At 38.8% G+C, this 288,358-nt stretch overlaps 1 protein-coding gene, 2 long non-coding RNA genes and 2 pseudogenes across 6 annotated transcripts; 1 reads left to right on the forward strand and 4 right to left on the reverse strand.

The window, feature by feature from the left end:
- Positions 1-28,211: 28,211 nt before the first annotated feature.
- Positions 28,212-28,330, reverse strand: LOC118607451 (annotated as a pseudogene).
- A 23,000-nt stretch (positions 28,331-51,330) lies between these two features.
- On the reverse strand, positions 51,331-71,051 carry LOC107498706. The gene is made up of 3 exons (XR_004952595.1): positions 70,266-71,051; positions 56,481-63,571; positions 51,331-51,703 (listed from the first exon to the last, which is right to left on the reverse strand). It is a non-coding gene; the product is annotated as an uncharacterized LOC107498706 (long non-coding RNA).
- On the forward strand, positions 68,413-137,669 carry LOC118606745. The gene is made up of 4 exons (XR_004952594.1): positions 68,413-69,204; positions 87,553-87,634; positions 90,943-91,103; positions 137,465-137,669. It is a non-coding gene; the product is annotated as an uncharacterized LOC118606745 (long non-coding RNA).
- PIK3R1 (phosphoinositide-3-kinase regulatory subunit 1) lies at positions 131,034-214,628 on the reverse strand. Of its 4 annotated transcripts, XM_016122124.2 has the most exons (17): positions 214,406-214,628; positions 203,773-204,487; positions 163,439-163,561; positions 159,146-159,238; positions 158,633-158,707; positions 153,086-153,217; positions 152,086-152,287; positions 151,822-151,901; positions 140,055-140,157; positions 139,212-139,310; positions 138,931-139,111; positions 138,576-138,701; positions 137,669-137,811; positions 137,282-137,458; positions 137,118-137,186; positions 136,245-136,415; positions 131,034-135,231 (listed from the first exon to the last, which is right to left on the reverse strand). In XM_016122124.2, the coding sequence occupies exons 2-17, from the start codon at positions 204,104-204,106 to the stop codon at positions 135,042-135,044; spliced, it is 2,298 nt and encodes a 765-aa protein (XP_015977610.1). In that variant the 5' UTR covers positions 204,107-204,487; positions 214,406-214,628; the 3' UTR covers positions 131,034-135,041. The 4 variants fall into 4 exon arrangements, with proteins under 4 accessions (XP_015977610.1, XP_015977611.1, XP_015977612.1 ...); XM_016122125.2 differs by lacking the exon at positions 163,439-163,561 and having other exon boundaries at positions 131,326-135,231; positions 214,406-214,627; XM_016122126.2 differs by lacking the exons at positions 151,822-151,901; positions 152,086-152,287; positions 153,086-153,217; ... (3 more) ...; positions 203,773-204,487; positions 214,406-214,628 and adding an exon at positions 141,582-143,661 and having other exon boundaries at positions 131,326-135,231.
- A 63,440-nt stretch (positions 214,629-278,068) lies between these two features.
- On the reverse strand, positions 278,069-278,187 carry LOC118607255 (annotated as a pseudogene).
- Between the last annotated feature and the right edge of the window lie 10,171 nt (positions 278,188-288,358).

Below are 288,358 nucleotides of genomic sequence, written 5' to 3' on the forward strand. Positions count from 1 at the left end.
CCGGATTTTAGATAAGATGAATATTTATTGGCAAGGAAAGATGGAGATCATTAACTAAAGAAAGCAGGTTAAAAACAGCATGTGATTTCATTTTGGTAAAAATACGTATACATATATTTATATATGCATAGAAAAAACTTTCAGGACGTGCACAGGTGTGTTAACAGTGGTGATCTATGGGTGGTGGAACATGGTGCCATCATTTTCTTATTTTTCTTTAAATTTATAACTTTCTACAAGGCACAAATGCTGCTTTTGTAATGATAAAAAACGAAACCATAAGTTAATCTGAAAACATTTTAAGTAGGTTTAAACAGACTCAGATTTTTACCAAAAGCTACATGTCATTTTTCTATGTCTTCTACCTTAGAAATGAATAGTGTGTCCCAACTTCTGAGTAGATCTCAGCAGGAAAGAATACAATTTTTCACAGTCCTTGAACTGAAAGTGAATCAACCAGCTATTGAGAATGCATACACTTTCTGCTGGCAACGTCACTAAATAACCTCCCCATCAGTGGCAGGAAAGGTCATAAGAAAGTAACCTTACGAGGTATTCACATAATTACCAAGCAACGTCGAAGCAGTCATTCCCTGCTCTAATGGAAAAATCCACAGTTCATCAACTCTTAAAGGTAGTAAGAACATAGAAAGTTTAGAAAATGCTGAGTTCCAATGCTGTCTGACAAGGGGAGGTCAGAGTGTTTTGAAGACAACTGTAAAAAAGTCTGTAAAGGTCGCTACTGGATACTATTGAACTGAATATCAGGAGACTTGTATTCAAGGCCCAGCCTTAATCCAAAGGAATTGGAAAAGTTTACAGCCATGGTAGTCCTTATATTTCCTATCTGTAAACTAAGGTTTAGAAAAAATCTAAAATTAATTGCTTCACAACCAAGGCTCACTGTATATCGCAATATTATGTTGGACGCTAAACCACAATATTAATTATATCAAAAGAATTTTTGCCAACATCCTCTTGATGAATTCTCACACTGTAGAGCAAGATGCCTGTAGAGGGCACTAGTCCGTTAATAACATCTACTTTTTGAGTCAGTTTGACTCAAGAGCAGGAAGGGACCTTATGGGTTGTATATCCAATCCCAGGCCCAGAGAAATCAGGTGACTTGTTCAGAATCACACAACTAGCATTGGGTAGAGCTGAGGTAAAGAATTCTGGTTGACATTTAAAGAAAAATCTAAAAATCAAATTACATTTAGTTTTCTATTTACTGAATCATTTTCCATGGAAACAATATCACTACCACCATAAAAAAAAAAAAAAAAAAAAAAAGGACACTGTAGGAAAACCTACTCCTTAAAGCGCTTTTCTTGAAGATATTTCATTCTAATGTCACTCAGCACTCAGTGTTATCCAGTGAAATTCCCTTAGCTCATTACAACTTTGTTGATGAATTTTCTGTCTAAATACTTCTTTGCCATGTGTATATGGCCCTCAAAATGTAATGTGGGCAGGATGGTGTGTCGGGTTTCTTCCCCTTCCCAATCCCATCAATAGCAGTTAAACATCAACCAATGGACTGGATCTTCTTCACTCATTTGTTAAAAAATCAGGCAAACATCTGGACTGGCACTGTGGTTCCCCGAGGTTGGTGTTTAATTATTTCAGTCATCCTATGGTCAGATTAGAGCTATCAATTTGCAAGATTGTCTATTCCTTGCCAATATTCCAGAAAACAATTCATCTAGTCAAGTACTGTGCATGGACCCTGGCTCTGTAAAACCACAACTAGGATGCATTTGATATATTATCTTTTTTTTTTTTTTCTGTTTGTTGTTGTTTTGAGAAATAGCTATCTGGTGGCATCATACTGTAAAAGAAGAATCATCAATTTTGGAGCCCAATAGATGTAGGATTAAAGCCTGCCTCTACTCCTGTATCAGCTAGATCTCTTCATGAAGTTACTTTGACTGTATCAGATTTCTCATGACAATATTTACCTTATAGAGTGAGGATTATATGAGAAAATTATATGAAGCACCTAAATCAGTACCTAACATAGTACAAGTAAGTCTCCCACTTATGGAATATGACCTGTTTTCAGAATTAGGAAAATTCAAAGAGTGGAATTCTACAGTGTAATGGATTCAAGGTCATGGCTATTAAAGCAAGGTATTGTGTTTAAAATGTTTCAGGGAAAAGAGATTGGATGAACATTCCAGTGGATGAGTTTCAGAAAAGTAACATTTATCTCAAGCTAGTGTCATGGTACTCTGATTGTTCACCAACTTTCACAGCAGTGATATTAACTAAACTACAGCCTTAGTCACTGCCCACATTTTAGTGGCAATCGAAGACCATGTTCCATTGATTATGAGTGGAGGAGCCTAAAACAGTTAGACACCCCATCCCACAATATTTCTAGGTTGCAGAGAGAGCATTTCAGTTTCTTTTAAATCCAGTCTTTTCTTAGAGCTTGTGGAAAAGACAATGAGGGAGGTCCCAAAAGCATGTTGTTTCGAGCATAGGTGCACTGTTGCTATGACATATGTTTCACAGTTTTGCATAGTTGGTTCACAACCATTGAGTACATATTACTTTCAGAGCACTAGACATGTATTATTCATTTGAACATCACTACAGCCTGATGGAGAGATACTATTATAAGAATCAGTGTGTTGATGGAAAAACTGATATTCGACAAGAGTGTGTTGCTGGCCCTTGTTGTAAAGCAAGGATGAAAACCTGACAGGCCATGCTCTTCACTTCTGCCTCTTCAGTCTTTTATATATTGGCTTTTCTGAATGTGGTAATAGTGGGTAGAAAGGCAGCTAGCAACCTGAGGGGGCAGAATACAAGGAACTTAAGAAATCCACTGAGAACTGATGACTTACATCCACACAGCCTACATTAACTATTTGGGGTCATTATCATCTGGAAGAGTAACTTAACTCTTCCAGAAAGCTATTGCCCAGAAAGATAATAGTTACAATAATGTTATCATTCATTCCAGGAACATCCCCAAACTCATCAACAGAAAACATCAAAGGGCACTTTTATATCGATATGAACATTTTCAAATCCTTCACTTCAAAATCTTCACCTTGCTGTGTCCACCAATCCTAAAAGTTATAATCCTCACCTGACCCTCACCAGAACTTCCCCATCCTGGCCCTGAAAGACACACACCGAGGGGGGAAAAAAAAAAAAAAAAAAACAGCCTTCAAAATCTCAATAGTATTCTCAACTTTGCCCTCCCCACTCTGAGCCTCTACTAAGACTGTTGAGATAATGTTCTCTTGTACCTGTAAAGTGTTGGTTCTCATCTGGGGCTGATGTGGCCTCCAGGGGACATTGGTTGATGTCCGGAGACATTTTTGATTGTCATGACGGGGGTGCTGCTGGTATGTAGAGGGTCTGGGTCAAGATTGCTGCTAAACATTCTGCAACATACAGGAAAATCTCCTTCCCCCAACAGGGCATTATCCAGTACCAATAGGTTATTTTGATAATACTTTGGGAAGCCAGCATTTGAACCACTAATTAGCAATGTGTAAATTAGTTCTATAAAGAAATTTCACAAACTCTGAACCATTCCAGCTACATTCTTTTTCTCTGTTGCTATTGAAGTCTGGTGTCCCTGAAGGTTAGTGAGCCCCAAATCTAGAGTACCCATTAATGCTTAAGAAATTTCATTCTAGGAGTCTATACTGCAGACATATACCTGCCTTTCTTTTTGTTTTATTTTTTTTTCTATCTTCTAAGAAAAGATTACGTGGTGATTCCTTTATCTTTACTTTCTATACTTTGTATTCTCTGTGAGCTGTATGAATTGATGGACTTGAGACCACTATTTTTTCGATGTTCCTAATTATCTTAATAACTACAGAGTTCCTGAGGTTGTGAAGATGGCTTTAATGAACAGGAAGCATGTTCTTCTTGCAGCCAACTAGCACTAATTCAAAGTAATAGGAATATGGAATACTGCCTTTTGAAATTAGCATTTTGAATGTCACCTTCTCTTCTCTTCCTTGGAAGTGTTTGGGGTTATAAGACCAATTTGTGTCCTGAAAATATAAACAGTCAACTTTTCCTGCTTGTGGTGGGTAAGAGGCAAAAGCAAAAACTATATGTAAACAGTTAAAAAAATTGATATTACTTAAGTCTTGAAATATTTTGCAATGATTTTCTGAAGGCAAGTAATGACTTTTGAATCTTGGAGACCTAAGTTAAATACCAGCCTTCACTGTGGCACGGAAGCCAGGGCTTGCATTGTTGGAACGAGGCCCAGGATGACCTCAGCCTGTGCAGAGATGACATCGATAACCCACACTGCCTTTCTATTAAGCAGCAATGTCTCTGTCACCAGGAGCTTCATTGAACCTGCTCGAAGCCCTTAAGCCCATCACAGAAATATCGCCTGTCTCAAAACTTGCCTCGTGAAGGACCCAGGAGGCTTTTCCTTTTAAAAGATCTTGTGATAGATGTCTTGGGTCTTGTGGGGACACACTCAGACCCCTGAGCTGGAACAATGATAATTTCAAAGACAAAACATTTTAGCTAATGCAAACAAAGAAAGAAATTTTATCTAAATCGCTCTTATCTGACTGCAGCAGTGCCTCCAGAAAATACAACTGCCCTTAATCCCCCTTCTGGAGAGTTTCCTGCAAATTCAGCTGCCAGTGAGGCAGATTGCCCCTGTCTTTTGGTACCAAAAAGCCTTATAGAACCTTCCATACCTTCCCATTGAAGCCCTAACCACCACCACAATTTTGGTACAGGAACCTTTTTATCTTTGTCTATGTAGTGAGTTCCTCATCACTTCTAGACTTTCATCTGCAGGCATAAATAATCCTTGTCTTTTAACCTATTAATCTATTGTCGGTTGATTTGCAAGCTAATTAATATTCCCCCTTAACAAGTCCCTGAAGCCCTTTTTCGTAGCGTACCCCAGCCTTTAAAAAATAACTTTTCAGTCCACTAGACAGTCACCTGAAACTGAACTGCAGCCTCTATGTATTACACATCCGGGCAAAGAAAATATCTTAAAGGTTTCTTTTACAAATATTGATAAAAGGCTTAGCCTTTACATTGAACAAATAACAACTTGTTCCACCTGCCAGAAATACAATTTGAATAAAAAGTGGGGCAAAGACGAAAACTAACTCTTACCTAAACTAGTGAGTTTTGTATTACTGTGAAAGCTATAAGGTCTCTCTTTGTGTCTGGGTGTATGCTTGTGTATGTCTGTGTATGCATGTTATGTATATGTGGTATTTTCTTACCTTTAGATGGTATCGCCAAATTAATTTATTAAATTACTTAAAAGAGCTCTATGTTAATTAGCATAGAGAAAAATAAATGCTCATGTAAATTAAATATTTCTAAAACTCAGAAATATAGGGACTATTCCAAATGTTTTTCAAACTCACATGACTTGGATGAATCTTTGGTAAATAAAACTAGTTTAATATTGTTGGCTTAATAAAAACAACTGTGTCTTCTTAGTTAACATCATTGTGATGCAAGCATATATTTTTTGTTCATTTTATTAATCAAATAAGCTAATACTGTATCACTCAATGCCTTAGTTTATAAAACTTATAGATTTCATTTTAATCAAATTGAACCATTGCTCTTACAAACTTTATTTCAATAATTGTGTTTTATAATATATCTGCTTAGAAGTAGTTTCTAAAATATTTTTGGTAGCTTGAAACCTTAGAGTTAAATGATAGATATCCATCGAATATCTAGATCATTTCTAAATAAAATAAAATACTGAAACATTAATTACTGAACATAGCTTTAAATTTATCTACTTTCGGCTTCTTATAGAGATGGAGAGACTAAAGATATTTGGATCTATTAATAAACATGCTTTTTGTCACATTGAGAAATTATACTATGAGGAAACATGTTTCTAGAAATTGTGAGGTGATATATTAATAAATTTGCTCATCTATAGAATGCTGGTATATGACAGTTCACAATTGTCTACTTCCTAGTTTTCTCTAGAAAATAAACGTTACTAAGTGTTAAAAATTATAATATATGTAAATGAAACTTCTAGAAATAATAAAAGTGAAGGAAAAAACTCTGAGTTCAAAGTACGCAAAGCATGTAGGATTGTTTTTGTTATGGAAAAGAAAGAGTAATTCTGTCCTAAAGTAGTTGTTTATAGATCATGCCAGAATGAAAAGGAGAAAAGTGAGGGACAGAAACATGATGGATATAGAAAGTTGTAAAGGGTGGGGGGACTATGCCAAGAGAATCTTATGTGGTCAAGCTAGCTAAAACTGAATGGATTTATTATAAGGTTTTAAAATAAACTTCCATATCAATAGTGTACTAATGTAAAATATTTAATACCAAAAGTTCTCTCTTAAAAAGACAAAGTTTCTTGATCCGAAAATTAAAAGTTTTTTTTTAATCTTTTAAGTAATCCACCTAGGAAACAAAGATTCTGTGTCTTATTGGAATAATTTCTAGTGTTTTATTGTGTCTTTGATTAAGAAGACCAAGTCTTTCATTATTATTATTAAGAAACTGACCTGTGATACTATTTAATCAAGTGTTCAGACCTTTTGACATTTTGGACAACTTCTCAAAACCAAATTCTAAATGAAGTCTTCTTGACTTCAGACTAACTTTCAGGCTGTCTAGAGCATCCTTAGAAAATGTCAAAGGATTTTATAATTTGTCCTTATAAAAAGAGAGATATTAAACTAGTTAGGTTTATGTCTATGTTAAGTTGGAAATTACTGTCATGTAAGAGACACTTAACATTTCCTAGGTTATATTTTTATGGCTAAATTATTAATATAAGTACGTCAGAAAATCTATGATAATTCCTATAAATTTGTCAATGCCCTCACTGTCCATGATATGCCCTGATATATAGTGTTATCAGTCTAATTCTGGTTATTATCTTAAAATGTTATATGTTACAGAAACAACCAAATGTGTGAATTGCATTATTTATTTATTTTTTTATAATGAACTCATCAAATTTTAACCATGGCCATTTTAAGTTTTTTGTCATTAACAGATAGTTAGTGTTTTGTTCTGATGCTTTCTTGAAAGCTCTTACAATCAGGCCAGAATACTTTGTCTTCAACAAAAGAGATGTCATAAAGAACTGTAGAAAAGTCTATGACAGGCACTCTGGGGTACAGGCTTATGGCATTGCTGAAAAAAACTTTGAGATCAGACCATTGAATTTAGTAAAAACTTTCCAAAATCTAGTTCATAAAACAGCTAACCCAAGATTAAGCAGAACAAGAATTAATTACATAGGTCGGAATGAGTTGAGGAATGAGTATCATTTTAATAGGTTTTTTGTTTGTTTGAAACATTGGTTATTCAATGTTTCTTTTTCTCGATATAAGGAACTCCTTTATCTTTCCTCTTTATAACTTATAATAATTTAGTAGAGTATGTCTTTGTAAACAAAAATGAAGCATTTATCTTTTTCTCCCCATCTGATCCCTCTAGATTTCAGAAGCTTGTACTGAATATTCTTATTTTCCTTGCTATGTAGTTGTTTTTATAAGTTTAATAAAAAATCTGTTCTCTTTGTAACAGAACATAATCGAGAAAACTGGTTAAATCACCAAGGCTTTGACTGGAATGTCATATTTTAGAATGACGTGTGTAGAATCAGATATGACTAGTCAGTTTTAAGGAATTGAGATTGACTTTATGGAACTAATGTTTACAACGCCCTCTTGAAAAAACTGGGGGGATGCCTGGCTTACAGGTTTCCCAGCCTTATAGGTGGTAAGGAAGGCCACTTTCTGGCATGCCCAGGAACTTTAGAATATTTTGGGGACCTCAGGAAAGAGGAACTCACCCAAATATAGTATAGGTACTGCACATGAAGTCCAGTAAGTTCTTGGCTTAGTTTAAAGGCACTGAGAGGCATTTAAAAGTTCAATCTGAGATTCCTTATAATCTTAAAAAAGCAAACTTAAAAAGGCCTATGTGGTCATTTACCAGTCTTGCTGCATTTATGTAAATGATCAGGTCAAATTTAATGAGACTAGACTTATTTTGTAAACAAGGGTAATCATGTTTTGTTTGTCTTTGGTCAAAGCGGGAGTAATCATAGAGAGAAATTTTATATTTTAGTGGAAAATAATAACCCACCCTTGTGCTCTGTCAGATTTGAGTCCTGTTCATTGTCTTTGAGCTATTTTCACCTCTTCGTAAATTGTACCCTGCTGTCTTACACATTTTGTTGATACTTAACATTTCCAATTTTTCTCCTACTTTCCTGATTTGGCACCACCAAGAATTAAAGCTGATTTTTCTCCTGCAACCCTGTACGCTGAAGCTGGACAACTTGATATAACTTTAAAGAATTTATCATCACAACAGTGTGGGCCAGCCACTCTGAAAGTTCATCAGGACACCTACATCTTCCATGCTCTGCTTTAGGAAATAGCCATGACTGTCATATTACCTCTACCATCCTCCCTAAAGATACTTCGAACCCAGTGTATAGAAATCTTCTTGACTGGCTGCTCCCTGGACTCAAACCAGGTTTATAGTCTGCTCCAACTATTAATCTTTGTTTTCCCTCCTTTCGCATATGTCTTTTCTTACAATTTGTAATCCAGGTCTCTCCTCACAGCTGTCAACCTAGCTTTTATTTATTTATTTATTTTTTTGATGTGTGTGTGTGTGGGGGGGGGACTTTTAGAGAAGTTTCAGATGGGGGAAATATAGGGAGCTACTCAGACCTCCAGAATTGATTTTAAAGTGAAAACATTTGAGCTTAAGAAGGTACAGAAAAAAAAAGAAAAAACGCCTTATCTTAATTCCCCCTCATCTGACTTAAGCAGAGCTTCCAGAATATACAGCTGCCATTGTCACCACCCTCCTCCCCACTATGTGAGTTTGCTGTGACTTCAGCTGCCATGGAGACAGACTTGTCTATTCCCATTAGCATCAAAGAGCCCTACAGAACCTTTCATACTTCCCACCGAAACCCTATCCTCTTCCCCTTTTCTTAAGTGTGATATATAAACCTTTTTATTTCTGGCTGTTGAGTGAGTTACCCATCACCAAGTAGGTGTGTAGGTATAAATACACCTTGGCTTTTCTCCTATTAATTTATCTATTGCCAATTAATTTGCAGGCCCCCAACCACTGGATCAAGTTGGGAAAAGAAGTTTCCTAGCCAACAGTCTCCTTCCTGCTGATTGCAATGAACTCCCTGATGAAAGCAGCATTCACTGCCATGACTACAGAATTTCTATTCCTGTATGTATATGTGCATATGGGCATGTGTGTATTTACAGAGCTGGCAGCTCAGCAGGTCGTGACTGAACGTCCTTAGGAATTTCCTTGGAGAATCAAAGCTTATTAAAGTAGAAACACTTCCCAGAAGATCAGAAATCTATCTTGAAACCAAGCTCATTCCCCTGCTTGTTGCATCATCAGGCCAGGCAGCTTAAAATAAATCATCTATTAAAAGTGAGCCAATTACCAAACTCACCTTCCAGCACTAGTTTTGGGAAACAGGCTGGGTGGACTCCTTCAGTGGTAACTTGACCATGCTCTTTCTGATGACATCATCTTGGAATGTTGATAAACTTCTTTGGCATATGCTTTAGGGAGAAGACAGTTCTCTTAAATTAATGGCAGTTTTTAATAAGAGGCAGTTTTGAGCTTCGTGGCTAGTGGACTTAGGTTCAACTCCCAACTGATCCCTCTGTTAGTTTTGCAAACATAAGCAATCTTTTAGCTTTTTTGAGACTGCCTCAGTTTCCTTATTTGCTGAAGATAATAACCAAGATCATTCCATATGTTTCCCAAGGGGAAACAACACTTAACTTGAAAGATTTTGGGAGAGGATGATTGAGATAAATGTACATGCAAGTGCTTAATTTTTTTCCTGGCTTCTTAATGGTGCTTTCAAAACCACTTGGGACATAGGATCAGTACTCTGTAGGCAGCAATGACACAGCTCTTCTCTACAGTATAACATATACTCTATTCCATTTACTTCATTTTATTTTCCTATTTTCCTGCTCTCTTATTTTTGTAAAAAGATCACAAATGCTTCATATGGACAGAAAGCACTCAGTTTTTCCTGTGGAAACCAAAACAAAATTTAAAAAAATAATTTTTTTTTTTGTCATTTCTAAACAATGACTATGATGACAACAACTTTTCTGTTTAATTTCTTGAAGGTTTTCTAGATTTCCCTCCAGCTTGGGTGTGGTGGGAAGAAGCTGATACAGAGTCTGCATCCCCTTCTCTGTCCTTTTCTTGCATATATAAATCTTATTATAGCTGGCTCTACCCACCATGACCTGAGCCACCCTGAGTCTGGACTGAGGCTATTGAGCAATAAGCAGGCCAAGATCTTTCTGGTCAGGGCTTGGCAAAATGAATGGAGGATGATGCCAACATTGTTGCCAAATGGATGGCTCATATTTTCCATCTTTGTCTTTGTGGATGGTAGTCATGTGCTTCCCATGGTGCCCAATTGTGCAACAGATGCCAGAGGCACTGAGCCAGAGCAAGGGCCTAATATGAGGTTAGGCCTTCATGATCTGATGATCATGGGCCTAAGTTAGCCTAGCAGATATGTGTTCTCCCTGGATAATGAGCTATGGCAGGTTGGACCAAGCCTTGGTTGAGTAGATAAAATCAGAAACAAAGGCTGAGAGTGGCCCTAGGATTGGCAAGATAGGGTGGCTTATAAGGGGAAACTTGGGCTATTGCTGATTGTAGAGGTAGGGTATGGTCATCAAGTTAGGTTCAGAATGAAGGAAGTTGAGGAGTCAGGTAAAGCCATAGCTCAGACATAGTTGAAGATAATAACCAAGATCATGCCAGATGCTTCTTAAGGGGCATGTGGTACTGATGGAAGCTTCTACTTATCAAAATCTGGCTTAGAATTTATCTCGGCAGCTCCATTATAGGACAATTAATCTGTTTCTCTAAGACCCAGCCCATGGTAGGTTAGGACAGTACAAGGAAGATTCTGGTTCAATTGGAACAAAAGCTGAATATTCTTTGGACCAGGGCTACTAAATCTTTCTAGATAAGCAGTGCTATCTCCTGAGTTGAAATCTGAGGCAAAGACTAGGATTTTCTCTGTCTATTCACAGGGCATTGGAGAAACATACTTATCATGAGGCATCTAACCAGAGTTTTGAGATGAGAAAATCAGCACTTTTTGAAAAGTGATTTTCAACTTATATCTGTATTCACGTGAGAGCGATACCTATGGTGACTTTTAGAAAGTATATCACTGGACTATCAAGGACATACATCTATTGCACTGAAAACTTACCCTGTCTGTAGGTGTTTCTATCCATGATACCCCAGAAGAATAAAAATTTTTGTTAACAATAAGTAGATATCACTGTCAGAGGTTAATAACAATTGTAAAAATGCCTTGAGATCCCTTAATTAACTTATTAATACCATATCTGGGGCTCTCATTGACCTGTGATTGGTCCCTCAACCTGGTTTGTGGCTTATAAGACCCATAAAGCAGGGGTTGGGGAAGGAGAGGTAATGAGTGATGAAGGGCCACTCCCATGAGCTCTCTGGTCCTCTGTGGGTTTGGTACATGTCTTTTAGGGCTTCCTACATCTTCCAGAACTCTTTCCAGAACTTCTGCAACTCTCCTGAGTCCTCTAAACATCCCTGGAAAGGAAAATATATCTATTTAGATAGTAGCTGAGGTCAGGAAGCTTCTATGACCTGACGTTTACTCCTTTACATGGAGTAAAATGAGGATTGTGGGATTGAAGAAATCAGGTGTCCTGGAAGAGTGCCATATCTTTTCTGAGAGCCTCCTGTTCTGACACTGAGGCAGCTGTCACGGATCCAGCACTGTGCCCCAGCCTCATCCCAACCAGGTGTCCCTCTGGAGAGAGAGGCAGCCTTCCCAAATGACTACACTCCAGTTCCCTATAACCACACCCTAGTTCCCAAAAAGTCCAGGCCTCCTGGTTTTTCCCTTGATTAACTTTCATGAGACTCTAGATACACTGTATACACTAAATGTATAAATTAAAAATCAACATGAGATCTTTTCTTTATTGGCAGATAAACCTCAGTCCTAGATATAGGAAAAAATTGGCTTTATAATACATCTGAAAACAAACAAAAAGAAAAAAGTATGATTAACATAAACACAAATCTTTGGCATTTTAAAGCTTCATGTATAATAAAAAGCTTTGAAATTTTCAGCAGAAATTTCTATGTACTTGTCGAAGTAAGACACAAGTGCTTAAAGCTTATAATGGTTACTGGAACATTTTCAGAATCCAAGGTGACATGCAATGTAGGGTAGAGGGAATTTTCACCTGTGTCTGGCCCATGTGAAAATGATCTCATCTATCTGGATCATGTCCACCTACAAAACACTTCTTACATTGGATTATCCAGATGATTGCTTTATTCCTCCAACATATTTTCCATGTACAAGGATAAATTAACACTATACAACTTACTGAGCTTGTATAGCATTTTCTAAATCTATAGTTTGACTTGTATTTCCTGTAGTTTTTAAATTTTTTTGTAACATTTTTAAAGAAAATTCTCAGTGTTGATTTGTGCAGCTGAGCTCTCCCGAGAATAGGCTGACCTCCAGCAACTCCTCACTCCACCCCCAGTAGGAGCTTGAATAATGACTGAGTGACAAAGTGTCCCATTCAGTTATTATTCAACTATATTAAATTGCTAAAGTTGGTAATTGGAGCATATCTTATTACAAAGGCAAAAGTTCAACATTTTTCCCCAGGCACAATAGGCGTGCACATTTAAAAACTTCTGGTCTGGTAAGGAATAAGATGTCAGGGCATGGCACATGCAACAGATTAAACAAGGAAAGATATATTAACCAAACCTGGGCCAAATTGCCAGGCACTACCTCAAATAATTTACCATTCTCAAGCTTTATACAAAGGGTGTGAAAGACAAAGTAAAAGAGATTCTTGAAAATATAGCAATATTCCCTAGTTCTATTAGGCTTACATGGTTGAAAAACCATCATTTAAAATATAATGCTAGGGACTGATATTATATGTATTATGTATAATATGCCAACACAGTGCTGATTATTTACATATTTTGAAATATCACCAGATTAGGTAAAATTCCGTTGGTACCATAGCTACAGGCCATTTACTGGAAGTATCATTCGGGACATGACCGAGGGGTGTCTAAAATGGTGCTCCAGTGAAGGAGCAGTTTACTGAGACAATAAGAACTGTGGGAATCTGCTTGGATGTGGGCACCACAAGTTACTGCTTCAAAGAACAATAAATGACTATGGTGGGAATGACAGAGACCGCAGACTATGTTAGTAGGTGCCTCATCAGAAGACTTCTTTGGGGGCACTTATTTAAGAATCTAGATTCCCATATGCCTTCTCTGGAGATTGTGATTCTTAGGTCTGTGATAAGCCTAGGAATCTGTATTTTTAATAGGTGTCCCAATGATTCTTATGGTCAAGCGAATCTGAGAAATGCTATTCAACTTTTGATATTCATTCATGATACTATTATTCATTCATTCATTCATTCATTCTTTTATTCAGTTATTTAGCACTCACTATGGTATTTCTCAAACTGTGATCATGGATCCCCCACATCAAAATCATCTGGGGTTTTATTAAAATCCATATTTTGGCCTCATTCCAAAATGACTATATTAGAATTTCTAGTGGTAGGACCCACAAATCTGCGGTTTTTAACAGAGCATTTCAAGTGATTCTTATAAAGTTTGGGGATATCTGCCATGTGTCAGGCACATAGCATGTCTCTTAAAGTTGTCCATTCCCAGTCAATAGGAAAGAACATTAAGTTAAAGATTTACTAAGGCAGGGATCAGTGGATGATGTATGTAACAGTGATATAAAGGGTGAGGGGAGAGAGGCAGCTCTTCCTGCTTTAACTTAGAAGTTTGCAATGCTTGCAGGAACAAGAAAGGAAGATGCCCTACAGATGGAATTGTCAGGTTTGGAGGAACGCTGAATGAGGTCCAGGTCCCTTTAGCCTCTGGAGCCTGTGGGTGGAGCCAAACACATGTCTGACTGGAGATGGCCATGCAAAGTCTCCACAAGCCCAGGGTCAAATGACGGGGCCCTGGCAGGGACTCTCACTCGGAATTTCCTGCCAGAGCTCCTGCCCTGCAAGACATAAATATACTTTACTTTTCTTCTTTCTTCTCCCATTTCCTTAGTGTTGTTTGTGGAACAGTAATGGAACTTGCCCAGGCATTGTTTCATTTTGACACCGTAATGGAGTCTGTTCTGAATTCACTTTCTCCATTGGAAACCTATGGAGCGTTCATTGTTCCTGTGGACTTTTACTGATGTATAATTGTGCTTAAAATAACTTGTCCAAAGCATAATCTGGAAAGTAATAAGTAAACTTAGTTTAAGATAATTTTGGCTGATGATTCCAATTCTGGTTTCTCTGATTGTTCATGTGGATGGAAGATAAATGCCCTTTTGGTTTTCAAATGATACAAGTAATAGTAAAAATGAAAAAATAATAATTAACTACTCAGGAATTTTGTGGTATCGTAACTGTAGCATAGAATTTGAAATGAAAAGATCTGAATAAAACACATTTTCCTCATCTCTAGAATGGGGATAATGAGACTTGCCCGAGCCACCTCACTGGGTTACTGAAAGTCATGAGACATTCAGCACTGAAACTTGGTAAACGATAACGCTTTATACAAACATTGGTTGTGAGTTTTAAGATTTTTTTTCTTTGACACCTGCCCTGTCTCTAGCTTCAGATGTTGAAACTTTTCTAGATAGTATGGGTCAGATCGAAATAAAGTGCTGCAAATGCATGAGAATTTGAGTAAAAGGTGCTTATCATTGCAAGTACCTCCATTACAGAGACATTTATTTGGACCAAGATATGATATTTGCTAAGGTCTGGGAAGGAGGAAGTATGATCCAAATAGCAAAGGTCCCAGTGACAAATAAAAGGCACTTGGAGACTGTGGTGCATTGTTCTGTTCTTCTGGAAGGCAAAACACTGCCGGGATGAAGACAGAGCCATTCCAAGTGGGTGATGAAATTTACTTTATTGACATTATCAATAAGGATGTATTAATGGGAAACAAACATGAAGTACAGCTCACACTTACCGAACTTGACAGGTAAGCAAAAGGAAGTGAGGTGTCTGATCAGGAGGCCTAAAACTTTGGGCTTTTATGACACTGGATGCATGCCTGTTTAGCTATGTGATTTTTAAGTAATTATCTTCCTTCATGGATCTTCAACTTTCCCATGCTAACATGGGCCTAAAACTCTCCATTACACATTATAAGAGCACAGAAGGTCATGTTTTTCACTAGAAGGAAAAGGTCATGTGTAGTTTATCATTGCTAGGTAATGAACATTACTTCTTTCATATAGATTGAAATTTACAATAAAGTTAACAAATCACAGAGAAGCACAGAAGCTTCTGTTTAATATTGTGACTTGTGTAATGTAGATATCTTACTTTTGGTTTTCTGGGTTATTTTTCTTTTTCAAATAAGGGCATATATATCTGGCCTATTAGATCTTCAAAAGGGAAAAACACATCCCTCTTCAGGGCTGCAGATGAGAAAGGAGCTTTGTCATTCCAAATCACCCCTCTTTGTACTTCCTGGAATCTTGGGAGAAGAATGAAGACTTTTGGTACATTAAATGTAAGTTCATAAAATAATTATTGCCATGCCCTAAATTCATGCAGAATATTGCAAGTTGATGAATCATTGCTGGTTCCTGTAGAATTTTTTTTTAACTGGAACAAAAGTTAATATATTGATTGTTAAAGTTGCCAGGTTGACAAATCCAGAGAACAAAGAACTTTTCTTTAAGGATTAGATAGGAGTCATAGCATGTTTAAAGCAGAAGGAAATTTCAGAACCATCAGCTTAAGATGAGAAAGCTGGTGCAAAGATTAAGTTGTAACGGTAATAATAAACATTGGGTGTGTTTTATGTGCTAGATTTGTGCCAAATTATTTGCACATATGATCCTCAGAAATAGGCGCTATTACCAATGCCCTGTTAGAGATAGGGAAACGGAGATTGGGAGGAATTAAGTCACTTGCTTAAGTTTCACTGCTTATTGATTCTCCAGAGCTGCTTTGGTCTCTTTGTCAGTTCAGGCTGCTATAACAAAATAACGTGGACTGAGGGCTTGAACAACAAGAATTTATTTTTTACAGTTCTGGAGGTGGGGAAGTTCAAGAAGCCAGACAATTTGATGTCTGACGAGGGCTCTCTTCCTGGTTTACAGATAGATGCCTTCTGGCTGTATCCTCACATGGTGGAGAGAAATCTCTTCTTATAAGGGCACTAATCTCATTCACGAAGGTTCTATCTTCATGACCTAATTATCTTGCAGAGGCCTCACCTCCAGATACCATCACAATGAGGGTTTGGCTTCAACATATAAATTTTGGGGAGGACATAAACATTTAGTCCATAGCAATTGATGAGAATAATTGTTGAGCGATCATTCACAAAATCATTTAACATTTATTGGGCACTTATGATGTACTAAAAACTGTACTTGGCACTAGGGACACAAAGGTAAACCAATGAGATATAGTCATGTCTTTATGGTGTTTACAGAGCAGTAGAGGAGATAGACATAAACTGTCACATGAACATAATTTTAAACTAGGAAAAATAGTTTTGAAGAGAAAGTATAGGAGTTGTGACAGCAGGGAACCTTGTCCTGTCTGAGGAGCCAGAGTAGCTTCTCAAAGGATATAACCAGTGAGCTGAGATCTGGAAGGTTACCAAGAGTTAATGAGCATTTGGAGGAATGTAAGAGTGTTTTGGACTTGGGAAATGCAAGTGCAGAAACCCTTAGCTAAAGTGCTAAGAAGTGGGTGGGAATGGGAAGTAGGCAGGGGATAGATTATCCAGGGCCTTAAGGTAATTGGTCTTTATGAGAACTATCCTCAACAAAGGTCGTCAGTGACCTACTAGTTAGCTAGTTTTATAGCCCTTCCCCAGGTTTCTACCAAACATCTGGAGCACCTAAGAGCAATGGCCTTGGGTCAATGGTCTGAGAATGAAAGAGAGAGAGAGAGAGAGAGAGAGAGAGGAGAGATAGGAGAGAGAGAGAGAGAAAGAGAGGGCATGCGTGCGTGCACACGAGTGAGCGTGTACGCGTGTGTGTGTGTCTTCTCAGTGTTCATTCTTGCTAATTTTCCCAAATGCCCTAATCTCATGTACGGTATCAACTCCATTTGGTGAGGCCACTTAAATTCCTGAAACACAATTATTTTTTTTAAATGATATACTTGTTACATATTTCACTTTAGCCCATGTTCATTGAAACATCATTAATAGCTCCAAAACTTCTATGCTATTAAGATCTCACTTGGGTAGGGAAGACATTCCCCCAATGCTACCACCCGCACTGACAGAAATCATCCTTCACCCATTGTCTGGCAGCTAAAATCCCCATTAGAGTTTCTTTCTTTAGACTAAAGCATTATCTAGTATGTTAAAATAAATGAATAATAGGAAAACTTATAACACGTAAGTTATCAATCATTTATACCATAATGGAAACGAGTTTCGGATCTTTTCCATTGGGCAAGTTTTGATGGAGAGAAATGGAGGGGAAATGCTGAAGGTCGTTGGTTGGAGTGGGAGGGGAGGTGAGAGGTGGAAGGAGGGAGGAGCTGTGGGGAGGAGATTCTGTTCTTCGAAGCTGGCGACTTTAAAGAATGTCACTCTTCATTTTCTCCTTTTCCTAAATATTATTTATTTGTTCTTTGGTAATTATCCATTATAATGAGTAAATATCTGGTTAAAAATTTGACTGTGGTTTCTTTTAGGCTATAATTATTTGAAAACTCTTGATTAAAAATAGTAACTTAAAATACAAACACTTAACCTGGAATATATAGTCAACCATCCAAGTAGACTTACATTTTTTCACATTTAAGTTATTTTCTATTAAAACGTAGTACAACATTTTAAAAGAATAATGTGCCCGAAGGCATCATTTGGTTTAATGGGAGACACTGCTTTGAAAAAACATTAGCTAAATTCAACAGCAGCATGATTCAAAATGATTGACACTTGAGAATGGGCATCCAAATTTTTTTCATGAATAGCGGGGGAATTTGGCTTCAACTGAACATTTACTTATCAGTGTTTATGCTACTGGTTTCCAGGCAATGTATAAATTACTGCTTGCTTGCATGTGGTACAGAGAATCAAGGCAAATCCATCTTTTGGGAGGCAACCAGCCTCTGCTTGATTTATTACATATGGTCACATTAAGCTGACTAATGAGAGGGCTCAAATGGAGCCATGACAAAATGGCAGCTTTGTGCAAACTCAGGAAGACTCTGGAATTCTGCTGGTACATTGGGCTTATTGCTTGACTGGAAGGAAATATGCTAGAGTAGTTAGAGAGAAATGGTCTTTCTGTTCCAAACCTGTATCTCCAGTGGCTTTGAAGTGGTTTGTGAAGTTATATTTCAGTCTGTGCAGCCTCATACCAGGTGTTAACCCAGGGGTAACTGCTTTGTTAAGCTTCCTTCAAAGTCTGTCCAAAGACTTTGAACAAGTGGAAAATGTCTGCTATCTCAGGATTACTTGCATTGTTATGGAATCAAAGTGATTCATCCTCCCCACCCCTTAATAGCCACTTCTGGCCAGAAAGAGGTAAAATGGGTCACTATGTCAAAGATAGCCTAGGAACAGAGGAAATCAGGACAAAATTATCCAGATTGAGGGAGGGGGGCAGTTGGAACACAATGATGGTCAGAAAGTGTCACTTGAGCTCCGCTTGGCAGGTGCCTGGGGTATCCAGTGGAAAGTAGACATGAGTCATGGGAAAATGTAGTAGGAGTGATGGAAACATGCAATACTAATGCTTCTTTTTTTCTGCTCCTTAAGGGGAGATGTTAGCTAAAAGGGAAAAAAATGTCCTTCCTTTATATGGAAAGCTGACCAGTTGTCCTGTGTCTTGCTGCATGTGTGGTGTCGAGTGAGGTAGACGAGGAATCGAGAGTAGTCATCAGACAGTAACATTTGGACGGGAAGATTACTTGGTACGGTAAAATCATTTTGCCTTTTACCCCAAATATCAACCTCCTTTATGATTCAATCAGAAATTATGTTTGACGAACATTTGAAGAGGCCAGAGGTGAATGTCAGGGGAAATATCTGAGGCCCCAGCCTCCACCATCGCCCCTTTCCCTCTGCATTTTACAAAGTAGACACTCTCTGGAGGGAAGTCAAACTCCTGTGAATCACCAGTAACTTTTCTGATTTGTTACACTTACTGCTCAGTGTTGACAGTGAGGGAAAAATGTGGACCATTATTTTGGGTGGAGCCCACAGGTCTATGTGGTGCACCATTACAGGAAGCAAGACAGACCTCTGCTCCACGCACTCTCTCAACACCACTTAAGTTACCCCCAAGGAGCACACTTTCCCTCACGACCCTCAGTATTATGGGCTTCCCGCATTGCTCCAACCTCCTCCCCAGGAAGAAGAGGAAGGGTGGGGGGAGGGGGAAGATTGAGTTTGGAGAAGAGGTGAAAGTGCTCTTTAATAGCAGGGAGACTCACAAAAGTTCAGTAAAGCACCTCAGCGAAGAAATGATAGGGGCAGGGTCAACACTGGGAGAGTTTTCGTGCCCCCTTCCCCATAGCCGCTAATGCCCTTTATCAGTGTGTTTCGTTCTCCAAAGCTGCTTCTTCCTTTCTCCCCAACGTCCCCCAGAGAGCTCCCATTGGTACTCGCAAACTGGTAGAATTTACCCTTTTCTTATAGTTTAAGGAGCTTCAATTACTGTTTGGAATGGGACAGCTCAAGTTCAGCCTGCACTTCCTAATGTTGGGGAATTAAAAATCTAGCCAACGAAGAAGTCTCCACATCAATGTGGAAAGAAAGGCAGCTGATTTATTGTTGACTATGTACAACAGAGCACATGTGGTTAGGTAGCTTGTAAGAGACTACAGAGTCAGGATGAAATTTCACATAAATTTATACAGCAAAACAGAAGAAATAGCAATAGAACATCTCCTATCTCTTCAAAAGTTTTATCTTGAGATAGGGTTTCAGGTCAACTCCAGAGGTATATGGTTACATTTTAAGGGGTTTATGAAGACATCTCTGCACTGTAAACCTGGAGAGTAATTTTGTCTAGTCCCCAGAGGGACTCATTTACATTCTAAAAGATTAGAGCAAGGGATTAGGCCTGTTATGTTTTCAAGGAGATCCTTACTACTAATAATAGTAATAGCAAAAAGCCTCTTATGCATGGAATCAACCTCTAACATTCCCACTCTCATAACTAAAGAGCATCCTGTTCCTTTTTATACATCCGTCCTTTGAGGCTGTATGCTTTTCTACATCTATACTACACTTTACCTGAGTGCTTCTGTGTAGAAGTACCTGTGATTAGGAATCAGACCACAGAGTACAGTTTTCCCAGGTGACAACACACTTTGCTAGAAACAGCTGCTGTAGAGATCAAGATGCCCATTCCATGAGGGCCAGGGTCTCAGCAAGCTGGTAAGAGGAAAGCAATTGGATTAAAGGATCCCACATGAAATTATAACTGATGGTGTCCTTTTAAACTACCCACCAGAGCGTCCAGTGTGAAATAGAAAAAGTTTCATTTTTGTCCCTTGAATCACATGTTAAATCAGCTCTAGAAAGCTGGAGATTGAGAGAAGTATTCAAGGCGCCTTTACTACCGCTGGCTTGAATTGGACTCCTAACACCTTCCTGGTGCATCCCAAACTTCAGATTGATGCTTGTGATGCCTATTTAAAATGCATACTCCTGACCTCCTTGTATAATTCAGCAGCTCTGAGGTGGAGTCAAGGAATCCATGTTTTTGTAAAGCATCCTAGGTGATTATGATGCTTGTGGTACCCAGAAACACTGGCCACCATTGTGCTGATACCAACAGCTGTGCACAATCCTTTCTACCCAGCCAGGGGCTCCTGCAAGGTAGACTAATACTTGCCAACAATGACCTAGGCCTTTTAAATTGTGCATTTTGGGAAAAAAATTGTGCATTGTACAAAGTGTATTTGGGCTTCAGGGACCTGGTCCTGGGATGTTAATAAGTGTTAGAGAATACATGTCAGAAAACTGGGTTAAACCAAATTAAGCAAGTATTTTTGCTGCAGGACTTCTCAGATCCTTTACCATGTTGATATATGATTCTCAAGGAGTATGTAACATGTAGAGTGTTCCAAATTTATATGGCTACAGACTTTTTTGCTAAATTTAGAGTACATAGTAAGAAAGTATTCTAGGAGTCTTTAGGAATTCACCAAAGCAGTTTTCCATGCAATGTAAGTGGCTACCAAAGCGCTTGATTTGGCTTTAGAAAACAATGTCAGATCTGTAAATATATGTGGGCTGCACCACGTATACACTAAATGATAAATATCATACATCGAGTGATATACTGTCTCAGGTACTATACTAAGTGTCACACATACTATTTCATTTAGTCGTCACACTAATCCTGTGAGGTAGATATTATTATTCCTATTTAATGATGAAAACACTGGAGTCAGGAGAGCTTAACTAGCTAGCCCAGCATTACACCATTAATAGATGGCATAGCTGAGATTCAAATCCAGAATTCACGCCCATGTCAATCTGTCTTCAAACCCACATCCTTTACACCCCTCTGCCCGCAGAGCAACACAATAATGACTAGAGTTGGACTCTCGCCTTCTGTGGGGTAAGGTTCTCAAGTCAGGTGCAATCAAAGGTAAGTTAGAAAAATATTTACTCACCCATAAAGTATAGTTATATGAGGTTTTGGGCATATAACCCTGCCTAGTATTGTGTTCATATAAATATATGCTATGTATGTGTATGCAAAATATAATTTTACAGCATTTTTATTTTTAAGTACATAAAAGAGACAGAACTTGCATAATTGAATTCTAGTAAGCCAAACACCTATACGATGTGGCCCTATATGTGCACCTATCTAAATGTGTGCCAGATCGACAGTGATGACATCGTATGGAATTACTCAATTTTAGGATCATCGAGGAACTTTTATGACAAACTGATTTGTTTTACACTTGAGGGAACCGAGGCCCCATGAGGCTCTCCTTTGCCGAACTTCACTGCCTGCCTTTGCTTCTAGCTTGCTTCGTGACCCTGAGTGGGGACCTGCCCCTTCTTTCTTCTGCCCATTGCTGCCCTGCTGACCTGAGTGAAATGCAGGGAGCGGCCAGGTAGTGCAAGGAGACCGAGGTCTCTTGGCCTTGACATTTTACAGGGTGGCAGCTTCTTTCACAGGACAACTGGCTAAAGCTCCAGCTCTGCCTTGAAGCTGTCTCCCTGCAGGAGACAGGTTCTCAGCCAACTGCCTTTTGTCTGTGCAGTTCCCAGACAATTTGGATTGTCCAAATTACTGTACCCATGAAAGGACCCAAATGGGCACATAACAGGAAAGAAATCTGTAACTGTACAGCCTAACCCTATCTCCCCACACCCCCACAAAACATACTTTCCCCACTCTTTTGAAAAAGGAAGAAGCCAGAATATGTGATGTGACCAACTGTTTGGAGTCTTAATTATGAGTATTAAATCTAAAGAATGGGGCAAGTTGGGGAACAGAGGCTCATGGTTCTTGGTAGGGAGAACAAGGATAGTTCCAAATCTAATCATAAGGATGAGCAGAACTGGCCTTTGACATGGAACCCCACCACCACCACCACCTCAAGGTGCCCTGTCTGATCTCATTAGCTCTCTCCTTTCCCATTATCTATCTGATGCATTCTTACCTGCCTTAATTTTCTCAGCCAGCTGCCAGGGTGTATGAGCGATCCCTTCCAAAATGGCAGATGACAAAGAGAATGCAGTGTTTCTTCTCAGGCACTTTATATGGGTAGTCTTGCGGTTCCCAGTGCTTCCAGAGACAAAGGAAAAGCAGGTAAGTGTAAAGTGTCAGGCAGGTTGGAGAGAAATTTCTGGGTGACATGGCTTTATACTGTTTGTTTGTTTTTCATATAACAACCGAGGTCAATCCTCTTTCTTTTGCAAGGCAGAGGGAGTCCAGGTATGAAATTAGAGGAAGTGCTTCACCCTACAGCCTGAAGAACCTTCCATGCCTGAAACACAAGTCTTTATCTGCCCTCATTTTCCAGATCTTTGTTTTTATTCATGAAAATCTTTAGCTATACAGAACTATTGGGAAACAGGCCCCTAAAACATGGCCCAGGCTACTCAAACTTGTATGTTCTTTTTCTATAATTTTCTTTAGGGCAATTCATGCCATCACCTGTTACTCCAGGCCCCCTCCAAGAACCTTCACCTATGGTTGTCATGAGCAAACTATTTCCAGTTCCTTAAAAATAAAAAATAAAAAATCCTGAAAAGATGCAGTGGGCAGCCAAGACTCCAAGGTCGTTAGCTTTCGTTTGATAAGGAAACTTTCAGTGTCAGCTTTCCTCATTTTGTTTCACCCAGGACGATGACCTACATCCCATAGAGTGAAAGGCCCAAAGCGGTGTTGCACAAAGAATAGTCTTAAGCACTACTCATATTCTAATGACCTGGGGAACTTGTTAGCATGCCAATTTCTGGACTGGGAATATGATTTTAAAGTCACTGATGCTTTAGAACTTCTGGACTCGTGGTTGCTTTCTCTCAAGAGTGGCAACTCCATTGGAATGGCAGGTTATCCTGTCTGTCATTTCCTGGGGAGTTCCATAATAAATCACTGGCATAGAAGGAAGGCCTACCACACACAGGGCATTGAGGGACCAGGGTGGTGGCAACTCTGTGTTTATTAAGAGCCCCTTGTCCAGTGCTGCCAGAGGACCTCCCACCTAGACCTGCTACTCAGCCAGAGGCACGTAATCTTCATCCTGCCTATAGGCAGGCCCTGGGGCAGCCTGGCCCTAGAAGGATGGAGCCAACCTCTCCAAGAACTCCCCAACATTCCACCATTCCCTGTTCAGCCTAGAGACTAAGCGCCCCTGAGAACACAGCCTACAGAAAAAGTATTCCAGCTACCCAAGACTTAAGATGACATCAGCAGCAGCAGCATCAGTTAGGACCAAACAAAATCATACTGGGAGGGAATGGCCTATGTTCAAATTCCAGATCTGATACAAATTGTGTGATATTAGATTGTTCTGCTTCTCTGAGTTTCTGTTTCCTCATTTGTAAAACAGGGATCCTAAAAGAATCTGCTTCTTAGGATTGTTGTAAGACTCAAATTCAGCAATGTGCTTCAAATTCTTAACACAGAATTTGGCATATAGTAAATGTTCTGTAAACAAGACCACAGCTAGCATGTAGGATGTCTTGTGATAGTGGGGAGAAAGCTTTCCTCCTCTGGGTAGACATTGGAAAACACACCCCTTCCTCTAGCTGGGTCAGGCTGATACCTGGGCCTTGCAGATGACTGTAGGGGCCCACACAGAGAGGGGTGGCTGCATCTCATTTCTCAGAAGCGCAGTGCTGTGCTCAGTAGACATTCATCTTGATAAACTTCAGGGAGAACAAAGGCGTGCAGACATGCTGAATTTTCCTTTTCCGAGCTTGGTACCAGCTGATCATGCTTCCTGTTTCTCTAAGAGCTTCCCTGACACAGACGACTTGCTTCTTTCAATATTGGTCATAACCCTGTTGCTTTCCTGTGTGAGTCAGCATAAGTGCCCTTGTGTACCCCGGATCCCAAGTCTGTGCTCCAGCCCGATTTCCTGGCCTCCCCAGGTAATCCCCCTCTGCCCAGGGTGAGTGTGTCCGCCCACGCCATTCTGCCTCAGAGACGTGCGCTGGGGACATGAGTCACTGCACTATCCTCCCCAGCTGAAACTATTATTGGAATGCCTCTGCACGCAGCACACGCTTGCTTCCTGTATTTCACAGACCTGTGCTCAGGGATCTGCAAATCACACTCCTCAGCAGGAGGTTCCACTTGGAAGATCACAAGGTGGTTTATGCTAAAGTCAGAAAGTTTCTAAGAAATGTCTTGTTAGCTAGGCATTACGCATCCTTCAACAGCATCAAGCACATGTCTTCAGCATTGTGGTCTCTCAGTGTGCCCACCTTTATGGGTAGCTCAAAAGAAATTCTGAAGTTCTGCATTAAGTTTAGAAGAGGACAGTAAACTGAAAAGTAAGACTGTGCTTTGTAAACAGGATATGGGGCAGGAGAGATCTTTTTGAGCAGACACACCTGGGGTGTTAAATTTGGGAGGGGACCTTAAAAGAGGCAGACAACTGGGAGGAATGTGAGAGAAGAACCAGGGAGGTGAGAAGCTTAGACAAAGATGTAGAGGGGAGGGTGAGTTGGACTCATTTATACAAGCCTAAATATTGAGCTAAATTAAAATTTTGAAGAGCTTTCTCCTCCATGCTAGGATTGATAGCCTTATCAGCAGAGTATTTACCGTTGCCAGGCATACACACCTGCCATGAACCCTACCAGTTACACAATTCCTGTGTTCTTTTTACAAACGAGGGAACTGAGCTTCAGAAAAGTGAAGTCCTGAGTTCACGGTCGTGTGGTCAGTAGGCGGTAATGTGCACACCCAAGCAGTCAGACTATTAAGCATTAACCTCCATTGCCCAGGTAGATATTTGAAGGCAGGGGAGATAAGTTTAGTTCACTAATTCTTCTATGAAATCCTAATGTAGATCTTACCTCTTATATGCTAGATGTTGATTTACCATACTCAGCTGACAGGGATCTCAGACAAGTTCTGGCAATTGTTGCCAGTTGGATAATCTTGTAGACAAAGCTGGGTTCCAAGCTCAGGAATCCTCATTCCATGTTGGTCTGGCACTGGCTGAACACCTGAGAGAGAGAGCAGTTAACTTCCTCTGTTAAATTTTCCGTGTTTGACAAAAGCATGAGAACATGAGCATGACACAATGTTAGAACATTTTTGGATACTAAGAAATAAAACCAAAAAAGGGAAAAAGAAAATCCAGGGGCAACATAGAAGAGGATCCTGGAAGAGGTTGCAGGAGGGTTGTGTTAGAGATGCCTTAGCAGTAGACGTGCAGAAAGAGAACAAGGGAGAGATGCAAACACATGTAGCATCCTAGGACACTTGGGATCTACCCCTGTCCCTTCCTTCTGTCAATGACAAGGGACAGGGAAGGGAGCCTGTGGCTCACTTCACCTGGCAAGTGGTGCTGGTATAGGGCAATTCCATAAAGAAAGGCTGATCAATCTTATTCTATTGCTAGGTGCAAATCTTATTCTGAGTTTCTCTTCTTGCCTGAGAGTGGCCACCTCGTAAAAGTGAAGAGAAAAGCCTACTTTTGTCTGCTGCTTGAATGTAGCTATTTGAATTAACATGGAGGAGGAATCAATTCAGTCGATGATAATATTCAACCAGCTCTATCGGGATGACGACTAAAAAAGAATGGGAAATTTCCCACCAAGATTGTGTGTGTGTGTGTGTGTGTGTGTGTGTGTGTGTGTGTGTGTGTGTGAGAGAGAGAGAGAGAGAGAGAGAGAGAGAGAGAGAGAGAGAGAGAGGGAGGGAGGGAGGAAGGGAGGAAAGAAGGAAGGAAGGAAGGAAGGAAGGAAGGAAGGAAGGAAGGAAGGAAGGAAGGAGAGAGAGAGAGGAGAGAGAGAAAGAAACATGAAGAAAGGTAAGAACCAAAAGGAAATGTTCATTCTCTTTGGTTGAACTCTCTTTGTGGCTCAGAAGCATTGCATTAGAACTACTTGACAAAAAAAAAAAAAAAAAAAAAAAAAAAAGCATTTAAAACACCAGTACCATTAAAAGAACTCAATACCACTGTGCTGTTTTTGCCAAAGTAGGATCACCAGATAACTATGCTAAGAATGAACCATTTGGCCAAAAACAGGGCACCCCTGAAATAGGATCTCCTGTTTGAATAGCTCCTCTTCGTTCTACTTTTCAGGTTATAGGTCTCCAAATTATAGGAAAAGTTTTGCTCACATTCCCTGGGGTATTTCAGACTTTTCAATGCGACTTTCCTGAAAACTTCCCCCACCAATCCCTTTAAAGTACAGAACTAGAAACTGCTTCTGCCATGTCAGTTCAAAGTTCAAGTCAGGTCAGAGGTCTTCAGAGAATGAAATGGTATGCTTTGGGCACAAAAATCCTTTGTAAAGGAGATGATTTAGAAAACTTAAAAACAGAAGAATCTGTAATTTTTTAAAATTTATTTTTATTGAAGTATAATTGACATAACATTAATTTCAGGAGGACAATGTAATGATTTAACATTTGCATATGATAATTGTTTATAATTAAACTTTTTTCAGTACAGTTGACATACAATGTTATATTAACGATTTGACATTTATATTGCTTAAAAAGTAATCATTCCGATAAATCTAGTATTCACCTGATACTATAAATACTTATTACAGTATTATTGACTATATTCCCTATGCTGTACTGTACATCTCTGTAACTATTTTTATAACTGGCAATTTGTACTTCTTAATTCCTTTACCTTTTTTACCCATCCTCCCCATCTGGCAACCATCAATTCGTTCTCTGTATCTATGAGTTTGCTTCTGTTTTGTTTGTTAGCTTTATATTTTCATTTCTTATTTCTTTGGGGGGGATAACTTTACTCTGATATAATTTCAAGCTTACAGAAAAGTTACAAGATTAGTATAAGGGACTCACTTATGCCTTTAACTCAGATCCACCAATTGCTTGCATTTTGCCCCATTCGCTTTATCATTGTCTCTGTACGTATTTATAGAGACAAAATGATATTTGAGTTTATATGTCAGATTTCATTTTCTCTTAAATAATTGCCCTTCCAGAGTTATTACCTTAGGCTTATGTATTATAATAATAAGTTGGTTGATGATAATTTTGGTAGAATTAGGAAATGTGACACTGATTTTTTGAAGAAAGTTGTGCTTATTCCTAAAAATATCAAAGTATGAATTATGACAGATTGAACAGGCCCCATGAAGTTTATCAGCACTATACAAATAAGAATGATTTTCTTTTTCACGTTCCTGGAAACTATTGCTGTTTGGTGCAATAAACTTAACATGTGCCACTTTCCTGCTTTTTTGGTGTAGTACTGCTGACAATATACATATGTGGCCATTCTTATTTTTATAGAGTTAATTATTAGTTTCACTTTTATTTTTCTAATTTTATTATTCATTCATTCATTCATTCATTCATTCATTTTAGGTGAGGAAACCTTGGTTGACCTCACAGATTGCAAGGACCTGTCAGCTTACAGTCTCTTATTTTTTATTTTTTATGCCTACAACACCTGGTCTTCCTAGGTTGTCTCCCATCCAAGTACTAACCAGACCTGACCCTGCTTAGCTTCTGGGATCAGATGGGATCGGGCTTGCTCAGGGTAGTATGGCCATAAACCTATTTTTCTAATTTTAAATAAAGGTATGTCATCCTTAACACAGAATACATTATTCTGAAATACAACTCAAACAACTTGAATGTGAGGATCTATTTGAAAAGTGCCTTGTAAACCGTAGCTTGGTATAGTCATTAGGCATATCGTTTTTAAATGAGCTATTTTTCTTTACTTAAAAATTTCTTTTTAAATTACAGTGATATTCAATAGTGTATTAGTTTCAGGTGTAAAGCATAATAATTAGACATTTATATAACCTTGAAGTTATCACCCCGATAAGTCTAGAACCCACCTGACACCATACATAGTTTTTACAGTATTATTGATAATATTACCTATGCTGTACTTTATATCTTTGTGACTGTTTTGTAACTGACAATTTGTACTTCTTAATACCTTCGCTTTTTTCACCTATCCCCGCAAACCCTTCTCCCACCTGGCAACCATCAAGTTGTTCTCTTTATCTGAGTTTCTTTCTGTTTTGTTTATTTTTTTTTAATATTCCACATATAAGTGAAGTCATATGGTATTTGTCTTTCTTTGTCTGACTTATTTAATTTAGCATCATAACCTCTAGGTCCATCTATTGTGTTGCAAATTGTAAGATTTCATTCTTTTTTGTGGCCAAATATTATTCCATTGCATATATGTACCACCTCTTCTTTATCCAATTATCCATTGATGGGCAATATTAATAATATTAGGTTGGTTCATATCTTGGCTATTGTGAATAATGCTGTAATGAACATAGGGATGCATATAACTTTTTAAATTAATATTTTGGATTTCTTTAGATAAATACCCAGAAGTAGAATTGCTGGGTCATAAGGTAGTTCTATTTTTAATTTTTTGAGGAACCTCCAAACCATTTTTCAAAGTGGCTCTACCAATTTGCAATCCCATCAACAATGCACAAGCCTTCCCTTTGCTTGACATCCTCGCCAACATTTGTTGTTTGTTTCTTTATTGATGACAGCCATTCTGACTGTGAGGTGCTATCTCATTGTGGTTTTAATTTGGATTTCTCTGATAATAAGTAACATCAAGCATCTTTTCACATGTCATTGACCATCTGTGTGTTCCTCTTGGAGAAATGTCTATTCAGGTCATTTGACCATTTATTAAATTGGGTTGTTTCTTTCTGGTGTGTGTTAAGTTGTATGCGTTCTTATAAATTTTGAATATTAACCCCTTGTTGGATGTATCATTGGCAAATATCTTCTCCCATTCAGTAGGTTGTCTTTTTGTTTTGTTGATAGTTGTCTCTGCTATGCAAAACCTTTTTAATTTGATGTAGTCCCATTTGTTTATTTTTTCCTTTGTTTCCCTTGCCTGAGGATACATACCTAAAAAAATATTACTAAAAGCAATGTCACAGAGTTTAATGCCTATGTTTTCTTCTAGGAGTTTTATGGTTTTGGGTCTTACATTTAAATCTTTCATTCATTTTGAGTTTCTTCTTGTATATGGTATAAGAAGGTGGTTCAGTTTCATCTTTTACATATATTTGTCCAGTTTTCTCAACACCATTTATTGAATAGACTGTCGTTACCCCATTGTATATTCTTGCCTCCTTTATCATAGATTAATTCACCATGTAAATGTGGGTTTATTTCTGGGCTCTCTCTTCCAGTCCATTGACCTATGTATATGTTTTTATGCCAGTACCATGCTGTTTTGATTACTATAGGCTTATAGTATAGTTTGATATCAGGTAGCTTGATACCTCCCAGTTTATTCTTCTTTCTCAAGATTGCTGTGCCTATTCTGGGTCTTTTGTGGTTCCATGTAAATTTTGGAATTATTTGTTTACTTCTGTGAATAATGCCATAGGTATTTTGATAGGGATTGCACTGAATCTATAGATTGCTTTGGGTAATATGGACATTTTAACGATGTTGAGTCTTCCTATCCATAAGTATGGTATATACACTTCCATTTATTTGAATCTTCTTCAGTTTTTTTTCTTTAATGTCTTATAATTTTTCAAGTACAGGCCTTTTATCTTCTTGGTTAAATTTATTCTTAAGTATTTGAATTTTTTGATGCAATTTTAAGTGGGATTGTTTTCTTAATTTCTCTTTCAGATAGTTCATTATTATATAAAAATGCGACGGATTTTTGAATATTAATTTTGTATCCTGCTACTTTACTGAATTTATTTATCAGTTCTAATAGTTTTCGGTGGAAGTTTTAGGGTTCTTTACATAGAGTATTATGTTATCTGTGGATCTGCAATTTTTTAATTCAAAGTGGACTGAACATTTCAGTTTATCTTGTTTAAATATTGAACATCAAAAGCCTATTGTTTAGTATTTTTAAAAAATTAGCATTCTTGAGGGGTTTTTTTTTAAAGATCTACTTTATACTCTGAATATTCACAGACCTTTCCAAAGCCTCCATGAAACAGAACTGTGAAAAAAGTCCTTGATATGAACCACAAATGAAACTGGTCAGCAATATCTTTAACTGAATTTTGAAACAAATCAAAATGGGTTTCTTCCCATAAAACCACTAGTAAATTGTTCAGAATCAGAACTGAAATTATATCTTTTCTTAAAATACTGAATAAGAATAAATGAGAACATCAATATATTTTTCAAATTCCTAGTCCAATTAGTTCAACTTTTTTAGTTTCTCTGCATTAACCATTAAACGTGAAAAAATGTCATTAGTTGATAGCAAGAGTTTCAACATTTTGTCATCTACTAAAGGACATACACAGTAAAAGCAAGGAAAATGATGCTACGGTAGAGGGATGTCCCACCCACTGTAATACCCATGAATGCTGCAGCTTTATTATCTAGGACAATAGAAAGGTGACCTTTGGGTTGGACTCTGCCCACACACTTTTGTGCAATTATATGTGACAAAAGGAAGTACAGTTTTGTGATTATGGGTTTCTGGGCAAATCCTGAAAGCAGAAGCAGCTTTTATGTATAGCAGGACAAGAGTCAAATTGTTTTGAGAAGAGTTTTAAGCCCAAGCTGACCTCTCTCCTCCTTCTTCCAGGTTTCCACCGTCCTCATGCAGGAACAAGTACACATAGAAGGTAAGTTGTTTCTGGTCCATATTTTAAACAATGATGAGGATGAGTGATTGATAATAAAACTTGATTTCCAGTCTTCAGTAAGTCTTAAAATATACTTGACAATTAGGGCAGCTCCGTTATCTTGCTGGGTCAGTATTTGCATCTGTAAAATGGGAATAATTATACTTAGCCTGTCTGCACCAAACTGTAAGAGGAACACGAGGAGAGATGGCGTGATGTTATTTTATGTTTATCACCTTGGTTATTTTGAGCCTGATTATCCTATCTCCCACTCTGTTTACTCTTTAAGATTTAACTTAAATTGCCCAATATCTCTGTACTCATAGAAGTTCCCAATAGAACATTGTTCGGACATAGCAATCACCCCTACCAATCTGGCACCCCGTCCTTCAGGGCACATGTGGCCATGTTAAATTTATTTACTATTTCATGAATTTATTTTCCATTCAGATATGTAAAATAAACTTACTCTTTTTCTTCCCCTCATTATTGGCACAAAGCCTTTAAACTCTAAACAAATTGTAATGCATCTATTTAGGAGGTAGATTTGGCTGTGCTATGATATGAATATTAATAGAAAGTCCATATGTTTCAAGTCCTGTAAAATATGAAAAAAGCGCGCTTAGCATTCTGTGTAAAACTGTATGAAATATATGTGTGCAATCATTAAAATAAAAAATGGCGATGCTGGGATGAACTGCAGTACGTCCCTGCAGAGAAAGCTTTTAAACCAAGCATCACCCCTCTCCCAATCGGAGAAAGTGCTAACTAGGTAGAGAGATTAGAAAGAAAAATTGAGGGTGAGGTCAACTATATTCCTTTGGAAAGATGAGCAGAGACATTTTCAGGATTTCAGGGGGCAGGATGAAAAAAAGGAGGAAACCTACTGAGTCAGATCTTTATTGCGTGGTTTCATGAGTTAGCATGTGCACATTCCAACTCAAGGAATGATATTCCAAGGTGAAAAAATAAACATCTGGGGTTTTTTCATTCTTCTGGATTTTCCAGGCCTCTGTTGGTCTCCATCATTCCTGATAATTAAGAGGTCATGGGATCAGAGGAAGTGGGAGCAGCAAGGGACATAGGAGATCCTCCTGCTCAACCTTTTCATTTCACACATGAGGGGCTGAGGCCCAGACTTGGGAGCAGGGCTCGGCTTAAGGAATGTGGACCCTGGAAAATCTAAAAAGAATGTCTTTCCTGCAAACAACTGTTAGGCAGGCTTGAAATCTGCTTAGCAGATTTTTTTCCCTCAAGACTCAATAACGGTAACCATCCTGTGCTGAAGGGCAAAACCCCCAGAAGTTGCTGCTGTAGAACAGGCATCCCTCCCGTTTGTGGCTGGAAGGGAGCCACGAGGCGAGCTGTCAGCACCTTCGAGCCATGGTGCAGCCTGGATTTTGTTTGTATAAAGGCCTAGAGATTGATGGGCCCTATAGCCCTAGGTTTTGCATTTGAGGGAAGAAAATGTCTTGGTAAAAACAATAAGAACAGCAGCCTAAAATGAAAGGAACAAATGGCATTCAATCAGAGCCCAGGTTCCCTTCCAACCCCCACCCACCCCTGCATATATTCCTTGCTTCTCAGCATTTGCCTGACATGCTGCCTTCAATGCTTATTTCGAAATATCATCTGAGAAAGCTCCATAGGACCCTGTCATGTAGGCAAGCACTTCAGTCTCCCTTTTGAAGCTGAGAGGAGTCAGACAGAAACCGTGTTAAATTAGACAGGCCGGGAAAGACACCTCCAGGCCTTCACTCAGGCCCCTGAGGTATGCATCACATCTGGTATCCAGAAGCACAAGAACTGCCCCAAGGGAGGCCCTGGGCGGCCCAGAGGCTCCTGCCCCCATTATCAGCTTCTCCCTTGCTCCTGTCTAAGCTATCAGAGCCTTCTGCAGCCTGGACATCAGAGCTGTGCACACAGCAGCTTCATGTTTGATTAAAAAGGAAGCTCGCTGCCTTCTCCACCTTCTTGCCTATGAGGCCTGTCTGGAGATAATCCTGGCAAGGATGTGCACTGCAGATCACAACAAGTCACTGAAAATCTTTCTACCCTGCTTGCTGACTCAGTCTCCCTTCTGTTTCCACAACTATCCTCCCCCCACACACGTTTTTCCACATACATTTTTTTAAAGATTAGAAAAAAATTAACTTGTACTCATGACTAAAAGAATAGAGAACTTGTAAGTGTGATGTTCAGTCTATTTTTTCTGCTCACCTTCTAGCTGATATTTTGTGACAAATTAAGTTTTATTTTTGTTTTATAAAAAGGACCTACATGTGCGTCTAAGTATTTTTTGATAAGTACTTATAAAACAACTTGTACATTTCTGCATGGATAGTTAAATGTAAGGGGCCAGCCTTTAGTATAACATTTATTAAATGCCTACTATTTGCTAGCCCCTATGTTAGATGGAAAAGACACACACTTGCTTCCTATAAGCTTAGATTACTCTGTCTTCTACCCTATGAGAGAACACAAGTAATTCTAATCAGTGTTCAATTCCCAAGTGACTGTTTTAGAGGGATGAAGGTACCTGAGTACCTGTATATTTCTATTGGGGAATCTAAACATTTAGAAAAGAGGAGCAAATCCACTTTACCCAACTATAAGCCTTAAGCTTTTACAGTGCTCAGGGTCGACTACATGAGATATATATGTTTCTTAGGTATGAACAGTAAAATGTGGAACAAAGCTGAGCTCTATTTGATGTATCCAAGCAACAGAAAGAAGATAAAAGGTGGGAGCAAAGTCTTGGTGTCACTTTGTGGGTAGATAGGAGGGATTTGGGTGGAGAGTTAATGAGAAAATCCAAGAAAGCAATGATGAGACCAACCAAGACAGAAGGATAGATCAGCTCTCTTTCACAGTGGAGTATAAAAAGGTAGTATAAAATAGATCTTGTTTATATTTACGCTTATTAAAAAATATAGTCATTAAACTTTACTATTTATTGATAATATTTAACAAATAGCTTGTCAATAGTACATTTACATACCACAAATGCATATATGTATATGTGTGTGCGCGTATGTATATATATATACACACACATATACATACACACACACATATACACACACACACACACACACACACATGAAATGCTTGCTCGAACATTTATTACTAATAGGCTACATAAGCAAATATGTGAAGAGGCCACTGATGTATAAGAATCCATAAAGATAAAAGTTAAGGTCAAAAACAGCATGTTACAAATTGTAAAGTGAGGGTAGAATAAAAAAAGAAGCATCAAATTTAGTCTGAGAGAGTAGATCCAATCATCGTCCAAAGATGGCCACTGGCTAATTCCTTCTCTCTCTGTGTGCACATGCTGTTCTACTCTTCAAGAGGCAGAGCCCACTTCTCCTCCACTTGAACCAGGGATGGCTTTGTGACTTTCCTTGACCAATAGAAAATAGCAGAAGGAATGTTCTGGGACTTGCATGCCCAGGCCGTGAGAGGGAGGACTGGCGGGTTTCACTTTCTCCTTCTAGAAAGTCAGTCACAATGCAAGGGATCTGACTACCTGATATTGAGTTGTGAGGAGGCTTACTTTAGCACCTGGGCAGAGAGAAGCCATAGGGAGGGACAGTGAGGCACTAGCGTGTAAAGCCCCTTGGGATTTCCTAGCCCTGCCAGCTACCAACTGAATGGAGCTGAGTGAGTGACTCAGCCCACAACAGTGGAACAGGAGAGCCGGCTGTGTCCTCCCTGGATTCCAAACCCACAGAATTATGATAAAAGGGAAAATTGTTTTAAGTCACTAAGTTTTAGAGTATAGTTTGTTCCACAGCAAGAGATAAAACAGTCATGTATTACAGTTCAGGCATTAGCCCTGGAAACAAACATATTGACCAAGAACCCTCTTTTTACATGTTGCCACATTAGAGAGGAAAAACAAAATTCTAATAGTAGAGAGAAAGTAATCAGTGAAATCTTAAGGCTAGGAAAAGCTCAGATGTGGGACAGCACAGTAAATTAACAAAATGTTGTTTTAAAAGAAAAAGTTGCAGATGGGTACAAAACACTTAGGGATTTTGATATTTTACAATCACCAGGAATCTCAGTGCTGGTGATTATTTTGCCTGTTTCTTTTGTCAAAAGTTTTCTCCCTTCAATCCTTTTGGGTGGTTTCTTTCTTTAGCTACATAGGCCAGTTTATCTGTTATACACTTCCTTATTGTTAAGACTGAAAGTCTGGGACTACATTTCCCAGTATCCTTTGGCAGCAGTTTCAAGTCATGCGGACAACCAGGGGTAGTCACATGAGATTTGGAAGGGAAAAGTGAAAGCCACATTATTGCTCCTCTGCCAGAAGTGGACAGATGTGTGAGTTTCAGCAGATGTCAGAGTTTGTATGGGCTCCCAGACATTTCCCTGTGAATCATCCACCTCAGTGCTAGAAGTAGATGAGCTCACCAACTTTTTAGTCCCTGAAACTTCCTGCTCTGAAAAGCTAGCAGCAAATTTGAAAGCTTGTGGCTTTTTCTGACCTTCCTTCCTCTAGCCCTTCCAGGAGATTGTATGCATCCTTGTATTTAATTTCTTTTCTGCCTGAAATACCTAGAATGGTTTCTATTTTTCTTTACTAATTCTAATTATATATGTCTAAGTCTCACTTTATAATGAAAGTCAAGAAAAAGTAGAATTTATCTTTACTTTTTTCTTTCCTTCCATCCATCACAAACAACTATGGATCTCTTTCTAATGTTTTAAATATGACACATTCCTATAACAGCATAGAGGGAGATGTCTATGGAGACATCTGCACATGCATAGAATAGGAAGAGGAAATACAAGGTATAGTTCAGGTTCTAGGGGCTCGGGAAATTAGTGTTTTTCCTTCTAATTAATCAAAGACAATTTTATAGATAGGGTCACAGTCATCAGATTTAGCAAACCACATCAGGACACCTAATTCAGTTTGAATTTTAGATAAACAGTATAGTAGGCAGAATAATGTCCCACAAGAGACATTCTTCAACTAATACTAATTCCTGGAACCTGTGAATGTGTTGCTTTCTGTGGCAGAAAGAACTTTCAGGTGTGGTTACACGTGTGCACCTGGAAATGCATATGCATAGAATGGATCACACGACTGGACCCAATCTAATAAAACGAGTGGAGAACCTTTGCCAGCTGCAATCAGAGGGAGATGTGACTAAGGAAGAAGCTGCATTGTGCCTTGAAAGATGGAGGAAGAAGGCTGCACACCAAAGAACATGGGTGACCTCAGGAGCTGGAAAAGGTAAGAAAATAGATTGTCCCCTGGAGCCTCCAGCAGGAATGTAGCCCTGCCAACACCTTGGTTTTAGCCAGTGAGATTAGCGTCAGACTTCTGACTCTATAATAGTAATAAATAATCCAATCCACTAAGCTTGTGATAATTTGCTACAGCAGCAATAGAAAATCAATATAAACAATGGATAATATTTTAGCATAAGTATGACCCATACAATATATCGGCACATACTTAGACTAAAAACTATTTCTATTTTGAAATTAAAATTTAACCGTGAGTCCCATATTTAGCTGGCAACCCCATTTTTAGAAAAGTAAGATTACAGAACTTTTTTACATCTCTGCTGAGAAACTATGTATAAATTTTGTGCAAAACACTTAAAATAGGCAATTTACCTATCCTATTTCATTTAATCCTCACAATTCTTTGGTGTAGGCATTATTATACCTATTTTATAAATGAGGCAACCCAGTCTGCAAAATTAAACAAATTGTTTAATGCACATTTTAGGCCATGCAGGAACTGGAGGTGGGTCATGTCTGGCTGAGTCCAAGGCCCATTATGCTATGCCATCTTTGTCTAGTTTGCCAGGCTGTCACTCCATTTCTCAGCCCACTTTCATTGCTGGAACCCCACAAAGCTAGTTTCTACTGTTGCTTACACATCTTCCCTGCTCACTCTCTCCTGTAGCCTGGTAATCTGATTTCTGCCTCGACCTCTTATATATATCGAAACTGCTTTCTCAGAGGTCACTGATGGCTTCTAATCTACCATCGTTTCTTAGTCATCCTTCTCTTTATTCTCTCTGCAGTACATAAAAGTGTTCTCTTGCCTTCCTCTTCCTAGCGTGCTTCCTCTCCTTCCACCCCCAAACACACACACACACACTGGGCTTTTATTTTGTAATACTGAATCTCCCTCTGCCACTCTTGTCTTTTCCTTCCTGTGATGGCTAATTTTGTATGTCAACTTGACTCAGGGTGCGTGCCCAGAAAGCTGATAAAACATTTTTAGGTGTGTCTGGGAGGATGTTTCTGTGAGATTAGCATTTGAATCTGTAGACTGAGTCAAGATCACCCTCACCAGTGCAGGTGGGCATCATTCAGTCCACTGAGGGCCTAAGTAGAATAAAATGAATTGCTCTCTGCTTGAGCCAGCACATCCATCTGCTTCTGCTATTGGACATCAGTGCTCCTGGTTCTCAGGCCTTTGGTTCAGGCTAAAATGAAACCACTAGCCTTTCAGAGCCTGCAGCTTATGGCTTATCGTAGGACTTCTTAGCCTTCATAACTGCATGAGCCAACCCTTCATAGTAAATCTCTTTCTATCTAGATCTATATATATCCTATTGGTTCTATTTCTTTAGAACCCTGACTAGTGCACTTCTGTCTCCTTACTCTTCCACTCAGTAAAGCTGTATGGTACAGCCTTGGTTCTGTTCTTGCTCACTCTCATTTTTTTAAATTTCAAAACTGTCTTGGAAATCACAGTGTCATGGCTTCAACTTCCATCTCTGCTGATGAGTCCCAAATAGTATCTTCAGTCCTGCTTTCTCCGCAGCTCTCACATTGTACAACTACCTGCTGGATAATCCATCAATACACTTAATACAAGGTACCCAACCCCCAACATGGCTCACTTGCCCTTCTCTGGTGTATGAAAGGCATGGGTACTGTCCACACACAGGTTCTACAGCTGATCCATTTTTGACCCTTGCCTCTTTCCTTAAGTGAACTAGCGGAATAATCAATAGATCCCAGGTGTATTGTTTTTCACAATATCACCTGCATTTCTTGCTTCCTCTCGGTAGCTGCACTCCAGGTCTTAGATATGGCTTCCTCCTGCCTCAGAGGCCCTCAACCTAGCCGCATACCTGGGAGATATTACAATTGCCTTGGGCTCCACCCTCACTGTTAATCACTCTAAAATGGGGCATAGATATCAAAGTTTTGTAAATCTTCCGCAGGTGTATTAGTTTTCTGTGCCTTTTGTAACAAATTTTCACAAACTTTATGGCTTAAAAGAACACAGATTTATTCTTCTACAGTTCTGGAAGCCTGAAGTCCAAAATGAGTTTCACTGGGTTGAAATCATGACATTGCTCCCTATAGAAGTTCTAGGGGAGAATGTTTCCTTGCCAGTTTCATCTTCTAGGAAATGTCCCATTCCTTCATAAGTGATCACATCATGTGGCCTTTTCTTCTCCAGCTTCAGTTGTCACAGTGCCACCTTCTTCTGTAAGTCAGATTTCCCTCCTACAGAGACACTTGTGGTTACATTTAGGGTCCACCCGGATAATCCAAGACATTCTCCCCATCTCAAGATCTTAAAGCACCTCAGCAAAGTCTCTTCTGCCATATAATGAACATTCCCAGGTTCCCAGGATTAAGCCATGGGTATACTTGAGGGCCATCAGTCAGCCTGTTATTCCAGATGGTTTCTAATTTACAAACAAGTTTAAGAATCATTCTTTTAAGAGAGCAACCTTCTTCCAGGCTCCTTTCTCCAATCCATCTTGCTCACCATCTTCCTAATATACCTATTATCACACGGCCCCTGATGAAATGCCACCAAAGTTCTCCTTTGCCTTTAAAATACCGTCCAAACTGCTGAATGTAGAGCACAGCCTAGTACACGTAGACCCTTACCCAACTCCTTACCCAATCAGGTATGTTCTTCTACTCTCCTGTGTGAACATTGCTTCAAATAAACTCATTTTCTCAGACTTTGTCTAGTATTCTGATTGACTTATTTTGTTTGTGCTATTTCACCTCTATGTAAGGCTTTCCTGATCGTCTTATGCTTCGCTAAGATCTTATCCATGTGTCAAACTGTATTAGTTTCCTTAGGCTGCTATAAAAAGGTACCACAGAAAAAGTGGGTTAAAAAAAAACAACTAGAAGCGTATTGTCTCACGATTCTGGCTATAAGTCCAAACCTAGAGTATCAGCACGGCTGTTTCCTTCTGAGAGCTGTGAGGGAAGGATCCATTCCAGGCCCCTCTTCTCGGCTTGCAGATGACCATCCTCTCCTTGCATATTGTCACATCTTCTTTCTATGCATGTCTTTTTTCAAATGTCCCTTTTATAAGAGTATCAGTCCTGTTGGATTAGGGCCCATAGTTATGACCTTATTTTAACTTAGTTACCTCTATAAAGACCCTATCTCCAGATAAGGCCATGTTCTGAGGTACAGGGGATTAGGAGTTCAAAACAGGAATTTGGAGGGGGACACAACTCAACTTATGACACCAGGCTATCGCAGTCCTATTTGGTCTTTAGCTTCCTTTGCAACTTGGTCCCTCCTTTATCTAAACAACACAGCAGTTTTTGTCCATTCATTTAGAAAAATAACAACAGACTAAACCTTGATCGCAGCTCCTAAATTGCAATCAATACTACGTGTGGAGGGGCACTAATTTGTCTCTTTGTCTTCTGCAAATAGAATATGAGCTCCTTGAAGACAACCATTGTGTCTTATTGATCTCATTACACTCATGATGTGTGATATGTACTTAATATTTAACTTAATTTCAGAAAATTTGAGAGAGTTTAGTTTGGAATGGGGAGTGGGCAGAGATTATTCCAATGATAGGAAATGATCTAATAGTATACAGCATTGAATGAAAGATCCCTTCAATGTATTTGTTGCAGAGTCAAAGAGAATACTTTCTTGTGGTGAGGTGCTTAAAAGCTATGAGCTGACTAAAGGGAAAGAGGAGAGAGGAGAGAAAGAAGAAGAGCAAATTTCTAGATATTCAAACTAATTAATCTAAAAACTGGGTGAGTCAAGGTTAATGGCATTTTGCATCATCAGCATCACCACCCAGTCCTTACTCTTCAATGATAGCACGGTGCTCTGGAGGACTTATCAAGCTGAGGCAGGCAGCCTAAGTTGGGCACTCTGCCAATACTTTGCTGGGTGGCCTTGCCTTTCCGCCTCCTTGTTTTAGGTTACTATTCTGCCTACTAGGCAGAGAAGCTCTGGTCACATTCACAGAAGCACTGCACAAATTAATGAGTGGGGGACTGTCAGGTTGGAAAATGTAAAGGGCTGTCTACATAGGGAGTTATTTATCACCTTAGCTTGTGTCCAGAGGTCTGAAACGGGAAAGTCTCCCATATTAAAAGGAGGCACTAGAGCACAAAAGTGTGTCATCTCTTCAGAGAGGACTGTATCTGAGTTCTATTAAGAAAACGATGAAGCAGAGACTTGAATCAACTGCTATTTAAAACAAAAAAAATGCCCCCCTTTACCTTGAAATAGTGTGGAACTTTAACAGCCTGTATTTTCCCTGGATTATGTAGACAATTTCTTAGTCCCTCCTGCCCCTGCCCCCCGCCCTGTTCTTGTAAGGGGCCATGTGGTTTTCCACATCTATTTGACATCGCTGGGCTCCAGTTCTCGCTTCTTTAGTTTCAGGTTTGTTTCTTGTTATTGTTCCCAGGTCACACCAGCTGTTCCTTCCTGGTGTTGACACAGGGAGAGACTGGAGCCTGTTTAGCTTCAACCCTGACTTCCCCACAGATGGGGACTTCCCCACAGACTTCATTAGTGCCCCTGTCACTTCTTTATGTCCCTGTCCTCCTACTCCCTCTCAAGTGGGGCCTGGGTGCCTAGGAATGGCTACCTCCTCTGCTGTAATTTTTTTTGTGCTTGCCAAGTGCTGTGCAGGACTGAGCATTATCTGGGTCTCCTTTCTTGCTGCAGCTGCCACGCTCGGAGAAGGAAGAAGAATCTTCAGGCATCCAGTGCTTGCTTGAGTGGGCTGCCCTTCCCTCTCAGGACTTTAAGTGCGGGGTCGGGTTCGTCCCCATGCCCTCTAGCACTCCTAGGACAGCTGGAGTTTATTTTTGCAGTAGGGGCATTAAAGGAACAAGAGTGCAGTTGCCCAGGGCTTTCTTCCATGAGGGACTGTACAGGAGGTCAAAGGTTAGGGTGGAGTAGGGCAGGCTGAGTCAGCTTCAGGGAAAGGGAGCCGGGCTGGTGTAAGCCTGGCCCCCATACCTTCTCAAAGCCCACTCCATCAGTCTTTCCTTTCAACCGCTACGCTTATTCCCAGGAGGACATGGGTCTGGATTACCTCATTTTAGCCCACCAAGCTGTAAACAACTCTTGACATTTGACCTTCAAGGATTCATGCAAGCGATGACCTTCTGTCAGCCTATTCTATGTGGATTAGGAACACAGTTCCTCTCCCTGTTCTGTATCTAAATGATTGACCTAGCCTTAATGTGCATGTGTTATAAATTCTTTATAGTTCGGGGGTATGTTTAATGCTCCTTCGTGTGTGTGTGTGTGTGTGTGTGTGTGTGTGTGTGTGTGTATCTTTGTATTTTCATCTACATCAGTGCTGTAAGATTGGAACTTGGCATTCTATAATGAATTCATGTGCAAGTAACAGGAAAATTTAAAATGGAAACTTAAAAGAGCTCAAGAAATATGAATGGATTTCTCTCATGTAAAAGAGAAGAAAGCAGTGCATGGCTGGTGGGGGCAGGGAGGGGGGCTCTGCTCCAGAAAATCCTTAGAAAACAGTTCACTGGGTGGTTTGCTGTATAGTGTCATCTCATGTTTAGGGTCCAAGGTGGTATTTGCTTCCAGGCAGTGGGAAAGGCGAAGTGATGAAAAAAGCAAAGGCCATATGTTGGCCGATTTGTAGAAGGTTCCCAGAACCCGCTCTGACATTTTTGCTGACTTCTCATAGACCAGAACTTAGTTGCAGGACCACTCTTAGCTGCAAGGGAGGCTAGATAACATGGCCTTTATTCAGGTCAGTCCTGTGCCTGCTAGGAACTGTATCACTAGGAAAGAAGGTGAGCATGGGTAATAGAGGACAATTAGCCTCTGCCACAAGAATCTATTCTAAAAATAGATTTTTGGATGGTGGGGAGCTCCTGGTAAAATATGTATTCCTAAAAAGCAAACCAAATGATTGCTCCTAGAGTGCAAATCATTATATGTCCAGATATATACAAATACACAAATTTATATACAGCAATACTTACATAATAGAATTATATTTTAAGTCAAATAGAGTTATACATTAAGATTTTTAAGCTATCTCAGTGAATAGTAATGACTTGTTCTGGAAAATTTTCCCCAAGATTGCAATAATCCTCTGAGTCATTAAGTTGGTCTGTGACCTTAAACAGCACAGCTGGGCACTCACATGGTGAAACCTCTAAACTCTCTGGAGTCCCAGTTGCCAGAATTATTTCAACCTAGTGCCAGGAAACAACACCGCATGGCTACAAAGTCTGCATATTTTGTTACAAAGGAGAGGGTGTGGGGGAGACGACAATAGTTGTTACAGCAAGGTGTGCGGAAGGTATGTATGTTTTGGGAGTACATGTACAGGCCGGACATCTGCCTGTGGGAAATTGACGGAAAACCAGGTGAGATTAAGTGCTTAATTAAAAAACAAATTTCGATGCCCTCATATCCCTCGAATATTCTCTTGGTCTCCATCTAATGGAACTCAAAATAATCTTTTGGGTTTTTATGTTAGCTTTTTAAAGAGGATATTTTGCTTAATTTTGTTCTTTTTTCATTTCTGTGTAAAAGAAGAAATTATTCCCTCCCACTCCCCCCCCCCGCCCCGAAATACTAAAATGCTGTAAGGGAGCAGCCTCTGGCTTGATCAGAAGCACAAAATTTGAGAATAGTCTTTGAATGTTGGTTTGCAGATCTATTCAGTAAAAAGCAAAAAAAATTAAGTTTCTACATTTTTAATTTTTAGTTTGTTATCTAAGGCAAAAAAGAATATTGATTAGGATCACTTTTTAACAAAAAAAAATCTTTTTCCCTTCAATTATAGATGCCTTTGTAAATCTCATCATTCTCCAGTCCCACCCTAGGAGTTCTCTGCATTACATTTCTAAATCTCAAAATTTTATTAATGATGCTTCCATAGGGAATCTGTTAGACAAAACAATAAATGAGGAAGACATTTTGCAAATATGGATATGTTCTCCAAGGTATAGGATTTTTGTGATAATTTTAGCTTTGTATTTTCCCGTATGTTACTGTAAGCAATTCTGGACTTCCAACAATTAGCTTGTAATTGGGTGCCACTACTCAATTTCCATGTCTGAATTTGCATTTGTGTTTCCAAGAATTGAATACTCTCAGCAAATAGGCAGTCCTAGCTCAAAAGGAGCTCGGTCACAGCAGTCAACACCAGGCTCCTGCTGCTCGCAAGCACAATAGTAGGTGCCTGTCTCCGCATCGTGCGCATGGAGCAGTTCGTAAGCAGGCAGCGTGGGGAGTTATAAAAATACATAAACAACTCTTTATTAAATGGAATTCAATGTGTTTTTTTTTCTGGAGTATTGCATTTTGGTAGACAGTTTTAAATGGCCCATCAACCTAACAAACTGATGGCTGAAATTAATTTTTTAACAAAAATAACAATGACTCAATAGTTTATCAAAAGCAAAAGAATCAAGTAAAAAATGATACATTAAACATGGAAACGCATCTTTCTTACTAAATCCAATCTGAATGATTTAGTCTCAGAGGAAAGAAACTCATCAATTTCATTAAACTATTTTTACTAATTTGAATTTATAAATTTTGATAGTTTTATAATTTACTCTTTTAGATTTTAGCATAATATTAAAATTTAGTACATATGTTCAGTACCTGTTTTATTTTGTAATTAAGTCAAATGAGAAAACATTTCTCAATATTGAATATCCTGAGACTTTTTTCTTTAATAAGACAATATAACAAGTTTGTAAAACATGGAACCAGGTAGTGTTTTCCCTTTCTCCACATGTCAGTACCATTTCCTACCTGAACGTTCAGGTCCACTTTTCCCCTCCCCCAGTTGGTCAGGAGCCCATACTTGAACTCAACCATCCCAACCTTTATTTCACTTTGTCACTCTGCAGAGGAAGCTGACAGACCTTTACCTTAATAAGTACTAGAGAAATGTCAGAAGATTAATAAACAAGGCACAATAAATGAAGAACAAGAATTCATATTCAACACCAGAAAACAAAGATGATAAGTGGATATTAGTTAGCAGAGAGCCAGTCCTATAGAGCTATCAGTTAATGACCTGAATTGAAGTATAAAGAGGATTCTTCTGAAAATTTGTGACAATCAAGGTAGCCCATTGTAATTTGGGTCCTTCCCAAGGCTCATAATTGAATTTATTACCCACTTGTGTATATTTTTACAATCAAACAGCTTTTAGTTTTCTTTGACTTTTATGAGTCTATCTCCTCATTCTCTGGCAACAACCATCCCTGCCTCTCTTGTCCCCAAAGCCCATTGTCCTATATGCACGCACACACACACACAGTTCCTGGAGAAGGAAGAGACTGACAAAGTATATAAAATACTCAAGAATAACAACAAGAAACAAAACAAAAACTAGAGACAAGATGAAAGTGAGAAAAACTGAACACATCTTGTTTTCTCTAGGTATTACATAGAAATTTTTTATAATTACTCATTTTAGTTTATGAATTTGTATTTCTTCTAATGAGCACAGATGTGATTATTAAGCAGCATTCTCTTTTCTCTCACCTTATTTCAGCCTTACATAATGTAACCAGCTGACCACTGGAATGCATAACCTGTTTCCCTCACTAGAAAAGATCTTGAGTCTTACAAATTAGGGATTGCAGAGCCAACTTAAAAAGACATTGTTGTATTTTTTTTCCCCCAATCTCTCATTAAATTACACTTTGACATTGGAAGGCTGATTTATGTCTATTAGGGAGGGATGCTTATTGTACAAAAACTAGTAGAATAAATAGAATTTGGGACATGACTTGGTACTGTCTGAGTTTTTTAGTCAGGGAAACAGAATGTTTATTTGTGTACCTTCAAAGACATTCTCAAGACATATCATCCCATAAATTTCCAAGTGAGTAATTTGTATTCTCAAAGGCCCTCTGAGGAGTGATCCACAGAGTAACCTTCAGGGATGTTCGAGCAACAGGGAACAGGCTGGATTCTTGAGAGGGCACATGGCTTCCTCAGTACTTTGTCAAAGTCTATCAGGAGATGGGCAAAACCTCCCCTGATAAGTTGGCTCTTCTGTGTTCTAAGGTTACCTTTGAAGCAATAATATGAAGAATTATTTGTAAAATGTTTTTCAAACTTTACATTTTTTGGTCTATTTAACTGTAGGCCAAGTGGGAAGGGATTTGTACATAAATAGTCTAAAACTCATGGCTAACAAGCTCTAACTAACATTCTCTATGGTGGCAAGCTAATAGATTGGTCTGCTTTACTACAGGAGAAAAGGAAAGACAAACCTCTGTAAGAAATGGCTATAAAATGAAGGCAGTATCCAACTCAAAAAGGCTGAGATCAGGTAAGTAAATCACTTTTTACAATATCAGCACATGGCTGTTATGAATAAAGGTATACTGGTAGCTGTCACTTTCTTAGTTATTTAAGAAAACAACCATTTAGCTTATTGAGACTGGGCTCAGCTGGAGAGTTCTGGTTTTAGCTGGGCTCCCTTATGAATCAAGTTAGTGACGGATCATCCTGGTATCTCTGCTTCTGGGATATGGCTGGACCTCATGAGAGGATTTGTGACACCAAAGGAAGGGCTTCGAAGTCAGAATCTTGGAGACCATCCAAGCTGAGAAACTGAGATTTGAATCTGGTTCTGTGTGGTCTTCTCAATTTCTCAAATTAGGGCTAATGATGCTTTAGTAGACAGAAAATGTTAAGTCATGTAAAAGAGGAGCTTTGGATGTCAATAATTTCATCTTCCCCACTTCTGACTCTTTCACCTTAATTTATCTTGTCTCCTAAGAAATGTAACTCCCTTTAAGAGAGTGATTTTTTCCTTAGAAAGACTTCTTAGTTTCATCCATAGATACTATCAAAATAGCACATAATTCATGAAATTGAATGGGACTGGTGAACATTCTGAGTCTTGACACCATATAAGATATCCAAGAATAGTTTCTCAACCCAAAGCAGGGTCCCTACTCAGTACAGGAGCCTCTGACCTGTTCAGCCGTCCAGTTGTTTCTAAGCTCCAGGGGCATTGGGAGCATTTCGTGACACAGTGATTTCCTTGCAAGTGCGTAAAGGTGCCCTTTGCTAAAATGAGTCTGTAACCTGGTGGAGATGCATTTGCTTTTCTCTGTGAGAAGATAGTTGACTATATGGCTGGAAGGACCTCGGTGCCTTGCCTGAGTCAACATTTATATTTCTCCTTCTCCTATGTGTTTTCATGGCTCTGGGAATGTAAGAGAGAGAAGTTTCTGCTCTTATGGAAACCAAAGGGAAAACAGATAATAAACAGTGAATTAAATGTGCAAGGTGAGTTTAGATAATGACAAATGGTATTTTTAAAAAACAAGGATGTTGTGATGGTGACTGTTGCTAGGAGAGGGGGCACTATTTTGATTTGGTGCCGTGGAAGACCTCACTGGTAAAAAGGACTTATCTGAACTGAGATCCAGATGAAAAGGAGTTAACCAGCTAGGTCTTTCCAAGCAGAAGGATAGCAAGGGCAAAGACCTTGAGGCAAGGACAAACTTGGTGTATTTAAGAAACAGCAAAGACAGTATGACTGGAGGTCCAGGGGAAGAGAGTGATGGGAAGAAATAAGCAAGAGAGACAGGCAAGAGTCAGATCATGGGGGTTCAAGTAGGTTCTAACAGATTTAGTAAGAAGCTGGAATGTTCTTAATGGCAAAGTGTGTGAGTGTGTGTGTGTCTGTGTCTCTGTGTGTGTAATGTAATAAGTACATTTTCAAATTTAATATGTAAATGATATAAATATAGTTTCAAATCTAAAGGTAGCCAGCTTTTTGGGTGTAGCTTCCATCAGTGACTGACTCCTTGCTTCAAAGCCATAGAGTTAGGAATGTTTTGTCTGCTTGAATTAAATTTCCAATGTGTACAACTAACTCATATATGCTGGACACATTTTAAACAAACTATTCCTTGAAACATGAATGAACGCAGAGGACCGCAGGACCTAAGTGAAGATTGTGAGCATGCCATGGAGTGAATCCAGCCTACGTAAGGATTCATCCATACGCACATGCGATCAGAGACTCCAGACATGGTCCCTTTGCTCTCAGCCTCCCTTCCCCTCCATTATTTATTAGGAAATAGATATGTACTTTTTAAAGAATGTTCAGTGGGTGATTTATGGTAGCATGTGCTTATGTCTATGTCACCTGGGACACATTAGCTTGTAGATTCCCCAACTATTCATGATATGTTTGCAAAATTTCTACTCACACTAGTAAGCTGTCCTGTAGCAAAATCCATTTTCTCTGAAAATGGGAATATGAATGTGGGAATTATGAGGAAAAAAACTATAAAGTAATTTATCAGTTTTTATCGAGTACCTACTATGGGCCAGAAAGTGCACTAAATGTTGGGGATAATAATATAATAAACAAGAAATGCATAGGCCGACTTCTTTCACTTAGCGTAGGGCTTTTGAGATTTATCCATGTTGTGTTGGCAAATAATATTCCATTATATCCCTTTTCCACTTTTAAAGGCCTTTGTGATTTCTATGCCCACCTAGATAGTCCAGGATAATCTTCCTATTTTAAAGTCAACTGTTCAGCAAACAGTTCCGCCTGCAGTATTAATTCCCTCTTGCCACTTCACATAACATATTCACAGGTTCTTGGGGTTAGGATGCAGCTCTCTTTGTGGTGGAGGGAGGCATTATTCTGCCTATCAGAGTGCCTAGCTCCAAGGGATGCCATTCACAGCAGAACACAAGTACCTCTGTCTCTAGAGATAACATTGCTACTAATGTCTTTTATATTTTTAAGTCATATTGTATGTATATGTAAAAATGTACATGAATTTTTAAAATAACAATAGCAGAATATATATCATACCACAGTATACTGTGTATACTGTCTCACCTTGTTTTCTGTTTTTAGTTTTCTAGTCTTAAATGTATCTTGGAGTTGTATTTAGTTTCCTAGTACTGCTGTAACAAATTATCACAAACAGGGTGATTTGAAATGACAGAAATTTATTCTTTACAGTTCTAGAGAGCAGAAGTCCAAAATCGAGATGTCGGCAGGCCCGCACCCTCTCCAGAGGCTCTAGGAGCAAGTCTGTTCCCTGTCTCTTCCAGTTTTTGGTAGCTCCAGACATGCCTTGGTTTGTGGCTGTATCACTCCAATTTGTGCCTCCATCTTTACATGTCCGTCTGTCCTTCTCTTATCTCTGTGACTGTGTCGTCTCCTCTTCTGCCTGAATATTTTCATTGAATTTAGGGCCCACCCAGATAAGCTAGGATGACCTCACTTGAGATCCTTAATTACATCTGCAAAGGCCCTTCTTCCAAATCAGGTCACATTCACAAGTTCTGGAAGTCGGGATGTAATCATACCTTTTTGGCACCATTCAACTGACTACAGAGATTTTCCATATTAATATATGTAGTATAGCCTTATTTTTTAAGTAACTGCCTAGTATTTCATGGCAAGATTATGCTTAAACAAGTGTCCTACCTATTGACAATTAGGGCTTTCCTTTTAAATTAACTGTCAAAATATTTTGAAATGGCTTACAAAATTTCATACAAGTATAAACTTTAAGAAAAGGAGGCCTAGTTTAGACTGACATGTGGGGTTCTGCTGAGGATAGAAATAAGCAGAGCAGCCTAAGGGAGGATATCAGGTGTGCCTAATCCTGCTGAACTTTGAGATTCTCTCAGTGAAGGAGGTGCTGAAATATCCCAACAGGCTTCTCGTCAGGCTGTGAGGGGACCTGAGGTCACTCTCTGATCAGGGAATAAGATAGAGCCCTTGCTGTCTCTTTCCCATCACTCTTTACCACTTCCGGGCAGTGTGCTTGCTGCAACAATGAGGTCATGTTTACAGAGTGCTTGAGGATCCTTGGAGATTGGTGTGCAGGCAAGCCAAATATGCCCACCTCGGGAGAAACCTCTTCTCCTCTGGGAGGAGCAAATGTCTTGGAACCTATTTACAGTTTACCCTCGGGCTTGCCAGTATGACAAATGTCCTGCCCAAATACTACACAGTGGGTAACTGTGTGGCAGCATTGGGTTAAATTACCCTCCACACGCAACTTCAAGTGTTGCATTTTATGCCCATATCTTTAGTCCTTTACAAATTTTACAAGTGAGAAGTTTACTTTTGAGTCATAGTTTGGTTCACTTACCCATTTCCCTTCCCCCATAGCATACACCTTTAAAAGAAATGAGTCGGATAAAGTTGGGCTATTGTGTTTCTTAGGTAAGACTTTTAGATAAAAACCTGAGGTGAGACCAGCCTGCTTACAGTGGCTTCCAGCCCAGAGGCAGTTTGCACAGATTATATTACACAAAGACATAATTCAGGTAGGGCTTCAAACAAGGGAATATTGTATCATTGTCGCTTTGTTGGGAATCCTGTTAATGGTTTATGTGCACTGTGTCATCCAACTTATATACGTCCCGTTTGGCAGGAATAATCTGGGGAATTCTACTTGACTGTGCCGTCTGACTGCATCTGAGGGAGACCCTAAAACCTGGGAGGCACAGGGCCTCCCATCTCCTCCTTGCTGCCAACCTTTTCATTCTTCCACTGTCTGCCTCCTCCCCCTGGAACCACTGTTGGCTTCTCCTGTGACTCCGAGCCCTCAGGGCCCTTCCAGGGCTTGGGTCTAGCCAGTATCATGCGGCCCGAGAGGTGGGGCAGTGGGCATCTCAAACCTGACAGGACAGAGCAGCACCCTCTCCTGTCCCGGAAGGATGTAATTGCTTCATTGCCTTTTGCATATGACTTTCTAGCTCCTTGAGAGTAGGATGAATTGTTAGCTGTTCTCTATAGATCACTCAGTAAGACAATCAGACAATAAAATAATACAGCGTCAATTCTCAATGCTGCCCTCAGGATGATACAGGAGGGAGGAGAAATCCTCTTACCTCTTTTTGCTGCACCATGAAACTCTAATAGGGCTAATACTAATATAATTCAAATTAACATTCAAGGAGTGCTCACTGTACACCCAGCCCAGAACAGTGCCCTGCCCTTTTTGGGACTATTTCTTCAATTCTCATAAGAGCCTTAGGAGGTAGGCAGTACGTTTGACACCATACGTGCAGACGAGGGAGCGTAAAGCCCGGGGAGATCAGGGGAATGCAGCCGAGGTCACATCTAACTCAGGGCAGCTTCAGGGCTACTGCCCGTGGGAAGATCACCCCACTGCAAGTGCCCACACTCTTCTCACTGGCTCAACCCACTCCTGTTCGTGACACACCGACAAAGCCTGGAGGTAGGGCATATGAATTTGGGGTGAGGAGCCATTTGTCTGATTAAGTCCATAATGTAGGAGTGGCCTTTGATCTTTTTTCTCTCTACAAAAGGCCATGAATATTGAGAATGGCCTTTTTATAACCCCTACCCAACCCTGGAGTGTATCTGAAAAGATAGTAAATGCTTTGTGTCAATTTGAAAGACCCAGGACCCTCTCTTTGGAGCTAAGCTGACCCTACTCCCTCAAAAGCAAGCACTATCGAAAGCATCGTCCCTGGTCTTGTGCGTGAAGAGAGATGGTCCTAATGAAGGCTGGTCAATTGTTATTTGCCCTGGGCCTCCTGGGGGACTCCCGGTGCTCTTCCTGTAATCATTTATCTCCTTGAACTTTTATCCACTATTTTTGGCATTGACTGCCACCATTAATAACCAAGTTCTTTTCTAATCTGTTCCATGGGTCAGAACTAGGGGAGCCCACATTGTATGAGTGAAGGAGAGTGGGAAGGCCCCCTGTGCCTCACACCGTCACTCCTCAGGAACTCAAAGGTTCCCGGCATCTCCCCAGTAGATTCCATATGCGGCTTAAACATTTTTCCTTCTAGGCCTTTGTATCTGTTAAGACTGTGTTGGGTTGCACTTAATTGAAACCCAACGAGCGTTTTAACCAAGTTGCTTTTTTCTCACGTAACAAGAAGTTCAGAGATGAGTAGTGCAGGATGATTCACCAGCTCGAGGAAATGCCCAGCACTCATGCCCCTTTTAGGATCTCACTCAAGCTCCTTACGTGTCTGCCATTTGTCTTCACATTCATAAGATGGCTGCTGCCGCTCTGCTACCCACGATGTCTGCATTCCATGTGACGAGAGGAGAAAGATAAAAAGTCCATTTTTATTAGGCAAGCAATATCCTTCCTGAAACCTACCCCAGGAGACTCCCTCTTTATCTCATATCCACCAACGACTCAGAGAAAGTATGAGAGGGTCCGTATTTTTAACTGGGCAGATTACTTCCTTGGACAAAGTCGAAAGTTCTTTTAGTAAGGAAGAAGGGGAGATCTCAAGTAGGGATTTAGCGATGTCTGCCACACCATCTTTTGAGCAGGAATATGTTTTAAAAACTTAGCATATTAGGCCATTAATATTATAATAAAAATTGGGGCGAGGTAGGCATGTGTTGTTTTCCTTCAACTAAAGGAACCAAGAGCCATGTAGGGGCACTGGATTCTCAGGGATGAGGGGTAAGGACGGGTTGTTGAAAGGAATAAAAGACTAAAACTTCTCCTCTTCACAGATTTGCCCAGGGTTGGCTTTGCTTCTGGACTGTGATTAAGCTTCCTTTAGTCCAGGGTTTCTGAACCTCGGCACTATTGACAGGTTGGACTGGATAATTCCTGTATGTGTGGGCTGTCCTGTGCATTGTAGGATGTTTATCCTGGCCGCCACCCACTAGGTGCCAGTAACGCTGCCTCCTGTCCCCAGCTGTGATAACCAAACTGTCTCCAGACCCTGCCAAATAGCCCCTGGTTAAGAATCACTGCTCTAGTCTCTTCTGTACCACAGAAAACTGCTGACAGAATTCATCTTTTTCCTGGTTTTGCAATGAGAAGTGTGGAATTGACGTGCTCACCAGCAGTGGACCCTGGCCAAGTAGGGCAGCAGCAGGAGTGCCTCCTGGCAAGGTTTGTCCTGCACATCTGCAGAGCAGCTGGCCTGGGTTTCTACTGGCTTGGCCAGGATGGCACCTGCATGGTGGCCTCCGCAGCCCCTCGCGTTCAAAGCCCAGCACCATGGGCAGAACTCACAGTAGGCACACCAGGCTGACACCGAAGTAGGGCTGTCAGATTTAGCAAATTACGATACAGGACATGCAGTTAGATTTGATTTTCAGATAAACAACAAATAATTTTTCAGTATAAGTATGTCCTATACAACCCTAAATGGGAACAGTGAGTCTATTTTTAGTGTGGATAATTCCTGGGATCAGCTTTTGCTGCCAAGTTTAATGGGGTGTGTGCAGAGAACACTTTCTTTTCCTATGACCAGGTATGCTGGTAGCTAAAAGCTCTGACAGAAGGGCATCAAGACATAGAGTCTGTGCCCTTGCCCTGACCTTGAACTCCAGGTGGTGCCAAGCAAAGTCACTAGACACTCAGATTGCAATGCTTATTTCTGCACACAGATCTTGAATGCATTGAGGCCCTTTCATTGTCACCAGGTAAGCAATCACATGGCTATGCTGCTCTCCTTGTTCTCCTTACCTGGGTGGCATAGAGAGTGTTCCCTGGGCAAGGGGTAGTGTTGTGTTACCAGAGAAAACCCAGGTGAGCACCAGACTCTCCAGGGCCTAGGTGTTGGTAACGGAAAAGGACACTTTCCTTCTTCAGATGGAGGGATTGAAACTCCACTCAGAAAAGTGTTTCCAAGAGTTCCCCGCAGAAGATCAGGTTCCCAGAGATGCGACAGAGAAGTGCCTGTGACAGCCTGCTCACAGCAGAGGGCTGTTTTGGAGACCCGCAGTGCTCATTAGCATGTTAAAATCTGGAGAAATCCTTCATTAAGGAAGCCTGTTTGACTTTGTCTAAACCAAAGTTCCCCAAAATTATCTGATCATCTTTCTCTTGCCTAGTAACTATTACCAGAATATACTCAGGTATTTAGTGCCAAAGCAAATAACCTGTAGAATAGCAGATAATCAACAAATATTTATTATGCATATATATTTTACTGGGTCAGGGGCTTGGAATATAGAAGTGTGTTCGTTTCTTTGCAGTTGTTAAATCAGTTGTAAATATTTAACTCTAATTGTTTGTATAGTGTCTGACTCTCCCCATAAAATTATCATGAGCGCAGGGACTTGTCCCTCTTATTCACTGTCCTATGGCCAACTACTAACAGTTTTTGGCCCTTTTTAGATGCTCAATAAATGTTAGTTGAATAGAGAAAAATATGGTTGTTGTCCTTTGAGAACTTTCAATGGTTCTCATGGGACTAAAGAGCATAATCATAGGAGGTGGTTTTTAAAAATGCGAACATCTGGTCACTACCATTGGAAATGATGTAAAAAGATTGGGAGATAGAACTCTATAGACAAAACCGAAGGTTGAGACAATACTTTTGACTCTTGAAAAACACACACCTACTTTGGATTAGATTCCTTTGTTGAGTTCTCTATTTTGTCTTTTGAGGCTAGCCAGTGTGGGCCTAAGTTTTGCCTTTAAGAGGCTTCAGGAGAAAAGCCACTCGACCTGGAAGTTAGGTGCTCACCAGAGGGCAACACACTTTTCAAGGGACAAGAATAAAACTTATTTAAAACAAACCCAAAACTCTTAGAGTATGTTTGTGTGGTGGTGTGATGGAGTAGGTGCCTCGTCATCTCTAGAAGGCATTTGACTTCCCTTTTTGAACTATAGCCTGTGCTCCAACATTAAAGGTTCTAACCAGCCTCTTCCTCCCCTGAGCTCCCTACTCTTCAATATTCTCTTCTCAGGAGTTCTTGAAATAATTTTTTCAGAGTGCACTTTCAGTCCTTGGCTTTTGTTAAGACAGAACAAATACCTGTTCCAGCCCCAGGGAGGTTTTTGTCTTCCCTGAGTCTCATCTCCCATCACTGTCCCTCAATTTAATTGGGGGCAAACCATCTGCCTGAGGAAGCCTTTCCAGACACACACACACACACTTCCCACTTATATGGTTATTACAAAAACTGACTTTTTGATTTCTCTGCAAAGCTTTGAACATCGACGTAAGTCTAAATATAATTATATCAAGAATTTTGTATATACAGACATTTAAAGTCATTTAGTGTCTCAGGATCTAGTTTGAGGTGTGTGTGTGCGCGCGCGTGCATGCATGCATGCATATATACATACACACACGCGCGCGCGCACACACACGCATTGCCTAACAACATACTTTTCAGGCATTTTAGGTGTCTTTTTGCACTGAATTTTAGTAGGGATGCATAATGTCTTTGGTTGCTGATATGTATATGCTATTATGCAGGTGTATATTCATCAATTTACTGGAACGTGATGAATTATCACCTTAACTTGCCTTCTGAGTCCTTATGTCCTCCATAGCCTCCTTCCTTAGAAATAGCTAACTCTTATTATTTATACCTGTCTCTTTCTTACACTATTACTGAAAGAAAGAAAAAGAAAGAGGAAAATTTAAATAGATTTGAATTAGTTGCTAAAAAGTCAGCATTCACAAAATTCTAAGATGTAGAACTCTAGCAGTAGCTTAAGTGAATAATGTAATATCCTGCTTACGTAATTTGGAGCAGGAATTTGATATAAATTAAAATATTTTTCAGTTCATTATGTTTTGTTCCCTTAAACTGTCCTGATTATATTACATATGAAAATAATTGTAGTTGTTTTGTGTGGATTCTTCTACTTTTTCACGTTAATGCATTCTCAGTCTCAGAACTTAACTGGCACTGTTTCTAGTTCAACTGACATGCTCCCTCGGGTCCCGCAGAATCTGTGCTGACATCCGTCAGAGCACATTGTAGTGTCATCACGATATTGTTTGCCTATCTCCCATGATTGACTGGCAGCTCCCTGAGGACAGGAGGTATTGTTTCGGATTGTTGAAGAGGTCATCTTTCGCTTTCTTGAGTAAGACCTGCACTGTTGGCTAACTGAGGGCACTGCCAGCCCCAGGCATTGACCTCCAAACTCTTCCTCCCTGCAAGACCACAGCGGAAGATCAATCTCAACAGGAATCTATCAGCCACACGAAGGAAATGTTAGCTCTGAATTCAAAGTATTTTAGAATTATAGAATCTGTATAACACAGTAAATGCTAAAGTAGGGGAAGCACTCCTATTGTTTTTCTATTTCAAATTTCATTGATTTCTGCTTTTAATTATTTCCTGCTATCTTTCTGTTTTGGGTTTAATTTGCTCTTCTTTTTCTAGTTTCCTCAAGTGGAAGCTTTAATAATCAATTTGAAAACTTTCTCCTTTTCTAACATAAGCATTTAGTGCTGTTTCTCTCTAAGTACTACTTTACCTGTGTCCCATAAATTTTGATATGTTTTGTTTTTATTTCTATTTTGTTAAAATATTTTTAATTTCCCTTGAGAATTTCTTGGAGCCCTGGGTAATTTAGAAGTACATTGCTTAATTTCTAAGTATGTGTGGATTTTCCAGATACCTTTCTGTTATTTATCTCTGTTTTAATTCTGTTACAGTCAGAGAATATAATTCGTATAATTTTCTGGTCTTTTAAATTTGTTATGGTTTGTTTTATGGCCCAGAGTATTGCCTATCTTGGTGAATGATCTATATGTACTTGAGAAGAAAGTGTATTTTGCTGCTGTTAAGTGGAATATTCTCCAGATGTCATGAGGTCAAGTTGGTTGATAGTGTTTTTCAGGTCTTATTTATTCTTACTGATTTTCTGCCTATTTTGAATTAATAACTGAGAAAAGAATGCTTAAGTCTCCACATATAATGGTCAATTTCTCTTTTCATTTCTGTTCCTGAATCAAATATTTTTGATGCTCTGGTGTTAGGTGCATTCCAATTTAAGACTGTTGTCTTTTTGGATAACTAACACCTTTATCGTTACATAGTGTTGCTCTTTATCCCAGAGGCAAGAAGGTTTTTACTCACCTCAGTTGCAGTGGACTGCCAGTCAGTGTTCGTTGCCTCCGCCTCCCCCAAAACAGTTTAAAGCTTTCGTTCTACAGAGGAGATGCAGGGGAAGATCTGGGCAAAGCTCCAAGCCTTTCTCACAGTGGCTGCCCTTCTCCTCCTTCATCTTTCCCATGATTCTCACCAGTCTTTTCTGTGAGCACTCTCTGAGGTCGGTGGAGAAGTACCTGCACAAATTCCCATTATACCTTTGACTCCCCGGGATGCTATACTGTATTATTCCCCCACTTTTGGTCACTGCCAGTGGATTTACTAGTAATTTATCTAAATCCTTCTTACTAGGATGTGCAGCTGCATTGGCCTTAGGAAAGGAAGTGCTCACATCCCATCTCTATTTGCAGTCATCTGTCTTCCTTAGATTGAGTTAGTTTTAGTTAGTTGTTTGCCCTGTGACCTCAGCTCTCTGATACAATTGTACAAAGTCGTGAATATGCAAGTCTGGCTTTTTTAAGAGTGAAGCTCTTTTCAGCTTTCTATATCCCATGTATAAACAAACAGTGTGGATTATTATTTTATTGAATACTCCCCTCCTTTCCAAAAAGGAGTTGAAATGGCAATCCTGAGAATATCTTTCCGGAGCCCAGCCCAATATAAGATCCATTTCCTTGCTCTTAGTACTGGAGACAAGAGTTCTGAAGGGGGGTGGTGGGGCGGGGAGGAAGAAAGGATAACATGGCTAGAAATATAATTCTCTGCTTAGCCTTTTCCTTTCTCTTTGATGGAAAATGAATAGGGTAGCATCAATATTTCTTTCAGACTCCAAAAACAACAGGTTTGAGCTAGAAAAGCTAGATGTTATCTGGAAGTCAAAGGAAGAAAATGGAGGAAATATTTAGCCAGTTCTAAATAAACTAATATAAAAATTCTGTCAAAACCTCTTTAAGAAATTAAACAATTTAGGAGATTAATTAATAGTTCACATTTTGCCTTCTATCCCCACTCCGACCTCCCTGCCCACTGCATTTGGAGCCTAAATTTGGAGCCTAAATCTACACCTCTTGGAGAGCGCCTAGAGGCAGGTCTCAAGTGGAAGATGAAACACTGTTCGCTGCTGCCATTTGTGTCTATTAGATGGTGGCATCCACCCCTTGGCCATGTTTGCATCACAACACACATCATCAGCTTGCTTTGACCCTGACACCATTTTATAGACTTAATAGTAATAAATCTATGTCCTGAAATAGTTTCACAGATTAGAGCAATCAATCAAAATTCAGGGAGCCCAAGACCATTAATGTCATCAGCAGTGATGCAGCACCCCGGGAATCCATCTAAATCAAGCATTATGATGGAAAATACACTTTAAAAGCCTGAAGATAGTGGGAGTGGACGAAAGTATAAATTGCAATTCTATTTTTATCAGCCTTCAAAGGATGAATTTCTTGGAGAGGCTTTGTCTGTTTTTGGTAGGAAATGAAACTAGGACTTACTGTCCATTGCTGATCCCCACTCCAGACTATAAACTAGGAAGATTTTGCTGGTCCTGGGACTGTGAGCATGAGAATGCTCTCTGTAGCCTAAGCACTGAAGATTTTTCTTTTGAAACTTCCCAGTGAGCTAAGTCGGGGCCCTGTAGTTTGCCTTTCTTTGTAGATGGTTCCAATTGCTCATGCACTTGTAGAGACAAGTCCTAAAGGAACACTCTCCTGAGAAAGACTTGAGATATAGCTACATGGAGCTTCCAGGCTTTCCACAATGATGGTTTGTCATTAAAACTGAGGGGTACTAGGGAATGAAAGAGTTCCTTCTGAGGCCTTCTGTAGTTTGAATCTTTCTATAACCTCTAAGACTTATTTTTTGTAAGTTGGTATGGTATAGTGAAAGAAACTAGGATTTAATAGTCAGGAAAACTAAGTCCTGGCTCTTTAGCTAGTTGTATGACCTTGGACAAGTAATGTTGCCTATATGGTTCCTAGTTCACCATCTGTGAAATTAACAGATTACTCTAAGTCAGGGATTCTAAACGAGCAATCCATGGAAATGATCCAGATGTGGGTTTTGTTTGGTTTTGCCTTGGTGTGAGGTGTGTCTGTGTGTCTGTGTGTGTACACTAAATAATGACTTCAGCATTAGTAAATTTCACAAACTACCATTTAGACTTCTGGAAAAGCAAAGATGCTGGTTACACTGGGCATATCTCCACACAGCAGTAATGATATTGCTGAGCAGTGAATGCCACTTTGGCCAGAGCCTGTCCTCCCCTCCAGGATCCTAGGATCCCCACCTATTCTCCTACTTGCCTCTACCCCTATGGCTCATTCTCATGGAGGCGTAGGGATTGACAATTCCTGGGTTATACGATCTATATAAAGAATGATATTTAACTTTTATCTAGTAAAGCAAAATTTATATTGAAAGACTTTAAAAATAAAGTCTTTAAAAAATATAACGCAGGGTGGAAGCCCCCCAAAATCATGCATTGTCTGGAGCCCACGCTTTCATTCTTCACTCCAAATAACCAGTATGAATATAAGCAACAACAAACTAATAACTAACTGCTGGCTTCTAATTCACAATAAAAAAGCAATATTTTATATGTAGAGCCTCCTTCTACACATACTTTAATGCCTCATCATATGCCTGGGGAAACAGGCAAAGAATTTGAAAACTTTTTAATTCTTTAGTCAATAGTGCTGTGGAGCTCCTCAGGCCACTCCCATCTCTCTTCTTCTGGCAGCATTTACTGTTTTATATTCTTTGGTCCATATCTTCAGGCCTCTCTGGCTGTCTCATGTTTCTTCCCTGAGTACAAACTCCTTGAGAGCAGGGATCAGATATAATGCTTTTGTAACTCTTTTTCCTTCCAGCTCCAGTGCCAAGCAGCCTAGACCCATCCTAAGTGGTCGCTAGGCGCTGCCCTGCTTTTGCAGCATTGACTATGGTGAGAGTGTTTCTCCTAATGGATCAGCTAAGTCCAGGCCTCTTAGCATAAGTCCATCCCAACTCAAGATAAAGGTGTTCTGATTGTGGATAAGTTCTCAGATTCCAGGGTCCATATTTGAACAAAGACAGAACACTGGCGATTAACCGTGGGGCTGAAAGACTTGCTGTGTTATTTCACTGCCTTCTGTGGCTAAGCTGTCTTTACAGATGTGTCCCTATTCCCTTCTTCCCTCTCAAAGCTTTTTTCTTCCTTTGTCCCTTAACCATTGTCTCAAATGGAACTTGTAACCCTTTATGCCTTTTCTGATTAACAGGAACATTGATTCCATGGCACAGATTTGTGACCTGGACAAAGTCAAATAACTTAATGTGCCATGAGGTGCCAGGCCAGTCCACTGGGTTCATTTGTAGTTGTTTCTGGCACTCTTTTCTCTGAACAGTATGGCTGTTGAGTGGGACCAAGCTGGTGGTCGTCCACACAGCAAGCTGCTAAAGGAGCCTTCCATTTTCATTGTTAATAGGAAAATAAAATCACTTGCTGTATCAACAAAAGCTTTTCATAAAAATCAGGTCATTGTATGGTCCATGGCTCTTTTATTATGATTGGAATCATGTGACTAGCTACATACATAATAAAATGCCGCTTTGTAGGTCTGAGGAAATAGGCATGAAAATTGGGTTTTAAAAAGTTTCACTAGATGTTACTTCCTTGAGACAACAGTACTGTGGGAGTTTTAGGAAAAGTGCAGTCTCAGCTAGGCCAAGGAGAAAAATTGAAGCTATGTGGGTCTCTTCTGTGGAAAAAAGAAAACGAATTTTCTCATGGAAACATGCAGCCTGCTTCCTTCAGTGAGAGACCAGGCCATTGTACCTGGCCCATTACTGTCCCTTAAAATTACACTGGTCATCAGCTCTTGACTTGAGCTTGAAATCAAGCACAGTTGATTTCGCATCTGGGCTCTTCACTTACTGGGTGACCTCGGGCAAGTTACTTAGTCTTCGCCAAGTTGCTATAGGAATTAAATGAGATCCTGCTTATAAAGTGCTTCTTACTCAGAGCCAGAGGTCAACAAACAGTAGTTGTGGTGGTGATGATGATTATTGGGCTTGTTCCTTGTTGCCTTAATTATCCGTGGGCCCCACCCCCTTGTGTCTTTCTGTCTTTCTGAACAGCCTTTTTTCTCGGCCTCGGTTTCACATTTGGGGTTTTACTATTGGGCCGTTGCCAAGTTTTCCCCTACAAAGCGGTGAGGGAATGGCGTCGTCTTCCTTTCTCTGGTTGTAAAGTGAGAACCCCTACGCACTTTCGCATTCCTCGAAGCAGAGTTGTAATCTGACAATAGGCGTTCCCTGAACTGTGGGCACCCAGAGCCTTGGGGGCACATGGCAGAGCCCGGCTGGTCTGAGCTCTTTGGACCACCCAGCTTGGGAACTCCAGATCTCCGCACCCTCCCAGGAGTACCCAGCCTCTGCAGGGAAAACCAGGGCACAGTCATTCTTTGTTCCTTCACAGAAATGTTCTTCCAAGGTGCACATAGACTTTCTTTATAATACTTCCAAGTACCTGCCAGCATACCTTGGCCACAGCACTCCAGACTATCCTAGTTACATAGTGGTCTCTTAGCGGCCAATCAGTGCTGCGCACAGCCTCGGGGCAGATGTTTGGTGACCCCACAAGTTCTGTTGTTTTCATAAAGATTTGAAGTGCCAACATTAAATATCAAGACTTTTTCACATATAAGTTTGAACTTGGGGCTTTTCTTGATAAAATTCAGAGGACCTGGCAACATTGGACCAACACAATTTATTGTAGAAGGAAGAATAGTCATCCTGCATGTTTAATGGCAAATTAAGTGCTTCATTTACAAACATCCTAATTTATTCCTTTAGGTTAACTTACTGGCCAACTAAATATCTGAGTTTGTAAATCCCGAACAAGATCTCAGTCTAATTTCATCAAAAATCATAACATCTTAAAACTGGAAGAGGCCCTAGGATTAACCAGTCCAGGAAAGTAGTTCTAGAAAGATTGACAAACATATCTAAAGCTCACAGAAAATTTGTGGCAAAATTAGAGCTGGGCTCCTGGGCTCCTGAGCTCGCCACCCTTTCTCAGGGTATCATACTTTCTCTACACTTAGTAAGAGCCCGGGAACCTCTGGTTCAGGGGCCACTATCCATCCTCTATAAGTTCTGAGGGTGTGACCATGGCCCAGAGGAAACACTCAACCCAGAGTGTCTTTTCTATCTGCCTCATAACCCATACTTCTCACTGTTCATATTATATCCCAACATTCAGCTGCGAAGTAGCTCATTTCACTGGGACACTGTTACCTCAGAGTGACAATGCACCAGTTAGAATTTTCCCTGAGTACTTTACTCCTGTCATGGCCAGCAGAGAGTCAGGAGCACAGAGAATGTGATCTGGGGAATTTTGAGCTAAGGCTGGGGTTGTAGAAGATGACCTTGTAAAGTGGAAAGGACACAGGCTGTGAGCCATGAGCCCAGTGTAATTGAGAGCGCCCTTGTACTCAATTTCTACCCCTGTAAAATGGGAGCATTTGGCATGATGACTTCTGAGGGCCTCACCAGGCCCAGCAGTCCATGATTCCATGAACAGAAAGGTCCAGGGCCATGGTTGTTTCTGATCTCAAAGGCCAGTACAGGAGAGTCTATGGAAACCATATCTATTGGATTCTAAGACCTGGGAGCTGAGGGCAGAAGGTGGCTTGCCAATATGAGATTAAAAAAAGATTCGTAAGGGGAGGAGAAAGTTAAGTTTATAAAGAAGTGACTAAGCAATGCACTCTGATCTAGCAAGGAATGTAAAGAGAATGTTGCCAACTCTGAAAGCAGTGTGATGTGAAGGAAGGAACATTGACAACCGAGTTATAAGACATGAGCTCTAATCCTCTCCTCTGATGATACAAAAGATATGACACGTGAGACACAGAAGAATGATTTTAAGAAGTCTTTCTTACACTTGAAATCTGAGCAAGGTCACCAGTCCTGACTGTAACGTGCTTCCCATAGCAGATGACCTTTTGATGCACATACCCTGTCATAGAAAGTTCACAGTCTTCAGAAGTAACCACAAGAAAATTACAAGGTAATATAGATAAACCTGACAGTTTCAGAGACAAGACCACTGTGAGCAGACTTGCTGTTTTACAATGTGATACAAATGGATTTCAGAAAGTCATAATAACTAACTAACTCTAGTTTGTGGAAAGCGGTGACTAAATCAAAGACATATACAGGATTGAGAATCCACTGTCTCCCATGAGCCAGGCAGAGATATGGGGAACAACAGAGATGTGGTTTGTGCCTTCAAGGACCTTCAAGTTCTGCTGAGGCAAAGGTGCAGGAATACACTTACATCAAGACATGAATACTTTTAAGTACCACTTAATCTGAACCTGGAAATGAAGGAATTCCAGAAGGCTTACCATGTAGCCTCTGGTGGAGTAGCAGACATTTCTAACAAATCACTGGAGTTTGTTCAACTATTTCCTTTTGATTATATTTAGCTGGACCACAGCAACTTTCCTGGGGTTCAGTTACATTTATGACTTAGATATTTATGCACGATTAAATAGCACCGTGTATATAGGTTATTGTGTGTCCACTATAATACGAACTCCGGGAGGGCAGAAATTTTTGTGTCTTTGATCATTGATTACTCCAAGTGCCTAAAACAGTGCCTGGCACAGCAGAGGCATCCCATAAATAGTTACTGTAGGGACGTTTGGAGTGGAGAGGGCTTGAGGGTAGATTTTTACTCTGCTAGGCTGTTAATAGTCTGGTTTAATTTCTTTTCCACCTGAAAAAAAGTAATAATGAAGAATCACCAAAGTCTTTGTCTCCTGATTAAATTATGTAAATGAGATCATACTAGCCCCACAGGTAACCCCTTTCCAACTAAAGATGTTGTTACCATTTCTTTTTATCTCCTCCCCTTCCCTCCCTTCCCCTCCCTTTCCTTTCCCTCTTGTTTCCTGTTTGAGAAGCATTTTAGCTTCACATTAAGCTGTTATACCCTCTACCATGATTTCTTACCTGGGGCAGTTGACTTTGATGTGCAACCTTATCAAATGCTTTTTGAATTTTTAGGTAAATATAATCCTAGGCTTACTTTTTTCTTTTGTCTCCTATAACAGTAATTCCTGTAAAAAAAAAAAAAAAAAAAACCGAAACAAATCCAACGTGTTCTTTCAAGCCAGGCCTGTCCTCACAAATCCACAGCGGCCACATCTTATCAGACTCCATTGCTGCGAATCCTTTTGCAACTCTACGGCGCAAGTGGTTGCTGGTGTTTTCTTAGCCAATCTGATATACCCCTTCTTCTAATTCTAACAGTTTGGTAATGAAGTGTGTTGGGCTTGGCATTCACTCCTTTTTAATTCTTAGCCTTTCCACCGTCTTTGTAATATGCTGTGGAGTTCATTAGCTGGAACCTGGCCCTGGTGTGCTAAGCCAGGGGCAAGTTGTCTCTCTTGAATACAGAGATGAGTTTTGGTGGAATGATCAAGTTTCTCTTTGTTCCAAAGGCAAGATTTTATAACTGCCCTTTGGGCAGCAGTCTGAGTGAGGGTCTGGAAACAGAGTGAATAGAACCTGGTAAATTGACATCATTCGGATTTTATCAAGGTCATTCCTATTTCTCCTCCCAGTTTTCTCAACCTCTACTTGTCTACCTCCAACTTCTGCATCCCATAGGTGTACAATTATTCTCATGCCTGTTGAAGTTAAGTGGTGCTTTAGAGTCAAGTAGATCTGGATTTGAACTCTGACCTTGGGTAGTATTCTTCATCTCTTGTTATGGAATGAACATTGCATGTGTGTGTCCTTCCAACATTCACATGTTGAAGCCTTAATCCCCAATCTGATGGTGTTTGGCGGTAGGGCCCTTGCGAGGTAATTAAGTTTAGATGAGGTCCTGAGGGTGGGACCTTCATAATGGGTTAGTGCTCTTAAAAACAGGAAAGAACAGAGTTCTCTCTCTCCACCATGTGATGATATAGCAAGAAGGTAGGAAGAGGGCTCTGCAGGAACTGAATCCACCTGCACCTTGACCTTGGACATTCCAGTTTCCAGAACTGTGAGAGTTTGTTGTTTAAGCCACTCAGTCCATAGTATTCTGTTATAGTAGTCTGAACAAATTAAAATGACTCTAAGCCTCAGTTTCTTCACCTGCCAAATGGGGTAATAATACTTTCTTGAAAATGTTGTTATGAGGATTAGATGAGATAATGAATATATAGGACCAGGCACTTAAGAGACACTAAGTGAAAGGTAGCTATTGTAGTATCCTTTCTCTCTATTCAAGTCCACATCCTCCATGAACAACAATAATAGTAAGAATAATATATTTGTAAAGCCCTGATTAAATGTTAGGTACTGTTCTAAGTGCTTTGTATATATTAATTCATTTAATCCCAATTAGTATGAGCTATAGTGATCTTTCCCTCCCTTTTCCCCCACTCTCCTTGGGTTTGCCTTCTCTCCATTATTTTCTTTTATAAAAGTCCTTTCTCTAAACTTCTATGCAGATTTCTGCATGGAAAATGAACAACAACAAAAATAAACTACACTTTAGTGGGTCAAGAGCATGTATCCAGTGCCATTTTTTATCCAGAGCTCATGGCCACATCTCAGAGCTCTAGAGTAGTTCTCAGCCATGGTTGCACTTTAGAATCACCTGAGGAGCTTTTAAGTCTCCTTGTCCAGGCCATAAACCGAGACCAATTAAATCAGAAGCTCTGTGAGTGGGACAAGACACCATCTCTCCAAGTTTAATGTACATGAGAATTACCTGAAGATCTTGTGAAGTGTAGGTTCTGCTTTCCTAACAAGCTCCCAGAGAGACTGATGCTGCTGGTCTGGAGAGGACACGTTGAGTGGCAAGACCCTTCTTCTCACTGCCCAGTGGCTTTCTTCTAACTCAGTCACAGGCTATCCTGTGACTACTACTTCATGTTTCTCCTCAGCCTATTGTAAATCCTAACTAGGCTGGAATCTCAGCTCCCACAATAGTAGTGAATATGACCGGTGGCAGAGAAACACTCACATTGGCTCACACACATAGGCAAACCAAATGTCTTTGCTTAGGAAATTCATCTAGAAACCAACGATAAGCCATCACCAATGCCTGGGAACATTTTTAAATGGGGAAACTTCTCCATCTATGCTTGTTTCAAAATCATGGGCCATTCTTGACAGGGTCGTTAAAATTAGCCCATAAGGGAGCAGTGAATTCTGGCTTTGTGACTCTGTCACCCTCCTGCATCAATCTATGCCAAAATTCCCCTTATTCTGACCTCCTGAGTTCAATAGTGACCACCGTGTCTCTGGCTCTGTGCCCAATGCTGGTAGCCATGATATTCATGGAATTCCTACCTGGGCACGTCTGTGTGCAAGACTTTTTGAGCTATTTAAGTCACATGGAGGGAAGCAAAAGTAACCCTTCCCACTAGAAAAATGTGATTCTTGCTGGGACTCAGCTTCCTCATTTATAATAAATGAAGAGGCTAACATTAGCTAATCTCTGAGGTGTTTTCCATCTAATGTGTTCCTGTGTATTTCGAATTGAGATCAGAACATCGGTTACCTTTCACTGGCTTAAGCAACCAGGACTTTGAGGGTAATAATAATTTCCCAAGTGTGCATTGCCTGGTTGTCTTCTCTCTTAAATCAGTCTTATCCTTAAAGATGACAAAAAGGTCCTGTTAGATTTAAAAGTGAATCTCCCTTATCACAGTTGACAATAATACATGGAAACTTAATGGAGAATTCAGGTCAGAGAAAGAGATTGATTCCAGTCCTAATTCTGCTATAGAAATGTCAAAGGAGGAACTAAATCAAGTTTTTAATAAGTGAAGTTGTTTATCTCTTCATTTAAAACTAGGACGTCCCCAATGGGCAGAAGTTGCAGTCAAATAAAACAAAATAAAACAAAACAAAAACACACTACATATTGACCGTACTACCTATTGGGCTCTCAGTTTGGAATAGTTTTAACAGGCGACTAATGACATATTTCTTCTTTTCTCTCCTATTTAACAGAAGAGCAGCAGCTGTGAGGAACATTTGTTGTGGGATGAATCTAGACTGTCTTGAGGAGCTAAGATTTAAGTTCAGTCTTTCAACATTTCCATAGTACCCAGTTTGATTTCTGCTGTGTGCATGTTTAATCTTGTTTAAAACCAAGCTCCTGGAATGAACCTGGAAAAGACGGGAAATGCTGGGAAACTAGACTCATGTTTATTTTGGAAGCAAAGGGCCACTGCATTCCAAATTTCATGGCAGGGAGGCAAAGCTATATAGTGTTGTAACACTGCAGTTGGAGTGTGGAGAACGAAGGGAGATTGAATCCTACCTTGCAATGGTATGAACATTCTGAAATCAGCAGCTATATAGGCTGTATACACAATAGGGACTTAATAAGTAAATGTGGACTTGATTTTGAAGACTCGATTTTGAAGCCTTGATTTTTAAGTGCAGCCACTTTTCAAAACAAACTCCTTAAATTATCTTACAGTACAGACAGCATTTTTCTGACCACCCTAATTTTTAGCAGCCTTTCTGCCATCTCAGAATGCACCCCTCCATCCTTCTGTAGTCAGTAACATGATCAAAATGAACAATATCAATTTTGTCACTCAGGTATTGTGGTTTGCCTTGGTAAAGAGGAAATGGTTATTGTTAAGATTGCCTCAAATATTATTTATTCTTTGTAAAAGCAAATAGAAGTGACAATAACCAAGAAAAGTTCAGGAATGGCAATTTTCAAATATGTTATTTTTTAGGTTTTCTCTTTCAGAGGTCAAATCCAGAGTCAATGATAGGAAATCATATGCGTAGAAAACTTTTAAAAAGTTTTATTCTGCCTTTATGTAGAAGGATAAAAGAATACTAATCCTTTTTCTCAAAATGAAGGTAATAAACCATTTCAGCATGTTGTGTTGGTAAAACATCTTACTTTCCTTTAGCTAAAAAAAAAAAAAAATACATATTTTTAAAGGTTAAACTTCTGGAATCCAGGCTTCTGACTGAAAAGTTTCGAAGACTTATTAAGAGATTCTAATTTATTCTTCTTATCTAGTTTGAATTGCATTATGTCAGAACAGAAAAAAAAAAGCTGCCCATCTAAAATACATATGCATTATCTGGAGAAAGAAATGAAACCATCCTTCGCAATCCTTATGGTCAGTAGATTATTTGTCTCAACTCCATCCATCCTCCTGCTGCTCAAGTCCTTCTCTTTGGGTTGAGTCCCTTGGAGGAAGGAATGAACATGCTCTGTCATTCAGACAATACAACTGAACACTGTTCTCCCTCGACTCTGTAATTAGACCTTCTTCACAAAAGCCCTTCTCTTTTCTGTACAATTACATCCCATTTCCATATTCCTTCCAGGTATGGCTCATTTCCAAAATCTTTCCTCACTTTTGCTGTCTACTTCCCTGGCTCATCCTAGTTGGCTCTGCCCCACCATCTCTGTGGGGTCCAGATAATAAGAGCCTAGTAAGCAAATAAAGGTTTGACCGACTGGGGACTGAGATGAGGAGTCCCTGGTGATTCCTTCAGCACTCTGAATAGGCTGCTGAAGAGGGAAGAATCAAATAATCTTGAGACTACTTCTTACTGAAAAAATAAAGCTAAAGTATAAAAATCATCCCATTCTCTGAAATGCTGATCTTGCATAAACAAGCACGTGCTTGTACCGACAGCATGAAAGGAATTGAAACATTTGACCCATCCAAAACAAACAAAAAAAAACCCACAGAGATCAGCCAGCAGCCCTTCCCTTGCTACCCTCAACATATCACCAAGCCAGTCTTCTTAATTTGCATCTGCCACCACACCCCGTCCATATGAATGCTGTATTTATTTGAATGTGCAATCAACAATGGTTCTCTTTCTCTTTTTTAATTTTCTATGCCAAAGACAACAAATTCAAATGGTGAGATGAAATTGGGATTAGAGGAGTCCAAATAAGGGCTGGCATGGCATTGAGGTCAATGGCCTACATTATAATCTTCAATCAGAGGGAGGCAAGTACCTTACGACAGCTGTGCAGACCATAAATAAAGCTTTTCTGACTTGTAAGCATGTAAAGTCTCTACCATAAATGTTGAATTAACATTTTTTCGCATAACTCATAGAAGACAAGTTCTCCTCTAAGGACTTTGCCCTTTTGTTGCTTATACCTAAGGCATATGGAACCAGACTTTGATTTAAGGTTTTGAAAGTCCTTAGAATTGAGCAATTTCTTGGAATATTGGGGTAACTGCAAAAGGTGGGGAGGAGTGGGGAGCCTGGTGGTTAGGCAAAGGGCCAAGAGCAGTTTCCCAGAAAATGTTGGATCTATTCTCTACCCTGCCGGAAATACCATCTCTTAAATGAACATGTCCATGATATGAGCTGTTCTTCTCAAGTATGGTTTAAACAGTTTAGAGACAGGCCGTTGCTTTAAAGCTGAGATATCCGTGGCTTCTTTTTATAATATACACATTAAAATAGGGTTGAATACGTAGGAAAAGCTAAGTTGGCTCTTTGGCTAGAATATGCTCCCACAGTCATAAAGATGCAGACAGGTAGATCTATCACTTTAATTTAAAAGTGAAAATCCCTTTAGAAAACTGGCAGACAGTCAGCCCTCGCCAAGTGGATTTGAAAGGATTGTGATTTCTCCTGCTGTCAACTGGCTCTGGGAGAATTGTTGCCGGTTCGCTCCTTCACAGTGGGATTTGCAATGGAGCCACCAGTGTACCACCACCCTTGGCTTTGGAAGAAGGTGAGGAAAGTTAAGAGGAGGTTTAAACATCATTTAGCATGTCTATACTGAGTACTCAGTAAGTATTAGGCAGTGTGTGTTACTTGCATTATCATGGATTTTATAGATAGTGTATTAGTTTTCTGTTGCTGCTGTAGCAAATTGCCAAATTAGCAAATTTGTAGCTTAAAATAATACAAACTTATTGTCTTATAGTTCTGCAGAAGTCCGGGCTTCACTGGGCTTAAATCAAGGTGTCTGAAAGGCTGCAGTCCTTTCTGAAGGTTGTAAGAAAGAATCTTTTTGTTGTCTTTCTAGCTTCTAGAGGCCACTCACTTTCCTTGGCTCATGCCCGCTTCAACCATCTTCAAAGCCAGCAAAGTCTGGGTTGAGTTTTCATCATCTCACATCACTCTGACCTTTTCTTCCTTCCTCTTCCTTTGTTATTACATTTGGCTTGTATGGATAATCTAAGATAATCTTACCATTTTAAGGTTAACTGATTAGCAATCTGAATTCCATCTGCAACCTTAATGTCCCTTCACCACATTTGAGGGGTGTTAGCATGTGGGCATCTCTGGGGAGACATTCTGATTCCACTAATAGAAAAACCACGGAATAAAGGAGTTAAGAAACTTGCATAGGGTCCCACAGCTAGTTGATAGTAGAGCCAAAACTAGTGTTGCGCCAAAGCCAGACCTGGAAACAGGAAGAAAGAGACAGGGAAAGAGAGGAGAGAGAGAAAGAAAGTTAGGGGGAAATTTTTCTACCATGGAGAAAATTGACTCTTACAGTAAATGTACTCTTGGTTACAACTCAGTGTAACAGAAATATGTGAGTGACAATTTGCCTTTGTTAACCACCTCTGTGCTTCCATTTAACCTATAAATCATTTTCATAAATCATAGTTCAATAAATTACATTGGCCTCTCTCATAATACTGGTCTTCCTGGTGTCATAAAACATACCAGGGCATTGAGACTCACCCCACAATAGACCACAAACTATAGGAACCCCATATGTTCCTATATGTTCATGTGTGCATGTACCCACATCGCACCACACCACACCAAAACACTTACCACACCAAGATGCAAATCAAGCAAGTAGACTTGTTCCATATAATCCTAGTGGAGAGGATTTAAATTAATAGGTGGAATGTACAAGGAGGCAAGTCAAGATAATATTAAGAAGACTTTTTCTAATGCGAAGAATGAGTTATCCAACAGTGTTTCTGCCTCAGGAGCAAACATGCTGGAGGACCCCCTTGACACCACATTTGAAGCTATTTAGTGCATGTTTTCATTTGGGCCTCCTTCCGCTTGCTTGTCTAGAAGGTATATGGCAGGGAGGGAATTAAAGCAAGAAAGGGCAGAAGCTCTTTTGAAGTTTCTCTGTAAAAGGTATTTCCTACAGCTCCTCCTACTCAGGTGGAATTACTGAACATTAACGAGACATCTGAGACCAACTGGTCCAACTCTCTATACAGTTGCATAAACCGAACTTCAAAAGACTGAATGTTAACATTCACAGTCACACAGCCGATTTCAGCAGAATTGCATCAAACATTGGGCATAGGCTCTAAAGTCCAATCACCAGGCAAAAGTCATGTGAAAATTACACTAACATTCCCTTAGGAGGGCTCCATGCTGGAGACTTACATGTGGTTTCTTGAAAAATCTAGCACAAACAGCTTTTCCTCCAGTACTAGAATAGATGATTCCAGTACATTTCAAGAGCCAGATTAAATGGAAAAATACACGCCTTTAAACGTGGAAACCACACTTGGTACAAATAGAAGCTCTTGAATCAGCACTGGAAGAGACTTACCTCCACCTCATACCCATGTTAGGGCCTCCACATTCCTGAGTAGAAAGCCACTCTATGAATTTTAGTTACTATGAGTTATAGTATATAGAGCCCTCCCCTGGAGGTTGGGGGGAGGAGGAGGGAGTGGGTAGGTGGGGCTTAAAGTCCTAATCTTCTGTTTATAGGCAACCAGCCACCATCCTTAGGCAATTTACAGAAGTTTCCTTATTAACATAACAAAAGACATCTTATTTTGCTCTCCTCCCTTAGGAAATTCCAAGGGTTTTAGGAGCTGTGAGCCAGGAACTATGGACAGAGACCAAATATTTCTATGAGAAATACATTTTTGATCATTTGACCAAATATATATTTCTTATAAATCCCACTGGAAAACAAAGCTCATGGTGTCCTGAGATGCTAAGGGTATCACCTCAGCCGAAACACACTCTCAAATAGAGCAAGGTTCTCAGACACATGGATGGACTGTTCTCCAGCAAAAGCAGAGATCAGTTCATCAGGTGAAAGAAATGGTGCTGGGTGGGTGAATTCATCCTATGTTTGGACCTCACATTATGATTCAATTTCTCTGCAAGATGGCTACCCCACCCACCGATGGTGTCCTGTTCTTCTCTGTCCACATATGAGGATAGTTGTCTCCTCCATAAAGGGCTGGAGGAAGGAGAGGGCCTTACCCTGGTCAGGAGGTAAAGGGGGTCTGGGAGCTCAGGGGTCCATCCAAACCTGACTGATATCAGTTGAAAAATGGGACACCTAAATCTAAAATGATGCAGCTGATGTGGAAAACAGTATGGCAATTTTTCAAAATTAAAAATGGAATTACCATATAGTCCAACGATTTTACTCCTGAGAGCATATCCAAAAGAAATTGAAAGCAAGATTTTGAAGAGATGTTTGCACATTCATGTTCATGGTAACATTATTGACCATAGCCAAGAGGTAGAAGCAACCCAAATGTGCAGCTATGAGGTAAACAAACGTGGTTTATACATATAGGGGAATATCATTCAGCCCTAAAAAGAAAGGAAATTCTGACACACGTTACAACATGGATGAACCTTATGATGAAGACATAGATGAAGACATTATACTGAGTTAAATGAGCCTAACACAAAAGACAAATGCTTTATGATTCCACTTAAACCAGGTACCTAGAGTAGTAAAATTCATAGAAACAGAAAGTAGAATGGTGGCTGCCAGGGGCTCGGGGAGGAGGAGATGGGGAGTTGTTGGTTTAATGGGTACAAAGTTTCAGTTTTGCAAGATGAAAAAGTTTTGGAGATCGGTTACCCAACAGTGTGAATGTACTGAACATTACTGAACCATACAGATAAAAATGGTTTCAGACACTAAACTTTGTTACATACGTCAATGAAAAAACATCCAATCTAAGAAAAAATCTTATGACTTTATTTGAGCTAAATTGACAGTTGCCAGGAAGCAAAATCTCAGTGGATGGAGAAGAAACTCTGGACAATGGCAGTTTTGCAGCGTATTTTATACATTAGAATCAAAGGAGGAGACATAAGGAGGGTTACATGAAATCCATTGCTGGTAGATTAGGGAGGCAGGAGAAAGTAAAGCAGGAAAATCAGATTGGATAAAAAGTAAAACGGAGGGACGTGTACTTTTACAATGGTGGGTACAGGACAGTTAACCTTTACAGCACATAGGGGTGGTATGTGGGCAAAAAGATAATGTGGTTTCACACCCTGGTGTTGGCAGTTTTGCCTTTGAAGGGTCTGGAAAAGAAGATTACTTTGACATTTCAAAGGTATGTTATCTTAGATGCACAAAGACAATAGACAATTTCAAAGTTAAAGATTGACCTTTGTCAAGGCACTACAGACCTAGAACATTACTACCTACCATGACCTGCTTTTAGTTAGGAATTGTTCTGTTCAGCCTACTCTGTTTGGTCTCTCGGTTTGTAAGGCCTGACATGTGGGCCTCCCCCGAGTTTGTTAGGCTTAGTATGTGGCCCCTTTTTTGTCCACACATTTTTTTGCCACAATTAAAAATTAAATTATTTTTAAAAATTTAATTTAAAAAAGATGGAAGACCAACAGTGTTAAACAACAACAACAAAAGCCCAGTCTTAACAACTGACTGAAATCGACTTTCATTTTCCTGGTAGAGAAGACTTTTAGGAATATCAGTATATGGAAAGGATTCCTTGGAGTGCTTGCTCTGAAAGGTGGTGGTTTATTTAGTCAGCTTATTCTGGAAGCCAGCCAGCATATAAAAATTATAATAGTTTAGCTACAAATGCTGTTATGCTTCCCTCAAAAACAACAACAACAAAAAATAAATGAATGAATGAATGAGTGACTAAATAAATAAAAGGTGATTCAAATCCCTCTGGCCTGGTTCCAGGAGCAAGCTTGAGGAATTGCATTAAAGAGCCCACCTTGAGTCGTACTCCACACCCACACACTTCTCTGCTCCAGCTGGGTGCTGCCTGGGAACCCTGGAAACTTGGCATATGAATGGACAATGATGGATAAATGAATCAGTCCTTTCTAGTTTGCTTTCAGTGCAGCTCCAACTTCATCCTCTGTAGGGCACCTGCCCTGTCCCTCTCAGGCTGTGTTGGACTCTGCTACATGCTTCTGGATCTCTCTGTGCATATTTGTATCTCAGCACATCTCGTGCTATATTGTAATAACTTGGTACATCTCTCTCAAAAGTCTGTGGGTTCCTTAAGAGCAAAGGGTTTTTGACCACTAGCATAATGCCTAAATAAGTCGAGACTTAGTAAATAAATATATAACCATGGCATCAATGATTTTTTTTTTTTATTGTCATGCCATGAGGGTGTCCTTTTTGGACAACAACCCACATACACAGAATAATTCAGTTCATATTCCAGGCCCAGTAGTATGTGCGTGCTCAGCACTTCCTTGAGCTCTACCTTCAGCTCCCATGCCTTGCCTCATTTCTCCAATCACTCATCCCCTTCCTTAGATATGTGTGTGGTTTTTGTTTAATTTGTTTTGGTTCTACATGTCTTTAGTAGACACATGTGGTTGTCCCTATGCTTCCATTATCTCTTTAACTTCTTAAGAACCAAGTATCCAATGCATTCTTTGTATCTTCCCAAAGTACCATACAGTGAGATACCAAGTATAAAAAGCTGTTATTGTTTGAGGAGAGTCTGGCATGTCAAATACTTGATTGAACCTCTACCTTCATGTACTGCCAGGACCTCAAAAGGTGAAATCATCGTCTTTTCTCCACTAACCTTCTCATTTTGCAGGATTCCTTGAGGGATGGTGCTTTTCTTAATGGCACCAAACATTCTCCCATTTCTAAGGCTTGAAATCTTACTGTGATCTTTGATCTGGATTTCCTCGTCCTTGCCCCATCTTGCTCCCACCTCCTGCCCCATCAAAAATGTAGGCCCTGGCTCCTATTGATTATATTTCACAATGTTTTACAAACCCCTCCCTTTCACCTTCATTGTCATCACCTTGTAGCAATTGACACACAGACCTTTACATGCCAGTTTGCTTCTATTAGAGTAGCTATCTAGATAGAATGGAGTTCTGAAAATATTTTGATGTCTTATCTGAGATTAGCAGAGAGAATATTTCAATCAATTGAAGATGTCTGTCATGAGTATAATTGAGAGGAGTTGTCTAATTGCTAAGATTCTGTCATCTCTGGCCAATAAGTGCAATAGTTTTCCTTTTGCCCAGACTCCTCATCCACAGCATCCTACACCCTGACCCAAAATCAACCCTTTTAATTTGCACTGTGACATCTTGCCTCCTAAGACAATGAGATGCTATATCAGCATCTGTCAAGCTTCACCTTTCCCAGCCACTCAGATCAGGAGCCTCTAATGCCGTCCACCTCCACACTCATTCGTGCCTAAGAGCTGAGCTGGTCTAGATTAAGAACAGAAGTATATCAGTTGTCTCAGTGCCTCCAGATGTGGGGCCTGCAATTAATCGTGGCTGCCCACAGACCTGGTATCTGCTCTACCTAGCATAAGCCCTGGGTGCCAACTTAGCTTCCAGTCCACGCCACTTTTTTTCTGGTTTCAACTTCTCCTTTCCCCACATGCTCAGACATACTGGCTGATGGGTGGGTCTGAGCTTCTGCCACAGTCTACCTGGCCGTTCTCACATTTAAGCTTTGAACATAACCTGCTTGCTTAGGCTCCTGGGAATTTAAGACTTTCCAGGTTCGTTACTGCCAGTCCAGTCTGAGTTCTGGCTATATATGAGCAGATTGCTCAGAATGATATTGGAGATTATGAGAACCTTCTCCTACAGGGTCACACCCATCAAACTCATCCTCTTCTTACTATTAGCAGTCCTTGGTTCCTGCGTGAGACTGGCACACAACCTGGACATTGCATAGGACCACTCAGCTTAGCCTAAAGAAGCCAAAGACTTCCCTACTCTCCTGGCTCAGATGCCTTCCTTTCCCTTACAGATCCAGCACATCCTGTGCTTGAGCAGAGCAATTCTAAAGATGCCTTTTTTTTTTTTTTTTTTTTTTTTTTTTTTTTTTAGTATTTGCTATGTGCCAGGCCCTTGAGTAAGTGCATTGTGTGGATTCCTTCACTCCACCTTCACAAGGACCCTATGAAGCAGGTATTATTATTATGCCCATTTTACACAAGAGGAAGTTAAGAATTGGAAGTTATTTCACCTAGAGTTACCCACATAAGAAGAAGAACTAGAATTTGAACTTATAACTGTTTGAATCTAGAGCATATGCTTTTAATCCCTTGCTAGAGATTGCAAACTAAGGGCCCATAGTAAAATGTTGGCCATGATTATATTTGGCCACCAGAGTTTTCATTTATTAATGATGGCCAGTGTTTAAAAAATCAGGGGATGTCACATTAAAATTCAGATTTATGATCTCTCTTTACAAAACCGGAAGGTTGGGCAACATAGGTTCCATACCCTACAAGGCAAAAATCAAATAGAGCTGAGAAATGTCTGCCCTTTATGTGGGGTGCGAGCACAGCAGTTTGCCTCTGTCTTCACTTTTCTTATTGCAATACTTCCCAGACATTACTATCCATCAGAACCATCTGGAGATTGCTAGGCACCACCCCAGAGTTCCTGATTTGGTAGGTTGGGGTAGGGCCTGAGAATTTGCTTTAATACAACCCAAGTGTTAGTTGACATTTCTCATCACATTTGTGCTATTGCTATTTTTACATTTAGCCTACCCACCCACTTCTTTTACCTCCATGCTCCCTGTAGGCATTTGAGTTTGCAACCCAGGCACTCTGCTATATACTAACACCAAGGAATTCAGGGCCCTCCCATCTGTTCCTGAATTCACGCTAATCTCTGGCATGAATCTTAAAGCCAGTCTGGACTTCTCGTTGTTCTGACTTCTTTCAACTCTTTGAAAAACATAATGCAATTTCTTTATTCAATTTCATAAAAGTGGTAAAAGGCAATACAAACAACCAAAACAGACATGTTACAGTAGCTTCTTCCCCTGAGCTGGAGGGGACCAGCAGAAAAGAGACATGGGTGTATATGAAAGGTAAGAGCTTCTGCTAATATAATACTCTGATGGCTTAGATTTAAAAGCCATAAAATTCACACAGAAGCAACCATTTTTCTGTTCTTCCAGAAGTACCTGCTTCATAGCCTCAACAAGCACTCTTCTGTGGTTATAGAAAGTCTAATTTCCTGGAGAAATCTATTCAGACAATTATCTAAGAAAATAATACATCAATTCAAAAACTTCATTAGATTTCACTCTGCCTGGAATACCCTATTATAATCTTTAGTACCCAACTAAGATGCCACCAAGTCAAATGCCTTTCCTGATTAGCCCAGGCAGAAACAATCCCTTCTTCTCTCTGAATGAATATTATGGCCATTTCCATGACACTCATTTCATAATATCCTGAAATACAAAATATGTTGTCTCATGTCTCTCTGAAGAGATTATAAACTTTTGTAGAGCACAGGATGAGACCTACACAATTAGCAACCTGCATGATGCCTGGAATAGTGCTTTGCTTTCAAAGGATACTTAGGTGAGACTTTCTGAGTATTCAGGTAAGTGGAGGACTCAAGCACCATGTTGTAGAGAAAGCAGAGCAGAGGTTCATAGAAATTTGTGACCACCTGAAGTTTTCAGTTATTAATCGAGGGCCTAGCACTAACAAAAACACTATTAAAAATTGGAGTGGAGAATGATGAGCTCTGCCATGAAAAAGTTTGCAAGACCAGCACATACAACAAAAGTTCTGCCATTCACAATGTGAATGCTAAACTATGTGATAGTAATTTAAGAGAGAGAAATAGAAGTTCAGAAAAGAGCTTAATCCAAGTGAGCTAGAATAAATGGAGAAGACTGTATAGAGCCGATCAGATATATCAGATGCATCTCATTCAGATATTTAAATATGGGTGCTGTTCCAGTTTCTACTGCCAAGGTCACCTTGTTACTTTCTAGATGCTTTAATATTTTACCCTTCACATCTAGATCTATAATCCATCTAGAATTGATTTTTGTGTGTGGTGTGTGGTAGGAATCAAGGTTCATCTCTTTCTGTATGGATATATCATTGATCAAGCATCACTGAAAAAGTTCTTTACTACAGTGCTGTGGCATCTTTATTGTAAAAACGATTCTTATGTATGTATAAATCTACTTCTGGCTCTATTTTTTCACCTTTTTTCCTATCCTTGCACCAATACCATACTTTTTTCTTTTTTTTAAATAACTGTACCTTTGTAACACTTAGATGTTTGGTAGCTTATGTCCTCTAACTTGCTATTTTTCTATTTCTAATGTTATCTCTTGCTATTCTTGGCCCTTTGTGTTTCCATTTAAAATTTTAGAGTCCACTTGTCAATGTCCACAAAGCCTTCTGTGATTTTCGATTGGGAATTTATTGAACCTAAAGATTAATTTAGGAAAATTGATAATTTTATAGTATTTAGTAGTGCAATCCCAAAACTGGCATATCTTTTTATTTACTTTTCATTTACTTACTTTGTTGTTTATTTTAATAAGTTACATTTCCCAATGAATTCCATTTTACCTAAATTTCTAAATGTGTTGGTGAACAATTGTTTATAAATACTGTCATCTTTGTATCATCTGTGTGATCTGTAGTAATGTCCCCTATTTTATTTCTTTTATTAATGATTTGTGTTTTCTCTCATTTTTCTTGCTGAACAAAATTGATCAATTTTATCAATATTTTTAAGGCACCAACTTTTGGCTTTCTTGAATTTCTCTATTGTATATTTGCTTTCTGTATCATTGATTTTTTACACTATTATCACCTTTATTTTTTCTTTGGGTTTAATTTGTCCCTTTTCTAGCTTCTTGAATACAAATCTTTCTCATTATCTAATAAATGTATTTAAAGATATAAATTTCCCTCTGAGTACTACATAAAATGTGTGCTAGATTGCAAAAATGACCACAAATCTTTCCTATTTCTGGCTGCATTACCTATTTTAATAAAATTTTGCAGTTTTTGTTATCAAGAAAGATCTCCAGCCTTGAGCCTAGGGTTGGCCCTGTGATTTGCTTTAGTCAATGGAAGTTAGCAGATATAAAACAGATTTAGAAAGCTTTTAATCATCGTAGCTTGTCTTCTCTCATTGTGCTTGGAAATGAGAATACCATGTGAATGAGAGTAAACTAGAAGCTAGAAGTTCACATGGAGAAGAACTAAAGCATCTTGGCTGAAAGCCTAACTGTCAGACATGTGAACAAGGCCATCTTCTGCAACCTTTACCTGATCATAGATAGAAGAGAGTCCAACAATATCAGCCAAGCCAGAACAAAAGAACAACCCAGCCAAACCATAGAATCGTGATATAAATAAAATGGTGATGGTTTTTAATCTATTAAGATTTGGGATGGTTTGTTATACAGCAAAAGCTAGTGAAAATATGCTTTAACCGGAGGCAGGGGTTTTGATAAATAGCAAAACTCATAATAACATTTTGCTACTAAATGTTAATGTTCTCATTAACATTTAGTTTAAAACATTTTCTAATTTCCATTGTGATTTCTTATTTAGATCAATGAAATATTTAGAATTTTGTTGCTTAATTTTCAAATATTGAAGAATTTTTTAGTGATATTTTTGTGACTGATTCCTAGCTTAATTCTGCTAAGATCAGAAAAAAATTTTCAGTCCTTTGAAATTTGTTGGGACTTGCATTATATCCTAGCAAGTAGTCAATTTTAGTAAATATTCTGTATTATATATTTAAATTTACTAAAAGAGTAGGTTGATCTTAAGCATAGGATTAGTCTGATATATCCTACTTTATAATTGCTGGCAGTGAAAGTCTTCTATCTGTAACATTAAATATCTTTAAAAGAAAGTATTTGCATATTTCTTCTGATATTAAACATGTTGTAAGCTTAATCTGACCAACCTTATTGGAGCAAAAAGTACAGTAGAGGAGAGCAGTGGGGAAAGTATGTTTTCAAACTAAGGTATTTGCCAGTATATACTTGCAATGTCGGCTCATAGTACTTCAAAATAATTTTGGCTTAATGCAAATAAATGGAACTCAGCTTTACTGAAGATTTTTGATAATAAAACCCTTTCAAAGCCTTTGTTTTTAAAAGTTTTTTCATTATTCCATCCAACTCTATAAAATATGTCAAATCACAGTTACGTTGTGGCTGATGTCAGCCATAGGTACCAACAAAAAGAATGAATTAATTTGGAATGATTTATTACTCATGAAAACCAAATGAAATTTCTTTTTCCAAATTTTAATTTTTCTTATTTTTTTAAAACCTCAAGCCATAGATCCTAGTTATGACTATCAATTCTTTGATAATTTACTTATTTTTATGAAAATGACAATTCTAATACTATAAACTTTTTTTCTTAGTCAATGAGTGGCTAATGGAGCAATAACTTAGACCTTTAATGGCATTTGTAATGCTTCCTGCAAATCTTTTAAAATACATACAAAAAACAGAATTATTTGCTTTAATTTTATAATTTTATATGATTCTATTTTCTTTATATAAGGAAATCATATATACATGAAAGTATATTCATAGAAATCTATTTTTAGCACTATTATAATAGCAAAATATTGACAATGTTAAAACATTGAACAACAGAGCATTGTATTGTAAAAGTGTCATATCTACAGTACCAAATTATATGCCACTATTTAAAAATATTAGAAGAATTTGGAGTAACATAGCTATTTGTAAAGTAGTGGGGGAAAAATCATTTTTAAAGAGCCACCTGTTATTTAAACTGTCAGTCCAGGAGAAGAGTGGGATTTCTTTTAGAGTGAGACTTCTCTATTGATTTATAGAAAAGCACCTTAAATGGCTTATTTTACTTTGAAAGTTGTGGCCTTTTTCCTGAACACAACCTAGATAGAAGACAAAGAAGTGTCCTACCCCACTGCTTAAAAAGCAAAGGAATTTGGGAGTGGGCCTTTGGCAGCTCCTTAGTTTAGATGAATACAGGAAGGATGGAGTGGATTGGGGTGGGAGGTAGTAAACTACCTGGGAGCAGGTGGGGCCCAGAGCAAAAGTTGGCCAGTGTAAATTTGCCTGTGGTAGGGGGACCAAGGAACTTTAGGACACAAATGTCAAATATTAAGTTTTATTTTGTTGTCTATACTGGACTGAGAACCACTTGCAGTTTGTTCAACTGTTAATCTAAGTATCAGCAACAAACTAAAAATAAAATAATATGGTTCTGATATTCACTCTAACTATGTCTTCACTATGGACTTGGTGAGAACCCGAAGCAAACGATGGCTTCAACAGCTGTCTCAGCTTTTGTCTGGCCTGCATGCTTTTCTTTCTTCCTCTTCATTATCTGATTCTAGTCTTTCCCATATTTTTTTCTTTCTGTCTACATGTAATTTCTTTGCTCTAAGGCTTTAACACCAATTACAGAGAACTCTGTCTACCTGTAATTGTTCGAGCTCCACAACGTATATATTTCTTCTTTTCTTTTATACTTCTTTTCTTTTATACTCTTTTATACTGTGTTTATACTCTAGCTGAGAAGTAAATTTTATGCTTTGGCTTTGGCTGGGAGGCTGGAAAGAGCCTCCAAGTTAAATCCTTCCAAGAAAAGACTCATTCAAGAGTTACGTACTCCATACTTCTCGTGTAGCACAATCAAATATTCCCCTGGCTGCAACCCTTTATGTAGGTCTCGTGACCACAGCATGCATTGTAATCCAAAATGATTCTTGAATCAGGTATTAAAATCTAAAGTCTTACCGCTATCTTTTCCTTTCCTGTTCAGCTGGTTATACTTATGCTATAGTCATCCCTAGTCTTGTTGCCTTTGCTCTGAAACCTTTCAGCTGCTGGCTGGGCCTGAGAGAGGATGTTGGGATGTGTCAGTGATCAGGGTCCATAGATAGATACAGAGATGCACGTTACATATTTTTTTGATTACCCCTGACTGTCGTAAGATAATACAGTCACCCACCTCATCACCATCTTGTGTTCAAACAAGAATGTTTTATTTAATATACACTGATTGTATCCTTGCAAAATGAATCATTTTGAATGGAAGATAAAGTTCAACATATCACATTATCTCAGTGTCAAATCCCACCATGTTCTCTCTTTAGGGATTTCACTTCTTGGGTTTTTTGTTATTTTTTTTTTTTTGCCGGATTCTGCTTTATTTCTTTTAATGATTTTATCATCAGCTTCCTAATTACAATTCTGCAAGCTGCCCTACTTTTCAGCTCTCTTTCTTTAAATGTAGTTCAGACACATCCCCTGGTCCCCAGACAACAAACTGGAGTAAATATCCTATAACTGGTAATTCACTTTAGAAAAATCAATTGTTATATAAAGGGCAGTTCCCCCTGAGAACTTCATTTGAATGAGATCTGAATATTCACTTCTCAGGATTTAATAGCATCACCTTGATAACTTTAGTCATTACCTTGGCAGCAGTCTATACCTACCACTTTGACCTGTTATTCCTTTGAGATTTTCAATAGTAGAAGTTGTCACTATCTGGAAAATGGAAGATTTGTAAATTGTTTCTGGGCAGAATCTACTGGTAGCTGGTGTTTCATGTATCAAATTAAGTTTCAGGTATAATTTTTAGACTTAATGTTGGCTTTGTGCAGATTATCTAACATAGTGTGATGATTTCAAATGCTTTTTGGGCTGTAGCTTGACTGTAATGCTAATGAAGAGTTAGAGAGTGTGTTATGTAATTGATAATTTTCTTCTAATGACAAACATCTCTTATATAACAGAAAATGAGCTAGGTCCTGAGGACAGGAAAACTACATAGTTTGCAGAGCCCATTACAAAATGAAAATTCAGGATTCTTTGTTTGAAAATTATTAAGAATTTAGTGATCTGATAGTAGAACATTAAACCAAATGCAGGACCAATTCTAAGCACTGGGCCCCTTGTGACTGCACAGGTCGCAAGCCCAAGAACAGGGACCTTTAAAACTGCAATGTTTCTGACCTCAAGGGACCAGGTAAGCGAGAACCAGACTAGTCCCTAGGAGGGATACAGAATGTTCTAGAATCCATTTATGCAGACTCCTTAAGCAACCATTTGACTGTGATGTTTATGCTTTACTATTGAGGAAATCTAAAGTTTTAAAAAATTACTTTTTAAAAAAATTTCTTTAAAAACAAAATTTTTAAACAAAAGCCAAAGACCTCAAACTGCCAGAGGCACTATTTTTACTCTCAGAAAGTCAAATTAGCATTTTTTAGTTTTCAGGTAATTTTTTCTATTCATGGATTCCGCTTTAAAATCCTACTTGAGAGCCTTGAGGATGTCAATATCTCATTTCTTCCAGGCCTTGGAAAGCAAGGTGGTCTCCAGGAGCTTGGGGAAAGGCAGGGCTGTTTCCTCCTAATCTGTAGACCACGTGTGCCTTCTAATGGAACCCTGACTTGATGACAGGTTGTAGAAAGGGTAGATAAAGTTGAGTGTCGGCCACCCTTTCTGATGGTGCTGCTAACTGTAAAACAAAAGTTGACTAGGAATTCTGTCACCAAAAAATGATTTATTTGGCAAAAAAAAAAAAAAAAAAGAAAAGAAAAAAAAAAGGATTGTAATCTCATATATGTAGACCTGGAAAGCCACCAGCACGAAGGAGGAGCAAGAAGAAGCTGGGCGCCCTTTTACAGAGGGAAAGAGAAAGTTAAGGGGAGGGGCTGTTTACAACCGCGGAGCCCTGTTGTGATCATAGGGTTCTTTGTGTAGGGCTTTTTGTAGGGCTTTCACAATGACACAGGGTTTGAGAGCGCTTTCTACAGGCCCTCCATGTTTCTATCTAGGTTAAGGTCTCATAAATTTTGACAGTGCAAGTCGGTCTCCAGTCAGCTTCTCCAGAAAATTTACCTTGAGGGACATGAGACTCACGAGGCAAGTGCAAGGGAAGAGCTGCCACTGTCTCATCTCTGAGACTGGTCGCAGGACCTGGTCTTGTTATAAGTAAAAGCTACCATTTGTTAAGTGCTTGTTCTGAGTCACGCATGGTGACAACCCCCATCACTGAAATGACTCCTTACAAATACTCTCCTGATACTCATTTTCACAGGGGGAAACTGAGGCTCAGCAAGGTGAGGTCGTCTTACACAGCGAGGGAGGGCCTGAAACAGGAGGCAAACCCGGATGTTTCTGCCTCCAGTGTTCCTGCCTTTTACCACCACACAGTGCTATCGGCCATCCCTGTTAGAGAACCTGGGGTTTGGTGGTTAAGCCCCCACTTTGGGAAGAAGCACTAGCTCAATCCCGAAAAGATAGGGAAGCAATTCCTGGCCACTCACTCTGTTGTTTTCACCAATAGAGAACATACTATAGACAGGTCATTGAAAAGAAAAATGTTAGTTGTCATCACTCCCTGAGGCGAGACTTCACGGGGCTGGGCTTCATCTGCAGAGTGCTGTCAGTGTCACAGAGAGCCACCAGATATGGGGACGGATGTAAGATGGCTCTGGTGGCAGAGCCTGTTTAGGGTTCCTGAGGAGTTTCGTTGGAGAGCTAGGGGAGATGACCTGGCTGGTTACCGTGGGCAAGGGATGTAGAGACGGCAGTGCTCAAATGTCCAGAGGCAGCCTAAAAACATGTTGAGGGCATCAGAAAGCAGGGCCAGAGAGAGAGAGAGATTGATTGTGTCAACATAAGAAGTGTCCAAACCTATAGAAAATTTTTATGAGTTTATTAGAACCAAACTGACTACAATTGCCAGGAAGCAAAATCTCGATTGAGAAAATGCTCTGGAGAATGGCAGTTTTGAAACTTATTTTATACATTGGAATAAAAGACATAAGGAAGGTTATGTGAAATTCATTGGTGGTAGAGTAAGAGGGTGGGAGAAGCAAAGCAGGGAAATCCCTGAGATTGGATAAAACAACAAAATAGAGCATAATACTTCTTTTACATTAATGGGTCCATAATAGTTAATAACATTTACAGCAGCACACAGAGATGATATGTGAGGAACGAGGTAACAGTGAAGGGTTCTGTGGTCTCGGGCTCTGGTGCTGGCGGCTATGCTTTGAGAGGTCTGGAAGGGATTACTCTGACATTTCAAATGTGTTTTATCTTAGATGCAAAAAGACAATAGATGGCCTCACTTAAGGTAAAAATTGACCTTTGCCAAGGAAACTATAGGCCTAGGAAATGACTACCCATCATGACCTAGTTTTTGTTAGGAATTTTTGTTAAGATCACCCTGTGTGGTTACTTTTAGTCTCTAAGTTTGTAAGGCCTGCCATGCTGTCCTCTGAGCTTGTCAGGTTTAGTGGGTGGCCCTTTTTCATCACAGTTGTACTGATTCAGCTTTGATGAACACATCTAGAATTTTAAAATCAGGAAATCTACAATTAAGTTATTGCTGTTTCAGCAAACATGTGGGTTTTGCATTTATGTTTTATGGTTTTGCATAACCTTTAGTGTGAATTATATCAGGTATGATGGGTGTCAGAATCTTATCAGTGCTTAGGGCCTCCAGCAGCCTTACTCTGGTCCTGAACTTCTGATAGCTCTTCCTGTCCTATTACCCATCCATCTCCTACAAATCCATTCTTTGTGACTAAAACTTTCCACATAGAGACCTTCTTTGTAAGGGTAAGGGCCTTCTCCAGTACCTCTAGAATGATGAGTCTCTCGGCAGTTAACCCAGTTTAGGATATGATAGTAGACACCAAAATTTTCAAGATACAAGAAAAGGACCTGGGGCCACTTGGAGCTCAGGGTGATAAAGGTTCTAAAACTAAGCTGTAACTGGCATGCACCCTTCCATTGTCTAGGGTTGGTCCTGTGCACTTGTTCAACCAGTTCCATCCTCCAGTTTGAATACCTTTGTCTTAACTCCTTGAAATCTACTCAAGCGCTCTCCCCTTATCTCCGTGGGAAACTCAGACCCCTGCTGAATACAGAGAGTTGATTCTATATTTGGTACTGCATTTCCTCCCCAACTCACCCTCACAATGTAAACTACAGAATTTATATATATTACCAGTTATCATTTCACGGAAGACATAGAAAACCTCTTGTATATAATAAGATTATGCCGAAATGATAATAACAAGGTCTTTTTTGTCATCTTATATTCATTAAGAACTTGAAATAATTCATTATTTTTCATGAAAACTGTCTGAAGTAGGCTCTCGTGTCCCCATTTACAGGTAGATAAGTTGAGGAAGATAGAGGTTAAATAATTTGCCGAGAGTCACACAATTAATGGGGCTGCTGGTCTCAGTCTGAGCTCTGCATTCCTATTTTACTCTGCCTCTGTATCCCCAGTGGTGCTCTCACTTTGCTCTACAGTATGAAGGATGAAGACAATGTGGGATGCTGAGAGATCTTAGTTCAGGAGAATAATTCCTTAACTTCATCCCTTTGGCAAGGGGGAAATAAAACTTAATAATCTGTTGTGAAGAGCTGTTTTCAACTGAAGTGAGAAAGGCTAGCTGCCCCACCCCCCTCAGCAGAGAATTCTCTGGTGGATTTTATGGAATTAATGAAGAGGTGTTTAAACAAGGGGAGAAGGGAGATGATGAGAAGGAAAACAGCATGAGTGTGACCTGATGCTCCGTACTTTGCCTCACAGAAAATGCACATACATATTTTTTGAATGGAATTGAATCCAGTTCTTTGGTATGCATTTTCCTCTTGAACAATCTAACAGCAATTCAGAAGTAAAAGAAACAGCCTGCTTTCTAAAACATTTAGGCTTTTGCAAGACCAAAAGTTCTTCAGACTCCTATAATTACCTTCACATTATTGCTACACATCAATTTAGTGTCCAGATTGAAAAATGGAATACATGTTCGCCAGAAACCCATTTACTTGTCAACTTCTGCAGTGAGTCTGGGATGAGAAACAATACTCTCGGAGCTGAGGGGTATAATTTTACCACCTGACATCATTGTCAATGTTTCATCAATGGAAAATCCATAAACTTCAATCAGTCCCTTAGGTCCTAGTACCTTAACCTTTGGACAGCAAAGGAGCCCTTTCTGCTTGAAGACCTTCAGGTCTAGCACGCCTTTTCATAATCAGCAAAGCTCAAACTGCTTGCTGATTGAAGAAAATTGCTCAGCAGCCCCTGGCAAATGATTGGGAAGTGTTTTCCAGTTTCTAACAATGCCCTGGGGAAGCGAATGCAATTGCTGAAGGCCAGGCTCTCAGCGTGGCTGCAAGTCCCTGTCGTTCTTTTCTTCTTTTTCCTGTTTTATTATTTTATTTTTCCTGTGTTTGTTGTAGTGCCCTGAAGTTAGTTGGGCCACCATCTCCTTCTGAAAGGGACAGGGTGAACCCCATCGGGAGCCTGCTTCAGCAAAGACCTTCCATTGCAGGCCCCAAATATGCCACTGTCCAGCCTTACCCCTCACCCTTGCTTCACCAGAAGATTTCACCAGACTCTTGCAAAAATGCAGGTGGGCTTTTCCTTGCCCTGGTGAAATCTTGGGCTAGGTGGTTTCTTCCATGTATCTGCTGCTGTCTCTGCTATTTTGCTAATTTCTTCCCAGTTACTAGCCTGTTGATAGCACTTTTCACTGATTTTCAGAATAAAGGTTTTATTTTTTTTTTTTTTGAAATCACATTCTGAAATGTTTTTGGTCAGTTCCATAGGAATTTGGGAAGAAAGGGTGTAGTTAAATGTGCAGGCTCAAATCGCCATCTTGGAAAGGAAGTCTTGACATCCTTTTCAAAAACAATTACTAATACAATTTATAGTCCTGTTTATGGCATAAGAGTAAAAAGCCCATGAAACTACTCAGCACTGTAGGAAATGAATAGTTTATTAAACTGTTGACTGTGCTCTAATCCTGGCTTCAGAATGATTAACTAACAAATCTATCATCTGGGGGAAAGCTGGCTTGGCAGAGATTAATTCTTAAACTATTCTTATTTGGGGGTTATTGTTTGGTTTTTATTTGGGAGAACTTCCAGAATTGTTTAAAAAAAAATCATTGTATGTATATGTTTGCTTTTTAATAAAGACTGAAATAACCAGTATTTTATGCATGGCTGTAGATACACTCCATACATTTTCACTGATTTTTCTTTTTTTTTTTCCAGTGGTGAAAGGACCAGAATTCCAACAAGAGACTCTAAAGTATTTCATCGGTACCAAAAGGGGAGCAGATATATCTGATGGCAGGTACCAGAAACCAATTTATATTAAGATCAAAAGAGAAATTTTTTATAAGGCTATGATGGGGGGTGGGTCCTCCTAGAAACTAGATAAAGTCATCAATTACAATGTATTTAGCTGCCAGTCACAGAAAACTAGGTGTGTATAATGGACTTCTTCCTGACTCAGCTAACCAGAAGTCCAGATGCAGGAAGGGCTTCCAGGTTGGTAAGTGATGTTAGCAAGTTTCTTTCAGCTCTATTTGCTCTTCATAATACTGGCTTCATCCTTATTACTGGTTCCCAGGATCACAAGAGAACTGCCAGCAATCCGTGAGGTTACATTCTTGTCTTACCCTGGATACCCAGAAAAACTGATGTGTCAGCACTTTATTAGGAACTAGAGTGACATTTTCGGAAGCAGGAGAGGGATAAAGGCAGAGACTAAGCACAATGTGGAGCCTTCAGAAAGTTTGCACAAGCTGTCATATCTTAGGACCAGGTGTGTGGGTGCAGAAACAGAATAATTTATTCACCAGCACCTTCCTGGCTCCCATCTTCACTGATTAGAGTCATTCCTATGTGATCTAATCCCCCTCCCATCCTAGTTCTGTCTCTAGGCTTATTCTAGTGGCTGTCTGGAAAGCCACAGCCCCCATAGGACCAATGGGCCCAAGGCATAGACTCTGCAGTCTCTCTTTGCCAGGTGGCACTGCATGTATAACTTCTTCATCCCTAGTGATAAAAAGGGCAACAACAGTGACCTGAGGCCATAATCTCAGGAACAGCAGACTGCGCTAGGACCCTACTGGTCTATAAAGCAAGGCAAATACATGAATTGGGGATGGCACATAAACCGACTTCAATACATCCTCCTCATCTGGGGTGGGATGCTCTACCAGAAGCCACTCCAGAGGGTAAGGAAGCCTCTTTCCTTGAGTCCCACAGTAGTTATCTTCCTCTGTCTCATTGGCTTTACCTGGTGCCCCATCCACCATCACCTGTGCCCAGGGAATAGGATTATGATATTCTTAGGTCATAATCATTTATTCATTTCCAGTGGGTGCTTGGGGTAGCTGTGGATATTAAGGAGGCAGTTACCATAAAAAGTGTTTATGAGATACCATAATGTCTACTTTAAGAAAATGCTTGGAAACAGGAGTTAGAAGAGATAAGAATATGTCATGTTTCTCCCCCATACCCATCTATGTCATTGTTCTCATTCTACAGAGAATTCAGTGTGCAAGCCATAAAAGATGGCTCCCAAAAGCATGAAAGTTTAATTTTCCAAATCTAGCCACACTCAAAGAGACTGAATCTTTCTTTTGTATCTGATCAACTCAATTTGAATTTCTTATCCTCTCCTCTACCAACCCAACTATAGCCAGGGCAGTCAGTTCACATAAAGAATGTGTTTGATAGAAGCCTAAACCCACAAAACATCCATGTGGATGGGGGAAGGGTGTTTATATAAAAAAATAATATTTCTAACATTTCTTGATGGGACCTTACATTTTGAAGATAAATAAACTACATATTTGCCTCCAACATTGCCGGAATATGACATATCTGACTCTATTCAAACATTCTTGGTGCCAACAAAATAGGGCCCAATAGGGCCAATACCATTACCCTGTTGCCGAGCAATGTCTTTTTTAGTTTTTGTTACATTTATTTTCGTTTCATGGTGACAAGGCTTTTACCCCATTCTTGAAAATACTTAACTTCAAGTTCTGGTTGTTTAAGTCTCACTACTTTTTGGAATATCCAGGAAATCACTTTCTTCCTGAGTGATTCATTTTGTAAGTGCAGGCATGCCGGTAGATTAAAAACAATCTACTGGCTTTAGGTACATATTCAAGTCCCACTTGCCAAGTAAACAGGTGATCCACCACCAATACCAAAACCGCCAACCAAATACACTCGAAGACTTGTCATTTTCATATAGGAATCATAGTTGTGTCAGTTAATATAAAGGGGCAAGAAGTTAATAGTCGCCCATTAAAGGCATGAAGTAGAAGTGAAAGAAAAGTAGTCCTAAAGATTAAAAAAAAAAAAAAGTAAAAAAGAAATGGTACTGTCCTTCATTGGTGAATGGATAAACATACTTTGGTACAATATAATATTTTTTCAGCAATAAAAAGTAATGAGCTCTCACACTATGAAAAGACACAGAAGAACCTTAAATACATATTGCTGAGTAAAAGAAGTCAGGCTGGAAAGGCTGTATATTTCCAGCTCTATGATATTCTAGAAAAAGAAAAACTACAGAGACAGTAAAAAGATCAGTGATTGACAGGGATTTGGGGAGAAAAAAGGATGAATGGGTGGAGCATGGGGGATTTTTAGGGCAGTGAAAACATTCAATATTGATAGAGACATGACATTATACATTTGTCAAAACCCTTGCAACTGTATAATACAGTGAGTGTATCCTTATTTAGACTATGGGCTTTAGTTAATAATAAATTAATATTGGTTCATCAATTATGAAAAGTATATCACACGAATGTAAGCTGTTACTAATAGGGGAAACTAGGGGGGGTGGGAGGGGGTAAGAAATATGTAGGAACTCTCTACTTTCTGCTTAATATTTCTATAAGCCTAAAACTACCCTAAAAGATAAAGTCTATTATAAAAAATAGAGAAAGAAAGATGAAATAGGGAGGAGGGAAGAGCGAAGTTTTATTGTTTGAACATGAAAGAAAGGAAAGGGAAAAGGCCAAGCCCATCTAGCCCTTGCCAGAGTGTCCCTCAGACATCCAAGTGTGGTTAGTTAGGTTGTATTCCTAGTTCCCTCACCTTGGGATCTGCACCCTTCTCCACTCCCTCCCCACCCCCATGACTCTTGTGGGAGTGGGTCTCTATCAGGCACGTTCTTGATGTGACTCCATCCCAGTGGCTGCAGTTGGATTGGTCTAGGAGAGCACACATCACTCAGGTTGGGCCAAGAAAAAATAAAGGGGAAGCAAAGACTGGGAAAGGAAAGATTTGGTCTCTTCGAATGTAGATGGACTTGTAATTTTATGAACAAAAAAATGGCCCAGTTAAGAATTGTGTTACTAGAGAATAGATTTTGCTACTCTTTAAACATCATAATTTGTTTTCTTGGAGATTTTGTACAATCTAGTCTAGTAATAAAGGGAAATTTTTAATTCAGATCTCCATAATATAAAGTCCTTGAGGATGCAGATTCTATCTGTACAATCAGCCTTCGAAAAATATGCATGTACATCATAGCAATGATGGTCATTATGATGATAATGGTAAAAGAGGAAGTCATTAAATCTTATACCAGTCTAGTCACCAGTAAAATAGCATTTCCCCTTTTTGTAGATGTCAGTCATTAGGATGAATCGGGATATCTGTTCATCCCTCTCACAGTGGTTGCTCTATGAGTGAGAGCTGTACTTTGTAGTGTGTGCCAGAAGCCCAGGACTTACCTGCCGTTGAGTGCCATGGTCCATCAAGTCTCAGATCTCTGCTCATGGCAACAGGTAAGTTATGAAAAAGAATAACACACAAACCTGCTCCTATTACAATGACGTTGTTAATGCTTCTTAATATTTCACCCTTTTCTTCTGTGGGCTGAGTGTGCTTCATAATAACAAGTTCTATTCTTGGGCTTCCTATGAGGTGGGCAGTTAAAAGAAATTGAGAAATCTTAGCATGTCTGAACAATAGCAGGTCCTTCTCCCTGGTGTTGCCTGAAGAGAGCATGGCGACGTTAGCAGCAGGGTCCGTGCCTGCTCCCACACAATGCCATGGAGCTTCTGTGCATGGGCGAGTGAGCATCTTATGAGCTGGATGATAATTAGGAAAACCATTGAGAAAATGGGAGAAACATCCTGCAAATTAAAGGAAGTTGCAATGTAAAAGGAAAGGAAGGCTTTACTTTTTAAAATGGAGAGGCAGTCTTGCCTACCTGCATGTTGACCCCCCCCTTTTTTTTCATTTCTTCCCGGTCCTTGCTCCCCCTTTATCTTTTCTTGGGCCTTCATTTAGATTTTCTGAAATGAGTTGATACTGCTTCAAACAGCTGTGTGGTTTCCGTAGGTGTGTCATGAAAACGATGATGTGGCTTCTAGGCTTCTAATGACTTGGTGAGTTCAAGCTCTATGCACTAGGTTAGTACAGCACAGGGCTCACCAGATGTCTGAGGTGCTACATGGCAGGCTTTGGCTGGGTGGTCATTATCTCATCCAACAGACACACAAAGGCTGTCAGTCAAATGGCACGGCATTGGATGATTTGTCTGATGGCCCTGATGGATGAGGAGGGTTGCCCTTCTTCCTGCACTGTGGGGGCCTGCTGGGACAGTGTTGAACAGTTAACTGAGCAGGACTTCAGCTCGTCTAACCCTGGGTTACTCTTTCTGGAGCTGTGTGGTTAGGCTCATCCAAGCTCTCCACAATGGTTTAGATGGTTGCTTTCCAAATGTTAGCATTCATTTACATCAGGGGATCTTGTTAAAATGCAGATTCAGGTTTAGTAGGTCTGGGTGGGGCTGATGATTTTGCATTTGTAACATGCTGCTGTCCCCTGCCTGGACCACACTTCCAATAGCAAGAGCTTCGCTAATCAAAGCTGAGCATGGCATTTTATAAAACCTGCTGCCATGAAGAGATGAGAGAACAGAACCACATGTATGTCTAGACTTTTCCAAACTCGTCACCTCCATAAAGGGGAAGGGAAATGGACCTATGACTGACAAAGCTTCTCTCAAGCCCAGGCATGAAGCCAACCTGCCAGAATTTAATTATATTATCTCCGTTGATGAGAATCTGAGCAACTTGAATAAGAAAGTGATTAAGTAAACTTTGGTTTTGTGGGTCCCACCCTGACATTATGAGTAGCTAATGTTGCCAAGGCAACTTGAAAGGCCTCTGAGAGGAGGTGACCTCAAGAGAGACTGAGTACTTAACACATACTACAGGAAACCCCAACTCCAAGCAAGACCTGCCCGAAATAGAGGTGTGCTGATGCAAATCAGTAACCACTGCTGTTCTCAGGGTGAAAGAATAGACTGGAGACCTCGCTGATGACTTTTCGGCCTCCACAGTTGCCTGGAGTTACCTCTAGCTCCAGACAGGCAGCCAGTCACTGCCGGGCAGAGGGACACCTCATTTCAGTCTTTCTCAAGGAAGTTCTGGATTCGAGGCAGGAGCTGGCTTGGACTTGTCAATTTGGTGGCACTCTGTGGGATGGCTTTTCCAAGGGTACGAGAACTGGATTAGGTTGTCACAGACCCCTACCCCTCCAGCCTAAGTCCATGAATGGTAGTTCTAGGACTCTTTGAAGCCAGAGTGAGACCCATTTCTCAGGGAAGCCTGGCTGTTTGGCCAAGTGGCTGAGGAGCCACTGTCAGAAGGGTCACATACTTTAAGCATCATGTAGGGCTGGCTGCATGCACCAGTGTCCAGAGTTCAGTTCCCTATTGGGAGCAGAAGCCTTGAAAGGCTTTTTAGCTGAAAGTGCCACTAGCAATAGTTTGGGGAAGTGTCCCCCACTTCCGCACTCACACTTCTTTGCCCTTCTCTGAGCACTCCTACCTACAGATCTACCTCTTCCAAGGTAGGGCTCCTGCTGACTGAAGAAACAAAGAGTAGTTAATTAAATTAAGGGTCGTGTTTTTTTGTGTTTGTTTGTTTGTTTTTTAATGATATCAGGTCTTCTGAAATGTTCACTTCTCTACATAGTATTTCTAAAACACCAACCTCCTAACCTGAAACTTCGCAGAGTGTTTCTTCAGATTGTTGAAAGGACTAACATATGAGAGAACTATCAGTGTTGGCTGGTAACATATTCTAAGGGTCTGTTATGGGAGTAGAATCATGTTAAGAGCTACAAGAAATAACAAGTTACGCCTCAAATTTTTATTATCTGATGAGGAACAGGAGTTATGTATTCTAAAAATGGACATTAGAGTTTATAGAACACTTTTATATAAATTAGGCTATTAGTTCCAATCAACCTGTAAGGTAAAAAAAAATTATCTTCCTCATTTTGTAGATGAGAAAAATGAACCTTAAAGAGGTTAGCATAATTTTTCAAAAGTAAATAGGTGTCTAGAAGTAGATTTGGGATTAAGCTCTGGGGCCAGCCTCCTTTCTCTGCAACACAGTGCCCAGCACCACTTCAGCCCCCCTGGAGTTAGGGAAGAGAGAGCTCTTGTTCTCAGACCCTTTACCCCTTGTCCTAAAAGAGTCTCAAATATATGCATCTGGTTGACTGGGAACTGCCCCCATGTCCTTTTCTCTCTCCCTTCTGTGGCCTCTCATTCTCCAAAGGACACAGAGTCTTCTAGGGCAAAACCTATGACCTTTTATAACACAGCCACCCTCTTCCCCACCCTACCCCCCCCCAAAAAAATAAGCAAACAAACATACTCCTGGTCCCTATGAACTTCATTTGACTTAGCCATACTCCCTTCCCTGCCTAAAGGATAAAGAAGCAGAGTTGCTGGTGTGCAAGGGGTAAGTCATAGATGACAGGGTCACTATTACACCTTGCATTGGGGCCATTTTTCCCAGTCACATTTTTGGCACAATATATGCTCTCCTAAATAACTTTATCAAGGACCGCTTTGTCCTGCCAATTGATCACCTGTCCATAAGCATTCCAGCTATGAGTTGTGTTTTATTCTTCCTTATTGCTCCAGTTCCTAGCAGAGCTTTAAATATAGTGTTTGATTATGATTATTAGAATAATCCAGGGTATTAAGGAAAAGCCTGGAAAACTCTTTCTATTAGAAAGTATCCTCCAGGATTCCCTTCAGTGGGGGGAAAAATAACTTGCAGAACATGGGCTATACTCTACCCTTGGAAATTCAGTGGCAAAGGTTCACTGAGCTGGGAGTGGGAGAAGGTTCTCAGAGGGAGGTTCAGCTACACCACCTCCCTGGAGTCTCCTCCCCTCACTCCTCTAGCCCAGTCTTGACTTGGTTAATTCCATCAGGCTCTGGACCAAGAGAGGACCAATGATGCCAGTTCCCACCTCACCCCCACCCAAGACGTGCTAGATCTATAGATCTGGGTGGAGCCCAGCCATGTACATTTGGAAAGGCACTCCAGGTGGTTGTGACTCAAGTGAACCCCATACTGCAGTATGAGAAAACATTGCAGGCAGGGCAGTGGGTACCATTCCCAAGGGAACCTCAGATCGGAGTCATGCCCCATCTGGTCATACCTCAACAGACAATCCAAAAAGGCATTTCTGAATCATACCAGGACTATTCTATGGGAATGACACTTCTGGCGCACCACAGCATCACAGTATATCCATGTCCTGGGACACACCCAGCCTTCTTCAATTTAGATGAGAATGTACTCATCATTTCCCCTACCCAACAGACTTATTAAGTGCTTTATATGTGTCAATCAGTGTGTTGCATCTTTCACATGGGCCATTTAATCCCTGCAGTAACTATGTGGGTCATTCTCCCATTAGAGAAGATAAAACTGAGGTCCAGAGAGGTTCTTAACCTCTAAACACAACATGAGAGTGGCTGAGTTTGGATATGCATCCAAACAGCCTGATTTCACAGACATCCATCTTACCACCACTATGCTGTGCTCTCTTCTGTCTAAATAGAACAGGTGTGGGATTGGGGAGCAAGGCAGCTCAGTGGGGCTTCTTTCTACCTAAAGACAGTTCATCTCCCACCAATACTGCATTTTCATCCTGTGATCTATATGGAACCTTTCTCTTTGGACATTTGTTCAAAGGACTAAAATAAAAGCTAAGTAGGAATTCTAGACGGGTAGAGGGGAGCTGGAACATTTACAGGCAGGGCTGGATGAGCTGGCCCGTCTGCCATGAAATTCGCCCTTTGCCCTGCATACCAACCTGACCTCAGGGAGCACAGGCAGCCCCTCGCCAGGGCTGACCAGGGCAAAGGTCAATGGGAACCCAAGCTCAGACTACCTCATATCCTGGATATGTTGGTTTTGGCAGGATCTGACCTGTTTTATCCGGTATGTAACATTTGTCTCTGTATCCAAGTGGAGAGAAAAGAAATGAAGGATCAGCAAAAAAATACAACAGCAATTAGGAATTGGTGAAAACTCTTTCAGATAGACCCACAAGTTTATATAGAACAAATAAACAAATAGTAAATTAATAACATCTTGGTATTTTTTCCTACAAAATCCAAGACAGAACAGAGTTTGGGTTAGGCATACCTGGATTTCCATCCTGCTTCTGCCTCTTACTTGAGCAAGTCACTTAACCTCTGGGTCTTAGTTTCTCAAATTTTAATTGTCGACAATGATATCTGCTTGAAAATGTGAGTTGTGAGGATTAGAAATGATGTATGCAGAAGAGACCCTCAATCAATGGTAGTTAATATAACTGCTTTAGAACTTATTTCCAAGCTAATGGAGTGTTTGAAGATGAACCTAATTGTATGAGAGATGTAGACTTCTGGTTGTTATGATCTCAAAAATCACATTAGAGAGTTTTATTTGCCATATTCTTGCTTCTGTGAGCTCAAAACACTTTACAAATTAATTAAAATTTTGCATCTGTTTTTCCATTCAATCCTCATAACAATCTTGTGATGTAAGGTAGGTATTGTTTTCTTCATTTTATAAATGGTGATGTTAAGGATTAGCAAGATTAAATGGTTTACCCTTGAAATTTATAAAGAAAAGACCTGAAACACACACTAGTCTTATAAAATCATACTAGAATTTATTTCATTCATCTTCAAAATGCCCAATGGCATTTCATACTCTTATCCTCACTCATATTCAGTTATTAGAAAATTGTATCCCAGAGATGGAAAGAGTTTATTTGGATCATACAGAAAATCAGCAAGAGGAATAGGAATTTTTTAAAAGGAGACCTTAGTATATAACAAGTAGAAAATAGTACCAGGAGATCATGAAAAGGCATGGGCGCTGTTACTTGTTCTCTGTACAGCCTGGACAAGTTACTAAACCTTAGTAGGCTGAAGTCTCCCAAGTTCTGAATTGAGAATAACAGTATTCACTTCATCATGTTGCTGTGATGATTAAATTAGGTGATAGATAAGTACCTGGCAAATAGATGATCAGTAGATGTGAGTTTCCTCTACTTCATGTATTAATTAGGTTAACAAACGTCTACTTGGCAAGATCTGGTAATTGAAGGCCTAGGGTCACTTCTCATGCCCACAAAGCAGGCACAGTGTATATTCAGCAGAGGTGGCCAAGCATCTCGGCAGGTCTTGGCCTCAGCTGTCCTAAGGAGGAGCTGTTCCTGGTGGGGCCAATGAAAATACTTCAGCCTCTGTAAGTTATTTGATTCCTGCCCTTTGCTGTAATCATCAGTAAGGGTGCTAATGCGATCCAAATATTGTAGTGATTTGTCTGCTCTGGATGACTTAGATGCTGATAGATAATAGATAGACAAGCACTAAAGTTCAAGCTTAATGTGAATATCCATTGGCCTAAGAACAAGAATGGGACCATAGCTCACAGCACCAAGACTACTGATCCTCTGTAAAATGATCACCACATTCACTTGCTGGTCCCCTCAGAGCAACAAGGAGTCCTGAGTTACCAGCTGTTGAAGCTTCTTTCCTCTGGCTGTGTTTATAGTCTACCTGCTCATGGGAGCAGTTCTCAGATGTGGGAGGGAGAAATCCATTTATTTCAAAGGAGGCAAGTTTTTCCTTCCAGTATTCATTTCTTCTTGACAGACAGGTAATTGAAGAAACTGAAAAGTTTTAAGGGTCTCTATGAGAGTATGTGTATGCATGGGTATATGTAGAATCTCACCAGCGAACTGTGAAGGAATTTTGTTTGTCATAATTGTCTCCTTCTGTACAACCATGATATAGAGCACATCATGAAGGACAACTTATGTGAGGATTATTAGCAAAAGCACCTTTCTAAAGGCCACGCTGTGTCCATGACTCTCTACTTGGACTCATTTACTACTTTGTCTGTGGGTTTGACCCTGGTTTTTTGGCTTACATAATTTCAATTCTTGCAGTATTCTACCCAGCTCATACTGATGAAAAAATATCCATTTGTTTGTGTTTGAATTTAATATGTTTAATTTGATGTCAATATCTTGAATAAAAACGGCAGTCAAATGATGGCCAAACTCTGGGCTGCCTTGACTGCAGGAAGGACACAATGGGCCAAGAAGAACCTCGTTCCCTGGTACCACCTCGAGTTTAGTCCCCTTCCCCATCACAGAGCAACTGCCCTCCTTATCCAGCCTGTGGCTCCTTTTATCTCTTGAGATCAGCCTAAGAGGTATCCACAGCTCTGTCCTGATCCTGAGGGTCTCAGTCAAATCTAAATCTGTCTATCCCATGTACTTTCCAGGGGTGATGCCGCTAAAAGTCTGAGCCATAGTGTGGTAGTTTTTATTGCTGCTGTGACAAATTAAAACAAACTAAGTGGCTTAAAATGACCCAAATTTATTACTTTGCAGTTCTGGAGATCAGAAATCTCTTGTCCCAATGGGCTACATTCAAAGTTTGGTAAAGCTGCCTTCCTTCATGAGGTGCTAGGCAAGAATCTGTTTCCTTGCTTTTTCAAGCTTCTAGTGGTCACTCATGCCTTGGTTCATGGTCCCCATCTTCCATCTTCAAAGCCAGCAAGGTCTGGTCAAGTCCTTTCATGCTGCTATTTCTCTGGTTCTCTCCTGCCTCCCTCTTCCATTTATAAGGACTCTTGTGATTACACTTTACCCACCTGGATAGTCCAGGATAATGTCCCCATCTCAGGATTAACTAAATACCAACCTTAATATCATTTGAAACCTTAATTTCCCTTTGCTATATACCCCATATTCCCACATACCTCAACATATTCCCATAACTTAATTTGGGGATTAAGTTGTAAACACCTTTGGGGGTCGTTTTTCTGACTACCACACACCATCTCCCTTTTTCTACATGGCAGAGGATGCACAAGACCATTGCTAAAAGTAGGCCTAGTCAGGTGTCAGATTTAAAGCAGCCTTACCCACTGCACTGCTTCCTCCTGGCCATTGGTAAATGTTTGTGATCAGCTTTCCTTGGCAGCCTTCCCAGGCATGTGATCTGAATCAACTTCCAGGGATCTCAATGTCCTCTTCTTTTCAATTGACACAAGCTCTGTGTTCTCAGTCATCACCCTGTGACCAGTTCACCAAACTCTACCTTGGATGGAAATTTCACTCTGGGGAAACATGGCTGAACTATGTTTCCTGAGGATTTAAACATCTGATTGCTGAGACCAGGTTGAGTGTCAGCCCTTGACCTTGTCCCGGGGCTTCTGGATCTCTAAAGATGTTTTTATTGAGCTTCCTCACTAGTCCCTGGGATGGCATATGGCCTAGGTCTAGCAATCAAAGCAGTTAATCCTCTGGCACAGTCCTGCCTAAAGATGGGCATTGGATTTAAGCCAGGCATACTACAGACAGTGATGCTCCTCAAACATTCTAAATCCTCTCTCATGTTCCTAGTCACCTTACAGTTAGCCAGGGCTATGGGGTTAGTTCTGGGCAAAGAAAGGAAGAGGAAATGATATTGGTCATACTGGGCTGAAGCAGTGAGAAACCCATGCCTAATTCTATAGTCATGCTGCAGCAATAAAGGAAATCTTACATTTCAGATGGTGCAGCTACAAAATGGTAGAGTGTCCTTCATCCTGGGTGTCTGAGGTCACAAATTGGACATGTAATATGAGCAAGACACAAACTAGGTTGTTAAACTTCAGATTTGAGATCAATTATTACCACAACATAACCAGCCGTTGCTGTCTAACATACCAACCCAATAAAAGCGCTTCCTGAGACTTCCCGGAGCTCGCAGGAAAGACTCTTTCTCTGGCACTGCAACTACATTTTGAGACATTTGAACTTGGAACTTCTAACGGCCACCTTACCACCATAAAGAAAGGGCCTACCTGAAAATGAAGCCACTCAGAAGCAATCAAGGTCCAGAGGTGAAGAAAAAGAATCCCAGTTGACTTCATCTGAATTCTTGAATACATTTGGGCACAAAGGCTGCTTGACCCTTTGAATTTCTCTGCAATATGAGAAAGACATTCCCATTTTCACTTAAGCCGATTTGAATGGCTTTTACACCCTTTGCAATGGCAAGAGTTCTCCCAATCACAATCCCCTCTTCTGAATGACTCATGTGTGTCCTTCTAGAATTATCTTTTTTTTTTTTTCCTCCCCTCAGGGATCCTTGCCATGGAAAGCAAGATTCCTGCATATCCCAGCAGGGCCCTCAACACAATTTGCTATCCCTAGAGGCTATAATTCTTCTCCTATCTATATGCATGTCCTCTGTCGAAGTATAGTTACATCCCCCTTTTCCATTTCCTGAGAAGGAAGGGTGTGTTGACAGTCGGTAGCAGAGAGACAATATAATCGTCAAATAACTAAATGGAAAAATCACCAATGATTAAAAATAAAATAAATGGAAAGTGAATATTAGTGATCTTCACTTATTGAGAAAAACAATACAGAGAAAATGGCACTCCCTTTATTTCTCTATCATACTCTCTGTCAGCATTGACTTACCTTCACATGCTTCCTGACTGTTAGTTTGGGCCTTTGGGAAAATGACAAAGTTTTGAGATTTTCCCTCAGTAGAAATAATGAAAATGCATAGACTCATCCACAGTTTCTCTTTTGTTCCCTGTCTGAGCCAGGAAAGAGACGTGTAGGAGACGATGGCTTAGAATGAGGTTATACTCTGTGGCCATGGAATTGTACTAAGATAACAGGTCCACTGAGGGGTCAAACCAACAAAGCTGACCTCTGCTCCATGCTTTAACCAACGGTGCCAAATTCTGACCAGCTGACTAGGCGGGCTGAACCACAGTTTGATGTGACCTGAGCTGCCCCTCACTCCCCACAATCCTAACATGTGATTGATTCCTCAGAAAGCTCCCTGAATTGACCAAATGAAACCTCCAAATTTAGAAATGGTCAGTGGCCTGGAGGCGGCAGACTCAGAATTTCTTCAACCTTGACCACAACCATGAGTCAGTGGATAAAACTGAGACTTCACCAAGTGTCTTTCTGGTACTAACTCAGAAATTCAGTAAGATCTGTGGGGGGGATGACATTTCATTGTGCGCAGATCACGTTCAGGTTTTCAGAAAGCCCATTGTTAACTGATAGCTTTTTTCCTTTTCTCTTTTTCTTTTTCTTTTTTCTTTTTTTTTTTTTTTTTTTGCAAGAGAACATATGTGTACATTCCTGTGTATTACTGACCTGGAAATTATTATTAGAAGATTGGGAATCTCATTTCTTAGTCATGGTGGCCTCTGGTAGAAAGTGTTTAGCTAGTTTTCTCCATCCCACTCACCAAAAACAATAAACAAATTTTCCAAAAAGATGTATTACTCCACTGTAAGTATTTCTATCTTTAATTCATGGCTAAGGTAGTACCTGACTTGGATGAAAAGAAGTTGGATGCTATTGACATCATTTCTTTAAATTATACTTCTCATTACTCTCGATAATTATAATGTTAGTGAGCGAACATATTTATTAGTTGTCAAAGTGTGATGACCCCTATGAACTTTTACTTAGTTATAGAATTTCATATGTGAAAGGATATCTAACCTGCTAAAATCTTCTCTGCAATATTCCCCACTAATAGTCTTTCACCCTTGACTGGCGCGGCTTCTTGACGCAGTCTCTAATAAACGTTGCTGGAGCCCAGTCACATCACTTCACCCCCTCTGATTTTAGCCCAGACCAGACTCACCTTGAGTTGGTGTCTCACCTCTATTGGGTACCCCACATGTTTTGACATCTGCTCATGACCTTCTCCTAGGCCATTTACTGTACAGATACAGCCTGGAAGTAGGGTGGTGCTTCAACCCTCAATCAATGGGGAGTGACTTTTGGGTCAGTGCTACAACCTACTCTCCTTCGGGTGGGTGGGTGACGCTGACCGGCTTTCTGTAAGATGGCCAGCAGTCCCCGGATAATATTTTTATTGGCTCCTCTACCTTCCCTGTCTCACTTACCCCGACCCCTTCTCTTTCTGTTACTCTCAATCATCTCCCAAGTAAACGGTTTGCTTTCGAGCCCTTGCCTCAGGCTCTAATTTTGAGGGAACCCAAACTAAAATATAGTCGATTCCACTGTGACTGGTAAGAATATGGACTTTAGAAATATACTGCCTGACGCTATGCGACCCTGAGCAGGTATCTTAAACTCTGTGCCTTAATTTTTTTTTTCCATCTGTAAAATGAGAATAATAGCCTACATTCTAGGATTATCATGAGGATTAAATATTTTTAAAGCTTGGGAAAGAGTATCCAGTGCCTCAGAGTGCTATATGAGATTGTTTCTGTGAATAGGTTCATGGATACATGAAGCAGTAGTCATTGTATAAGAACTTTTCTCTATGGTGAGGTGGAATCTGTAGTCCTACAAATTTCCTCCTTTAGACCAAGAGCTTCAGGTCACAGCAGCTCAGTTGATTAGAAATGAAGAGGCTAGGAAGTAATTTAAGCTTCCAGAGACTCCTAAATCACTTGGTAAGTCATTTCTCTGGGCCTGGCTTTGTTCTAGGCACTAAGGCCATTAAAAACAAAATAAATTCTACAGCGATGAGGCAAATAGATTATTTTAATAGGACTGTAAATGAATAGCAGTTCAATGTTACAAAAATACTAATGAAAATGCTATTAAATACTATAATTTTCACTTTTTCAATTTTTTCTTTTATAGAAGCAGGGTCATAAATAGCAGAATACAATATCTAGCCTCCTGACAACCCGAGTTTATTACTGTAAATGTTCTGCTGATAACACCTGTCTCCCTTTGATACAGAGCCTAACACTGTGTTTGGATTTAATTTGCAAGTATAGAAGTAAGTTTCAAGGAAATGATGAAAATCAAAGATTGAGAGACCGCAATGTATTTGCTGGAGTCACCAAAGTGGCAGACTCTGCGTGTGACCAGGAACACCAGGGGGAAAATACTAACTTGTAATTGCAGGAGGCTCCTACCGGTGTTTCCCCCTCCCACTCCTTCTCAAAGATATCCACTCAGTTTCCAAGACCTCTTAACTCAAAGTGGGGTCTGTGGGCCAGCAGCAGCAGCAGCAGCAGGGAGATCAGTATGCCCACGGAATCTCAGGCCACACCCAGACCTACTGAATCAATCTGCATTTCAACAAGATCCCCAAAGCGCTCTCTAAATACATTAACATTTGAGAAGCTATAAGGAAGGTCATTTGCTTGTTTAGCTAGTTACCAGGTCCCAATTTTTCTGGTATTTCCCCCACATCTTTCTAGGTTTGTCCCTGAATGACCGAAGGCAGAAACAGAGTAGAGCAGACTACTTCCTCATGTGGGAAGGAAAGAGAAGGAGAGAACGGGCACAAGAAAGGGCAGCAGGACAGAGAGGAAGGGAGGAGGAGAAGAGAGGAGCAGTGGGACTTAGAGGGATCTTAGGAAGCTGTGGCTGTGATTTATGTTTCAGTCCTACTTTTCAGCTTCCTTAAGAGACCTTCAGTAAAACCTCCATGTTTTGTTTTAATTTAGAAAAAATAACAGAGAGCTGTAATGAATACTATTGCCAGTATTTATGTACTCACCACCTACAATTCATGAATGTTATAATCTTGCATATTTATCCTAGACTTTTTTTTTTAAATAAAGTGTTGCTGAGAAAGTCGAGGTCCCCTGTGCGCTCCCTGGTCCCATTTCCTTCCCCTCTTCCTCCGGGCAACCACGGTCATGATTTGTGTCAGTCTATTTTATCACATGTATAGCTCCAAATTATAGAAAGCATTGTTTTGTGGTTTAACTTACATAATTGTTATTTTATAAAAATTATAGATAACGTTCGAAAACTTACACTTTTGAAATCTATTCCTATCAAAAAATATCGATCTAGCTCATTCATTTCTTTACTCTTATTTTTTTATTGTAGTAAAATATACATAACACATTTTACCATTTTTAAGTATATAATTTAGGGGCGTTAAGTATATTCACAATATTGTATAACCATCACCACTTTCTATTTCTAGAACTTGTTCATCATCTCAAACAGAAACTCTGTACCTCTTAAACAGTAACTCCCCATTACCCCCTTTCCCTAGCCCCTGGAAACCCCTATTTTACTTTCTGTCTTAGCTTATTTGTTTTTAATCGCTATATCACATTTCTTCAACAAATATTATACATATTATGTAGTCCTCTTTGGGCTAAATTACTATATATTACACAGGTCTCCCTGGGCTAAAATCGAGGTATGGAAAGGGCTGCATTCATTTCTGGAGGCTTGAGGGAAGAATGTATTTCTTTGCCTTTTCCTGGTTTAGAGGCGCTCATTCCTTGGTCCATGATCCCTCCTTCCATCTTCAAAGCCAACAACATAGCATCTCTCTGACTCTGCTTCCATTGTCACATCTTTTTCTCTGCTTCTCCTTTTACTATGCTTGTTTACTTGTAAGGACCCTCGTGATTATATTGGGCCTTCCCAAATAATTCAAGGTCATCATCTTATCTTAAAGTCAGTTGAGTAGTAACCTTAATTTCATATTTCTCCTTTACCAGGTAACCTAACATATTCACAGGATATTAAGATGTGGATATTGGGGGGAGGGGCATTATTTGGCCTGTCATGATTACTAAAACATTGTTGCAGCTGATATTCCAATATAAGTCTCTGAGTACTCACTCATGAGAGTTCCCTGGGCAGTACCACTGCAGTGGAATTTTCTCTTCCTCTTTTGCTCTTTAAGGTCATTTTGGAGTCAGATTTGTCTTTATTTTGGATACAGTCCTTGCTGAGACTGATTGTAAGGGGGCCCAGCCTTACTCAGCCTGCACATGTGAATGGAGGAATTGACCTTCACCTTTCAGACCTGGCCTTGTGTTTACTCCCTTGCAGGGTCTTACTTTGGAAGGTTATAGCGATGACTAAGAGGGAGGCTAGCAAGTACCTCAAAAGTCCATGGAGGAGTTTATAAAACAGGTGTTTGGGACATGTGCTTAAAAAGAAACTCTCTGGGATATGGGAAATCAGAACCATCCCTTAAAGGAGAAGAGTTGACAGGGAACAAGGCAAGGAGATTGTCCTGACAGCTGACTCAAAATAAGACTGGGGGTTCACAAGCACAAGGTGTAAGGATATGCGATGTATAAGCAGCATGTGCATCCCAAGGCCCTTTAGAGCTGACATATTACAAAGATGCTGCTGTTGATTGAAAGACATTTAGAATTTCATCAAGCACGAGCACATTCTTTTGACTGTCATTACAGAAGGGAAGTCTTCATCTTTTCGAAAAAGGCTTAGTTACTGCTGTAGATAACCAGAGATCATCACAAGTCAAGTCTGAAAACTGATTAAGAACGTTTTTGGTCAAACAGTGACTGAAACTGATTTTCCAGTGTGGTTCTAGAGCAAAGTGACCACCCATTTTAGTTGCCTAAGACTGGGTTTTTGCCAGTTATCCTAACTTAATTATTAATGATACCCACCGTCAGTCTCAAAGTGCTCCAGTGTGTGGGATAAATTATGACATCCTATCCTGAAAGCAGTTCCAGAAAGGAAGTAACAAATGTACAAGTAGTGGCAGCCTTTGGGGATTGACTGCCCAACTTCCCAATGTGACTATTTTTAAGAACACATTGATACACATATATAAGCCTTGATATGTTCGCTTGATAAACAAACACACAAATAAGTAATCCTTTACATTTTCTTCACTGTTTTGGTAAAATCACGAGCATGCAGAGAGCAGGCAAATAGAGTCGTGGTGTGACTGTGATGGGCAGCAACCTACCTCCTCCCCTTTCACACACAGTAAGAAGAATTTATATGACTTCTTCTGAAGATTGTCCTTGATATTATTTACTTTACCTAGACTTTATCTCTGTAATAATGTTACGAGAAAACGGAGGAGCTCATGTAGCGTGCTGTGTCCTGGAACCTGCAGTCCCACAGGAATGCCCTTGGAGACACAAATTTCTTTTGGGGGCCGGGATAAAACCAGAAGGAGTGGCCGATCTGTGACACCATCACAAGGGAGTTGTGAGAACTGTTGCTCATGAAAGCAGCTTATTCCTGTGCATTGCCAACAACTTAATTTCATACACTGTCTTCCTTCTTCTACTGGGGAAAGACATACTGGTGTCACTTCGTAAATATGACCTTACCCATTATCATAATACACTTTCCCGAAAGCTGGAAAGGGCAAAAATACCTCATGGTGACTTGTGACTATTGATGTAGCATCATAAAATTCTATTAGAAACATGAAGACATAATACTGACACTTCAGACTATTTTGGGCTAAGGAATGTAAATAGACAATGTTTCAAATAGAAACATCCCCAACCTTCTGATATCAAAAATAACAACTTTACAACAGGCTATATATCTGAGAGTTCTGGCAACAAAGAATTTCAGAGTGGAATCAAAAACCACAGTGCTGAAATACAGAATCAAAATAACAGTTTCAACTATTTTTGGAACTCCTTTCTCCCAAAGAAGTCAGCATAATGAAGACGTTTGATCATTTTCACAGGCCAGGCTCCCTTTGAGAAGTGTAGGCAGGACTGGGTCAGAGGAGGGGTGGGAAAATCAACAATTAATTGATGAGCAAATATTTATTGAGGGGTTATCGCGTGCAGGGCATAGCACAGTGGTTAAGTACATACACATGAGACTTACCTGCTCTACCACTTACGGACTTCAGATGACTGACTTTACCGCCTCTCTGTCCCAGTTCTCTAGTGTGGGGCTAAGACAGGACCTGCCTCATAGGTTCCTTGTGAAAATGAACAGTTAATTTCAGTCATTTATGAATTATAAATTAGTCATTTTTGAAGTAAGTGGCACAGAGCAAGCACTGAACCATTATTGTTAGGGGAAATAATATATCTGCAGATAAAAATACAGCTGCCTAATGAGAGCAACTTATAATAAATATGGAAGGGTAACTAGCAAATTAGGAGAGGGAAGATCTCTGTGAATTAGAGTGGAGGAGTTCTTCATGGAGGAAGTGAGGTTTTGCCAGAGTCTTGACATACAGGTAGGAGAGGAGTCATAGGAGTCTCAGCGAGGCCAGGTTATAGGTATGCCATGTGCAGGTGAGAAGGGGATGCAATAAATATGCCATTCTAACTGGAGCAGAGGGTTCATGTAAGGGAGGACTGGGAGGAAAAATGGTAGAGGTAGTCAATCTTAGTTTGGGATAAGCTTAGATTTTATCCCGATAAATGTTTTTTTGGATGAGCTTGTGCCTTGATGCCAGTGTTACTGTTGGGAGCATCATGAGACAGAGCTGGCTGGCCAGCTGGCATAATGGAAAGGTGACCTGTAGCATGGGGGTCAACTGTCCTGAGGCTTTTGTAGTATGACAGAGGTCAAGTATGAGGGCCTAGACTAGGGTAAGGCAGCTGAAAGGGTAAATCCACTCTCCTGTGGATTTAGCCAGACACAAGAGGCCTCTGCTAAACTTGTGCTAACTGACCCCAAGGGCTTTCTGGTGCTCAGGGGATGCCAAAGGCCAAGGTCCAGCTTGGGTTGCTAGGAAGGCAAGGTCTTAATAGAATAACGGGTTCCTGCATTTTCTTTTTGTGTTGGACATTCCTGGCCAATAAGAATGAACAATTCTTATTCATCATAAAACAATATTGGGTACTTAATTGTGCTGGAGACATTAGGAAGAAATACAAACTAGTTCTCTAAGATCCTGTAGGATCGCGCAACCAGGACAGGGGAAGGAAAAGGAGGTGTTTGTGGGGAGGCATTCATTCACAAGGTCAAATATGTGGTCTCTGGTTGTTTGATAAGTATCACGAGTAATATGGGTAAAGTGTGCTACTGAAGGTCAAAAGAGATTCCTACAGGCCACAGTAGTTATATAAGGCTGATCCAATGATTTACTTTATTACAAGTCAAGATATTTATAATTTTAGAGAGGAAAAATCTTGTTTTGGTTAAAGTGGAGACCAAATTAGAAAAATAAAGTGAAATTCGACAATGTTATTCATCTTTTTACTCTTATGTAAAATTTCATCTGGGTCACAGACTTGAATGAGCAAAGAGGTTTAATGATAATAGCTAACAATTACTGAGCACTTTGTGTCAGGTACAATGTTACACCATTTACGTATCAGCTCATTTAATCCTCACGAACTTTATTAAGTAGCTGTACTATTATGATGTTCATTTTATGAATGGAGTTTGGAAAGAGTCTATTTTATTCCCCTAAAAGCTTCACTTTGCTGTAAGCATTATTACCCCAATGGTTAGACTTTGCCTTGTCATTTCTTTTGTTTTTGTCACCATTTCCACGACTCTTTTGAGACTGAAAACTTTATGTTCGAGTAGCTTCAATTGCAGAGACTCTTCAGCTCTAGCTGAGGCAGATTTGTGGATTCAGTATTGGTGGCATCACCCCATAACAGCTCTGTACATATGTTGTTTGAGCACTTTTTAACAGACACTGATGCTAGCACCTCCCTGCATTTCTTCTAGTCCCGGCCACCTGCTCTGCCTGGGATGCCTGTGTGGTAGTTGGGAAGCCAAGGGATGGAAGGAATTTGGTGAGGCACTTGGAGACTGCTTACGTCTTTTGCCTCCCTTGGCCCCTCGGTTATTATTGAAAGGACTGACAGCTCATTATATTTCTGTCACTTCTAGCTATGTGACCTGGGTAAGTTGTTCAACTCTCTAACCATCAGTTTTCCTACCTATAACATCAGGATAATAATAGCACCTATCTCTCAGGGTTGTGTGGTTAAATGAGTAACTGTAAAGCACTGAGAATAATGCTTGGCACATAGTAAGAGCTCATTCAGTGTGTGTTTATTATTGTTTCCAGAGCTTTGAAAGTATTCATTGGGGATATTGTGTGGGTTTAGAATCAAATCACAAGTTAGGAATTGTAAATAATTATGTGTAAGAACAAGGTGTAACATGATTATACAACAGAACTGACAAGTAACTATTTTACAAATAAACTACATTGGGCTGTAACTTAAGTTTCATTATCAATTAGGAAGTAGAGCAACAGGGAGGTGGACATTTCCTGTCTCCTAGCAAGGAGAGAACACAGCACCCTGGGTGTGCACGTGATAAAAGTTGTCATAAGTGCTGATCAAAGTGAAGTCTACTGACCTCTTGCCCGGGTACTTTTAAGATGGTAAACTCTTGGATCCTACCGATTCAGAAGCCCTGGGAATTTCTTTTTCTTTTCTCTTTCTCTTTTGTTAAACAAGTATCCTAGGTGATTGTTAGGCACGTGAATGTTTGGTTACCATCCATTCAAGGATTGAGGGTGTCCTACCAGGATCAAAGTGGACTTGCAGCTGGACAAAAGCAAAGCCTGAGCCTTGAGATTTAACAAAATGATCCCAATTCCTAGGCCTTCAGGACATCAATTGACCAGAGAGGTAATTACAAACTGGCCTTGTGGGACATTCATTGAGTAAAGAGCAATGATCACAATCTTGCCTGATGCCAGCTCTGTAGGACACCCAGTGATCAAGGGACATGGGGCTTAACAACAGCAGAGTAACAAGGCTCCACTTTCCTCTGAAAACTCATCCGCTCAATAACAGAATTACAAGAAACAGCAACACTGCCTTCCATGATACTAGAAGCCAAAGGAAACCCTGAAACATAAGATATGGAGACAAAAAGCAGATTAGTAAATGACTTAGCAAAACAGCACAAGGTTAAAACTAAAGGTCTGCGAAGGAAGACCTAAATTAAGCCAATTTGCCTATAAAATCTTAGAAAGGCATCGAAATCAGGGACACCAAGTATTGTAAAATATGGAAAGAGATTGGGTGGATGAGGCTGAAAAGATTAATGGGGCGATTAAAAGCTACATAAAAGTTATTTGGACCCTTGAATTCCAAATAATTATCCTACCCACTTTTTCAGGAAACTGTGGAAGGATGTACTGACCAAAAAAGGGTGTAAACTAAGGAAGAGGAAAACAGGGAATTTAGGAAACAGGAGATTCACACAGGAAGGAAGTGAAGGGAATTCCCTCGATGATGGCAAAGGGAAGTCCCCCAACAACAGCTGTGCAAGAATAGAGGACAGCCAGCCCAAAGGGGGGTGGGGGAGCAGAAGGCTCTGGGACTGACGTCTCCAGAGAGAGAGATGAAAACTTTGTTATCTGATGGGTTTGAAGATGGAAAACATTGTATTGAAAACCATGGTGCACAGCTGTAGGAAGACATGGAAAGATTTTGCCATTGATTAAAATAAAAACCTTAAAAAAAATACAAGGTAATAATTAACTGTAGGAAAAACAAAAAGTTATACAATATAAAGAATGTAAATAGTGTGCATTACTTGGCTTGGAAGTCAGCAGTGGTCAAAATAATGAAAACAAATGAATTTAACCAAAAATTATGATTATAACTACATTGAAGGAATATAGAAACTAAAACACATCTACCATAATAAAAATTAAATAGATTATGCCAAAGTCATAAACCAAGAGATATAAGTATATGACTATTATTTAAACTACAGTGGTAGATACCCAAAGACATACCTCAAAGAGTTAGTTAAAAGTAGATGCCTCTCAGTAGTGGGACAGTAAGGCTGGAGTGAAGAGGGGTAGGGGGATCTGCTTTTTTTAAAAGACTAAACTCTAAACTTTTATTATAAACTTTCTTGAAGCAGAATACTGTAATATTAAATGTGTTATTTCTGGAGAAAAACTGTTAAGAGGTTAACGCCACTACTTGGTAGCATTGTGACCTTGGGATCGTTACTGATGATCTGTGTGCCTTGGTTTTAACACAATACAATGGGGACAACATGACTCATGGGTTATGTTCAGAATTAAATGAGCTAATTCTTGTAAAATACCTAGTATGGTGTCTGGCATATAGGAAGCATTCAATAAATCTTATCCATTATCATTTTACTTTTGAATTCACGTTCATGTATGCCTTTGATAAGAGCAAAAATAATTATTTTAAAAACAGGACAAACAAAAATCCCTATCAAGGGAGCTTTGGGGAGGCTTTCTATCCACACCAACCTGAAACTGTATCCTGGTTGACCAGGCTCCAAAAAGGAGGCTGAGAGAAAGGGAGAGAGGTGGGGGGCGGGAGAGAGAGAATGAATGAGAATGAAGTTTTGTGTTTAACAAACCTATTTAAAAACAAGTGTATTTTACTAATATTTTGTCTTTAGCCTTCCTCTCTGTTTTCACATGTGTAGAAATAGTCCTTCTCCTAGACCTGTTTTTTTAAAGGTAGGAAGAACAGGCTGGTTATTGCTCCTGATGAATTAGCTCAGGTACTGGCATAGTCCTGCTATTTCCTTGTGCGGGGTACATAATTCACAGGCCAGGGTCGATGGGGTTTCATATAGCCCTGTCTCTCCACTTGTCTAGCTGGGGGAAATGACACGTTAAGATTGGAGATAGGCTGAGTTCTGGGTGCTTTTCCTGACTGCTGCTAAATCAAAACAGCTAATTGGTACCTTTCCCAGCTCACTCTAGGTACAATTTGCTGAAAATCAACCATAATACGTGATAGAGCTGGAACTTGATTTTGTTTCTCCTGGAGAGCTCTGTCTGCAGGGCTCTTATTAGGAGCAAATAGCATCTGCTGACTCATTCCACTCTGAAGCTTTTCGGGCCAGGGCCTCCCTAAAAGCTGTCCTCCTGGGAACCCACTGAACTGTAGATGTCTGGAGTGCAGCTTCCCTTACTACCCCCTATGTAGAGGTTCATTGAAAGCCATGAAATGCCACCCCCTTCACACAAAGCTCTTCCCAGCTCTGACCACTAGAATGCAGATGACTTCTCACTTCTTCCTGCTTGGACTTGGAAACTGTAGGGCCCCCTCCCACGCTCCCCAACCCCAGCGACTCACTCAGCCCAGCTCCACACCCTTTATGTACTTACCCTTGACCTAAATGGGTAAATTCTTTCTTGTCTATTCACCGTTTAATGTTCAGGTTAATGGCCTATCTTGTCGAGTCTTAAATTGTGAACACCCCTAAGGGTTGCCACTAAGGGTAGAGGCCTCTGTTTTTTTGCAGTTCTCTGGTTTCAGCAATTCATACAGCAGTGACAGCTGCTTTTATAAATGAGAAAGAAGAAGAATTTTAAAGATCAGTGTTTAGAAGAGTAAGAAAAATATTTTAATTTTGGGTAAGAGAACAAGAAGACTAAGTTCGGGGACCAAGCAGCATTTTGCAGTTCATCTCTTGGCAGTGTGAAGTGCACGTTGAGAGTATCCCATTAAACGAGGAATTGGGCCAGAGCTGCTGAAGTCCTTGGGAGGATGAGCAGCTTGGCCACCCACCTGTTGACCTTCAGAGAATCACATATGCTGTGGTTTTTTGGTGTCCTTATTGAGGAATTACAAGAAGAATAAGTTATAGAGGGGTGAGATAAGGCTGACAAATGCTTCTGAGAGCCTCTAAGGATTGAGGGCTTTAACCTTAGTTGTGTCATTTTCAGTAAGTATAATTGAAAGGGGAAAGAAGAGGTGATTAATCCATCCCTCCCTCCCTCCCTCCCTCCCTCCCTCCCTCTCTCTCTCCCTCCCTCCCTCCTTCCCTCTTTCTCCTCCTCTCCTTTCTTACTCTTCCTCTCTCTGCGCCTCCTCCTCTCACATTCTCTCTCTCTCTCTCTCTCTCTCTCTCTCTCTCTCTCTCTCTCTCTCTCTCTCTCTCTCTCTCTCTCTGTCCCAGATGAGTCAGGATGGCTTACAATGAACCTACACCTGTTGTCCTGAGGCAATTTCTTTTAACAAGAAATCTTTCACCAATCCATACCCCCTTCCTGGAATAACAGAAGGGTTAAGTCTTATTAACTTTATTTTATGCATGTGGCTTCTAAAGCTAAGTTCAAGTGCCCAAAGTTACTTAGCAGGTTGGTGCTAAGTCCTGGTCACTACCCACAAATGCCTCTAGGGCTTTTCAATGAATAAGCCATCCATTCAGGCTTGCTTGCTCCCAGAGAAAATGCTACTGAGGTGAGTGGAAGTGGACAGGCCTGGAGTGTGACTCACAGAAGTGGGCAAGGAAGAATGGGTTTCTAGATCCTTCCAGGCCGGAGCCCACAGCTGTACCTGGAGGCCGTCCAGCAGCCCTGTGGAAAAGGGTGTGGGGAATGCTGAGGCCCAGAGAAAGTGGGGAAATCCCAGGGTCTGTGCCCAGCCCTGTGTCCGCTTTACAGAGAGCCCAGTAATAGGTGGGTAGCCCAAAGACTTCATCGCCATCAGTCTGTGTTTTCTTCATCCCTTCCTTGTTCCTCAAAGAGCTTACGTAGGACCATCTTCTTAGGAAAGTTAGGAGGATAAAGGCTTTTTTCAGTTACTCGGGGGAGTTAAAGTACCATGTTGGCCTAGTTCTTTTTCCCCGTCTTGTTCATTTTGTCTACATCTCTTCTCCCGCCTGCTGGCTGTGCCCTTGGACCCTTACAATGACTCCTATTCTTCTCTTGGCCTAATCTAGACCTTTCATAATACTGTGTGGCCAGAACAGCGTTTGATAAACGTTCCATTCCTGAGTGATGGACCCCACGTGAATGGCCCTCCACAGTGAGTCTTCATTACTCTGCAGAGATGTTTTCTATTTGTGATCATTTCTTATCAATCAATGGCCTATATTTCCTGGGAGTTTTGTGCATGCCAGACACTGAGCCAAGTTCTTTACACAGTTTTTGCCCCTCATTTAATCCTGCTAACACCTTGTGAATAGGTATTACTATTGTGCCCATTTCATAGATGAAGAAAATGAGTCACAGAGAGGTTAAGTGAGAGTTTGTAGTAAATGTGTTATATTCCGTAATACTCTTTCTGATTCTCATGGAAAAGGTCCAAACAGTAGGTTACTCCCCAGACCCCTGATGTGGTCAGTGCCCAAACTATGAGCTTCAGCTACAGGGACGGCAGAAGAGAAACTTCTGAGTGTTCTCTTCGCAGGGTGAGTAGTGTTTTGCCATGCGTGGAGGAAAAGCACAAGACTCAGCTACCTCTGGTTGTCATCAATCCCAGCTGCTTCTCATTATTCTTTAGTCCTTGGTCTCATCATCGGTCAAAAAGCAATGGCTGAGCTGCGTGACTTCCAAGAACATTTCCAAATGCGAAGGCCTATAACTATATAAAAGCAATATTTAAAAAAAACAGAAGTCCTATTTAACCTCAAGTGTCTGCTCCCCTTTTGTGTTTGTAAACATGGAGCCAAGACTACCTGTTAGACAAGTGGACCAATGGGAGATGTGACCTGAGGTAGCCTAGAGGCTTCGATTGGACAGTTCCTGCTACAGTGGGAGACCTGAACTGCAGGAAGGAACATTTTGTCTGAAATGGTTTGCTAACACCCATATCTCAGCTAGATTCCTGTTTTATTATCCTGCATACAGGGTTGCCTAAAGCTTTCTCTCTGTGCTCCTTCTCCCTCTGCTGTGGTCTGTGCTAGGAAAACATGTTCTACATCCAAAGCCTTGAGAGCTGCCATCTAACCAAGGATTTATAAAGTGTGGAGCAGATCCAGTGGCCAAATGATATTTCCTATCTCCTAGAACCAAGGATCTTCTGAAAAATGGAGATGGTATGAGAAAGAAGCTGTGATGGGGAGAATATGGCATGAGAAGTCATGGAAAACATAGGCCTTTCTTCTCTACCCAAAACTTTAAATAGCTGGGAAGCTCTTGAACTATATGAGGACAACATACCATTAATCTGTGAATTAAGACCAAGCATCTAGAGTCATCATCTTTACACCATTACTTCAAAACCCTATTTGGTGAAAAACTAAGATTGCCAGAGGAAGACTAAGGCTTAAAGAAGGAGAAGGAAGAGAAATATAGTTCAGAGAGATCGTGTGCATTTCCCTCACCTAGCTCCGTAGCGTGGCTACCGCACCCAGGATGCCCATGGCAACAAAGTCATTACCTCTGATCCTCGAGAGAGGATAGGATCTAAGCTGGGGTCAACTTGAGTACAACTCAGCCTGGTGGTTATGCTAGTGAATCATTACTCTGGAGCAGGGCATGAAATGAGGACTCTGGTGTCACTTTCCTTAAGCTGCACTGGCATAGTGGAGGGCCATGGTCGAGAATATCCCCGACTAGAAATAAGATGACCAGGGTCTTTAGCCCGGTCCCAACCTGCATTAGCAATGCAAAGTTGTCTCTGAGCCTGTGCACTCTTGTCCGTGGAGTGTAGATTGTCATACCTGTTCCTCCTACCTCATATAAGATAGTTGTGAGATAATAAATACTGAGAGAATAAGTATATTAGTGTATTAAAATCACTGCCTTCCAAAAACAATAAACATTTATTATCTTACCCAGTGGCAGCATGTCAAGAATTTGGGAGCAATTTAGCTAAGTGGCTCTGATATGAGGATTCTCATAGGGTTGCAGTCAAGATAGCTTCCCGGGCTGTATCATCTGAAGGTTTGACTGGGGCTGAGGATCTGCTTCTCAGATGATGCACTCACATGGCTGGCAAGCTGATGCTATCGTTTGCTGGGAGGCCTTAGTTTTCCACCATGTGGACCTCTCAGTAGGGCTGCTTGAACGTTCTCGTGACACTGAGCAGGCTTCCTCCAGTGCAGGCCTTCTCTTGGCTACATAGGAACGTGAATACTGGGGTCAGAAGTCGCTGGAACCATCTTAGAGGCCTTTTTGTAAGTTGGCTACTGCAGGTGTCATCAGACTTATTATTCTATCTGAGAATATTACTGTAAGTTGGAACTACTAACTTAAATGATGACTTTGGCTAAAAATCAGTCTTTCAGCCCAGTAGCTCTTTCTGCTCTCTGAACTTATGACTCCAAAATGCATTTTCCCCCCTAAGGCCATTTGGGAGAGCAGGAGTGAGTAGGAAGTTAGTGCAGATAATAAGAAAAGAAGACAAAGAAGTGTCGTGGATACTTAAAAAGAACAATGAGCAACAGTTGGCTAAGAAGCCCAGGAAAGCATCCGGACACTACACCAGCAGTGCCTTGGTCAGCCCTCATTATGCCTGTTACGAGATAGAAGCAATAACAGAGTTAGCTTTAACCAGTAGTTTCAAATCTCCACCCCAGCAGACCATTAAGTAGCCTTGCCAACAAAAAGCCAACGTCAGCTTGACTTCCTGTGCTGTTTCCTGCTCAGCCTCTGCAAGGGGGTCACCCATCACAGAAATGGTCAGAAAAGGTGGCCCAAACAGAAAGTTGTAGGCTCAGCAACTTCCCTTCTGCTCTGAGCCTTGTACTTTTCTTTCACAATAGTGAAATACAATCAGATCTTGACAGATTTTTCAAAGGTTTTCTTTTGCTTTTTGTATGTCAGTTGAGATTTTATGAAATAAAATTTCAAATGAGAACACATATTTCTAGGTATTTTATACCTAATAAATTCAATTTTATAGGTATTTATATGCTACCAACAATGTGCCCCAGATTTTGGCATGATAATGGTGAGAGGTGGGACAGAACACAGTGAAGAGAGAATTAAAAAGATGCTCTGCTTTCAAGAATCTTATTGTCTTTGTAGGGTGACAAAGGATTAAAGAAAAAGACCTGAAAGGGACAATGATGACAAAGTGGCAGACACCGTTGACTGGCTGACCCAGCAGCCATTCCAGTACCTTCTTGACCACCATCCACTATAGATGTGGAAGTAAGGTACTTGCTTTACTGGCATTGCTGGAAGCTAGGGGTGGCTGCATAACCCAGTTCTGTTCAAGGAGGTGTAAAGTCTGCTGAAAACTTGGGGGAAAGTTTCCTTTTCTTTATAAAAGGGACAACTGTGAGAGGAGAACTAATTGGCACTTCCCCTTCCTCTCTGTCCTGCCTTGAATGCGAATGTGATGGCTGGAGTGGGGTAGTTATCTTATGACCATGAAGCAACAAACATGCGGCCAAAAACCCATATGCAGAGCAAAGCATGAAAGGAGCATCAGTCATGGATGGCATAGTTGTCCTACCAAACCAATTCCAGCAATTGCTTGCCTCCAGACCTCCAGTAATATTTATTATGGCATTTTTTAGATGGCTTTACTTTTATTTGCAGATTATTCCTAACTGATGTGGAAGATACAACTTAAGGTCAAATGAGAGTGTTAGAGAGTAAATGCCTTAAAAAACAGGTGAGAGGTGAATTCAGAGAAATGAAGAGGTAAAGGGAGAGCTGGTTAGAGAAATCAGGGTCGATGGGGAGTGCTTGGCTAGATGAAAATGTAGCAGATGGGATAAAGAATGACATTCTAGATGTACCGAGATTGCCGTTTATTGTTGTCACCAAATCCATTATCTCTAAAGACAAAGTTGTGGGTCCCTGTTCTCTAAAACGTGCCACATGGCTAGAGACATCTTGTAATTGGAGGCATTACAGGGTTTCGTGTGTGAACAAGGACTCTGGCATTAGATAGACCTGAGTTTGTGTCCCAGCTCCACCACAAAGTAGCAGAATGACTTCAGGCACTTGCATAGCTTCTTAAAGCTTCATTTGGTTCCTCATTTGTAAACTCAGGGCAAAAAATAAAAAAAAAAATAAAAATGTGTAAAGCAGGTCAGCAGTGCTCAGTACAAAGCATTCAATAACATGAGTGGTAGTTACTGTCATCATTATTGTGATCAGATATTATTTTGTCTGTCTTCACACGCCACCATAGGAATGCTTTCTTAACCATCTGGAACCCAATTATTCTATCTACCAAATGGGAATGTCATCCCTCAAAAGTGTATTCAGTGTTAATGAGGATCCTTATGAAATTGTTTTTCTTTGAAGCAAATTTACCTGGAGCATGTAAATAATATATAGCATTTGGTTATTTGTAAATAGACTTTTAAGCTATAAATCACTATGTGATTTTATTTTTCCCCAGCAGAAGGTACAATAATTAAAGCAAGATCAAAATTTTAAACAACGACCTTTAGATTTGGAAGGTTTTAGGGTTGCGGCCATATGGAGTAAACTGACTTAGACTTTGACAATTTCAAAAAAAAAAAGTTTGGACCTCAAGGAAGGCCTAGAAAAACCCAAGCACATGAAGTTGTCTCTTTTAGTAAGACTTTCTTGTATCATACAGTCTTCACTATCAACAAAGAATGGGGCATAGATAGGAAGATTGAGGATAGGCGAAAGATAAAATGTCAAAGAGAGACCTAGAACTTGCCATCTGAATGGGCTTTTGAACTCTTGAAAATTCTCCTGTGTCTTTCCAGATGGTGGTTCCTCAGGTAAGTGATGGGACTCTCTGAACACACACGTGAACAGATGTGTGCACATGTGCACACTCACCTCCACACATTTCTTCCTGCTTCAATCTGGATGCCTCTCAAAACTTTCCCCTCCTCATTTATGATATCTCTTGAAAGCTTTTTTGACACTCTTAATCAAAATTTACCACTCCTGTTCTCCTTTAAATATTTACTTTTAACTTTTCTAATTTCATTGGTGTTCCATGCTCACTAAGGAAAAAAAAGTGAGAACTATAATACCAAAGGTACAAGGAAAGAATTGATAAGCTGGATTTCTGCGCTGCAAGAGACATATCAAGAGAATAAAAAGACAAGCCACAGATTGGGAGAAAATATTTGCAGAAGACACATCTGATGACTGTCATCCAGAATATACAAAGAACTCTTAAAACTCAATAAGAAAAATACCTGATTAAAAATTAAGCCAAAAACCTTAAGAGACATTTCACCAAGAAGATATATAGATGGCAAATAAACATATGAAAAGATGTTGCACATCGCATGTCTCCAGGGAAATGCAAATGAAGCAATGAGATACCACTACACACCTATTAGAGCAACTGAAATCCAGAACGGTGACAACACCAAATGGCTGGTCAGAAATTCCTAAAAGTTCTATGTAATGATGATAACTCTTCCCCGCAGGAAAATGCCAGAAAACATACCCTTCCAAAGATTCACAGGTGTTGTTTCGCTGAAAAGTATTTTTGAGAGATGATCTAAAAAAAGTGAACAGTCAAAATGAACTGGAACTAGTAGGTCCCATGGAAGATTTTTGAACAGAATGTAGTGCCATGTGAAGTTTGGCTCCAGACCAGACCAAGCTGATGTCTCGATAAGAAATTGCAGTGTCTGGTTCTCCATAGCTTTGAGATTTGGCACAAGGACTTCTTGAAAAAGTTGCATTAACTTGTATTTTGCATTAGCGTTTATTATCCCTTTGCCAAAATTAACATTAAGTGTCAAGAGAGATTTAACACTGAGTTTTTGGCCTGGAACCATCTAGCATATAAGCTGTGGTCTGCAAATTTCCTTCTGAGCAACTTGCAATTGAATAATAATAATAATAATAATAATAATAATAATAATTAACTCGAATAATAAAGGCCAACTTTATAAGGCATACTGAAGTGTGTGCAGCCCAACGAGTACTAGGAAATGGACAAGTTGCACCATGAGCAGGGTTTTAGAGCCAAGGAACAGAACCTCCTTTCTAGAACAATATTCAGCTTCTCACATAGGTTGAATAAGAAGGCACTATGTGGGGAATATCTCTGAAACAAGTTTTTAAATTGTGTGAGAGGCATTATTTACAAAGACCCCTTTGAGAGATTCCTCTCAAACATCGGGGCGAGGGAAATGTTTATCTCACAACGAACTAACAAGTTCCTCCTATTGGATCCTGAGGACTGTGAACCATTGTGTGGTTCTTTTTTGGCCTAGCTGGTAGGAAGCTCCATTTTCCTTCAATTATTGGAATTTTCCTTAGCCATGATTTAGTTTTATTTTCAATAACTTCTCCTTTCCCCTCCTCCTCCACTACTTTTTTTGTGTGTGTTTATGTTGGTCTTTCTTTTTTCTTTTTCAAATCTTGTCATACTTGTGTTTAACAAAATGTTATGCGATATTTTTTTTTTCAGAATAATTACATAAATAGAACAGCCAAACATTCAGCAATCAGTGATTTTAATGTGTTGGATTATGAGTAGTTTAATGTTGTGTGCCTGTTTCAAAAAAAGTAAAATATTTTCTGGAAGTCGGTAAAGGTATAAATAAATATTTTAGAAGTTAATACATTTAGGGTGGATCTACTATATTTTCAACTCTATGCTAAGAACTACAATAAATCAATAAAATAGTTTCTTCTGAAACTAATCTTATTGGATAGGAAAGCCTTACCAACAACTGTAATATTTGGCTTTCGTTTATTATATACCAGCCATATTCCCAGTACATACTATACATTATCTTATTTAATCTTCACCCAAGACTCCAATAGGTACTTTATTAAATTGCTACCCAGGCGATTCTAATGTACAGCCAGGGTTGAGAATTTCTAATCCAGAATAAAAAGAAAAGGTGTAACTGCACGCCATTCTTATTTGATGCCAAGTGAGTCCCTGGCACCTGTCCATGCATAGGGAGGACAGCAGCCTGCCTGGAGCAGAGGGCGTGATGTCAGCTGTTGGAACCACCTGCAGTATAGGAACCACAGATGGGAACATTCAGTTCTGGAGGAGAACTTGGAATAATGACTACTTAAAAAAAATCACCTGAAAACCGAATGTATTAAAAAGGTCCAACGGCTTAGTCACAACAGCATTAGCTCTCATGAAGCATGGGGAAGAGTGTTTTGGGCTAAATGTTTGTTCTCCTACCCCCATTCCTAAGCCGAAGCCCTACCTCTCCCCACCCCCGCGCCCCAATGTGATGGTATTTAGAGATGGAGCCTTTGAGAGGTAATTAGGGTTAGATGAAAACAGGGATGATGAGATTAGTGCCTTTGTAAGAGACACCTGAGTGCAGCCCCCTCCACGCACACACGCAGATGCGGGCCCGTGAGCACACAGCAGAAAGCACCGCCTACAAGCCAAGAGAGGAAGCTTCAGGAAAAAGCCTGCCTTGCCAGCTCCGTGGTCTTGGACTTCCCAGCCTCGAGAATGGTGAGAAATAGATTTCTATTTTTCTGGTGTTTATAAGCTACCAGGTCTGTGTTATTTTGTGATGGCAGCTCTAGCTAAGAGCAACCAGGAGCAGGGCCGGTTTTTCAAAACTAGGTGACATTTTAAGATGTCTTCTTTCTGAAGCTTTGCTTAACTAATCCGCCTGGCCTCTTGAGGCTTACTGTTCATTGCACTACTATATCTTTCATGAAGGATGGCAGTTGTTTGAGAGTTTGCCTTCATCAGCGGGGTGATATCTCTGAAGGCAGCCACCTGTCTTCTTTATCATTGGATGATGTGGAACAGAGCCTCTCTTAAGATGACAGTATGTGATATCAAGTGACCGGCACATTTTGTCCATTGTGATAAAGTTATCCATACTTCTTGGTTTGTGAAAGCTGGGGCTATAAATCATTGAGCTCTGAAATGAGAATTCTATAAATAAATTGATTCCAGTAGGTTAGTCATAGTCGTATGGTGTATTTTCCAGTCAAAACCATAATTCTAATGAGCAGTCTTGGTGATGAATGGCGCTATCCTGTAACTTTGCTGTTAACGTGATGAGTGGTGGTAGTTGGAAGTCAACTGTTCTGTTCTTGTATCATAGGCCAAACCTTTACATGTGTCAAGCGAGGTATAGTTTTAGAATTTTTTATTTAACAACAGTTAAGCCTGAGGTCATTCTTCGGACAGTTGTGATTGAGTATATGGAGAGCAGGGAATTTCTAAATTTCCTTCTGGAAAGCAAAAGCAGATAAGCATGTTGGTGGTTACTCATTTATCTCCCCCCACCCCCCAAAGCATCTCAGCGGTTTTCTCTTGAGCTGATTTATGACATCAATATCAAGCTGGAGATAACCGAGTGCTATCTTTGAAAAGATTACCTGAAGTTCGAATAGCGAATAATCATATCTGTTTACACAAGATATCACAACAGAATTCTTTTATTTATTTTTTTATGTTTTATTGAGATAATTGACATATAGCACTTTGTAAGTTTAAGGTATACAGCATAATAATTGGACTTGCATATATTTTGGAATGATTCCTGCAATAAGTTTAGTTAACATTCATCATCTCATAAAGATACAAGAAGAATTTTTTTTTTTTATCTTGTGATGAGGACTCAGGATTTACTCTCTTAACAGCTTTCACATATACTAAATATTAACTATAGCCATCATGTTGTAGATTACATCCCTAATACTTATTTATCTTATAACTGGAAGTTTGAACTTTTGACTAATTTATCTAGTCCCCTTCCTCACCTCTGGTGACCACAAATCTGATCTCTTTTTCTATGAGTTATTTTGTTTGTTTGCTTTTGTATATTTAGATTCCACACATGAGATTATACAAGATCTGTCTTTCTCTGATTTATTTCACTTAGCGTAATGCCCTCAAGTTTTGTCTATGTTGTTGCCAATGGCAGGACTTTTTTTAAATGGCTGAATAATGTTCTATAGTATTGTGTATAAATCTATATGTATAAATCTATCTATATGTATATGTCACATTTTCTTTATTTATGCATCCATTGAGGAACACTTAGATTGTTTCCATGTTTTGGCTATTGTAGATATGAATGTAGGGGTGCAGATTTCCCTTTGACATAGTGTTTTTTGGGGGTTTTTTTGGATATATTCCCAAAGGATTTGCTGGATCACGTGGTAGTTCTATTTCTAATTTTTTGAGGAACCCTCTGTATTGTTTTCCACAGTGGTTGTACCAGTTCACATTCCCACCAACAAGGCATCAGCATTCTCTTTTCTCCACATCTTCCCCAGCATTTGTTATCTCTTGTCTTTTTTATAATTGCCGTTCTCTCCCCACCAGTTTTATTGAGCTATAATTGACATACGTCACTCTATAAATTTATAATGTAGAGCCTAATGGTTTGACTTGCATATATCGTGAAACAGTTATAACAGTAAGCTTAATTAGCATCCGTTATTTCATACAGATAGAATAAAAAGAAAATGCAAAAGAAACTCTTCTTGTGATAAGGACTTAGGATTTACTGTTAACCAGTTTTCATAAATATGATACAACATTGTTAATTGTAGCCATCATATTGTGCATTACATCCCTAACACTTATTTATCTTATAAGTGGAAGTGTGTACCTTTTAACTACTTTCTTCCAAATCTCCCTCCCCTGACTCTCTACATTTGATAACCACAAATTTGATCTCTCTATGAGTTTGGGTTTTGTTTTGTTTTGTTTTGTTTTTTTGTAATTCCACATATAAGTGAGATCATATAGTATTTGTCTTTCTTTCTCTGATGTACTTCACTTAGGTCCATCCATGTTGTTGTGGATGGCAGATTTACTATTTTTTGGCTAAAAAATATTTCATAATATGTGCCACAAATTCTTTGTTCATTCATCAATGGACACTTAGGTTGTTTCGATGTGTTGGCTATTGTATATAAAACTGCTATGAATATGAAGGGAGAAGATATCTTTTCAAGTTATTTCCTTTGGATGTATTTCCAGAAGCAGGATTGCTGCTGGATCATGTGGTGGTTCTATTTTTAATTTTTTGAGGCGCCTCTGTACTGTTTTTCATAGTGGTTGTACCAGTTTGCAATCCAACCAGTAGCGCATGGGGGTTCACTTTTCTCCACATTCTCGCCAGGATTTGTTATCATTAGTTTTTTTTTCATTGTTTTGATGGCCAAACAGGTGTGACGTGATATCTCATTGTGGTTTTCATTTGCATTTTCCTAAGGACAAGTGATATTGAACATCTTTTCATGTCCGTCCAGACCATTTGCATATCTTCTTTGGAAAAATATCTATTTGGGTCTTTTGTCCATTTTAAAATTGGATTATATGTTTTTCTGCTATTGAATTGTATAAGTTCTTTATATGTTTTGGATATTAACCCCTTTTCAGATATATGGTTAGCAAATATTTTTTTCCCACTTTGTAGGCTGTCTTTTCAGTTTGATTGTTTCTTTTAATGTGTAGAGAAGCTTTCAGCTTTAGTCTCACTCGTTTGTTATTATTTTGCTTACACTTTAGGTATCATATCCAAAAAATCATTGCAAAGACTCATGTCAAAGAACTTTTTTCCTATGGTTTCTTTCTCTGAGTTTCTTCTATGAGTTTCAGGTATTATATTTATGTCTTTAATCCATTTCAAGTTAATTTTTGTTAGTGGCGTAACATGGGGGTATGTGTCTAGTTTCATTCCTTTACGTGTGGATATCCAATTTTCCAAGAACCATTTATTGAAAAGACTATCTTTTCTCTATTGAGTATTCTTAGCTCCCTTATAAAATATTAGTTGACTGTATATGGGTTTATTTCTGGGCTCTCAATTCTGTTTCATTAATCTGTTTGTTGTTTTTTAATACAACTGCCATTTATTATTATTATTATTATTGTTATAGCTTTGTAATATAGCTTGAAATCAAAGTGTGATGCCTCCTGCTTTGCTCTTCTTTCCCAGGATTGCTTTGGTTATTTGGGGTCTTTTGTGGTTCCATATAAATTTTTAGGATTGTTTTTTTCTACTCCTATAAAAAATGCCATTGGAATCTTGAATAGGGATTGCACTAAATCTATAGATGGCTTTTGGTAGTATTAATTCTTCTAATCCATTAACACAAATGCCTTTCTATTTATGTCTTTAATTTCTTTCAACAATGTCTTGTAGTTTACAGAGTAGATGTCTTTCACCTCCTTGGTTAAGTTTATTCCTAAGTATTGTTTTTTTAATGCTATTGTAAATGGTAGTGTTTTTAAATTTATGTTTCAGGTAATTTGTTGATATTTGTATGTTAATTTTGTATCTAGCAACTTTATTGAATTTGTTGATTAGATGTGTAACAGTTTTTTGGTGAAGTCTTTAATATTTTCTCCATATGAAATCATGTTATCTGCCATTTGATTTGTTCCTTTTCAATTCTGATGCCTTTTATTTCTTTTTATTGCCTGATTACTCCAGAAGGACTTCAGTACTATATTGAATAGGAGTGGTGAGAGTGGGCACCTTTGTTTTGGTGCTGATTTTAGAGGAAAAGCTTTAAAACTTTTACCACTGAGTGTGATATCAGCTGTGGGCTTATCATGTATAGCCTTTGTTATGTTGAGGTACATTCCTACTATATTCTAATTTGTTAAGAATTTTTATTATGAACAGATGTTGAATTTTGTCAAATGTTTTTTCTGCATCTATTGAGATGATCATTCACTTTCTTTTCTCTCTTTTTTCTTTTCTTTTCTTTCTTTTTTTTTGGGCGGGGGACAAGGCAACCCTCGGTTGACCTCACAGATTGCAAGGACCTTGTCAGCGTACAATCCCTTATTTTTTATTCTTTACACCAATAGCACCTGGTCTTCCTAGGTGGTCTGCCATCCAAGTAGTAACCAGAGCTGACCCTACTTAGCTTCCGAGATCAGATGGGATTGGGCTTGTTCAGGGTGTCATGGCTGTAGGTGAGATGATCATTTTCTTTCATACTGTTTATGTGGTATATTACATCGATTTGCTTATGTGGAATCATCTTTGCATCCCAGGTATAAATCCTACTTAATCATGGTGAACAGTCTTTTTAATGTGCTGCTAAATTTGGCTTGCTAGTATTTTACCGAGAACTTTTTTTGCACTTATATTCATCGGGGACATTGGTCTGTAGTTTTCTTTTCGTATTATCCTTTATTGGCTTTGGTATCGGGGTAATGCTGGACTTGAAAATGAGTTTGGGAGTATTCTCTCCTCTTTGATTTTTTTTTTTTTTAAGAAGAGTTTGAGAAAGATTGGTGTTAACTCTTCTTTGTTTGGCAAAATTTACCAGTGAAGCCATGTGGTTCTGGGCTTTTGTTTGTTGGGAGATTTTCTATTTCTGATTCAGTCTCCTTACTAGTAATGGGTCTATTCAGACTTTCTGTTTCTTCCTGATTCAGTCTAGGTAGTTTGTGTGCTTCTAAAAAAAATATTTTCTTTTAGGTTATCCAGTTTGTTGTAGTATAGTTGTTTATAGTAGCCTCTTGTGATCCTTTGTATTTCTGTGGTATCAGTTGCAATGTCTTGTTCATTTATAATTTCATTGATTTGGGTCATCTCTCTTCTGTTTAATCTATCTAAAAGTTTTCCAATTTTGTTTATCTTTTCAAAACCCAACTTTTAGTTTGGCTAATCTTTTCTATTTTCCTGTTCTCTGTTTTATTTATTTTTGCTTTAATCTTTATCATTCCCTTCTTTGGGCTCAATTTTTGTTTGTTTTGTTTTTTTGTTTTTGTTTTCCCCCTAGTTCCTTAAGGTATAGAATTAAGTTGTTTATTTGAGATCTTTCTTTTTAATGTGGGTGTTATGGTTGTAAGCCTCTCTTTTAGAATTGCTTTTGCTGCATCCCATGAGTGCTGGTATGTTGGATTTTCCTCTTCATTTGTCTGAAAATACTTTTTATTTCTCATTTAATTTCTTCTTTGATCCATTGGTTGTTCAGGATAGTGTTTTTCATTTCCACATATTTGTCAATTTTTCTGTTTTCCTCTGGTTAATGATTTCTAGTTTCATACCATTATGGTCAGAGAAGATACTTGGTATGATTTCAGTCTTCTTGAATTTTGTTAAGACTTGTTGAGTGGCCTAACATATGGTTTATACTAGAAAATATTCCTTGTGCACTAGAGAAGAATGTGTATTCTGCTATTGTCAGAAGAATGTTCTATGTATGTTAGGTTCATTTGATTTACAGTGTTGTTCAAATCTGATGTTTCCCTCTTGATTTTCTGTCTGAATGATCTACTCATTGAAAGTAGGGTATTAAAGTCCCCAGCAATTATTATTAGTATTATCATCATTTTACAGCTTCAAGTGATTATTAGTATCTTCTCCGTTTTACAGATGGGGCAACTGATTTGCCCATGCATTTATTCATCAAATATGTATTGAGGGCCTATTATGTACCAGATAACTTATCTAGAAGCTTTGAGTACAGCAGTGAACAAAACCAACCAAATCTCTGCTTGCTTGGAACGTAACGGAGACAGACAATAAATACATTTTCAATACCTCAGGTGATAAGTGCTGTAGAGAAAGTTCAAGCAGAGCAGTGGGGTTGGGATTGGGGAGGAAGCAATTTGTACTTCTTAATCCCTTCACTTTTTTCACTCATCTCTCACCTGCCAACCATCAATTTATTATCTGTATCTATGAGTTTAGTTTGTTAGATTGTTTATATTCCACACATAAGTGAAATCATATGGTATTTGTCTTTCTCTGACTTATTTCACTTAGCATAAAGCCCTTGAGGCCCATCTATGTTGCTGCAGATTGCAAGATTTCTTTTTTATGGTAAAATAATATTTCATTGTATATAAATACCACAGCATTTTTATTCATCAATGGACACTGATTTAGGTTGTTTCTGTATCTTAACTATAGAAACATTGTTAGTAACACTGCAGTGAACGTGGGGGTGCACATGTCTTTTGAATTACCGGTTTTGTTTTCTTCAAGATAAATACCCACTAGACAGGACTGGGTACTCTACTCAGCAGTAGGTGGGACTGTGAATTAGCTTCCATACCCTGACAGGGCAGCAGGGTGGGACCCAGGGACCGCATGGCTCATTGTTTGGGAGCCTGAATCAGGCAAGAGTATGCACTGAATATCCTGGTCAGGCGAGGCCACCAGTTCTCCTATGCAGATAGGGAAAACCATGGGCTACGCTTTCTTTTCAAGTTCTACTGTATATAGGGCTGTTGCATGGGCTACACAGCTTCCTGAGTGCTCTGGTAAATTTCCCTAGTCAGGCAGGCTAAAGGCTATATTCAGCCATAAGAAGACTATGAATTAGTTTCCTGGCCCGGGTACAGCAGGAAAAGCAACTCTAATGCCACTAAGGTTCTTTGTAGTCTTAAGCTGATCTGTGCCCCAAATTCCCTGGCTGTATAGGGCCACTGGCTTTGCTCTGGAGGCAATCAACTTTGCCAGCCTGCCTTTTGGCTCAAGCATCACTTGGTTACACAGCTTTCAGTTGTTCTCACTAGCCCTTCCTGTCAGATGGGGCTGGGGCCATACTCTACAGTTGGTGGGGCCGTGACTCTTCTGCGTGGATGTGGCAGACCAAGCTCTAGGGTCAGCAAAACTCCTCATCTGAGGACCTAAGTCAGGCAGACCTGCAAACTGCCACAAACCCTAGTCAAATTGTGCCACGACTTGGTTTTGCAAGTAAGCAAAGTTGGTGGTTGGGATTACTGCTTGGGCCCTGCTAGTGGGAACTTGGTCTGCCAAGATCTGAGTGCTGGTTGTTGGAAGGCCCTCCCTTCTTTGTCATAGTCAGATTTCCAGTGGAGCCCTGCAGCTTTCTCCTGTATACCTGTGAGACAAGACCAGAGTAGGGGCTCCCAAGAGGTGATCCACAATGCTGTGAGTGAGGGCTAGATGCCACCTCTGAGCTCTCTTTTCCCACTGGAAGAATTGTAGGCTCAGGAAATTTTTTGGCATGGTGCTGTGCTAGCCTGGGGAAGGGGCAATGCAGTTCGCATGCAGCCGTTCCTCTTACCCTTCTAATGTAGTCTCTCTGATCTCTGGTGCAGGGGTGTGCTTCGGCCTCATTCCTGAGCTCTAGGATTCTTAGTGGTGTCTTGTCCACGAATAGTTGTTAGTTCCTCTTGTGAGGGGGAGTGAAGTCAGGGACGACCTATGTCACCATCTTGGTGACATCTCTTGCTAATGATAGCCATTCTAGCAGGCGTGAGGTGATATTTCATTGTGGTTTTGAAATGCATCTCCCTGATGATTAGTGATGTTGAACACCTTTTCATGTACCTGCCAGTCATTCATATATCTTCTTTGGAAAAATGTATTTAAGTCCTTTACCCACCTTTAAATTGGATTACTCAATATATATATATTTTGCTACTAAGTTGTAAGAATTTTTTATATATATTTTGGATATTAACCCCTTATCAGATACATGGTTTGCAAATATTTTTCCCATGCCATAGGTTGCCTTTTCATTTTGCTGATCATTTCTTTTGCTGGGCAGAAGCTTTTTACTTTGATGCAGTCCCACTCATTTGTTGTGTTGTTGCTTCAAGTGTCGTATCCAAAAAACTCATTGTGAAGACCCACATCAAAGAGCCTTGCTCCCGTTTTCTTCTAGGAATTTCATGGCGTCAGGTCTTATGCTTAAGTTTATTTATTTATTTATTTATTTTTATGGGATTCTTACTTTTAGACTTTTTAAAGGGCAAGTTTAGAAAAAAGTTTTCATGGGCCGACACTGTATCAGATCTTAACATAGTATACTTACCTGCTTTCCACCATGCTCCAGAGGACTTAGTAGGCCCAGTTCTCTGACTCAGTGCCCATGCTTTAAATAGGCAAAGTGTCACTTCCAAGTATAGTCCCCTCCGTATTATCAAGAACTTGGCTGTCCATTTTGATTCACCTGAAGTGTAGCTTTAAGATATCAGCAAGATAAGTGGAGCACAATTCTGCTAATGCTTCCTTGGCCTTTGTCACTGGCAACACAGAGGACTGATCAACTGCAGTGGTCTGTGGTCAGCAGTCATGTTGTGGGTTATAGTAGTGGTCAGATTGTAAATGGAGAATGAGGGAATTGAGAGTCTCCTTCAGGACACCCAGTCACAGCATATGCCCTGGAAGGAACCCCGGAGACTCTTTCAACTCAATCTTATTCCACAGATACAGTTGGAGGCCTAGACAGGTACACTGAGTTGGTTAAGTTTCCACAGCAGGCTAAAGACAGAGCTAAGATCAGTCTGAGCCTCCTAAGCTGTAAATCCGCATATTATCTTTCCTGTATAGAGTCTATACTATAAGCATAAACTTTAAAAGTAAAATATATTTATATCATTCATTAATGGTAATGACTTTTAAAATACTAGAATTTGTTTCAACTATTGAGTAACCTTAAGTAGTGATTCTCAAACTTGATTATGCATTGAAATCACTCAGCTTGTTGAAACAGATTTGCTGGGTCCTAGTCTTAAGAGTTAGTAGGTCAGGGGTGGGGCCCTGGAATTCACACTTCTAACAGGTTTTAAAGTGATGACGCTAATGCTGTCAGTCTGAGGACCACACTTCAGGAACCACTGGTATAAAGCAAACTCTTGCCATTTCCTGCCATTCATCACTGGCCACTTGCGCACTGTCCACCAGTTGAGAGCCACATGGTTAGATCCCCAGCAGGAAGAGTGACTGGTGAACTTTTCTTTGAACTTCCCAGTGCATTTTCTGTTGGAAGGCTGTTACAGCACAGGGGTGAAGTGTTCTGTCTTGAGTCAGACAGCTTACACTCTATTCTGTGCCCTAATTGCTACATGATCTTAAGTCATTTAACATCTAAGCTTAAGTTTTTTCATCTGTAAAAATGTGAGGATATTATAATTCATAATTGTGGAAGGATTAAATCAGATAATAGGCTGAAGTGTTTAATGAATAAAAATAACTTAGTATATCAATCAGAGTCCAGTCAGGAAAAAAATAAATGACTCTAGCTCTTATAGAGATAGTTGAATAAAGAAAAGTAGTTACTCAGATGATGGAAGGCCTCAGAAACCAAACAGAGGGTGATGAGAGAAGCCAGAGGTTTAGCAGCAGCAGCAGCAGCAGCAGCAGCAGCGAACAGCGAACAGCTACCACCCCTTGGGCTAGAGTAAAAATTGGGGTGTGGGGGGCAATGCTACCAGAGCTTAGAAGCCAAAGGCTTCTACTGAGCAGGAGAGAGCATAGTGAGGCTACTCACACCGCAAAGAGAGAAGGTCTGTCTGGCAGGAGCTGGAGCCACAGGGGAGGTTTGCTACCTAAACGCCAGCAGGCAAAAGGCCCTCGAAATACAGTTCTCTGTGGTACAGAACAGAGCAGGAGAAAAGCAGGAAATGCATCTGAGCTATTGTTATCCTCAGCAAGTGCTAGTCATTGTTGTCATGACTGGATGATCTATGTGCCTCTCGTTGGCATTACTAGACCACGTCTTCATGCCTAGGACCCTCATTGTGCCTACATGCGAAGTGTGATATGCACGCAAAATGGCAGTTTTAAATTCATTCAGCAGTAAAAACGAAATGGGCAGGTTATTTCAGATTAAGAATAGTTTGACTCTGTTGATTAGCTGCTACAATGTGAAACCTGAATCTGGAGTGTGCTTAGCTCCCTGCCTACAACACTGTGTCACACTCTGCATGCTGCACAGTTCCTTTATGGTAAGTGTTCAAAATATGCAGCCTGTAGGACAGAGAGACCAAACCAATTTCTTCACAGACCAGAATTCGTAGAGCATTCTGAAGGTTTGGAGATGGATATAGTGAAGGAGGAGAGGGATTGAGAGACAGTGGGCATTCTTGTATTCTTATAGCAAGAACATGTCTTAAAATGACATCACCTAAAGGTATTTTCATCATTAAGTATATAGTGTAATTATGTAAACAACACTGAGCCATCAATCATGTGACCAGTCTTAATGTCCTTCTCACTTTATAAAAATGAGATAATAGACTGAAAAGGGGTGGGTGGGAGACTATAGAAACAACAACTTTCATTAACCAAAAGAGCAAGAGAGTGGCTTTAGAAATATTTCTTAGGTGATAACTGACATTTCAAACCATTGCTTAAGTTTCAAAACAACCTTTATTCTCTTTGAAGACCTAATACAATGCATTAAAGCAACTTAAAACAACAAGACATAGCTCCGTGAAATCTATAGCTTGAACCAAATGTCAAGGAGGCACGCTCCCCCCACCCCCCGCCCAGTTGCCTTGTAAAGGCAAAATTACAACTGACCATCACATCCTCCCTCTCGTCAAAAGACCAACTTTATTTTAACAATGTCATATAAACAGATTTGTAAAAACATTGAACAGGTCGTAGCTTTAAAAAATACACACATATAAATGATTTTTTTGTTTGTGTTTGTTTGTGTGTGTGTGTGTGTGTGTGTGTTTGTTTTTTAATAGCAGCATCCTGGGCAGCTAATGCTATCTCATGGTGACAAGTTTAATGTTAAGTTGGACAGTGTTTCCAATGAACCGAATTATCTTCCTTCCTTACTCATAATACTAGTATTTTATATAACTACATTTTTAAAAAATAAGAATTTGGCATTTTAGAACTTTGTCCCATGTGAGGCATTGTGCTTTAAACTGCCCCTTTCTTAAATGACCCTGAACTCAAATTTCAGGGTCTGCTTTCCAACTGACTTGGATACCATGCATAGCAAAAGCACAGTTGTTAAAACCAGCAGAATTTTTCTCCCAATAAGGAACATCAGTAGGACTTCCCAAACACATTACTAGTTCATAACCAGCTATATGACAAAGCAATTGATCCCCTACAGTGACAGCTCACATAAACACATTTTGACATGACACATTGAAAACGAGGATTTCCAAGTTTAAGCAAGTCATCTAGACCAGCTTCCCCAAAAGAGTAACTTTTAAAAACAGAAAAGGCCATAGAATTATGAACTTCTCACTTCACTTGCAAACAATTTTCACCTTTATAAGACAAAACAAAGCAACTTCAGAGGGAAAAAAAAACAACCCATACGCATATACAAGAACTGTACTACACATTTGCTTGTTATATACTTGAATTCAATGACTTGATCTGTTCTGGCTGTAAGGTGTACTGGAAACACAGTCCATGCACATATACATATATACATATATCTAGGGCCGTGAAATTGTCAGATGTTGCAAACACATGCTTTTTGCCTTTTCACGTTATAACTTTTCTCTTCCATCTAATATCAGGTCCCAATACTTCCACTTCTCTAGCCTTGTCACAGCCTCTCTGCAGCTTAGCTTCTGGCTTTTTAGGATGCTACGTGGGGTGGGGAAAATCAATGCATGGACAAGAGCATGTATCAGAGTGCCTCTGTTGTGTCCATTCCTATTTTTGAGCCACTGAGACAGTGTTGTTAGATGACCGTCTGAATGAACCCATGGAGCCCAGCTGGTTAAACACCTAGGAGGACATGTGTAGTGGGCACGCAACACACAGTCAAGAAGGCATTTGGCAGAGGTGTGACATCGTAGGTATGGTGTCACTCACTGGGATATGGAATGAGGAATCCCGCCCTTACACTTCAAAGATCTAGTGTTTACACTTGAGGTGCAAAAATAAGGCAGGTGCCCACAACCATGTCATCTTGCAAAGTGTTGAAGCAAAAACAGTTAATGAAACATTCCATCTCAGATCTTCTATTTTAGAAATTAAATGAACATTTGTACTTAATGGCATACATGGGTGTGCTATCCAAAAAAAAAAAAAAAAAAAATCCTAGTTTATAAACTACTATGTGACATGGAAAGATAGTTATAAACCAGACACTCACAGACCCAAACCAGGGAGATTATCAACTGTCTGGAGATGAGAGGGAGATGGTCAGATCAGTGTAGTCAAGTTTGAGTGAGGGCTGACAGTCTGGCTATAAGACTGACTATTGCTAGCTTCATGTAAAGAGGGAAAAAAATACATTCTACAGGTAAGTCAGCTGCTAGATGAATTCTTTCAAAATAATTTTGAAAGGAACATTAACAAAACCCCTCACTCCAGTATTTGAAGGTAAGAAAAATAAAGCTGTGGGTGAATCTAATGTTGAGAAAAGAAAACAAATTGTAACAAATTCTATTTTAATCTACCAGCATAGTGTCCACGATTATAATTATCCTTTATTCCTCCCAATACTTGCACAATTTCTCCTGAACAGAAAGGCTTTTTTTGCATATGTGAATCAGGGAGCTCTCTCACTCTTGCCTTAAATTGGAAAGGTGACTATAACAACCCCTTCCTTTTCCCCACAGTGAAGTATAACACATACAATTATTTGGATGAATGAGAAGGACTGTCATGATGATCCCTGAAATGGCCATGGCTTTAATGAGCTCCACACAGCCCAGAGCAGTAAGTTACAATCATACCTATTTGCTTTATGATCTAAAGTGAATAGAAAGCTAGGGAAATAACAAATATCCAGATAAAAATATTTTTCAGATCATGCTTGCTCTACAACGAATGTTGTTTGTAATGGTAGTCTAATGTTAAAAAAGAGACATTTTCTAACTGTAGCAACTATACCTTGAAATCAAAGTTCCAAACAAAGGTGGAAGGAACACTGTTCCTGGAGCCTAGCTTCCTTCCTAAGAACTGAAATATCTGACCAGCGTCACTATGTTAGAGTCCTAGTAAATTTGTAATTGTCACAATTGATGATAACTGGCTGAGCAAAGTAGGAAAAGACTGAAGTAGAAGCAACTTCACTTTGCAGTGAAGTTACTGACTTCTCTAATCATGAAAAAGAGAAAGTGCATACCTCCGTGCCACCCCATCTGTACATCCCTTTGCTACATTCCCCCCTCCCTAGATTCAAGAAGTTCACAATTCTTTATGAAACAAACATTGCCAGGTACCGTATTTGAAGAGTCTTGAAACAACATTGTTGAACTCAGCAATACTTTGTCATATTCATATATCTTTTTTTTTTTTTTTTATTGAATAAAGCAGCTTTGAAGCTTATCAGGCACTGCCCAACAAAACATTTAGTCCAAAAAATCTGTTATGAACTTTTTAACCTTGGGCTAACAGCCAAGTACTCTGTACAAGAAAAACTGTAAAATATTTCATAGTTTTAATTCTGAAGCCTTTTTTTAAAACTGGCATCCTGTACATTTCTTTAAAAAAAAAAGTAAAAGAATAACAAAATGAATATTAACACAAAAATCAGGGACAACAGTATTTTCAAGCAACAAAAATTGGGGCAGGGGAAGCTTATTCTGAAGTTACATTTAAAACTGAGATAACAACTTAATGAAAATTAAGAATTGCATAGCGCTGTGAATTTAGCCTTCAGCAAAACAAAACAGAAGCTATTTGGTATTGATACAAATCCATCTATTTGATAGTTAGTCATCCAATGTTATGTACATATTTTATATACTGAATGTCATTTTAAGTCCCGTTTTCCAAGTTCCATTTTTCGGTTGGATTTTTTTTGTTTCTTGAGAAGTTTAAACAAAACAAAACACTGTGGCACTTGGCTACAATAGAATTTCCTCTGAACGTACGTGAGCCAACGTTCTCCCAAAGTGTTCCTTGTGAGGAAGTGCCTTTCTGCTACATATTGTTCATTTGTTAGAAAATGAAGTAATCCACAGTGCTAAGTGTCTGGGTCCAGCGGGCACGGCTAAACCAGGCTGGGCCGAGCGTCCCCAGGCCGGGCCTCTTCAAGCCCCATACATCCTCTGGTCCCAGCTTTGAGCTGGTAAAGCTTCAGAAAGCATCGACGAGCACCATAGTTAAAGGCCTCTTTGTCCCTGCACGCAGAGATTTTTGCATTTCTTTTTCTCTTTGTGTTGTGGTGGTTTTAAATTAAACCAGAAAAAAAAAAAAGAAGGAAGGAAGGATAAGCACTCCAGATTTGAAATGTCTGGTCATCATCACAGCGCTGGGCTGCGTGTCTTCCCCCACTGCTTTTTCTGTCAAAGGCTCGAGTCCCATCTGAAGGCAGACGGCTTCGTTTCCACAGCTCAGTTCTCAGGTCAGGCTGGAGAGGAGCCCTGTGCTTCCCAGAGGCCTCAGGGTGGCTGAACTTCAGGAGGAGGCGTGGGGCCCGCACTTCATCGCCTCTGCTGTGCGTACACCGGGTAGGCTAGTGTGACGTTGAGGGAGTCGTTGTGCTGCACGAGGGAAGTGTGTTGGTAATGTAGCACCAGTTCCTTCAGAGAGCTGTACAGGTTATAGGGCTCGGCAAAGCCGTAGCCGGTCGCTGTTTTGTTTATGACACAGTGCTTTACCTCGCCGTCCACCCTGGAGAGAGAGAGAAAATGCCTTTTGAACTTGTCCAGCACAATTTGTGACTCCACAAGGTATTTTTAACAAAATCATCGCCATCAAAAAGTAGATTCTAGGCAAGCCAGTATCCCTGTAGGGAAGAGTCCTAGGTTAGCAGTACTCTCTTTCTCTCACTTACTGGCTTAGCAACTTGGGTAAGGCAGCATGACCTCCCTAAGCCGCTGTATTTTCATCTTCAAAATGGTTTAAAAAGATAGTAATATAACGGGTGGCTTTCAGAAATGAGACGATGTGCTTGACAGAATGCAGTAAGCACACAAGTGGTCGCTTCTAACCGTCGTCATTAGCGCCGCTGTGTGACCGGTCATACTATTACTAGTTATTAATAGGCTTCCTCTCGGGACAGCCTTAATATGTCATCTTGGCATTCACTATCCTATTCCCTTGTCAAAGTTCTCCCTCCTTTCCTGCTGGACTATGTCTTTGCTAAAATGGAGAGAGCTCATGGAGTATAATGTTACAGAACCTGTCTCTCCTGGAGGACACTCACTACTTTGAAATGATGATTCCAAACTCTTCATTCAAGGTACTTCTTAGACTATTAAGAAATGAACAAAACTATGCCACATGAAAAAAATATCTTCTCTTGGGTGTAATTATCTTAAGGACAGTGATCAGGGTCCATCTGTCTTGTTGTTTTGACCTGTTCCTGATAGGGACTTTTTACCTGTGGGTGGTATTCTCATGTGAGTTAGAGTCTTGGGAGGCAAGCATTGTTATTTTCATTTTAAAGATGAGAAAAAAAAAATGTTGCTGAATTGGGGCCCAAACCCCAATCTCCCAACTAAGAAGCAGGTTTCTTTCTACCAGCCTCTATTAACAGACTTTAAAATATGCCGGTTTTCTTCTTCCTCCTCTACATTACTGTAAGATTCTCTCGGATTAGAACTTTTTCAAATCCTTGCCCAGCTGGCTGAAATACTTCTAAGAAATGCTGAACATGAGAAATAGTTTGCGGAGATACATACACCACGGAGCAGGCGTAGCAGCCTTGCTTACTGCTTTCCCGGACAAGAAATGTGCCATCTCGTTTCCCCCGCAGTAGGTTTTCAGCTTTGTTTCGGTTGCTGCTTCCGACGTTCCATGTCTTCTCATCATGGTGGGGCAAATCCTCATCGTCTTCCACCAGTGAGTATTGGCTAAGTAGGCAGGAGAGATGGTTTCTAAATAAAGTGCATCGGAGCCACTGGGCTGCCCCCGGCCACCCCATCCCTCATCTTTTCTACCTTGTTTCTGCCCCACCTACAAGCAAGTCAGCCATAATCACAGGTCTGATTCAACCAGCCTCTCTAGCCTGAGTTTTCCTCTCACTGAGTTTAGCCTTCAAAGGATTCTCCCTTGCCAAATAGTTCGCAGCCATATTATACTCTTCCTGCGTTCGAGTCAGCAACTATGCTCGGATACCTGGGCAGAGAGGATGGTATCAAACAATCATGTTTGTCCAGTTTAGATCAAAAATTGATCGACTAGGAGGATTGCCAGTTTTCAACTAATTGAAACATGACATCTGCTTAAGCTTCAAAAATAGAGTGAGCCTGTGTCCTTTTCTAAAAAAAAAAAAAAACAAAAAACTAAAAATATGTTGGGATTTTTGAGATGTTCAGGGACATCCTTATGGACACAGTTTTGCTCTATAGCATTATGTGAAAAAATCTGTACCTTCCTTCCCTAAACTTTCCCTTTAAAAAATGCTGGTAGTGAGACTGAGTTTGTACATTTTCTCCTACAAGTGGTTCCAAACTCGGCAAAACTCCTCCCTTGTTCTGCAAATAAAGGAAGTCACGAGTTTTCCTCAAGTCAAGAAAACCTTTTGCGGCTTTCGATCTGTAGTAACTACTTACTCTTCAGTGTTTTCATTGCCCAGCCACTCGTTCAACTTCTTCTGCCGAACTCCTTTCTGCGTCAACCACCTGAAGGGTTTTAAAAAGAAAATGTATTGACAGCTGATCCTTAATTCTGGCCATTACCAATCATTTGCTTACAGGGTTCCATGTCCAGTCCTTACATCAAGTACTGGTCTCGTGTCTTTCTCAGCTGAATGAGGTCCGGTTTGATGCTGTTCATGCGTTTGTCAATCTCCCGATACTCAGCAGCCTGCTTCTTTAAGTCTTCCTCCAGTCTTCTCCTACTGTCAACAATTTCACTGATTCGAGACTTCAACTTTTCATAATTATGCATAATCCTACAGGTAAAAGAAAGGCATCTGTAATCACCCAAGTTCATCATGAAGGTTTCCTCAAGTTTATGAAAAGGTTCACTATGGATTCCCAGCCATTTTCCTCAGGTAAAGAATGCTTTCTCTTCCTGTTGTTTAATCATTCAAAGTACAGAAAGCGAGATCATCTGGTTATCTCTAGTACAAGGACAAAGGGAACACTCAGGGTTCACCAACCTTTGTATTTCTTTCTCATTGCCTTCACGTTTAAACTTTTCTATGTATTCTTTGCTGTACCGCTCTTGGGTTTGGCACTGTTCTTCAAATATTTTTATGGTTTCATTAAATGCTTCAATAGCTGTTCTTTTCATCTGGATTTCCTGCAACACAATTTTAATAAGACAATGTCACACCTTTAGTAGAACAGGCAAGTTCCCATTGTGAGGCACTACCAGGACATCTGATCTGTATGACTGTCTAGCACGCAAGCACTCTATCGGCAAGGTGGGACTCTAATTCATAAAACCCATTAAAATGCTCTCAGGAAAGCACATATTTCCTTTGGGCATTTTCCCAGTCTATGGAAGATGACTGCATGACAATTTCCTATAATTTTAATCTTTGTTAAAACCATTCTACTTTTATCAGTAGTTCATGACATCTGCGTTGCCTTCTACTCCCTCTGGTGGTCCCAACTACATGATGGCTACATGATGGCCTAGAGAAGATCAAGTCAGTCGGGTAAAGTTACAGTCCATGTAGTCTGTTTTCCATGGCAGAGGTATATAATCATTAAATCTCCATTTCCAAGGTTAGACAAGTCTGTGGAACTTCCCATCATTACTAACTTCCAACCTAAAAATAATTCTTCCGTCAGGAATTACAACTCAAAACCCATAGCAACTTCTTCATTTATCTTGTGAACTTAGTTTATTATTCTGATACTTATAGGCTTCATTTAAAAGGTTGAGGTACAATGAGTAAATTATTAGAATAGTCAACGATGATCCACAAGTAAATGATCTCTCCCCTCACTTTATTTGCCAAAACTCAACCCTTTTTATGAAGCCGATTATAACAGTGTTAGGTTTTAATACCTAAGACTTCTAAAATTTTAATCTGATGATTGTCACAAAAAACTCACCTGGGAAGTACGGGTATAATCCTCATATAATCTATCATATTCCCGACTTTTTTCTTGAAATTGAGTGTTATATTCATGTAATTTTTTTCCTACAGCTTCAATATTATCTTCTTTAACAACTTGATCCTAGAAGGATTACAGACCAGAAGAGAAATTCAATTGATACAGGGTATTAAAAATTAAGAATTGTTTAATAAAATATCTGATGTGGAAAAATCCTTAAAGTATTTTATTCTGTTACTCTAAAATTGTATTTTGTAATCACAAGTACAAAGCTTTTTAAATTTCATTACATGTAAAGGTGTATTACAAGCATTGAAAGCATCTTACTGAAGTAACATCAGTATTTGATTACCTGTTGGTATTTGGACACTGGATAAAGTAATTTCACATCCAGCTTGGGATTGTACTGAGCTAGAGACTCATTCCGGTAGTGGTTTATTAATTCAACCACAGAGTTGAAGGTTAATGGGTCAGAGAAGCCATATTTCCCATCTCGGTGAAATATTTTGATTAATTTGTTATTTCCTCCTTTCCTGTAAATACAATATAAATATAATGACATAATTTTCTTTAAAGAAATGTGTTTTAATGTCAACTTGAACAATCCAATTTTAGCTACATTCTTTGACTTACCTTAGTGTAAGAGTATAATCACCATGCATTTTAGTAGATGCGTCTCGTACCAAAAAGGTCCCATCAGCTGTATCTCGAAGTTTTTCATTTACTTCTTCCCTGAAGTGAAAAGAACACAAGATAGTGCTCACTTCAAGGATTTAGTGACTCTGGGTGTATATATTTCTTAATAAACTTAGTTTTAGGTTCACAGTAAAATTGAGCAGGATGCAGAGAGAGCCTGTATTAATCCTCGTCCTTATAGATTTACATTAATTAATTTTCAGAGCTTAACCATTCTTTGTTTACCTAAAAATGTTATAAATTTCATCTCATTACAAACAGGTGCATGGGAGTTGTAAAAAAAAAAAAACCTACTTTCACTATTGGTATGACTGTGGTACCGGTTTTATTTTTTAACCAAAACACTCTAATCACTGTGACAAATCAGCAAAGCAAGTCATGATCCCAAAAAGGTTCCTCCCAACTCCTCACCCCCCTCAAAAGAAAAAAAAATTCAGAATAAAAGTGCCACTTTATCATGTGTAATATTAATTCTTAGAGTTTTGCCTAACAGAGAGTGACTTTATGTGCTGCCTTTGAGGCACTGTCACTTCATCACGGTGCTTCCCTGACATCTCTGTCACTAATGAAAAACTTCTCGGGTATTTAACCTCCTGTGGCATCCAGCACCCACAGTTTTCCAGCGAATCAGTGACTTCTCTGGTCATCTTTGGAAGAAAACAAACTATGCTTCATGCTTATGTTGTATGATAGCCTAAAAATGGAACTTAGCAAGCTGGTGCTTTTCCTTCTCTTAATCTAAAACTCTCTAGCGAAAACTAAGCATTTCTGTAGCCTTACCTCGAGATATCTCCCCAGTACCATTCAGCATCTTGTAAGGACATATTGTTATTCATACCGTTGTTGGCTACAGTAGTGGGTTTTGGTGGTTTGGGAGGCAGTGCTGTAGATAAAGGAGAAAGAAAAAGTTGTTTGCAACCCCAATTGAACATTTTAAATTAGACCTAATTTCTTTAGATACATTTCTATGTAGAAAAAAGTAGAATGTGAAATATAGCAACAATTCACAATTCCGTGAGACATAGAAGATAGTTTTCTTTAAAAAAAAAAAAAATCAAATCTTTCAGAGTGCGGCTCAGAGAAAAGAAACTGAAAAACAGCTTAGACACTAACAAAGAAATTGAGCTGGTCACTTGAATGAATTTCAGAGTAAATCCAGAGTCACGACATTTTCTACTTCTAGGTTCTAGTTATATTAAAGTTGCATGCCTGGTCAAATCCACCTAAAGTAAGAAACCATGAACATATGAGCAGGAGGAATCACATGGGCTAGCTTTAATTTAATCTTATTAAATTAGACAAATTTGGTTTCTGTCCTCCACAAACGCTGTTGTGGTGTTAAAAAAAAAAAAAAAAAACAAAACCATCTACAGCAGTATGTTTTAAGAGGAGGAATTGGGTTTCTCTAATCTTAGTATTTTAGGCACTGTTCTGACAATAGCCACTTTAAGAAACTCATCTGTGACCTAAATCTCTTTAGTGTCCATGTTCTGTTGGATTAATTGTGTTCTATATGCCAAGACTGATTAGAAACCATACTCCCTTTCCTCAATGTCAAATCAGTATTCATATACCAATTGGGGACAAACGAGAGACTGCAGTGTTTCTGAGATTTCTTAATTTGGAGGGAGGGCTGCTGTTGGGATAAATTAATTTAGAAAGCAAAGTCAGTCTAGGATTTTTAGCTAAATTTTAAGTCATAAGTTTTAGAGCACTGTTACTATTTTATGTAAAAATTATTTCAGGTGTCTATCAAGAATATTTTGTAAAGACTAGGACTAAATAAGGGAGAGCTAACTTCTTTTCTCATTATAATATCTTAGTATAAAAGAGCAGGTAAAGTCTTAACATTTGATTTAGAATAGTTTCAGGTCACCTAGAACTGAGTTGCAATCACTGCTACATTTTACATGCTTTCTAAAGTACCAAGTGTTATCACTGCAAAGTACCACACTGTTCTCATCCACGGTCAACAGAGAAAAGCAGCACAAAGGAAACAACATTTTAACTAAAGGAACGACATACAACAATATAACCCAAATAGCAAAGACCTTGATTAACAAAAGACACCAGTGAAAAACTGGAATTCCATCCATATCCCTTCAAGTAAGAATAAGCATTTACCACACACAGCCTGATCAGGCAGTCAGTTTGTTTAATTTTCAAGCTATGATCAAACTAATTATTAAATTAGAATAAATTAATAAAAACAAGAATCTAAAGAGGCTCTGTTATAGTAGCTGTCAAAAAATAAAATAAAATAAGATGCCACATAATTAGCTTTCTATAAGAATACTGCAGTATTACCTGGTGGATCCATTTCTATATAAAACATCAAGTCTGTGCCACAATTTATATCTGTCTTAGCATAGTCTAAATCCAGGTCTTCCATATTCCAAACAGTGTTGTACATTTGTGTGAGTTTCCTTGGCTGAGCTCAGTTATAAGAAAAGAGTCCGGCTTTCTTTGTAATGGTGTCTTGGAATTCATTTTAAAACCTATAAGGGGCTGCACTGTAACCTATTACATCACACACCCGAGCCAATCAAGTCAGAAAAATGTCACCAGACCACTCCTGCTTCATCATTTCTCTTTTATACCAGCCTTAGCACGATCCCAACCTCACTAAGAACCTACACTTAATAGCATGACAATGTATACATGCCCATCGTTTCAAAAAGGTGTTTAATTTGTTCTCCTCCAGCAGTGAATTTTCTAATTCCTTTTTTATTACTCCTTGCAGCATGGTATGCTCCACTGTTGGCAGGTTGACAAAAGCTGATATGCTGCAGCACGTAGCTTTTTTTTTCCCCCCTTTCCCTAGTACATCTGGGTTTTTAGATAGCCTAATCATTCCTTGGCTTAAAAATCTTATAAGTGCATCAAAATGGTATAGTAAAGGTATATTTTACAGTCCTTAAATGTCACTCATATATATTAAGAGCTGAAAGGATCAAGAACTCTAGATATTTAATTTTAGTCTTGCATAATTCACTGAAAACTGAGAACTTAAACACAGTCACAAATGTGTCACATTAGAAAGCACGATTAAAAGAAAATGTAAAGGCAACATCTCCTCCTCTATCCAATATTGCAAAGTTAAAACTAGACATTATGGAATAACAATGAAAATTCTTAACAGGAATGAAGATGTCTATTAGCAGAAATAATCAACATAACCGTCAACATTATTAATGGGAATTTTAATGTTACTATCTAACAAGACTGGTCAAAGAAAGCTGAATCTTCCGAAAAGAAAGAGGCCATATATCAGAATGCAGAGTAGGGAGAGACTTATCTTGGCAAAGTATTTCTCACTGATGAACCCATCTTCAGATTTACTGTGCTAAAACTGCTTGTGGTGGGGAGCAGGGCGGGGGTGGGGAGAGTGATGTAATCACTTTAGGGGGACTTCTAGCCCCTTCATCCCAAATGCCTCACTCTGGGGACAAATATGACTATTCCTTCTTAGCAGTAGTTAATGTAAAGAAATCAATTCCCCTATAAATCTAATTATTAATTTTAGTTCTTTATAGCCATTCTGCATATAATCCAGCTGTTCTTACTTAATATTCATTCCCCTTGTGAACCGGTCTCTCTTTCCTTTTACAATATTATGATGAAGGGAAAAAAAGCCACCCCTCCATGTAAATATGGTTGATTTAAAAAACTGTAGCAGGCTTTCTGATCTACATACACATGTATGTCACATATTTGTGTGACAATTTAAAGAACATAGAAGCCCTTGATACTTAGATTTTCTATCGAATTTAGAATCATAAAATATATAAAATAGCAGAGCAAAAGCAGGACATTCTCTGTTCACTTATATCTCAGCTCTAGTTTAATTCATTTTCCCATTAACCAGGAAGGCAGACTCAGCCTATACCCTCCCACCCTCTCCCATTCACTTCTACATCTGCTGAAGGGTTTGAGTAACCTAAAAAACTCAGATTCAAATAAAAATGGTAAAAGTGGGGATAGTGATGGTGGGTATGCCCTCAGATAAGATTCAGAAAATAATTCAGTTTAATACAAATGTTGATGCTTTCCCCAAAAGGAAGGGAGACTGGTCTCCTGGCAGCTGTCTGATGGGCAGCCCAGAGGGCCACCCCCATGCCTTTGGGAGCACTTGGTGCAAACCAGTCCCGCTGCTGGAGCCCAGGTGACAAAGCGACCCCGGGAGGAGGGCAGGGAGACAGGTGATTTTCCACATCTCTCCCAGGCCTGGCCAGGCAGCTTCCAGCCAAGCAGTTTTTAATTACCTCCTTACCCATTTCCAGCCTAAACCCCATCTTCCTCTCACACTGTGCCCCTTGAGGAAATGGGGGGAGTGTCTCCCCTAATCTCCCATCTGCCCTCCCCAGGGAGTGCTTAATCTCTCTCTCTCTCTCTCTACACACACACACACACACACACACACACACACACACACACACACACACACACACACACACACACACACACCTCTCACAGAAGTACATGGGGGGTGGGGGGGAAGTCCGGGGAACAGCGAAGGGGCAGAGAAATGCACAAATTAAAAGCAACTTACTTTGCAGGTTATGCATTTCAGCGGTTTCTCTTTCAATACTTGTATCCGACAATAAAAAAAAAAAAAATCCAAAAAGCTATATTCTTCCAGAAACAGGGACCAGCCCCAGCGTCTCCCCCCACAGCTCCGGCGCGTGGTGCTCGCGCCCCGAGTGCGCGCAGGGCGGGCGGCGCAAGACCCCCGGGACGCACCGGACGACCGCACGGCCCCAGCGGCGCCCTCACCGCCGGCTCCCCACGGAGAAAGCTGCAGGATGTCGGTACAGTACTGGGGAGGGAAAAGGCCCCGGCGCTCGCACGTCTCTCTTAGATAAAGATCGCGGCTTCATGATTAACTTGGGCAGGTTCAAATATTTGCTGAGCTAGGGATTTCGGGGAGGGGAGCCGAGCCCAAGTCAAAGTCAAAGTTGTCATCTGCTAACAAGTGGCCAATGCCAGCCCAACTCGCTCATTTTCGCCGAGGAAATGAGAAGGCCATTGTGCGGGGACCTAAAATAGTCTCTCTAACTGGCTGCGGCAGCGCACTCGCTGGCTCGCGAGGCTCAAGTGGCCACAGTGAAGCGAGGCACTATGCGCAGCCAAACACAGGAAGTGGCTGAGCTAGTTCAGCAAAAAATAGAATCAAAGCCTTGCTTGTAAAGGCCTGAACCTCTCCGAACAGCCCAGAACACCGTGCCTCACTCGTGTCCTCCTCCCACACACTAGCACGGTCAGCCCACAGGTGTAACAGGAAAGCCCTATGCAGCAGCTTGGCAGGGAACAGGTTTAAAAAATATTTAACAGCCCTAGAGAAGATTATTCTAACTCTGCATCGATACTGTACTCCAAGAACATGTGAAGGCTGAAAAAGAAAAAAAAAAAAAACCCACTCTGTGGCTATTTTTATAAAGTCAATTTCAACTCTCCGCTTAAATGGCCATAGGACTTTGTAATAATTAAATGGTGTGTCTATTAGGTCATACGGAGCAAAGGATGGAAAGGCAAGGAGAATGGAATAGTTTCTAGAGGATATCAGTCCTCTATTTAAGAAAGGTGCAACGAACCAGACTTAGGTCAAAATTTAAATAGTCGCTAACTAAGAAAATTTCACTGGCATCTGCACAGATTGCTTTACTGTTATTTCAAGAACCATAATGCAATGTAAAATCACAGAATCACTACCTTTAAAACTAGAAAGTAATTTAAAGATGACTTCAATTTCCTTCTCTCTCTCTCTCTCTCTCTCATACACACACACGCACTTCTGTGAAGTGGTTTGCACTAGGACCAGAACCCAGCCTTCTGTCGTTTTGTCCTAAACTCCTTTTTCTCCACCCACTGGCCCTGTTCTTCACTTCCCTCTGCCAGAGAAAGTAAAAATTAACAAGTGAAACTGAAGTTAATTTCTTTTAAGCCACATGCCAAAAATTTCACACCTACAGCAAAACTGACTTTTTCTGTTTTCTATTTTTAGCTTATTTAAATTTAAAAAGCCACCTTCTAATTCTCTTTTAAAGAAATATGGGTTCTGTCTATAATACACCCAGACTCTGTATGAAAAAGTGACCCAGTGCTCACATGCAGGGATAAAGGAAGATCAAGGTGCTGATATAAAGTCCACAGGCAGGAACCAGCTTCAAAAGTACTTGTAATTTCTAGGAAGTGCTGCTAAACTCACAATGAAAATGATTTTACAAAATTTCCTTTGGTGTAAGTGAAATAACAACAACAACAACAACAACAACAAAAACAACAACAAAAACACAACCCTACTTTTTCAACGGGGGAAAAAACAGTCCATAAGTGAATCTTTAGCTCCTGCCAGCTGATTACAGGGACATATGGTTAGTTTAGAGAATACCCTTGCATCCTGAGCAGCATAATCTTGCCCTGTTTTAAAAAATAGTCTTTCTAATTCTAGAAACCTTGCAAGCATCAGTCTCCTAAGCATACTTGTCTGGATGCACATGATGTTTCATGTCAGAACCTTCTGAGATTAAAATGCTCTTTAGTCTAACAGTATATTTTGTTTCAGAAGGAAAATACCCACTGGAAAGCAGCACACTCTACTTAAAGAAAGTAAGTCTTAAAATAGATTTGAAAATTTTTGCTCCAAATTTTTCACAATAAGTACAATCATCTACCATAGAGGTTCTATTATATTACTGAAAGTGTGAACTGAGTATTTTCCCATTCAATTTTAGTCTTTGAAAAGTGATCTCTAAGACACATGCTCTTTATTAGCTTAGAAAGGGAGCCCTCTGCTGGTAGAAAGGGTTAGTGACTTCTGCTTGGGAGAAAATGATCAACTTAATATTTCATTTATCTAACACTATGTCCAAAATTTCACACAAAATAAACATAATTATTCAACTGTAACTTAATCTATATGATTCGCTAACAAATAACTAATAAATCAAGTGCACAGATGTCATAACAACAGGAACCAGTTTTCATGTGGTTGCTAAACTGTTTTAAGAAACTTTGTAATTTAATTTCAGCATTTATCTGAGACCCAAAGACTCAGCCAATGGAAGACTTACATACATAATCGAAAACTAACTATTTTTCTTTATCCTTCAAAACAATGTGTCTTACTACTTTTCATTTCCCCAAAGTTCGATAAAACTCATTTCAGAAGCAAAAATGGGCCCTATTTTACTTCTCAACAGGTGTGAGCTAGTCAAGAAAATATCCTTTGTGATCTAGTCAAGAAAATATCCTTTAATCATCACTAAAATGTTTGAAAGTTATAGACTGAACCCTGTATCTCATCTGAAAATCACCACCAAATAGTGAATGTCCCACAACAACCTTTCATCCTATACAACTTAAATGTTTTTTTAAAAAATGGCCATGAGGAAAAAAAAAATGAATGAACCAAAATCTTCGTTTATGGGTTAAAAAAATGCCTCCCTTCATAATTTTAACTTAAGACAACTTAGGACAGAAGGACTTTTCAGGATGATGCAAATTCATTACTCTACATCCAATGCCCTTAATGAGTCTGCACTAAGAAAAATGTCCATTTGAATTCCAGAATAAACTCAGCTTTACATATGCACAAAACTGACACACTCTACAAAGTACCTGAAAGGGTGTGCCCACTGCTTAGTGGAATAAAGAACTCCTGCCCTGTCATTTCCCTCTCAGAAGCTGTCCCTTGAAAGAGAAGGCAGCACTGTGAAAACAGAAGTAAAACTGAGCTCAGCATACCAACATATGCACCCTGAACTATGTCTCTTTTTCAGAGCACAAGTAAAACTTCCTATTTTTTTGATATATAACCTCATAGGGCTTGCCTCTGTTTACTCCTACCCATCTAAATACATGTATTTTTTTTTCAAGGTTTCATTTCTCACCTCTGAAACAACCCTCTAATGTTAGACCACATTTTAAACTCCATAAAAAATAAATCAGAGAAAAGTAAAACTCTTTGAAAGTCATTTCCCTCTAGCTTAGTGCTTGCTTTAGTCTTGGTTGAAAACCAAGCCCAGAGCATTTAAATCAAGATTTATGAATCAGGTTCTTTAGGATGAATGTTTTGCAGTGCACCAGTGGTTAGAAATTAACTCTGACAGGTGTAGAAAAGCAAGGGGGAGAGAGAGTCATTTATTTTCCACTCTGGACTTCAAGGTGCAATATTAGACTTCAATTATGCTACATTAATATTTCTGAATATATCCATGAAATCTGAAATATGTAAATACATGTACAATGGTTTTCATTCAAAGGCACCCATGTCAAGTGGTCCTGTTTTTACCTTAGTTGCCCTACAGAAATCTACATTAGTTACTTACATATTAGTAAGGTAAACATAACACATGATGATTCAAGAAAACCTGCTGTTCAGCTTTAAATATTTTTAAAATTTTTAGTAACAAAGGGAACAGCACTTAATCCATGCTTAACCTTTCAAACCTTTGTTTCTCTCCACCTAGGGGAGAATCCTTATTTCTCTGGTTTGCTGGATGCATTATATGCATTGGTGTTCGTGAAGGTTCTTTGAAAGTGGAAAAGTTTATCAAAGAATAAAGAACAATTCATTTGGGTGATTATTATATGGTGCCCTGTTCTATGCTAGGAAGAGCTCAAAAGGAGAAGCCACCTTTGTTCTTGAGAGATGTAGTTGAATGGTTAAAAGTGTCAGGAAGAACTACAGAATAGTTAAGTGTAAGGAGACGAGGGGCTTCAGGGCACAAACGTACTGCAGGAGGCAACAACCTGCAAAAGAAGCAGGAGGACCACCTGCTTAGGCACAGATGAAGTGAATGGCACCGTTTGGGGCTGCTGTGTACAGCTGTACATTTGTGTGCTGTGTAAAGGCACCTGGGCAAAGTGGCAGGAGGAGCAGGCACTAAAATCCAGGCTCCTCCACTCACCAAGCCACACAGAGAGGAACGGGCATCATGCAAGGGAAACTTCTTCCCTCCAAGTGATGCTCCGACAAGGCATCAACCGCCCAGTAAGTGTGTCTGTCACATTTGCATTAAAGCGTCTCCTACAGGCTCCCCGAGGCCGAACTCTGCTGGTGAGGAATGTGGGGGTCAGTGGGGAGAATGGCCTCACAAGATTCAGACAGTACTCACCAGGAACAGTGAACTGAGGAGTCAGAGCTGCAGAATGAGGCCAGCTCTGGCAAGGCCTTAAAAACTAGATTTGACACAACGGACAGTAGAGCCATATACTATAGTGTCATGAGCTGCAGTACTTATCACCTCATTTAATTCTCACAACCACCCCAGGAGAGAAGCATTATTCCCATTCCACAGACTGGAAAAGTTTGGAAAGGCTGAGTTACTTGATGATGAATTTGGCAAGTAAGTAGTAGCAAGAGTTGAGATTCAAACCCAGATCTATTTGAACCACATTGTTATTTCCACTGTGCAACCAGAGGAGGGAGTGATTCGGAGCCTCATCCCACAAGCTATAAAAATTGCATATGGCTCTTTATGTGACCCAGGGAAGCAAATTTCACATATTTTTAGTTGATTACTTGCTGGAGACTTCAGAGGACTTTTTGACTGGACACGAAAAGCTCAAAAACCCAGGTGGCGGGGGCAGCAGAGCAACAGGCTGGAGTGCGGGGCTGTCCTCCAGCAGACCCGGCTCTGGCACACGCCCCACGTCGGCTGGGTGGCACCAGTTCCAACTCTCAGGCTTTGTGGGCTTTCGTTTCTTCACGACCAAATGAAGAACTGGACAATGCTTTCAACTCTGAAGTGCTGCTTTTTATGATACTGTCACTTAAAATATTTACTGCTCTTTAATAGCCGATAAAAACATCGAGCCATTGTTTTTGTACTTTGCAATTTATCCGGAATAAATCTTTGAAATTCTTTGAACTGAAATTCTATTTCTCCTTTCCCTACCCAAACTGTACAAACTGTACCTATTATTCAAAGCCGATTTCAAGTCTTATTTTTTTCCTATGAGCCTTTTCTGTCTACTTAATTACCCTATAAAAAGTCATCAATCACATCCCTAAAATTCTTTTTGTACTTATAGTACACACCCTTCCTCCTAGTATCTAATTAGATACTATGTGCTAATGGGTCCTATTTGAATTGACACACTGCCTCAGTCATCATCGGTTTTGCCTATCATTTCAAGTTCTATCTGGTAAAAACTGGCAAAGATGTCTACCTGCCCCCTAATGGTCTTGCGCACCCCTCCTACAAATATCCATGTATTTATTTCTATTCAAAACAATAAAGTTATTGCAAATAAATAATTTAGGACCATTTATGGGGATGCATGAGTGTCGTGCTTCCAAAGTCTTCTGGTACTAGCATGTGCTGGGGCAATGACAGAAAAGTCTGAGAAAATGTCACATTCCTACCAGGCCTAAGAAATAATTTCTCTAACCCATCCTGAACGTGGGTATGTTCAGGATGAGGTGTTTTTCCTGGGGGTGGGTAGGATATTTTCACAAGTGGGAGATACTGAAGCACTCTTTTCATTCCAAGGGACCCACAGAATTTCCAGAACAGCTAAGAGGTATCACATAAAGGGAAAAATGGTCCCAACTATGGTTTAAAATGATTTGGTTTCAACTTTTTTGAAGAGGTTGCATGAATTCTGGGATGTTCTAGTGAATGTTCTAAGCTTTATCATTCTTCAACAGAGCTGATGGAACTAATCCACCTTTGAAGCTGGCATACCAATTTCTTATAGACGAATATAGGTAGGATCTATGATATATCAAGTAGTTGCAAGTTTGCATTATGAAAATGGCTGCAGATAAATCTTTCCTTTGGCAGAATTAGGCTGAAACTGACAAAGATGTTTAACCCATTTACACCAGTCAGACTCATTAAACTCTAGCCCTGGTCCTACTACACCCCATGTAGCAGAAATTCTCAAAAACTCTATGTGATAAATTTATTTGTGGGTCTCAGTCACACCCCATCTGGCAGTTAGCTTCTGTGTCTCCCCTCACCAGAGGGGTAGCCTCTGAGAAGACCAGGACCACGTGTAACCCTTCACTGCCCCCCACAGGGCCCAGTGCTCCCTAGTCTCTGACGGATGGCCACATGAGTGAGGAGGTCGTGGCCCAGCCTTTGGCCCAGACTCCTGCTTTGTTCTTGGTAGCTGTCTTCCTTTCCCACTCATGTGACTAGTCTAGGGGTGGTCATCAATGAATGGCTCAAGTGTCATATTCCACACCTACCCTGTCCCCTCATCATGGAGTATTCTAACCCATCACTGCTCTCTTTCCTGCTGAGCCCAAAGGCAGCCTCTGAACACCAGCACAGAGCTCCAACATTCATTAACGAATGACCTCAGCAGTCACAGGAGGTGAAACTTTGGGTCGCCCCTGGACTGAAGTCCCAGGCCATACCTGTCAATAGACTTCTGTGATGCATTCTACCTTTAATTCAGGGTCTCCCTGCTGAACATCCTGCTTGCTGTGACGTGAAACACTTGGATCACCTTATGCATGCGTACCTTATATACCACCTCTGCTGCCTCTCTCACCTCTGGATACCATATTTTGGGCTTGTCCACAGACGCCCTTCCCAACACCTGCGCAATGTATCTCAACCCTACAGGTGGGTTTTCAGTGTAGGCCTTTGCCTCTCTCAGTCTGCCCCATTCAAATGCAAACAACCAAACTTGGCCACTGAACAACTGAAAAAGCACAACTTAAATGTCCACTGCATGACACTGATAACTGGGTCCCCATGCCTGCTCATACAGAAATAAATCTGGTAACGTGCATGAGTTACTGATCATAAACAACACATTTGTGATGTTTTATTTAAATCCTGGGCATAAATTAAGACTAAAAGCAACAACTTTTATTGGTCCGAAGACTCCACTTACAAGACCTTAATCAGCACTTTAAGTAGCAAGCCTCTACGAGCTTTTAACCAGTATATAACCAAAGTAAGGTTGTTTAGACTTTCTACAGTAGAAGAAAAATACATCAGCTTAATTTAAATCCACTGCTAACATGGTCTACGTTTCCTGCTTTGTTAAATGGTTAGTTGAATGCCAGCCTACTTTCAAAGAAGTGTCTGGCTTGCTTTAACTTGCTGCAGTGAACACCCTGGTTTCATACTGCTTGCATTATTGAAAATGTTTATTTCAATAGACATTTCTCAGCATACCTGCTTCCAAAAGACACATTCCTAAATACTTTAAATTATATAGTGATTATAAATCCCCTACTTTCTAAATATTAGAAAAAAAAAATGTCAGCTAATTTTTTTCTAACTCCAAAATTTATGTAACAACTAGAAGCATAAACACTGAGGGGAACAGGGGGCTCTCCCAAAAAGTCTCATCTAAAACCAAGATTATTTAAAATCCACAAATACTGAAATCTGGATAGTATTTACCATGCACACTACCACTCAGCTATTTTTACTTTAAATCACAAGATAACATTTTACTATGCATCTCAATTCTACCAGAAACTCAATTTTTTTCAGATGAAGTCTGAAGTTACCATTTTTCAAGCTCTAAAAACTGAACAATGAGAGAATTTTAAACATTCAAAAGGCATTACCTGGTGCAGGCTGTCGTTCACTCCATTCCGTTGAGATTAAAATTTCTATAATTTTTATGAGGTGTTCAGTATTCTCAGAGCTACCAGGAAAAAAAAAAGTTTTGTTAGAAACCTTTTCCCAAACAACAAACTCATTTTCATTTATACACATTCAAGTATACACATGCGTTTTGCGAACCTGCATCTTTAGCATAAATTTAATGACCAATCAACCTTGGACTAGCTTCATCCCCCCAAAATACATGTTTCTCCCCTTTCACTTACCTGGCTGCTGGGAACCTGAAAAGCAGAGGGCTGAAAAGTTCGGAAAGGACTCTTGCAGTCAAAAGATTTTTGCTGGAGGTTTGGGAGAGCTTGAAGAAATGTTTTAGCAAATACTGAAGTGTAAGCCAATACTGATGAGGTATGTTAGGTGACCTAATGAGCTTCTTCAACAGCTGGATATAGTCTTCGGAGCTTTGTATTTCTACAAGTTAAAAAAGAAAGAAAAAAGAATAAGACTGTTTCTAGGTATCAGTGAATAAACACTTAGAAAATTTCTGTTCTTCTAGCTATAGGAGTCATTTAAAACAAAGTCATCAGAAGAAGCAGACAGTACATGTGTTCTTCTCACTAGAAAAGGCATTGTGAGAAAGTAGAAATTTCAAGTCAAATGGAAATGCAAGAAACTCTTGGTGTAAAACCACAAGAAGTTCAGGGTGTGCTGGCAGAAATCTGCCCTCTGTTAAGCAGCTGCGAGTGTGATTGGCTAATTCAGAGGAGCAGCAGATAAGTATCACAGGTTTTAACTTTGAAGGTTACAAACCACAATTTCCTGTCCCCAGAGCACTTTAACTGAGCATTAGCTCCTAAAACTGACAGTCCTCTTCCCTCAACACTTTTGTAAGGGCCACTTGAAGGAGATGATTAAGAACATCCCCAGTCACGGGTCCTAGCCTTAGTTCCCTAAACCCAGTGGTGGTACATGGAACACTATGGCCTTCGCTGATGCAGTGAACTCTGTTGATACTGATAAAGGGTAACAATTAGCCATCTCGACATGTGGACAGTCTTCCTAAGCAAACGAGAAATCTGGGTCTTCTATTGGATGCCTTGGTAATGGAAGGAAGTTGTTCTGGTCAGGGCGATGGTGGTGAGTGGGGGAAGGATGGCAGGTTCGACGAAATACCTTTTAAAAATTATCTCTTTATATGCAACACTTCATAGACAAGCACATCCACATCTCGATATATGTTCAATAAGGTTCTCAGAAGAGAAAACACACCTTGGGCTAAAGAAATCATTTCATTGTAAACAGCTACTGGAATGACAGGGTTTGGTAAGTCCAGGAGATAGCGTTTGAAAGCGTCTGCTAAAACTTGAACATCGATCGTTTCCAAGTCCACGGAGGCGGCATCTACGGTAGAAACATTAAAAAAAAAAACTTAAGAGATTTTATACATGGGTCGGGCCAATTTTATGTATGAATGTGTGACTTATATGTGACACATGAAAGGAAGCAATGAGGATGAATATGAGACACGAGTAAATATTAGCAGGGTTTCTCACAGGGGTTGCTCCTGGCATTTCGAATAGAACAATTTTTCTTTGTGTAGGTCTCCCCCCAATGTTGTAAGCACGTTCCTAGACTTTCAGACAACAAAAAGTAATTGTCCCCCCATAATTCATAAGTGTAAGCCCTAAATCTCAGTACCTCAGAATGTAACTGTATTTGGAGATAGGGCCTTTAAAGACACGGTTAAGTTAAAATGAGGCCCTTAGGGTGGGCCCTTATCCAATTCAACTGGTATCCTTATAAGAGGAAATTTGGACACAATAAAAGACACACGAGATGCATGCACAGAAGAGATGTGATGTGAGGACACAGAAGGTAACCATCTGTAAGCCAAGAAGAGAGGCCTCAGGAGAAACCAAACCTGCCTTGATCTGGGACTTCTAGCCTAAAGAATACTGAAAAAATTGGTTTCTATTTTAAGCCACCCAGTGTGTGGGAATTTGTTACGGCAGCCCTAGCAAACTAATATAATCCTGGAAAACATTTCCAGGTACCTTCTGGAGGGTGGTTCTACCCTGATGAAGAAAGGTTCTGCCTAGGGATGGTTAATCATATAATAAATACTTCCTAAAACCTTAACAAGAAAACATGAAATGCAAATCCACAGATTTCCTAAAATCTGAGTTGCTAGATACTGCATCTCAGAATTAATATAAATTGAACCCAACAAAGTGACTAATTAAACAGTCAAATATAGAATTTTAGCAGCTAATCTAAAAAACTATCCATAACAGTAATTTGAAATCTTTAGAATGTTTCCCCCTAATGCTGACAGGGTATTCTGATTTGGGTATTACTAATCTAAGCTGTGTCCACTTAACTATCTCAGAAGAATGACGAGCATATCTGCCCAGTAAATCCTTCAGCTGGAGAAGCAGTCAGGCAATTCTATGAGGAAGTGATATGAATCGAATCAGAGCTACTCTCTGAGTACTTGGGAGAGAGAGATGCACAGTACTTGGCAGAAGGAAGAGATACTGGGGGCCCACAGGCCTTGAGCAATGAGGCATCTGGCTGCTGCTGAAGGATGCTCACCAGCGACTGGAAGGTTAACCTGAGGAGAATTACCTGGAGACGGGAACTTAATGAAGAAAAGGTGAGCTGATGAACAAAATGTTTCATTATTAAACAGCTTTATTTATTAACTGTAGTGTAAAAAAAATGAGTTGGAAAGGAAAGCTCCCGGAAGTAAAGCTAACACTTGGTAATTTAAATTCTAATACAGCTAGAAATGTCTGAGACATTATCAAGGACTAACATAACTTGGTGACTGACTGGATGGGGTTGTGGGCTAGGAGAGAATGAGAAGAATCAAAGCTGGCTCCAGGGTGTTTAAGCACGAGTAGGAGATGGTGGAATCCTGGATACTGTGAAGCAAGTGTGATTTTATAAATCACTTCAGGCTGAGCCTGAAGCTAAGAAACTTCCTTGGACTCATCCTTATAACCCAAGCTTGCCCCACTAACTAGGTGACTGTTGGGAAAGGTAAACACCGTAAAGCTCAGAAAAGGCTGTCTCAGAAAATGTGGATAGGGTAGTTTGAGGAAAGGAATGATTAAACTTAAAAGATGGAGGAAGGGGCAAAGGTTAAATCTCTGAAATGTCCTACAAAGAACTAATAACCAGAAACATATCACATCTCTAGTAAGCATGGGAAAGGCGACACTAGGTCTTTGCATAAGGGATCCACATTGAAAGCAATGCAGCTGCTAGTGGAATGGCAAACGTGTGTGCATCACTACAGGAACACCCCACAGCCCCTGCCCGCTGGGCAAGCTGCTGCCCCTGTTCGCCCTGTAGGCTTCATGTACTACGTCGTGTGTGTGTGTGTGTGTGTGTGTGTGTGTGTGTGTGTGTAGTCCTGTAGTTTTTTTTTTAATATTTTATATATTTACAATTTTTTTTTCAATTACAGTTGATATTTGGTATTATTTTATACTAGTTTCAGGAGCATGGCATAGTGCATATACTATGTCACTTTGCCAGCAAATTAATGGTACTTAATTTGCTCATCCTAAAAAATGTGAAAAAAAACATTCAGTGATGGGGTATAAACATTAAAACATTAAATATTCCACATGTCCCTCCCTCAAGCAGGGTTTCTGTGCAAGGGCAGAGCTGACGAGCCACATCTCTATCGTGACACTCCCAGACAGTACAGTAACGCCATGTCTCCCCACTAGCCTGAGAGTACTTCAGTGGCCCAGACTGTGGCTCTTACGGGCTCTCTCACTTCCCCCAGTCTCCAGCACTTATCTTGTCTCTGTTAAATGTTTGTGGGCTGAACAATAAAAAGTGTTTAGAGTAAGGCTTTGGTGAATTAATATTACTCTAACACATGAGGTGTGTCCCAAAGAGCCTTTAGAGTCTTTGAATAAAAATAACCTTATTTCAAGTTTTTGGATAAGTTTTGCATAACCTCACTTTATACCAAATTCCACTGGACATAGTATTTGACATAGTATGTTCTATTTTTTTATTTTTTTAATTTAACTTTTAAAGCTTGGAGTTTCTGACTTCAAGTCCTGTGTCTCCTTTTTTCCATTAAAGCTCTTCCAAGAGCTATCCATGTCTGTCACGTGATGACTTTTGAAGCCAGCTATGAGAGCTATACAACCTTTAGGTCTTTGGTGGGGGGATTTACATCCTCTTCCACCCCACTGAGTCTACTCATGACAGGTAACCAGGAAACTCGCCAATACTTCACCTACAACCAGAAAGGAATTCCCTCAGCTGATCTCTATTTATATTAGTAGTTCTCAGTTCAAAATTCAGGGGCTTGAATTTTTCTGCCCCACCCTAACCCCCACCAGACACCTGGCAATGGAGACATTTTTTATTATCATGCTTGGGGGACAATGGCATCTAATGAGCAGAGGCCAGAGATACTGCTAAACATTCCACAGTGTACAGGACAGCCCCCATGACAAAAAATTATCCATCCTAAAATGTCAATAGTGCTGAGGTTGAAAAAGCCTGATTTTTACAAATTGAGATATAATTGACATATACCATTATATTAGTTTCAGGTGTACGACAAAATGATTTGATATTTGCATATATTGTGAAATGATCACCACAATGTCATGTTAAAAATTTTTTTCTTGTGATGAACTTTTTAAAAAAAGTCTGCTGTGGGTTAAGGGAAACCAAAAACAATCAGGAAAATATTCACATGATTAAAATTCAAATGAGATGAGAGAGAAATAATTCATTTTAGGGCAATATAATGAAAAAAAGACTTTTGGAGTCAGAACAATTTGGGTGCAAGTCACAGCTATGCCATCAGCAGTAACTACTAATATCACAAAATTAGTGTGTGGATGAAATGAAATAACTTAGTATGTGCTAATAAAAGTGGGCTGCTCTCTTCCATGTCTGTCCTTTTCAGACACTGGTAATTCACAGGATTGGTTAAAAAGACATTTTTTTAAGTATAAGTGACTTATCTCTGAGCTTCTTTCAGGAAACTACAATATTTTTATGAATTGAGAGAGCCTCAAGATGGAAACAGTCCTGGAGAATCCACCCCTAAATTTAGATAATGTTTACTCTTTTTTTTTTTTTTTGCCACAAAATTCACTTTTATAGCACAGGCTCCAAATGAAACCAGTGTTCTACGTGTGTGTTTTGATCTCAAATGAGGAAAGAAAGCTGTCTGTCAAAATATATTGTTGACGTGAATTTTGGTTATTTATTCCATCTCGCAGGTGGTGTGAAGTTTTTTTTAAAGCTAAACTGCATCATTTTGCATTTGGTCACATTTAAAGACTCAACCACTATTTCTCAAATAGCTTCCATTTCATAGGTTTTGGATGTCTAAACATTTCCTGTGACTTTTAACATGTTCAACTTGACCGCTTTTCTGACCAAAACAGTTATCACTATTTCGATTGGCTAAGGACAAAATTCAGTGTTTCCTTAACATCCTGTTAAAGCTGCTAATGTCTGATGACAGACGGTGGGTAAGACGGGAGACACAGCAGTAAGAAGATGTGCTCTATGTGTGCATGGGAGGCTGATTTCCACGTACAACAGAAAGAAAATGAAAGCTCAGAAAAATTTTTGAAAGCTTCAAACATTTGCGTGGTGCATTCTGAGTGAGACCATTGACTGATAAAGATCTAATCTCCTTTTTTCCTCAGAAACATCTTTTCTAAAAATTTTCATAAGCTGCCTCACTTTGAAGCTGCCTCATGCTTCAAATTATCATTTACTAAATATCATGTGGGCATTCTTTGCACAATTATATGTTTGAAAGAAATTCTTCCAAAACTGGATTTCATTCCATTTGGTTCAAACATTCATCAGTTCAAGTAATGTGAGGCAGAAAATTATTTTTCTAAAAAACAAAAAGTATTGGAAAGGAATGAAGGATATGAGAGATTCTAGAAGTTGATATAGAAGATGACTTGCTGGAATGATTACAAGTAAATTTATTCACATTTGTATAGTTCTATTCTATATGGCAAAGGAGGGAGGAGATAAATAATAAAGCCACCACTTGGTTGAATTAATTGATGCCATTTAACCAATGGTGTGCTGTAGCTGGCTTATACTCACTCACGAGGGCCAACTGTGCTCAATTCTGCCCAAGTTGGAGTTCAGTGATAACATGTTGAGAGCTTGAAATTGACCATGCTGGGAATAATCACAAAATGGGCAAATGTGGCAAACTAGAGCCCTACACCCCCCACCCCAGGATTGGTTTACCAACATACCATGGAATGTAACAATACCATGATGCTACTTAATGTAAATATGGCAAGCAACACAGAAAGGAAGGAGCAAGACAGAAAGAAAGGAAAGGGAAAGGGGGGGAAAACGAAAAGGGAAAAAGGGAAAAGGTCGCAAGCGACATTTGTTATATGACATCGACTTGTAAATATTTTTTTAAACTGATCCAGATGAATTAGATGTAGCCAACTGCAGGGTCAGAGAAAGATGGAAGATATTCAGAGCCAGAGAAATCCCAAGAGGCTGTTTCTTCCTCTGCCATTCCGGCAGGACCCAGAGGCTCCTGGCTGTGATGGAGGCCAACAGGCCTGCAGGCGATGTGCACACACACCCCAGCCCTGGAGACAAATGTCAGAAGTCTGCACTATTACCCTAATAGGGCAGAGGGGGCTGTGCCTGCTTTCTGAGCTGCCTTCCAACTTAGAATGTTGCATGGTAAAGTTCAAGTTTTTTGTGCTTTACCTGAAACAGAAGTTAAGAACTCTTTCCCATTTGTGTTTCTAGCTCCATGATACTCACCACAATCAAGAAGCTGTCGTAATTCTGCGGGGCTGCTGGAGCTCTGCGTTCTGTATAGAGTCGAACATTCCAGACCTAGGACACAAAGCAGACCGAGTATGCAAAACACAGCTCTCTGGAGAACCTGTGAGCCTGCTGCCAGAAAGACATTCCAGTTTCCATCCAGTATCTATTCTAGATGTGTACCAAATATTCTTGGAAGTCAACCCCTACTATTAATCTTATCTGGCATGTCAATAATTTTGGCAAAATCGACTGGCCCCTAAGGAGCAAGTTAATTATACTTATTAAATTATGGAGAATTTAATAGTTTCCATACAGTAACTACATGTTATATGGAGTTAAAAGTCAGACCAAGATTATATACCCGGAACACAGCAACAAATAGCTTGCGTATCTAGCACAGGTAGCAAGAAATGTATTTAATGAATGCCCAAGAGACCAATATAAGTTATAACACCCATGAAACAAGGATATAGCAAGTTAAGTGAGTCACTCTGCCCGCTAGATTACCTTTCTTTTCAATGGCTTCCACGAGCTTGATGAGCAGAGGTGGAGCTACGTCAGGAGGGGCAAATTGCTCTGCGAGATCCGGAAGGGTCGAAGCTGCAAGCAGACAAAATTCTACAATTATGCTTAACCTGGGGATAATCAAATGCATCAGACAACAATGAAGAAAGTTTAAATACAAACAATTTAATTCTATCTCACAGTAGCAAACTCAGGCCTGCGTAAGAGAGAGCACTGTGCTGGGCCTTGCGCTTCGGATGGCTTTCCTCTGGCCCTGCTCCAGCTGTGCCTCTTCCCACAGAGTAATGAGTTTTGGGGGCCAAGAGGACAGGACTTTCTTCTCTCCTAAGACACACTCAGACTGCTTACCCAGAATTACCAAATCTCATGCCCCAGTGGTCTCTCATGGCCTCTTCCCCAGGTCGAACCCTTGCTGGGGCAGATCTCTCTTCTGGGGTGGCTCCCCTGGGCCCAAGAAGTGGGCTGGGGCTGGGTGGGAGGGGCTCAAGAGGGAATGGGGTTTGGATATGCAAGACCCAGGCAAAGCTGTGTTCGGGGCCCAACTTGGAGCCCAAGAAATCTAAATTCAATTCTGGCCTCCTGGTCAATATGACAGGATAATTGTTCAGGCAGGAGGCTAGAACAGATTCTATTCAACATTTGTCAATGCGATTTATAACTTTAACATATTCAGACACAGGGAACATGGGTCTCCTATTGTACTCTTATCCTGAGCCCAACAAATGTCAGAGGCAAGCCTAGTATCAGATTCGGAAGCCAATACACATGATCACTGACCACTGGACACTCATGTTAAGTCCCTGTGTACCTGCCGTCGAAGCCTTTATTTGCTTATGTTATTTTGGTTAGTTAATATCTTAAGACATGTGATGCTTTCCATAAACTGTTTTGCCATGCTCTATTTGCATGGTTTACCAATTGCAATGACACAAAAGAAAAATCTAATTGGATGACACTTACGAATAATTTCCTTCAACGTTACGTTGATAACTGTATTGTCACTCCAAAAACATATAAAAACTATTTTAAATAAAATTTTCTCATAATATACCAGAAGAGGGAGCTATATAGATTCATCTCAAATTTCTCAAATTACAAAATATAGGTAAATGATAGTCTTTTATGAAAATATCTACATGCACAACCTGTTTATTAGCCATCGATGAATAAGTTTTTAGACACTTTAAGGTTCATCACTGTGTACTCCTATCTAGGAATAGATAGTTTATATAATCTAAGAAACACTAAATATTTATTAGTTTGTTTAAGTGCAATTTTAGTAATGTGATTATATTGAATTTCTAATACTGAGTCCACATAGAACAGGTTTATAATACAAAAGTAATGCTATTAAATTTTTACCTCAGAGAATATTAATGACCTTGTAACATTCTGCAAACTCTATACCCTGTAGTCTAAGACTCTTTTAGATCGCAATATGCGCTGCGATAGCACATGTGATCTTGCCACCTATCTCGATTAGCCATTCCAACTACCCAGGATAAAAAGAGTGGAGCTAAATTATGGAAAAAATCCTACGGCAGTGCCATCTAGCAGAACTTTCTGTGATGACAGAAATGTTCTAAGAGCTGTGCTACCCAGTAAAGCAGTGACTAGCCACATGTGGCTACTGAGCACTTGAAATGTAGCTACTGTGACTGAGAAACCAAATTTTAATTTGTACTGATTAAATTGAAATAGCTATATGTGGCTAGAGACCACAGTATCGGAGAGAGCAGTTCTAGAGCCCAAGCGAGGACAAATTTTGTCAATAGCAGACAAAAGTTTCCTGAGTTGGCTTTGTGCTAGAGACCCCACTATGAAGCCATCCTGGAGGACACGGCATCTGGACACAGGGCTAATTGCCATCCGAAGACTGGGCGTGCCAAGTTTGTTACTCAGTTTCCTGGGTGGCTTTGGCCTACTGTAAAATCACTGGAACACATTTTGGTCTTCCTAAATGCAGAACAGATATATCCCACTGATTTTCTAGACAGACACGATGCAGAGAGCTGACTGGTAACTTTCTCCTGTGTTTCCTTTACCTGCCTGAGCCTATGGATCAGCTGGAGAACTTGCTAGAAAATCAGAGTCCTAGGTACTGCCACAAACTCCCAGAATTGGAATATCCAGGAGTGGAGCTGATAATCTGTTTGGGATTAGTAATAAGTCTTAGAACATGCTATTATGATAAGCATATTCATGTGAGTGACTCTCTGAAAAAATCCAGTAATGACATCCCCCAAATCTCTAAATGTTAAAATGTGAGTATATTAGAAAAGCGCTTAAAATACAAATGTCTTGAAAGTTTCAGTCTTTCTAATTAAAACCATTATAAAAGAAAAACTATGAAAGTGCATACCATTTTTTTCCTTTGATTAACTATAAACTACTTCCCCTTGCTTCAAAGAATATCAGCTCATGAAAATATCTTTCCCCATAAATGTCTTCTACACTGAACAAAATGAAATGTCTTATCAGTACATGTAACAAAAAGAAAACATAAAGGTAGAGAAATGATGTAGAGAAATGTTATTAATTAGGATTCACTGTAGTGTCTCCTTAGCCCTCTCAAACTTACAGGTGCCTTAGCACACACCAAGATGCAGAAAACTGAAAATTAAATTGTAAATACACAAACTCATATATTCATCCAATTAACATGCCCAATTCCACTTTCCCTTCCCTCATAAATTACACAACAAGCATTTTGTTTAAAAAAATAATCTTTAAAGTTGGCAACTGAAAATGGAATTCCTTAGTAAAGGTTTATCTTCTTTCAGAATCTTATCAAAATGATCATTTCTGTAGGCAAATATGAAAGTTGGATTAAGTGATAAAGATTTCACCTAATTATGATTGGAATATGCACCCAGCAGCTGTTACATTACTGGGTTGGCAAAGAGTACCTATAAGAGGGGTTCCAACTCTGTTTCCTTACTTTAGTCTTTTCACTGTTTCTTTGGCAAAAAGTGGTAGTTTACCTTCAATACCATGAGTTACAAAATATTATTTGTTTCTCTCAAACAAGTGTTCAATGAAATTTCTAAAAAGCATTGTGATAGCTATCAGGTATTAGGAATGTTTTTCAAAGTATACACCAGAATACTTTAAAAAGAAAAAAAAAAGCTAGACATATATAGTAGAAAGTACAGATACTTCTTTTATAATACATCGAATTTCTCATAGCTTCTAATATTAAAAAAAAACTTTATTACCTAAATGTATGAATCATCACAGCTCATCAAGGTTTTGCAACGGGAGTTTTAAAAGGTAAATTTTACAAGGAGAGATGATTTTTTAACATAACAATGCAAGGATTTCCTATTCTCTAGTACAATATCGGTGATTCAATCCAGTTCCCCTTTAAAGTATTTAAACATAGGGAATGTGGAAGTCCTGCCCAAGTGGACTTTAAAGTTCACATCTTCTACTGTCAAGCAACAGGATCGACTAACATCAAACGTCTAAAAAGTATTATTTCTAAAGCAAAATATTATTTCAACAATCCTAAACTGAACTATTCCTTTAATTTTATTTAATATACAAGGTCAATATTTACTTTTCCATTAGATCCCATTTTAGGAAATTCCAACAGGAAATGACAATTGCTAGGATTTAACCAAATTTGGCAAGTTGTTCTTTGAAAAGTCCATGATAAAGCCCCACACCATACAGTTCAATAAACCAAAATATAATGGAACTAAAAACATATATATACAAAATATGTAGATATTTGGTGGCTATGAAATAAAACATAAATTAGCATGATCCTCATAAGTTTTGCACATAAATTCTTGTTACATTTTATCTTCCAGACAGATTTTTATACCTGAATGAGGAATGCTTTTTAGTTGTGGATCCTGCGGTAGCCAGTGTATGAGTCTGGAAAGCCAAGTCCACCCTTAAGAATCCGGGTGAACTTGTAGATTGCTCTACCGTAATCTAACAGCAGATTTTCACTTAGCTGAACCATTTTTCATCAGAAGAAATCAGTATTTAAAAGAAAGAAGACAAAAAGGAATAGCAGAAGTGGTGAAGCCTAGACATGTATTATTTCATAAGAAAAGAGGAATCAGTCTTCAACACTGACAGGAAACATCAACGAACCAGGTGTCCCAAGTTCTAGAAAGAAGTTTTGATGACAAATTGGATTCTGCACTTTCCACTAGTCCTGTTTTCCCGCCTTTGCCCTGCTGACAACCCATCACATGGAACAGAAGAGAGCCTACTCTCCAAACTTAGGCCCTTCCCAAATCACTGACATGGACAGACCTGAACAGCCCTCGGGCACCAGCGGTGTGTGGGAGACAGTGGCTTTCCTCGCATCACATGGTGCCAACACCGCCACAAAGTGCAAGATGAAACCAGCACACAGCTGCACCTTTGGGAGGCGTTCTCCATAAAAAAAAGATATTTCAGAGTTAGTGCCTGGCAGGGACAAGTGGAAAATTTAAACTGAAATTCTGGGACTGAAGAGACTGTCCAAGCCAAGTATTTCATTACTTATGGAAGCAGCTTGGAAGTATATGAAAAACTGCCACTTACCTTTTAAAATCTAATACAAATACACAGAAAAGAAAGAGTATATGCAAAGTTGGGATCAATATTAAATCAAGATGTTTGTCTAATCACTGTTGCTGAATCAAAACTCTATTTCTGTCTGAAACAATCTGCCTCATTATTTCAAATGAAACATGTGCATTCTGGTGGGCAAATCCCAATACTTTTATTAAATAAATCTTATAAACACATTCATACTTCATGCCTAGAATGGTTAATACACTGAATGTTTTTTAACTTCTTAAGATCTATGGGCAAAGCCATATCGAATGCTGGCTAAGATACTGCAGCTAAAAAACTAAAACAAAGCAAAAAACCAATTACAGGTTCCTTAACTTTGGAGCACACCTATTTTATCAGTAATAGAGAAATTATTAAAAATACAGGTTTAAGAGACCTGGGTTTTAATCCTGATTTTGTCACTTAGTGTAATCTTGGGGATGCTAGTTAACTTAAATACCAGTTTCTTCATCTGCAATACAGGAATAATTATTAGTGTAATAAACATTCAGTGACCAGTACAAATAAGCATGGTAGGCATTGTGCTCAGTATGTAGAAAGCACAAACTAATGGGTAGTTATTATTAATTTCAAATTATTCATGTCATCTTTTTCATTATTATTAATAGATTTTTAAAATATTCATTGCAATAGCAAATTTTAATACCAGAAACTATTATTAAGACAGAAAGAATTCTCAACTCTTTTTAATGATGCCAAACTGAAAACATATTTGATAGTGTAGACACTTGCATTTTGCCTTTAGTGTCTATATAAAAACAGTTATCTTTTCATAAGTCATATCTAAAATATATTATTTTCAATATATTGCACTTTCCCCCTATAAGGACTATCACAGTAATCTGAGTTATTATAGTTCAGTTTTCAAGATGTAAAAGAAAAATGAAGTTGGTGGAAAAAAGGACTTTTTTTTGGAAGAGGAAGAGGGAGAAAAAATATATGGGCAACTGTTAATGGAAGTAAAAAGAATAGACAGAAATAAATCTTTAGCCGTAACTACATTATTTTCACAGATAACTAGTTGGAGGGAATTAAAAGAGTTGTCAACAGATTTAAACAAGAAGTTTGCAAATCTTTTTAGCTACCCTAAACTAATTAGTCTTTAATATCTTTATCTTCTCCCACTTATCTCTTCTTCCCCACAGCTTAAAAACAAATGAAGGGGACCTGAAATCCTCTGCCCATTTAGTTTTGTTTCTAGACAACAGACTAGCACAGGAAACAAACAGCAGGTGAAGATCTTATTAAATATAAGCAGACATAATGGCTTTGCTACTGATGGCCTCAGCAAAGCTTCAGAGTTAAGAGATAACTAAAATGCAAGATTACATTTAATCCTTGACAGGCTAGCCTAATTAATTGTGATTCTTATCATCTAAATTGGAGTCTGATTTAAAGATTACCATTTACAATGCATAGCAAATTTAAATGCTGGCCAGGATATATATGGAGAAAAAAGGGATTTCCCCTTTTCTCTACCAGGAAAATAATTTATAGTTGAGTCTGTGGGATTTAGGAAGCTAGAGATTTATAAGGGAAGTTCGTCATTTGGTTTGTTGGCTTAGAAAGACTTCATATAAAGTGTAACTGAGAGGCCCCGAAAGGGAAGGCAAGAAGGAAAAATAACACACACGATGGGCGCTTGGCCATTTGTTGAATGAATAAGTGAGTAAGTGAATATCAATTATGAGTCACATCCCAACAGTAAAAATTTTACAGACATGCTTTTATTTATTATTCAAAGCCATATAGTCTTCATTATCCCTAATTTAAAGTAGAGGAAACTGAGACTTAGAGAAATTAAGTCATCTTGCCAAGGTAGCAAAGCTCATAAGTAGTGTCCCTACGTTCAGCTTGGACCTCTTTCTCTCCACCAGAGTCTATAAGTCCCAGTCAAGGAAAGACACCTGTGATGAATTTCTCACAATGTCCTGCCAAGTCTCCCTAATTTAAAGGGTAACCGTGTAAGGGTATTATGTGACACTCAGACATTAGATGCCTGCTCCCACAAGTAGCCATAGTAACTTTCGGCTGTGTTTAAATAAAGCCAACCAGTTTTATTTCCTCCAAATAAGCAAGTCAGTACAATTCTCCCTCACTATAAAATATTTTGAAATGCAGATAATTAACATCGTAAAGAGAAAGCAATGGGAGTCCTTTTAGTAATGAGGGAGGCGAGGGCTGCGCGCGAGCCATGTTATCTCCCTCATGGCTCAGGGTGAACCGGTGGGGGTGCTCACTTCTCTTCCATGTATATCCGATAATAGATCTCATAGCCAAACATACAAAATACATTGGAAATGCTTAAAAATAATAAAGCAAGGTCTTCCAATGTAACTTGAGAAGTCCCAATCTCAAAAGAATTAAAGGATCCTCTGGTCAGGTGAGGGCAGAGGTGAGAGAGGTACTGGACAGAAAGCTATTACTGGTGAAACTGGAGACCGGACAGAAGTGTTTTGATCTAGGTTGGAATCCAAGTGCATGGAAGCAGGGCATGGGCTGACCAAAGAGAGAGCACAAAGAGAGGGAAGGACTGCCAAAGCGGCAAATTTCTCCAGTTAGGCGGGACGGGGAATTTTAAGAAAGGCTGCATGAAAACCAGAAAAGCCGCAAGATTCAATTCTAATAATTAGAGAGGGACCGGGTTTTATTTCTCTGACATTTTTAAACACTAAATGAAAAGTTCAAAGAACTATACAGTGAATGCTCATATATCCTTATTCTAGATTCCACAAGTCATTTTTTACTCTATTTGTTTTATTACATATCTATCCATCAATCTATCTTACTTTTCTTGGATACATTTCAAAGTAAGCTGCAGAAATCATTTGCTGTGGACCGAGTCGTATTCCCCTCTCCCCAAATCCATATGTTGAAGCCTCAACTCCCAATGTGATAATATTTGGAGACAGGACCTTGGGAAGTCCCATTAAGTAATTAAGCTGAGGTGAGGGTCACAAGGGTAGAGCCATCATTATGGAATTAGTGCCCTTTTAAGAAGAGATGCCAGAGAGCTTCTTTCTCTGCAGTGTGAGAACACAGGTAACTGTCTACAAGCTAGGAAAGAGCCCTGGCCAGAACCCAACCATGCCAGCATCCTGACCTCAGACTTCCGGTCTTCCGAACTATGAGAAATAAATTTCTGTTGTTTAAGCCACCCAATTTAAGGGATTTTGTCATGGTGGCCCAAGATGTCTAATAGATCAATACATTACACTCCAAAAGAGGGAAAAAACCTTAAGTCTAAGGAAAAAAAATATTGTCAAATATCAATTCTGTAGGTATTCGGTGAACATCATGTGTGTCAGACTATTCCTAAACGTTACTGTGCATATTAATAACCTGATTCAGTAGATCAGGGTTGAGGTTCAGGGGTCTCCACACCCAACAAGCTCCCAGGTGATGCCCATGCTGTGTTGGTCCTTGGCCCACACCAAGTAGTGAGGATTTAAGATGAGCCCACCAGTCAGAGAGAGAAAATCCAGATCATGGTGGGAGACAGAATCCTGACAATTAAACTTCATAGTTCTTACTTGTTGCCTAAATTCCCTGGACTTCCAGGGCTGGTCTTACACCAGACCCCAGTAGCCCAATGTCTGAACATGTGTCAGGCAGATGCTGCTGACTGATGCAAGCGTCTAGCTATGAAATCTAATTAGATCTGATATGATACCTAATTACATGCCTAGGGAGAGAGACTAGTGGTAGAGCTTCTGCTGCTCTGTGCAGCTGTGTGTCCTTGTGTGGGGAGAGAGCATGTGGGCCACAACTTGCCAAGGTTCCACTATAAGTTCAGGCCAAGGACTTGTACCCAGTTCTCCTGATGCCCATGCGAGTGCTTTTCCCACCTTCTGCCACATTCAAGAGGACTTTGTTGTTTAAATTAGGAGGTGGGGAGAGGAAGAGAGGAGTAAGAAATAACATTAGACTAATCTGACAAATTAGTACTACTACTATTACTAGTACTACTAGTAGTTCTCATGTATTTAACACTTAGTATTGGCAACTGTGCTCAGTGATTTGTGTGCCTTATCCCATTTAATCTGTACAACCTTGTGAGGTCTAATAATGGTTTCCATTTCACAGGTGAGGAGGTCTAATAATGGTTCCCATTTCACAGGTGAGGAAACTGAGGCTAAGCCAAGTTAAGGAAGTTGCCCAAAATCATGCCAGTGGTAGGTGGTAAAGGTAGGATTTTAAAGCACTGATCAACTTCAAAGCCAGCCGTAACCACTCTTGACTCTCTGTTGCCTCTGTAGGCAGACACTGCATGATGCCATTCTGGTGCTTACAAAGCCACGAGAAGAGGCTGAAAAATCTTTGCAACAGGGGACACCCACAGTTACAGTCCTCAGGGACAAGAGGTGTGTTTGCTCAACTTGAGCTTGGACTGGTGGGCCATCTTCTCGTCATCACCTCTGCTTTTTCAGGATTGAACCTTGGCCAGTCCACTCAGCCAGGCTAAATATTTTCAGGACAGCATTTATTAAATATTTTCTCATAAGGCTAAACTAAGCACATTCTTCCCCAAGGATGTAATGGGTTTTATTTAGCTAAATATAGCTGGCTAACTTATCACTTTCGGCAAGGTACAAATGGACTATTCTGGTTAATCATCGGGTAGAGAAAGGGCCCAGCAAATAATTTACAAATACTTATATATTTTGTAACTTATGTTTCACAGGTTTCAAAATGAAGTCTTAATAAGATATGCTTAATAAGTGTATGAAGGGAGTTTAAGTGATCATGATTAGAGAGAGAGAAAGAGAAGAGAAAAAAGATGAACTGTCTGTGGAATTGGGAAGAAAAAGAAAATAAAGGCAAAAAGACAAGGGGCCAGCAAATATTGACTAGAAAATTCCTTATCAGTTAATATGGAAAATTTACATAAGAAAATAAGAGCGGTCAGATTTTTTTTAATTAAAAAGGTTTTAAAAAATCACATATAAAACTAAGCTATCCATATATAATAAAGGATATAATTTTGAGATAAAAGTAAACAGAGAACCCTAAACAATTATGTGAGGAATCAAGAGTTTTAAAAAAAATGAAACAATATATTTTCTACCTTAGTAAATATGATTCATTCTGGTGGATTAATCGATTCTTAACATCTCTCAATATATTAGGACTGTCAGTGAGGTGAACAAGAAGTTATGTGCCTCCCAGCTAGCTAAAGAAATTCATGGACTTATTCTGGTTATGATTTTCTTTTTAAGGATAGTAATTTTAGATAGGTCAAGTTGGGCAGTGGATCTTATCATTAAATTCTACTACAAAAAGCTCAGGGTAATAAAGAGCACGATGCTATAGACTTATTTGTGCTAGACCAAACTACCCTTTTAAAAAATAACTGTGATATACAGGAGGCCCTACAGACAGGACAGAAGCAAAATATAAAATATATATTGATTACAGACAAAAATATGCCCATGTTCCCAAAAAGATTCTCAGAAATAAGTTAAAACATATAGATATAAAACATATAGATTTGAGGACTGAGTATATTTTTATAATTGCTTAAAGTCAGTAAGGAAAAGGTGGCTATGTCAAATAAACTAGAGCTAACTAGTGAAAGAAAAGGAATAAAGTCAAAACTTAAGCTGGACCCAGATATGGAACAATTCAACCAGTTAATTTTAATCAACACTTGAGATTCTTGATAGAAAATACGTTGGTAACAATTTGTAGATAGCACACGACTGAAACTTCCCAGCGAAAAATGGGAATGGTAAGGAAAATGTTGGTTTCTTGTCATGAAAACACCGTCGTGTCGTTAATGAAAAAGTACCCAGTGACTCAGGCTGGTGGGCGGCCCAGGGGAAAGCAATCCCTGACCGCCGCAGGGTATTCCTTTCTGCATTCTCATCTGAGAGTCGCCACTTTCTTAGCAACCTGTGCTCCACTTCTCGGTAGCGCCACTTCTGTCTTTAGTTGAAAGGGAAGCGATGGGGCCTGAACCACGGGAGGGAGCTTTGTACATTTTGTTCTATCAGATTTGGCCTCAGTAACTTTATGAATTATGAGCTGTCAACTTCTTTTTCATCTGCTATAGAATATGCTTCTTAGAAATTGTGACTATAAATAAAACAACAGATGTTTTTTTGCTGGCTTCAGTAGGAGCTTGGGTAATTTTTTAAAAAGGGGCAAGAAGTTAAACAAATTAATTTGAAAGGCTGTATTAGGTTTCCCCCTGTTGGTCACTTTTGGCACTATTCTTTTGAAGGCACAGATTCATTTTAGTTCATAGAATACTTTTGGGGGCCATTTAATGTAATCTACTGGAGAAAGCAGAAAGGGGTTTATAACATACTGCCGTCTTTCTGTGACTTCTGTTTAAAAAAATACTTCTTACCCATGCATGATTGTTACTATATTGTACGAAGACAACTGAAAAGCTACCTTGCAGTAGTAGAAAAAAATTGACAACAGGTGAGGACGAGTTCTAGATCTCTCTCTCACTCTGTCAATAACAGGTCGAAGAATTTGGGTGAAAACATTTCATATCTCTGGGCCTTTACTTCTATAACAGTGAAGTGGTAAGGTTTAGCTAAGAAGTTCTAAAATAAATTCTAGTTCTTAAATTCTATGACTGGAAGATAAAAAAGTCAAAGAGACCACATGGCCAATATGAAATTACTAAAGTACATTTAATCATGAATTTACTTCCAAAATAACTACTCCATTTTGTTGCAAATCTCATGAAAATCACAGGAAGGCACCTGGGAGATAACTGGAATTGGTACGAAGCAAAAAAACTACTTCGATTTGCGAGGGGGCGAGGTAGTAAATAAATTAAATGAATTACATTAAATTAATGGAAAAATGGCAAAATTTAATTTTATTCCGTTAGACTACTTTAACCTACAATTTCTAACAGAGGGAGGGGGAAGACTTTTTGGAAATAGTGTTATTGAATATGATATAAATTTTCACTGTCAGAGTGAACAAATTCACAAGGTCTAAAACATGCCTCCAATTTCTGCATGTGGATCTAACGGAAGACAACTAACTACGTATTCCTAAATGTATTCCAAAGTCAAGACTACCACCAGTCAGAGGCCGAAACTTTACCTTGGTTTCTGTATATCATGACTCGGGGGAGGTAGGAGTGGGAGTGCAGATCCTGAAACTGAAACCAACATGAAAGAAAGTCCAGCCAAGCGAGTGGGGGTGGGGAGGAAGGGTAGACAGTCACTGGCCTAGATACTGCTCTAGCCACTTAGGTCATTTCCTTGAGTCATGGCAGCAGCCTTGTGAAGGACATCCGTCTCATTTTGTACATGGGAAAGACTGAGAGGTTAGGTGACTACAGTAAGGTCATTTGACTAGTGTCTGGCACATCAGCTCCCGCAGCCCACGTCTGTCTGAATCCGGGCCTTGCTCTTTCCACTTCATCTGTGATTTCTCCTACAGGTGGTTCTTTCTCTCGTTCTCCCTCTTCTGAGTTTCTGAGTTAAGTTGCTTGTAAGTTCAGTCCCTTTTAACATTTTGAGATTTCTGACTAACATATGCTGGGCTCTAATAGGCAGGAGAGCAGGTCTGTGAAGAATCAGCTCATTATCTACACAGTGAGTACAGACGTCTGTGATAAGACAGGTAAAGGGATAGAAGTCATGACACTCAGGGGACACTGTTCTGTTCCCCAAGCCCTAGATCACTGTTAGTTTTTCCACTCTCCTCTGAAGGACCTTGGCATTCAGACATTTGGAAAACAATGGATTCTCAATAACGTGGTAGTAGGAAATAATCCCAAATCACATAAGATCAGACTGGCCTTAGCATTTGAGGCTCTCATCACCAAGATGCTAATAATAATGGCCAACATCTATGATGTACTTAATAAATGGCAGGTACTGTGCTAAGTTGCTTTACTAAAATTATCTCATTATGAGGAAGGTTCTGGCATCATTCTCATTTTGGAGGAGAAAACTGACATTCAGAGAGGTTAAGTGATTTGTCGAGGCTCACACAGCTGTACCAGTCAGAACCAAAATTTAAGTGACAGAGGTTATCTGGTTTACAGGACATAAAGACATGTCTCCACTTCCAAAGGATCCTTCCAGACTAAGTGTAATCCCACTGAGTTCCTTTAGGGCATATAGTTTCCTTAAAGACTGCACCTTTTTTTGGTACAGCCCAGGGCTGGGACTGCCAAGAGCCAGATAACAACGAAAGATAAGAGTTCTCTAGTTAAAGAACAGATTAGGAAAGTAGAGGGCTCAAGAACAGCCACTCCTACGTATAGTGTCAGGTGGGTACCAGATTAGTCAGGGGGATCACTTCGTAAATGTATGTCTAACCACTATGCTGTACACCTAAAACTAATATAATACTGAATGATGACTGTAATCAAAAACATTTTAAAAAGGGGGAAAGGTGAAGGGGAATAAGAGTTTCAAATTTCCAGGTATAAAACAATTAAGTTATGGGGATATGACGTACAGCATGAGGAATATAGTCAATATTTTGATAGTGTTGTTGTATGGTGTCGGATGGTTGCTGGACTTACGGCAATCACTTCTTTATGTGTACAAACATTGACTAACTATGGTGCATACCTGAAACTAAAATAATATTGCATACTATCTATATTTTAATAAAAAATCTTGAAAAAGAGAATAGACACTCCTTGATTAGCCTGTTTCCCCATATGCTATATTCTTTAAATTTTATGATAGTCTACAGGACGTTGAGTGTATCTGATCTATGCCCACTAAACTTCCCAGTCATGATGACAACCAACCCTCTCCATCCTTAAAAAATCATCCTTAAACCAGCTTCTTTCTATATTCTATCAGTTAATCATTCATTTTGGAAGAAAAGATACAAATATACATGAAAAGAAATCCAATAAAATATACAAAATAGTCATGAGTGGAGTTTTACCAGAAATTCAGAGAAAAAAATGACTTTTAGTACTCTGTAATGACTGGATCCAAATGTAAACCATATATGTAATTTAAAATTTTCTAGTAGCCACATTACCAGCAAAAATAAATGGGTGAAAATTAAATCTTTCGTTTAACCCTATATATCCAAAATATTACCATTTCTGCATGTTATCAGAAGAAAAGTTATTAATGAGGTATTTTATATTCCTTGTTTGTTCTTTTACACTTACATCACACCTCAGCTTGGACTGACCACATCTCAATGGCTTGCTGTGACATGTGGCTGGTGGATCCTGTCCTGGGCAGCATAGCTCTAGAATACACAGTCTTTGGTTTTTCTCAGTATGAATTTGGTTCTCTGGAGAATGTGTTGCTTTGAAATCAAAACTAAAAAGATATTCAAAGAAGAAATATATTCCTTATATCCCAAGAAGTTCAAATAAGAGTTCTTTGTTCTTTACTCTGTGTGTAACGAGTAAAAACAGCTTAACACTACTGTAAAAATATTTAATCCAGGTGGATTAGGGAGCTGGGCCACCTGCAGTGTTCGTTATACACTGAGAATACCAGGAAGCAGGCATCCGGGTATCTGTCACTTGCCCGGCGTGGGGGGAGGACATTAGGCAGACCTACAAGTTGGTTCCTCAGATATGCAGTGATTAGTAAAACTGTTTCATCTACTGGCTCTTTGTCTGCTACTGGCAACCTTTAAAATGAGCATTAAATGTGTCTGTGTACCTCCTGCAAGAGACAGTCTGATGACTGCAGCTGACAGAAGGCCCCATTATCAGGGAAAGGCTGCCACACAGGCCAGCTTATTAAGTCAGAAAAATCTAAGGTCTGCTTAGGTTCACATCTTGACAGTATGAGCTGCAATAATTTCATTTATAAAATCAGTGATTGTTAACGCATCTGATAGTGGCTATGAGATAAATGAACAGAAGTTAAAGTAAAAGGAGCGAAGGCAGAAATGTGTACCTAGTAGTGGAGGCAGAGGGTAGGCGCCTTAGAGAGCTGTCTTTCTTCCTGATAAGATGGTCCAATGGCCTACATTTTTATAGCCCAGCATCTTCGTATTCAGTCTTGAACATATCTCTATTTCCACAGCAAGCAATGTAATGAATCTATTCTTATAAAAACTTGGAAACTATTTCTCAACTGTGTCAATGACAATGTTATATACATTCTGGGCTTCACACTTCTGCTGAAAAGACAGCATGACATAGGGCTCTGGACAGCATGACAAAGGTTGTGGAGTGACTTAAGTGACACCTAGTGCTGCCTGAAGCCATCTCCCCTGCAGCAGGTGCCCATGTTGCTTGCTCTCAGTCCTAAAACTTGACTTTTTCCAGGTATATGGAACATGAAGCTTAAGCCTGGCTCCCAGTGGACACTTTTAAGTTTCACAGCTCAAATATCTGCTTCCAGTTTGGACCCAGAAGAGAAACTTTTTCCTTTAAAAAGTCAAGCAACTATTGTTTTCTCCAAATGTAACATGTTTTATGGATGGCGGAAACTGGAAGTGGCAAGCAGTTCCCAGCTCAGATTTATGATAACATTATAAATCGCTAAAAGGTCCTGAATCAAAAATTATTACTCAGGAAAGGCAACAAGAAAAAGAGAGAGATTTGCAGTAAATGTGCTCCTCAGACCTTTGGGCTCTTCCAGGCGAAGGTCTCTGAGTCTAAAGATGGGGGTGGGGGTGGGGGTGACTCAGCCTGAATTTCTAAGGAGAGGTTTGAAAGAGCCCACCTTATGAGACAGTAGACAGGGAGAGTTTATTGAATTAACAAGTCTTTCAAGGTGTCAATTTTAAACATTTTAGAGTTTGGCTATGCAGGTCAAACCTTGGTATGTGTGTTACTTTATGATGATACCCAGGAAACTGGTTCTCAGGAGGAAGTGTGTGGTCTGTAAAATTGTGACCATACCACCTGCATTAAACAGCTAGAAAAGATTAATTTCAGATATAAATCAACATTTCAAGAAGGAGACTTAAGTTTGCCGAGAGAATTTAAGCTTTTGAAGGTCACTTATGGAAATGGTGCCAAACTCATCATACCAGGACGGAAGATGTGATCAATGAGTATCTGCTGACTGAATGCATTTATAAGGGGTCTATTTCTCCCCAAATGTTCAAGAACTCTTAGTCAAAGAGGACATTCTGAAAGATGAAACTTATGATAGACTATGACCCATTTGAGATGTTTTATAAGTAAGAGACCTTAGGTAGCTAAGGTAAATGAAAAAACGATCACTTTAGGATTAGTTTGACCTGGGTTCAAATGACGACTCTGCTTATTTTCCAGTGTTAAGTGTCTCCAGAACTGGGACCTAGAGCAGGAAAATTAATCACTATATCCTGCTCTGTGCGAAGTACCTGACACATGGAACTTTTTAAATGAACATTGGTTGGACTCCTGTAAGTCTAATCTTTGTGGACATCAGTTTTCGTAGATATAAACTGTATGGATTGGGTTATCATTTCTAAGATCCTTTCAGGTGCTCTGTGAATAATGAAGAATTGAACTTTCTGTTCGAAATAATTGAACAATTGAGTTATATAGTTCTGCTAACAATACTGAATATAAACCTTGAAATAATGTATCATCGTAATTTTAACATCTACAAATAACTTCCCTTTCCTTATCCATTACTTGAATATGGTATATGAATAATTCAGAGATTATTGATGAACAATAAAAAGATGTGTGGTGTTAGAAAAAACAAAAACCAACCAGCCACTGACCCCAGATGACTAATGCCATTTCAAGTGACCAAAAATATTAATTAATTTGTTCTGCAAAAGTTGTCGGAACAAAGGAAGGAGAACACCATATTCCAGGACACAAGAAAAAGTAGGAGCAGAACACAGGAACTTCACAGTGTAGTAAACCCATTTTTCCCACCCTAACTGTCGTGACAGCAAGTCAAAGGCATAAACAACATTAAATTCCTAAGGGCCAGCCCTATGCTAATAGAGGTCACTCCTCCCTGCTTACATGTGCATGTCCATGAGCTCTGTGGTAGACAGAGCGAAGTGAAATTTGTGGGTATGGGAAACTGCGAGACTCCTCCTAATAAGGAGGTAGCTTCTATCACCCATCTGTCCACAATCCATTGAGTTATGAATCCCTTTACTTGCTCCTATAATTCAAAATGCTGAAGTGGGAAAATGAGAGGATGTGGAGGCAAGCTGGGCCTGGCTGGGCCACGCAGCTCTCACCAATTCTGATACTCCTGCCTCGGACTGCGGACCAGGCAGCATCCTACCTCCCAGGTAGTGCATATCGCAGTAGTTGCTGACGGAGACCCCACAAAGTGTTCTGCCTTTCCCTGGTGTGGCCACACCCTGAGGAAGACACTCTCTACCACAGGACAGATGCTAATGCCTCGCTGCCCCCAACTTGGCAGGTCAGCAAGCTGCAGCTGGCATGGCGAATGCACTGACCCGCAACAGGGAAAGGTGCTGGCAAAACTGAGAAACAGGAGGCTTGTCTTCAGCATCTGTGTCTTCCTTTCCTAGATCCTTTCCCCAATTTGGCAATATTTTTCTTCCTCCATTGTCCCACTCTCTTGCTAATCCTCCTTCCTAATCCAGAAAACTGCTCAGTGCCTCTTGGTCCCTCTGATCTACACCTCCCCTCAAAACTCAGTCTCTTAGGGGAGGGTCTGATTAACAGTTATGAAACAAAAATGACCGGCAAAGCTTCGCGAGTTATCACATCAGATGGATGTGGTTGATTTTATTAGGGTCTCCAGCCAAATACTCCTAATTATACAATTCGAGGTACAATCTTCTCTAAAAACACATACACATGACTCTTGAGTGCTTTGCTATAAATCATTAAAATGGGTTTAAGATCAATAAAACTTCCAGTTAGTAGTGGGCGCCAGAAGCTGACACTAGATGACCATTTAGGTCACCCAGTTATCCTCACTGTTAGTGCTTCAACAACAATCAACTTCACACCACAACAATAAAATTAAGAAGTATAATGATAATACCTTAAATTTCTGTAGCATTTAAAAGATCACGAAATGCTTTTATACCTTTTTTTCCCCCCCCCGATCTTCAAAACAGAGAGAGAGAAAAAAGTAGTTAGAAGAAAAGCAGAGGGGAATGGTGAGGTGGAGAAAGGTGCTGGGTTAATAAATTAAGTTCAGGCTGTTTTCATTAACGAACAGAAAAACATCCAGCTGGGGTAATCGAAGTTGCTTTGAACGATATGTGCTATTTTGAATAAACAGATACTTGGTTTTAAAGATTTCTGTGAATACGCCCCTATGAATTCAGTGTCTCCATACATACTTCAGAAAAGAAGAATAAAACCACACCACAAAGGCACTCAGTTACCAAGCCTACAAAGCCCATGTCTGTGGTTTTTTGAAGATGTTATCAGCATTTTAACATGAAATGTCTTTCAGACTGAAGTCCTAAACAATCACATAAGTAATGTTCCACAAGATATAAGAACATTCATGAATGTGCATATTATAATCAAATTACAAAAGTGACTAATGACAACAGATACCAATACTAGATAGGGAGTAGCTGGTTTTACCCTGACAGTATGTTTCACTTTTGCCCTCTGATTCCCTCCCACGTTACAAGAAAAGCAGTGTGAACAGGTCAGGCTGGGATCCTAAAAGCATACAGAACCATGAAAGTAGTGAGGCTGAGAATTAAGATGAAAATACAGCTCATTATAAGCAAGCTTAAATGTTTTACTCAACCCCCCATTATCTTTATAAAATCACTAACCCATTTCCCCCAAGGACTATTTCACAGAGGATGGCTTCAAATTAATGCTTGGTCCATAAGGGTCACGAAGAAGTAACTGACAAGTGACATTTGTTTAACCCACGCTGAAGGAGATGATGAGGCTGAATCAGAGGCTGACCCAGATAAAGATGCTATTCGCATACAGCTTGGTCAAGAATGAATACCTCCAAAGACTCCGGAAAAGCTCTGAATTCACCATTTGTTCCTGTATAACACTAACTTCCCTTTATCAGAGTGAGTGGGTTATTCCTTCCACATCTGTGGCACGGAAAAATCTTTATCTGACAAAAATTTCAAGAGGACTGAAAAGTGAGTACTTTGCAAATCAGAGACTGAAACAATTCTCCTTTGGTAATTTTTAGAAAATTAGATGCTGGTAAATTTCACCATCTATTTAGAAACCTCTGAAGTTAAGCTCTAAAAAGCTTCTGGAGTAACCCAGTGACTAATGCTCCAGGCTATTCCAGATTTATTTCTCTCCCCGGCAAGTACAGCCTCAGAGAAGGGTCACATCCACTCAGAGGACAAATCGCGGCCTGACTCATGTCAACTAGGGATAAACGCAAGAGATTTGGAGGTTACCCAGTGGAAAATTTAGGAATGAGATTCTAGAACCTCAGGAAATCCTGGTTTAATTTAAGATACTGCTTCATTTGCCTCATTGGCGGAGAGGGGGAAGACTACTTATGCAATTGACTCCCCTGTATTATATAAAGTTTTAAGGCCATAAAGAAACATTATGGGATGAACCATAGCTAAGCACTTACAAGGGTGCCTTCCCTTAAATCCTATTAAAATTGCAAAAAGTAAGGCACAAATGGTGATCAACTCGAACATTCTCCAGCCCATTTAGGCCAGCTCCAAGGTAAAAATGACTTAAATATTAATCCGGTGTTCTGGTACTATACCATAACCCTACCCTTGGTATTCCTGACACAGGGTCATTTTTTAAATTGAAGACTTCACTTAACAAAGGCCTTGTAAAGATACCCTTGTGGATAGAGGTTTAAGATGAAAATGCCTTAAGATGACTTTTGCTTTATAAGAAGATTCCAGTGTCCCAATACTACATCACTCATCCTCTTTGGATTTTTTTTTGGCAAGTTGGACTGAATGATCCCTATGGTCCTTTTCAAATCTAAAATCCCACTCAAAATACTTTTGGTAAACTTTCAATTTTTCCATTGTAATTGAAAAGGACAGAGGATAAGTGAAGGAACTGACCATACAAAATAATAAAACATCTAAACAGTGTACATTTAGGTTTAGGATGCAGAATCATTCTTTTGTCAGAAATAGCTCTCTCCTGGTCTGGCTTTATATTTGCTGACAGTGCTTGAAGAATAGGGAGTTCACAGAGCAATCATCAGAAGCTTGTTTAAACACTGATTGTTCAACTGACTTACATAACCTTCAAGTGTGCAGGCTCACATTTGCTTGCCACCGTCATGGCCAAATGGCAAACATTTAAAAATCACTCAAGATTCTGCAATGGTTATAAAAATACCAAAACAAAAAAAAAATGGGATTCACTGGAAAACAAAAAGAAGACATTTAATAGCTCTTTTCTTGGAATTGATACAGACGGGTTTATAGTTCATCGTTTTTAGTCATTCCTGTGACTAAATAAACTTTCCACCTGCTTAGTCAAGTGCTGAGAAAATATGACCATACCAAAATATGTACGAAGCATGCATTTCGTTTACCATAAAGAACTCTAATAAGGCAAATGTGTGCAGCTGGAACTAACTCGTACCACATTTCGCCAATCTCCCAGCGCATGGTAGATATTTGCAAACACCTCTATAAATCCCAGCTGTTTTTAGTTAATAGCTAATGTTGGGAGCATCTTGCCTAACTTACTGGACTATCATTTCTGAACTCTTTATTTTTTTTAAAAAAAAAAATAAGGACTAGATCCATTTATTTTCAAGTCAAATAAATGACCCAAAGATAATTTTAAGTTTAGCTCTTTTGAAACAGTAATATTTCACATTGAATGTGCTCCTGAGGCCAGAGGAAATGTTCTTTCCTTTCCTAAAATTTCTATCCAAGTACTAATAAACCCGATTTCTTCCCAAGAATATTTGTTTTCTATTTATCCGAGTCTAGTTTAAAAGGGCTGGAACCTTTCACAAGACAGAGCAATTCCATTTGCTAGTTGGCTCTTTCTCCAAGTCCAGCTCCAATCCTATGGGACACATAAATCCTTGTCTGAAATGTAGGATAAGTGTCATGAAACAGACTTGGAAACTGGAAAACCAGAGTTCAATGCACAAACACAAAGATATACTGAAGACCTACTTTAAATTAAAACTATAGCAATAAGGAATAATATCAACCATTAATTCTTTAATGGAAATAAAAAAGCCAACAAAATAAAAAAAAAACACCAAACTAGGAATGGCAAAAAGGAGGAAGCTCAGGGAGAGAAAAGGCAGAACATGATATATATTACAGCCACTCTGCTGGATAGGCAGCTGCCACTCAATGGCAGCGGGACATCACATAGATAAGTTACTTAGAGTGTTAGGATGGGTCATTCAACACTCCCTACATCTCTGCCCCAATAACTCAAGGCTTCAGAAAGTAAAAAGTATCTCCCCTCCACAATAAAGGTTGGGGACATCTGGCCTAGAAATTGCAAATTTTTGTTCTGATCATCAACAAGTTCTTTGAAAAATACTTATTTACTATCAGAATACTGAATTGAGGACTGAAACAAATTAAAACTTCTAAATAACTTCTAGGATTTTGAAATTCAGCACACACACACACACACATGCGCGCGCACGCACGAACGCGCACCCTATAGTTTACTATCGAAACATTATCATCCTAAGCCCAGTACAAGAAATTGAAACGACATTTTATCCTACTTTTTCTTGTTAACTTGATGGCTTCACCACACTTTTAAATCCTACATGCTCCTCTCCCTTGGCATTTCTTTCTTTTTCTTTTGGTGAAATCAGTAATCTCACCAGCAACAAGCTTTGCTTTCAATAAGTCCATCTGCCAACTTAAACAGCATCTCCTAAGGCAACCAAATAATGAAAGACACATGTAGGTACTTGCCTGTCATCAGACACAAACTCCTCAAGTCGGCCTGAAATTAGGCTGATAATTCTGCTGGATCCTTGGGGTCAGGACAGTGTGGCAACAGGGGTTTAGGTCTTCACTTAAACAGCAGATGAGAGATGCAAGAGGCTGGCCTTTTAAAAAAAAATCTCTGCTGGACTTACTGTGGGGCAAGTCATAGCTCTTCAGTTCAATGGGGAGATGTGGGGGATTGCTCAAACACTTGGCAAACAGTAAGGTCTTAAGACACCAAAACGTGAATTCTGCCTCATTCCTGCTGGTGAACTGGAGGCAGTGCTTTCCATGTTCTGGATGATCCAACCAGAACATCTCCAAGGTCAATCATTCCTTCTGTGCACGGCCAAGGCTCCGCCAACCCCCAACTGGGGCGGGGACCCGGCATAACTCCCGGTCTGAGTCTCCGCCTGGATAACAGAACGTTTGCTCCTTTCCCCCTCTCACAGTGCTGTCAACTGTGTGCTTTCCTCTGTGGATCTAGACTGTTTAAAATCTGCAAAGTCTGAAAAAGGGACAAATGAAAAGGCTGAAAAATTTGAAAGAAGAGGATTTTTAATTCTAGCCCATAAGAAAAGCTTCCTACGTACTTTTGCAGCTGGATCTACTATTAGAAATCAGGGGCTAATTAATCCAGGTCTACCGGAACCCCCTTTTCCACACACCCTTTTGTGCATTTCCTGTGAATGTTAGTCAATGGTTCACAAGTCCAGCCCCTGTCAGTTCTGCCAAGCAAGTAAAAACCTTGAGGACCGTTAGGGCTCATAAACATACTCATTTTAAAAATTACTTCTTTTTAACATAACAGGGCACATTGAAAAATCAACTCAGAAACACTGTTTACACCTTTCATCTTCTGAATCAAGAATCTCTGAGTTATCTCATGTACAGAAAGGCTACCAGAGATGTGTTGCAAAGGTTTTATCAAAAGTATATTTTCAGCACATATTATTACATCTAGAATTCTACAATATGTTAAAATCAAATCTAGAATTCAGGAGTTTTAATTTCCACTATGACAAAGGCAACATTAGTCTACAGAACCACTAAATCACCTACCTTAAAGAATCTTTGAGACCAAAAAGAAACAATTAAAAAAAAAAAAACGTAGAATAATTTAAATGAGATCGTTATCTCATTATCTAAAAGCAACAGCAGTAACCCATTGTATGCTGATAAGTTCTGAAGTTAAAGTTTTAGTATCTAAAAGTTGGTTATTGAGTCAGGAAAGTAATCATTTCTTTTACTTCCCTTCTCCTTTGGGGAGTCTCAAGGTGTCAAGTGTTGGAGCGACAAGTTAATTTTAGTATATACATAGAAGGTAAACACACACTCTTGACTTAAAAGAACATTTTAGGATATGGATTGAGTAGGTTTCCCATAGTTCAGTGGCACTGGTAAGGAGGTTTTGAAATCACCTAACTAACCTCAAGAACTCAAGGAGAGTCAACTCAAAATTCCCAGCAGCACTGCTCTTAGGAGCAAAAGGCTACAAGGGCTACCAAACCTGGGCTCTCCTAGAAGGGCTGAACATCAAAAGAAGAAGTCTCCAACTTCCACATAGACTGTGGTTCCAGAGCTCATTTGTAAATTGGTTGCACAAAACGAGGAGCACAAAACAAGGAATGCACTGTCCCCCAGAAATGTTAAAAAAGTGGCTAAGTCCCAAATTAGACCACTGAAGTCTATTTCACTCAAATTATTTTGAAAAACTTCATTGGTGATAACTGTAAATGGGCAGATTTGAGTGACCTAATATAAATTTTAGTAAATAAACATGGAAATTTACTTCAGATAATTTCTATGTCTAAGTATGTCAAGACCAATGGGAATAATTCCATCTTCCCCCTTTGCAAATGATGTCAGAGGCAAGGACAGTGACCGAGCAGGAAGCATTTACACGGGGTGGGATGCAGGGGACAGAGGAGGTCTGGCAATGCCAACGCGTGAGTTCCCACTGCACTGCCTTGACTTCCCTTCCTGTGCTGGGCCCTGTCGCTGAGATCCCAGACCCTGTGGAAAGTACCCACTCCACCCTCCTGCTCTGACAATCTGAGGTGGGGGCACTGAAGCTTTAGCAACCTAGACCCAGAGCAAAGAAACGGCAGTGACACCAGAGAGGAGCAGGTGGTAAGCGGGGAGGTAGGTACCTCCGCCAGTCTCCAAGGCACGCGGCTCACGGTCTCTGCTTTCCTCCACTACGTTTGGAGCTTCAGTGACGGCAGTGGGGATACCCAGAATCATTATGGTGACTACAGCATCCAGCCTAGTACTTGGCCCAGAGTAAGCACATAAAAAATGACTATGAACAGGGGTGCGCAGGAAATCACCTCCAATTCTCTAGGGGAACAACTGAAGGTCACTGTCATGAAATGGGTAGTCATCCATTTATTCATTTACTCATCAAATAGCCTATTAACTGCCTTCTATCAGGAATGTTCAAATGGTGGCCTGATTGAGAAAGTGTGTGTTAATTTCTTTTCCCAGCAGTTTCCATTCAAAGAGTACTTGAAATGATGCCTGTAAGAGTACTGGTAAGTAAGTGATACCTATAAACACCTATTAAAATGCAGCTTTATGGGAGGTTAAATCATTATAGTGCTAGCACGGTAACAGGAGTTCGTGGGGGAGCAGAATTCCTCGAATAGCCTGTTGAACTAACCTAAGCCAGTGCTAGAAAGAATTTATTTAGTTACAAAGTCCAAATGCCCAAAACAATGTTCTTTAAAAATGAATTTGAATTTAAATGGTTCAGTCACGTGTGTTTAAGAACTGGATTTTGTGACAGGACCACATAATGCTAAGCTAGGTAATCTATCTGGGTAGCATTTAAAAAGCCCTCTACATTGACTTTGATGGAAATATACTACCAAAAGACCAAGGAGAGATACCACGATACAGATTTGATAATTGAAAGTAGAATTTAAAAAGGGATAAAAGTTAGATTGTTGGAAAAAGAAATATAAGAGGGATAAAAGTTTCATGGGTACCTAATTCTATGCTTCTTCAAAGGTAGGAACATAACCAACTGGAACAGGAAAATGACTCCGAATTTTAGATAATGAGTAAGCATATATTCCTTTTCCTAAAGGAAGGGACAAAAATAGAAGAGAAAGAAGGTATCATTACTGGTAAATGGGCAGGTCTTTACAGAAGGAAATTACACAGACTGGTTATAACAATGAATTTCACTTTCCTACATAAAATGTCTTAAATTCATTGACAATGTTCACAAAGCTACTTCTACTCTATGTTGGCTCTTAAAATTATACAGCAAGACCAGGTATAAGCCTACTGCTGACATCCATAGAGGAGATGGATGTGTTACAAAATGTGTTTTATCCCTTTCAGAAAACATTCATCGATTTATCATGACCTCAACTCCAACCACTTTTCTATTTGGTTTTTGCTTTTATTGTGCTCAATCATTTAAATTCATCGATATGTTGTTTTATAACAGTTTATGTTTTATGTTTTTTTCATATACACATATAGGTAGACTATGTAAAAAGTAAAACAAATAACATATGGTTCTCCCAGTTTCTCTGTACCACCTCTTTCGTTAGCTGTTAGAATACTTAGTTCCCAACTGAGGAGGGAGATGTAAATAAACTTTGCCAAATTAATTAACCAAATATGTAATCCTAACAGGTGAACAGCGGTGGCTTTATTCCTAAGTTTGTTAGGATATATACCAACACACACACACACACACACACACACACACACACACTCGCTGCTAAAACATTAATCTGTATAAATTTTAATTTTCTCAAGATTTGAAGGGTGTTTAGATGTTGGGGACACAAAGGGGAAGAGGATTTGAGATGACACAGTGTTAATAAAAATTGTTATGCTGGTATTTTACATTTAAATACAAGTATTCTTAATAAATGAATATATCCATACAATGATTATAATAATTAATATATCCATCCATATAGTGGGAAAACAATTATTAAAAAGAAAATTTTCCCGGTTTGTAATCGCTTGAGACTTTTCAACAATAAACTTTTTATTTTTTTTTTGTAGGTATACCTTAAGGATGTTCAACGACTCTAGGGAGATTTGGTTGTTCAGGGCAGTGCTCTCTGTGTGGTGCTCATAAACTGGAAAAACAAATTCTTGCATCGAGTGGCACAAAAGGCCAATGTCACCAAGCCCGTCCCACTTCGGTTGGACAGGAAATTCTGGATTTCAAAGCTTGGACTGAAGGACTGCCCAAACTAACAATAGAGTTAAAAAAAAAAAAAAAAGTTTTCAAAATCAAACCTCTAACATTTAGCCAAGTAAAAATGCATTTATCCGCCTAATATTTCATTAAAATGGAATTCTGACAGTCTCAAAAACATGCTTTTAAAAAAGGGACCATGAAAGCTGCACACTTCCTCTCCCTAAATATCTGCTATGACTTAATGAGATTGGTGCTGTGAAATTCCAAGCACAGAACAAAAGCTCCTTATTAAATCATACATTTCCAAATACTTCAACCAAGAGCACCATCAAAATAATTCTGTTTTGATCACATCCACTACCTGTCAGATGGCAAACGTCTTTTAGTTTTAGTTCTTTCTTTCACCAGTAGGTGGCAATCTTTATCGCTAAGACTACTTGGGCAAAAGATTCAGTTTAGAAAGATTGTTTTTCCTCCCTCTTATAAAAGCGAACTAGTTGTAATTTATTAAGTTACTGTAATTTTGGCCTTGTAAGAGAAAATCACCTCAAGAAGAAACAAAATGAGTCTCCCCCTCCCCCCCGGTATGGTTTTGATAGTATTATTAACCCCAAGTAGGCAGAGAGTAAGTACAGAATATACCCACACAACATATTAAAGACTCAGGTGGAATGGCTCTCAACAAAATTGGTACAGGTAATGAAGACATACAGTGTAAAAAGAATACAGGAGTTGACTAGAAAGCATCTTTCCAAGGACAAGACTTACAAGTGCAAATGAAAACACCGTCTCGAGAAACAAAGAGCTATCCCGGTGGTTTTTCTGAGGCAGCATGTACACAGCTGTTTCACAAATTCACTGCCCCTTTTATTGAAACTGAAGAGAATAAGCAACTATGTGTCTTAGAAAGAAGAGATCAGTATTATCACCATTGCTGTGTAATTTATGTAATTCTGCTGTAATTTAACCTCATTTCTTCTATGGATAGCCTCAAAGAAGCTGAAAAAGAGTTCATTACTACTCTTCGTAAAACACTGCTTCACATAATTTTCAACTGTTTAAATCAGCCCTACATTTTTATTTCCTGTGACAAAATAATTTCAAGTACTTTCATTTCCTTCAGGTGTGAACATATCACTTAAATCTAAGAAACAATTTGTGCATGTATGTGCATGCACGCATGCAAGTGCACACGCCAAACATGTTTTCAAAATTTTTGAATGGTACTAACAAGTATTTGTTTTCACCAAATATCTGGTTTTTAATACTTTATATTTTTAGGGACTATGTCATGATCATGATGCTTCCCTGAAATCCTGGGCTTGGTATAGTGTCATTAATTCTATTTTACAGATGGGACAATTAAGTATGTTATTGCCTTTAGGTCACACAGCAAATTAGTCACAGCAATTAGGACTAACCGTTGGCCAAGGGCATTGTTCAAAACCCCAAGATGCCCAGCCAGTGCACAAGTGCTCCATGTAAGCAAGAACAATGAAAAAGGACATTGAACAGAAGTTCAGTGGTTGCTCTGGTGCCCTATAACATCGGCAACAAACTCATCCTCCTACAGACAGATCTTCCACATTCCCACAAGGACCCAAATGAGCAAATTCAAAACTCAACCAGCTAAAAACGAAAAGGAAAGCATATTTATCAGAATTCCTAAACTTTCCAAGAGCTACAACCACTGTTGAATATATTCATTCACAATGTGACAAATAATTATGAAATATAATGAGGATTTGTTGATGCACTAACGTAGTTGGAAATTTTCCTCCAAACAGGAGGTTCTTTTGATTAGAAAACAGGTGATAGTTAATACGACCCATCACATATTTATTGCACGCTATGTTCTTTTCAGATGCTGAAATGTATTTCTTCCTTTTGAGGGCTGCAGCTGAGTCTCAGAGAATCAACCAGAAGCAAAGTGACTTGGATGCCTGATTTAATCTGGCAATTAACTGTGAGTCACTTTATCCCTGTTTTGTCCCCTCGACAACAAAAAAAAATTTCTTGTGCCACAGGGATGCAAGGAAGTTGATAAAACTGTACACTACACTTTGGATTTCTTAGAAATTGCCTGTAAAACTGCCTGTACTGTTATACAACAGAATATTTCAGAATTTTAAATGATGTTCAGTTAAAACCATTATTTTTTACTTCTAGTCCCACTGATTGCCACTTTATATCTGAGAAGTTAAAACAAGTGCACTTTTTCTAAAACACACATTGTCTTAAAACTATTATTAGAAAACAAAAGAAGAAAACTTAAAATTAACAATGGATCTGACCAGTCAACCGTGGCTAGCAACATTAATATATTCAGCATGAGCTACAAAGTTGGTTACAGCAAAAACTTTTCATTGTACCACAGAAATTTAACTTATTAGTATATATAAAATATGCAGTAAAAAGAAAAATTTTCACAAGGACTATTGATTGAGTTTGAGCTTAATGTTTTAATTAAAAGAATAAATCTTAAGTCTTTAATTAAGATCCATTTGGGTAAGAAACTTTCAACACATGAATTCTGCTAAAGTCCCACTGAATGAAAGAAGAGAATTGTCAGTCACTTAGCCCTGAACCCGTGCAAATATACTCCTCACAACTAACTGTTGATTCTTTCATCTTCTACCTCACTAGAAGAAAAAAAAAAAAAATCATTTCTATTTTAAAAGGCTGTTATCTATAAATAAAAGATCAACAAGGGTCAATGGTTAACAGAATTTTGGCTTGCCCTGGATAAGCCATACTGTTGCTTATATGCATCTATCAAATCCACAGGAATGTAATCCTAATAAAGACATAATTAATGCAGCCACAGAACACTCTAAATTAATGCTTTAATTTAAACTACAGCTGTTTAATCTTCTCATTGTAAGAGATCAGAATGCCTAATGCTTGATTCTAGAAGAGCAGGAAGTAAACAAGAGTAAAGAGAGGAAACTGAAGTTACTCAATTGTCCATGAAGCTTCAGGAACCATTTTATGCAGTTTCAGTTAAATAAGCCTCCTGTCACTCTGCTCCATGTGATTGTTCCATGGCAGACTGTTCAGAATCTGGGTCCCAAAGCTAACTTATTTCTGCCCGAGGCACCAAAGTTAATTGAGCACTTGGCTCCAAGCTGAAGCCCTGGGGCTGGGAGCTAGTCTTGATTGGAGCTGCTTTGGGTTAGCAACTAAACTGCCTCTAAAGCAAAAGAAAGTCTGCAAAAACGTGATATGTGCGTTTAACACCACAGATTCACATACGTGTTCTCCAGTGAACATTTTGGGGAGGAAAGAAAGGTACAACTATTGGTACGAATTCCCTGCAGTACCCCAGGCTATCTCTCTCCTCTACTATGGACTGACATCAGTGACTTCTATAGACATGTTTGTTACAAATTATGGGACCACCCTGGCTCCAGAGTGCAATGGTTGATCTATAGCTATGGTAGAACTGAACTTTCAGCTTCCCAACTCCACCCTCTTCTAATTCACTGAAACTTCCCCTCAGAAATATTCTAGGTTATGACCTCAACGGACAGCTCTTCCCAGGCCTGAATTCTCTCTGAGGAAAATCCTCTCATCTACTTGGAGTTCATAAAAGAGTACACTTTAAAAAAAAAAAAAAAAGAAAGAAAGAAAAAGAAAGAAAAAAAAACAGGAAACTGAACATCAAAACCTTTCAAAGTTTTATGTGTCTAGTCACAGCAGTGGAACAAATCTTTTCTTAATCACAATTATTACTTTAACGGTTAGAGAGCCTAGTAGGTTTTACATGCCTACAAGAGAGGTTCAAAAACAATCCTTCTGATACCAAGAACAGAAATACAAGTTATGTTTCACATAAAACAGAGGCAAAGGCCTCAGAAAGGGCCTTCCTCTTTCATCATGGCCTTTTGTAAAAACTGCAACAGTTGACCAGTGGGAATTCTGGCAGGAAGAAAGTCCCAACAGAGACTGGCTTTTTTTTTTTTTTTTTTTTAAAGTCTTGCTTATGCAGAAAATTCTTGCTTTTTCCATTATGTGGTGTCTGGGGGAGGGTGGGAAGAGGAAGGCTTCTTTCTATATCTGTAGAGCACTGTAATTTAAAATGAGTCATGTAAAACATAAATGAAAATGTTAGCCTTTGAGACTGGGGTCAGCAAATTTTATTCCCGCTTAGATCCAGTTTTTTTGTGGCGAACTTGACTAAACGCAAATCAGGGACTTTCCCTACAGATTACTCCAGCTTACACAGAAAATGAGGGTTACGTCTGAAAGAAAGCAAGCTCAAGAAGCAGGTCCCCAGAACTGAGAAACTCTTGACTACGGCTCCACTTTGGGCATCCTTGGGCCATCCAGTCTCGACCACGGCTACAGACACACTAACTCAAATCATAGTAGTGACACTGGGAAAGAAAGCATTTGAGAGCCTACTGACCCATGCAAGACCTCTCTTTTTGGAGCCGCCCTGCCGTGGCTCACTAGAAGTAGTGCTTCAAATAAAATAATTAAATCAGTCTTGATGATTTAAGGGACCCACCTAGCATGCAGGACTTCTCTTCTGGCTTAATGCATCATGAATGTGATATGAACCAAAGTTTAACTGCAAGACTCAACCTGGGGCCACGTGTAAAAGTCCAGACCCCTGATCCACATTCTAGTGGCAACCATCCTCAGAGCTGTTTTCTTAAGAGTACACTTTCTTTTAATCGCATAAAACATTCTTCTCAACTGGAATTGCTATAAAGGAGTCCAATCTAAGTTTAACCACTGATAGTTTCTAATAGCACAATACTTTTGTGTGAATGAAACAAAACCCTAGCTTTAACATACAGTATTTCATATTCTTCCCTCTTTATTGCAAGAAAAACTTTTAAAGAAGTTGATGATTTCATACAAATGTATATACAAATCATCTTCTATAAGGTCTCTGGTTTGTTGTACGGTTCACGTACATGATCTTTGACAGAAGCAAAATCCTGGCCAATCAAGCATTTTTAATATCTATATCTTTGGGATTTTTAAATTACTTTCAGGATAACTGGAATATGGGCCAAAATTATAGAGATGTGAGACAGTATTTGAAAGTCTATAACTTACAGGCTAACTACTTCCTAGTATTTATTTAATATTTGCTTTTAGAACCTGTGATTGTTTTACTGTGACATGACTTCTGGAGAAGTTAATCCCTGCTAGAGGTTCCTTTCCTCCTCCATTTCAATTCGAGGGATGTATAGCGTGATGTTGGAAAGTCAGAGTCTGTATGCAAGTCTCAGCTGTTCACCATCTACTTGTGTTTGCCTCTGAGCAAGTTTCTTTTTCTAAGTCTCACCCTGTAAATAGGACGAAGAGAGAGAATGCAAGTAAAGCACACAGCACGGTGCCTAACACAAAGTGAATGCTCCATACATGCCGGCAGATATATTAATAAAGAATCCTGTTGAAGAAATGTCAAACTTTTCATCTCAGAAGTAAATCATTTCACCTTATATGTATTTAAGAAAAGAAAAGGTAGCATCCAAGTATAATGAACTAAAAACAGTAATATAAAGAAATTGCAAATACGATCCTTTTAGCAAATCGAAAATGTATGTAACCATTCAGCCACAAACCCATAAATGAAAGGTTTGGAATAAGGCAACACAATTGAGCAGAACCTACACTGTCTTTGCCTGAAACATTAAATATCAATTCCGTAAGATGAATTTCTGGGAAATGGCTAAAACCAATCATTAATGGTTTATTCAACTCCTATAAACAAAAGATTTTTTCCCCTTCATTTTAAGAAGCTTTAATGACTATAACCCTACCTTCTCCATTTTCTTCCCTTAGGAACTTATACATTAATGTGATAAAACTTAAACTGAAGATTACTAACTATATTTGCTATGATATAAAAGTTAAAACATTTCAAAATGCAAAATAGAGCATTTGACACAGGCAAAAGATGGTCCCTTAGAGATCCACTGAATCAAGAATCTTTGATAGATGACTTGATAAAGAAGCTGTGGTACATATATACAACGGAGTATTACTCAGCCATAAGAAAAGATGAAATGCTGCCATTTGCAGCAACATGTATGGGTTCTGAGATAATCACGCAAAGTGATATAAATCAGACAGAAAAAGTTGAGAACCATATGACTTCACTTATATGTGGGATATAAAATTGAAAGCAATAGAAGAAACAAGACAAAAAAAAACTCACAGGCACAGACAACAGTTTAGTGGTTACTAGAGGGAAAGGGGCAGGGGAAGTGTTAGGGGTAAAGAGGGTCAAAGTTATGGTGACAGAAGGACATCTGATTTTGGGTGGTGAACAAAATGCAATATACACATGATGTAGTATCCAACTGTACGCTTGAAACCTATATAATTTTATTAGTCAAAGTCACCTCAAGAAATTTAATAAAAACTCCATTTCCTAGAACACATTCTAAATATGTTCTAGAACATGGATTGAGTGGGGGTTACCTGAGAAGTGGAAGAAACAGTGGTTTTATAATTTGGAAAAAGATCATCATGGAACTGACCCCCTCCTTCCCTTCTAGAGTATAGAAAGGCAACTAGTCTCACAACTAGACTAAAACTAACTCAACCCCCACCAAAACCAAAACAAATATTTTCACTCTTAAAGTTAAAGAATATGTTACTCAAAATATTAAAGGGATGTCACAACTAGGTTGGAATTCGCCACAAGCAGTTAAGGGGAAAAAAATAGTTAACTGATGACAATTCACTTATTTGATCAGATAGCCTTTAAATAGCCTTCAGAGTTGGCCACATAGACTCCGGGAGCTGGTAAAGAAAACAAGAGTAAACATTTTGTGCATCTTGTGGAACTTTTCCTTCATGCAGGCCAAAGTTAGATGATTGTAGGCACAGAAGAGCTGGATAGATGTGGTTTGACAAGAAACCGGAGTTTCAACCTAAACAACTGTGAATTTTATGCTCCAATATGTTTAAACTTCCTGTAAATGTTAAAGCTGACCAGGTTTCTCAAGTTTCCCTTAAAGGGAAGATTAGACCACAAGTGACAGTTACAATATAACTGTACATGTAACTGCAAATAATGATGGCTAGTAAAGTAGCAACTTAGAATTAGCTTTCAATCTTAAAGTTGATTTAGCGAAATAGCAGATTCAGTTATAAAGGTTCGGCCAGATAACTGACTTCAACCATGACTTTTCTATATTGCTTTATATACTGGATCATTAGGGTATGTTTATATATAACATTATATATAAATGCTATTATATATGTATATATGCTTTATATAAATGTTTAAATGTTATGCCATTTGACAAATATATCTTGTTTATATATAAATAAATATTTTGAGAAGCACCAGACAAGTGAGGGCTAACTTGAAGGTTACTATTTTAACCATTTAAGGCCCACAGGTTCCAACATGCCTTTAAACTAATCACCAATTCCCACCCTGTTGTTCTGACAAAGTTCTGCTGCTGGAAGAAAAGGTAACTCATTCATCTGCTTCATTTTCTTAAGTTTTTCTTGGTTCTGTTTCCTGAGTGTAGAAAAATCCTGTTGTTTAACTCATTTTCAAATATCAGGCCAATTAATAGGTCGCTGGCAAGTCAGAGGAGCCTCTGCCTTTGGCTTGGGGGTGCCCTCATGGCCAATCAGTTGTGCAGAGAAATAAAGCAGTGTCACTCAGCATAAACGTTACCTCCCAAGGGTGCTTTATCAGTATGGTACAGTTGCTTAAGAACACTGGGTCAAAAGCCATATGGTTTGGGGACCAATCCCAACTCCTTTACTAGCCTGGTGAGCTCGGGCCATCATTTAATTAAACTTTGATTTATCTTGTTAACAGTTGTAATAATGAGGCCAAAGTCACAGAATCCTTACAAAAAGTAGTAAGTTAATGGAGTAAAATGTTAGTATAGCACCCAACACAGAACTAGTATTTGTTGAACATACAAATATAGGTAGGGATAAGTGCACAGTTTTATATTCATGTATATATGCATATATATACACACATATATGTTTACATATGTCTTTAAAGTTTTCATATGTAGTAAGCATTTTTCCAATGGCAATAACTTTTACATTTTCTCTGTTGCCTATTTTTTGAAATATGCATTGTATTTCTAGGTACAAAAAAATATATAAATTTTACAATTTCACTCTTAATAATTACTCTTTAGTCAAAATATTTTTTAAGCTATATCTGTCTAATTATAAAGTTTAAGAATGAAAAAGCAACTTTTAAGTCCTCCCATGTGACATAAGAAGTTATATATATAACTTTCTGAGCTCTTGCTTATCAGGGAATGTGTCCCAATTGCCTTTCCACATGAATTATAAGGAAGCAGCACATTAACTTCTTGAGTCACCACTTTTCTCAAGACTCCACTGAAAGCAAACTATCTTTTGCATTGACTACTACAAAGGAGAAGGGAGCCTGAACCTTGTTTCTTGATACTTAACCAGATATTTTAACTAGATGCTTTAATAATATTCTTGTAATTAAAAAAAAAAATGCCAAAACATATCCGGAGGTGGCCTTTATTGATTTCAAATCTGTACATGTGCATGCAAGCTGACTTTTGTTATGTTGTTCTTTTTCACTTGATATGATCTCCTGTTGATCAACACCTGAAATCTCATGCATCTGCCATCTTCTTCCTCATTTTTACGTCTTTGTCTTTGGATTCTGGAAGAGCTTTATCTGTGTTTCTCTTTTACAACATTAATTTTCTTTTCAGCTATGTTAATTCTACTCAACTGCCTCTCATATGGATTTAAATGTGCCATTATATTTTTAATTTCTTTACAATAATTCTTGTTATGGTTTCACTCTCATTTCATCCCATCCTACTGTCTTTTCAGCTTATAATCATCTAACTGCTTTTTTACCCCTTTTTTATTAGGACCATGTATGTTTTAGCAATGAATCATTGTCAGAGACCTGTTCTTCCTTCAAATCTTCGACATGATCTTCCCTTTGTTTTATGGAGCAACACTTTTCAGTAGGCGTGGCTCTATTTCCCCTGGTTTTTGATCATGAACGAGACCCTCTTCTTAGAGGTCTACCCAGACCTGGTGTTTGCTCTCAGCTACTCTTGATCCACTTGGATGCAGGTTTCAGATCTACAGTTAGTTGATCGGCAGGTGGAGATGAATTAGTTCCTAGGCCGATTTCCAATGTGATTTTCATTTCAGTGTAGTTTTGCTAGCTAAAAGAAAAACTTCTGTATTCACTGACTGGCTTTCTGAGGCTCTGTATGATAGAGATCTCAAACAATACTCAAACCCTCAGTAAACACACGTCTTTCTGACCTGAGCTCACCTGCAACACTTTACTTCTGTGGAGTGAGAGTCTCAGGATGTGACAGTAAGAGACCTTATCCCACCCTCCCAGCTCTCCCTGGCTATTTCCTGAGTTATGACCTTCTACTCAATAAAAAGGCACTGTTGCGGGAGACGAGAAAGGACGGGAAGAGCATTCTGAGGACAGCCATCTTTTTGAATTATTGAGCAGGGGAGATGGGTCTGCCTACCCATTTTCAGGTGGTCAAAATCTATTCTACTTATGTTTTCGAACCTAGTTTTGCTGAGTTCATGGTGGATATCTCTCTAACTAGTTACAGTTTTTACAATTGTTTAGAATGCAAGTGCTTTTCTCTACCTTCATGGAGACTCTACTGTGTCAGGACTATCACGCAGAAACCTTTTTAAATCAGAAAACATTTAAATAACCTTTTCAACTGAAAAAAAAAAAACATAAGCAAAAATAAAAGCATCCAAGAAGTTTTGTCTTTGAGAAACTATCTCTGTGCAATGTCACACTGTCCTTTTAAACACCTAGAAATAAAATTCACCTGTGCCTTTGACTTGCCCTCATTCACCCTCCTGTCCTTGGAATTCAGGTAACAGAATCACAATGTTTGTTATAAACTTGGCAGTAATGGACTTTCCTGAGAAATAAAGTTTGACATTAAAGGAATTTAGCCATTTAGCTAGTCTTTTAAAATGGCATTTACTGCTAACTTTCACAGGACTCAGGTACAAGACTTCACATTCATTCGAGCCAACTTGAGATTTCTTGTATTTATAGATTCCAAGCAGCCACTATCCACATGCCAAAACAAAATTTTTAGGCTGGATATTCTCAACTCTTTGGCTTTTAAGCAGGTAATAACCAGCCCATGTTCTAATTTAATTAAAATGATATAATTTTGAGTCAAGAATAAGAAAATTTGAACTCAGGGAAACATTTGAAGCAGACATTTAACTTCTTCAAAAATAAAAGAAATGGAAGGAAAATCATTTATTAGTGTTACTTAACTTTGGAATATCTGATCAAGGTATATTTCTTCCTAAGAAAAGCTACATATACACACATATAACAGAACTGTCTTAGTTTCATGGTCTTGTCAGTCTCTTTCTAACTCAACCCTTTAATATATTTAGCAGACATGACAAATGTTGTAAATCATATGTAAAGCAAAGGTAATGTGCTAATGAAACTTCACAGGTAAAACAGACATAATCAAAAACCACCGGAAAAGCCTAATATACCTGGTTTCTTCTGTGACATAACTTCACAAAAGACTGCTTAACGAGACCTGTATTGGCTGCCTGCTGGAGGGTTCTTGAACTCTCTGAATGGATCCCCTTCCTTTTTAAATATTTACATAGTCGTCTGAGCTTTCATTTCTTAATCTGGAAAATGGTTATAATAACCATTTTCTCTGTAAGGTAGATGTGAGGATCAAAAGAAAAATATCTACAAAATGCCTAGCAGAAATGCTTGGCAAACAGTAAGTCTGCACATTTTTTAAGATGCCTTTTGAAAAAGGCGTTTTCAACATTTAAATAGACTCATGGGGAAGTGTGTGGAAAATGATGACAATATATACTTCAATGTGCGGTAACCAAATTTATTAAATCTCATTCCTTACATTCATTCAGTAGATATTCAATATTATTTACGAATGAAGTTATCTTGATCTACCCTCTTTGAATCTCTCAAAATAAAAAATTTCCTTTTTGCTACCTGAAAAAAACATGGTAAGATTTAAATTAGTTATGTGAAATACTTTGAAATTACAAATTCATAATGACACAAGTATTCGACTACGTTCCTGTAGTCAGGACACAGGGATAGAAAGGTATTTCAAATGAACTGATAAAGAAGTAACATTCTTAAATACTAAAAGTTATTTTTAAAAACAAGTGAAAAATGAAACCGGTAATCTGTTTAATGCAAATTAACAATAGACTGTCTTATTAACAAGTTTAAGTAACTTTGAAAACTGCATTTTCCAAAACCCAGTAGCAACTTGGAACCAATGCCAACTACTTGCTGAGGCCATGGCATCTTGTGCTGAGCCTGAGGGCACTTCGGCGTCCTTCCTCAGAGTAAAGCCTAGAAGATGATGATGATCACCTGACAGCCCTGCTGGCTTTACAAAGCAGCCTTGCCTGATGCCTATGCTAATGTGTTACCTCTTGGGTACATATTTTCATACTTCTATCACATAAATTTGAAAAAGTGTGAATAAACAAACCTTTATAACCTGAATAGACAAATGTAATAATAACTATCACCCTCCACCAGCCTTGAAAAATTCAACAAAAAACCCACTAGACAAATACTTATGATCTCTGAGCAAATATCATGTCAACAGATTTAGTTATACCACACAGGTGAAGTACAAAGATATTTGATGAATATCTTTTAATTTGCTCATGGACTGTAACATGTGAAACTGGAGGAGTCTCAAACCAATTCAGATGTCAGCAATTGCTGACTGTCCATCAATAGAGGCAGAGCAAAAAGTCCCATATTGGTGAAATATGTCTTAAAATCATACAGCATGTCAATTCGCAAAAACTGATTTGGCACTTCCATTAGTAATAATCCCACAGAACAATCTCTGATCACATCTTGCAATGAGGTCCCGTGAGTCCATCTGCCCAACCATCCTAGCTTCTCTCCATAAGACTCTTCCTTCTGACTTCTAGGTTGCATTACTGGGGAAACACTAGTACTGGGAGCTTAAATTTTCTGGGTTTTGTTTCTCCAGCAATTCTTATGAGTAGGAATGGAGAAACTTTTACTAATCAAGTGTCAGTGAGAGTTTAAAACAAAAGTACAGCCAAACTCAGAAGAGGCAATATCTACTTATTTTACAATGGAGAATACTAGGATTAGAAGAGTAAAGAAATTTACATGAAGCAAAGCAGAGTGGAATTTCTGGCTCAAATAATATATATCATGGAAAATTATATTTCGCTAATGTATAAATCTTTACTATCTTGGATATCGGATTTAATAATCAAATTACAAAGGTTCTCCAACAATACAGTGTACTAAAATCAGTCAGAACTTCAATATGGATCAAATTATGACAGGACAGAAAAATCTATAGGCACTGCATAATATAAGCTGCTAACTGAGAATTGGTAAGTAGATGAGTACAAATATCTCCAAGGAAGAAATAGTCCAGAGAAGATATTCCTGAAAACCATAGCCATACTTAAGGTGGCATAAAAACACTGGGAGAAGTTCTGCATGAATAATTAAACAGAAAGATCTGCTGCTTGTTACATTTTATCAAAACATTTTAACAATGTATACTGTATGAAATTATCATGGTAGAAACAAAATATCATGGTCCCTTACATAAATTAGTAAGTAAGAATAACTCACTTGTAAAGTACTCTTGACAACATTTTGTTAAATGACATTTTAGGGAATTTGTACCTAAGTAATTCAAACAAAGTTCTAGTTCCCGTTGACCTCCTCTATTTAGATTATTTTCACTGAAAGGCTAAGAACTATTTTGATATTGAATGGTATAAACTCAATCAAGACTTCAAAATATTATGATACAATCCATCATGCAATTATCCTTCTCATTTCGAGTAATCACACCAAATTATTTTCTGTTTTAGCCATCAAACCAATTTTATGTCCTTCCTCATGGAAATTTGTCACCAAAAAGTCACACATATCTGCAATAGCCAGCTATTGTTAACATCTGTTTTCTTTTACTAAGAAAAACCTGGATATGTAAATGGCATCATGTACTTGGCATTCTTATTTGCCAGAGGTACAAAATTCCCCCCTTTTTGATAGTACTTAGCAGATGTGAGGTACCATTTATTGTTCAATTTCAGAATTTCGAATGTTCATTTTCTTAAACTCAATCTCACTGGAGAAGTGCTTATCAATCAAAATTTCTCCTGTTTTAGACAAAGATGTATTCACTTAGAAACCAGAAAAGACTTACATCAAAGTTATCAAAGAATCTATTGAAACTAAGCTAGAAAGAAAACACTTTTAGCATATAGAGTTCTACTTTTATGACAATTTGATTAGTGTATCAAAATTAGCTTCACTGCTAGTAAACAAAATAGGTTCACTCCACTTACACGGCTCTGTTCAAATAAGAAGTGTGAGGCCTTTTATTTAGGTTTTAAAGATATAGATATTGGACCCTTTGCTCATTTTAAAAAGAGAACACAAAATAGAAATCTCCAAAGCCAGGAGCCTTAATGAAAGCATCTGAACATATATCTCAAGTAAAAAATATATATATAATTTGCACATGTGTAATTCATGGGAGCCTGGCAGAAATCTTTTCCTCAAATAATTCATATCTGTTACCATGAATGTAACTGTGACTACAACTCCAGGAAAGAGAACATCGAGTCCTTCACTTCAAGTAAGAGACTGGAGGAAGGCAGGAAGAAGGTCTTCCTTCCTTTCTTCTCTGAGAGCAGTGGGGTGGGGGTGGATGTCTGGGCGCTCCCTGCCCATCCCCATTCAGGGTCTGCCTGCTAATTCCTAACCAGCTTGGCCAGCTCAGGGCAGAAGCTTCCTACTAAAATGCAGCAAATGTGAGAATCCTTTCTCTTGTCAATTTCTTTTTCTTTCTTTCTTTCTTTTAAATAACGGTGGATACCTAAATTATTCATTATGGTTATTTTCTTGTCTCTTTCACATTTCTAGGAAAAATAATTAAAATTAACGGGAAAAAGGTCTTAAAAATCAGGAACTTAGTTAAAAAAATAGGAACACTGGTGCTCATGAGAACTGTGTTATAACATGCGACTTAAAACGTGAGCAATGTATTCTGTAATCATGAGGTTAGGCTCATCTGATTTTATCAAAACTTATGATCACATGTGTTTTCTCTAGACCCACTTTAATCAACTATATTGGTTATATCTTTCAGAAATGCATTTCATTTTGTACTAAAACACAAAGGACAAACATTTTTTTTTCACATCTAGGTTAAAAAAAATCTCTAGAGTTCTGATTAATTTTTTTTGGTTGGTCAGAAGTTAGACAGGGCTTCAAAGGCCCTTATCTCAAAATATCCTATAAGCAGCCTGGCTTTCTCACAACAGCAGAGCAGGGTCAGTGCAGAATGGGGAGTCAGCACCAAGAGCCAGTTGTCTTACCCCCATCACTCAGGGAGCTTTAACAAGACAATCCTCCAACTTCACAGGAGAGTTTCACTTAAATAAGAGAAAGGGTTGGGCAAGGTATGACAAGGCATATTCTGTACCAAGACAGATTCATAAAGGTAGGAATTTGTGATGCAAAGCAAATTACTTTCACAGGTACTATTTCTGTGAAGAACAACAATACATCATGACCATGGGGCTCAGCAAAGGTGTGTAATTTGGGATCAGGCTGCTATCTTCTGTGACCTCTGTACAGTGTCGTCAATTTACACGATTTATTATAGCTTTGCTTTCTAGATGGGGAGTGACGACTGAGGGACACTCGAATACTGAGTGTGAAAAATGTGAAAATAACATGGCTAGGGAAACCATGAAAGCAAATACAAATTGCAAGCTTTTTTCTTTTCTGTTTAGAAAGAATTTCTATCACAATGTAAAACAGGTCACACGAAATGCCTGCTTTATGTTTTATATGTGAAACCAGATGAGATCTGAGACCCACTGTTCAAACTGTAAGATGGAGAAGGGTGTGTAGATGGGGATGGACATGAATTATAAACTCATATTCATAAGTGATCTCTCAAGTTAGCAGATTTCAATGTTACATGCAAACTAATATGGTCACAGATTTTCACGGGTGTAAATATTCTGTATTAACATGGTTTTAAATATAGGATCTTAAAATCCTGTCTGGAAAAATAGCCCTACTGGACGGCTTACTTATGAAAGGGAGAAGCACATTTTCATTCCCGTCTCCTTAAATATCTACCTCCATCAACTCATTTCTTTGTGTGTGAGATGAAATACAGAACCACAGTTGAATGGGGATGTATAAACAGAAATGAAATGACAGTGTCTGAACAGCCTAATGCAGAAAGAGCTAGCATACTGTCTTTCATTAGCACGCTTCTCCTAAGGGGCAGGAAATACACCCACTTTGGACACCCATCACAGCCCCTTCGCCTGCACAAAACATGGAAAAGGTTCTCTCCAATGAGGGTAAAATAGGGCTTTACTGGATTGTGGAAAAATAAAATGTGACACTCATATCAAAATTTTTGCTCTTATGAAAAGGGAAGAAGATAAAAGCTGAGGTGACAGGGCAAAAAAAAATCTGTGCCCAAGGACACTCACTGACCTTGACACATGTTCTACTCACTTTGCTTAAGTGGCTAACAGAACACACCACGAGCTTAATATACTTTCCCATCAGCAGAACTACCTGTCCGAAGAATGAGGTAAAAAAACAAACAAACAAACAAACAAAAAAACAGTTCTGGAGACAGAGCAGGCAATGGTCAATGCCAAGGCTGCAAGATTCCTCAAATGTAAATGATGTGTAAAAATAAACCGTGATTTCAAAAACGGGATGGGCTGTTATAAATTTATGTGCCCAAACACGATATATAATGCATGTGGTTAATTTCAAGTCACCTGAGATATGAAATAGCTTGATGAGCTTCAATAACAGGTGTTTATCTACTTGCAAGGAACCTCCTGCACTATTCTAGATACTTGGATAATGGAGGGACAACCAAGATCCCTGCACTCATGGAGCTTACAATCTATCAGAGGAAACAGGCAATACACAATCAATGCGGTAGGTAAATTCTATGACAATTTAGATCATAAATGCTTTGCAAAAGCAGAGGGACAGATTGCCACATAAAAAAAGGTGAGCAGAGCCACCCTCCATTAGAAGAAAGGTTTCAGCAAAAAGGGGAGCAGGTTGGGCAAAGGGATGTCCCTAAGGGCTTTCCAAGCAAAGGGGACAAAGCCCAGCCCTGAGGTGACAGGGACAGGGGAAGGCATTAGAAGGCAAGCTGCATCTTGAGTCTTGATTTCATCTTTCAATCCTGTTTCCAAGCACAAAATTAGGACATAGTTCACGTTTACTAAATTACTTAAATTCCAATAGATACGAGATTACCTAATACACATACTTAATCCAAACTATAGGCTAGGGCTTTGTAAGAAAACTGCACAAAATGTAGTGATGAAAGGTACATTTTCTGGAGAGGAGCTGTATGTCAGATTTTCAAATGGGTTTTGTGCCTCTCTTTCTCCCAAAAAGTTCAAGGTCACAGCTTTATTTCTAGGAACATATAGGGAAAGTGGAAAAGTGATTTCTATTTTATAAGGAGGGACCTCTCACACAGGATCTACTTTGGGCCAGAGTCTAATGACGATTTTCTTTTAAAAAGAGAGAAGGTAGCAAGAGCAGAGTATGAAGTGCACATGATTGGCAGGCAGGAAGTTCTGAGCACCCTGTATCCCCCATGCTCACTATGGGGTTTGGCCAACTGTCTACAAGACACCAGCTCAACAAAAGAGAGCTGCATGTAGTCCTTAGACCTCAGAGGTAACCTTCTAAATAAAATAAAGGCAGTCAAACATGAAAAACAGGCTAAGTCATGTGGGAGAGTAAAGGAGAAAAAGGGCTAAAGAATTCAATTATACTAAGAAGAGAAAAGAACTATCCCTTCTTGCCTTTGCATACTTTGTCACTGCAAAAGCTTTTCAAATAAATACATACTTAGGCGAAAGAAGTCAGAGTCCCATAGGTTCCAAAATATAAATGTGTCCTTAAAACTATTTTCCACATCAATTTGACATGTAATAAGAAGGAGTGATAAAATCCACATTTCATCAGAATAGTATTTAAATGAGAATACAAGATTAACATTTCTAGAGAATCTAATTTTGAGTACTATACTTTCTGCCTAAACTCACTAATGCCTTTTCAACCCTTCAATTACTCCTAATTTCTCATTTATATTCAGACCTGATCTAATACTTTAATACATGTTATCATGGGTTTGTTTCTTAAATTCTGCTAAAATTTTTCATTTTACTCTACCTTTCTATGATTGTTTAAAAAATTAAAAAGGTATTAAAAACTTCAATTTTTCCATATTACAAAAGAAAAAAAAAACATTATAAAAGAGTTTAGACCTAAAAAGAAAAAATCATTTTTCTTAAAAGGAAAGACTTACTTTCTTGTATACTATGTCCAAATAAAGTCACACCTGACAGCAGTTATGAAATGCAATTTTGTTTAGAAATTATTTTTACAAAATCTTTTTGTCACTAGTCTTGACAAGTTACCCCTTTCTACCTTTTAAATAATCTTTTCTAATTCAATTCAGATATTTTTATGATTCTGTAATTTTTTGTATTCTTGGATAAATTAAATCACTTTTCCTTTTGAATCAGCCTACTTAGAATGAAGTGTTTCTAATTAAAAATACGTAGTTTGGTGGAAAAAATCAACTGTCTAAATACCTTCCATGTGCCAAGTGCAACTATGCAAGAAACACAAAGGTTGACAAAAATTACATATATATATATATACACATCAAAATTTTCTGATTAATCTACAAAAAAACTAAATTTTGCTTTTGAACAATATAGCAAACCATATTATTTGGACATTATTATAAAGTATGATGTAATGTTTATGAAACAAGTATCTCTTTTGTGTCTGGCAAGAGAGGGAAAAGCACTTCCCTTCAGGCATTCTCAGGAAATTCTTGGACTTTCACAAAATATTCCAAATACTATTATTACTCTAAGCTAAAAGGCAGCTATTGATCCTTACATTCCACTTCTTTATTCTTGTTACCTCTCATCCATTATTCCTAGAATAAGCCAACCTTAAAGAAGGCATAATAGTATCAGAATCTCTTCCAAAAATACATTGTAATACCACAGTCAGTTCTAATCAGTATGTAACCACTGCCGTTTAGTCCACACATTTTAAACATATCTTTCCATACCTTCTTAGCCTCTGAGGAAAAAAAAAAAGGATTACAGGAAGAATAAAAAAGGCTTGAAATTTACTAGTGAGGAAGTGAATTGACAAAGCTGATAACAGCAAAGCTGAGTAAAAGGCTTGTCACTGTGTGAAACTGAACAGAAAAAGACAACCTTAAATGAACAGCTGTGCACAAAACTCTGGTGTGGGACCACCTCCAATAAACAATGAGTGGGTTTTGAATCAATGTGGTTTCCATTTAAGAAAAGTAGTCAGTATTTTTTTTTTGTTCTCATGAAGGCCAAGTACACTATAGGCACTAATGCTACAAATGACATTGCCCATGAAGGAAGAGAACTCCCTCTACATCTATACTAACTACAGGATTGGGTTTCAGCTGCAGCCACAGCGTTCTTGGAGAGGAAATCAAGAGGTAGACACCAGGTTATAAAAACAATGGTTTCTTCTCCGCTGAGTTTTGTGGTCATTTTATTACTCTCTACATTTTTCCATACAAATCACATTAATGTTAAAGATACTTATATTAGACTTACCCTCTACTTTTCCCAAATGATTTAGATATGTAATACCAATTATAAGAATAAGAATGCAAAAGGTATTTAATTCAATTCAAGGACAACTACAACAGTAGTGTTTAAAGACACTCACTAAGCAGGTTCTCAGATACCACCTCTTTATTTTATAGCCCTCCGCCCCACAAACACAAATTTCTAGCCATGTAGTGACTGACCAAGCTTTTATGCACCATATAAAATTCATGTAAAACTGCCAAAACGACTTCTCCCAGAGCATTTTAGCTCAACCCAAACCTTAAAAAAGGGGGGGGGGGCAGTAGTGGTGGGAGTCATTAAGCAATCACTCATCAATACTGACCTTGTTGCTCACTTTCTGCTTCAGGTTTTGAGGAACCTGGTGCAACAGGAAGCGGTCGAGGTGGCCGGGGCTTTGGGGTCGGAGGCGAGATTTTTTTCCTTCCAATATATTCTACATAAGTTCCTGGAAAGTCCCCTCTCTCCCCCGTGGTTTCATTATAGCCATTTAACCAGCCGATTTCTTCAGGCCTGGCTTCCTGTCCATCACTGAATCCAAGAGCTACTAAGGACCCTTTATTCACAGTCAATATGTCACCCAAGTGTAAGTCAATATCTTCTTCTCGTTCCTTTTTATAATCATACAGTGCTCTATATTGGTACCCCTCGGCACTCATGTTTGCAAATCTGTGACCATGCAACAGATGAGTCTGGTAACTGAAGTCTAATTTTACGTTTCTATGGAACGTGAATTCAGAGAGTATGTTAAGATTCCTAATACGTGTCCAGCAGAGGACAAAGGACAACTCTCCAAAGGCTTAAGAAGAAAGGTGATTGGCCATTGGCTGTCCATCTGTCCTCCATCAATGGTGTGACTGAAGACAGGGCTCCACTTCCTCTGCAGGCCACAGTCCTCCCACTGGCTTCCTTTTCAGGAACTTGTCAACACTTTGACTCCAGGCTGACTCTCACAGTGAGGCCCAATCCTTTCTGACACTCTTGTCACACTATCCATCTGTCGTCTGATTTTACTGTTGCACTCCACATGCGAGCTTTACCTAGCAAAAGAAAAACAAGACTTATGAATGAACATCACACTTTGCCATCTGTGTGAATTTGAATTTCTATTTCCATTCAACAAGTTCTTAATCAATTCGGTAGATATATACAGTCCAGCGTGTTATACATGATATGCACAACCTATTTTAGTGACACAGTCCCTGCCTTCTATGAACACTGGGCAGGGGTGGGAAGGGTGTTGGCATGTGGCAATTTCTCAGAGTTGAGACTAGTATACAAGAAACTGGTACACAGTAACACTAGGTAAATGTCAGGAGAGCACAGACACTATAAATGCTATGGAGTTCAAATGAAGGACAGACAACATCTAACTGCATAAATCTGAAAACAGAATGGAATGTGTGGCATGACCTTTGGTACAGAAGTGACTGAGCAAGTGTTCTGGGAAGAGCTACAACATGGAGCTCAATCCCTCTGGAGCCAAAGAGGGAGCATCGGATCCTGGTCAGAAAGATAGGTAGGGGTCGTACGACTTCATGCATGCCTGTGCTGAACTTGTGAGTCATGCAGACTACAGTGGGGAGCGACTGAGAAAGCTTGGAGAAAGGGATGCAACAGGGTCAGAGCTGCACCTGAAGAATATCAGTCTAGTCATAGTGCATAGGAAAGCCTGGTGTAGGAATAGAAAGGGTGAGAAAAGCTGTCCAAGGTGCACTGCAGTGGTCTGGGAAAGTGGTAGCAGAAGGTATGGAAAGGGGAGGACTGAAGTGAGAGACATTGCACAGAAAGCGTGTGGAAAGTGGCAATGCTGAAATGAGTCGAGAAAGGGGGAAAAGGTGCCCGATGCTGTGTTAATAAGGAATATTTAGCTACCAATACCAGGCAAAAGGGAAGCCGGGAGGCCTGGTGGGCTTAAGGTGACACTGGTCATCTAAATGCAAGCATGCCTATGGGTAGATAAAACCTGGTTTGTGATTCAGGAGAAGGAACGCACTGGAGAGTTGGTAATCAGCTGCAAATAAGGCAAGGCTGAACTCAATGGGATGGAGGAACTCACAAGGAAAAAGGTTACAGTTTAAAAAATGACCCCAGGATTAAACATTGAGGCTCAGTGAATGCAACTGAGAATGTAGAGTCAAGGTCTGGAGACAATGCAGTATCCTGGAAACAAGAGAGATGAGGATTCAGGTAGGAAAAGGTGATACCTATGACTAAATCCTGCAGAAGCCTGCAGAAAAGGGAAACTGAGGCAAGGCTCTGTCCATTGTGGAATTATCACTGACTTCTGAGAAAGCTAGTCTAGTAGTATTGAGGATAGTAACTAGAATTTTAAGGAGTTAAGGAACTGAAGAGGAAGTAGAGACAGTTATACAGATTACTCTGTGAGGACAGCTTAGTGGAGAAAGAAATGGGAAATGAAAGTTTTTTTTTTTTTTTAACACAGTTGAGGCAGAGGAATTAGAGTCAAAGACTCTCAAAGAGAGTTAGTAAATCAGTACCTGCACTGTCAATACAACAATGTGCACACATACACACTTTGCACTTCATTCATCTCTCAACATTATCTTTATTATAAAGATTAAAAGCAACCTAAAGGTTTCGGTTAAGGTGGCTGAACAATAAAGCAATAAAAACAATAGCCACAAAATTATGATGTGCTATATCAAAGAGTGCTTGTATAAGTTTTACAGCATGGAATACTTTAGAAGTTTAATATTATAGACAGTCTTCAAGGGTAGGCATCTAATCACAGATTAATTGCTACGTTGGCAGTAGAAGTGTAAAGAATTCAACTTTACATGGTTAAAGCCTCTTAGCTGTAACACAATAACACTCTTAGGAGAGTTACATATTAAAAGAAGCAAAAACAAACACTGGAAGTCTTTGTGTGGCAAGAATATTAAGCTGGGATAGTATTCTACTTTGTATTTCAGGTATCAGGAAAAAAATTAAAGCGACTATCAGAGTGTATGAGAAAAATAAACTATATTATGCTTGAAGACAGCCTCTCCTTTTGCTAGATTCCGAATCCAATTAAATATTCACTGCATAAATTCACACAAAAATGTAGAACTAGCAAATCTCATTTTTAGTACTAATGTACTCTGTACAAACGAGACACAGAACTCTAAAGAACATGAAAATTTACATATCCCTAAATGCCTGGAAACCAGGCAATATGCCTAAGAATAATTTAATTCCTCCAAATCTGCCTTGAAATTTTTGTTAGCTTTTTCTGGCAATGTATGTCTTTTTGGGGGGCGGGGGGGGAGCCTCAACCAGTAGGCTGGTTGATCTTTCCTCCAGTTGCTACCTATGGCTTCCTCTATTTCAACAACCCAGTGGGCCAGTTTGGTGAGATTCTTAACAGAATGGAGAGTATAATGATCTCTCTCTCCGTTTCTTCCTCTCTCTTTCTTTACATAGCCCTCAGCAACCATCGTTGGTCACTGCATACCTATATGTAGCTATGCACGTTCCTCACTAGGAGACAATGTAGGAGAAAAGGCTTTGTGTCTGGTCAAGGTATTACAAACCTGAAAACCAGGCTATGTTGGCCTGAAGCTAAATTTGTGCAAGGAGAAAAATACCCCTGAGGAACGTGATGGCTTTAATAAGGCCAAACTCTAGAGTAGCAATCCTGGCTGCATGTGCCAGTGACCTTTAGGTTTCTATAAATTCCCTCCCCCCTCCCCACCCCCGCCTTTACCATTTTTTAAGAAGAACACTACTTTCTGTGTAATAAGAATCCTCTGCAGAACTCTCAGACCCTTGTATGATAAAAAGAACCCCAGATCTTCTACAACTGTAGGATTGGATGAAGAACACACCATTCCTGTCTTCTGGGTCTCCACCATCAAGGTCAGCCACGAAGCAGTGCCAATTAAGTGGTTGGAGAGCAATGCTGTAAGAGAACGGGGAGTGCTGACTAGTCATTTGGGCTGCAGCTGGATGGTGTCCTATAGGGAGGTACACAGCACCCTTGGCTAAGGAGAAGGGGCAGGCACTGTTACCCTACTACACACTTTCTCCTGGCTGCCAGGCCCATTGTAATGACTGTTGGTGGTGGTTGTCATCGTCTGACACTGGAAACTATACGTATACTAACCTATTCGATTCTTTTCCTTCTCCTACTCATTTAATACTTACAGGGAGCTATGTTCAATCATCATCATCTAATATTTGTTGGGAGCTATATGTGTATTAACACGTTCAATAATTGGGATAGTCATCAGGTAGGTATTAATAATTCTCACTTGACGTAGGAAGAAACTGAGGTGCAGAGAGTTTAGTGTCTTGGCTATGATAACACTCAGCAATTGAGAGATGGAACCAGAATTCAGATCCAGGCGGTCTGGCTCCAGAGCCACTAGTGTTACTGCCACCAGAACCTACCGCTCAAACTCAATTTGCTTCAATGCCTAAGGACAGCCCAGATATGTCCACAGGTCAGCGAGGCAGATTCCTGGCCCATACACTCTCATCTCTCAGATTAACCTTGAATATCTGCTTTTTACTCTGCAACAGCAGCCTTACTGATAGTGTTTGTGACTCTTTCACAAACACACCTGCACAAAAAGAGGCCATTATAACTCAGCAGCAGTTCCATCAAGTCTAAGACCCAGCCTCTTGGACCATGCAAATTTTTTTCCAAAGAGACTTCATTAAATTGCATCCTTGCCAAAGAAGTCCATAAACCAGTGAATAAAAATATACTGAGCACAGCATCACTTCTAGAAAGCGGTCCACTTCTGGAATCTGGCTCATTCCTGCTCTATGAGCCTGAGCTTCTGCCACTTGTATCCTTCTCAGCATCTATGCCCCCTGTAGCTATCCCAGGCTGCTCACTGCTCAGTTTCTGAAAACTCATGGCCCCCTTAGGCATGTGAAGTATCAATCCAGATAGTCAGAAGGACTATCATATTTAGAGGACTGACAAGTTCTCTTTTTTCTTCTTCTTCAATTCTCTACAGGAATGCAGAAGACTCAGCAGCCCAAGGCATCAGCAGTGTCTCTATAACCCTCCTGAGATCAATGAAGCCCAAACTATCCAGATTGGCAGGCTGCTTGCTGCCCATATTCACAAGATTTCACCTCCAATTTCTCCGGTTACAAACGGCTGTCCATTGCACTATTTCCACCCAGAGCTAATATAATTATTCACAAAGTAAAGGTTTTTATATGTGGATAATGTCCACCATTCACAATTTAATGTTTCTAAATAACCAAGACAGTTTTGATATCTAGGTGCCAAGCCAGTACATACATGAAGTTACTATAACAAAGGGTCTTTATAAAGGAATCTTATGAACAAATAACAAATTAACTTATATAACATTGTATGCAACAGTTCAAAATTTCCTTAAAGGAAATTATTTTGCTCTTGTCTTTCAATCCGGTTAAAGACCTGCAATACCATTAATCAGAAGTGTATTTCCTCTCTCTGCTAAGATAGTGAGCAATTCTGATTTTGTTCCTTAAAATAAAGTTGTTTCTGATGCCTGACAAGAAATAACCATGACTTCTTAATGTACAACTGCTTGAGAGTAAAATTTCAGTTTAACCCTCTAACCTGCAGGCATTTTGGCAAAGACTCAAACAAAAGTCTTTGAAAAGTCCTCTGACTTTGTTGACTTACTCCTTCCCATTTTATAAAGAACGAGGATTTAGCAAACTTGGTGGGAGGCAGGAATGAAGGATATTTTAAAATCACTTTAAATCAAGAATATATCCTCATCATATGATTCTATCCCGTGATAAAATTAGCAGTTTGGCACGGAGACCCAGCACAAAATGGGTCTTCAGTTTCAAAGGCTATGGAGGCATTCCTGGGCCCCCAGCCCATACTTCTTTATATTCCATCTCTCCATCTTTGGTGTGCTAGCTCTGAGTCTAGGGCAAGCTCCCCACCTAAATTCACATAGTTTTTAAAAAACAAAAATCTTAATTTAAAAATCTTTTCACTTTTCCAATATGGTATCCAGGCAATTATGAAAATTAAACTGAACTAAAGTTAAAATTTCCTAGTTAACAATGAATTTCGACTTAAAATGATGGGCTCGGGATAAATTTTATGGTATACAAATTTCATCTCAATTAAAACAAAATAAAAATGATAGGATCAGATTAATCCTGAAGTCAAAGTCATCAAATGTTTCCACTCATTTTCAAGCCAACTAGAATGTGCTGCCCACTGCCATGCTTGCTCAGGGCTGAGTCCGTGCTGTGGGGAAGCAGGGTGTCTAGATTATAACTACTGTCTGCAAGCCCTTTTGGGGGACAGGACAAGCCCAGGTGAAAAAAAGGAGGCAGGGCTCTCCAGAAAGCTAAGTGATGGGATGGTGCCAGAGCACTCACTACAGGAGGGGCAGAGGAGAGAGAGATCTAGGCCCTGCTGGAGGCAGCTCTTAGTCAGAGGTCATCATCCAGGGGCAAGGAGAAAGGATGATGCAGGTGTTCACACTGCGGCTTCCCGGACCTGAGAAACATCCTACCTCCCCGAAGAGTCCATTCCAGTTCTCTGCATCATTACTGAAGTGATGGCCATAGAATGAGAAGACAGAAGTAGATAATCTAAAGTCCCTCCTTTTGTTAAAAAACAATGCTATTTTGTAAAATTCTTAACAAGGTTAGTATAAGCACTCAGCTTCAGATTCCAGTAGCTGATTCCCCATTGGTGCCTTCAGATTCCTAATCAGTGCCTAGATTTCTAACCTTGGGCAAGTTACTTAAGCTCTGTGAGGTACAATTTTAGCATCTGTGAGGCAGATTCAAACAACAAACCTACAGGTCAAATGATTATTATAAGGATTAAATGAAATTGAATATATAAAGCACTAAGCTCCATGCTTGATAATTGAGCTTAATATAATTAAAACCAACACAGTGCTTACTATGGGCCAGGCAACTCTCTCAGAGTTTTGCATATATCAGCTCACTCAGACCTAACAACCACCCCAGGTACAATTATTATCCCCATTTCACAGATGAGAAAACAAGCAGAGAAGTTAAATAATTTGCCTGAAGTTATATAGCTAGTAAATTGCAGCTATGGTATTATTACTGTTGTCACTACTATTATTAGTAGCACTGAATGCACTTACTGTCATTTTTACAATTCACATTTGAAACAGGAACATTTGCAAAAAAATTTTCTTTTTCACTGCCTCTAAGTGCTGCAAACTGTTCTAAATGAATCCTGAAGCTAGACAAAATTTTTAAAAAATCTCTGCTGTCTCCTAACTCCTTTACAGAGTAAATAGACAGATAAAGACAAAGGGTGGACTTTGATCATCTAGTTCTTTTTCTAAGTTAGAGAGTGGCTTACCAGAGTTTGGGCCAGAGGAGACTGAGAAGGAGTCAGGGGTGTGTGAGTGTGGCGTCAGGCAGGAGGTAAAGTTAGGGGACAACTCATCTCCAAAAGGGTTGAGTGGCTGCTCCCTAGCTGCCCTCAATGAGAAAAGATGACAGCGCTAATGCAATTCCCTAGGTCCTGAGCTGAGCCCTGAGTCCAGACCACTGGGTGCCCAGTGAGAAAGGCCAGGGGCATGGCACAATGGATCAGGTACCTCGCTTTATTATTCACTCCACCCACAGGTGGAGTCACTTACATTTTTGCCAGACTCCTGTGACTTAAATAATCTTGAGGGTGATCATTAACCTGAAAATTATTTTGACTACAGGTGCCTGTGGGTATGTATTTGACTTACTTTAAGGAAAACAATGCTGGGAAGATAAAATCTCCAAAGACGTTTTTACAGTAGGGTTTTCTTTTTTTTTTTTTTTAACATAATTTATAGTATACTCATTCTACCCTTTAAAAAAAAACTAATATAAGTTTTTGAGTAATTATAGTCTATTTTTCAGTTAATTTGGTGTAATGTACATGAAATGACTTTTAATTACCACTCTTTTAGACAATAATTCCAATAAGAGTGTTGGCAGAATTGTGGCAAGTAATTTTATGATGGATATCGGTGCAGGAGACGGGAAAACGCAATAAATAATATGAATATTTTAAAAACTAATTCTAACCCAAGATATTGGTTAAAAGGTGCTTCAACAATTTATATTATGCCTTCTAAGGTAAAAACTAAATTGATAATCTCTTCCTTCTAGTCATAAGTAACTTTCTCACCTTCTGAGGGCTTCACTGAGATACTTCACTCTCTTGCCTTCACTGGCAGATCCCTTTGCCTTCCAAAAGAGGGAGATCTATGGGAAGCCTGTCTAAAATGTAGAAAATACCAAAAAAAAGTACTTGCCATTTTCTTCTGCATTATGTATGCCTCAGGTGTGAAAAAATTAAAAGTCAAAACCTTTCTATATCTCGGCTTTCTATATCCTACCTGACCATAAATTAATGTTTTTAAGTGTGTTTATTTACCAACTCTTCATTCAATAAAACACTTTTTGCAAATTGCAAAAGGCAAACACAATAAAAGTTGAACTAGATCTGCTCCTGTTTAATGAGCACATGGACAATCTTTCAGAGTGGATGCCTTTTTAGAATACTCCCCTAAACTACCTAAAAGAAAATTTCAACCAACAATATTAACCTAAAAATTACATGCATTCATGGAAAATTTGATTAAAGGTATGGCCAACATTTTTAACAACACAAAATTTGGGTTAGGTGGAGTATGTCTGTATTTAAGGTACTAAACTCCTGAAATCAGCTGTGCGACTGACATTCCCAGCAGACACTACCATCACTGCTGTCGATCACCTTTAACTTAACTGCATCACTTGTTTCCCAAAACCAACCTTATGCCACATGGATTTCCTGATCTTAATAAATTTAACTTTCAAGAAATAGCTAAAGACAATATAATTAATCCATGGGAAGTGAAATGCTTTTTTTACATTGGCTATCAGGATCACAGATGTGAAGACAGTGATATCGTTTTATGAAAAGCAGATAAAACAGGAGATAGTAGTGTGTACATGGCAGAATTCTGTTATGCAACTGACAAGAACCGGTCCCAAATCAAGATAAAAGTTAAAAAACAAGTGCACATGACAGTTTGAAAGCCAACATCAGAAACCTAAAACTTTCTTCCAATCATAAAAATCTAAACACCTCTATGAAAGAAGTATGACTCTAATACCTACTTGCAACTGACATGTACAAGCTGCAGAGGCCAGCAGTGATATAACCCAACACTTTTGCAAGGCGGACAGTCTCCTTCACCGGTCTTTTCAGTTTAAACTTTTATTCTGAATCAAACACACCTTCCCAAACTTAGAGGGATGCACCCTCCCCCCCAATCGCTCTTGAGGTATTTTCCTTGTAACCATCAAATCATTTGCTTCCCAAAGTTTAAGTAACTTTTGTTCCTAAGAAAACTATCATCTACTGCTTTTAACCTGTTTATTTCAAGAACAGTGTAATCTGTCAATAAATTATCACGAGGGGGTGTTTTTATTTTATTTTTCAACAATAAAAGATGTTTGTGGCTTTCTGTGCAGAAGTTACCAAATTCCCAACGATTTACACCTTGAAGACCCAATACTCTGATCTGATAGCCTGCCTGGAAATCAATTCTGTCCACTTCTCCAATCTTTTTTAGCTAATACCTCAGCATGTTCGAAGTTGCCAAAATGCAACACAAGCTGAAGAAATATTAAAACACAATTCCACATAAAGCCTGGGTCAATAAGCTTTGTGAATGTACCCCCTAACAACGAAAACTTGCACCTCATCACACTGAAAGGACAATCTCATGAGGCATTCAAAACCCGGAACTGTTCGCTTGCATTGACTGACAAAGAGGAAAAGAAAAGAAAAAAAAAAAAAAAAAAGCCTTATCGCTTCTAGTCATAAAACCCCCCATAAAACTCAGACTCTGATACCAACAGCACTGCAGCTCCACCAAGGATTAACGATGGAAGTGAAACCTTTCCTATATATTAACAGTACCCGAGGAAGCATAAGAATTTCCCCCAATCCAGTTCACACACATTTCTGCATTCAACATGTAACAGCCATTCCGCTCACACCCGTACATTTCATACTCCAATTCTGGTTACCAAAGTACATTTCTGGACTGAAGTGGTTGGCCTGAGCTTTTCTCTTCTCTTTGTCTTGTGATTTGCAGGGCAGTTTCTGCCCTTGGGAAGTGAGTGTTAGAACTGTGGTTTCCAGACAATTCCCCCAAGATCTTTCAGAGGCGGCTTGCAAGCTCTTCCTCTCCCGAGCCGGCTCCATATTGCTGGACAAATCCCACCAGTCTAGCCCCGCGCGGCAAAAAGCTGTATTTCCGGGCTGTTTCAAGACCCCATTAAACGCGTCTCTAGCAACCTGCACTGGCCCGGTGGGCACTAGACTCCGAGTTAGGGCCCCAGGGAGCAGCCGCCCCAAGGCGCACTTCCCCCACCCCGGAAGAGAAAGGAGGAAAACTTCAGAGGGCGGGGGTTGGGGGTGAGCTCCGAGGACCACCGCGGCCCCGTCCGCTCAGGCAAGAGCCGGCCCAGCGACCCTGCTTGCAGCTGGAGGGCGCGGAAGGAGGCATCGCTCCTTTCCACTAATGCAGAGGCAGCGGTCAGAGCACTCTCCTCTGGTGAAGGGTCCCGAAAAACTGCAGCAAGGCGACAGTGGGGACCCTCATAAGTGTACGGTGACGGAGGGTTGGGGGAAAGCCCAAGGTCGCCTGCAACTCTGCGGATGGATGCGTCCAGGGGCATGCAGAAACCAGCTCGGAAGTTGGGCAAACGGGAGCCAGGAGGTGGCCGGGAGCGCGCAGGACGCTGGCTGAGAGCGAGGCTTCCAGCTGTCCCGAGGACGGGAGATGCCGGCAAGCGGGGAGGACCGGCGGCCAGTCGCTTTCCCCCGGCTCCACTCTGCTGAAGGAGAAGCGGCTGCTGGTGACAGGAAGAGAGTGGCGACAGCCGCGCACGCACGCACCGCCTCCCCCTCTCGAGCGCACGCACCCGGACCCGCTGCCGCCGCCTACCTCTCCAGCCGGCAGGCTTCCTTCCTCTCCTGGGCCTGGGCTGCAGCGGCGGCCTCCTGCACGCACGGCTCCGACACGCCTCTAACCCAGCTCCAACCCACCGCGGTTCCTGATCCGAGCTCGCCGTCTCCAACCCGCTTGCCTGGCAGCCTCGCCGCAGCTGCCTCTTCCTCCAACTCTGCTCCAGCTGCTCGCGACTGCTCTCCGTGCGCCTGCAGCTCCAGCGCTCGGCGCCGGCTCCGCCTTTGGTCCGACCCCTCAGCCCCGCCCCCGAGCCCGCGCCAACCAGCGCCCGCGTCTCCGCCCCTCTCCGCTGGCGCCGCGCCCTCTGCCGCTGCCACTCTGGGTGCCCGCCCCCAAGCCGGCGGCCAAAGAGGGGCGGAGCTCCAGGCCTAAGGACCCTTCCTGTCACCCGGCTAGCCTTCCGCCCCCGCCGCGGGGATGCCCTGAACAGCCCGGTAGCTCGCTACCTCGGTTGTGGAGCGCTCCGGGTCTGCACTCTCAAGGACCGCCAACCTGCTGCCGGGCGTCTCCGGGAGGAGAGGCAGTGGGGCTAGGGGAGGTCGAGGACAAGTTCAGACTTAGAGGCTGCGTCTCTGAACCGAGAGTCTTGAAACAAACCCCAGCCTCCTTCGAGCCTCCAGCGCCCGCGGCACAGTGGCTGGGGCAGGAAGATTTGGATTCCAAGGCTCGCCAAAACGGGGAGGCCCTGCAATTCCCGGCCTTGCCAGCACAGCTTCGGGGGTGGGCGGAAAAACCACGCCACCCCGCGTGACGCCCGGGGATGAAGGAGGGGTGAAAGGGTGAACCGGAGGGACAAGCGCCCGCAGCCTGCCGCGAAATCCAAGAGCCTGGCACCACCGCCACCGGGAGCCAGGCGTGTCCGCGAGGACGGAAGAGAGTTTTATGAGAGCGCACGCTGGCTGATCCCTTGCAGTCCTAAGATGACGGAGCAAATGTAGGTCGCTCAGGCAGACGGCGGCCCCCTAGCTGTTCATTCATGGGGTCTCTGGAGAAAGCGCACGTGAATTATATTCTCCCATACATAAATCAGTTCGTTTTCAAACGCAGATTCTTCAACTCGTAATCATTGCCTAAATTGTTCAAGAAAAACCTGATGTTGGTTCATGGCTCAGACCTTCCACTGATTGGTAAAGTGAAATACCATCACCTTGTGTTCTGCTCTTTTCCATTAAAACATGTAAACGTCCACTTTTAAAGTTCCCAGACTCCTCTTACTGCAATTTTGAGATCTGCACCCGCTTAGCCTGCTTGCCCTAAAGACTTTTCACAGCTCTTTCCCAATTTCCTTGCAATAATATTACTTAAAAACAAAACAAAACTAAGCACTTAGACTTTGTCAAACTTTGAATTTGGTGGTTTATTCCAGTGGGCGTTGGAAGTAGAGGAAAGAACATCCTGAAATTTATTGACTGTCCTTAGAAAATATGATTTTTAAAGGTGACTCACATTCTAACGGAAAAGTTCTACTTTAGTTTATTCGGGCACGGCGTTTCTATTATTCCAACACGTCTCTCTCTTAAAGTGGAGATGGAGAAGCAGACAGCTACCTAAGAATCCACTATCAAAGTAGATAGGAAGTTTACCAAGCATCCTTCTTACATCCTTCCCACCTAATATGTGAAATGAAGGGCCTCATATTTTGTTTGAGCTTTATAAATAAAATGAGTTGTCTCTGCCTATGGTAAAATTACTTTGAGTCAGTCCAATAAGCTGAGATGTAACTGCTGTGATGTTCACAGTATTTCTTTTAGGCTTGGGTCTGAAGAAACCTTACCAGCTGCCTCCTATTTTTGTACACGAAGAGTTCCTGGAAAGGAATTTAGGTAGTGCTATAGTTTTTAAAACTAAAAACGGTATAAAATCCTTAATTGAGCTTCCTTTTTTAGGTAGTCTTCAGTAATTTATTATCCGTCATATTGGAACACATAGCGTAAGTCCAAAGAGTGTCCCATGAAAGGACAATAGGGTTCTTTTTCCATAAACTGAATAATTTCAGTCTTTGTTTCAACCATAGTAAATTGGTACCTGCCCCTAATCACTAATATTAGCATTTTTCATTTTCCATTGATTTCTATGAAATAATAAAAGGCAACAAAACAGTAGTATTCAAACTTAAAAAACAAAACACTTTCTTTAATAAAATCTTATCGGAACTCCCAAAATGCAACTGTTGTAAGAAGTCATGTAATGAGGCCACGGACACCACCAAGTCTTTTGATCATTATCTCCAGGAAATTTGTTGGAAATGCAAATTCTCTGTCCTCACTGAATCAGAAATGCTAGAAATGGAGCCTAGCAATCTGTTTAAAAAAAGCCTTCCAAGCAGTCTGACGCATGCTAGGGTTTGAGAACCATTGATATAGGCCTAAAGCATCTAGGAATACAGACTGAAAACTACTGTAATAAAATGCTCAAATAAGCACACTAATACCACAGTTCAATCAGTAACGGCCAAACTGTTGGCTGGCAGGTAGTGTCACCACCAAGAGCTCAATATTTCAGAGGATGTACAATTTCCCAAACAGGAGATTGTCATGTACAACTGATGACAGTAAAGGTGTTTTAGAAGTCAATCTTAAGAGTGGCAAGGCCCCCAGCACCATGAAAGGCTTTCAGTAGCCACAGCAACCTGAGAAAGGCCCTCCCCAAAGAGGACTAATAGGAAACTCATTTGTCACCATCACTCCAGCCACTTCAATAATAATGTGAGTGCCAGAATATATTTTCATTAGACTTGAAATCTAAGTATATAGTTTAGGGTTCAAAAAAAAAAGCAAATGCTTTAGAGCCTTACTTCTCAAGAGCGATCCACAGACCAGCAGCTTTGTCATCATCTAGGAGCTTGTTGGATATGCAATATCCCAAGTCCTATCCCAGACCTACTAAATCATAATCTTCATTTTAACAAAACCCCAGGTGATTAATATGCAAGTTAAACTGAGACACTCTGTCTTAGACAGGGGTCCTCCATTGTGGCTACACATTTAGAATTGCCTGGGTGGCTGATAAATATCCCACTGTCCGGCCTGCACCCCAGATGGGTTACATCAAAATTTCTGAGGGTGGGACACAGGCATTGATTGCTTTTAAGGTTCTCCACATGATTCTAGTGCAGAGCCAGGTTTAAGGTCACTGCCTTGGAGGAACCTGATAGGAAAGGTACCATCAGGAAAGTTAGCTGGGGAGACACTAGAGCCCAAATGGCTGGTCTTTCAGGAAGCAGCTGGTACTAGGGTTTAGTTGATGGCTGCCACACAGGGATGTGAGCCCAGATTTGCCAGACCTTTTGATTTTCAAAGAGAAGCTGGAAGCCTAGATTTTATGGACAATTTCTCAATTATTAAATGCTTGCAATTAATTCAGCATTTTTTGAAACATGGTTTAGACCGTTAAAGTGTGGTGAGCATCAGTTTATGGTTTTATAATGGTGTACCTCATAAAATTAAGTGGGCCTAAGAAAAAGTACAGCCAAGAAGAGAACCGGCATGTTGGCAGGTGAAACTGTTGTTCTAAAAGCCCATGTTTTTTGAAACTTCTGTTCACTACAGCACCAAACGTTGACGGCATTCAATGAGTGAGAGTTGGTAATAGGTAAAATACCCGTGGTAGCAACCCTGGGGGCAAAACACTACAGAATTTTGCCCAACATTTTTATTTTCCCTCTCTGCCCTGATAGCTGAAATGTTTGGGAGTGGGGAAAAATCAATCTTTGTATTACTTAGCTTAAAATCTCCCACTTTTGTTGAGTTAATGACCAAGTTAAACACATATTAAAAGAAACATGAAAAAAAATATTGGCTGGAACGCTTCTTAGCAAACAGAATTTAGAAGGCCAACACTACTATAATTCTCATTTTGTTGTTTCTAAGCTGTACAAGCTTCTGAACATGTTGAAATATTAGGGGAGGCAGCTTCCTGGCTGCATCCTGAAAAAATGTCAGACCATGAATACCTAGACTCAAAGTTTTCTGACCATAATCTATGCTCTGGGCATCCTTATCTCTTTTAGCTCTTTAGTCCTCACATTTTATTTGGGAATAGATTAAATAAATCAACTAGTATGAGAAGAAAGTAAATGAGCTACCTTAGTGACAGTTTCAGTTAAATTCTACTCAATCTCTGCTCTCAAAATCTCCTATAACAAAGAAGCTAGACTTAAAAAAGGTTATAATGCAGGAATGTCAGATGAATTCATAAAATATGAAACAAATATTTGTGTAGTCATTCTCTTGAATGAAGAGCCAATTTTTATTTTTTAATAACTCCAGCAGCCAACAGACTTTCTGAAACATAGTGGGTAGTCTATAAGGTAGAAAGATTTGGAGGGGAAGGGAAACTCACCACAAGATTCTTACATTTGTGACTGTGAAAGCAACAGACTGCAAATGCTGTTCAGTTAGCATCTCTGAGGGTCTGAATAAGTCAGAGCCAGGTCTGGGAGCGAGCAACGGGGTCACTCACGCTACCAGTCTACAAGTGGAGCTAAAATACCATCTGGGGCCACTGGAAAGCTGTGAGCCAGGAAAAATAAACACTGACACTGAAATCCCACCATATACGAAATTGACTAGAAATGGATCATTGATGTACATTTACCAGCTGAAACTATAAAAATTCTAGGAAAAAAACCCCTGCAGGTTCAGAAAAGATTTCTTAAATATTAGCACACAAAAAGCATGAATTATAAAAGGGAAAAAAATCAATAAATTGGACTTCATCAAAATTGAAAAGTTTTGCTCTTCTAAAGAACTGTTATGAAAATAAAAAAGCTGCATCTTGAAGAAAACATTTGCAAAATATATATGAGAGGACTTGCATTTAGAATGCATTAAGAATTTTCACAACACATTAATAAAAAAGCAAACAACGCAGTTTTTAAAAACAGATGAAAGATTTGAACACTTTACCAAAGAAGATATATGAATGGCAAATAAACTCATATATAGAAGTTCAACATCTTTGGTTATTAGGGAAATGCAAATGAAAATCACAGTGAAAAAGGTCTTTAATAGATACTTGTATGCCAGTGTTCACAGCATCATTATTCACAATAACCAAAAACTGGAAACAACCCAAGTGTTCATCAACAGATGAATAAACGAAATATGTAATACACATACATGGAATAACATTCAGACACAAAAAGGAGCGTAGTTATGATACATGCAAAAATGTGGATGAACCCTGAAAACATTCAGAGAAGTGGTGGTAGAGAGGTTTGAGGGACATTTCATCCCGGTTTAGAGCACCGTACTGAAGTGTCCCTGGTGCCCAATGTAGTACACCTCCCTAGGGAACAGAACATTTATATCCCACATCTCAGCAACTTTTTCCCTGGTGCTGTCTAATAAACATGGAATCACTCTTACTATCTGACATCTCTTTTTGTGAGCTCCATGAAGCTATCTCATTTTGATTAAAATTTTTTTACAAAGCTTATAGTACACTTAGCTTTCAGCTTCCTAAGCTAACAACACATTCCTGTCCTGCCTTAAAGACTAAAACTTAATCTTGTTTAGATTTGGGTGATACAAGACTTTTCTCCAACTCCATTTACAGATTCTCTTTCTGAGACTGAGTCATCATGTACTAATTGTTATATTGATTTCTTTCTTGAAGGGTCATTTTTTCCCCAGAGTTCTGAAGCCACCTTACTCTGACAAGAGCAACAATAGATCTTAGGTCCATGAGGATGTGTCATTTGAACTAAAGAAGCAATTCTGAAACATTCTATCATTTTTTTTTTTAAATTTGAAAATGAGCTTGCATTTGAAAAGTGACAAGAACTGTAAACACAATGAAAATCAAGCTAATAAACTATATTTGTTAGTGATTCAACTAATTGGACATTTAGCCTGTAGTTGATTATAATCCTCGCCCAAGCTTTGAGCACTGACACTAATTGTTAGGGTGCTGTTACAGCTGTCTGGGTCAAAGGATTTGCCTAAATATGCTCATGTTGGCACTGGCAGCATAAAAATTAAGGGCAAAGTCACACCGATAGATAATGAGCCCTTTATCAAGGAAACTGTGTTGGACAATTTCATTGCTCAGAAAGAATTTTTCAAAAGAAACTCCAGCCTTTGTTCCCGCCACTGGAGGGGATCCAGAACTGTCAGTGCTACTGACAGAACCTAGCCCCAAGTATTCAGCCAGCCTTACAGAATAAAAGAAACACATTACCATCAGCCTCCCCACTCCAGCTCTTATCACTCAGCCTTTTCTCTGGGTCTTGCCAAGCTGTGTGTACAAAGAAAACACTTTTCATCAGGCGAGGCTATATTCTGACAGTACCAATTTCTCTGAAATTGGTTAGAATCTTATTTTAACACTCAAATTTTTGGGGGGTGGATGTATCACAATGTTAAAAAGGATTTGCTTTTTTCGATTATGAATAAAATGTATTTTGAAGAGATGATTACTGATAATTTAGTATGTTTGGTAGGTTATTAGTTTCTTTTCCCACTAATATGTTTGAAAAACATATTTTATGTTTTCTAAGAAGAGAACCATGCTTATGATGGCTTCTGTATCTAATTTTAATATCTAAAGGAGGCTTCTACATAAATTATTTTAATGCAACGGCCCTGGGTTGTAGGCAAAACATATGTCACGATTTTCCTTTTTCAAATGAAGACACAGACTCAGAAAGGCTATGTGATTTGGCCTGAGCCCCACAGATGGTAAGCAACAGAACCAAATCTCCACATGGGCCTTCCACCGGGCTGTAGCACATGCTGCCTCGCTGTTCAATGATGACCGCCTTCAGGTTAATGTGCTCACTTCGCATCTGTGCTATGCCACTTCTGGGCAACTTTCAGTTTAGCTACTATAATTATTAACTGATTTATCATCACCACAAATTGAGGAGAAACTTTGAAAAGGCACAAAAGGACGTGGGCTGGTCAACACAGAATTTCAGACCTCTGGCGCCACCTCATCTCTTCCCTCACATAATCTTGAATTATAGGGTGGCAAGTGCCTTAGGCATCTAGTTAACTCTCTAGTTTTTCAGCGAAGGAAACTGAGTCGCAAGGAAGTTAGACAACTGTCTCTATGTTACAAAGTTAGTTGATGTTCCAAGTCACACAGTGACAGAATGACGACATGAACACGAGTTTCCTAAACTCAGGCACAGAACTCACTGTTCTGTTCTAGCCCGTGGCCTCATTGCTATCATTTTGGTTTAGCTAGTGCCTGGTAAACACTTGCCAAATGTAACAGGCACCGTTGACTTATTGAAGAAAAGATTTATGATTCTTATACACGATTACAGGTCTGTCAACAATACCCTTGTAAAAGATTAATAATCTTGTACATAATGTAGGCACTATGCCACATGAAAAACAGGAGGAACTTATATAGGCTGATGATGCAATCTAGGGCAAAATGTCTTTAAACCTGAAATGCTATAAAATACTCTACCACACAATTCTATAACAGAGGAACTGACAATTCCTGCTACTTTTTTTTTTTTTAGTCACAGAACTAAAAAAGTACGTATTTGTTCACAAGCCATTTACCTGACCTTGAATGTTTGCACATACCCCAACAACATCCACCAGTGCCACCTCCTTTCCACCATAGTCCACGTTAGACCCCATTAAAACTGTATCTTAACATTCCCCTCATTCAGGAATCCTTCTCCCACTAATCTTTGTGTACCGAAAAGCCTACTATTACTAAGTACTAAAATCTTAGTGTTCTTTCTAACGTGAGGTGGCTTTGCTAAGTTTTTCTTTATTAATTCCTTCTTGGAAGAGGGTTCAGAGACTTCTTGGCTTACCAACAGGCTACCTTGCTGAACACTACACAACCATTTGTTTTTAGATTCAAAGTAATGCTACATGAGTGAACATTAAAGCCATTAGTTTGTGGCAGTTCAAGTGGATGTGCTTTTGCTTTACTTTGAAGCTTTGAATATTTATCTAAAACTATTCACAAGTAGAACATTCATAAATTGAGGAGCTTCCTTACAGGGTTAGGTGTTTCTTAACCTGGCAGGCTCTTGCCCTAGTACCCTCTCTCTGAAGAAGAGGATGTTGGGCCAAGCTCATCAACAGAAAAATAGTGTGCAGAAACAGGAAAAAAAAAGCTGAAAAGAGGGAAAATAATAATAGTTAACAACACTTATTTATTATGAATCAAATATTGGTCCAAGTACTTACATACATAAATTCATTTAGTCCCTATAGCTACCCTATGAGGGAGGCACAGTACCATTTCTCATCTTACAGATAAGGAAACTGTGGCATAAAAAGGGTAGGTAGCTGGTAGAGCTGAACTTTGAACCCAAGAAACTTGGTTCCGTACAGCATATTCTAAACCAGGGTCTGCAAACTATCCCCTGCAGGCCCACTCTAGCTTACTATCTATTTTTGTAAACAACGCTTGTTGTCTTCTGTGGTTGTTTCCATGCTACTACGGCAGAGTTAGTCATTATGACAGGGACTCTATGACACACAAAGCCTAAAATATTTACTACTTTGTTTTTTTTAAAAAAGTTTCTGAGCCTTGCTTCAAGTTATACTGGGGAATAACAGAGACTATCCCTCTTACTCCTTTAAAAAATACGAACACTGAAAGGTGTTGTTATATAGACTAACGATTTAATATCTGGAAGACAGTTTAACATCTATCTAAATCCCTCCCAATATTTTTAAAGATGAGGAAACTGAGGTCTGGAGATATGAAAAATTACCCCTAGATGATATTGAGTGATAACAGCAGAGCCAGATCTAGAATCTAAATCCCCAAACCCACATTTCTGCCATGTTTGAGATAACACCTTAACTTTCTATTAGCACCTTTGCAGGGATTAGTTGAAATGAGTTGAGAGTAAGACTGGAAAAAAATTTTGGTACTATCCAGCAGATGGAAAAGAGAGGTAAAGGTAAGTATAGAGAAATGAAAAGGAAGAAAACACAGTCTTTGCTGACAAATGGGTTCAAGGGCACCCAAGACAAAGTGTACCTACATCACAGCTTTATCAAGAGCCAGCCCTGGCTGGGCCACTTGAGCCTGCTTGAGCTCCTAGCTCCTGACTTCCCTTTCAACGAATGTAGATCATCTACTGGACACTGAAGAATAAATTTTTTTCTACACTTTGTTAACTAGGTATTTATTTAATCCTAACTGGATTGTAAATTCTTTAAGAGAAATTCCGAAGGTCATGAACACAGGGCGCACAAAGTCTACAAGGAGGGCCACACCCTGGGAAGGCCGAATGGAAAGACTAGCCCGATGATTTCCTACTATTTACATAAGAAAGCTCATAAAATATCCTTATGATTATTTCCATCACCAGTAATTTGCAAAGCCCTCATTTTATCTTAAATCTTCAAAAGAATATACTGTCAAAACCAACTTCTTTATGACTTGTCATCTAACACATTCTCCTTTATTTCTAAGGGAACGAAGTACATATTTTCCCAAATACAATTGACATCTCAACTCCTTAGGGCTTTGGGGAATCTTAGTGTTAATCAAATACTAATGAGAAACAAAAGATCTAGAATTTGTTATATCATTTTCCATCTACACAAATCCAAATGACATTCAGAATCACTATCATTTCAGAACCAGTGCAGTGCTTTGTTGAATCAGTTCAAAACTTCATAGTCCAAATCACAAATGCAAATTTATTGGCATACATCTCTACCAAATATGAAATTTTAGAAATTTTGGAAACTTCAGATGCCAAAATAATACCAGTCCAGAGAAATAAAATATTATGTAAAATTCTCAACCTTCTTGGAATTGTTTGCACTTGAATCTTGTGGTTCACTTATGCTAACTCAACTGAGTTATAACAGTAAACGTGTACTACTTGCCCAGTCCCTACTTTTCGAGAACTTGTACCTGCAGGCTCAATGCAACGCCAACAAACTATCATAAGAACATCCATTTTGGTCACAGTTCAGTGGGATATATAAATCGATGTGGGATGATCATAACCTTTTCCTTAGGTCTTACTTCCTGGCTACAGCTGATTGGACCAGAGGAGGACACCTGGCTCAAATGAACCAACAAGTTCCTCAGTAGTTTGTATTTTGTATTGAGAGAGCCTCTCAGATGTCTGAGCTCTAAAAATTAAACCTCATAAGCTGTCAATAGCTGTGTTTTCTTTTGTCTTGACCAGAAAAAAAAAAAAAAAGATGGAAGCTGGTTTGTGAGATGTGCAGAGAGGAAGTGAAGAGAGATCCCATGAACCTTTAAGTTTGTGATTTTAGTTTTTCCTGAAACCTAGTTGCAAATTCATCTGTATATTCCATGAAATACTTTTATATTCTTAAAATGAAATATTATTTGTTAAAACATATTGGAGTGGGGTTTCTGTCCCTTGGCACTAAACATTTAAAAAAATACAAAACATAAAAAATGTTATATAGAGGATGAAATAGAAACAATTTTGCTAGGAAAACATGTATATTTTCTAGGAAAGTGAATTTTCTTAGTAGTAAGCTTCTTCGAATTACATTTGGATTAATCAGAACAATGTCTTGGACTTAATAAGCACTCAATAGTTTTTTTGTGGTTATTGTTATTGCTGATTGTTTTAATGAATAATGAGTGATATACAGATGCTCTAGAGAAATGAGAAGTAAAGCACATGATAAAATGAAAGCATACGCTACATGTCAGAATTAAAACCGCACCCTGACTCTAACAATGTCTGGGTCTAATCTTTGTCCTTATCTCAACGAATAGCACAATTATCCACCCTGTTGTGTAAACAACCACAGTAATCATTCTCTCTTTTCTCCTATACTGAGTCTATCATTTCATCATTCCACCAGTCCCATGTTTATCAATTTTTTAAATCTCCATGGCTGCTACCCCATCCATCATTGCAACACTTAGTAGCCAATTAATTGGTCTCTTTTCTGAAAACTTTCATTCCTTATTCCTAACTCTAAAGGATACTTTTTGAAATGTAAATCTGATGAAGGCATCCATTTCCTCCTAAACACACACAGCATACATATTCTCTTTTAAACATTATGGTTTCCCATTGCTGTAGGGCAATGATTCTGACCTGTTTTTACAATAAAATCACCTGAAAGCTAAAAACAAAACAAAACAAAACACTACACCTGGGTCTCATTTTCATAAATGTAGATTTAACTGTTCTGGGGTGCGAACTTCTTATTGGTATTTTTCAAATGCTGTCCAGATGTGAAAGAACTGCTGTAGGTATGTAGGCCCAAATCCCAATATGAGCTGTACGCAGTCATGCCCCTGCTTACTTCTCTTCCCTCATCACAGACCACATCCCCATCCTCTGTTCTCCAGCCACACTGACCTTCTCTCAGTTCCTCAAAATTACCACACTCCTTCCTGCCTGGGTACAGGACTCTGAGTAGGTTCTTCCTGTGACACACTCTCCTTTATCTCCGGATCTGCACTTTGTACCACCTCCTTAGAGAAGACTTCCTTGATCTCCCTGAGCAGGTTAAGTGTCCATTCTTGGCTCATTGAACTATGCACCCTTTCTTTATAGCACCTGTCATAGTATAATTTTACATTTATGTGTAATTCTTTGAATATATTTGTCTCCCCCACTAGACTACAAACTCTGTGTGGGCAGGGACCATGTTTGCTTTGCCCACCAGTTCATTTCCAGTCCTCAGCCTACATCTGGAGGAGGAGGCTCTCTTTATCTATGACAAGGACCAAGTGAGAAGGGTGATATTTACTGAGGGGAGCACTACTGGCTGTGGAAACGAAAATTTAGTTCCAAGATTCTTGTTACAAAAGAAACAAAAACTTTAAAAGGAACCTAAGTCTTGACTGGAATGGATAGTAGAACGCTTTAACGGGCATGTGGTTGATGGTGGGACGTAGGATGGAGGGAGCCAGATGTTAAAAAGCTCAGGACAGGTTAAGGGTCGGGAGGAGAGATCTCTGACCCCAGCTGATCTGGTCTTTCATTTCGTCCCCATAGAATCCTACCTGTGGCTTAAACAGCATGACCTGAAAGCAGAAAAGGGGAACCTTTGCCCAGTAATCCTCATGGGACTTGGCAGTGCGAGACAGCAGCCCTGTGGGTTACTCAGGCAGACTGTGGCTTTGTTTAGGTGGCAGAGAGAAAACTTACTCAACTAAGAGGTGTCTAGTTTGGTGGTTAGACTTGGAGCCAGACTCCCTGGTTTCAAATTTCTGCAGGTAGCACTGAGTACTTGCTTTGTGGCCTTAGGATAAGTTACTTATGTTCTCTATGCTTCTGTTTCCTGACTGTAGCATGGGGATGATAACAGTACTCGCCTCACAGCAGGTTTATAAGATTGGATCGATACAATCTCTTTAGCATGGTAATTACTAATATAATGAATTCTAGCTAACACACACAAAAATTCTAGCTAACAAGTCTTCTTCGCTTATTGTTTTTATAATTTTATTCCTACTCTAAGAACTCTAAAAGGTTCCCCAATTTTGCTTCTTTGTTAGTAGATCTGCAGCTGGAGTCTTGGTAGTTGCATGCTCTTAATCACTGAAGCGTGTGGCCTCCACCATGCAAACCAAACTTCTACCATGGAATGAAAACAGGCTACTGGCTTTTGCATAAGACCAATGTGCAATTTCTAAATTTTAGATAGATCATAATGTGCAGATGATTTGCCTCTCTGTTGACTAAAATGTCATTGCTGTCTGAGAATGTCTGTGAAGCTGTGCTGTAATCTCCATGCCCTGTCATACCTCTAAGGGCAAGTCTGTCACCTTCTGGAGTGAAGGTGGGGAGTTTTCAATGGAACCCCTTCCTGGGATGGTCACAGAGGCAACCACATTACAAAGAACATCCTTTGTCCTCCGGCCCTGCATTATCACTGTAAGTGCATTTCCAGGCCCTAGAACAGTGTTCTGAGTACACAGTAACACCTGAAGGCTGAAAGAATTGGGCACATGACACATCTTTGGTAAAATATCCCCTTTAACCAGAAAATCCTTTCTGTTACAACCAAGCAAATTTCGTCTGAAATTTTAATTTAACTTGTGCTCATTGATAGAAGAGTGTGATGGTTCATTTTTTTTATCTGGATTGGGCTATGGGGTGCCCAGTTATTTGGTCATATATTATTCTGGGTGTGAATATGAGTGTTTCTGGTTGAGATAAACATTTGATTTGCATATGGTAGACTGAATAAAGCAGAGTGACTCTCCCAATGTGGGTGGGACCCATCCAATCAGTGGAGGACCTGACTAGAACAAAAAGCCTGCCTGACTCTTCCATGAGTAAGAGGGAATTTTTTCCTGCTTGACTGTCTTGAGCTAGAACAGTGTTTTTTTGGATTATTTTTTTTTTCTGCCTTTGGGCTCAAACTAAAACACTGACTCTTCCTGAATCTCAAATATACTGGCTTTCAGACTAGAACTACACCATTGGCTATCTTGATTCTTAGTCTTTTGGAATCAGATTGGAACTAAATCAGGTTCTCCTGGGTCTCCAGCTTGTCAACTGCAGATCTTGAGACTTATCAGGCTCTATAATTACATGAAACAATTCCTTATAATAAATCTCTTTCCACTGTGTGTGTGTGTGTGTGTGTGTGTGTGTGTGTGTGTGTTATATTGGTTCTCTGGAAAACCCTGACTAATCCAGGGAGCCTAAGAGATTTATCTGCCTTAGTAAATTCAGGAGGCCAAATATTATCGACTTTTTCCTTGCTAACAAAGATTCAGAGGATTTTAGAGAAATACTGAACTTGAGTTAAACATAAGTCACTCACTAGACAGTGCTGTGGGAAACAAAAGGGGAATTAACATGTACTCAAGTGCTCACTATAAGCCAGTCACTTTCACAAACATTAATTTAATGAGTTAAAGGAATATTTACTAACCTAAGACATTAGTTTAAGAACAAGTCTCATACACTAGTTCTATCATTTGCCTTTTCCAATAAATATGGAACTTACTAAATTGGAAATGCCCTCACACTGGTTAAGGCAAGAGCCTCTTCTTGCTATGGGAAGCTGTAGAAACTTCAAAGGTGAAGGTGTGATTTCTTTTTCTTGTGTTAATTAACTAGGTGGTCACTTTAAACATACTATTATTCTTTCTGACAAAACTACATCATTACGATGCGAGATAGGTGGCTTTATATTCTGCCTTCCCGACCTAAAATAGCTAGGATAATGTCTTATCACACTAGGTGTATGGTGACCACCTGGAAATATGATAAGTCACTGTCACATGTTTAGGCAGGATCAGGGATATCTATTTCCTTATAGGTGTTTTGTAAATAACAAGAAACTTTCCAGACTCAGTACTGCTCCAGATGTAGAAACTATAAGGATATATTGAAAGACATGGGGAAAAGGTTAGGAAGTTAGTTTTTCTGACCTATATCCGAAGAGAGCAACTTGGAATCCTGTGGCCTCCTGGTGAGATCTTTCTGGGACTTTTCTCTTGTTGCCCATGGAATGGATAGAAGGTCTAGGAGGAAAAGGACTCCTGCTGAGATCAACAGGTTGGCAGAAGTCTCACCTCACTTTCATGTATAAAAAAATCTAAACCTCAGTGACTCTGCAATTTTTGATAAAGAAACCCAAACGGTGACTGACACAATGATGAAATGGAAAAGAAGTAATGGCTAGAATTTACGAACAGAGCCTCTACCTTTGTCACTTGGTCATGTCACTTTGCTTCTCTGGGGCTGAGCTGCAAAACTGGGGTGAGATGAGGAGGGCTGGTAGGGAGGGGGAGAAGGAGGGTGGGACTACAGGATTTCTGAGACTTCTTTACCTTTAAAAACCCAAGCTTTTCTGTTTTCTCTGTACAGAGTGCTTTTATCAGCATGATAAGCCTTTCCACTTATCAAAGGTAAAAATTTGGCAGCCACAAAGTCCCTTCCCCTTCCTTCAGATGGCTGTGTTCTTAGCTTGTCAGCCCTCTGTCTTGTTTAACATAACACATTTTGGAGCATTTGCTATCACGTAGACTCTTTGCTAGTTTCTCGAGGTAGACTGAACTCACAAACTGGTGGGATCTTGAGGAGGATCCCCGTTGCTAGTTCAAGACAATAAACACCAAGTTGTTCCTTTTAAAGAAAAACACAAAAACATATGTATTTGGCAGTTTTTAAATGAGCCTTTGATATTCCTCCCAAAAGGGCCCAATCTTAGGGACTTGCTTGTAGCCAACTGAGTCTTGTGAGAGCAATGCCATGTTATGTCTGAGGTTAGGCTGGAAAAGGTTTCTGCTTGGTTCTTTTGGGACACTCGCCATGAGGGCAGCCATTCATCATTTAGGAACTGACTGCCCTGAGACCACCGTGCTGGCGTAAATGCCGTTAATTGCCCTGCCCCTGCCGGGCTCCCTTGGGATGCTTCACCTGTGGACTTCTGAGAGCGCAGTGGAGCCTCAGCCAACATCTGCCTGTAAGGGCATGAAAGATCCCAAGTGAGACCTACTCAGGCCGAGTTCTTTCTGAATTCCCGACCCATGAAACTGACAAAATAAAATGGTAGTTTTAATCTACTGGTTTGGAATAATTTGTTATGCAGTAACCAGAACAATACCTCCACCAAAATTATTCTTAAGATTATGCAGAATCAAAGTTACCATAAAAACATACATTACATATATATTTTTGCAGTGGTATACATACAGCCCAGGTTCAAAGGGAGGAAGATAATAATGGTATGTGACCTAAAGCCTCATGAACAGAATCATGCAATGTTCTCAAATGTCTTATTTTTTTAAGTATAACCTTGACAAGTAGTTTGTTTCCCCAAACTACAAACATATCCATAGAATATTATATTCTGTAAAGCAAAAATTCAATTTAAGAAAAATGAAACTAAGAGGACCTTTTAAATAACAACTACAGTTGTTGTCCCATTTCATATTATCAGTGTTTGTCAGGACGACTGAATTTTTTGTTTTTGTTTGAGAAAAAAAATATCATCCCAACTCTTTATTTACTCTAACCACAGTGAAACACATTCTGGCCTGGTGATCAGAGAAAAAATACAGGCAGATAAGAATAAACTCCTGCTTCCTACCTCTTTAGCTAGATTCCATGGCACGTGATCCTCCCATCATAAATTCATAGATATTTTCAACACCATCAAGATTCAAATGCTCTAATTTAATTGGAGAGTGGAATATACTCCACTCCAACGACAGCTTCATGACTCACTAGACCAAGAGCTTATTTGAGGATACAGCCTCCATCACTGCAGAAAATATCCCTATTTTAACAGGTGATAATTTAAGGGCCTACCTGTAGGAGCAGCTAACGGTTAACTTTGCTTCTTTTTGGCTTCTCTATTTGAAAAGTTGTAATTATAGTCCTGACCTATCTTAATAGTCACTATGTTGGCTGGCGGAGGCTGAAAACAAGTTTTAAAATGTCTGAGAATTAAAAGTACTAAACCAGCTTTGCAAATATAATAGTTAAATTGTGAGCTCCATGGGGCCAAGGACTGTGGTTTACCCGTAATCCAGTGTGCAACTACCTCTGTGTGTAGCAGGTGCTCAATCAATGCTGGAAAGCCTGTCCTTGGATCTGTCTGCCGTCACTTTCGCTTCCTCCACATTTCTAATATATGCTTTTCCCTCTTAATCTTTGTAATTTTCACTGGATCCTTTTGAGTTTTGATTCCAAAGTTCTTAGTGAAGAGACAGATCATAATAGCTGGAGCAAGGCCTGCAGAAGCTGGTGCGTGCCTGTGTTAGCTGAGTCATAGTCGCCCATTTCTGGCTTTTTGCCGCATGGCCTTACCCCATCCTTATGCTCTATTTTCATTCCTTCTTCTCATTTCCCTTTTGGCACATATCTGAAGGCGAGAAAACTTTATCTTACTATTATATTTGTACTTGCCAAGTACTATGCTGAATCCAGATACAATTCTTAAATTATTCTAAAGAAAGTGGTATGTATCTAGTGCAATAGTACAAAATAAATTTCCTTGTAATCTCTAGCTATAAAAATCCTATTCTATTCTTTTTTTTTTTTTTTTTTTTTTAAGTATAGCATGGTGTAAGTAAAACTTTGTTCTGAACATTTTCTGGCATTGAAAAACACAGGGTGAAAATATTCTATGTCATCACGAATCACTGTTTTGAGAATATCTAATGGCATGGGGAATGGTCACCAGAAGTGAGGGGAAAAAGCATGGTATAAAGCTAAATAGAATTAAATTCCATTTAGGTATGTTAAAATTTTATTTTTTCTTTTCTTTCTCTGTGTGTATATGTGTGTAAAGGCTGAAAGGCAATATGTAAAAATATTAACAAGTGCTAATTCCAAGAAATGGGATATATATTTTCTTTATTATATTTCTTTTCTGAATTTCTTAATTTACCATAATAATGTACTTTATACATAGAAAAAAACAAAATCCTAATGTTGTTTTTTTTTTTAAATCGAAAAAGCTAAAAACACAGAATAGACAGGATATTTAAGAGAAAAATCTATGTTTTGTATTATAGCCTGGGAAAAGGGGAGAGCTAAATGGCTTTTTTTATGGTAGTATTTTTTTAATGAATAAAATTTTAAATTCTCGAGTATAGAATAGTGTAACAAGGTCCCAAGCATCTATCACTCAACTGAACCCATTAACTACACTGCCATCATTCTTTCATCTAGTCTTCCCTCCCTGCTTCTTCTTCAAAGCAGTTTTATAAGGATCCCAGTTATCCTTTAATTTGTTTAGATATATTTTATTTTACACAGCTTGAGTTTTCTCTTTGGAGATAGCTTACAAAGCCTCGAAGCTTCTCAACATCCACTAATGTGAGACAGCATCTTGATTCTATAAGCATGTGCCCTTCAACCCCACTCCCAGATGAATCCTATTGAAGTCCCTGAGAGCAAACATCTATCAAAAGGAAAGCGATATGGTATTTACTCAACTTTACTCCTGTCCGGTGGGTCAGAGAACAGACTCCAGTGTCCAGGATAAAGCCAGGCCTGGCCGGGCCTTGGCAGCTCAAGCCACCCCATTGTGATTCCAGATTCAGGGTGTAAACACATGCAGTGTTTAACCATTGCCAGTTTGCTTTGAATGTTTGATAGCCGTGACTGGGGCTCAGGAAGAACACAGTGGTGACTTCTTCACTGGAACTGAAGTTGAGGCTTTATTTAGTTTTGGGCAAGCGGCACTGGCAGCTGCAAGCCCTCAATGGGAGCTTTCTAGTCCCAGAGTGGGCTGTGCTGTGTTGCTGGGAGCTGAGGGTCTGGAGCTGCCTGGGAGATGGGTGGGAGGAGGAGGAAACAGGACTGCCCCAGCCTGGGCCATGCCCTATCTTGGTGACAGGTGCTGAGGAAGGAGGAGGAGAAGCAGCCACTCCTCACGGGCTCCCAAGCTCAGGCTCAGTGTCTGGACACTGACTGCCATTTTCATTGCTTTTTTGTTTCAGGAATACAGGATGTTGGCAGGCAGAGATGCACGCTGTGGCTTGGTCTTTCTCTGCTGGACCAGTGGTGGTGAAAACAATAACAAAGCCCCTGACTTTGTTTAATGACCAAGACTCACATAGATAACAAATCAGCGCAGTTGGCAAAGAGCCTTCTAGATGTTAGATGTAGTGTGACCTATTAGAGTGGGAAGGGAGATTGGAAGGAAAGAGCTCTAAGTTATATTTTGGTACAAAGGACATTATCTTCTCTTGATTTGGACTGACCACCCTGCTTATTATGAAATATCATTTACTGGGAACTTTTCTGTGTCAAGTACTGAATTAGGTACTTTATGTTCATTTTCTTGCTCACCACCATCCTGAAAGGTTTTGTTGTTGTTTTTCTTTTTTTAACAAAAGAGGAAATTGAATTTCAGAAAGGTTAAGTAAATTCTTCAATATTATTACATAGCTTATAAATGGTACAGCCAGAAATCCAATCTTGGTATGACTATAAAATAACTTTTATTCTTTTTTAGGGAAAAACCTAGCTTATGCCTTATAAATTTTAAATTCAAGATACCTGGTGGCTGTGGGTTAAAACAGGTGAGCTGACCATCAAAGTACAGAGTAAGCCAATAATTTATAAACACAACAATATCTACTCTTTTCATCACAGAGAATCCCAGGAAAATTCAGATGAGATAGAATCATTATGTAGAACTGCAGAAGGATTTCGTCTCAATATTTTAAGAAAACCTCCCAGTTTGGGCTTGGTGAGCCAATAAAAAATTTTTTTTTAATGCTATCAGGTCATTGTTCTCATTTTAAATGATTGCTCATTAATTTTTAATTTAAAGAAATGGACTTTATTGTTTAGAACAGTTTAAGCTTTATGGAGAAAATAAAAAAGATAGAACAGAGAGTTCCCATATACCCTGAATCCAGTTTCTCCTATTATCATCACTTAATAGCAAACATTTGTTATATTTAATGAACTAATATTGATACATTATTAACTAATGTCCACAATTTATTCAGATTTACTTGGCTTTTACCTAAAGCCCTTTTTCCATTCCAGGATCTCATCCAGGGCACCACATTACAATTAGTTGTCATGTCGTTTTAGGCATCTCTTGGCTGTGAGAGTTTCTGAGATATTAGTTTTGATCATCTTGACAGTGTTGAGGTGTACTAGTGATTTTGTAAGAGGTAAGAGGATGCCTCTCCTTTGGGATTTGTCTGATGTTTTACTCAGGATTAGACTAAGGTAATGCATTTTTGAGTAGAGGACCTTGGAGGTAAAGTGCCATTTTCATCACATCATATTAAGGGTATATACTATCAACATGATTTATGACTGCTGATGTTGACCTTGATCACCTGTCTGAGGTAGTATTTGTCAAGTTTCTCCACTGGAAAGTTACCTCTTTCTCCTAACTTTCTGTACTGTGCTCTTTCTAAGTCGCTATGCACAGCCTTGGGGTGCTCGTCTACTTAAAATAGTCTTATTCATTTCTCCCGGTCTCTCAAAGTAATCTCTCCTTGTTTAGCATGACTCGATGCAGTTGTATTAATTTTTTCACCTCCACTTCCACTCTCCAAGGTATAACTACCATAGACTTTCAGAGCTTGGAGAACATGTAAAATGTACCTGGCCCTTTTAGGATGGATGATCTGATAGCCAAATGAAGCAGAAATATGTACACGTATTGAAACAATTTCGTATTTCCCCAAAACAAGGAAGTAGTCATCCTGGGATACACAGAAATGTTTTTATTTTGAATAATATGAAAGGGTGGCCTAGTGTTTTCAGTATCAAAATCCTAATTACTCCTCATCTTTTACAGAAGAGTTGGAAATGAGTTGTTCCAGTTCACAAATGTTGTGTCTCAACTCAAGGAAACAGTCTACTTGCTGCAGATAGGAATAGATATCTGTTATGAACACAGATTTCCCAACAAAACACAAAGGTTAACTGATTCTTTGATGAGGAGGAGGAGAAAGAAGAAAACAAGGATGCCAAAGGAAGACAGAAGTTTGAGATGGAGGCAGTGCCACTGCTTCAATGTTATATACACAAGTATTTGTTTGGATGTGTATTTACAAGAGAAAAGAAAAATAAACAACCATAAAATAACCTCAAATGTAAGCACAACCGTTCTCTTTCTAAATATTTCAAATTTTAATCACCCTTGTCTTTGGATTAATGAAAATACTTTTTCTTTATACACTTCTATTTAATTTAAATCTGTTATAGTACATTTTTGTAAATTAAAAAAAAATTGAAACAATTAAAAATTATGTCAGAAAAAACTACCTGATAGTCAACTTACTTCAGTGGAAGGAAAACTGAAGTTAGCAGTGTGCCTTTGACTTTGAACTGTTATTTGACTAGCAATCTGAGTAGCATTCTTTTTAACATACTATTATGGTCCCAGATTACTTAAGTATATTTTGCCTATAATTCACATTTGCTTAATTGTGAATGGGGAGATTTATTTCAATTTCCCCCCAGAAGAATCTGCCCCCAGATCTATATAGGAACCTTATAGCCAAGATGTATTGGGTGAATTCATACCAGGGAAGAACTCTTCAATGGAAATACACTAAGGGGTATTTTAAAGGAAATTTTTAACAAATGCTTTTGTTTGATTTACTTTATCCAATGTTCGGAAGAGGACATTGCATAGATACTCTGGTGGTGAAGGCAGTGGGCAAAGGGATTATATTTATAAACCTATGATTGAAGCACATGGCAGTGGTAATGAAAAAGCAATAATGTAGCCCAATGTATGCAACCTTTTCAAGGAGAATCTCTTTCAAAAGTCAAAATAATTTCATGGGTATGAAAGTAGTTGTATTTTACTATCCATTCATTGACAAAATAAAGACTTACAAATTAAGGTATTAATCACATAACCACACTACAGCTTCCATATACATTTGAAAAACCAGTGGCATACATGTGTGAAAACATGTATCTGTTAAGTCTGTAGGTAGTGTCTACAGCACATAACCTAGTAATTACACCTAGGACCCCTGATCAGGAAAGCATGCACTTCTTTTGCTCCCCTTGCTCCACCGCCTTTCCATGCTTATCTCTAGGCTCCTGACCTAGATCTTCTCTTCTAGTAAAGGAACTATTCTACCTGGACTTCCAGTCTCTATAGACCCATTCCCACCTCATATCTGCAGAGAACTCTGTGAGAAAGAAGTACAGAGGCAACTCCATATGGGCTGGTAGGTTGACATAGATGGAGTTTTTCCAGAGTCCAAGTAACCATGGATCGCATTCACCAATGCCTCATCTCCCACCCTTTTGGAAGGTGTATCAACATTGAGAGCAGCAAGAGTAGGCAGTAAGGAGTGTCTATGCCTCAGTGACTCGAAACTGTCCCTGTCCCACAGCATGGACCTGGCTCAAATTAAAAAAAATAAGGGTGTGAGCTCTGGGTTCAAATTCAGTCCCAAAGTCCCCTGTGTGTTATTGTGTCCTATTTTGCCTTCTAGATATGATGTATGCTCTTTTATCCTAAGCAAAGGCCTTGCTTCTTGGTAGATCTGCCCTTCACCCCAACTCCTTGGTTCCCTGAGGCAATTCTGATTTTTCTGCCAGAGCTGGGCTGCCTCAGGAAGCCCTGGAAAAAATCCAGCACTTCTTCCTCATCTATCCACCTGGTTAGCTCATTCCCAGCCTGGAGTGTGAAACCTGGATTCATAGGGAAGACTTGAGTTTCCTCCATTTCCTTGTCCACTACCAGCAAAACAAAGCCAAAATACAAATTTGTCCCACTCTTGACCAATACCACAATGCTAACTAAAGTTGGAGATCCTATGGTTTCGGTTTTAACCTTTGATAAAACTGCAAAATGCCCTGAAAAACAGAGGTCACTGGTTAAGCCTTATTAGTCCAGTGCCACTAAATAAGCTTATCGGATTCTTTTCTGGGGGTGGATTTCAACACTGAACCTTCCTCCTTCTACTTCTACCAACAGCTAGAAAAAGCAAAAATGAAAAACTAAAGGTTAGATATTAATTTTATCATACTAAAATCTTTAATCTTATGAAGAAAAAAAAAAGTTAGACAGATTAAGACCAAAATTAGGGTTCTTGTCTTACTGTCTCCCTTGCCTCATGATGTAGTTATTTTATAGAACAGATATAGGCAGATGACTGACAGATTGTAATTAGTTCACACTGGAGGTAACCAGAGGGGAACAAGACTCCTGAGAGAGCCAGGATGTGGAAAGAGTCAGTGTCACTGAGGCAGTGAATTGTATTCTGGTCAATGGTAGGAAGCATATAGCACTCACTATATTCTTAATGCTCTAGTATGTGAATTATATCCAAGAGATAGGTGCTAATAGTATGCCCCATTTAACAAGTAAGGAAATCAAGGATGGAAAGATTAAATAACTTGCCTAACCCTCTCGATAAATGGCAGGGCCAAGCACTGAACCCAGACAGGATGGTTCCAAAATAGGAACTTGAAAACAACAACACTAAGCTATGGACCAGAGAGGAGAGCCAAAAGCACAGTCTGGTTCTAGTTTAATCATGTCTCTTGTTGTATTAGTTTAGAGTAGGTCATTTCAGCTCTCTGGCCTCATTTCTATCAACTTCAAAAAGAAGAGACCAGAGTAGATGACAAGGTTCTTTCACTGCTCCAACATTCAGTGATTACACATTGAACAAAGGTGACCATGAGAATTGACAGCCTATACAACTAACAGAGGATAAATCTTGTCCCTCCCTCCACTCCTATGCTCAGATATTTACCAGCCAAGAATTTGTTTGTTTTTGTTTTTGTTTTTGTTTTTGTTTTGCCTTTCTTTCCTTATCCTCATTGTTAATTATACTCAATGGTGATGATAACAGAACTGATATAAGATGCGCTTCTGGGATCTGTCAGAGGACAGAAGAAAGGAGTGTTGGAGTCAGATGGTAGACTTGCTTGACATTTAGCAATGACATTGGCCAAGTAAGTTAACTTTCTCTAAGGCTCAAGCTTCTATATTTGCAGCGGTAAGAGTAGCTACTCAAAGGGTTTATGTGGCAAGTCAACAAGATATGTAAATAACCAAGGCCAGCACCTGACACATAGTAAGTGCTCATTAAAGTTTTGTTCCAGTTATTTTTTTGTAACATTCTCCTTTCTTAATAGGTAACATGCAGGATCTGCAGTTGTAATGCCACTAGGGATGCCATATTATCTGATAACAATTTCTCTTGCCCCAAACTTTTGTGCTCCCAAGGAAGCTCTTGATCTAGGGAGTTATGTCCCCTTTTGTAGACGCCTCTTGAGGTATTTGCCTAGCTCGTAACAGTTTTCTCTTTTCTGGGAATGGCCCTGATGCACAGATGATTTCAGGTGCAACTAATAGACAAAATGATACATAGAGACGTAAATATAAAGAAAATTTACTATATATATATATATATATATATATATATATATGTCTGTTAAGTCCATCTGGTCTAACAGAATGTAAGCTTCAGCTGAGGCTTATTCCAGTAGCTGAATGATAGTACTGAGTACATGGTGACTCAGGGCTCCCAAAATGAAAATGTTTTCTTTAAGTATAGGACCCAAACTGTTACAATATCATTTATGCTGCATTCTGTTAATATTTTTAAAAAGGCACAGAAAAAAAAATCTACAGAAAATCACCAAATCACAAAAGAAGGGAGCAAGAAAAGAAAGAACAAAGGCATTACAAAACAGCTTGAAAACAATTACCAAAATGGCAATGAGTCCATATCCATTGATAACTAATTTAAATGTAAATGGACTAAATTCTTCAATCAAAAGACACAGAGTGGTTGAATGGATTAAAAACAAGCAAACAAAAAAAACCCCAGACCCATCTATATGTTGCCTACAAGAGACCCAGTTTAGATGTAATAAATAACACAGAGACTGAAAGATAAAGGATTGAAAAAGACATTCTATCCAAATGAGAACCAAAAGAAAGCTGGGATAGCTACACTTACATCAGAAAAATAATATACATTAATACAAAGACCGTAATAAGTGACAAAGGTTATTATGTAATGATAAAGGGGTCATTCCAATAGGAGTATATAATGTTTGTAAATATTTGTGCATCAAGCATAGGAGTGCCAAAATACATAACACAAATATTAACAGACTGAAATGGAGAAATAGACAGCAATACAATAATGGTAAGGGACTTTCATACCTCACTTTTGTCAATAAATGGATCATCCAGATGGAAAATCAGTACAGAAACATTGACCTCAAATGACATGTTAGATCAGATGAATTTAACAGACATATATGGAACATTTCATCCCAACACACCAGAATATACATTTGTCTCAAGTGCACATGAAAAATTCTCCAGAACAGATCATACATTAGGCCACACAATAAGTCTCAATAAATTTAAGAAGATTGAAATCTTACCCAGCATCTTTTCTGACCACAATGGTGTGAAACTGGAAGTAAATAACAAAAGGAAAACTGAAAAATTCAGAAATATATGGAGATTAAACAACATGACATGGAACCAATGGGTCAAAGAAGAAATCAAAAGAGAAATCAAAAATATCTTGAGACAAATGAAAATAGAAAAAAAAGTATACTAAAACTTTTGTGATGCAGCGAAAGCAGATCTAAGAGGGAACTTCCTAATTATAAACACCTACATTAAGAAACAAAGATTTAAATAAGCAACCCAACTTTATAACTCAAGGAACTAGAAAAAGAACACACTGAGCCCAAATAGAATGAAAGAAATAACAAAGTGGAAATAAATGAAATAGAGACTAAAAAGACAGTAGAAAAGAACAACAAAACTAAGTTATTTTTTGGATAAGATAATCAAAATAGATAAACTTTTAGCCTGATTAGTCGAGAAAAAAAGAGAAGACTAAAATAAAAAGAAATGGAAGAGGAGATATTACTAAGGAAACTGCAGTCATACGAAGGATTGTGAGACTACTATGAAAGTATATACCAAAAAGTTGGATGACCTTGAATAAATGGATAAACTCCTAGAAACATACAACATGCCAAGACTGAATCATGAAGAAATAGAAAATTTGAAAAGACTGATTACTTATAAGGAGATTCAATCAGTAATTTAAAATCTCCCAACAAACAAAAATTTTCAGGACCAGATGATTTCCCTGGTGAATTTTACCAAACATTTAAAGAAGCACTAATACCACTTCTTACACTCTTAAAAAAAAAAAAAAAAAAAAAAAGAAGAAGAAGAAGAAGAAGAGAGAACACTTCCTAACTTATTTTACAAATCTAGCATTACGCTCATACCAAAACCAGACAAGGACACCACAAGAAAGGAATTTACAGGCCAATATCCCTGATAAACAAATGCAAAAATCCTCAACAAGATATTAGCAAACCAAATTTAACAATACATTAAAAGGTTCATATACCATGATGAAGTGAGATTTATTTCAGGGATGCAAGGATGGTTCGACATCTACAAAATAACCAATGTGATACTTCACATTAACAAAATGAAGTATACAAGCCATAAGATCATCTCAACAGATGCAGAAAAATCATTTGGTAAAATTCAATATCCATGTATGCTTTAGATCTTCAACAGGGTATAAAAGGAACATATGTCAACATAATAAAGGCCATATAAGACAAGCCAACAGCCAACATCATAGTCAATAGTGAAAAGCTGAAACCTTTTCTTCTAAGATCAGAAACAATACAAGGATGGCCAATCTCACCACTTTTCCAACGTAGTACTGGAAGTCCTACCCAGAGCAATTAGACAAGAAAAGGCATCCAAACTGAAAATGAAGAAGTAAAACTGTCACTATTTGCAGAAGACATGAAATTATGTGTAGAAAATCCTAAAGATGCTACGACAAAACTATTAGAATGAACAAATTCAGTAAAATTGCAAGATAAAAAATCAATACACAATACAATAATTAATTATCAGAAAGAGAAATTAGAACAATTCATTTATAATTGCATCGAAAAGAATAAAATATCTAGGAATAAATTTAACCAAGGAGGTGAAATACCTGTATATTGAAAATTACAAGATATTAATGAAAGAAATTGAAAAAAGACACAAATAAATGGGAAGATATTTCATGGTCATGGAGTAGATGAATTAATATTATTAAATGTCTATATTACCCAAAGCAATTTACAAATTCGTTTCAATCCTTATCAAAATTCCAATGGTACTTTTCACAAAATAGAACAATCCTCCAATGTGTATGGAATCATAAAAGACCCTGAATAGTCAAAATGATCTTGAGAAAGAACAACAAACTTGAAGGCATCATGCCTCCTGATTTAAAATAATATTACAAAATGATTGCAATCAAAACAGTATGGCATTAACATAAAAACAAAGGTAACAGATTGAAGAGCCAGAAATAAATCTATGTATATATGAAGAATCAATTTACAAGAAAGGAGCCAAGAAAATATAATGGGGAAAGGAAAGTCTCTTTAATAAATGGTGCCGGGAAAACTGGACAGCCACACGCAAAAGAATGAAACTGGGCCATTATCTTATACCATACACCAAAATCAACTCAAAATGGATTAAAGACAACCATAAAACCTGAAAGCATAAGCTCCTAGAAAAAAATTTAAGTAGTAAGCTCCTTGACACAGATCTTGGTGATTATTTTGATTTGACACGAACAGCAAAAGCAACAAAAGCAAACAAGTGTGATTACATGAAAGTAAAATAGCTCCTGTAGAGTGAAAACATCGATAAAAGGCAAATATAATGAAAGAAAATATTTGCAAGTCATATATGTATCTGATAAGGGGTTAATATCCAAAATGTATAAAGAATTCATACAATGCAATAGCAAAACATAACAACAACAAAACAAACAATCTAATTTAAAAATGGGCAAAAGATCTGAACAGACATTTTTTTCCCCAAAGAAGCCAGCAGGTACAAGAAAAGGTGCTCAGCATAACTAATCATGTGAATAAAAATCAAAACCACAATGAAGTATCACCTCACATCTGTTAGAACAGCTATTATCAAAAAGACAAAAAGTAATAAGTGTTGGTGAGGATGTGGAGAAAAAGTGATCCTGTGTACTATTAGTGGGACTGTAAATTGGTGTAGCCTCTATGGAAAATGGTACAGAGATTTCTCAAAAAATTAAAAATAGAACTACCATATGATCCAGTAATTCTACTTTATCCAAATAAAATGAAAACACTAACTCGGAAAGATATCTGCTCCCCCATGTTCATTGCAACATTATTTATAATAGCTAAGACATAGAAACAACCTAAATGGCCATCAATAGTAAAGAATATGTGGCATATAGATACAATGGAATATTATTTAGCCATAAGAAAGAAGGAAATCCAGCCATTTGTGATAATATAGATGAAACCTGAGGGCATTATGCTAAGTAAAATAAGTCAGATAGAGAAAGACGAATACAGCGTATCTCACTTATATGTGGAATCTTAAAAGAAACCTCATAGATACAGAGAACACTTTGATGGTTGCCAGAGGTGGGGAATGGGGAGTGGGCAAATGAGTGAAGAGGGTTAAAAGACGAACTTCCGGTTATAAAATAAGTCTTGTAGATTTACATACCATGTGGTAACTACAGTAAATCATACTGTATTATATATTTAAAAGTTGCTGAGAGTAAATCTTAAAATTTCTAATAACAAAAAAATTGCAAATATGCATGGTGATGAATGTTAATTGAACTTATTGTGGTGATCGTATTATAATATATATATATGCATAGCAAATCATGATATTATGTACATTAATATGTCAACATCTCAATTTTTAAAAAAAGAAAAATAAATTGTGATACATACATAATGAAATACTACTCAGCCCTAAAACAGAGTATCTTGCAATTTTGACATGAATGGAACTTGAAGGCATTATGCTAAGTGAAGTAAATCAGAGGAAATGAAATATTATCAAATTTATACACAGAATCAGGCAAAAACTGAATCATAGAATCAAGTGTTGTTTGCTAGAGGGGGGTGAGTGGGGACTCGGGGCATTGGTAAACATGGTCAAAACATTCAAACTTTTAGTTATAATATTAAGTTCTGAGGGTATAATGCATGGCTTGGTAACTATATTTAAAGCACTGTACTGTATATTTAAAAGTTGCTAGGAGAGTAAATCTTGAAAGTTTCATCATTAGGAAAAAATTGTAACTAAGTAAGGTGACTGATGTTAACTAAACATACTGTGATAATGATTATGCAATATTATATATATATCAAATCATTATGTTGTAAACCTTAAACTTATACAATGTTATATGTTGATTTTTTCTCAGTAAAACTGGAAAAACCAAAACAAACAAGGAAAAAAGAGTCAAAACACCAGCCCAGATTCTATGTGGGCATATACAAGGTCACCAGTACAAGGAGGTGTGGTTCACTGTGGGCCATCTTTGGAGACTAGCAACTGCAATTAGACAGTGTCCTAGTAATTTCCGTCTTCATTCCCCTGAATTAGTCAGATTCTGTTGCTTAACACCAAAATCTCTTTAATTAATATGTCCCTGATCATCCCTAATATAAAAGAGTAAAATAAGCAAAAAATAAAAAAAATAAATTAATAAAAAAGAAGTTAATAGAAGTCAGTTACCAAAAATCAATTTTATAGTTCCTCGTGTGTGTGTGCACACATGTTTATCTCCAAAGACTTCAAAAATTTTTACAAAATCACATTTTCTATTTTTACTTTTAAAGACATCATTTTATTTATAAATAAGTCTGTATGCATTTCTAAGAGACTTAAAAAATCCACACTACCATTATCACACTTAAAAATTAATAATTCCTTAATATCATTTAATATCGGATGAGTATTCAAATTTCCCCAATTGTTTAATAAATGACTCTAAATTTTATATTTTTAAAACCTCTGATGAGTAAAAACAAGGTGTCTGAGAGGTTCAAGATAATATGAAGCTCATAAATTAGTTACATATTCAATCAAAACATTTCTTAAACATTACCTGTAAGTCAATGATGAAGCTTGGCATGTTGGTGAGGGGAGAGAGTTCCCAGAGGTGTCATGCTCCATGAACTTAAGGAAGAATGAAACAGCCACTTATGTAATTTTATCTGTTGTATTCCCACTCATACTTCCCAATCAGCTCAAACTTGACCTCTTCTCTTACCCAATTCTATCCATTCTAGTAAGCAGTTATTTGTTCCCTTTTCTGGGTTCTCATAGCTCTCAGTAGCTATCTTCAATATATCATTTACTCTGGCAGACATAACTTTTTGTTATGTGCAGTAGGCAGAATTCTAAAATGACCTCCAATGATCCCTTGTATAATTCCCTCCCACTGCATGTGAGCAGGATTTATAAATGTGAGGTCATATTACTCCCATGAGTATGTAATAGTATATGTCAAAAGGGATGTTACAGTTGAGATTAACGTGCTAAATCAGTTGACCTTAAGCTAGTAAGATTACCCTGGGTAGGACAGACTACCTGATCGGGTCACCTTTGAAAAGAAATGAAGCTTTTCAAGAGAGACTTGAAGTGTGAGAGGAATTTGATGAAAGGGAGATAACTCAGTGCCTGCTTGGAGATGAAGTGGGTCATATAGTGAGGAATACAGGCAGCCTCTAAGATCTGAGAACAGTTCCTGGGTGACAGCATGCAAGGAACTTCAGTCTTACAATCTCAATGAACTGAATTCTGTCACAAACACATGAGCTTGGAGTAGGATCCAAGCTCCAGAGAAGAATGCAGTCCACCCAACACCTTGATTTTAGCCTTGCTGAAACCCTTTGCAGAAAACCCACTTGCGCTGTACTCAGACTTTTCACCTATAGAAATGTGAGCTAATAAAAGGGTGTTATTTTAAGCTGCTAAATTTGTGATTTGTTACATAACGATAGAAACTAATACATTATGCATCTGTCTTCTCCACTAAATTGTGATCTCTTGGAAGAAAGGGTTCATGTCTTAATTATCAATATAGGCCCATCTGAGCAAAGTGCTTGACCTGGAGCAGTGGTCTAACAAGTGTTGAGTAAATTAATACATTAATAGTAAGTGCTACATTTTTCAGTATTACATAGATAATTAGAGATAAGGATTCAATGTATTCGATTTAGTTCTGTAAGTGTTCTTTAAATGCCATGTGCTCACCACCATGTTAAAGTTCCTTCAAGGTAACATCTCTGATTTTTTTGTTCTCCCAGTATAGCTTTATTATCAAATATTGAGTTTTTATTTATTTTTTAATTTTATAAATTTTTATATTTATATTTAAATTTTTTTAGGTGAGGCAAGCCTTGGGTGACCTCACAGATTGCAAGGACCTTGTCAGCTTACAATTCCTTATTTTATTTTTTACGCCTACGGCACCTGGTCTTCCTAGGTGGTCTTCCATCCAAGTACTAATCAGGCCTGACCCTGCTTAGCTTCCAAGATCAGACGAAATATTGAGTTTTTAAACAGTACTGATATGATGTAGGTAATCACAGTTATTATGGTATCAGAAATAAGAGCTGATGGGGAAATGAAAATAAGAGGTAGCAAAAGTTCCAATATTTATTTTCTAGAATAGCTCTGTTACGCTGCTCTTACAGAAGAACTTCTGATTAATGCCACTCATGATTATAACTTTGGGCCATTCATTTAATCTGAGCATCGTTTACTAATAAAAAAGTAGACTATATCATGTCTCTCCTAGCCACAAGATTCTATGTAATACACAACTTTCACGTGTTCTTCCCTTCACCACTCATTATCTGTATGAGGTACCCACACTGTGGCTTGCAGGCTCAGGTAGTGAAAAGGCCACAGCAACCCACATATGGAACACACACACTGCCTCAATTATTTTCTCCCTGTAGGTCATAAGGAACATTTCAGAATCCTCAAGAAGCAAAAAGAAAATGTTTATATTTTCAAAATAACCTCCCAATACCAGCGCCTAAATGTTTTTAAAAAGGGTAAACAGCATTTTTACTCTGAAGAAGTTCAGGCATCATAATATAACTGAAAGAATCCCAGCCTAAAAGGCTTGACATTTGACGATCTGGGCAGCAATACAGCACGCACTCAAAAGGAAAAGAAAATGACATGATGCTTAAACTATGCTTTAAAAGCCTTCTCCACACCCATCCATTTGGAGGAAGGGGGGGAGCATGAATGATGTAAAAATGAGTTTCTCAAGGGTGAATGAAGACATTAAAAGTGAGCAATATCCAGCAGCTTCCAGTTGGCCAGTTTGTTTTAACCCAGGAAAAATAAAAGGCATGGATAATGAATTTTTGGTCCCCTCTAAAAATAAAAAAAAATAAAAAAATTCAGAAAAAGAGACTTCTTATTCATTCAGCAAATATTTATTGAGCCCCATGTGCTGGGTACTGTACTCAATGATAAAGATACAGCCATGAACCTGACTATGGAGCCTACAATTTTACATATATTAAGTAGGGGTCACTTTGGCCAGAAAATTCAGTTCCACTTTCAGTTCCACAAAGGTCCAGTCTGGGCAAGCACTGAGTGCAGAGGTAGATTCTTTGTAAAGCTAATGAACTTGAAGCTTCATGGCTGCTTACTTTCATGGGCTCCTTCTAAGGTTCTGTATGTCCTCCTCAGGGATTTGGGGCTCATTTGGATGCACAGATCACTGCTCGGCCAAAGGGTCACCCTCTACTTCTAGGATCTGTGGGTGATGTCAATGGGCTGCCAGTATCCCTTCTACTTTTACTGGCCCACAGTGATACCCTGTACCATGTGAGGTCTCCCCAAGTATACAGAACCCAACCTTGGCACAGAGGAGAAGGTTGAACAAGATGCCACTCCACTTTCTGCTCATGGTCCTCCAGAGTAAGGCTCTATTACAAGAATCTTGTGCCCTAATACTTCCTCCCTCTTGCTAAGACCACTAACAGGCTGCTGGACCTGGCTAAGCAGGGCCAGCCACTGAGGCAAGGGCCAAACAGCCAGCTGGAAACCTTTCCAGTAGCAATAAAGGTCTTGAGCCTCTAAGGGCTTTTGCTAGGAAAGGAGGCACCTCTAGAACAAATAATTGTTTTAGCTATGGAATGACCAATAAGTTCTGAAGCTGAAAGAACCTTGGAAACCATCAACAACAAACACATATTTCTATCTACTATGCCAGAAGAAAGACAAAATTATTTTTCTATTCTCTCTACACAAAATGGTATTATGAAATTTTTGCTATGCGAAGAAGAGTCAAAGAGTATAAAGCCAAATAGTAATAATTGTTAGTTAATTCTATTGAAGATAATGCTATTTTTCCTGGATACTTTTTAAAATTCTTACTTTGTTACTTTGTTTTTCACTTGAAATATACACTCCTGAACTTAATTTTACTTTTTTAAATTTTTTCAATTAAGAGAGCTCCATATTTGATAAGCTTCAGGCTTTGTAACAATCTGGATCCATCCTGACAGAGCACCTTTTCCTGAAGAAGGGGGCAGAAGAAAGAATATAGGAAATCACTAAAATCATGAGAAACCAATTCCCACAGCTTTTTTTTTTTTTTTTTTTTTTTTTTTTTTTTTTTTTTTTTTTTTTACTCCATTAAATCCTCACCCTTTCATACTTGGTCTTGAATCTGTTAAAAAAGCTGAGGAGATTCAAATGCCGATAAGGAGTGTTCAAAAGTCTCTAAACACAAAAGACTTGCCTGACCTGAGCACACAGAAAAAGCAAAAGCCCAACTCTGTCTTCCTCATTTGGAAAAAGACAAATTTGCCTGGATTGGTTTTTGGAAGAGAATTACTTTGGAAATGCAGAGTTCCAGAAATTGAAGAGCATATCATTTTTTTAGTACATTTCTTTTAAAATTAATTACGACAGAGGCGGCCACTATCGAATGTCTTCAACACATCAACTGCTACTTTCCATCTATTCAGGAGGGAATGGCAAGGCTGAGAGCCAATGAACGGAAAAGAAAGTACTGCCCATTATGTTGCAACAAAACCAAAGGACCCTTGGTTTATCATTATATTCGGCACACCCTTTTGGCAGGGAGGGGTGATTGGGTGGTGGAAATAAAGGGTTGTAAATTTTACAAATGCAAGTCCCCTAAAGTAGGCCAATTGGTCAGCTGCAAACTTGGCAGCATCAAGAAGCATGTGTGCTGGGGCAGTTTCAGAACACGATGTTCTGGTTCACTCTGAGAGCAAAGGAAAGTGGAAGAAGGGCTCGACCCAGGCCAGAGAGAGGGCTCAGCACAGACGTGCAAGAGCGCCAAGAGACGAAGGAAACACTAGGAATAAAGGCAACATAGTTAGACTGCTGACCGCAAAACTGAGAGAGAGAAAAGAGAGAAGATACAAAGAACAAACAACAATAACAACAACACAAAAACATTAAAGCCCCTGAGAGAGATGCCATAGCTCTGATGTTTACTGAAACTAAAATCTGGAAAATTTGGAGCAGTTGTGTGATTGATGATTAAAAGTAATAATTGAATGTTTTATGTAAGAGTACTGATGAAATGTTGCAAAAATGATTGGAACTAATACTGAGATTATAAACTTTGAAACAAAGATGAGTGGCATAGAGAAAGAGAATAAACACACACGTACACACACACACACACACACACACACACACTTGTTTGAAATATAGACACTTTTAGCTCCAAATTTAATAAGAACCTGCAAGGGCTTTTTCAAACCTAAATTTACATTTCATATTGTTTTAATAATTGCTCAGTTGCTAATGGATAAAATAATGCATAAAAATAGCTTAAAATCTTTGACATATTTGAGTATGCAGCCTTCTCAGATGTTTCAAACGGCTTGTAAGAAAGTAAACTGAATAAAGTGCACAAATTATGAAATAGCATTAAAAATTTAAGAAAAATTAAGAGCCAATAGTAAATTATACTTAATTCATAAAACATTTTGTGGAATGCTACTGACTGTCTGTAATCTTGAGATTTTTATTCAAGTGATTTTGAATTGTTCTATGGTGATATTCTATTACACAGAATCATTTATAACTGATAGTATGCAATGAATAAATTCACGTATGTTTTTCTTCAAACCTCAGGTAATGAAATAAGCTTGAAAAGACAGAGATCAAACTAGTGAAAACTGCTCAATTCCAAATGTATACTCTCATTTAAAAATTTTAAGTTGAAAATAATTTCTTAAGGAATGTCCCTATATTTGATTTATTGAACAGTAGAAGTTCAAATATAAATACAAAAATGCTTTTTACTTAAAATCATCCCTTCCTCCTGCATGTGGGGGGAAAAAAAAGACACCTTAATGTAAAAAAATGAGAGACCATAGCGGCCCAAAAACTCAGCTGGTCTAAGGGAGTTTACAGCTTTCAGCTGAAATCTTTAAGTGAGAATCCTCATTCTCAGCTGCTGGCTCCCTGTTTGCTCCCTGTAGCCTCTGACCCCACTTCCATGGAGACAGAGGTGAGAAAAAAGAAATATAAGTTAAGGAGGAAACATTTTTTTTTTTTTGAGGTAGCATTTCCAAATCCCCAATCCTCCAATACTAATGACTGTCCTAGTTAAAACTGGACACACATCAGTAACTGAAATTCTCTCAGTTCTTCAAGGCTATATGGCTGAAAATAAAGTATTTGATTATAAAGGTACATTTGCATAAATAAAAGATACCTATGCTGTTTGGCATTGTTTAACTAAAACTCAAAATTGAAGCTCAAAATGAATGTAAAATGGCTACTGACATTTAATAACGGAGAGAGAATCCTACCATTGTTCAGGGTCTGGTTTTTGTCCGAGAGCTGTCAATGCTCTGTGTCAGAACCTGCAGACTTATGTGATGGGAGCGGGAAAGGTGGCTGGTGTTTCCTCAAATATCAGGACGCTGAGATCTTCATCAAGAGAACTTAAAAAAAAAAAAAAGTGATGGCTTTCCTTGTATGTATCAGATGATCAATTTCCTTGCTGTATAGGCTTTTGTTCCTGACCACTTAACTAAGCTAAAAGAAATAAATAGGCCACTATAATAACTACTGCGATAACCATCAGTTCTATAGCTGGCTACTAGCAGCCATTTACTGAGTTTTTCCTGAATACCTGCTACTGCATGATGTAATTCTCTAATTTAATGAGAAAATAACTTATTAGGAAAAACTTTAAACATACACAAAAAAGTGAGAGAATAGTCTGATGAGTCTTATGTGCCCACCACTCAATTCATGTTTTATCCATGCCCCCACCCATTCATTGCTCAGTCTATTATTTTGAAACAAATCTCAGAAATTTTTATTCGTGAATATTTTACTATCTATTTATAAACATAATACCATTATTATGTCTAAAAATAAACAATAATTTTATAATTTCAACAAATACAATGACAGGAACTGAGGGCAAGAGAAGTTTAAAATCCTACACGATATCTCACAGAAGACAAATAGGAGAACCCACTTCTAGGTTCAGGTAGAGACAAACACAAAGCCCATGTTTAGTTAGGTAAGTAACTTTATCAAGGTCACAAAGGCTTATGATGATAAAAATAATGATAGCTAACCTGTTTTGTGTACTTACTAAGTGTCAAACTTTGCTCTACTTGTCTTATCTCATTAAATTCTCATAACAACCCAGGGAGGTAGGTGTCAGTCATTTCCCCCATTTTACAGATGGGGCAGTGAAGGTACAGAGGGATTATACAACAGGTAATAAGTACTCCACCCAGTTACAGGATACATTCACTCACTGACTTTTCTTTTTATCGATCTTTACATCTATCAATCTCTTCTATACATCTATCTATTTGAATAGATAACATTCCATCCTGCCCATTCACATTGAGAAACGAACCCAGATCTGATTTTCTAAGTCTCTAAATTTTAACTTCCATGTAAATATTTAATGTTGACTTGGAACTTCTTCCATGTTCTCCTCATTCATATTTTGAGCCTGCCTAAGCACTGTTTAAAATCAATTTATTCTGCTATCACTGCCTTAGGCAATGACCCAAAACCTACTTCAAAAGCAAAATACATTGGATTGTGTTGCCTGAGATCCTAGCGAAGTTTCATTTAAAAATAATTCAATGTTATAATTAACCAGGCTTTAGATGTTCTTTAATGTATTCCTTTCATTTTGTAGTCACAATTTAAAAACGTTCTTAAAGAAGATATACGATGGCTTGCAGTAAAATACACTATCAATTAAAGTAAAATTACAAACAAAAAATAAAGATGACAAAATATTTTAAAATGTCTCCTTTCAGAATTTCTAACCACAAAGATTTGAGGCCAGAATTGTCAATATCTGTACAGCTTTAAGAGATCCCAAATCACTGTTGCCTCCAGATGCCTGGCAGAAGCAAACACAAATCCTCTTTAAACCCAGGCCTCAAATGAATTCCTATGTGTTAAGTTCCAAGGATCAGCAGACATCATCACACTCTAAATCCCCTTCCCCCAGTAATTTTAACAGGGAGAAACAAGCCACCATAATTGAGTTAGCATAACTACAACTATATAAACAGAACCACGAAGACAGGAGATATTGGAATTACCAGATATAAAGTTAAAGAAAAATAGAAGGATTTGAAAAAGAATGAAAATATTAAAGAGAGGTCCAAAGATATCAAGCGTCGGGTCTGACTATTATCCTATTATCTTTTCTAGTCTGACTTCTAGAAAAGATAATAGGAAAATGTAACAGATTTTAAGTTAACATGAAAACTATAGAATTATATTGGTGTCCCTATGAAAAGACCAAACCTTAGATTCAGACGTCTCAACAAATCCCAGGCAAGTTAAATGTAAATCTACATTTAGACACATTGTAGAGAAACTGTAGAAGTAAAACAAAAAAGAGTATCAGTTTGAGAGAAGTACAGGTTTACTACAAAAGAACAATTAGCTGACTTCTTAACAGCATCATGAAATGTGATGACGTCTGAATACTATTTTTAAACTGCTGAATATGAAATAACTGTCACAATAGAATTGTTTACCCAGGAAAGCTATCATTTAAAGATAGAATGAAATGAAGAACTTTTCATGCAAAAACAGAGAATTTACTGCCACCATATCTTCACTAAAAAAAACCTACATGACAGATTTCATGAAAAGGATCTTATAAAACTTGAATTACAAGGAAAAAGAATAAGCATTAAAAATAGTAATATGCTGATATCTAAAAAATATCTAATTTATGGAGTTAAGAAACAGATTTAAAAATTAAAATCTTCAATTAAAAAATATGTCATTTAACATTAAAACATCATAAGCTTCTTATACTGTTCAGAGTAGAAATGCTGATTAAATTTATACTTTTAAAATTAAATATGGATATTTAAATTATTTCTAGAAAAAACAGTAAAGCATAAAATAAGCAGAAAAAAATGGAATAAGAAAAAGTAAATATCAAAGCAACAAAGTAAAAAAAAAAGAAAATGCAAAGCAAAATGGGAAAATCAGAGCAAACAGAATCTGAAAATAAGATCGTAGAAATGAATTAAAATAGATTAGTAATCAGTGTAAGTAGACTAAACTCAATTTATAAGACTAGATTGAATTTTTTTCAGAAAAGGTAATATGCTATTTTACAAGAGTCACATTCAACAAAAACCTGAAAGTCAAAGGATGGAAAACTAGACAACAAATAGCAAAAAGAGTTATTGTTCTAATATCAGACAAAATAGACTTTAAGGCTGAATGCATTACCAGAAATAAAGTGAATCGGTATATTTTTATAAAGTTTCAATTCATCCAGAAGATATAGCAACTTTAGTCCATATATCTCTATAATGTAGCTTAAAAATACATAAAGTAAATATGGACAGAATTACAAGGAGAAACTGAAAAACCTATTATCACATTGAATCTGTTGTTCTTGACCTTGACTGTGCACCGGAATCACCTGGAAGGCTTGTTAAAACACAGATTCCTGGGCCCACCTCTAGAGTTTATGATTCAATTGTTCTGGGGTGAGGCCCAAGAATTTGCCTTTCTAGCAAGTTCCCAAGTGGTGCTAGTGCTATTGGTCCAAGGACTACACTGTGAGAACTGCTGACCTAAAGAAGTCTTGCACATATACACCAAGAGACATGAATACTAAAGTTAAGTAGCATTGAAACATATTTACTACTATCTATTATGCCAATTAACAACAGAAAATAAAAATAACTCATAGTATATTCAGACAACTGAACATTGTATAGTGATGACAAAGAATGAACTACAGCTACATGCAGCAATATAGCTAATTCTCAAAAAGGTTGTTTGAATAAAAGAAAATCTAAGAAAAATACATAAAGTAGGATTTCATTTATGTAAAGTTCAAGGAAAAACAAATTAAGACATCATGTAGGAATACCTCTAGTTGTGATAAAAACATAAAGAAAAGCAAGAAAATGAATAACCTAATAATAGAGATACCAATTTCCTATGTGCAGAAGGGAGATGCAGTCATGGAGAGTAATGTTCTATTTCTTAAACTGGCAGGTGAGTTATTGGATGCTTATTTTATCCTAAGTTGTACAGATACAATATGCACACCTTTTGTATCTGAGGTATATTTTGCAATAAAAAGTTAAAAGGCAATGTAATCAGCTAGTATATGAGAAGGAGAACATCGCTTTCAACTGAAGTGGTCAAGAGTAGATTCCACAAGGAATTGGGATTTGAGTGATTATTGGAATTTTGATAGGCAAAGACTTGGAGGGTGGGAGGTATTTTAACCTTGAAAGAATCACATAATCAAGTGATAAGAAATAGATCACTCTGGCCAGAGAGAATTGTTTATGTGAGATATAGTGAGCAGAGCAGGTTGGAAAAGGAAGTTAGAATAAATGATTAATTTCAGTATGGAAAGTCAGAATTTTGAGGGATATACTACAGATATATTTGGATGGGAGGTGGTCAGGGAAAGTCAGAGATACAGCTGGTAGTCGTTTCTACGTGAAATAAAATTCAGAGTATGGTTTACCAGAGACCCAGGCAAAAGTCCGTTATCCAGTCAGATCCATCTATATAGAAAGTGAAACATCTTTGACTTTTTAACTTTCATTTTTTAGCAATATAATTTGAGATAATGTATGTATGTAGCTTTAAGTTGCTAGCTCTATAAGGTTTATAATGAAAAATAAGTTACTACCCATTCCTGAGTTCTACTACCTTAGAAGAACTACTTCCAACTTTCTTTAAGCTCTTTCTCTGGTTTTAACTTTTTTTTTTTTTTTTTTTTTTTTTTTTTGAAATAACATACCTAAAATGCTTCTTCTTGATTTAGACATGAGTTTCCTTACTAGGATTTGGCTCTTTCATAACTACCGCCCAAAGACTCTGGCATACACAAACACTTTCACACCTTGATCCTCCCTACATAAATTTTTCACAATTTTTGGCTAAATCAATGTAGTGTTTCAATTATGACCATGTACACACTAGTTTCAGCTGAGCCATGTGGCACATTGTGAACATTTTTTTACTTGTATAGTAGCTAATTGCCTCTTTTATATTTGAACAGTTTTCTATTTATCTGTCAATAATTTACACCCAAATTCTCCATTCAAGTCTCTGGAATTCCTCTCGACATGGTCAAATTCAAGAATAATTTCTATATTCCATTTTTCCCCCTTGGAGACATCCCTCCTAGACTATGCCATCTTCGTGTTTAAATCCGGCTTACTAAAAAATTGTTATCCCAGGACTTCATTCAATAACATCCTAAAAATCCTTGTCACTTCTTTCCTCAGTTGAACACCATCTTCTTTTTATTCCTGCATACATAGGGTAGGGCTTGTCAAATGGTAGACCTATCTGTACACAAGGCCCATCTAGTTCTTTGGGGAACTCTAAATGTCAGTTATCTTTAAGTCTTCTCACTTGGGCTTATCAGTTTTCTCAGACAGAATTATTCTATTGCCTGATGGTTTCAATACAGAGCCTTACTTTTGCCTTCAAACATTCCAGGGGTCTTAAAAATTTGTTCTCTCTTGTCCAGATGGATGAAGGTTCAAAGTAGTATCATCAGGCCATAAAACTATCAAGATTATAAAGGGTATATCAATTAAATTTTAGAATCAACAAATACTTATTGTATGCCTAATCTGAGTAAAGCATTGTTGGAAATGGAGTGAATGCATTATTCTTTACCAAATTCCTTGGAACTGGAAATGTACTCTTTAAGGAAACAAAGAAACAGAAAACAGTGCTGACACAGGAGGTCTTGAAAATAATTACCTTAAGAGAGTCTAGACTAAATGTGGAAATAATTTCGAAAAAGGCATAGGTAAGATCGCGAATGTCAGCTCTACCAAGCAAAACTAAAATGTTTTAGAAACATTTCTAACATATAAGACTCTCATCAAGGAGAACAATATTTATCATAATTTTGGTTGTAGTGGGAGGTATGTTCCTTGAATGTCATGTGGAGTTCTTGGGATCTGCTCAGTTCTAGTTTGATGAAATGTATCTGCTATCATGTATGCCTATCAGGAGATATTTTCTGTGTTATTCAAATTCACTGTAGAGTAGAATGGTCTTCGCAGTCCAGCAGTTCTCAAAGTTAGCCAATGATATAATTCATGCTGGTGCTTTAGCATGGACCAAGACAGTGGCATCAAACTATGCCAGCAGACACTGAATTCTTAACTGCCAGATGCTTGCAGTGGCCAAAAAAAAGTCAGGTTCACTTAAGAATGTCTTTGATAAAACAAAAATGATTAATCTTATTAAATCTCAACTATTAAGTAACTTTAAAAAATATTCTGTATGACAAAATGGGAAGTGCACATAAAACACTTGCTGCATACTGAATTAGGAGAAAAAGTGCACATTTAATTGTATGGGTTGCAAGCTAAATAAGACATTTTTTGCAGAACACAGTTTTTTATCTACAAGAACAACAGAAAAATTATGGTTATTCTACTTAAGCATTTGTCAGACTTTTTTTTCAAAAATTAATAAAGTGAGTCTTTCACTTCAAGAAAAATTACTGGTACTATTTGTTACCAATGAAAAAATTCAAACTTTAAAAGAAATTAGAACTTTGGAAAACTCATATCTACCACTGTGAACTGACATTCTAACACTTAAAGACATTGCCTTTGAGATTGGTGGTGATACTAATAATTGTAATTTTTTTATGTTAAAATAAAACCGATAATAAATGTGTCAAATTTTTGGAAGAACCACATAATTTCGTGAAACAATATTTTCCAAATGACCAATGCATGGGTAAAATATCCATTCAAAATAAAAAGTAGAGAAAATAATGTTAACCTGAGAAAATAACCTTTGAGAAACTACTACATGGTGAGTTTGGGGAAGGAGTAAAGAAAAATATCCATAACTGCGTGAAAAAGCTATTAAAATATTCTTCCATTTTCCAACTATATGTTTATGTGGAATTTTCTTTATATACTCAACCAAAACATAATATATTAACAGGATGAAAGAAGTAGAAGATATGAGAATCCAGCTGTCTTCTATTAGGCTGAAGATTAAAGATATTTATGACAATGTAATAATGCTACTCTTCTAATTTGGGGGGGGAAAATATAGTTGAATTTTTATAAAATATACTATTTATATGAATCTGTAATAGATTTATTGTTGTTTTTAAATACATAAATATCAAATTTTTTCTCATGCAGTAAATCTTGATAAATTATACCTAACAAACAAAAGCTCTTTGAGGTTCTCAATTATTTTTAAGAGTGTTAAGGGGTCTTGAGACCCAAAAATATGAGAATTAAACAAACTTTAATTGGCCTTTCATGGTTCAGTCTTAAATTGAGTCATGCATTTGGATAGACTGAGAAGACAAGTTTAGAAGCAATGGGTATCAATTTAAAAAAATTTGGCATGACAATGACTCCCAACTGGGGTGATATTTATCATCGTCCTCTCCAGGGACATCTTAAATGTCTGTAGACATTGCTGGTTGTCACACTGGGTGGGTGGAGGTGTGGGGCAGAGAAACTATCGGCATCTAGTGTGTAGAGGCTAGAGAGGATGCTACACATCTCACAATGAGTAGGATAGTGCTGACAACAAAGAATTACCCAGCAAAAAAAGTCAGTAGTGCTAAGGCTGAGAAACCCTTACGTATAGTAGATTCATATAAAAATTGCCTGTCAAAACAACAAAGCTAAATTACTTAAGTGTATGAATTTAAAACACTACATTTTTCTATCAAGACACACACAGATCAGTATAGGATAGTAGGTTTAATTTATGTCACTGTTTTTTGATTTACTCGTGAGACCAGTCTGTCATCTTCTAAAGACAAGAATGAATGTTTGTGCTCTGGTCTATTATTAAAACTCTAGTAAGTTCTTAGAAGTTCACTTTATCTCATATTCAACATATAACTCTGGTCTGGTAATGTATATCTGTATCTCCATTTCTGAGTATGTAGCAAATGTGAGGCCTGTGGGCCTGAATGTCAATTAAAAAGACAGTAATTAATATCTTGTGCTCTGAATGAACCAAGGCAACATCCAAAGGTTCCCCATACCAGACTCAAAGAATTAGCAAGACATCACATAAACTGACCCCCCAAACAGAATAGTACTTACTAAGGGAGCTAGTCAATAATTGTTGGGCCAACTAAAGACACCATTTTGGTAGAAAGGAATTATAAACTAGAATCTCACAGTCTGTAGAATCATCCTGTCAGCCAACTAGTCATACCTACTGTTGTGGATTGGACTGTGTGCTCTCCCGCAACACCGAACCCTCTGTGCCTGTGAATGTCACTTTGTTTGGAAAGAGGGCCTTTGCAGATGTAATCGAGTTAAGATGAGGTAGTACTGGATTAGGATGGGCCCAAAACTAAATGACTGATTTTCTTATAAGGAGAGATTTGAAGAGATCCACAGAGGGAAGTCTATATTAAGGCAGAAGCAGAGAGACAGGAGTGATGCAGCTACCAGCCAAGGAGCACTAAGGATTTCTGGCAACAAACAGAAGAAACTAGGAAGAGGCAACGAATGATTCTTCCCTGAGGCTTCAGAGGGAGCACAACCCATTAACACCTTGATTTCCGATTTCTAGAGCTGTTAGACACTGTTTCTGTTGTTTTAAGCCCCCCTCTGTGTTTTACTTTGTTACAGCAGCCTAAGGAAACTAATATACCTACCAATCTATACTAGTCTCTTCCTTCAAATGTCTTCTAGATTGATTTCTGGCCTTGTCCTCAGAAGGCTGTGGTGGGGCACTCACCACCTAACAGAACAAGCAGGTTTCACTGCTGGATGGTTCTAAAAGCTAGAAAGTTCTCTACATAATGAGCAGACAAATTTTTCCACTTAGTTACTTGAATTGTTTTATTTCGATCAACCGTCAGTTTAGAATTCTGTCATATTGTCATACATATCGTGATACACTTTGGCAAAAGGGTCACTGAAAGTTCATCTTATCCAAAGGCAGAAACTAAGAACCCCAAAGGCTTAATTAAGTCCCTGTCTACTCTTCAGAGTAGACAGTAGCACAAATGTGTAAAGTTGCCCACTGAGTTCACAGCAAGCTGTGGGTCCTGTGAATAAGAATGGGTGGCATCACCCCAAATCATTCTAATTTAGTTTTTAAAAAGTCTGCAGGGGGAATTAGGCCCACAGGGTAGGGGCCCGGTTTACTTTAAAAGGATTAAGTGACCTTTTAATCTTCCATAGTTAGTGACAGAAATGGGGTTAGAATCCTGAGCACGCTGTTGGAACACCCACTATTTAATCCATTATATACTATCCCTTGGAAAGGGAGATCTTAATAAGGTGTTATATAATTGCTCACAAATTAGTTTACTTGTGTACCATTGAATAGCCTTCTTTCACAGCAATTGAAATTCCATTTATAATAAATTCACTCAGTATTCACGTGGGCAATGCATACATTTCAAAATGTTCAGCTGCAATTTGGATCTAATTAGTTGACACTTTGAGTACTGCCAAAAGTTTTTTTTTTTTTCAAATTCAGGAGTGGATTGGCTGTTTCAACAACAAATCCTCGAAAACATCCGTAGAATAAAGCCAACTGACAAAAATATTTATGTTACAGTTTTCAGCTGTGACATAAGGGGACATTCCGTTTCATGTGCTTTGCATTTATTGCAAGAGCTTTGGCCGCAAAGATGCTCTGTGAGATGGGCTTTCCTCATTATCATCTTGTCCTTCCTTCCTGTTGGTTCAAATTTATAAAATGCTTTAGATGGAAAATTTAACAGCCTAACTGGATACTTTGTTTTGCATCTCAACATTCTCATTGTCCGTACTTAAAAATTAAAAGCAAGGATGATAGTCACATTGAAAATCACTTTTAACGCTGAAGAATCATGACGACAAGAGCAGGCATTGGCTAATTATGATAAAGATGTTGAAGAAGGCAATAATGAAAACAATCACAGCCGACAATTACGCAGTGGCTTAACGCACCAATCACTGTACCAGACACAGTATCTCATTTGGCCCTCTCGACAACCCTGTAAAGTACTTATGTGTTATCTCCATATTGAAGATGAGAAAACTGAGGCTTAGGGAGGTCAAATTACTTCCCCAAGGTCTCAGACCTAATAAGTTAGGAAGCCAGCATTTGAAACCAGCTTTAAGTTGCAAAGTCACAAAGTAACGTGGACTCAACTATATTTCTGGCATACCACATGGGGTATAAGGTAGAAATTCACATGTCTACTATGTATAATAATATGTATATTCTACGTCTTATAATGCTGTCATTCCAGTCAATGCCTCACTGATTTAGATTAAAAACAAACAAAAAAAAACTAGCTTTCTTGGGGGAAGAACAATGACTCAACATGACAATCTGGCTCTCTATAGCCACGGAGGAAGTGGGTATCCAAGAGACTGTGGGTTTCTAGGTATCTTATAGCAGAGGATGATAAAACCTCAAGGCAGTTAGTTCAGTAACTTAGACCTCTTCCCACTCCCCAGTTTTTGTTCAATTTCATATTAGAGTATGGGGCTGATTTTGTCCAAATAATTATTTTTTATTTTGATGTGCTTGTAAAAGGATGCAGACCTATTTCTACAGTCTGATAACTTGATCCCCTCACCTATCCCATTCCAAAGGGATCTGGGCTATAAAGGCCAGACCCCAAGGCAGTGTATTGTATAAGAGCTCTAGAATCAGGCTGTCTGGATTTAATTATCAGCATCATTACACACTAGCTGTGTGATCTTGGAGAAGATTTTAAGTTTCCTTGTGTTTCAGTTTCATTCTCTTAAAACAGAGAACACTTGTAACTCTTCAAAGAGTTGTTGGATAGATAAAATTAATTCATATACGTAAATGGCATGGAATAGCATTTGACATATAGTAAGGGTTCATTAAGTATTAGCTATTGTCATCATTGTCATTGTCATCTCCCAGTCCCTTGTAGAAATCTAAGTGTTTGACCCTGCTATAAACTGCGCTTTTCACTGTGGAAAACTAAATAGTTCGAAGATCTTCACTGATATCCCCAAACTTCTTTAGGGAAATTTTAATAAGTATTAGGGCTTTTATTAATTATTATTTACGTTTGTAATCAATAGCAATAATTTTCAGAATAACATGAGCTAGAAAAGTTTTGGAAAATCTAATTTTTACAGAATTATCATTTTGACAAGTAATCAATAAAGAAGATTGTTTTAAAAGAAGTTACATATGGTTAGAGATAATGTAATAAAACATATATCACAGTGCTTGGCACATGACAGGCACTCAATAAATATCACTATCACTACTGCTATGTAGTATCTTCATATCTGTTTTGTGGTCCTTTAGTACTTTAAAATAGTGTAATTTTCAATTGTGGATTATAAGTATTTATTATAACTTCTAAACATTGAAAATGTTGACTTTTTAAAGTACAGCAACCATAATTTCTTCTTCTCTGAACTTTCTGGCTAAAATTATTTTCTTTAAAGCAGAAATTAGAAAACTTTAACCTGGATGTGAAAGAATAAATCAATTAGAGCATGTACACACTTCACAACAGCATCCTGCCGGGAGCTGTTTATGCCCAGGCTTCAATTTCATATTCATCACTAGACCTTGTCTCAAATGTCATTGTGAACAGCGTTCTGTCAACCTCAGTCCAAAGTAAGCGAGAGCACCAAACCAAAGGGTTCAAGTTGTAGCCCTTTTAATGATGAGGAAAAGCAACTCTAGGAATAGGACCACTGGGATAAACTACCTGCCACAAAAACATTTCCTTTGCCTGAGCAAACATATTTAGTCTACGTTTTATTGGAAAATGATGTTTCACTAGGGAATCTTTTCACTGTCACAACATATCATGAATTACTTTGATGTGATCTATAATAAGTTTATTACTAATATGTGTTAATTAAAAAAAAAAAGAAAAATCATAATAACCTGTGTAATACTACCACAAAAGCAAACTACTGTTAACATTAGAGCACACAGCCTTATAGATCTCATTCTATCTCCCCCTCTGTGTGTATAATTTTTGTTTTTAATTAATATTGGGGGAGATTTTGAAGGTTTTAATTTTGATTTAGCTAATTATCTAGCTTCTCCTTCACAACTTCTTCATTTGTGTCATATTTGATGTTCTTCCCCAGGTCAAGACTGTAACACTGTTCAGATGTGTTTTCATTTATTACTATTGTGATTTCATTTCTTTCATTCAAACTTTTTTAACTATTTGAAATTGGTTTGGTTTAGGACTGTGTAAGAGACCAAACTCTGTTACTCCAAATGGCAGTCCTGTCGATAAACACAACTTACTAGATTGATTCCCTCCTGTCGATTTGAGGTACACCTTTACCATATACAGTTGATCCTTGAACAACACGGGCTTCAAATATTCAACTGTGTGCATCCACTTACACATGGATTTTTTTCAATAAATATAGTCAGACCTCTGTGTCCCAGGTTTTGCATCCACAGTCAAGAATTTATGGATTTGGAGAGATGACTGTATGCATTGATCTATGCTATTTTATATATGGAATCTGAGCTTCCACAAATTTTGGTATCCCTGGGTATCAAAATTCTGGAACCAATCTGCTGCACATACCGAGGGGTGACTTAATTTCTGGGGAGTCGAAAGTATACACAGATTTTTGACAGCACAGGGGTTGGTGCCCCAATCTCCTATGTTTTTGAAGGGTTAACTAGAGTAGGTTTATATATTACCTAAGGTTTGTTTCAGTACTTTTCATTCCATATTATTGATTCATCTCTCTAATCCTGCATAGAACCACACATTTTAACTATTATTTAGTATTATTAGCAAAATCTGACAATTTTATAAGTTCTACATTTTATCTTAAGTTTAATCATAGGCCTTCTACTTTTACCTTTTAAGAAATATTGATTTTCATAAGTAATGTATTTACAGTGTATATATTTAAATGGCACAAATGGTATAAAAATGTAGAGAGTAAAAAGTAAGTCTCCTTCCATTTTCTTCTCTGCCAGCTACTTCCCCATCCTGGAGCCAACTGCTATTACATATCCTTCCAATGCTATTCTGTGCATCTATAAAAGCATAGAAATAGGATGTTAAAGTGGCACTTTCAGCTAAGACCCTCAGCTGACAGATTATTTTGCCAGATACCAATCACTGTGAGCGCCATACCAAAATATAAATCTTCAATGCATATACTCAGAAACCAATTTCATGACCCTTAAACTTTATACACACACAGAGGATATAAAATGGTGGGTTATTAGTGAAAAAGGAAAGTGAGATAGATCTGTGATTATGAAGATAATTTATTTGGAGACAGCAGTACAGTGCATTTCATTTCCCACCTACCTCAGGCCTAGAAGAATGTTCCACTAGACTACTTTGAGAGTCTGACATGTGGCTTTGCAAAGGGACAGTCACGGAACAGTGACAGTGTCTCACTCTTATCTGAGAGCCGGAGGCAACAGATGGGCCACACTGAAAGTGGAGCCACGTGGATTGGGTTTGCAAGCTCAGTTTGTCACGACAAAGGATGTGTGAGTGATTGTCATGTGCCAGATGTGGATCACACAGGACACAGGAAAACAGAGGGGTTGAGTGGGAGGGAGAGAGGAAATGAGGAGGGGGGAGGGAGAGAGTCAGGGGTTGGGAGGAGAGGGGGGGAGAGCATTGTGTTTAGTGATACACCATAGTTTGTCTAGATGGGCAAGAGATTTCAGCAGTTAAAAAGCTGAAAACAGATGCACGTTTCTCAGGAGGAAGAGTAGACAGTGCCTCTCATGACAGCATATCACATGTATCAAAGGAATGCAGGTGAGATATCTCCATTGGAGGAAGGAATGCCTTTGAAAAGCCGTAAAGTGTTTCCTGAGTAGGGCAACCAGTCATTCCAATTGATCTGTATTGAGGGAATTTCAGAGAGATGGACTTCCATTTTGAAACTGGAAAAGTCCCAGAAACCTGGGACAAGTTAGTCACCTTATTCCTGAGTTAAAAATACCAGTTTCAAACACCTGTCAAGACACAGAGAGTATAGACAGTATCTTAAGACAGTAGAGTCCAGCTCCTACTTTTATGTCCTCCTTGCTCTTATCTCACCCAGGTATGGTCAGAAACAATGAGTAATAAGTAGCCACAGAGTTGAGCTAGAGAAAGCAAGGCTCATTCGGGAGGGGGGTGCGACAGTAACTTTGAGTTGGCTTTGACTATGACATGGGACTTGTAATGAAGATTGAGCTGTGATCTAACGTGATAATAAAACTATATAATTTACAATGGATCAGAAAAGCCATGGAACTGAATTTTCATCCAGGGTGGAAGACTTTCCCCATTGAATACATTTTAATGGGTCAGAGACACCAAATAAAGTTGTTTTGTGATCTCACTCATGAGACATGCTCTTTGAATACTAGCTTTATATTTATAGGTGTAAAAAAAACTCCACAAAAGTATAGTGTGTTACACATTCCACTCTGCTTTACTTTCTTCATGTAATGATATATTTTGGAGTTTATCTATTATACTTTGGGTAGAGCTACCTCATTCTTTTTTAATATTATATGGTGTTCTATAGTTGGATGGTTCATGTGTTACTTAACTAGTTTCCTAATGGTGGCTACCTAGGTTGTTTCCAGTACTTTGCTATAACAATCAACCATTTTGCACATGTTTGAATATAATCTAGAAGTGGAATGGCTGGGTTAAAAGATAGTCATTTAAAATTTTGATGGTTACTAATGAAATGCCACCTAAAGAGGTTGCACTAATTTACATTCCACACAAAAAGATATGACAGAATGTTTCTTTCCCCTAGACACTCACCAACATGTGTGTTATCTACCCAATATGATAGGAGGAGAAGAACATATAATTTAAATTTGCATTTCTCTTATGAATGAGATTGAACATCGCTTTATGTGTTGATGAGTCACTTATATTTTGTCTTTTAGTTAAAACTAGCTTTGCTTACTTTTCTATTGGGTACTGGAACTTTTAAAAATTGATTTTTAGAAACTACTTGTATATTAAGGAAATTAATCATTTTTCTGTGTTTTAAAATATTTTCACCCATTGAATTTTTCTATTCTTTTTTATGGTATATTTTATAAGTAAAACTTGGCTTTTGTATATTCTAATTTTTCAATTTTTAAAAAATGGTTTCTGGGCTTTGTGTCATACTTAGGGAAACACTTCAGACTCTGCAATTATAGAACCATTCTTCCATATTTTATTTTAAAATTTTTACATATAGATTTTTCATCTCTCGCTTATTTTAATATAGTGTGTAGGCAATGTTTGAAAAAAATTTTCCATCTTGTTCCAATGCTATTATTCAAATAGCCTCAATTTTGCCCCACTAATTTGTGATGCCATTTTATTTTTTATCACAGTGTAACTCCCTAAAAATCATCAGGCCCAGATTTGGTCTCATAGTTGAATATGAGAAACTATTCTGGAATAGGTAACTCTAATGCTATTTCGACTCATTTGAAAAGAAAAAAAGTTTCATACAAATAAATGAATGTTTGTAGGGAGCATCTCTTTGACGTTTCCCCATTTCTTCTCTGAAAATTGAACTGTTTTATTTGTATTTTTCTTCTGGCTTCAGTTCTGGAAAATACACATTTCATATAGATTTTCAATTTTACTTGTCTAGAGTTCAGATTATTATTATTTGTATTTCGTTTGTAGTTGTGATTATTTCCCTATTCTTTCTTCCTTTGAATGTGTTTTTGCTTTATTTTGTTCTTGATGTGACTAGCTAATGGTCTTCCTCTTTTATTATGCCCTTGTTCTTAGTTTATTGGTTTTATATTTTGAATTCATCATTAATTTATGCTTTTATCTTTTTTTTACTCTTTTCTTGGGTTTCTTTTGTAATTTACTTTCTAAATTTTTGCATTTAGTACTTAATTCTTCATTAATATAAATATGAAATTTCCTTTGAACATTGCTTTAGCTATATTCCATAGATTCTTTTGTGTAACATTTCATTATCAGCATTTCTTAGGCGTTCTTCCAGTTTGATTTGATTTTTTGTTCCAGGAGTTGTCTGAGAAATTTTTTTTCTTCAATTTTGGGATTTAGGTTTTATGTTGTTGTTCTCTAGTTTTATTAATTTGTTATCAGGTAACTTTTTAAAAATGTTTAGATGGAGAAATTCCTTTATATTTCTCTGATGGCTGGGGAGAGGGAGGCGGGAGGAAGGAAGGAAAGGTGCGTGCATGTGTAGGAGCAGGGTAAGGTGGGGAAAAGGAGTCTCTATGAATTTCTTGTCCAGAATCACTTCCTTGAACCTCTTTCCACACCCCTTGAAAAAAACATGAAGAGGGAGGGGAGGTAGAAAGGGGATGACACATGAAAGGTGTTGCAGCTATGGTGAATTTAGGGGTTAACCAGATAAGGCCTTTGTGTGGCAGGACCCAAACCTCCCAAGAGACAGGCTTAATACCATCCAGCTAATTACTAGGCTTTCATGTTGCCAAGTTGGGTATAAGGGCAGAGGCCTTGAGCTGAATTGCTCCATTGGAAGGAATTTATAGAGATGATGTGAGGAAAAAGAAGGAAAATAGAAGTAGCTGGAAGCAAGAGAAACCCTTCGGTTTACTGATGGTTGCGATAGGAGTTCCACTCGAAGCCTTCGGTAAAATATATTTTCCATTGGTGTGGTGTGAGGTTGGATCTTTTGGGGGAACATGATTTCAAATTGTATAAGGAGTGAAAGCAGAGGTTGTCAGAAGAAGGCTATTATTCCTGGCTATACTTCTAAGGTCTTGATATAAAAAATGTGTACCTCTACTATAAGGCATGAAGAAAGGTGTTCGGACAGACTGCAATTCACAAAGGGCATTGAGAGCAGTGCTGTAAGACACTGAATCTCTCACTTTCTGTGAGATCCAGAGATCACTGACATCACTAGGTCTCATTTCTTCTGGAAAAAAAGATTGTATAATAGCAGCTCACTCTCTATCTCTTTCTGGAATGTTGCAAGAATTAAGAGCTCTGGATAGGGTCAATACACCTTAGTCTGCCTCTAACCCCTAATCCCTTTAAGAATTGGATTCTTCCACTGTAAAGTTATAATAAAATGTTGCCTGCTTCAAAGAGTTGAGGTGATGATTAAATGAGATGATAAAAAAGAGTTGTTTATCAGAGTGCTGGACACAGAGTAAGCAGCTAACAACTGGTGTCTTAAACAAAAAGACAGGCAAGCGAAGGAATGAGCAAAACTATAAGGAGTCCTAGTCCAGGTTGAGCATGGCTTAGTTTTGTAGTTGTGGGCATTTAACTACTCTTACCTTCAGCTTTCTCATTCAACTCTTAATTATACAGGTGTTCAGACAGACTGCAATTCACAACACCTCTGGTCCTCAGTTTCTCCACTGGCATAACAATGGGTCAACTAGTGGGTCTTTAACCTCTCTCTCTCACTATCTTTTCACAAAATCATCATAGTTAGTACCCTCAACATTTCGGTCATATATATATTCCCCTACTTATCTATGCTCCAGGCCATCAAAAGCACTGCTCTTAAATGTAGTATAATATCCCCATTGCTCAGATAGTCAAACATAATCATGCTTATACACAGTTCACTCTTTTTAAGAGTGAACTGTGTCTGATGCCCTAAATGGACTCTTAGATAACCCTTAAAATCCACAGTCTTAAAAAAAAAAAAGATAAAACATGCAAATATGTAAGGGTGGATTGTATTTAAAGTCATTATATGTCCTCTCTTGAATTAGGAAGTAAAGGTAAGGTGCAAACAAAGCTTTGATGCCAAACAAACCTGAATTTGAACGCTAGCTGACTGCACTTATCAGCTGTGTCACCTTGGGGTAGTTTCTTCATCTCTCTAAGCTTTAATTTCTTCATCTGTGTTATGGGGCTAGTGATAGTCTAGCAGACTGTTGAGAATGTTAAATAGGCTTGGCAGTGTTCTATATATTCCTTCCTTCTGTCTCATATGGGAGATATAGATGACAAGATATGTTCATCCCAGTGGACCATGATGTTGGAACTCCAAGGTTTTGGTCTAATACTACTTCTGAATGGTAACACCATCTTTGATGCTACATTTTTAAAAGTCTTTAAATTGGGGGAAAAATGTACTCCAGTGAATGAGGCCTCCAAGGGTTGGTTAGTCATTGCAGTGTTACTCAGCATTTTAAAAGTCTGCGACCTGCCCTAAATTTCTAACTGTCCTGTGTACTCCACATGAAGAGGGAGTAGCTCTGAGGTTGTGTTGGAAGGATGTGTGTCTTGGGGAGAGGACCAGTAGAGTGACGCAGCCCTGAACTGGCCACATGAAGAAGATGGTGGGAGAGTACACTATAAACAGGGGAAATGAGAAGGTAAGAATAAAGGAAAGCAAATTGCTGATAAATTGGAAAATAAATATTATGATCTTTATCTTTTTGCTCTATCCAACTGGTAGTAGATATTCCAACGAACAGTAGTCTCTCTCAGATACAGATGAGAAAGAGGTAGGTTCTTTTCAGATGTGGTGACATGGAAAAGAAAAGTAAAACTGAATAACTGAAAAACTGAATATTCAAGTGCTGATTAACCGAGCATTGGCTCTAAAAAGAATGAAAACATCTGCTGGCTTCTTTGAAGGAAAAAAAAAAATCCCTTAGGGTTTTTCCTGCAACAAATCCTGTTCTCAATTTTCTGTTTGGGAGTGATCCAGGAAAAAAATGACCTCTCCCAGTCTAGTAATGAATTTCTATTCCCTTTTGAACTTTAAATATGTTAATTTAATCCCCAGATGCTCACCAAAAAATATGTATTGTCAAACCATAGTTCCTGACACACTGCTTCAGGGCTTGCCCCTACCCTGTTACTCTGATTTCTCTGGTTCTAAACATAGATCTCGCCAAGGGGAAAGGTGGCTCAGCCCAGGCCTGTCTCTCCAGTGTTTATAAGAATTTTGTCTTTTTGTCACGATGTCCCTTCGCTGAGTTGAAACATTCCTACCCCTTCAATTTCAGAGATTGGCTAAGAACAGTCAGTGGAATGGGATCAAAACCACACCACTTCTCATTTCTGGGTTGGACATCTCAGGCAGTCAGAACACATTATCCTATAATCTAGTAAATAACTCCCAACCAGGATTTTATTTTAAAAAAAAAATTATTCAAGTACCTGTCCTAATTTAAAAAAAAAAATGGTGTGTTAATCTTAAGGGCAAAAAAGTATCGGACAAACCTGAGTCTGCTTGAAGCACTTAAGGTGCTCAGATGAGTTTATGCTCCTGGTAATACTGACACTTGCTGCCTCTCAGTGTCTAGTTGAGGTGGGAAGTCATCTTTCTAATTTGGGGCTCACTGGCATTTATTAAGTACAGGACTGTGTACTGAAGGACTTCCAGGAGCTGTAGGAGATCTTGTTCCTGTCATTGAGTAACACCCCTTTTCCCCTGAGGCATCCAGACCTACTGTATTGGACATCCTGAACCCTCCAACTTATACAAGTAAACCAAAGCTGCATGAATAGAAAGCACATGTGAACATTTGAGCATTCACATAACCATTTGTCAAAGTAGTATACAAATATCTAAAGATTTATTGAAACCTTTCCCAAACTATTAATTCAATAAGCTTACTGAACAACTGCTTTGTCTAATAAGAACTGTAATAGGATCACAGATGATAAGCCACAGACCTCTTTTCAAGGAAGAAATGTATACAGGGCCATAATAAGAGGAAGAAATTAAGATCCCTGAACTATATAATCCATGGCCACTTTTTATATCCAGTGATGACTTTTGGCCACTTTTTATATCCAGTGATGACTTTAATATTTAGTCCTTTCACTGGTCCTCTACCTATTTAATTTGTTTTCTCCCTTTTCTGCAAATACTGGAATTGGCTGATAACAAGAGGGCATACAAGAAAATAATGATACAATGTTACTGGAAAAAAAGAAAGCATTGCCATCATGATAGATGTCTTCAAATTCTGTTGGTCCACTCAACACAGAAGTCTCAAGATTCTTGCATCTTTAACATTTCATTCTTTTCATCTCAACCACCTATTCCCATTAACAAGTAGACCCAGAGACATACCACCTGAAACTCTACCTCTTCCAATACCTTAAGTTCTAATTTCTCTATCATTGACTAACCTACATTTTCTGCTCTCTTCATCCCATACTCATATTATCCTCATTATTCAACCTCATCTCCTTTCAACACACCAGCTCTTAAATGTTCCTTCTTCTTCCCATTGATTATCCTCACTCATGGCTTTGCTTTTTTCCTTAACCAACCTAGACCCAAAATGCAGCACTTATACCACTGTCTTTCTGCTGTACTTGTCTCTCCAACCCCCAAACCTAGATTAACTGAATTATCTGCAGTCCCCTATTTTTATGTCACTTGACCACCCATTGCTGCCCCTGCAGATTCAGGGTTTTCTACTCACCTGCTTTATATGGGCCTCTGTGTCCTTTAAAAATTTCCCTTCTCAGATCTCTCTCTCATCCCCAACAGAGGCCAGAATTTCACTACTCTCTTCAGGCTATCCTCCTCTTCTCTTGTCTCTTTACTTCATAGGAAAAATTAAGGTCATTGTGTATGACTGCCCTCCAACCCAAGGACTCCTTTTTATGAAATATCTACCTCCTCATCCCGCACCTCCATACTTTCAACTGCAGTATAAGAGGTGCCCCTCCCTGAACAAAGTTTATCCCTCTGTGTTGCTGGAGCAGCTTTTATAGGGTTATAATGTGAGGAGAAATGAATTTCCATGCGTCAGTGGGAATCTGTGCTTCTACAACTTCTCTTTCTTAGACTACTGCTTAGAGAACTATGTCCCAACATCTATTCTTATAATTGGATCCCTTCATCTAGGATCTCCTTCAAGAACTCATTATTGCTGAATCTGTGGGCAAGTGGTAAGAAAATCTATAATGAGACACGAATGTGCTAAGTTCTTGAATATCTGATTTCATATTCTATTTTGGCTACTGCATTGCTAATGTACCCACAATTTATACTTTCTATTTAATATTTTGGTTCCTGTTAGCCATTATCAAACCTGGACTTAAGAGAACAAGGTCCATATTTACCTTCACATGGGACAATCCGTACCAATTTCAAGTCTGTCAACAGTAAGTTGATAGCAATGGGTGGAGAAAAGGTACTCATGGGTGTTAATAAAAATGGAACGTCAGAAGATCATCAATAAAAGAAAATTACCTCTCTATATAGAAAGCTGTTTATTCTAAATCAATTGATTTTAACGAGAGTAAACTATATTTATAAATGGGCCTGGTCAGGAGTTGTTCAGTATAATTGCTAAGTCTTCTCTAGAGGAATGGTCTTTGGGGAAACAGTGCTCCAAGTTGAACCAGTCTTTAGGTTAAGTCGCCCCCAGCTCATTGCCAAGCCTGGCATTCAGCACTTTGAAGGGGATTACCACATCCACCACATACGTAGAATCTATACATAGAAATATTATCAAACTAAGTTAAACTTCTGAACCATGAGCGTTACATTCTGAGAGATGGATGTAATTCCAAGCTCACTAATTCCACGACACCAGGTTTCGTGATGAATGCATAATTGCTCAGCAGTGGACCTACTTCCCTTGATTCAGCTCTTCCTGTACATCTGCTGATATGGCCAGAAAAATCCCAAAACTTTGGGAAAAAATTTAATACCTGCCTTGGGTGTCTGCTAAATCCCCTGTGAGAAACTCTCACAGACAGAAGTTGTGTAGTATGCTTCAGGCTAAGGAGTCAGGCAATCCTGTGTTTGAATCAAACTTCAGATGAGGTACTTCCTTAAATCTTGGTTTCCTTATCTGTCAACTGGAATTAACAACAATATCTACTTAAAGTGTGGTTTCAAAGGTTAGTTATAAAGCCCTTAGCTTTATAAATAACAAAAAGTGTTATCTATATTATTATTATTATTGTCATTACATCAAAGACCCCATGCATTCCTAATTTTCAGAAGAATCTGTGCCATTGGGAAACATGATCAAAGGTCATGTCTGAGAGCATGACCTGAGAGCATAAAAGGAAACTGTAGCTACTGGTCGCATATGCTGATGTTAACAGGCCTAGTCATTTTGGCCAAGACCTAACATGAGCAGCCAGTTCCTTGTGGTAGGAAAATCTGAGGGCTCCCTGGACCTGGTTACCCACAGAAGAGCTGGGCTCACAGGAGAGGCCACAGATCCTGATAGACTACAGCTGGGAAGAAGGGAGCAACTAAATGTAAACCCTTAGGAGGAAAGGATATGAGATTAAACAAGGTGTATCTTCATTTGAATGAAAAAGGCTGATTATGAATCAAAATATGCCCCTCCACCTAGTAAAGTACTATCATTCTGAATAATCTCGGATATACGTGCTAGCTCTGCCAATGGACAAATATCTGTATCTACAAACGCAGCTATATCTGTACATGTAAACCTAACTATATCTATACACACATCTGTAACTATAACCTATCATTTAGATCGCGAGCGATAGTCTAAATCTTGGTCTATACTGAAGTGTTTACACTGGTTATCCCTGGGTGTGTGGGGTTATTGATATTAAAAATTTTTATTTTATTGCTTTTCTTGATGAGTATGTACTGTATTTGTAACAATAACAGAATATTAATTTTGAAAAGGACATTAAAGAGAAAGAAAAAATATTAGAGTGATCTCAGCCTTTGTCACTTCCCTTTGGCTCTCATGAAAAGGAGCACTGGGGAGGTGTGTCCCAAGGAAAATCCTGTCAGTGAGGAGCGGTTGGAGTGGGATAGGCTCTGGACAGGAGCTTTAGGGAAAATCACTTGAATATGCTTGTGGATTCCCTACTCAGCTTTATTTCAAGGTTATGTTCCATATAATCGTTTTCTTTTTCCTAAAGTAAAACCAAGAGAATTTTGGTTTGTCCTCTGTTCACCTCTCTACTCCTTCCACTATAAAGTCCTGTGTTCATATGGTTTCCCTGAAATCAGAGAGTAGATTTGAGATCATGTCTCTTAGAAAGAGACTGGATACAGGCCACCTAAGAAAGAAACTTTTTTTTCATTTTTTGAAGTGAATTTACCCACCAGGTAAAGTCACTATTATTTTGGTAGTGAATTTTAAATCATGCATCTCTTGGGTTTCCCAGGTTAATATTTTGGCAGAGATGTAGACCTAGGAAGTTGTGGACCTAGGGTGGGAAAGAGGAGGAACAGGTACAGATATGGAGAGAAACAGGATTTTCATGTCTGTGTGGGCTGATGGGTAGTATAGGATCCTTGCTTTGAGAATGAAAAGATCTCAGGCTCATAACGGAGACAGGACTAACAAATGAGATGGGGTACGGGGGAACCCCAGAAAGCCAAAGGTTTCACTGTGCTTCTTATCCTTGGGTCTTCATCCGAAAGTAATCTTCCCATGACTTCAGCACAACCATCCCTCTCAAAAGCATGGCCTTTGCTTTCCATGTCCATATATTTCACCCCAGTGGACACCTACACTTTGCTATCTCAATGGCATCTCAAACTCAAGAAAACTGAAACTGAGTTCTTCATCTGTTGTACAGATCTGCTTACCCTCCCATGTTTGCTGTCTTGGGCACTGACATTACCATCCACCCAGTCAGGAGAATCACGGAAGTCATTTTTTGACTCCTCCTTTCATTTTCCATGTCCAATAATACACTCAAGCTTGCAAATTTCACTATGATTTTCTCCTCTTTCTCCATCCTTGCCTCCACTGCCTTGGCTCAGGCCCTCACCATTTTGTTCTTGAACCATTTCTAGGAATAACCAATTTGACTTCAATTTGTTTCAATTCTATTCAAATCTTTTCAATCACATTTAAACTAAACATTATTGTACATCTATTAAGTAATCAGCAAAGTGCCAGATGCTGAATATATAAAGCTTATAAAATGGCTAACAGCTAATAATCATTCGTTTTTACTTCGTAGCAGATATATCCTTTATGTGTCTAATATAATTTTATCTTCACCATACCCCAGTGAGGTAGATATTACTATTGTATTCATTTGACAGAGGAGTAAATGAAGGATTACATAGCTTAAACAAAATTGCTGAAAGGCACATAGTAATTGTTGGTGCTGAGATGTGGACTCAGGCTGTTTAATGCCAAAGACAGAGCTTTTACACTCTAAGAAGGGAGGTCTTTGGTTTTAGGAGTCAGACTACTGGGAAAGATAATAATCAACTATATAAATATAAATTGTTACAATGTTCCTGAGGGAACATGAAGCAGGATGTGAGGTCAGAGGACTCTTCTCAGAAGTGATTCTTGACCCTTCCATGATGAATAGAGTTCACCAGTGCCCAGTACTTAACAACAGCTAACTCTTAAACAGCATTACTATATGGTAGGTGCTTTTCAAGTGCTTTACCTATATTTACTAATTTTATTTTCATAATTTTTGGTAGAAGGTATGGTCTCCATTGTATGAAGGAAAAAACTGAGATTAGGAAGGTTAAGTGATAAGTTCAAATCACACAATAACAAAATGGCAGAGCCAGAATTCAAAACCAGATTTTTGTTCTAGAATCAGTGCTGTTAACCATTATACTCTACTGCCTCTCGAGAAAGAGTGGTAGGGGTGTTCCAGGCAGAGAAAATAGCCCAAAGGCATAACATTTGGTGTGGAGTGAGTTAGGCAATGATAGGAGATGAGCCCTGTTATGGTCTGAATTGTGTTCCCATAAAAACTCACACATCTTAATCCTCAGTACCTGAGAACATAATTGTATTTGCAGGTTGGGTTTTTAAAGAGGCAATTAAGTTAAAATGAGGTTATTAGAGTTCCAATATGGATGCAGAGAGAAGATGGCCATCTATAAGCCAAGGAAAGAGGCCTAGAACAGATCCTTCTCCTCAGGCTCTCCGAAGAAACCAACCCTGAGGATACCTTAATCTCAGACTTCTAGCCTCCAGACTGTGAGACAATAAACTGCTGTTTGAAGCCATCCTGGATGTGGTACTTCATTATGGCAGCCCTGAAAATATAAGCCCACAGGAGTAGGTAGGGCCAGTTCAAACTGGCCCTTGGTCTTAGAGGCATTATGAGTGGACCAGTGGGTTTTCAGTGGCAGTGTCATATGCTCCACCTGCCATTTTGTATGTCTTACTCTGGAGGCAGTGTGAAACATAAGACATGAGGCTTGGCAGAGTTCACCTGGAGGGCCAGGAAGAGGATAATGAAAACCTCATCCAAGTCAGGAATGGGATGGAGGAGATGGATGCAGAAATCACCAAGAGGGAGACAGCTACCCACTTCTTCTCCCCACCCCCTGCTCCTGTCTCTAAAGTCATCTCATCTCAAATTCCCCATCAGTTCCTGAACACGCCATGTGCCCCCATCCAGCCCCACCCTCCATGCCTGTATATCTTTATATATATCACCCTGAGCTGCCTTGCATTTAATGATGCTTCAAGACCCACTCAGGGGGCAACTCCCCTATGACAGTATCTCAAGTTCAATTTTACTTTTCTTCTTTGCTTCCATAGCATCACGTGCACATCACAATTATGATTCTCACTCTCCAGCTCTGAGATTATGTGTTCCATGCCTGTCTCTTTTGTTAAATGATAAGCTCCTTGAGAGAAGGCCTAGCACACTGACAATCAGAAGTGTTCAACAGATGTTGAATAAATAAAAACACAAAGCCTTTTAAACAGGTACCAAGAACAAACAAACAAAACAAAACAACAAAAAACAATAGTAATTTAAAGGGAAAGTAGATTTTGGTCCTGCATGGTTTATAAGAAAGTATATCATAAATCAGGCATTTGAGAAGATATAGACTATAGAAATGTGACACATGTACTTGTCTGACCGATAGCCTTGTCCTTTTTTTCTGGGTATATAGGAATGCTGGGATGATGTAACGTCAACTGTTCTAGTGGGCTTTAGGAAAAACCACGTTGGAGATGGCATAGGTGCAGGGGTCTCCAACCACCAGCCAAGGACCAGCACTGACCCATGGCCTGTTAGGAACTGGGCCACACAGTACAAGGTGAGCAGCAGGTGATCAAGCAATGCCTCATCTGTATTTGCAGCCACTCCCCAGTGCTAGTATCACTGCCTCAGCTCCACTTCAGATTATTGAGCATTAGATTCTCATTGGAGCACCGGTCCCTGGTGCCAAAAAGGTTGGGGACCACTGGCACAGGGGATTCAACATGCTTGAGAAAGGGTGACAAATGGGTTGAATAATCCTAATGGTCAGTGGTCTCTAATAGTTCTTCCTCCGCCCCTCCCCGATTGGATAATTGCTGTGTTGGCTTTGATTTTTAAACTCACATTTAGTAAGGTACCTAAAATTGGCAAAATGACGATTGCCTCAGTAGCCTTCAGATCCATCAAAATGTCTTGGTTATAGATCTCATTTTTAACTTAGAGGAAAGGAATCGAGCAGTTTTCTTTAGTCAGAATTAAGATGTGATCACATTCACCTCTATATTGTCTTCTTAGGTAGAGAAAGTAACTGGCTCAAATATGTTTGGTTTTCAAGGCATCTCTCTCCTGAATATTTTTCTCTGTAGTTTAAATTTCTTTGTGGGTTACATGAGCATTTTACTTTAGGTTTGATGGCATGAAACCTAGAGTTTAAGTGGAAGAGTTGATTTTTAATTTTTGGCAGAACTTCTTGATAAAGCAGGCATCCTTACTGAAACCTTTGGATGTCAGATGGTGGAGGTGATGCTTATAGATGCCCTGTTTAGAAAGATGATGCTACTGACCTGTATTGGTTTCCTAGGGCTGCCATATCAAATTGCCCACAAACACGGTGGTTAAAGCAGCAGAAAAATTATTCTTAGTGTTCTGGAGGCTAGAACCATAAATTAAGATGTCAGCAGGGCCACACTTCCCCCAAGGACTCGGGGGAAATTCCATTCACTGTCTCTTCCAGCTTCTGGTGGCTTTGGTTATTCTATGGTTTGCGCCTGCACAACTCCAATCTCTGCCTCCATCTTTGCCTGGTCTTCTCTCTACGCCTACCCTCTTATAAGAACACTTGTCATTGGATTTAGGGCCCATCTGCATAATCCAGAATGATCTCACTTTTGGGCCTCTAACTTAATTGCATCTGCAAGAATCCTTTTTTGAAATAAGGTCACAATCACAGTTTCTAAGGAATAGAATGTGGACACATCACTTTGGGGACCACGTTTAACCCACTGTATGATCCACGGTCAGAAAGGCCTGAAAGTAGCAAAGGAGCTTTCCCAGGAGCGGTGATGGATTTATATTAATGCCTCCTCAACTCTGAAAATAAAGTTAACAATTTGCACACCAATCACCCTAACTCAGAGGTGAAAGCAGGGATTACAAACAAAAAGCCAGCTCTAGTCAAAAATGTGTTCTGACTGTCTTCTACAATGTTTTAACATGTAGTTAATTGAATATATGAAAAATTGGAATATTTTTACATAAAAGTCTGACGTTCTGGCTTTTCTTATAAAGTCAGATCTAACAGTGTTGGGCCCATATTTCCTCTCAATAACAAGGCTGCAACCTGTCTTGCAGCTGCTCCTTTAGATGGGGCCTGAATTCTATTTGCCACAGCCCTCACCACTCCCTGTTGTCCACTGCAGTCCCACTTTACTCATTGGAATTATGTGCTTGGCTCCTGAATTTTTGAGTTAGCAACCTCTGGTCCACAGGCATGTTATTAAGCCAGCTAACTGCTCAGGCAGAAGTTCAAGTAATGACCCTGATTCACTCTAACCATGGAGCTAAACTCTGAAAATTGTTGTCAAAAGTTTGTGTAGACAAGAATAATGAGCCATTTTAGATTTGCCCGAAGTAGCCATTGGCAGCCAAGACTCATAATTTAAAGATCTACAACTCTGTTACTATGACATAGACCCTACATTTTAATAGTCTAACTTCTTTCAGGCCTGGCCTTGTGTAAACACAATTTATAATCTTGAGTTTTACAGGACCAACTTAACTCCAGAAGACACTGCTTATTGCTTTATGGGCCAAATATTTTATCTCTTTTAAATATGCTATAAATATTATACAACATGTTGAATACTTTTCTTCTTTGGGTAAGCGTATATCTACAGAGTTTAACTGAGTGAAATCTCCTAGCACTTCATTACTTAGAACTTTTTCTAAGGACACACAGGAAGACAAGTAAAAAGAAAATTCTCTTTTCAGCAGGAGTAGATTTAACAGCTATCTACTTTTTCCTTTATATTCCAGTACAGATCATAAAGGGTTGGGAATCGTCTTGAAACACTGAGATATATAGAAACCTTCACCATGCAAGACTAACCTATTATTTGCAATTAGCTGACAGTTGGCAATGAATAATTAAAGAAAGTGACCTAGCTAGTGTTCCTATTGAGGTATTTTCTCTGGGATTAACTGTTCTTGCACAAACTTCCCCATGCCATTCTCAATTTTAAAAACAACATAACTTCTGTCTGTAACAGGAAGATATATTTTCATGTGTCCTCGTCTTTTGAATAAAATAAAAATTCCTTCTTATATTTTGTGTGTCTTTAAATATATTCCAATACTATAATTCAGAATTATTTTAAAATTTTTTCACACACACACACATACTGACTTTCTAATGGGTCAAAACTGTGATACTCGTCTTCATTAACAGTGAACACAAAATTGACTTAATTTATCAGAGACAATCTAGGTGAAATGACTTATTAAGTGGCAAATTGAACACAGGGTATACATAAAGTCATCACTTTTTAAAACTTTGACTAAAATAAATTCCACAGAAAATAGGAATGTGAAAAGTAAGACTGAATTTCAATCTACTAAAAAGGCACATATTTTTGGTGCCAATAAAGATGATTTCTTTTTAGTATATATAAAATACAGAAAGAGATAATCACCTTAAGAATGATTAAATAACACTTTTCTTTAAATTTTTAAAATTTTTTACACCTACAGTACCCTGTCTTCCTAGGTGGTCTTCCATCCAAGTACTAATGGGGCCCAACCCTGCTTAGCTTCCGAGATCAGACGAGATCAGGCGTTTTCAGGGTGGCATGGCAGTAGACTAAATAGCATCTTTTCAAAGGGACATCTCACTGTATACTTCATTAATGATGCAACAAAGAGCTTAGCTGCCCACTTAGATAATTCAACAGAGCAATTCTACTCATTTCATTGAAAACACTTTGGAAGAAATTATTCTAAGGACAGATTTACTTTATACTTTTTATATAAAATATGAAAGAGCTGGAAAGTAGAAGGTTGTCACTGATTCTCCGAAGACTACCTCCAGCAGAATTATTGTGAATGCTTACTGAAGATCATGGAGACATGGCTTAAACTGAGCAGCAGGCAGGACGAAGAAAGGAAACACGAATTAGCTAGACCTGCTAGCTGTAACCCTCCAGCTTTGACACCTGTCACTGGTATTTGTGAATAATGAATTTCGTTCCTATAAATTACTTTGAAATAGTTGTAGTCAAAGGGTAATTAGTGATGATAAATAGCTCTATCAGAGGATATTGCTGCTCAATCGATCTTCATTTTTCAAAGTGTTTCTTCTTTATAGAGAAAACAGACATGGCCATTAACTGCTGGCAAGGCAAGGTTGACTAAGCTGAGATAATAAAATAATTTACAAAATGTGTATTTCATTGCATATGGGTCATAAAGCTTATAACTTTTTCATTCATTTTTGCTAGTAACAAAATAATCTTGAGTCATAAGCTCTGACATTTAAAAACTGTCCTCACAGAGTTTAATCTCAAAATAAGTTGGTTTTTACAATGTCTTCATTAGTAATATTTTCAGTCTTTAAGCTACAATAACCACTATTATGGCCTCTGTGGATATTACATGTATTTAACAATTGTCTAATGAATACCTACTACTGTGGAGAGCTCAGGCAAGAGGAGGTGAAGCTAATATGGAGGTGAAGCTAATATGACACGATCTCAGCCCCAGATAGCTTGGGATCTAGTTACGGTGGTGAAACAGACCAAAGGAGAAACATTCAAAAAGCAATGTAAGAAACTGACTATGGAGCAGAAAGACTGTCACAAACTGCTAATATGAGGATAAGATGAGGTGGACAGAAGTGTGAAATGTCAATATAATACACAGAAAGGGAGAAAGGAAGTGGTGGGATGCAGGTCCAAGAAATTTAGCAATGAAATAGCTAGATTTGATGAAGAGCACAGTGATTGACCATATGCACTCTGAAAAGCAGTCCACCTGGGAAGGGAATTAAACATCTCCAAGCATCGGTTTCCTCACATGTAAAATGGGAATAAAATAGTCACTATCTATTTGTCTGTGCCACCCTGGCAATTATATTCCTAAGTATATTTTCTGTAGTTTTAACAATACTTCCAAAATGTCTTCAAAATGTCTTTAATTTACTTTATGATACATATTGTAAATAAGTGCCATACAAAATGTAATTAGATATGCTGACATTTTCCCCTCTAATTGTAGCATAAAAATGCCCGCTTGGACCCATTTTGCTTCTTGTCACCATAAATGTTCATAAGTTGAACTCCTAGAAAAGCCCTCTTATGAATCATTACTACATGAAAAAATTAAAATTTGGGTGCATATTTGAATTGACAGTTACTGAGTTTGGCCTGGCCCCAGATTTGCAGATTGATAAATCAACAGCCTTTCAGTCCATCTGTGTGGTTTCATTTATTTTTCCTCTCTTCAATTTGCTGTCTCTTTCCTCGGAGATTTGAAGGCCCATGATGTGAGCAATTTTCCAAACTTATGACATCTTTCCAGCACAAATCACTGTCCCTAGAGACTAGTAACTAGCCTCGGTTGCTACATATGTAAAAGAATCCTACAACGACACCTTTCTAATGTGATAGGACATAGAGCAGTTTCGACTTTGGCACAGACAGCATGTTCAGGTAGGTACCTCCTTCTCTCATCTCTCCCTACTACTTGAGGGGTTTTGGCCAGGTGGGGAATTTTAGGTCTAGAGAGGGGAGGATGCTTATAGGAGCCTAGAAACAATGAATATGGAATGGACTGGGGGCACCTTGTTGAAGGAAAGGGCAGTTTTGTGGCCTTCGCAGAACCCTCCCCACCTCTTTGAACTATTTCAGTCCCTTGCACAGGCATCTTCCCCCTACCCCACGGTACACAGATGACCTATCGGCTCTTGACAGGATTCTGCCAATATTACAACACACATTGGCTGTCTTATCAGCTCAAGTAAGGTGGCAGCAAACCTGCCAGATGTGACTATTTTTTTTTTTTCCAAAATTTCATGCTTATCAGACTCAATTGGGAAACTTGTAAAAATGCAGATTCTGTGGCTCCTTCCCTGATGTCTGTGGTAGAACCCAGGGGTCTAGCTTTTCACACACCCCAGATGTTTCTCATGATCTGGCAATTTTGGAAAATACTGTGTTAGCCTTCCAAGGATCACCTTTGTATCCTGATATTGAGTTCTTGCAGTCGGGAGGTGTGAATGTATGTGTGTATGAGCTTCCCTGATGTTGAAACACAGCTCTGACCATAGTCAAAGGTCTCAAAGTGTTCTTGACAAAGGGTCTAATCCCTGATCTCATCCCTAGGCACTTAAACTATCTGCAATATGAATGAAGTTCTTTAGTCTTCACCTAAAAGAAGAAAAATTCCAATTTCTAGTTGCTCTCTTAAACATCTAGACAATTTTGCATCAATAGTGAAAACTTTGTAGACACTGGCTGAGAAGGAGGAATAATCAAATATTTGTTGAGGGACCGAGAGAATGAATAAATGCAGCAGCTATTTTTTTAAAAATTACTGTCTGCCTCACTTCTAAAGAGTCATAAAATAAGCATCTATTTTTAACCTAAAGTTTCATTGATACTTTAAGAAAAAAATGTATTATCCTTGTATATGTTCTAAGATTTCCATAATAAAAGATACAAGTATCTCAAAAACATTTTTCTGATAAATGTTTACTGTTTGGTGTCATTAGAGAAGCAAAGATCTACAGAATAAAGATGTTCCTTTGAGAACACTTACAACTATCTGACCCTCATTTCTTCTGCATATGTTTAGGAAAAGGAGAAATATTTCTCATCACTGAGGCAGTATATTTAAATAGGTAGCTTTCATGCCCAGGAATACATTTTCTCTTTGCTAATAGCAACTTGGCTAAGCCATTCTGTAAGTTAACTCTCAGTATGCATTTAAAATCACATGAACCATAGATTATAAAATTTTTTAAACTTAAAAATTTAGATATATTTGCATAAAGTCTGTAGATTAGAAAATAGTTATGTATCAATGACAACTGCTCAATTTTGACCACTGTACTGTGGTTATGTAAGATACTAATAACTAAGTGGTGTACAGAAATTCTTTATGCTACTTTTACAATTTCTTGCATATCTAAAACTATTTCAAAATAAAAAGTTAAAAATATTAAATAATTTAAAATTTAGATGCAATGTAATGAAAATTCATGTATTTACCCTCTAGATTTCATAAATGTCAGCTTTTTTATTTATCTCACTTTTTAAGGCAAAATATTAAAGAAATGATCAAATCGGCTCTGTATCACTCTGTACTCCCACTAAACAATGAGTCGAGGTGCCCATTTCCCTTATTCCTCTCCGGTCCTTAATGCTATCAGACTTTTTAGTTATTTCCAGCATGATGTAAAGAATGATATTTGTTTCAGTGTGCATCACATCAAAGACCAGCAAAGCTGAGCATATTTTTACAGGTTAATTGGCCATCCAGGTTTTTTGTTCTTTATATTGTTGTTTATACTCTTTGTAGATATTTTTTCTATTTCTTTTCCTTGATAATGTGGTAGCAGCTCTTTGTGTACTCTGGACATAAGCCTTTGAAATATGCATGCAAGTCTTTGCTCATTTTGTAGCTAGCTTTTGATATTTGCAAATTTAAAACTCACAATTTTCCATCTTTTTCTTTCTTCTGTGCTTTTTGTTTACGTTACATAACAACGCTCCACATTCTCCAATATCATAAGACAGTTTCTGATATTCTGTTATTTTTTCCCAGAGGTTTTGCTTTTAACATTTAGGTTTTAATCCTTACAGAATTTATGTTAATGACTATTTTGAGGCTAGGATTTCTTTTTATTTATCCACTCGTTCCAGCTTATTGAATGATTTATTCTTTTCCAACTGATTTTAAATGCCACATTTATAAAAAGTTCTCAGATATGCTTGGATTTGTTTTTGATTCTCTGTACTGTTCTTAGTTTATCTATTACTGAGTCAATACCTCACTTTTATTTAACCATAAGTCTCACAATCTCATAGGTTGAGCCTTCCATTCCTTTTTATTCTCCTCTGAATTTTTGGTATTCTTGACTCTGATCTTTTGTACATATTTTACACTAGTTAACTAACAAAAATTTTATTGGTTTCTTTTTTTATTGGATTATTGAGTTTATAGTTACTTTTGACATCATACCTTCCTATCTAAAAATGTGATAATTCTCCAATTATTGAGGCCTTCTTCTACATTCTTCAATAATATTTTAACTTTCTAAAGTTTCCTATTTAGATTCTTAGATTTATCTGTGAATATCTTATAATTTTTTCACTTAAGTAAATAAATTTTTGTCTTTTCTATTTGGTCTTTGATACAGTATAGGAACACTATTAAATTCTGTGCAGTAATCTTATACCCAGGAACCATACTGAACTTTCTAATTAGAAATCCAGATTCCCGATTCTAACTATTACTGGAAAATAAATAAAATAAATAAAAGTACTAGGGTTGAAGATCACAGGAGGATTTTTTGGGAGATAACACAGGATGTGCCATGAGTCCTTTCCACCAAATAGAGGAGAAGGGTGGGAACTTTCTCCATCTCACATTGATATGAAAGATTTAAAGAGCCTAGTAACATGTGTCCTCTACAGTTTATAGTTCTATGTGAACTGTTGTTCCTGACTTCTGGTGGGAAATGTCTAAGAGATGGCTGGGTTAAGGAGAGGTGCTTGAACTGGTGGTGTGGACCACTGGAGTTGGTCAGGGCAAATGATGCTGAGATGTTTCTCATGGATCAGATAGGGTTCCAGGGGAGAGAGCACCTATGTGGGGTCATCATGAGACTTGTTCATGAGAACTGCCTCGGTGTGTAAAAGACCCCAACAGGAAGAAACTGTCAGATACCAAGAGAGTTAAGGAGCTAACTATCAGAGATCAGACTCTCCTTATTCATGAGAATAAGAGGTGGGAAATTGCTGATAATGGGGGAGGGGTAACAAGAAAACCACAAAAGTGCCTTTGAGAGATAACAGTAAACTCGGTAAACTAGGTAAACTCCAAGCTAGAGAAAAATCTGTCACATTATTGCTAGTTAGGTGACACATTTCCTGCCATTTTAGCTCTTCTTCCCCCTTTTGACTCTTGAGGGTGAGGATTAAAAACCACAACTAGCAAGATAGGGTAGAGGGGGTAAAGTTCAAGGATGGGAAAGGGGACAAAGGTTAAAATTCCCTCCACCACTACCTTTATAGGTTGCTAACCTGTATCAGGGCTACTTTGGGGAAAAGAAATAGTGTGTAATAAAGTTTTGATTTTAGTTGTTGCATTGGACTAGAGGTGCATATTCCTGAAAGTAGGATCTTATATTATTAATAACTATAAAAGTCATGACATAACTCCTAAATTTCATTCAGGAAGAGGGAAAGAATTAGATCTACTGAATAAATGTGAAAGGACAGTGGGAGACAAAAAGTTGCTCTCTGATTACGTTCCATGAGTTGTGCTTGTTTGGTGCAATCGTGACCTGACATTAGATGAGAGGGACTGTATTAGAGGGGTTAGATACTGGGCTTGGAAGCCAAATTTTTGAATCCTAGCATTGTCATTTATCAGATGTCTAACCTTTTTGTGCTTCAGTTTTATCATTTGTAAAGCATGTTAATTGTATTCTTATGAACATTAAATAAGTTAATATATTTAAGTGCCTGCCATTTAGTAAATGGGCAACATTTACTGTAAACAAGCAGTAAATGTTAGTAAGCATGATTACAATACCTTTTTTTTTATAGTAAGTTGTAAAACTCAGTTACTACATATAGCAAAGTGGGTGTTTGAGAGATAATACAGTTACTGAAGGTATTTGAAAATTTGTAAACAGTTTTAAAAAAGTACAACTCAGTTATTTTCACTGTACTAGTTTAACTGTCTGAGAATGGACTCAGGTTTTCTTCAAGGACGAGAACACAACTTTCTCCCTCTAAAAATGAAGGCTGCACCCTTTCATGAAGACAGAGCTTAAAGTGAAGACAGAGTTGATGTTGAGGTACTCCTGCCTCTCCCAAAGCCAAAGCAAAGCCTCTGGGGGCCAAGAAGGCAGCACTGAAAGGTGTCCACAGCCAAAAAAAAAGGATCCACATGACATCCATCTTCTGGCACTCTGGCAGCCCAAGACACTGCTGCGCTGAAGGCGACCCAAATATCCTCAAAGGAGCACTCCCAAGAGAAACAAACTTGACTACGATGACCAAGTTCTCCCTGACAGCCAAATTGGCCACAAAGATAGAGGACAACAACACGCTTGTATTTACTGTGGCTGTCAAGGCCAACAAGTACCAGATCAAACAGGCTGTGAAAAGCTCTATGACATTGACATGACCAAGGTCAACACCCTGATCAGAGAAGGCGGCATATGTTCCACTGGCTCTGACTATGACACTTTGGATATTGTCAACAAAACTGGGATCATCTGAGTCTAGCTGGCCAATTTTAAACATAAAATTTTGACTATTGAAAAAGAAGATTATACCTCTAACTGAATACAATTAATATTGTTGAAAATTTCATAAAATCGTGCTGGGTAGGCTCCACAAAAGCTCATGCTAAGTAAGTTCAGATGTGGTGCCTTTGCTATGTGGCAAAGCTCCCCTCAACCCTGACTTCTTGTCAACTTCCTAGTGACCTCCTGTAGGACTATCCCCAAATTCCCTAACTTCCTCAAACCCCAGCTGCTCCATTACATCCCTAACCTTCATCTCAAGACTATCCACTAAAAACTCAGAGAAGATCATGTGGTGAATGGTGCCCTAACTCCTGTACTTTTTTCTCAACCCTTTCCTTATTCTTTTGGTCCCATTTCTCTACAAACAGTGCCTTTCCTTTTTTCCAAGGTGAACTTCCCAAACCAAGATCTAATTTTTGCCTACGACTAGCTGTTCCGTTAATTATCTTCTCTCAACTTCATCTTCCAATTTTCCTCATATTTTTTTTGCCCCCATAGCATTAGTATTCCCATACTAAATCAAGAGGAAGAAAAGTATTAACAGAAGCTGAAGTCCCTAACAATGAACCAAATAGTTGAATAACACGTTAATCAATCAGCACACAGGGAGCATGGGGTAAGAAGAAGTAAAGGTGGTGGAGAGACACATATAATGTAAAATAAATATACACTGTGATATTTTTAAAAACCACCTTCAATTAATGTGAGTTAGTCATGTAGTGTCTTCTTAATCAATCAACTCCTATAGAGAAGAGCTAGACTTGCCGATGTTCTTCACTTTGTCCACATTCTCCCATACACTCTCTAAACATTTTACAAATCTACTGAGCTATAAAGGCAATAAATAGCACCTATTTAATGGTATATAGAATTTGAAAAATTTTGAGATACATATAGACCTGTGAAACCACCACTGCAATCAAGTTAATGAACTCGTTTCCTCGTACCCTCAGACAACTGCAGATTTGCTTTCTGTCAGTTTAGTTTACATTTTCTATAATTTTATATAAATGGATAATACAATATGCAATTTTCTTTGTCTAGTGTCTTTCATTCACCATAAATATTTTGAGATTCACCCATGTTATTTCATTGTATTAATAGTTCATTCCTTTTTCTTGCTAAGTAGTATTCTATTGAATGGATGTACCACAGTTTGCTTACCAATGCACTTTTGCTATCATAAATAAAGTTGTTGTGAACATTCTTGTATGAATCTTTGTGTGGACATGTGCTTTCATTTCTCTTGGATAAACATGTAGGGGAGGAATGGCTGAGTTAGTACGGTAAATGTATGCTTAACTTTTTAAGGAACTAACAAACTATTTTCCAAGCTGGTATAACATTCTGAACATTTTAAACATTTCAAATATCCATTTTTGGGGGGTAAATTATGTGAATAGAAAATATGCTGGGCTAAATACTGTGGAAAGTACATAAGATAAGTTTTCTAAAGAAAAATGATGTCTAGTCAGCTATATTTTTGGTCAAAACCTAGGAATATAATCCCCTGCATCTGCTTTGCTGAACAACACACTTTGAGCATTCAACAACGTGGGGATACATGCCAAACAGAAATGCATTCACTGACCAAGTTGCAGCTGTCCTTTGGAGGGCTGCTCATTAACCAGCAGGGCTGTGACAGCCCTGCAGCCTAAGCAGGGTGGCCCCACGCCAGGAGCATAACTATCTCATTCATTTTAATGGTCTTGGCAACATGCACTATTCTTGTCATCTTATTTTGATGAAGATCCATGTTTCATTACCCTTTAGGGAAATTAATTTCAAATAGGCCACTGATAGCACTGTTTGTGTGTGAATATATGTATCTATATACACACAAATATTCACACATAGTTACATATATAAATCTAGACATTTTTCTCTTGCTCCACTAAAACTAAAGGTCACAGTTATGATTCAATCTGCATTGTGACAATCTGAGCAACCTCTCACTTGTGGGTTACTAAGCTTAGTGAGAAACCTGTGGCATTGACTTAGCAAGTTTCTAGGAGGAGGTCAGTGTAGGTAGGAGGGAGAAGCCAGGTGAACTCTGGCCAGAAACTGTGGGAAGAGATAAGGGCTCACATTGTAACCACTGGAGCCAGGAGGTGGGGACAGATCATGACGAAGTACAAAAGTTGTCAGGGAAGCAACCTACACATAGAAGGGCACTCCTGCAGATTATTCCGATAACTTTCTGCTACTATCACCACTCATCCAAACTAAGATGAAATTCTCCTTTAAAGATGGCATTTGGGAGTTGCTGACTTTCGCCATTTAATTCTGCTGCATTCCTGTTCCCCACACTATGTAATAATTTAGGGCACACTGCATCAAGACACTTAAGGGCATCCACGTTACATAGAGATTTGTTAAGTCATAGCTTAGCACAGGCTTCAGTTAGTCACTTTTGTTTTCGATCAGGCTCTCCCTATTTTGCTTCCCTCCAGGAGCTGGTTGTTCCTCTGGGCTCACTCAATTTTCAGGCCAAACCAAGGCAGGGGCCCACCTTAGAGCTTCACGGTCTTTTCCTCTCTGGCTCTTTGGACTCCCTGAAGTTTCAGGGTGAAGGAGTTTCCTTACACTGACCTTAACCAGGTCTTTTGAGCAAAGGGAGAACATTGTTTTAATCTCTTTTTTTCCTGGGTTCCCAAGGGCATCCAACAATCTTGGGTCACTCTTAACAGGTATCAACTGTCCTGTTTTCCCTACTTTGCTGCTTCTTTTTTATTTCCACACTCTACCCTCTTTAGAAAAACTCCTAATTCCCATTAACTCGCACACTTCTCTCCATTCAGAAAACATCTTCAGGCTATGCCTCCTCAGACGGCAATGTCATCATGAGCTCAGTGGCTGTACACAGACCTGATATAATTCACTGGGAAGAGCGCTGCCCCAAATCTATTTTCTGGAAAGGACATTGGCTTTTAAGTCAAAAACGCTGAAATTATTTATAACTGGGTAATATTGGGCAAGTTACGTTGAACCTCAGATTCCTTATCTGCAAAATGGAGATAATATCTACCTCACAAGGTTGTTTATGAAGATTGGGTGGGATGTTGTGTGCAAAAGTACTCTAAGCAATGAGTTTCTTTTAATGCATGTGGTTGGGGAGGTGAAGGGATCTCAAAAGTGTCAGGCTTGGCTTGAATCTTGACTCTGGTACCAGCTGTGTCCCTGAACAACTTATTTAATTCCTGGAGTTTCAATCATCTGTTAAATTATAGTTAATAATACAGAAGTCTTATACGGATTAAATGAGATTGGGCATTTTCATGTGTACTGAGCCTAAAAGACTTTCATAGAAATGACACAGAGCCAAAAGCTAGTATAATTAGATAATTTAAAATATCAGGACTTCCTGGAATCCTCTTTCTGCCCAAAGCAGGAAATCTAGTTTTTTCTACCTTTCTAGTAATTTTCAGATCCAGGCTATAAGAAAAACAATCATGAGATGTTACTTTCTACCAAATTCTGAACAAACAGAA

This window comes from Rousettus aegyptiacus, unplaced genomic scaffold, assembly GCF_014176215.1.
Source record: "Rousettus aegyptiacus isolate mRouAeg1 unplaced genomic scaffold, mRouAeg1.p scaffold_m13_p_8, whole genome shotgun sequence".
Classification (NCBI taxonomy): domain Eukaryota; kingdom Metazoa; phylum Chordata; class Mammalia; order Chiroptera; family Pteropodidae; genus Rousettus; species Rousettus aegyptiacus.

Bases quoted from the DNA above. Each gene is read 5' to 3' on its own strand.
- PIK3R1 (XM_016122124.2), bottom strand. From the start codon at position 204,106: ATGAGTGCCGAGGGGTACCAATATAGAGCACTGTATGATTATAAAAAG. The intron at 139,311-140,054 runs GTAAGGCTACAG...TTTTCACTTCAG, and splicing joins TACTGGGGAGATATCTCGAG to GGAAGAAGTAAATGAAAAAC. The intron at 137,459-137,668 runs GTTGGTGAACCC...TTTTACCTGTAG, and splicing joins AATGAGAAAGAAATACAAAG to GATTATGCATAATTATGAAA.